General features: G+C 41.1%; 5 protein-coding genes and 3 long non-coding RNA genes across 25 annotated transcripts; 3 read left to right on the forward strand and 5 right to left on the reverse strand.

Annotated features, from left to right (window-relative positions):
• Positions 1 to 9,406: 9,406 nt before the first annotated feature.
• On the forward strand, positions 9,407 to 67,228 carry MIA3 (MIA SH3 domain ER export factor 3). Of its 9 annotated transcripts, none has more exons than XM_038586197.1 (29): positions 9,407 to 9,565; positions 12,275 to 12,408; positions 16,908 to 16,994; positions 19,878 to 22,683; positions 25,107 to 25,376; positions 28,387 to 28,532; positions 47,979 to 48,110; positions 50,570 to 50,591; positions 51,333 to 51,421; positions 51,706 to 51,783; positions 51,866 to 51,976; positions 53,377 to 53,448; positions 53,622 to 53,726; positions 54,394 to 54,516; positions 54,603 to 54,714; positions 55,769 to 55,824; positions 55,915 to 56,005; positions 56,089 to 56,227; positions 61,096 to 61,197; positions 61,870 to 61,930; positions 62,054 to 62,089; positions 62,168 to 62,235; positions 62,360 to 62,460; positions 62,606 to 62,743; positions 63,453 to 63,521; positions 63,644 to 63,723; positions 63,864 to 63,935; positions 65,366 to 65,516; positions 66,394 to 66,704. In XM_038586197.1, exons 1-29 carry the CDS (start codon positions 9,433 to 9,435, stop codon positions 66,702 to 66,704), a joined length of 5,895 nt encoding a protein of 1,964 aa, XP_038442125.1. In that variant the 5' UTR covers positions 9,407 to 9,432. The 9 variants fall into 9 exon arrangements, with proteins under 9 accessions (XP_038442125.1, XP_038442132.1, XP_038442128.1 ...); XM_038586200.1 differs by having other exon boundaries at positions 9,425 to 9,542; XM_038586196.1 differs by lacking the exon at positions 9,407 to 9,565 and adding an exon at positions 10,314 to 10,554 and having other exon boundaries at positions 66,394 to 67,228.
• LOC119868052 lies at positions 44,685 to 45,891 on the reverse strand. The gene is made up of 3 exons (XR_005385740.1): positions 45,786 to 45,891; positions 45,400 to 45,512; positions 44,685 to 44,921 (listed from the first exon to the last, which is right to left on the reverse strand). It is a non-coding gene; the product is annotated as an uncharacterized LOC119868052 (long non-coding RNA).
• LOC119868053 lies at positions 47,657 to 64,853 on the reverse strand. Its single transcript, XR_005385741.1, has 3 exons — positions 64,051 to 64,853; positions 50,110 to 50,211; positions 47,657 to 49,343 (listed from the first exon to the last, which is right to left on the reverse strand). It is a non-coding gene; the product is annotated as an uncharacterized LOC119868053 (long non-coding RNA).
• A 1,672-nt stretch (positions 67,229 to 68,900) lies between the features above and the next one.
• Positions 68,901 to 101,951, reverse strand: AIDA (axin interactor, dorsalization associated). Its single transcript, XM_038586208.1, has 10 exons — positions 101,694 to 101,951; positions 93,643 to 93,712; positions 87,421 to 87,474; positions 86,968 to 87,022; positions 81,679 to 81,742; positions 81,363 to 81,469; positions 74,546 to 74,668; positions 72,574 to 72,696; positions 70,815 to 70,932; positions 68,901 to 70,695 (listed from the first exon to the last, which is right to left on the reverse strand). Exons 1-10 carry the CDS (start codon positions 101,801 to 101,803, stop codon positions 70,599 to 70,601), a joined length of 921 nt encoding a protein of 306 aa, XP_038442136.1. The 5' UTR covers positions 101,804 to 101,951; the 3' UTR covers positions 68,901 to 70,598.
• Positions 101,952 to 102,202: 251 nt separating this feature from the next.
• BROX (BRO1 domain and CAAX motif containing) lies at positions 102,203 to 123,288 on the forward strand. Of its 3 annotated transcripts, none has more exons than XM_038586206.1 (13): positions 102,203 to 102,357; positions 104,761 to 104,877; positions 107,541 to 107,647; positions 107,987 to 108,083; positions 110,536 to 110,631; positions 112,227 to 112,299; positions 113,689 to 113,794; positions 114,508 to 114,597; positions 116,781 to 116,866; positions 117,870 to 117,951; positions 118,263 to 118,413; positions 119,467 to 119,626; positions 120,614 to 123,288. In XM_038586206.1, exons 2-13 carry the CDS (start codon positions 104,777 to 104,779, stop codon positions 120,698 to 120,700), a joined length of 1,236 nt encoding a protein of 411 aa, XP_038442134.1. In that variant the 5' UTR covers positions 102,203 to 102,357; positions 104,761 to 104,776; the 3' UTR covers positions 120,701 to 123,288. The 3 variants fall into 3 exon arrangements, with proteins under 3 accessions (XP_038442134.1, XP_038442133.1, XP_038442135.1); XM_038586205.1 differs by lacking the exon at positions 102,203 to 102,357 and adding an exon at positions 102,684 to 102,824; XM_038586207.1 differs by lacking the exon at positions 102,203 to 102,357 and adding an exon at positions 103,612 to 103,756.
• Positions 123,289 to 127,210: 3,922 nt separating this feature from the next.
• On the forward strand, positions 127,211 to 197,406 carry FAM177B (family with sequence similarity 177 member B). 8 transcript variants are annotated; one of them, XR_005385747.1, is made up of 14 exons: positions 127,216 to 127,486; positions 132,619 to 132,953; positions 133,269 to 133,335; positions 135,568 to 135,665; positions 135,962 to 136,216; positions 136,386 to 136,535; positions 137,447 to 138,222; positions 157,876 to 158,130; positions 161,809 to 161,906; positions 182,099 to 182,172; positions 185,725 to 185,875; positions 186,272 to 186,477; positions 189,644 to 189,750; positions 196,066 to 197,406. XR_005385747.1 is itself a non-coding variant. In XM_038586210.1 (5 exons), exons 2-5 carry the CDS (start codon positions 132,783 to 132,785, stop codon positions 138,279 to 138,281), a joined length of 513 nt encoding a protein of 170 aa, XP_038442138.1. In that variant the 5' UTR covers positions 127,211 to 127,486; positions 132,619 to 132,782; the 3' UTR covers positions 138,282 to 138,462. The 8 variants fall into 8 exon arrangements, 2 of the variants coding, with proteins under 2 accessions (XP_038442138.1, XP_038442137.1); XR_005385742.1 differs by having other exon boundaries at positions 127,217 to 127,486; positions 135,962 to 136,535; XR_005385744.1 differs by having other exon boundaries at positions 127,217 to 127,486; positions 135,962 to 136,535; positions 138,105 to 138,222.
• On the reverse strand, positions 175,616 to 190,165 carry LOC478994 (flavin-containing monooxygenase 5-like). The gene is made up of 8 exons (XM_038586442.1): positions 190,031 to 190,165; positions 186,427 to 186,615; positions 185,632 to 185,794; positions 182,267 to 182,409; positions 181,156 to 181,355; positions 179,198 to 179,550; positions 177,328 to 177,400; positions 175,616 to 175,981 (listed from the first exon to the last, which is right to left on the reverse strand). The coding sequence occupies exons 1-8, from the start codon at positions 190,163 to 190,165 to the stop codon at positions 175,630 to 175,632; spliced, it is 1,608 nt and encodes a 535-aa protein (XP_038442370.1). The 3' UTR covers positions 175,616 to 175,629.
• A 19,082-nt stretch (positions 197,407 to 216,488) lies between the features above and the next one.
• LOC111094551 lies at positions 216,489 to 219,493 on the reverse strand. The gene is made up of 4 exons (XR_005385540.1): positions 219,441 to 219,493; positions 218,823 to 218,921; positions 218,556 to 218,685; positions 216,489 to 216,683 (listed from the first exon to the last, which is right to left on the reverse strand). It is a non-coding gene; the product is annotated as an uncharacterized LOC111094551 (long non-coding RNA).
• Between the last annotated feature and the right edge of the window lie 68,865 nt (positions 219,494 to 288,358).

Consider the following 288,358-nt stretch of genomic DNA (forward strand, 5'->3'; position numbering starts at 1 on the left):
TGGGGACTAAGAAATGCGCTTGTGATGAGCACCAGGTGATGTATGAAATTGTTGAATCACTATACTGTACACCTGAAATTAGTATAACAATGTATGTTAACCAACTGGAATTATAATAAAAACTTAAAAAAAGAAATCTATCTTGTCTGATTTTTTAAAAAAGATTTTATTTATTTATTCATGAGACACAGAGACAGAGAAAGAGAAGCAGAGACATAGACAGAAGAAGAAGCAGGTTTCCAATTTGGGACTCAATCCCTGGGCCTGGGATCACACCCTGGGCCAACCATTGAGCTACCCAGGCATCCCTACCTTGTCTGATATTAATATGGCTATTCTAGCTTTCTTTTGATTAGTATTAGGTTGGCTTATCTTTTTTATTTGTGTTTTCTCATTGGAAGCATATAGTTGAACTTTGCTTTTTTATTTTTTAAAAAAGATTTATTTTTGAGAGGGAGAGACAGTAGGGGAGGGGCAGAAGGAGAGGGAGGGAGAGAATCTCAGACTCCCTGCTGAGCATGGAGCCAAGTGGGAGGCTTAATCTCATGATCCTGAGATCATGACCCAGACCAAACTCAAGAGTCAGATGCTTAACCAGCTGAGCCACCCAGGCACCCCGAGTTTTGCCTTTTCAAAATTGAATATGAAAATCTATGCCTTTTAAAGGAATTTTTAGACCATTTACATTTCATGTGATTAGTGATATGATTAGGTTTAAATCTGTGGTCTTCCATTTTTCTTCCTGTTTGTATCTTCTGTTTTATGTTCCCCCTTTACTCTTTTTCTGTCTCCCTTTTGATTAATTATGTGTTATCGCCTCTGTTGACTTACTAGCTCTCTCTCTGGGATTTTGTTATTGTTTGTATCGCTATAGCACCTTTAGCTTATACACACCTTTAGCTTATTACTGTATACCTTCGTGTGATATTTTATCACTTCCCTTGTAGCCTTAGGTCTTTACAACAGTATACTTCCATTTCTCCTCTTCTACTTTCATGCAATTGTAGTCAATTGTATGACTACAATTCCATGAAAGATTATGTGTCTTTTTATTATTGAATTTTAAGAGTTCTTTATTCTAGGTACAAATCCCCTATGAGACATGAATAGCAGATATTTTTTTCTCCCTTCTGTGTGATTATCTTTTCACTCGTTTGACAATATACTTTGAAGCACAGAAGTTTTGAGTTTGATAAAGTCTAATTTATCTATTTTTTCTTTGGTTGCTGTGCTTTTGATGTCATATCTGAGAAGTCATTTTAATTGCACATATGTTATGAACCTCACAATATGTATTTAATTTTGCTTTGATTATTTTTAAAGAGATTTTTTAAATAAGAAAAAACTATTTTACATTATTTGCTTTTATGTACTTTAAATAGATATATATTCCATATTTTCCCACATATATACATTTCTTATATTTTTCTTTTGATAGATTCAGTTTCCATCCAGTAGTTTCTCTCTGCCTAAAGAGCTTCACTATTTCTTGCAGTATAAATACAGTGAAAATGAACTTTTAGATTTTGTGTGTCTGAAAATATATTCAATCATCTTTTTGCTTTGGTTTCCATATTTAGAAGTTTGCTTTTTGTGATTGGAATCTTTTTTTGTAATAGTGTTACTGACATATAATTAACATAACTAAACAGTTCATCCATTTAAAGTGTATGATTCAATGGTTTTTCATATGTTCTCAGATTTCTGCATTACCGCAATCAATTTTGGAACATTTTTATCACCCCCAGAGAGAAATCCTGTACTCTTTATCTGTTTCCTCCCAATACTCCTATCTCTTCAAGCCCTAGCCAACCAATAATCTAGTTTCTGTCTCTAGATTTAAATATTTTAGGCATCTCATATAAATGGAGCTATATAATATATGGTCTTTTGTAGCTAGCTTTTTCATTTAGCACAATGTTTTTTTTTTTTTTTTGCACAATGTTTTTAAGGGACATTTCTGTTTTACCATGTATCAATATTTCATTCCTTTTTTATTGCTGTTGTATTGATGTATCACATTTTATTCATTTATTAACTTGATGGACATTTGGGTTGTTTACCATTTTTGCTATTATCAGTAATGATACTATGAATATTTGTTATTCATATTTGTTTGGATATGTGTTTTTATTTCTATTGTTTGTTTACCTAGGAGTGGAATTAATTGGTTATATGTTAGCTCTATGTTTGACCTCTTGAGAAATTGCCAGGTTGTTTTCCAAGGTGGCTGCATCTTTTACACACCTGGCCATTGCATATTTTCTCTGAAGTAATGTCTATTCAAATTCTTTGCCTTGGTTTTTTATTTTTTAAATTATATTATGTGTCTTTTTATTATTGAATTTTAAGAGTTCTTTATATATTCTAGGTGCATATCCCCTATCAGACATATGAATAGCAGATATTTTTCTCCCATCTGTGTGGTTCTTTTCACTAGTTTGACAATATCCTTCAACGCACAGAAGTCTTGAGTTTGATAAAGTCTAATTTATCTATTTTTTCTTTGATTGCTGCACTTTTCATGTCATATCTGAGAAATCATTGCCTACTCCAAGATTTCTCCCTATGTTTTCTTCTAAGACTTAGTTTTAGCTCTTACATTCAGGTCTGCGATCCATTTTGAATTTCTGTTTGTGGTGTAAGGTAGGGTTCAATTTCATTCTTTAGCATGTGGATATCCAGATATCCCAGCATCATCATTGAAAAATATTTTCAGGAGCACCTGGGTGGCTCAGTGGTTGAGCATCTGCCTTTGGCTCGGGTTCTGATCCTGGAGTCCTGCTATTGAGTTCCGCATCAGGCTCCCCATGAGGAGCCTGCTTCTCCCGCTGTTTATGTCTCTGTCCATATCTCTGTATCTCTCATGAGTAAATAAATAATAAAAAAAGAAAGAAAAATATATTTTCACTTGATAATACAACTCGAGTGTCATTTTTCCACTAACACTTTAAATATGTCAAATGACTGACTTTTTGCCTCCATTTTTCCAACGAGACACCTCCTGTCACTATCTTTGCTTCTTTGTACACAGTGTGCCTGCTTTCTCTAAATGATTTTAAGCAATTTAATATGACTTGGTGTTGTTTTCTTCATGTTTCTTGTGCTTGAGGTTTTTAGAACTCCTTGATCTGTGAGTTTTCAGCACATTTGGAACACTTTTATTACTTCTTCAAACATATTTTCTGTCTCCCACCTCCTTCAGGGCCCCTATTTACACATGTCTGAACTAATGCATGCACACTGATGCCCTAGTCATTTCTTTCTGTCTCTTTTCTCTCCATTTCTTATTGGAGAGTTTATACTGCCATGTCTTCAAGTTCAGTAATGTTTTCTTCTGCAGTGTCTAATCTGTTCTTAATCCCAACCATTGTATTTTTCATCTCAACCATTTTTTTGTTCACCTAAGTTTAATTTCTTTTTTTTAATATATTTTATTTATTTATTTAGGATAGTCACAGAGAGAGAGAGAGGCAGAGACACAGGCAGAGGGAGAAGCAGGCTCGATGCACCGGGAGCCCGACGTGGGATTCGATCTGGGGTCTCCAGGATCGCGCCCTGGGCCAAAGACAGGCGCCAAACCGCTGCGCCACCCAGGGATCCCCTAAGTTTAATTTCGATCACTTTTATATCCTCTATATTTCTACTTTGCATGCTTATGCTTTTCTATAGCATCTCTAATATAAGGAATAGAATTGTGTTAATGTCCTTGTATAATAATTCTCACATCTGTGTCATTTGTGAAAGTTTCTGTTCATTGATTTTTCTTTTCAACATGGATATTATCCTGCTTCTTTGCATGCCTTATAATTTTTTCTTGGATCCCAGACATTGTTACTTTACCTTGTTGGGTGTTGGATGTTTTGTATTCTTTTAAATATTCTTCAGCTTTATTCTTGAATTTACTTGGAAACATTTTCTTTTTTTTTTTTTCTTTTTAAAGCTTTATTTATTTGAGAAAGAGAGTGTGTGCACTCATGAGCAGGGGTAGTAGGAGAGGGAAAGGGATAGGGAAAGAAGCAGACTCCCTGCTGAACACAGAGCCTGATGCAAGGCTTGATCTCACCACCCACAGATTACAGCCCTATCTGAAACCAAGAGTCAGATGCTTAACCAACTAAGCCACCCAGGCCCCCACATTTTTTATATTTTCAAGGCTTTTTAAAAGCTTTCTTAGAGTAGCTTTCAATCTTTGTATGACATTCTCCCCTTTACTAAGCAATCTACCTGATGCTCTGTTTATTCAGATTTTCCATTCCAGCTGATGGCAGCATAATCTATCCTTTACTCCAACGATTGTTCTTCCTGCCCTCTCTGGTGGTTCTTTACCTGGCCTCAGGTAGTTCTTTACACACGTAAAGATGTTTATCATTGTTCAGTTGGAGACTTGACGGAACCCTCTACAGATCTTTGGCGCTCTGTCTGTGTAGTTGTCTTTTCTTTCTTTTTTTAAAAAATATTTTATTTATTCATGATAGACACAGAGAAAGAGAGAGAGCAGAGACACAGGCAGAGGGAGAAGCAGGCTCCATGCAGGGAGCCTAATAAGGGACTCAATCCTGGGACTCCAGGATCACACCCTGGGCCAAAGGCAGGCACTAAACCACTGAGCCACCCAGGCATTTTCCTGCAGTTGTCTTTTCCATATAGCTCTCTTCTCTCCTGTACTCTTCCCTGCAAATTCCAGCTTCTATGACCTCCCCAAACTTTAAAATCTGTCTCCTCCACTCAAGGAGATCACCTGTTTGAGCATCCCTTCTCTGACTGTGGCCTGGAAACTTCATCCAGAGAGTAAGGTGAGGGAATCGTAGCACTCCCATTTGTTACACTTTTCTTAGGGATTATTGCCCTGTACGGCTTGTTGTCCAATCTCTAAAAGTTATTCATATATTTTGCCCAATTTTTTCAGATGTTTAACATGGAAGGGTAAATCTGGCCCCTATTCTCCATCTCACCTGGAAGCCATAGTCCTCAATAATTATTTTACACCATTCTCTGAGCTCTGAATTGGTTTCATTATTGGCAATAGACTGTATTATTTCTGATAACTTCAGTATTAGGCCTTCTAGAAGTTCCTGGGCAGGCACAATGGGAAGCTTATAATAATATATGTTATTATTCTGTCTCCTATTTGTTTCAAACGTATTTGTCTTGTCTTCTTGGCAGACTGCAAATTCCTTAAGGTCAGGAACCCTCCAAGTCTTTTTTTTTTAAAGACTCTATCTATTTATTCATTCGAGACAGAGAGAGAGAGAGGCAGAGACACAGGCAGAGGGAGAAGCAGGCTCCATGCTGGGAGCCTGACGTCGGACTGGATCCCGGGTCTCCAGGATCACACCCATGCCTGAAGGTGGCGCTAAACTGCTAAGCCACCGGGGCTGCCCCCCAAGTCTAATTTTTTATGCGCCCCCCCAACTAGACACATTATAATTTTTTAAAGATTTTATTTATTTATTTATGAGACATACACAGAGAGGCAGAGACATAGGCAGAAGGAAAAACAGGCTCCTCCCAGGGAGCCTGATGTGGAACTTGATCCTTGAACTGGGATCATGCCCTGCGCCGAAGGCAGATGCTCAACCACTGAGCCACCCAGGCGTCCCTAGACACGTTAATTTTTAAAATTCTCACTAACCTTTACCTAGTGAAAATTCCATGTGAGGTGTTAAGAAATAACACACGGGATTAGAATTTATGTTAAACATCAGGGCCATATCCTTAAATGCTATTAAAAATGAATGCTGATTCATCCACTATAATTATATGTATATATAAACACCATCTTTATTGTGGTCAGCTGAGATTTTTCTGTTTATTGAATTTGTTAATATCTTTTTAAGGCAATAGTAATAATAATAATTAATAGATGCAGATGAATGAAAACCCTGGAAAATCAACAAAATAAGCAGCCAGTTCTTCAGAAACTGAGAGCTTTCTTCCTTCATATAAAAGCATATCTGAATATTAGTCAAAGTCAAGCAATATTGAATTAGATCATTTTGGAATCTTGTCTTTTCCACCAATGAATTGTCATTAATTCTACTCTAAATAGAAATAAGAAAAATTAGAATTTCCTTTATCTGCTTTATCTATTCTGGTAATACATAGGGAAAATATACACTGCAATTTTTTCATTCACTCCCTCCATAACAAATATGCCCTCAATCAACAATCAATGTATTTCAGGTTCTGTTCCAGGTGTTGAGGATGCTGCTGAGGGAAAGAAACAAAATGCTTTTTTACGGCATACTTCCTCTTGGTACTATTTACATATGGAGGCTCTGTGTAGGTTAATGATGTAATATAATATGTGAATTATCATGGGTTCATCTCACAAATCATTTGTTGAGTATCTCATATATTCCAGACATTTTTCTAGGCATATATATTATAGTGGTGAACAAAACAAATTCCTTGCTCCCCTGGAACTTATATTTGGTCAAATAGATAAACAAATGTAAGGCTGGTGGAAGTACTCTAAAGAAAAACAAAGCTGGATGATGAACAGATATTCATGGAAGGAGCTCTATTTTATGTAGAGTGGTAAAGAAAGCCTTCTCTAACAAGAAATGCTGTCTACAGACACTTGATGAATTGAGGGAACTAGTTAGTAGTCAGGTGGACTGTTTGGGGGAACTGTTCCAGGTTGATGAAGAATTGCAACTGCAAATGTTCTACTGTAAGAATGGAGCTTGGTGAGTTTGAGGAGAACTAGTAGGGCAAGATGAAAATGTTGAGAAGTGGGGGTAAAAGGGATGATCAAGGTCCAATCAAATAAGACAGTGTATTCCATCATAAATCATTGCATTTTACTTGGAAGTGGAAAGTCGTAGGAAGGTTTTGAGCAGAGGATTGACATGACCAAATTTATATCATGAAATGATCTATCTGGCCGCTGTTGACGCAGTCGACCTTAGGGAGGCAAAGGCGCAACAGTAAGGCTATCGTGACCTTTTAGGTGAGAGATGATGGTGGCTTGGTCATCCAGTGTTAACAACGGAGACGGTGAGAGCAGTCAGATTCTGGATGTATTTCCAGTGTTTTCGCGGAGTGAAAAAAGTCAGACAAAAAAAGAAGACATACTGTATGATTCCACTAACATCAAATTCCAGAAATTACAAATCAATCTATAGCAACAGAAGGTTGTTTGGAGACAGGCAGGGAAGGGAAGGGAAGGATTACAAAGGAGAATGAGAGGACTCCTTTTTTTTTTTTTTTATCAGTGATGGATATAGTTAATTATCTTGATTATAGTGATGGTCTCGTGGCAATATACGTATGTCAAACCTTATCAAGGTGTACACTTTAAGTGTGTGCAGTTTATTATATGCCAATTACATGCCAATAAAGCTTTTAAAGAAAGCCCAGGACTGTCTGATGGACTGGATTTGGTGTGAGAGAAAGAGTTGGGAGGAATTAAGGTTTTGACTTGAGCGTTTGGAAGACAGGAATTGAAATGGCATTTGTTGAGATAAGGAAGACTGAAAGGAACGGGGTTTGATGGAGAAAATATAAAGACTTTGGGTTTTAACACGTAACGTTGAAGATGCCTGTAGACACACTCATGATTCTAAAGCAAACAAACTCGGAGTAGAAAGGAAATGAACCTCAATGGGCACTATATTTAGATGGCCAGTGGCCCTATCCATTGTACATTCTCTCCAGAGAGCATGGGGACTCCACTAGACCAACAGGAAGTCTCATGGCCCCTACAAACAACTGTTAACATCTACATGAACATCTTATCTTTTTCTTTATTCAACATTGGATTGCATGGATGGGCCACATTCTTTCCTCTTATTTTTAAAAACTCCGACTAGTTTGGAAAACCAACCGATGGGGTTAGTGTTGAGGTTGATGAGTAACCTCAGCAGACAGGACTGCAGTGAGAAGCCCCTGGTCTCAGATGCAAAGTGCTCCAGCCAGGGCTAGAACATTGTAGCCACTCTACTCTGGGCTGACCTGTGGGCTTGTGGCTTCTTTCTATCTTCCCTGGTTTCTTTCTTTCTTTGCACATATAGATAATTCAGTTATAACGTAATTTACACAAGATTTTGCTTCGCCTAGTCGGAAAGAAAGTACAAAAATTACATGTTGCTCGATGGAGGCTTTACAGAGTTGTGATTAAAAGGGAGGATTTCCCTGGGTTTGAAGCTGAGCTTCATCTCTCACCGGAAATGCGAATGCCCCCATTTACTCAAAGCAAGAACTCAGAAAGAGTTAGCTGCAATTAGTTAGCTTTTCCCAACCTGATACTTATTCTTGAGCCGGTTTTATGTTAGCTTCTACTAAATTGTGGATTTTAGACAAAGGCCTGATACCTTGTCTTTTGACCTACATCCTTCACCACACTACCCTAGGATCTGGCATGCATAAATGCAAGCTCAACACATTTTTGTTGAATTAAACCGCTCCTTCCCTTAGGGATAAAGAATCAAGGATCTGAAGATCTCAACACTGGTAGACACTGCCAACCCCTACCCCTTCTAAGGCTCAAAAAAAGACCAAGCCGGTCACCGGCTCTAACTTCCATCACCAACCCATCATTCCACTCATGCGCTTTCCTAATGAGGGGGGGGATCATGGATGGGGTCCCCGAAGGAACCCCTGGGAGCCTGAAGGAGGGGGAGCCGCAAACCAGAGACCAACAGTGGCCACTCGTGGGTGGGATTTGGTAGTTTGGAAAAGGACGCACCAAACCAAACATGGGGATGAGGGCGGGAAGGGGGCTAGGCTGGTTCGGGCTGGAGCAGAAATGAGAGCTGCGAGAAGGTGCCAGAAACGCACCTGGTGTTGGGCCGACGGAGTGGGGGCTCCAAGGTCGCAGGGAGGGGTGAGGGACGAGTGCTGCGGTGCGGAGGGCCGATGACTAGGGGACGGGGCGAGGGGGAGGAGACCCGAGCGCGCGGGGGGACCGCGGGTCGCAGCCCGGGGGCGAGGGCGCGCGGGTCGGAGCAGGGGGGCTTGGGTCCGAGGGCGCGCGGGGGTGCGGGTCGGAGGGCGGGGGCAGGGCACGTAGGGCTCGCGGGGGCGCGGGTCGAGGGCGCGCGGGGACGCTGGTGGAGCAGGGGGGCGCGGGTACCGAGGGCGCGCGGGGCCGCGGGTCGGGGGAGGCGCGGGTCGGGGCGCGGGTGGGAGCGCGCCCCCCTTCCCTCCCCTGTCCCCTTCCCTCCCCTCTCCCCTCCCCTCTCTCCTCCCCTCTCCCCTCCCCTCTCCCCTCCCCTCTCCCCTCCCCTCTCCCCTCCCCGGAGCCCCCGGGCCGCCGCCGAGGCGGTGCTGACGTGTCTGCGGGGCCCGCCGCGCCCTCCCGCGCCCCGCCCCGCCGCGCCCCGCCCCCGGCCCCGCCCGCCGCGCCCGCCCGGCCTCGCCTCCGCCTCCGCCTCCGCCTCCGCCTCGGCCTCGGCGCCGCCGGCTCCCCGCGGTGACCACAACATGGCTGCGGCGCCGGGGCTGCTCCTCTGGCTGCTGCTGCTCGGGCCGCCGTGGCGGGTGCGGGGCCAGGCGCGGGCGGACGCGAGCCGGCGCTTCGCGGAGCACAAAGTGTGCGCGGACGAGGAGTGCAGCAGTGAGCGGCGGGCGGGGGGGGGGGCGCGGGCGCGGGGGGCGCAGGCCGGCCGGGCCGGGATGGGCGCCGCGGGCCCTGCCGGGGGCTGCGCCTCCACTTGTTGCGGGGGCTTCCCTCCCTCCGCTGGCCCGGCGGGGCGGGGGCGGGGGCGGCGGCCCGGCCCCGAGGGGAGACCGGGCGGTTGGGGTGCGCGCCGCGCGCTGGGCTCCGCGGGGCGGTGGGTCGGGCGCAGCCTGCGGGCCGCGGGGCGCTCGGGGAGGGCGCGGGCGCGGGCGCTGCCCCCTCTGCCCTCCCGCTGCCCTCGGTTGGGGGCTCGCAGCGCCTTTGGACGGGGTCGGAGCTTGGGTCTGGGACGAGCCGGGAGCCCGAGGTCCCCGCCTCGCTCCTGTCGGTCTGTGCCGGGAGGGCTCCTGGCGGCCGCCGGGCGGGGAGGGCCCCTCAGGAGGCCCAAAGCTGAGGCTCTCGGAAGAGGCCGAGAACCCGCAGAGGCCACCTGGGCCCGGCAGCCTCCTCCGCTTGGCGCAGGAAGCGGAATCGCGCCCCGGCCCTAGACCGCGGGTGGGGGATGGACCGAGGGCGGTGAGCGGGACAGACGGCTCCGGAGCCCCACGGACCGGATTCGGGGAGCGACCGCGAGGGGCACTCGGGGGGCCCCTGAGCCCCGCCGGCCTTGGCCTTGGTGCCTCGCGGTGCTGGGACCCCTGCCTCTGTGTCTGCGGGACCGGGATCGGTCTTAGGGCCCCGCGGAGGGTCTTGAGTGACCTTGTACCTTGACGGTGAGCGCGCGGGAGCGTTCCTAAGTGGCCGCCGGTGCACCTCGCAGACTGCTCCTGCGGGAGAGGCCCTACAGCCTATGGAGTTTGGCTTATTCATATTCAAATTGGTGCTATTCGAGAACAGATTTCATAGTTGGAAGAGTTTGTATCCCGGCAACACGCCGTGCACGGGAAGCGAGGAGGCATCTGATCCGTGTGAAGCCATTCCTAGAGGTAACCTAGGGCAAAGACGCACGACCAAAGTGGAGCGTCTTCCACGCCTTTTCCCCCTCGGGCTTCTCTGAGCAAATCCCGATTTTTAGCAGGCAGGGTTGAGACATGTTTGCTCTTCTTTGCCTTCAAGCGCTCCCCTCCTTGGGTTCCTCAAAGGAGGAACCAGTTACCTGGAGGATCCCATCCTTGATGCTTCCCCAGTACCGGTACCGAGACATGGTCCTGAGAAGGCCCTTGCTTGTCACAGGAGTTGGGGAAGGAGAAGTGTCCAAACAGATAAAACCCAAACCCGACAGGCGGCAGCCCAGCAGGGCCCGGGACTGTGCTTTTGCATAAAGTATCCAGTGAGGGGTATGTGTGTGGGTGTGAGCTGTCCTTGTGTGCTTTTCAGAGAGTTGTTCCAACAGCGGGCAGTGTTGTCATCTAATTTATTGTTACAGTTTTTCAGTGATCTCTTCTAAGGGGGAAACAAAAGCAGCATTGCCATTTCCAGTTCTGATAGCATCCCGGGTCTTAAATTGTCCATCATCTTCAACCTGGCCTTTTCCCCAATTACATCTGAATTAGGATGCTGACATGTATTAAAGTCATCTGATTTTAGCTTGAAAAATCCAAAAAACTGTCCGCCAGTCTGTCTGTTCATCCCTCAAATATGTACCTGAAATACATTTTAATGTACTTATGGCTGACTGGCTTTAAGAAGAAATGTACTTTCAATGTCACCCTTATTTTCTCTCTTATTTAATTGTATCTATTGTCCGTTTCATGTTATATCAGAAACTGTGTGTTTGGCCAACAGAGAAATGCTGCTTCCCCTAGTTTCTAGATCAAGTGTGATATAAGTCCTGCATTTTAAGACTGAAGGTAACTACTGAACAATTCTCCTAGTTTTGCTTGTCCCTGCAACACGTGATGCCCACATGTGATTTTGTGTATAAACATAAAAAAAGGGGATCTTTCCTTCGTTTTGAAACCTTCATAGTGTTGGGGACAGTGAACATTATCTGCTTTCATAATAATTTCACATTACCCTGTCGTATGATTGGATAATCATATGTGATTATCACTATTCATCACTAATAGGATGTGATGTCCTTTCCCGTTAATTTATCCAGATAACTATACAGGGAAGAAGGCCACAGCGTGGCCTCAAATGAAGTTGACAGTGTTTACTGCTGCATGGTAGCAGTTATAGCCACTTAAAGATAGTGCCTTTTAGTGTTAGTTGAAGTTAATTGACCCCTTGGGGGTTCCTGGGTGCTCTCCCCAGTTCCCTGTTGCCTCTTCATGCGGCCATGCTTAAGCCAGCCAGCATCTGCTCTTGAATTTATCCAATTGCACCGTGAACCTTTTTATGATTATGGAACAGCAGAGATTGTGGACAAGAAGGTTAGAGAGAGAACCAAGAGTTTCTCCTGAGACCAGCTCCAGCTACGTGTAGTGGTGGACTCATTGCTTTTGGTTTATCCATAGAGAAATACAGGCAAAGTGGCCATCTCCCCTGTCTACTTGTAGGGGACAATATATAATGATAAAGCTCTAAAGATTTTAGATACTTGGAGCATATGAATCGAAAGCGATTGATTCCAGAGAGTACTGGAGAAACTTGGTTGTTGTTTATAGAGTAGAGGAAACCCTCCTCTTTCCTGAAAAATCAATATGGACTGTGAAAGTAGAATCCTGATACCTGTTTTTCTCCCCCCTCCTTCTTTACCTGCAGTGTTAATGTACCGAGGTGAGGCTCTAGAAGATTTTATAGGCCCAGATTGTCGTTTCGTGAGTTTTAAAAAAGGTGATGCTGTGTATGTCTACTATAAACTGGCAGGGAGACCGCCTGAAGTTTGGGCCGGAAGTGTAAGTACAAATTTGACACACTTTATCTTCTTATTTGTATTGGCTTGTTTAGTGCTGTAGGTGGAACTGTTTTCCTGGGTTCTTTGATGGCGACATCTTCCTGTGTCCCCAGCAGGCATCAGGCCTGGAACCAGGTAGAGGCTCTGCTCGGTTCCTTAAACAAAACAGAATGGCTCGGGGTTGATTCTTCTCAGTATTAAGTTCAGGCCTTACCAGCCGTGTATGCTCCATACATAGGAAAGGTGGTAGTGGCAAAACCTGAAAATCCTGGACTTTGTTGCTTCACAACAGAAGGGCTCGTGAGCATTCGAGGTCCTCCTCTCAACTTTGTGCAGGACAACGTTTCAAGTGTTCACGTGTAAAGTTCATTGTATATGTATTTTTTTCTAAACTATTAATATTTGTGAAAGGTTGGCAGCTCTGCAAACAGTTACCTAATCATAGGTACTGTTATTAGTCTGTTAAAAAAGCAAAATGTCCTTTTCACTGTGTGTTTTTTTGTTTCCTTGTTTGGGTTGTAACTTCTGGGTCATCCTTTTCCTGCTCTCAGGCCCTTGCTCCTGGAGACTCCCTGAGCTGCTCTCTTTCAGTTTTATGGGTGGCCTGATGGTGGACATGGAAACTGATGATCCTCAGGCTCTGATTTTTTATTTTTTAAAGATTTTATTTATTTGACAGAGAGAGAAAGAGAGAGCATAAGCAGAGGCAGCTGCAGACAGAGGGAGATGGAGAAGCAGACTCCCGGCTGAGCAAGGAGCCTGATGCGGGGCTTGATTCCAGGACCCTAGGATCATGACCTGAGCCAAAGGCAGACAGATGCTCATCCCAGCTGAGCCACCCAGCCCTCCCCCCATGCTCTGATTTTTAAGATTTTTTTTGTATAATTATGTGACTATAATTAACTTACAGTGTTGTTAGTTTCAGGTGTACAGTGTAGTAACTCCACAATCTATATGTTACTTTGTGCTTATCACCATAAGAGTACTCTTAATTCCCTTCACCTGTTTCACCCATTCTTCCACACACCTCTCCTGTGGCACCCACTAGTTTGCTCCCTGTATTTAAATGTCTAGTTTTTTTGTCTTTCTTTTTGTTTTGTTTCTTAAATTTCTCATTTCTTAAGTGAGTGAAATCATATGGCATTTATCTTTCTCTGAGTGACTTATTTTTCTTAGCATAATGCTCTCTAGGTCCATCCATGTTACAAATGGCAAGATTTCATTCATTTTTTATGACCAAGTAATATCCAGTGTGTGTGTGTGTGTCTGTCAGTCAGTCTGTGTATGTGTACCATATCTTTATCCAGTCACCTATTGGTGGACACTTGGGTTGCTTCCACGTCTTGGGTATTGTAAGGTTTTACTTTTTTTTTTTAACAAATATTGTTTATTTTTTTTAAGATTTTATTTATTTATTCATGAGAAACAGAGAGATAGAGGGGTAGACACACAGGCAGAGGGAGAAGCAGGCTCCATGCAGGGAGCCCGACGTGGGACTCGATCCCCGGTGTCCAGGATCACGGTTGGGCTGAAGGAGGTGCTAAACTGCTGAGCCACCCAGGCTGCCCCAGGTTTTACTTCTTCATTCAGACCGATATTGAGAGAGAAAGAGAGTGAGCAAGCGAGAGCATGTGCACTTGCAGGCGGAGGGATAAGCAGACTACGGTGAGCGTGGAGCCCTGTCCGGGGCTGGATCCCACTATCCTGAAATCATGACCTGAGCCAAAATCAAGAGTTGGTTGCTCAACCATCTGAGCCAACCAACTGAGCTCCATTGGCTATTGTAAATAATGCTCATGCTTTTGATTTTAAATGAGGAGATTCCCTAGGAGTGACCTGATGGAGAGGCTTATGAGTTCTTGTCCTTTATTTGCTAAAAAGTGTGATGTGCATACTGTTTATGTACTGAAAGTTGGAAGAGTTCTTGATGTCCTTAGGATTGTTCAGACTTTGAGAAATACCCAGTCTCCACTGTGAAAACTTTTACTTTCAATAGAATACCAAACAACAGAAAATAAGGCTCGAGAAACCTACTCAGGGAAAGATAAATCCATTTTGTTGGCGTTCCAGATTCTTAGGGAGGAAGCTTGAAAGACCAACTACCTAGTCAGGTTCACCCCTTGTAATTTGGGCAGAATCCTGATTGAATCACTATATAAAAAGAAGGATCTGTTCCGTTTCCTTCAAATCGACCACATGAGGTTTCTTGATAATCTTTACTCTTGGGAAGTTTTTTCCACGTTCCTAGGCTGCATGGTTTATATACAGTGAGGTGGTTAAGTTGGAGCATTGGGGCAAGTGAGCTCAACTTGCATTTTCCTGTGGCCATAGTCACCTCTCATGCTCCCTTCTGAGGGAAGCACTCTTCTCAGCAACCCAGCAGAGGGATCTTGGCTGTTTGATAATTGTTCAGGTGGCACTTTGTTTGCACTGCTCACGTGGCATCCCCTTGACTGCTTTGTATTGCAGTTGGTTTGTGTACCGACTTTGCTCCTATGAAGTCATGAGCCCTGTAACAGAAGAGCCCATGTCTTACCTATCTTCCTTTTGAATATTTCCTTTCAGGGCTGTGGCGCTTATTTACATTTGTCCCGATAGTAGCTTATACAGAAATCATTCTCTTGAACAGATATTCCCCCCCCTCCCCCAGCCCAATACAATCAGCAGTTCCTTGGCAGGGATGATATATGGAAGCAAAATTAGATAAAAAACTTACTTCCGGTCCTGAGGGTCCATGATTCTGCAACCCCTTTTTGTCAGATCCAAAGACACAGAATATCCCCCAGTGTAAAAATATGGAGGGTATTTTTTTTTATTTATTATTTTTATTTATTTATTTATTTATTTTTATTTATGATAGTCACAGAGAGAGAGAGAGAGAGAGAGAGAGGCAGAGACACAGGCAGAGGGAGAAGCAGGCTCCATGCACCGGGAGCCTGACGTGCGATTCGATCCCGGGTCTCCAGGATCGCCTGCCAAAGGCAGGCGCCAAACCGCTGCGCCACCCAGGGATCCCCGGAGGGTATTTGTTTTTAAAAAGATTTTATTATTTTTAATAATCTCTACACCCAACATGGGGCTCAAACCCACAACCCTCAGATCAAGAGTCACACAGTCTACTGACTGAGCTAGCCAGGTGCCCCCCAAATAATGGAATTTGTATGACCTATAGTCTCAGTGGATAGAGATTGCACAAAGATAAATGTATTTCCTTTTACCGTGTATTTCTGATTTCTCTCCCTTTTCCAGATTTTCTCTTAATAAAATTTTCCTCAAAAGGAAAAAAAAGTATATTTTTCCCTCATTTTCTCTTCTTATTTCATGAAACTTATACTTTAGGAAATTAAAAACTCTCTTCCCTTAGCCTTCAAAATGATACTTGTTTCTGGTTTTTAGTTTTTGTTCTGCAATCCTTTTTGGTTTCTTAGAGTTGTAGATTTTAACTTCTGGCATAGCAGTTTTTAATTGCTCTGTCTTCTCTAATCTTCAGGACTGTATTCTAGCTCTAAGACAGGCTTTCACATATTTGCCAGATATAACAACAGTGCTCCTAATGAGGATATTTTAGTAGTTGATGATAAGATAGCCTTTTTCTCTTTCGGTACATTGGATCTGCCTAGAGAGATCTGCTTTCCGTTTCAGGCGTAGCCAAGAGAAGACAGTGTATGTGTCTCAAGAGGACACACTTTACGTATTTTAGCTGTTAGTGCTGTTGGTAAATGGGGTTATTTTCTCTAGAGGTTTACTTTGTAGCAAACTAAAGCTTGATATATACATTAATATGAATTTTATTTTCTCCCTGAAATACTGGAAAATCTAGTTTTTGAAAAAGCTGCTACAGCCTATTCTGTCAATAAATATTTGCTTTTTGTCATAGTGATAAAATATTTTAGGAATTTTGTATTCTTTTTCCTTAATTTTCATGGCTGTTTATTGGTTTAAGAAAGACTTCTAAGTTCCAGTTGATGAGCAAAGCTATGAAATGTGCAGGTAAAGTCTTGATGGAGGTTATTTGCAATTGTGTTTCTAATCAGCTTTGATTTGCATAGTTTTTTTTTCAAAAATTTTTATTTTTAAGTAATCTTTATACCCAGTGTGGGGCTTGAAATTACGACCCTGGGATCAAGAGTCACATGTTCTTCTGACTGAGCCAGCTGAGTACACCTGGTTTTCATAGTTTTAACCACATAATATATAATAACTCTCTCTTATGTAGGTCTTTTATCTACTTTAGAAATCTAATTTTATGTGCTCTGTGTTTAGAAATAAGTTGCATGTTGAAAGGAAACCTCAGTGGTTTTAGAAAAGTTGGCCTTAAAATATTCTGTATTTAATTTTTGTTGGAATAATTATCTGTGTAATCATAATAGCAACTCTGTATCTCTCGTGTTTATAGCTACCTACCTATTTGTGTATTTTCTCTCATTGCTAAGATGTCTGTTTGTATTTCTTATACAGAATTTTGATTGTTTGCTTATTTTTGCATATTCTTTCATATAGGTTGGGCGTATTTTTGGATATTTTCCAAAGGATTTAATACAAGTAGTCCATGAATATACTAAAGAGGAGCTACAGGTTCCAACAGATGTAAGTTATGGAAATTTTTTTTGTTGTTGTTGTTCTCAATTTTAAATTCTCTTTCAAATTCATCAGGTATAGTCAGTTAATGATTTTTGAAAGTGTTTGTGTTTTGGCCAGAAAAAAAACAAGTTCACATTTGTGTATCAAGTTTTAATTTAGAATCACGTTACCTTTAAAAATAGAAACAAAAAGAAAGAAAGTTTGAAAAGAATTTATAGGAGACTAAATCATTATTTGGTAGTTGTCTAATATATATACTCTTATATAGGGTTTTTCTTTGGTGCTTTATATGAGAAAAAATTAAAGAATTCAATGTCTTATTCAGTTATTAAGTTTCAGAGGTAGATATTTCTTTTTTTTAAGATTTTAAAAAATTCTTACTTATTTTAGAGAGAGAGAGAGCACAAAAGAGAGAGAACGCACAAGTGCAAGCAGGGGGAGGGACAGAGGGAGAAGGAGAGAAACTCAAGCAGACTTCGCACTGAGTGCGGAGCCCAAGACAGGGCTCTGTTTCATGACCCTGAGATCATGACCGAAGCCAAAATCAGGAACAGGAGGCTTAAGCGACTGAGCCACCCAGGCTCCCCAAGATGTAAATCTTTTTAGAAGCAAAGGGAGAAGATGGTATCTCAATCAGAAAGCCACTCATTGAATAGCTCTTAGACATTTTAAGTGTAGAGAAATCAGGTGAAATTAAACACTAAATTATGTATTAGGCCACAAATGCCAATTTATAGTGGTTTTCTTACTACTGACTCTTTTGGTGATTTCAGGGATTGTGGTTAAGTTCTAGGTTTGGAATAGGAAATCTTAGAGGTTTGGAGGAGGTCTGGTTTCAGATCTGCACATCCTGTAACATATTCATCTGAGTACACTGACAGCTCTGTGATGACAAGGGTTTTGTGTTCTGGGACCCTTGGTCTTTTATTTTCTGGAGTTGATCTGACCCTTGATTATTTTCTGGAGTTTTGAAATGTATAGTAATTGATGCACATCTTTGAGCAGTTCTTTGCGGTGCTGGAGAACATATGAACTGCTGGCCTAGAGCCATTCTTAGATGAGACTCACTGGACATATGGAGTCTTAGAGGCAGAACTGCTCTTTAACATATCTTGATAATCTCAAAGGTCATAAAATCAGCCCCATCACTTGTCTGGCCTCATTCCTAATGAAGAGACTCCCCAGGATAGAGGTGTGAGATGGCAGTTCATTGGTCACAGTGACCTCAGTAGTTTGGGAGTCGCCTTCCCACTGCACCTCCCATTGCAGGCTTCCCCTCAGTAATAAGAAACTGGCTTGGAAACACATGTGATGCAAAGAAGAAATCATCCATCCCTACTGCACTTGTCAGGGCTCCTCGGACTTTTTGTGAAAGTTGAGTTAGGAGAAGAGAATAATCTTTGTTGGCTTTCTAACTTCCTTTGTTTATGACCCCTTTTATGTCAATTTGCTTTTTATTGGAGGAAAGGAAAAATACAGGCTTATGGATAGTCCTGAAAGCAGATCTTAATGACACCTAGAACCCTGATTTAGAGTAGAGCATATTCCTTACTGAATCTTGTTTTCTTTTTTTTTTTAATAATGATTTTTATTTATTTATTCATAAGAGACACAGAGAGAATGAGAGGCAGAGACACAGGCAGAGAGAGAAGCAGGCTCCATGCAGGGAGCCCAATGTGGGACTCGATCCCAGGTCTCCAGCATCACGCCCTGGGCTGAAGGCAGGCGCTAAACCGCTGAGCCACCTGGGCTACCCCCTGAATCTTGTTTTCAAGTTGTACTTGAAATAATTAAGTGGGGTGGGGGTGTGGTTTCAAACTCTTCCTTGTGCCATTAATTTTTATTTCCCATGTACCTGTGTTTTATTTTTTTATTATTATTTTTAAAGATGCATTTATTTATTTATAAGAGACACAGAGATAGGCAGAGGAAGAAGCAGGCTCCTCAAAGGGAGCCCAATGTGGGACTCGATCCCGGATCCTGGGACACACCCTGAGCTGAAGGCAGATGCTCAACTGCTGAGCCACCCAGGCATCCCTGTACCTGTGTTTTAATAGGATACTTCCTAAGCTGATGTATCTTTCCCAATCTAAAGGAAATATAAGCCAAAAGAAATCTGTATAGACTTAGATCTTCACAGCAAAGTGATTCTGCATGTCTCCAGCTGGGTAAACAGAAGTGTAGCCTGGAGGTCACAGCAATAGGGAAGCTGGGTGGTCTTCCAGCTTCTCCTGCACATATTATTATGAGATGAATTCCCAGAACATCAGATATGGATATTGGGGAGTTGGGGTACCCAATAAATGATATCCTGTTTTTTTCCACTTGTGCTCAGAACAAATTTGAGAGATCTAGGAGTCAGGCACATGGAGACCAAATTGTCACTATTATTTATTGATAAAGCTTTTCAGTGAAAGTGGCTCAAGTTGTAGAAATAATAGGCTTTCTAACTTTGTAGTCTAGAATAAGATAGACTTGCCCAGCCATAGACAGAGCTAGCTAACGGGGCCACCCCAAGGGGATTGTCCCTATAAAACTAGCAGTGCCGAGGGGAGTGGATATGTGTGCCCTCTGGCAGGTCCCAAACAGAAAACAGGGATGGTACAGAGCAAATTCACCAGCTGTGTGAATCATGTTTCCCATGGGAAAGAGACAGCGAAGGGAAACTGGGAATAGTACTCAGGTAGGAGCCCTTATCCATGGACGCAGGCAACCAGGGAAAGTGGATTCTAGGTACTATATCCCTTCACCACCCAAGAAGAGTTGTCACTCAAGGGAGGCACAGAAGTCGCTCCAGAGCCAATTTGAGATTGTCTCTGTCACTAGCATGGGTAAGAGTTTGCTCTTTTGATACTTAGTGACATGCTAACATTTTTCTTTCTCTTATAGGAGACAGATTTTGTTTGTTTTGATGGGGGAAGAGATGATTTTGATAATTATAATGTAGAAGAACTTTTAGGATTTTTGGAATTACACAATTCTGCAACTGAAGAGTCTGAGAAAGCCATAGAAGAAACTCAGTATGAGGAGGACACCCCTCCTGAAGTATTGGAGGAAAGCGACCTCGAACTAGAACCAGTAGAAGTTAACTCAGAGGAGAGTGAAAGTGTAGCCTCAGAAAACACTAAGGAACTCAAGGAAAGATCTGGGGCTCAGAAGAACCACCCGCATGTAAACAGTCCAGCAGATCATGCTCAGGGAGATCCATCTTCATTTGAACCTTTTGAGGAAATGCTACAAGATAAACTAAAAGTGCCAGAGAGTGAAAACAACAAAACCAGCAATGGTTCTCAGGTCTCGAATGAACAGCAGACAATTGATGCTTATAAACTTTTGAAAAAAGAAATGACCCTGGACTTAAAAACCAAATTTGGCTCCACTGCTGATGCACTTGTATCTGATGATGAGACAACCAGACTTGTTACTTCATTAGAAGATGATTTTGATGAGGAATTGGATGCTGAGTATCACATAGTTGGCAAGGACGAAGAAGAGAATGAAGACAACTTTGACGAGCTGCCGTTACTGACCTTCGCACATGGTGGAGAAGATGTGAAAACTCCAGTGAAGTCCGGAGTTGAGAAATACTCAGCAGAGAGCGAGCAGAGTTCAAATGAAGAGGATAAGGTTGAGGCACCTCAGCCCCCTGGCATCAAAAACTATGATAAAGATATATTAACAACCTGGGAGGATACTGTCTTCTTCACAGAAGATGACAGCGTAACAAGTATGGATTTGGGGAGTTCTGAATCACAGGAAGGCAAGGAAGGTGATGATGCGTTCATCCCAGAGAGCAAATGGAGGAAACCACGGTCAGCAGCGGATTACATTGACCCTAAGAAGGCAGAAGATGGTCTTTTGCCTACAGCTAACGATGTAGGTACTAAAACAGATAACGACGAAGACCTGGAAATTCACATTGCAGGAAAAGGGAGGGGAGCCAAGGAACCCAAGCCGGGCCTGGCACAGGCCGAGATGGGGCCGGAGGAGGAGAAGCAGGAAGGCATGACCACACACGGTTCTACTCATAGTGGTGACCTCGGCTCTTTGCCATCTACTGGAAAGGGTAAAGAAATGTTGGAATCAGCATTTGATAACAAAGAAGATGACCTAAAAGGAGCGGCTATTCATATTTCAAAAGGAATGCTCCATGAAGAAAAGCCCGGAGAGCAGATTTCAGAAGGGGGCTCGGAGCGTGAACCCCTCCCTCAAGCCACAGGGGGTCAAGTGAACGAAGAAAAGCCTGACCAGGAGTCTGTGGGTATCGCAGCACCCTCTGGGGGTGGTCAGCATAATGCCTCCAGGGACCGTGTGGAAGACGTCCACGCTTTAGCAGGATTGAAACCACATACACCGTCAGTGGAGCATCCAAAGGAGGAATTTAGAGAGGAACGGCTTCTTAAAACTCAGAATCAACCTAGGCCCTCCCCTCTGGATGGAGTTGGTTTGCCAGGAGAACTGAAAGAAGAGGGTCCCATTTGGGGAAGAAATCTTTCCTGGCCGCAAGGAGGAGAAGTGGCTGCTGCACATAGTAAGCAGATGGATGAGAAGGGGAGGCTTGCCGAGGAGGAGGTCAGAGAGGACTCCTCAGCTGAAGAGTTAGCTCCTCAACAGCCCAAGGCGGGCTCCCAGGAAGTGGAGCCCACAGGCCGGCCAGGTAGCCCGGAAGTGCCAGGTGTCCATACTGAGAAACCAGAGGCAGAAGACGATCACAGCCCTGAAGAACTCCTGGAGGATGAAAATGCTCTCAGCGCAAAACAGGCTAAAGAAAAAAGCCCCGGGATTCAGGGCAGGTGGTTAGACGTTAACCTGCAGTCCCCCTCAAGAGCTCCTTTAGGTGTGGTTAATACCGATGCAGAAATGGAAGGAAACAAAGAAGAAGCTAGTACTATTTTGGAAATAGAAAGAAAAGGTGAAACTTTTGGCAAAGAGGTAGAGCCAGGGGGCAGGGGCAGGGAAGCAGGTAGTGGGGTGGTGGAAACAGAAAGCCCTCTTGCAGGTGCAAAAGCACAGATGGCATCTGGAGGAAGTGACTCTCCTGACAAGAAAAATCGGACTCCGGGGTTAGGTGAAATGTTTCAGAATCAAGACTCTGATTATTTTAAAGAAGACAGCGCTGAGAAATCTGCACAGAAGCCTGGGGTAGAAGAACTCTCTGAAGAGGACCAGGACTTTGAGAGACCCGCGGACACACAGAGCCAGGGGCCTGCCCCCGAGGAGCAGGAAGGTGGCCCGCTGCACGGGACGCCACCCACGGTGGTGAGGCCAATGCGTAGCGACTACGTGAAGGACTTGCCCATAATTGGCAGCTTCTTTAAAGAACAACAGTCTCTGCAGAGGTTCCAGAAGTACTTCGATGTCCACGAGCTGGAAGCCATGTTCCACGAAATGTCATTAAAGCTGAAGTTGGCGCAGCAGGAGAGCCTGCCTTATAACGTGGAGAAAGTCCTAGATAAGGTCTTCCGTGCATCTGAGTCACAGATTCTGAGCACAGCAGAGAAAATGCTTGATACCCGTGTGGCTGAAAACAGAGATCTGGGAATGATGGAAAGTAACATATTTGAGGAGGCAGCCGTACTAGACGATATTCAAGACCTGATCTATTTTGTCAGGTACAGACACTCCACCATGGAGGAGACTGCCCCGCTGGCCACGGGACAGCCCCCCCAGGAAGGCTGGGGTGGCACGTTGGAAGGTAAGGTGCCTGCCTGTGGCCTTGTGGGGGTGCGCTTGAGAAGCAGGTGGGGCGGTGGCTGCTGAGGTGCCTCCTGCCTTATTTGTGAAGCTCTGTCCACAGTGGATGGGGTGCCCAAAGGTAAGGGACAACAGCACTGTGACATGCATGTGTCCCTTCCTGCCTTCTCTCAGGCTGGAATGTGGGTGAGAATTTCTTACCTCGTTTACCCCTTAGGACAGTTGAGGCTGGTAGTGTTTTCAAAAGGAAACTTGACAAGTGTATAAAGAGAAGGCTGTAGACAAGAAAATCATGCTCCAAGTAAACATGTCCTTGGGTTTTTGTTTTGTTTTTTAACACTTAAAATTTTTTTTTCGTGGCAGCCCCGGTGGCACAGCGGTTTAGCGCCACCTGAAGCCCGGGGTGTGATCCTGGAGTCCCGGGATCGAGTCCCACGTCAGGCTTCCTGCATGGAGCCTGCTTCTCCCTCTGCCTGTGTCTCTGCCTCTCTCTCGCTCTCTCTGAATAAATAAATAAATCTTTAAAAAAATTTTTTTCCCCCAAATGTAACAAAGTACAAGCTTCATGTAAAATTATGAAAGGGATTCTTTTTTTAATCTTAGTAGGTTTCCTTCTTTCCTTTTTTCCTTCCTTCCTTTCCTTTCCTCCTTCCAAGTAAGCTTTTTGCCCAGCTTGAGGCTTGAACTCATGACACTAAGGTCAGGAGCTGCATGTTCTACTATCTGAGCCAGGCAGGTACCTGGAGTAAATTTTTTTAATTGAAGTGTAGTTGAAACACAATGTTACATTAATTTCAGGTATGCAACATAGTGATCGGGCAAGTCTGTACTGCCTGCTATGCTCTGGGCAAGTGTAGCTCCCACCTGTCACCATACAAGACTGTGACAACACCACTGACTATATTCCCTGTGCTGTAGCATTCAGCCCTGTAACCTACTCCTTCCATAACCAGGAGCCTCTGAATGGGCTCTTTTGAACATAGTTTCTTAAGCACAATGTCACTGCTCTTTGTATTAGTTGGTATAACGTTAATTTTTTTATTCATTCATTTTTTTTTTTAAGGATTTTATTTATTCATGAGAGACACACACACAGAGAGGCAGAGACACAGGCAGAGGGAGAAGCAAGCTCCATTCAGGGAGCCTGATGTGGGACTCGATCCCGGGATTCCAGGATCATGCCCTGGGCTGAAGGCGGCGCTAAACCACTGAGCCACCCAGGGATCCCCTATTTATTTATTTTCAAAAAAGACTATTTTAGAGAAAGAGCCAGGGGTGGGGCAGAGGGAGAGACTGTCAAGGAGACTCTTTGCTGAGCATGGAGCCTGACTTTGGGCTTGATTCACGATCCTGAGAGAATGACATGAGCTGAAACCAAGAGTCAGACGCTTAATCCACTGAGCCACCCAGGCGTGCCTGTCATAACACCTTAGTCTGTGTCCCCATGCTTTTCAGACTGAGGTATTTGAATCGAGGCATATAGTAGAGTACCAGGGGGACATAAAGTCACAGAATAAATGCATCTTCACAGAGGGCTAATTTTTCCTGAGAATTTGGGGAGGGAAGCATTTTTGCATGTAATCAGAGCAGATCTATTTTGCATTAGAATGCCAAACTCTAAAGAATTTTCAGGGTAAAGTATGAAGCTTTAAAGAAATTTGTCTTTGGGCAGCCTGGTGGCTCAGCGGTTTAGTGCCGCCTTCAGCCCAGGGCGTGATCCTGGAGATCCAGGATCGAGTCCCATGTCAGGTTCTCTGCATGGAGCCTGCTTCTCCCTTTGCCTATGTTTCTGCGCCTGCCTCTCTCTCTCTCTCTGTTTCTGTCTCTAATGAATAAATAAAGTCTTAAAAAAAAAAATTCGTCCTTGCTGCGGGTTGCATGGGGCTCCGCTCTGAGCCTGTTGGGGAGGGAAATGGGTTCGCTCTTTTTGATGATTAGACACACTCTGAAAATATTTGAAAGGTACTTCAGCAAACTGCTTTTGTACGTAATGTCCTCTGTGCCAGCTCTGTGAAATAACTCATGCTTGCATAGGAAAGAGTTTGTGTTCTTTCTGTGTAGAGTAGGTGGTTCATGTTTCTGCGCTTGATGGAGATTCTCTTCTGTACATTTATGTTTGTGAGCATATATTGGTTGGTCAAGGAAAGTTGGATTATTGAAGGCCCTACCATAAATGTGTTTATAGAATACTTGGAATAAGGGTTTCTTTATAAATTTTGGCCATCTGTGGAGTGAGACAAAAGCAGCTGGAACCCGCATTTTCCTGCTCATTTGTGCTCCCTGGGAGACCAGCGTGTGGGAGGGGAGTAGTGAAGTGCCTGGTGGGGGCGGGTGATGGATGGTGAGGGATAGCTGCCCAGTGGGAAGGGCGGAGCGGGCAGTGTCCTCAGGCTTTGCCATCCAGTGCATTCTTCTTCCTTCTAGGGATGCAGCCACACCTTGAAGATAATTTCCCACAAGGTCACACCAAAGATAATTTCCCACAAGACCACATAGAAGACAGTTTCCCACAAGATCACACAGAAGACAGTTTCCCACAAGATCACACAGAAGACAATTTCCCACAAGATCACACAGAAGACCTTCAAATACAGATTCTCAAAGAGCCCAGCCAGTTGGATCAACCTGTGGTTGGTGACATGGGTGCCTCAGAAGTGTCACAGCAGCCAAATACTGAGAAAGATGGAGACCCAGGTAAAGCTTGCAGATTTTTCTCTACAGGGTAGAAATATGTCATAAAGAGGAGCTTCTAGGACTTTTTTTTTTTTTTTTTTAGTTTATTTAAGTAGTCTTGGTACCCAGAGTGGGGCTCAAACTCATGACCCCAAGATCAAGAGTCATATTTTCTATGGACTGAGCTAGCCAGGTACCCCTGGACACTTGTTTTTAAAGGCAGGAAATCAGAAAGGAGAATAATATAGGCATGAGTGAGTTTAAAAAACAAGAAAGCCCAGAATGGAAAGAAAAGCAGGCATTGAGACAGATAGAGGTCAGCAGTGGGAAAAAGGCCAGAGACTAACCACAAACCAATGTCTGGCCATCAGTACTTATGTGAATAATTTTAATCTAAAATATTATTCTTAAAAAGCCTTATGTTCTGAAACAGTTTTCAACGAAACCAGAGGCATCAGAAACTCGGGGGTGGCGGGGGGGGGGGGGGAGGGAGACCAGCAGGCTGTATTTAACAAGCCCTCCAGGAAATTCTGATCCATTGAAAGTTTAAGAACCACTGTGTGAACACAAATTCTGGGTTTTCTCCCCACTCCTTAGTCCTCTCCACCCCAGCCTGCCCCCAGAATAGAGGGTGGCTTAGCTCTTTTGTTAATTTGCTACCTAGGCTGGCAAAACCCTTTTTAAAAACAGTGAAGGGGATATTTATGCCTCAGTGTCTTCATACCATTGGGAACAGTACAGAACTTTGCAGTGTGTGCTGGTCCTGTGTGGCCTGACATGGGTGAACAGAACTTTATCACAGAGCTCAGCAAACAGTCTGTGGAGAGCAACTCCTTGCACTTGAATTGAGGAAAACGTTTAAAACAAAAATACAACCCCAATAATGGTAGCAACAGGTTTCTAAATTTATTTTCATTTATTTATTCACGAGAGACACAGAGAGACAAAGGCAGAGGGAGAAGCAGGCTTTCTGCAGGAAGCCCAATGTGGGACTCGATCCTGGGACCCCGGGTTCACGCCCTGAGCCACCCAGGTGCCCCTCAACAGGTTTCTAATGAAGAAGAACTAATTGTGTTATTTCGCGTACCCATCGTGGTGGCATGATTTCATACCGTGCTAGGTTGTGGTCCTTAACCATGGGTATAGCGTTACCCTGTGGTACTCTAAGACCTGGTAGCATGGGTGGACCCTCTGTCTCTCTTCAGAGTGGGGGAGAAGCCACAGCATGGGGAGGAATACTGCAAATTTGAGAAGAAATGACATCAGAGGTCTCCCATAGTCCAGAGAATATTGCATTCATGTATAATTCTCTCTAGTTCTAAACTCCTTTAAGTCAAAAGGTTCTACTTATTGAAAATGAGTCCTATACCATGAAGTCTTGTTATTCTCTTGCTCAGAAACTTTCAGGGCTGGGAAAAGTTCAGCTTGCAGAATTAAGGACAGATTTTTTTTTTTTTTTTTGCTCTGTCCTTTATGGTCTGTCACAAAATGACATCAACTACCTTTACAGGCTCATCTTCCCAAATATCTCAGATACAGAGATGCTGACCTGACTGGGAATACTTCCCCAGAGGTCAGATTCATAGATCAATAGTGAATGGAATTTCCTGGTTGGAAGACACAAGAGGCCCCTACTCAACCCATCACTAATCATTTGTTGAACTCCTAGTGGTTTATCAGACATGCCCCAGACTCAGGTAATTCAAACTGAAATCCCTTCCTCATCACTTCCCCAGGTGAAACCCTTTCAGGCAGGATTCCAAGTTGGAATCCTCCCTTTTTTGCAGAGCTCCAGGCCAGGCACCCCCGCCCCCCAAGCCATTCCTGTCAGTGTGTTCGGGCATTTACTGTATTCTCTTTGGTGTAGCTGTTTTCCCGTCGGTAAGCAATCTCTGAATGCCTGATATATGCCAGACACTATGCTAAACATTGGTGCATCCCACCTGCAGGTCTGCAAACTGACACTTTTCTGCTCGTTTGCCTGAAGATTCAAACATGATGTTTCACCAGCACTAAATGAACGTTTGTTAAGCGCAACTGTGTTTATGTGGAAAAAACATAAAATTCTGCTTTTCTCAATTCCCATGACTAAATGTTGTTTAGATAGTAGCTGCTGGGATGCCCGGGTGGCTCAGTGGTTGAGCGTTTGCCTTCGGCTCAGGGTGTGGTCCCAGAGTCCCAGAATCTCAGGATGGAGTCCTGCATTGGGCTCCCAGTGGGGAACCTGCTTCTCCCTCTGCCTGTGTCTCTGCCTCTCTCTCATGAATAAAATAAATGAAAGAAAGAAGGAAGGAGAGAAAGAAAAAGAAAGGAAAGAAAAGAAAGAAAGGAAAGAAAGAAAGAAAAGTAAGCTTTCAGTTGCATTGCCAGGGATATGATAGAGGAGTTTAGTGAGGGGTAGATTGTGTTGGAGATATGTTCAATTCATAATGGAAGGCTATGATGGCTTTAATTGGCATTCTGAATTTTGTTCTATTTATAATTCTTTCTTTTTTTTTTTTTTAATTTTAAGATTTTATTTATTTGAGAGAGTAGAGCCGGGGTCAGGGAAGGAGCAGAGGGAGAGGGAGAAGCAAACTCCTCCCCGCTGAGCAGGGAGCCAGATGCAGGGACCAGTATCAGGACCCAAGCCGAAGGCAGATTTTTTTTTTTTTTAAAGGCAGATTCTTAACTAAATGAGCTACCCAGGTGCCCCTTCTCTTTATAATTTTTTAAGAGAGTAACTATATAAGTTATATAACTCTTTATATAAGACTTCTAGAAACTATATGTCTTCTTAAACATTTCTAGTAAATATTTTTTAAGTAATCTCTACCCCCAGTGTGGGGCTTGAACTTATGGCCCCGAGATCAAGAGTTGCATGCTCTACCGACTGAGCCAGCGAGGTACCCCTGAACCATTTATAAGTCTTTAAGAGAAACCACTGACTAATACTCAGTGGGCACTCAAATATTTTAAGTGAAGAGAAACAAGTTTCTCTCGTGAGAAAATTTCATTACATAAAATAAAGTATTTTCACCCTCAATTTTAGGGATAATTACAACAGAAAGCAGTCCTGTTGATGCTGATGATGCAAAAAAGCAACTACAAACCAATGCTGAAGAGCCCGCAAGCGTCACACCTTTGGAAAATGCAATTCTTTTAATATATTCATTCATATTTTATTTAACTAAGACGGTAAGTTCAACATAGTTTTTTTAGATAGAATGCTGATTATGGTTTTTGAGTTGATCTTGAGCATGAGGTAAAGAACTTAGAATGTCTTTATAAAAATTTCTGCTGATCCTTTGATGTTAGCATCTGAAACAAACCACAAGGGTATAATTTGATGGGTTCTTAGCACAGTGCAGCCCTTGGAGAGGATCTCCGGTGTGTCAGTGCTGGGTATATACACACGTGGCTCTTCCCGTTAGGGACCTTTCAGTCTAGCAGGTATATAAAGACTTTGACTGGAGTTGTGATATCGGCAGAAGTATGGTAGAATGATGTTTTGGATAAATTGATTCATCATGGTGGGAGAATGGGTAAAGAAGGTCAGAAGTTAGCTGAGACGTTTCGGCAGGAATTAAAGGACAAATGGGAGTTTGATGTGTAGGGTGTTGCTGAATAGAAGGGCTGGGGAGAGGGAGACAGAGGTGGCATGCAGTTAGACCAAAGAAATAACATGGTTAGAGAGTTGGAAGCTATTACGAAAAAAAAAAAAGGCCTTTTGGGGAAGCTGAGGAAGCCTTGGTGTTGAGCAGTCAGAGGAGGTGGCCTTTGGAGGAAGACAGGCCAACCATAAAGGAAGTTGTGTTCATGACAGATAGTGTGGCACTGTTTTGGGTGGGGATCCTTGGAAGGTTTTAAGCAGGAAAAGGATGTAGTTAGATTTGTTTCTTAGAAAGAATCACTTATGACAGAGTATCTATTCAGATTTATCTTTCTTAAGGGAGTTAGGATCCAAATGAGACATTAATCTGGAAGCTTTTTAGGACTTAGCTCCCCCTTGTGGTATTTGTTGAAATTGGACATTTTTCTTGGTAAATTGTGGGAATGAGCAGGCTTTCACAAGTTGGAGGCCAGGTTGTCTTTGGACCTGTAGAGGAAGAATCCTCCCCCGCAAAAATATTTTTCCACTAGGTTCTGTGACTTCAAGACTTGTGTGGGAAAGAGGGTTGGGTTTTTTTTTTTTTTGTTTTTCTGTTCTGTAAAACTGCATGAATTTTGAGCCAGGATGATCTGGTTTCAAATCTTGGATTCATCATTTAGAAGCTTGGGCAAATTACTTAACTTTGTGTAGCTGTCATACATCTTCCAAATGCAGATAATACCTATCCAGTTGTTGCAAAAATTAAATGAGTTGGTAATAAAGTGTCTAGTATAGGGCCTGGCATTTTGTAGGATCCAGCCTGTGAGTACTTCTCACTTGGATGGTCAGAGAGCAGTATAAAGACACTGAATACCTGAGTAATTCAGGAGAAAGGCCGCCAGGATGGAAAAGATTTTTCAGTTTTCCCCATGGTTGTGGTTTACAGCCACACAGGTAAAGGTATATATGACCTGTGCAATTAGAATAATGATATCTTCAGTGATTAAGGTAGTCTCAGAATTCAGATTTGATCATCAGAATGAGTCCTTGCCACTTCAGAAATTTAACAGGCTCCAGATGTGGGAGGAATTCTTTATTCATCTTTTTTTTTTTTTTGCGGATTTGCACAGAGCTCTGTTCTAGGCCTGGGTTGTGGGACACAGGTGTGGTAGAGGACAGGGTCTCTGCATGGGAGATGGTGGGAGAAGACACAGATGGGATGGGGAGGGAAAAGTGTTATAAAGCAACACTGACTTGAAAGGTGATGTTAAGAAAGCATTTTGATGGCCCAGTATGTACAGCGTATTGTGTTAGCAATAAAAGATTCTAAGAGGTACAAAGCATGATTCTGATTTTGGAAAGGTTTAAGAAAAGGGCATATCAGATATATATGAAAATTAGGGAAAATGGGAAATATCTGAAATATTTTTTGTGAAGTATTAAATAGTATAGATAATTATTTGGTAGGGCTGGGTAGGAATGGGGTGCTGACTTGTTCAGGAAAACTGAACCAGACATCAGTTTCATGAATCCACAGCTAATGGAATCTTAGAGCAAGAGGGGACCTTTGAGGGCAGCTTGTCCAGCTTCACAAATTGCAGTAATTTCCTCTCCTGCAACCTAGCAGGTAGTTATAGGATCTGGGTAGCAGCAGGTCCTAGCGTGAGCATCCTAACTTTACAAAGCCACACGATGCTTTCTTGGTGAGTTCATTCTCTTAATTGACTCCAGATTTTCCTCCACATGACTCCTTCTCCTAGAATTGAATTGTTTTTCTACATAGCAACCTTTTAAATATTTGAAGTTATACTTTAATTTTTTAAGTGTTTTATCATGGAAAATTTCAAACATCCAAAAAGCAGAGATAATTGTAAAATGAACCCATGGGTCTATTACTGGGTTTAACAGTGATTCTTTAATATCACCCGATATTGGGCACATTCGAAATCCCCTCCCCTGCTTTTTAAAAATTGTTCTTGTTCAAATCAGGATCTTGTTGAGGTTCAGACGTTGTAGTAGGTTGCTATGTCTTAAATCAACTTAAATCAACTTTATTTTTTAATTTAAAAAAAATATTTTATTTATTCATGAGAGAGACAGAGAGAGAGGCAGAGACACAGGCAGAGGGAGAAGCAGGCTCCCTGCGGGAAGCCGGATCTGGGACTCGATCCCGACCCTGGGATCAGGCCCTGAGCTGAAGGCAGACGCTCAACCACTGAGCCACCCAGGTGACCCTCTTAAATTAACTTTAATCAGATATAAATTATGTACAACAAAGGGTACCCATTTTAAGAGTACAGCTCAATGAGTTTTAACAAATGTATTCACTCATGTAAAAACAATCATAACCAAGACATGGCACATTTCCTTCATTCAAACAAGTTCCTCATGTACCTCTCCAGTGTATCTCCCTCACCACCTCCTCCTGGCAACACTTCTTTTCACTGTAGATTAGGTTTTCCTGTTGTAGAATTATAATTATAAAATGGACTCATACCTAGGAGTGAAACTGCCCAGCTGTGTATGGTCAGTTTATCTTAAAAGAAGCTACCAAACAGTTCTCAAAAGTGTCCCAGTTTATACTTCACTAGCAATGAGACTTACAGTTGGTCGCATACTTGCTAACAGTTGGTATTATCAGTCATTAATTGAGGCCATTCTAGTAAGCACGTCTTTGTGGTTTTAATTGTATTTCTTATTGATTTATGATGAGCAGTTTTTCATGTGGCCATATGTTTTGTGCTTTATTTGTAAAATAGCTTTTGAAATCTTTTGCCCTTGTAAAATTTATGTATTTATTTTCTTTTGTTCTTTTTAAAAAAGTTTATTTAAGTAATCTTTACACCCAACGTGGGGCTTGAACTCACAACCCCAAAATCAAGAGTTGTGTACTCTTCTGACTGAGCCAGCTGGGCACCCCTCCTTTGCTTCCCCCTTTTCAAGTTTTATTTATTTACTTGAGAGAGGGAGCAAGCACAAGGTGGGGAGGGGCAGAGGGAGAAGGAAAAGCAGACTCAAGCCTGACGGAGGGCTCAGTCCCAGGACCCTGAGATCACAACCTGAGTGAAAGGCAGATGCTTAACTGACTGAGCCACCCAGGTGCCCCTTGCCCTTTCTTCAGTTGGATTCTTTTCCTTCTAAATATTAAGGTCTAAGAGTTCCTCATATATTTTGGAGATGACTCCTTTGTCAGATATATATTATGCATAGCTTTTTCCAGTCTTGGGCTGGCCTTTCAATTTCTTAACATTGCTTTTGAAGAGCAAATTTTTAGTATATGTGCTGCCGAAGCGAGCACAGAAGAGCAAATTTTTAATTTTGACGAACATCATCTTATTTTTACTTTTATGGTTAGGGCTTTTTTTTTTATAAAATATTTTATTTATTTATTCAGAGACAGAGAGAGAGAGAGAGTCAGAGACACAGGCAGAGGGAGAAGCAGGCACCATACAGAGAGCCTGACGTGGGACTCGATCCAGGGTCTCCAGAATCACGCCCTGGGCTGCAGGCGGCGCTAAACCGCTGCGCCACCGGGGCTGCCCTGGTTAGGGCATTTTGTTTCCTGCTTAAGGAATCAGGCTATTCCAACGATGCAAATATTTTCTTATGTTTTCTTCTAGAAGTTTTATATTTTGCTTAGGTCTCTGTTCCATGCTAAGTTAATTTTTGTGAATGGCATCATGTTTCATTTTTTTTCTTCTGGGATATCTAGTTGCTCCTGTAGCATTTCTTTTCCCTTGAGATTACCGTAACACCTTGAGTTGAAATCAGCTGACCATATCGTGGGTCTCTCTGGACTCTCTTCTGTTCCCCTGACTTATATTTCTATTCTATGATAATAACACACTTTTCTGGTTAGTATAGCTTTATAGTAGGCATTGGAGTCAGGTAGTTCTTTGGTAAAATTGTTTTGGCTATTTCAGTTTCTTTGCATTTCCATATAAATTTTAGAACCAATAGCAACTTCTATTAAAAACTCGCTGATATTTTGTTACTATGTTGAATCTATAGATGAGTTTAGGAAGAATTGATATCAAAAATATTAAGGCTTCTAATCCAAGAACTAAGTTCATCTCCACATTTAGATCTAAAAAAGATCTGTAAGTGACCTACAATATACACTGCTGAGAAACTTGCTTAGTTTCATGCATATTGTTTATATATGCCTGTGTATTTCATGCTTTTTGATGTTGTAAATGGTGTCTTACATCTCATTTACAGTTGTTTTGTGTTGATATCTAGAAATACAGTTGGTTTTTGTATATTGACCTTGTATCTTAATACCTTTTTAAATTTATTCTAGGATTTTTTTTTTTTGTAGATTTCATAGGAGTCTCTGTAGATAGATGATCATGTCATCTGTGAATTAATACACCTTTTTAAAAAGTCAGGTTAATTAAAACATTACTTTTGTAAAATTCACTGTATAATTTGATGAGTTTTCACATCGTTTCTTTAGATTTTTTTGTATCCCTCTTCTCTTGCCTTTCCTTCTGGGACTCTACGCATATGTTGAGACCCCTTTTTATAGCTCCACAGGTCACTGAGGCCCTGTTCTTTTAGTTGTTTTTTGGTCTCTCATGTCTTTGCTTCCATTTAGATATTCCCATTACGGTCTTCAGTGTCCTTTGGTCTTTAGTAGTATCTAATATGTGGTTAAGCCCATCAAGTGAATTTTTCATTTCTGGTATTTTATTTTTCAGCTTTGAAAGTTGTATTTGATTCTATTTTATATCTTCCACCTTCTGTCAGTATGGTCATAATTTTGTTTTGTCTTAATTTTTAATATACTTGAAAATAATTCTTTAAAGTTCTTTTAAGCAAATTAATTCTGTCCTCTCTGTTGGAACTTCTTGGTCTATTTTTATAGATTGATGATTGCTCTCTTCCTCCTGAGACCTCTTTTCCTGCTTTTTTTTTTTTACATATCTGGTGATTTGTTGTTGTTTTGGATCCTAGGCACTGTGAATGTTACGTTGTTAAGTGCCTAATTTTTAGTGGCTTCCTTTAAAAAGGGAGTTTGCTTGATACTTTCTAATCTTCTTTTTAAGATTTGTTAAGGATGTGTATTTAGTAGTCTTTATTCTAGAGCTAGTATAGCTCTGCTCCTAAGGTGTGATTCTTCTGTACTCTACTGAATGCCTTGTGCCTTCAACAAGGTCAGTTCACTCTAACTGGCTGGAACACTATTTGCCTCCCAGGCCCATGTTAACTCTGAGAATCATTCAGCTTCCAACGTCCAGGGACTTGTTCTTTTCATCTATACTTTTTGCCATTCTCAAATCTTACCTAATTAATCTTACCCTATACAGATACTGCTTCAGATTCATTAAAGATTGAAGGAAACCCCCTTGGAGATTGCTGAAACTCACTTTCTTTGTAGCTCCCATCTTTTAGATGTTTTTCCCTGTCTGTCTCAGGTACCTCTGCCTCCTCAGTGAGGTTAGTGGACTCCACATGGTTTCTCCCTCCTTGTACTGAGGCCTAGAAAGTGCCTCCAAGTAGAAAGCTGGTTGACCTCCAGGCCTACCTTGTTTGTTTCCCTTTTCTCAGAGGTCACAGTTGTGTGCTGCCTGTTGTTCTCTACCTGATTTTCTAGTTTTTTCAGTGAGAGGGCAAGTACATAATTTACTCTATAGGTTTATCCTTTTGTTTATTGTTGTTGGAATGTATTCATTGAAGAAACAGGTTTGTTTGGCTTCTAGGGATTATCATGGTCTGCATGTTGCTAACCACGTCCCCCACTATAACTGATCATGTTTCTCTGGCTCTTTATATTTACTGGGAATTAGTAGTCAGATTCAGGTTCAATATTGATTGGCAAGGATACCTAACAGGAGATGTGCACTTTCAGCAGGAGGCATCTAACATCAAGATGTCTCTCTATTTTTTTAATTAATTAATTTATTTATTGAAAGGGAGAGAGTCCATGCAAGCAGGAGGGGCAGTGAGAGGAGAGAATCTCAGGCAGACTCCACCACCCTGAGTTGCAGAAAACAGCAAAGGGCTCAATCTCACAACCCTGAGCTGAAATCAAGAGTCAGATGCTTAACTGACTGAGTCACCCAGATGCCCTGTCCCTCTGTTTTTGATGTTACTAGTCATTGGTGACATTGACTAAATTTGTTAATGTACTTATAAGCTGCAAAATGCTGATATGCTGACTATATTGTTCCTGCTTCATTTAAAGGCTGGGTTATCTACAAAAAGAAGCTTATAATCAAGAATTCTTTACACTGAGTTTTGGTGTGCATAGTTCAGGCAATATAAATATTTGATTCTTTAAGTAGTTTCCAAAATAATGAGTTGTCTTCCCAGCTTTATCAAAAGATGCCAAAGGGATTTTTTTAATGTGTTTCTTCTCTTTCTAACCATTATGACATCATTAATTTAAAAATATTTGGTGTGTTTTAATCAGCTATGTTTCTTATTTATATCAGTGCTCAATTTCTCCCATTTTTGGCCAGGGAGCCACTTCAGCTTGGCTTCTGGGCCTTTGTGACACCACCCAGTGGTCATTGATACCTTCTTTGCTTTCTACTGTGGCAAACTGTTCTAAGCTCATCTTCTACATTTTTTGCCCAGATCATGAAAGAGTTATTTCCCTAGGGAGGCCCTAATTCCTTTTAATGGGAAATGGTATTTAGAGACTATAATCTGGGTACTAAGATTGCTTATTGCTTTTGAGTTGGCCATCATTTCTAGGCCTTTTCAGAGGAAAAAGCTAGGAAAATATTCAAACAATTTAAAAAACATCAATATCAAACTGCTCTCCACAGTTCTTATTGGAATGTTTCCAGGATGCTTTGTAGTTATTTTTGTTTTTAAGCTATATCCCACTAGTACATGCTTAAAAGAGTTCCTTTCTGTTGTCCTGCCATCAATTTGATACACAGGTTAACGGTTTCATTTTTGCTTTCACTTTTTAGGGATTACTTTTAAATATTTTGTTTTGTTGTTTTATAAGTAGCTAACATATTTACAAGTTACAATGCCAATTTATAAAACAAGATCTTTTCAGAGATCTTGGTCTAGGTTTTTCCCAGTTCCATCAAGCCTGTTACCCTCTTCTATGGGTAATTTAAAAAATTCATTTCATTATCTAATTAAAAATAAGCAAATGATTTCTGCATTCTGCCAAGATTCTGGCTTTATTTACCTTACTTACTGAAACAACTGAAAAGAAAAAAAAAAAAGCAAATCCAGACAAAAGAAACAGTTTTCAAGACACTAGACATTAGGTAACAAAGGACAGTAATTCCTGAAAGATAGGGAACAAGTGCTATGAGCCCTGCAGTTATTCCTGCTTATTGCACTGAAAGACTTCCTTGGTTGTAGCATAGAAGTGAGGAACCGTGAATTGAGGAGATGGAGCTGAGAGTCCAGGGAAAGCAAGGCAGCTAGAGTTCCTGGACTAAGTACCAAGAGGAGAGCTCTACACAGAGAGTGAGCTTTGGAATCTGTGAATGGTCCCCTTTGATAATTCATCAGCATATGTATTTGACAAAATTACTGAAAGTCGGAGAAACCATCCAACTGATTAGAGGGAGCAGATCCTGACACAAGGTCAGGAACAGTACCTTATAATTCTAGGAGAATTGGATAAAGTACTCAGAAAGGTCTTGCCTAACAAGCCTTAAAAGCAAGATGCAAAAAGAATAAAAATATTTCCTAGTAATTTACCTGAGCAAACAGAACAATGCCAAGGCATATATTAGTCAAGGTTCTCTAGAGAAACAAAACAAATACAGGACCCCCCCCCCCCCCCCACACACACAGATAGATAGCTAGAAGAAGTTTATTATAAGGAATTGACATATGCACAATTGGAGGCTGAGAAATTCCATAGTCTGCTGTCTGCAACATGGAGACCCAGGAAAACCATTGGTGTAATTCAGGCTGAGACCAGAGGGGAGCTGATGGTCTGAAGGCCTGAGAACCAGAAATACCAAGTGTGGAAGAAGAATGAAGTTCCAGCTCAAGGAATCAGGCAGGAAGGGGTGAATTCCTTTTGCAGTTTGCTCTGTTCAGGCCCTCAATGGATTGGATGTTGCCTTCTCATATCCAGAAGGGCAATCTACTTTATAGAGGCTATTGTTTGAAATGCTAATCTCACCTGGAAACACCCTCACAGACATACCCAAAGATAAGGTTTAATTTGGGTACTCCATTAACTAGTCAAGTTGACACATAAAATTAACCATATTTGTTCATAATGTATGACATGCAGTCAAAGGTTATCAGGCATGCAAAGAGGCACAAAAATATAAACATGATGAGAAAAATCAACCTTTCAAAACCAGTCAAGAACTACCAGAGATGTTAGAATTAGGCAAAGGTATTAACATAGTTATATTACTATATTTTGGATATTAAAAAGTTAAGTGGAGACGTGAAAGATATTTCCAAAAAAAGACCCAAATCAAACTTTTAGATATGAAAACTATAGGGCCAGAAATAAATATACTGAGTGGGAATAATGCTGGACTAGACATTGTAGATGAAAAGATTAGTGAACTTGAAGACATGGCAATAGAAGCTATCCAAAATAAAATACATAGGGAAAAAAAGACTCAAGAAAAATGATCACATCACCTGTGAGCTGTGGGATACTTTCAAGCAGTCTAATAAATATAACTGGAATCACTGGAAGACAGGACAGAAGAGGTGTTCAGACAAATATTTAAAGACATTATGGTTGAAAATTTCTAAAATTTATGAAAACTGTAGATCACATATTCAAGGTCAATGAAACCCAAACATATGAAGCATGAAGAAAACTATACCAAGGTATATCATAATCAAATTGCTCAAAATACATGTTAAAGAGCAATCTTGAAAGCAGAGAAAAAAGACATTTTACTTAGGGGTTAAGATAAGGTTGATGTCAAGATTTCTTGTCAGAAGGCATGGGAAAATACAGTAGAATAATTTTTTTTTTAAAGATTTTATTTATTTATTCATGAGAGACACAGAAAGAGAGAGAGGCAGGGACACAGGCAGAGGGAGAAGCAGCTCCATGCAGGGAGCCTGATGTGAGACTTGATCCCGGGTCTCCAGGATCACACCCTGGGCTAAAGGCAGGTGCTAACCTGCTGAGCCACCCGGGCTGCCCAGAATAGTATCTTTAAATGTACTTGAAGAACAATATTGTTGACCCACAATATCATGCCCAGCAAAATAATTTAATAAACGAAAGATTAAATGAAGATTTTTTTTCCCCATTGTATAAGAGCTGGAATGAATTCATCAGCATACCTGTGCCATAAGAAATGTTAAAAGAAGCCTTTTAGGCATAAGAAAAGTGACAGATGGGAATAGTTGAGCTACAGAAAGTAGTGAAGGATGCCAGAAGTGATAACCATATAAGTAAATATATAAAACCATTATCTTATTTAAATATCTTTAAAATTTAACTTTCTGTAGCATAGGGTTTCAAAAATAGATAAAAGTAAAATATATGACAACAAAAATATGAAGATCAGGAGATGGAGAAATGGTAATAACTCTTTTTTTTTAAAGATTTTATTTATTTATTCCTGAGAGAGAGAGAGAGAGAGAGAGAGGGAGAGAGAGGAGCAGAGACACAGGCAGAGGGAGAAGCAGATCCCATGTAGGGAGCCTGACGTGAGACTTGATCCCGGGACCCCAGGATCACACCCAGGCCAAAGGCAGGCACGAAACCACTGAGCCACCCAGGCATCCCGGTAATAACTCTTATAAACTTCTTCTTATACACATGGACTACTTAAGGTAGACTGTGATAAGTTAAAAGATGAATGCTATAAACCCTAAACCAACCACTAAAACAACAAAATAAAGAGCTAATAAGCCAACAGAGGAGATAAATCAGAATCATTAAGACTTGGTTGATCAAAACAAAGGTGGAATAAAAGTAAAAAGGGAACAGAGAACAGATGGGATAAATAGAAAAAAAGATTGCCCACGCTTAAACTTAACCGTATTAGTAATCACATTAAATAGAACTTGTCTAAATACCCAACAAAAAAACAGATTGTTGGATTGGGTAAAGAAGAAGCAAGACCCAAATAGATGCCTTCAAGAACCACACTTTAAGTAAAAAGACATAAAAAGTTTAAACTAAAAAGATTGAAAAAGTATATTACCAGGGATACAGAAAGTTATTTTCTAGGATAAAGTAGTCAAGCAAACTTAACAATCCTAAATATTGGTGCTTCTAATAATAGGCTTTGGAAATACATGAAACAAAAACTGATACAACTAAATGGAAAAAACAGATATAAGTATATAATTATAATTGGAGATTTCAATATTCTTCACTCAATAATTGATAGAAGAGATGGAATGTGAATAAGGTTCTAAAAGATATGAGCAACATTGTCAACCATCTTGACCTGATTGACATTTATAGAATACCCTAGAAGAGCAGAATATATGCATTTGAGTGCACTTGGAGCTTCTACCAAGATAAGTCACATACTGGGCCATAGGCAAATGTTAAAAAAAAAAAAAAAAAATCAAATCAAATCATAGAAAGTATGTTCTCTGGCTGGTAAAATTAAATTAGCAATAAGTAACAGAAAGATCTCCTGAATATCCCCATGTATTTGGAAACCAGCTGACATACTTCTGAATAACTTATAGGTCAAAGACATAAAAAGGGGATCGATCCCTGGGTAGCTCAGCAATTTAGCGCCTGTCTTTGGCCCAGGGCGTGATCCTGGAGATCCGGGATCGAGCCCCACATTGGGCTCCCTGCATGGAGCCTGATTCTCCCTCTGCCTGTGTCTCTGCCTCTCTCTCTCTCTCTGATGAATAAATAAAATCTTAAAAAAAAAGACATAAAAAGGAAAATTGGTATTTTGAACTGAATGAAAATGAAAATAGCATGTCAAGTTTGTACAGTAGCAGTAAAGCACTACTTGGAAGTTTATAGCACTATCTATATTAGAAAAGAAGAAATGTCTCCGGTTAGTGACCTCAGTTTCTACAATGGGACACTAGAAAAAAGAGCAGATTAATCCCCAAGAAGCAGAAGAAAAATAGAGCATGACTTACTGAAACAAAACAAAAGGAAATTCAATGAAAACGAAAGCTGGTTCTGTGAGATTAATAAAATTGACTAACCTCTAGCCAGAGTGATCAGGGAAATAAAAGAGAAGATACAAATGACCAATGTCTGATCAGACAGGGGCATCACTACAGATTCTACAGAAATGAAAGCAATAAACAGGATATTATGAATAATTGATGTCAATTTTTTTAAAAGATTTTATTATTCATGAGGGACAGAGAGAGAGAGAGGCAGAGACACAGAGGGAGAAGCAGGCCCCATGCAGGGAGCCCGACGCGGGACTTGATCCCAGGTCTCCAGGATCACGTCCTGGGCTGAAGGCAGTGCCAAACCACTGAGCCACCCGGGCTGCCCGATGTCACGTAATTTGACAGTCTGGATGGGATGAATAAATTCCATCTGAGACACAAATTGCAAAAGCCTACTCAAGAGACAGATAACAGTCTTGTGATTATTAAAGAAATTGAATTTATTTATTTTATTTTAGTTATTTTAAAGATTTATTTATTTATGATAGACACAGAAAGAGAGAGAGAGAGAGAGAGAGAGAGAGAGAGAGAGAGAGGCAGAGACACAGGCAGAGGGAGAAGCAGGCCCCATGCCGGGAGCCCGACATGGGACTTGATCCCGGGAATCCAGGACCGCGCCCTGGGCCAAAGGCAGGCGCCAAACTGCTGAGCCACCCAGGGATCCCCAAGAAATTGAATTTATTGTTAAAAACCATTCTACAAAGAAAACTCCAGGCCCAGATGATTTCATTGGTGAATTCAATTAAACTTGTTAGGAAGAATTAATAATTCTATACAAACTCTTCTAGAGAATTGAAGATAAGAAAATACTTCCCAATTCAAAGATATAACAAGAAAAGAAAACCACGGACATTTTAGCAAATCAAGCCTAACAATATATAAAACGGGTAATAAATACATAATGACCAAGTATGGTTTATCCCAAGAATACAAGGTTCATTTAACATTAGAAAGTCAGTCAATGTAAGTCCCATATTAACAAGTTTAAAAAATAAAATCCACATCTTCTGCTCAATAGAAGGAAAAATCATTTGGAAAAAATGCATTGTCGATTACTGATATTAAAAGAAGTGATAGCAAACTAGGAATAGAAGGGGCTTAAAGTAGCCTCTATGACAAACTTACTAACATTGTACTTAGTGTGAATAATTGAATGTTTACCTCTTAATACCAGAAACAAAAACAGGGGTGTCCTCTCTCATCCCATCTATAAACATTATAGTGGGGCACTATAAAGTAAGTATAAGTAAGTATAAGTAAGAAATGGCCAGTGCACTGAGTCAAGAGAAAGAAAAAGCATACAGATTGGGAAGGAAGGAGTAAAACTGTCTTTATCTGCAGACACTCAATATCTCTGAATAAAATCAGGTGGAATCTACAATAAAGCTACAGTTTAGTATGGTTTCCAGATAAAGATTAACATCTAAAAGCAACTGTAGGGATGCCTGGGTGGCTTAGCGGTTGGGCATCGACCTTCTGCCCAGGGCGTGATCCCGTGGTCCCTGAATTGAGTCCCACATTGGGCTCCCTGCATGGAGCCTGCTTCTCCCTCTGCCTGTGTCTCTGCCTCTCTCTCTCTGTGTCTCTCATGAATAAATAAATCTTAAAAAAAAATAAAGGCAACTGTATATATACTAGCAATGAACAATTGGAAATTAAAATTAAAATCTGGGGGGATCCCTGGGTGGCTCAGCAGTTTGGCGCCTGCCTTTGGCCCAGGGCTCGATCCTGGAGTCCCGGGATCGAGTCCCACGTCGGGCTCCTGGCGTGGAGCCTGCTTCTCCCTCTGCCTGTGTCCCTGCCTCTCTCTCTCTCTCTCTATCATGAATAAATAAAACCTTTAAAAAAATAAAATTAAATTAAAATCTGTGTGCGATAGCATCAAAAAATAAGAACTACTTAAGGATAAATCTGGCAAAACTGTGAGACTTATAATTGAAAACTATAAAATACTGCTGAAAGAAATCGAAGACCTAAATACATGGAGAGATGCCTTGTTCAAGAGCCAGAAGACTAGGGACGCCTGGGTGGCTCAGGGATTGAGCCTCTGCCCTTGGCTCAGGGCATGATCCTGGGGTCTTAGGATCGAGTCCCGCATCAGGCTCTTTGTGTGGAGCCTGCTTCTCCCTCTGCCTATGTTTCTGTCTCATGTTCTCTCTGTGTCTCTCATGAATAAATAAAATATTAAAAAAAAACAAACTTGTCACTATGACAAACAGTATGTAAAGTATTAAGCTCCCATTTTGCTCCCCAGAGTCAACATAATCCCAATCAAAATCTCAGCAGGATTTTTTGGTAGAAAATGAGAAGCTGATTGTACAATTCATATAGAAAATTCCAGGGACCTTGAACACACAAACGTAACCTGATTTCAAGACTTAGGATAAAGCTATGGTAATTAGGAGGGCATGGTGTCAGTGTAGGCAGTGGACAAAAAGATCACTGGAACAGAACAGATAATCCAGAAATAGATCCATCCGTACCTGGAAGTGGACTTCTGACAAAGGTAGAAACACAAAGTGGAGAAAGAGAAGTGTGTTAAACCAACAGGACTGGAACTATTGGAAATATCCCTGTGCAAGAAATTGATCCATACCTTAATCGTACACATAAATTAACTCAAAATGCTTCATTGAACTGAATGTAAAGCCTAAAACTATAAGACTTACAGGAAAAAAAAGTTAAGCAAATATTTCTTAGATTTCACACCAAAAGCAGGATTCACTCAGGAAAATTGGATAATTTGGATTCCATCAAATAAAAACTTCAGCTTTTCAAAATACACTGTTAAAGTGAATGAAAAGACAAGACACAGATTAGAGAATCACTGGAAAGCATATATGTGAACAAAGACTTATATCCAGAATATATAAAGAACTCTCCAAGGTCACTAATAAGAAGTAACCCAGTAAGTAACACTTCACCAAATAAGATGTGTGCATAGGAAATAAGCACATGAAAAAATGTTCAACATCATTACTTTTCTGGGAAAAGCATATTTAAACCATCACGAGTTATCATACATACTTCTTAGAATGACTAAAGCTAAAAGGAATGATTTAAATTAAAATACCAAATGTTAGAGATGTGGAGAAGCTGGAAATATATACTGTTGATGGGGCTGTAAAATGGTACACCATCTTGGAAAACCACTTGTCAGTTTCTTAAAAAGGTAATTGTCAAATGATCCAACCATCCCTCTGCTAAGCATGTACTCTTGAGAAAATAAATCCTGCATCTACATCCATCTACTTACATATCAATATTCATAGCCTCTCTGTTTATAAAAGCTAAAAACTGGAAAAAAAAAAACCCAAAACACCTCAAATGCCCAACAGCTGAATAAATAAGCAAATTGTGCTAGATCCAAATACTGACCGGCTACTCAGCAACAAGAAGGAATAACCTATTGATGTATGTAGCAACATGGGTAAATCTCAAGTTATGCTGAGTGAGATGAGCCAGAGAAGTAGAATATGTGGTGTATCACGTATTCCACATATAAAACTAGGAAATGCAAACTATTAGGATAGCAGTTCTCCTTGGGGTGGGGACAGGCCTGGTCAGCAAGTGGTGGGAGGTGGGATTCCCAAGGGGATGAGGAGACTTGTGGAGGTGAAGGATACGTTGTTTGAATGTGATGACATTCTCACAGGTGTATTCGTAGGTCAAAACTTAAACCAGATTGTGCACTTTGAATATGTGGTTTATTGCATGTGAATTTTATCCTGGAGCCGTATAAAATATATTTGTCTCTCGCTACTTTCTTTTGTAGAAGTAGTAGTCTACACTTTTCTCTCCCCTTCTTTAAAAAAAAAAAAAAAAAAAATTCTGGAAGCCATACCCTAGCAGTATATATATATATAATTTTTTTTTTTTTCTGTTTTCACAATATACCTTAGTGTATGCAGCAGCTCTTCTTTTGATGGACGTTTGGGTGGTTTGCCATCTTTTGTAATTATAAATAATACTGGAATAACAGTTTCGTTCATATATCTTTTCTTTTTTTTTATAGTTTTTTTTAATTTTTATTTATTCATGATAGTCACACACACAGAGAGAGAGAGAATGGCAGAGACACAGGCAGAGGGAGAAGCAGGCTCCATGCACCGGAAGCCCAATGTGGGATTCGATCCCAGGTCCCCATCACGCCCTGGGCCAAAGGCAGGCGCCAAACCACTGCGCCACCCAGGGATCCCTCATATATCTTTTCAACATTTGTTGTGTCCACAGTATCTTTGAGATCTTTAGAAGTGGGATTGTTGCCTCAGAAGGTAAATACAGGAGTAATTTGGGGAGATGTTGTGAAGTTACCATTCATAGAGGTTTGTCATTTTGTATGAGATACATAATGATGAACAGAGTATGAGAATACTTGTTTCCCCTACATCCTCTCACCAACAGAGTATGGTGTCAGACGTTTAGATCTTGCCAGTGTAAGTGAGAAATGGTATCTCAGCTTAGGTTTAGTTTGTATTTCTTTTATTATGAGTGAGGCAGAGCATGTTTCCATATGTTTGTGAGCTATTCCTATATCTTTTCATGAGAGCTGTTGATTCTTTATTTTGTTCAGCCCATTTTTTCTATCGGTTTGCTGGCTGTTTTCTTCCGTTTACTTGCACAGTTCTTTAGATTTTAGGGATATTATCCCTTTGTCTCTAATGTTACACATGTTTTTTTCTCCAGTTGTCACTGTCAAACTTTTTGACATTTTGCTTTTTCTTTTTTTTTTCTGTGTGCAGGGGCTAGACATTTTTTAAGCAGTTGTTTGCAAATCTCTTCTCTTGGATTTTGAGACCTAGGAAGGTTTTGCTCACTCGTAATACATCGAGAAATTCACCCATGTCTCTCCTAGTACTTGTGTTCATTTTTTTTTTACGTTCAGGTTTCTGATTCATTTGCAATTTATCCTTATGAAAAAAAATGTTAACTAAAATGTTAGTAATAACTAACATTTAGTCAGTTGTGACTACTAACATGTAGTAACTAAATGTTTTTTTTTGTAACTCAATGTTATAACTAACATTTAGTTACTAACATTTAGTTACTTATAACTACTAACATATGTAAGTTATAACTAACAGTAAATGTTAACTAACTAAAACGTTAATTATTACTAACATCACTTAATGGAAAAGTGTCTTTTTCCCCAGCTGACTTGTATTGTATCCCAAGTTCTCAATGCAGTTGGGTCTGTTTCTTGGATTTTCAGTTCTGTTCCGTAATCTATATTCTTGGGCCAGCACACCATGCGGTTTTCATTGCAGAGCCTCCTTGCCACACCTCCCCTCCCACCCCCTCCCCTTGCTCTTTTTTTTTTTTTTTTTTTGAGGATTTTCCAGATCTTGTGTGTTCTTCTGAACTGACTTTAAATACCGGAACACATACCTTTTAAAGATTTGCAAACATCAAGTTTTCCTCCACGTTAAACGTCCCCCGTTTCTTCCACTTTTAGAACGTGTCTATGCACAGGTCTGGTCCTGGCTCCACGTGTCACGTGACTGTAAAATACGGGGCCCTGCGGTTTGGTGTGGTGGGGACAAGGCTCCTTCCAAGTAGCCTTAATTTCTGGGGCGCCGGCCGGTGAGACAGCGTGAGCCAGTGGAGTGGACAGGGAAAAAGATGGGGTGGGGGTGGGGGTGTGGTGGGGATGGTGGGGTGGGGGTGGGGGGATAGTGGGGTGCGGATGGTGGGGGTGGGGGGGCAGAGGTCCCGGGGAAGGCCGGCCTCGCCCTGGGCACCGCGGCCAGCCCGGGGGACGGGGTGGGGTGGACCTTGTTAGGGTGGGCGAGGCTGCCGTCCGCGTGGGCTGCAGGACCGGCGGCTGGGGTCCCCGCTCGCAGTGACCCCGGGCCGGCGCGGGGGGCGGGGCGGGGGGCGGGGCGGGGAGTTCGCCCCAGCCCGTCTTCCCCTTCCTCGTCGCACCCCGGGGCCCTTTCCGTGGCGCGGCGTCCCCCAGCTCCCGCGGCAGGTAAGCCTCGGTCCGCGCGCCTCCCGGGGTTTCTCCCGCGCAGGTCTCCTCGCTCTTCCCCGCCTGGCTCGCCCGCCGCCGCCCGCCGCCGTCCGCCGCCCTGGCCCCGCCCCCGCACGCGCGCGTACGTCCTCCGACGGGCGGCGTCTGATGACGTCTTTTGCTGGAGGCGTAGGGCGGAAAGGGCCGGCGGCGGGGGAAGGCGAAGTTCACTCCCAGCGTCCGCCTCCTCGGCCGGCTCCTTCCCGGAGGAGGAAACGGTGGAAAGGAGGGGGGGGGCGGAGGGCTCCGGTGCTGTTCCGCGGGGGAGCGTCGGCTCCGCGCAGCGGCCCCCACCACAATGGACTCCGTTCCCGCCACTGTGCCTTCTGTCACCGCCTCCCCGGGGGACTCGGAGCTCCTGGGACCCCTGTCGGTGCTCTACGCGGCCCTCATAGCCAAGCTGCTGGAGGTGACGGCCCCCATTCCCGGGGAGGGGCCCCAGCCCCGGCGGGCGAGGGTGGGCGCGGTGGGCGCCTGGCGGGGCGCGGGAGCCCGGGAGTCGGGCCGGCCCGGGGCGGCAGGACGTTGCGGTGCTGTCGAGGGAGGCGGGAGGGGGGAGGGGATTGTAGGAAGGCTTCGGCGCTGGTTCGTTCGCCATTGGTTTCTCAGAGTGTACCAGGCACTGTGTTATCTCTGGTGCGCAGTCAGGATCTCTTCGGGTCCCTTTCCACGGAGCCTCGGCGCTGGTGTGAGTGTCTGTGTGTGTGTGTGTGTGTGTGTGTGTGTCGGGGGGGGCGGTATGATGGTCACTTGTGTGGTCGGGGAGGGCGGCGAAACTGTACAATCAGGCAGGTGTTCAGGGCGACCCCAGTCGAGGAAGCATTTAAAATAAAAGCCCTGTGTTAGGTGGGAGGCGGTCACATTCAGAGCAGTCTGGCCCAGTTCTCGGGAGCTGTGTCTGAGCTTATTACTCAGCATTTGTTTTCATGTGACAGTCGAATAGGAAGGACTAAGGAAAAGCACATTATTTGGGTTCGTTATCATCATTTTGTTGTTTTTTTAAAGATTTTTATTTATTCATGAGGGGGGGGGCAGAGACAGAGACACAGGCAGAGGGAGAAGCAGGCTCCCTCCAAGGAGCCTAATGTGGGACTCGATCCCGGGTCTCCAGGATCGCGCCCTGGGCTGAAGGCGGCGCTAAACCACTGAGCCACCTGGGCTGCCCATCATTTTGGTTTTATGTACGGCCACGAAAGTCGATTCCTCTATAGGGTGTTCAGTTTTGTGTTTTATTGGCTTTTTTTTTTTTTTTAAGTCTTTATTCATGAGAAACCCACACAGAGAAGCAGAGACACAGGCAGAGGGAAAAGCAGGCTCCATGCAGGGAGCCGGATGTGGGACTCGATCCTGGGACTCCAGCATCACTCCCTGAGCCAGAGACAGACGCTCAACCACTGAGCCACCCAGGGTCCCTTTATGTGGCTTTTAAGTCATAAACATCAACTAAGAGGAAAGAAAGTATGATCCAAAGAGATCTAGGCATGTTCTAGAGAGCGTGATGTGATAGGACCTGTTGGAAACTGGAAACATATGTTCAACTTTTAAAGACCTTTTTTTTCTTTTTTTTAAGATTTTATTTGTTTATTCATGAGAGACACAGAGGGAGAGAGGCAGAGACACAGGCAGAGGGAGAAGCAGGCTCCCTGCACAGAGCCTGATGTGGGACTCAATCCTGGATCTCCAGGATCACGCCCTGAGCCGAAGGCAGGCGCCAAACCGCTGAGCCACCCCAGGGAACCCGAACTTAGACCCATAATATTTATAACGCACTTCAAGCCAAACAAGAAATATGAGGTTGCCAGTATCCCATCTTTATTGAAGCAGTGGAAGCTCCTGAAGATTTTTGAGGGGGTAGTTACCTGGTGAAGCTTGATTTAGAATTTCTGTGGATGATTCTTTGTTCTCTTGTTAATTCCTTCATGGCTTCTTGTTATTTCTCCTATTTCTCTTTCAGTTAGTTGCTACATTGCCTGATGACGTTCAGCCTGGGCCTGATTTTTATGGCTTGCCATGGAAGCCTGTACTTCTCACTGCCTTCTTGGGAATTGGTTCATTTGCGGTCTTCTTCTGGAAAACTGTCCTTGTTGTGAGTAAATTAAACTTAAACCTTCACTCATCAAGACAACAGATCTATTATAATCACTTTTGTTTCTTTTTCAGTTACTAACATGAACACAAATGCTTATAATCTCTGCATTTCCCATAATCTTATGAAATAATTCAGTGTAATCTTTGTTGGTAAAAACTTATGCAAATAAGACAATGTGCATAATCTTAAGGGGAAAACTTCAACTTATAAATCTTAAATCAAAATTTTAAGATTAAGTTTATATATACCTTCTTGGGTACACATATATGTTCCTAGTAGAATTGGGAACTCCTACAGTCATCTTGAAAAGCAATTAAGTAATATGTATCAGAATCCTGAACATTATTATATCATTTTATTATAGTATAATACCATTAGTTAATTGGTCTTGAAGAGATAACCACTTGTGCACTAAAAATCTTATATAAAGGTGTTCAGTGGAACACTTTTAGAATGAAAACTTGGTACAAACTAAATGATCCATAGTAAGGGGATTGATAAGTTATTGTACATCCATATAATGGGATACTAGATAACTATTTATGTATTTCAAAGATATTGGGGCCCAGAAAATGCTCACAATTTAATGTCAAATGGAAAAAGGCATAAATGAAGACTGCTAAGTGTAGGTAAACTGTATATTCTGTACATAAATATATAAAAATGTACAAATAGAAAAAATGCCACAAGACCAAGAATAGTAAAAAATAGTGGTATCTAGGACACTAGGTAATTTTGCAGTATTTTTTTTATATGTATCTGTTGCACAGATTTTTAATTTGACCATGCGCTGTTTGGCACATAAAATATTTTTATTTGGAAATACAGATTACGTAGTTTGCAAAGACATACTATTAAAATTTTTATTCCTTGAGGGTCTGTGCAGAATTTGTCTTTTGTGCTTGTCTATATATGTACACCCATACATACTCATTCTTGTGAGTGTATTGTGTGTTGTATTGTAGATAGTTGTCTAACATAACTGGAGAAAAAAGGCATTTTGTGTAAATGAGCTTTGCAGATGAAAAGCTTTCAGTTTCAGTTGTGGCTTAGCTGGTAAAGTAGCGAGAACATTGGATGCATGTCTTTCTAAGATTGATTATTTCTTTTTTCTGATGTCTTACTTTCATAAGCTTTCTCTCCTTGCACGAGTGATGGTAAAATCACTTAAAAAGGAGCATCATTTGCATGGATTCCTGGGAAGAGTCCTCTAACCTCATCGGACTTTTCCTGTGGTAAAAGGAGAAAGGGAGCATAGAAAGGATGAATGAAAGGGGAAAAGATGAAAACGTTTTTATTTCCCACTCTTGTTTCTCCCATCTTAAAAATCCTAAAACCTGCTTACATTTTCACAGAATGATGAGGGCTTTATGTCCTAAGTGTTGCTACTCATCCTCAGAATTTGGCTCTGGAACCTTGGTTCCTGCTATCCCTGCTCTCATTTGCCTGCTCTTTGCTTCTTCCTACCTCCTCCTGCCTATTGATTTGGGTGAAAGGAGGGCCAAAGAAGCTTACTGTCTCATTAGCAAGGCTGTGACATTAGAGAAACAGTCATTTCTTTTTGTATTGGAACTCTGAGTGCATTTTCCTATAACATTATAAGTGGTGTTAGATGCTGTAATAATGAGATACGTGGATGATTTATGGACTGATTTGAGTATCTCATTACCACTTACAACTTTTGAAAGTGGAAATAAATTCTGGGTTACAGAGACATTTAAATAACAATTTTAAAAAAATCGAGTACCACTTAGATTTTGTGACCCTATAATTGAGTGCTATCTTTAGAGATGATTTGGTGGTTAGTTGGTGTTTCTCTTGTTGCTTGTGCATTTCTCTCTAGCAGTCTTCTTTCCCTTTCAGGTTTGTGATCACTGTGTTTAGGGGCTTGGGATAATCAGATGATCCAGCATAATTATTAGATCTCTAAGTTTAGCCAATTGGCAACTTTTAATAGGATTTCAAAGAAGTTTTCTGGTGAGAGAAAGAGACATACCTTGGGACAAAGATTATGCCTTTAATTTTGTTTCCTGAAATTATCTTTGAATAGCCATGGTTTCCTGACCTCATTCTGGCTATTTGGGGGTTGTCCAGTGATCTAGTAAAAGAAACATTAGTATATTTAATATGAAAATAAGCAATTCCATTATTAAAGTTAAATGCTTTAATAAAATTGGTACTCATTTAATGGATAAACATACCTTTAGTTAGAAAATGAGTTACTTTAGAGCTTTTATCTATCAGAAACTGTAAGGTAATCCCTACCAGTTACATTTGAAATGCTTTTTAACCTTTTCTTTTTTTTTAATCCTGTGGATTGTTATGATGAACCAAACTTACTAAATTTTCATTTACTTACTTACGATTTAACTGTCATATATAATATTTCTATAGTATAATGTAATATTTCTGTTAACAAAACGTTTTGACATCAAATTTAATTTATTTTTTTCTAGGTAAAGAGTAGAGTCTATCAAGGTAAATATTTAGGCTTATTTTGTTGTTTGTACTTTTCCCTCAGTTTTGGTGCTTGATACGAGTTTCATATAAGCTAGAAATAGATACAGTGATTTCTGATGTCTGATTGAGTTACTGACTCCCGAGTGGTTTTATTAACCTTCGGTTGCTAGCTTAGATGACAGAGTAGATGGTGATGCTACCAGTGAGCTAGGAGAGGAGACCGAACAAATTGTGGGAGTAGGAAGAAGATGACCAGTTTGATTTGGGGCAGATTAGCTTTGTTGATTTAGTGGACATTTATTACATGTGAACAGAGTTCCTGTGCTAGTGGTTTAATCAATATGGTATCTGTTTATTTAAGTAGATAATTTGAGGAATAGAGATGTAAACCAATGTGCTTGTCTTTTTGTCTTTTTCTTTTTGCAATTGACATATTTTTGAAATGGTCACATTTTCTAAGAAGAAAGGTACTCCATGAAGGGAAGGATATCAAGCTAAAATATTTTATACCCTGTAGCCTATCTTTGAGATAAGTGTAAATTGGAATCTCATTGAAAGAAGGGTCTTTATATATTTTTCTTGAATTTCAGTAGTATTTTTACACCATTATTGGTATTAACTACAGGTTGCTTTTTTAAAGGCGTAATCGTTACGATAAGTTCTTTTTTCCTCATAGTGCTAGATAACGTACTGCTAATACGTTGGGTAATTTAGTTTTATTTAGTCCTCATAATCTTATGGATTTCCCCTCCCTTTTAGTCACTGAACAACAAATTTCTGAGAAGTTGAAGAACATCATGAAAGAAAATGCAGAACTTGTACAAAAATTGTCAAATTATGAACAGAAGGTATGTTATGTTCTTAATATATTATAGTTAACTCTAAATAACTATTCTTATATTCTTTCAGTATTTCCCCCTCATGATTCTAGCTTGAATTATTTCCTCCTGTTCTATGGGTCTGTTGTTACGGTATTTTAAAATTTCATTATTTCCTACAAAGCATCCAAATCTGAAATAATCATCATATGCGTAAAGTACGGGTTTCTTCTCTAATGGATTACCACTCAGAGATAAGTTCTGATAGCCCTGTGGTTTATATTTCTGAATTCTGTGTGTCTTATTTTATATAGATTAAGGAATCAAAAAAACATGTTCAAGAAACCAAGAAACAAAATATAATTCTGTCTGATGAAGCAATTAAATTTAAGGTAAAAATCCTCTCTTTTTAAAATTACTTTCTAAAAACAAAAATATGAGTAATTATTATTGATCTTAATTTTTTTTTAAAAGGATAAAATCAAGAAACTTGAAGAAACAAATGAAATTCTGGACGATACAGCTAAAAATCTGCGTGTTATGTTAGAATCTGAGAGAGAACAGAATGCCAAGAATCAGGACTTGGTAAGAGTTTTGCTGCAAAGCATTAACTGTAACTTGGCTTTCAAACTGTTCTGTAGATGGGGTGGATTGAACTCTGCATTTTCCCGTGCCATAACCAACAGAAGATTGGGAGTCAGGGAAAATGAATCTACATCCATCCTTCTTTATGGAATCTTAAATGCTAGTACCACAAGCTGTTACTTTCATGATCCTAGGAAGTATTTTTGTCCTCAGGCTTGGATAATTTCCATACTGCTTGGCTCTAACCCCTGAAACATGGAGAGCAACTAAGAAACTGTACTTTGTTTGGTTTTGCATGATTCCTTTTATTTAAAAAAAATTTTTTTTAAGGTTTTATTTATTTATTCATGATAGACAGAGAGAGAGAGAGAGAGAGAGAGAGAGAGTGTCAGAGACACAGGCAGGGGGAGAAGCAGGCTCCATGCTGGGAGCCCGGGGCGGGACTCGATCCAGGGACTCCAGGATCACGCCCTGGGTCAAAGGCAGGCGCTGAATCGCTGAGCCACCCAGGAATTCCCCTCCTTGGATTTTTTAAAAAGATTTTATTTACTTACATGAGAGAGAACACAGAGGGAGAGGGAGAAGCAGACTGTCCCCTGAGCAGGAAGCCTGACTTTGGGCTCGATCCCAGGACTCTGAGATCACGACCCGAGCCGAAGGCGGATGCTTAACTGACTGAGCCACCCAGGCATCCCCTACATGATTCCTTTTAAAAATAGTTTTAGAACTGTAGGAAAGTGGCAGTGATATTAATGTTGGGTTTCCATATATCACACACGCAGTTAAGCTTGTGCACTCGGCTGACCATGTACTTGCCAGGTTTCTCCACTCTGAATTTACCTGTTCCCACTCTTGGGTGTACTCTTTGGAAGGAAGTAACTATGCCCAGCCCTCTCTTCTAAGAGTGAAGAGTATGCTCCACCTCCTTGAGGAGGCAGTACCTTCACAGATTATTTGGAATTCTTCTGTAAGACAGATTTTTCTATTCTGCCTCAAGTCCCACCATTCTTAGTTTCAGGCAAGAGAATTTTTAAAGTCACTTTGGGGATTTTTTTTTCTATACCAATAGGAGAAACCATGATTTGAACTAGATTACTTGATTTTTTTTTTCTTCTTTCTTTTTTTTCTTTTTTTCTTTCACCTTTTTGTCTGGTCACCTACCACATTATCTCATAGCCGGAAAGGCTGTGGATAGCATGTAACAGAGCTCCAATTATTTTCTTCTTTCCTTATCTCTTTATTATATTCTTGACTTTTCTCCTTGGCTAAAACTGAATCATCTGCTTTTACCTGATATGTAGAGGATGGCTCTGGGATAATGTTTCATCTTTTTAGCACAACATATCCCACTGTTTCTACTAAAATCCTCATACATTTTTTTGTGTTCTTCCAAATGGCAGATACTGGAAAACAAGAAATCTATAGAGAAGCTGAAAGATGTTATTTCAGTGAATGCCTCAGAATTTTCAGAGGTAAAGCTGCCTATAATTTCTGCAAGATGTTCATAGGTTTAATAGTTTTGTTGAAGAGCAAACATTTGATCTGTGCTAGAATATGCAATAAATGAAAACTGTATGTTTCTAGTTGGGAAGGTGTAATACCCTTCCTTTAGAATTTATTCACTAATAGGAGTGTTTTGCATTAGGTTCAAATTGCCCTTAATGAAGCTAAACTTAGTGAAGAGAAGGTGAAGTCTGAATGCCATCGAGTTCAAGAAGAAAATGCTAGGCTTAAGAAGAAGAAGGAACAGGTAAAGAAAAGTTAACGTCCTAGATTGTGTGAATTAGGGGACCTGAGTATCATTACTTCTTGAGTATCTTTTCTCAGATCTGTTTTTAAGGAAATGAAATATGTATGCAGAATTCTATTCTTAGATGTGCAAAGTTTTAAACTCCCAAAATTGAGTGCATGTATATATTCTCCATCTGTTCTGAATTAAGATCTTTTCTATAATTTCTTATAGCTATCAGAATGTAATGTAGTCTTTGTCTTATCAAATACCAACCAGTTATTCATTTGAATAGTGTCAGTAAGATGATTTGCTTTTGACCAAAGAATTTGGTATTTATAACCCTCCTTTGAGTAATTACTGTTCACCAACCAAAGTAAGGTTACATGACCTGCAGTGTGGACATGGGAGATAGTGAGATGTGCTCCTTTGTCCCTATTGAAGTGAATTATTTGAATTGGCTGCAATTTTCTGAAGGATACAGTAAACTGGATGGACTTCCTTGAGAGTTGTTGTATTCTTACTGCAGTTCTTAGGATCGGGGCCACTCTCCCCTGTCCCTTCACCAAGGCTTCAGTCCATAATGACAGGTCAAAGTGTAGCATGACTCCCTGTTTCCCGGTCTTATTCACTTGGCCCTGAAATGTTCAGTGCAAAAGCCCTATTGGAAATTCATGTGTTTTTTTAGTTGCAGCAAGAAATCAAAGATTGGAGCAAATCACACGCTGAGCTCAGTGAGCAAATCAAATCATTTGAGACATCTCAGAAAAATTTGGAAGTAGCTCTTACTCACAAAGATGATAATATTAATGTAAGTTCATTCGCTTGAATACATACTTAATTCTCCTGAAATCTGCTTGAGAAGCTCTTTCTAATACCCTTTTGCATCTTTTCTAGGCTTTGACTAATTGCATTACCCAGTTGAATCGGTTAGATTGTGAATCTGAATCTGAGGATCAGAGTAAAGGAGGAAGTGAGTTAGATGAGTTAGCAAATGGAGAAGTAGGAGGTAAGTTCAGTTTCAGGGAGGTTGGACCTCTTTTTGTGTTCCTGTCTTTAAGTACACTGATGCTCCTCTTTGGACTAACTTCCTCTTTAAAAAAATCTATTTATTTTAGAGAGAGAGAGAGAGAGAACGAGCAGGGGGAGGGGCAGACTCCCCATTGAGCAAGGAGCCCGAGGCAGGGCTTGATCTCAAGGCCCCGAGATTATGACCTGAACTGAAGTCACGAGCTGGGCACTTAAAATGACTGAGCCACCCAGGTGCCCCTGACTAACTTCCTTTTAAGTGTTAGAGCTGTAGGTGTTTATCTGTATGCACTGGACAGAGGTGGGTTGCAGGGCTGTGACATAGCAGTGGGTGTGCAATGAATGTGGACTCTGCTTTTCCATCCCACCGAGGACTGCTTGTGTGTGTATGTACTGGAGCTGGGACCGGCATAGTTGTGACTTATACCTCTAAGTGTAAACACGGTTCAGTAGAAGAAATTTATTTCTCCCTCAGTGCTGTGGGGATGACAGTTGAATTTGGTTGTCATCATCTCTGTAGCTCTGCAGTTATAGAGCCTACAACCAATTTCAAGAGGACTGAAGTGCTGGGGGCCATACACTAGGGCCGTGAGAGTGGAGCTAAAGGGTAGCAGTGTTTACTGATAAGGGACCTGTTTCTGGACACTGTTCCAAATTGGACATTCCTTGCACAATGGGCATTTTCAGCCACACCTGGTAGCAGATTTAAGGGATGAGCAGAAGATTAAGTCTTTCTATATGAGATACCTGACCAGGGGTATGTAGATCTGAGGGAGAAGAAAGAGCCTTAGTTCACACATCCTTTCTTGTTTGAGAATGGCACAGATGGCATTTTTCTTATATAAACTGGGAATTCACTTTTTGAATCTAAGTTTGCAATTCTCTGAAAAGTCACGGAGCTTAATTACTTTTCCTGGTTGATTTGTTTTTCCTTTGAATGTTTGAACATGGCAGTTGTTTAGTTTGGAGGAAATCAAGAAAATAGAGTTAAAAAGCAAAAGAGGAAAATGCAATTAAAGTCTTTTGTATTTTAGGTGACCGGAGTGAGAAAATGAAAAATCAGATTAAGCAGATGATGGACATTTCTCGGGTATGATCTTTTTTGTGGAGTACCCTAAGTGCCTGTGAATGCTCATCGTGCCTCCTTTGTAAGGATAGTTCTCTCTTTCGGAATTTTTAGACACAAACTGCAATATCGGTAGTTGAAGAGGATCTAAAACTTCTGCAGATTAAGCTTAGAGCCTCAATGTCTACTAAATGCAACCTGGAAGGTAGGCTGCTTCCTGAAAAGAAAGTGCTGATTCTTACCCTTTGCAGACTAGCACACACTGCTCAACTGTTTTATCCTTTACAGACCAAATAAAGAAATTAGAAGATGACCGTGATTCACTGCAGTCTGCCAAAGCCGGCCTGGAGGACGAATGCAAAACCCTGAGGCAAAAAGTGGAGATTCTGAACGAACTCTATCAACAGAAGGAAATGGCTCTGCAAAAGTAAGATGTTCATGTTTCGTCATTAGCAGTCTTGCCGTGTAAGTGAATGTGTGAACTGTTGGACAGAATTTTGTCTTTTTAAAAGATTATTTGTAGGGTTTTTTCTGTCTGCAATTTGTAGAAGTTTGTCTTTCTTCCTTTCTTGTTTCCCATAATTTGCATTTTTCTTTCCATTGGAATCAGTTGTCAGAAATTGTTGCCTGTACTTTGTTTGGCAAGTAGTGGTTTACTGGTGTGAATGATTACCACCGAGACGTGCTCCTTGAGGATCCACTTCATTTCGTGGCTCCATGGCATACTTCACTTTCCTTCTTGATCATCCTATGTGTTCTAATACTCCTTGATCCAGCTTTTCAGAATCGGAGTGGTTTGTAAGACATGATGTTTAATAGAATAAATACTCCAAATGGAATATTCAGTAATTTGGAGATATCCTAAATTTTGGACCTTTAGTTAGATTCTCAGATTAAATGTTACATACTGTAATCATGGTGAGGATATTTGGAGTTTTAAATATAGACATGCCTGTTTAGTATGTATATTTAGGTATTAATTTTCTGAAATCTACATCTCAAATTTGAAGTTAGGTGTATGTTTTTAAAGATGCACTTTTATAGTTCTAAGTTTTTTTTCTCCACCAAAATATCTGAATTCTCTACAAATAGGTTGGCAGTGGCAGTGGCTGTTCATGATTGGTCTTGTTCTTTACTCTGGCATATATCTACCTCAGCCTTTGAGAAGGCTTATCCTGCTGAGCAAAGTTAATCTTTTTTAAGTGCTCAGGCTATTACTTGATGCCACGAAACATCGAAAGCATACCACTAATGTTTTCTCTGATCCTTTGCTCACCATGCAGTCAGTTTAGATTTTCCAGATTTCGTTCAGGCCAGTTATAAATACTTGGCCTATTTCAGAGAAATATTTCTAATTTCATAACTTTATTAAAATTTTTTGAATTTTTTTATTCTTTAAAGATTTTATTTATTTGAGAGAGAGAAAGCACAAAGGGAGAGTGAGAGGGAGAAACAGACTCCTTTCTGAGCAGAGAGCCTCATATAGGGCTCAATCCCAGGACCCTGAGATCATGACCTGAGCCAAAGGCAAATACTTAACCAACTGAGCCACCCAGGCTCCCCGACCCCATTACTTTTTTTTTTTTTTTTAAAGAGCATTTCTTTGCCACCAATAGTAATCTTCATTTCCTAAATGGTAATTCTTATGATAGTCATCATGGCACTGTTTCATTCAGTTCATCCAGCATGCGCTGAGTCACCTTGTCTGGTTTGTACCCTGCTCTCCATCCCCAAAGCCTGTGTTAGTTTGGACCCATATCCTCTTTCCTGCTAGTCCGTGACTGGTCACCTCTCTCCACTTTCCCTTTCTCATACCCCCTCTTCCAGGCTGTCATCAGTTCCCTCTCAGCCTAGAGTGAACTTATTTAAAATGCAAGTCTCTGCAATGGCCTCCTGGGCTTAAAATCTATCAAGAGTGCTCCGTTCTCTTCTGGATCAATTCCAGACTCTTGCACAGGCAGGTAGGACACTTCCCCTTAGTTGTTTGGAGATGCCTCTTCAGATGCATTTCCGCAGGCAGCTTCCGATACCAGCTTTCTGACCTGCAGCCACACCAAACACAGTTCTTCATGCCACTCTGAGCCTTGTGTGCTGCTTTCTCTGCAGTAAAATGTCTTTTTACAGTTTTTCCACCTGGCAGTTTCTGCCTACTGAAAGGTTTATGTTCCTTAAAATCTTTTCTGGAATGCCTTGTACCATAAATAGGTAGGTAGCTATAGAGACTGGGTGAGTGCATTTTGCCTGTAGAGACTGAGTGAGTGTGCCTTTTCTTCTATAATATGGCTTCTAAATCTACTTGTTACTGGGGTACCTGGCTGCCTCACTTGGTAAAGCATGTGATTCCTGATCTCAGGGCTGTGAGTTTGGGCCCCACGTTGGATGTACAGATTATTTAAAAATAAAAAAAAAATTGTAAAAAGTAAAATAAATCTACCTGTTACTATTTGCTTTCTGATTGATGGCTTGTTCTGTGTTCCTTCCTTCCCTGTGTCTTTGGATTGTTTATTTTTAATAATTCTGCTTTTCCTCTTTTTAAGCTTGATAGTTAAAGCTTGCTCTCTCTTCGTGTAGTTACCCTAAAGACCACAACATGTGTCCTGAACTTGTTGAAGTATGACATACATGAACAGATTTGCCTCTTTCAGGGCTTGAGCTCCTGAGTGGGGTGTAGATGCTGTCTGAGTAACATAACTTAGTTCTCTGTACACCTCCAGCACTTTCTGGCCAGTTCTGCTGACACACACGTGCATAGTTCCTGTGTAGCCCTTCATTCTCTCCCCCATCTGTAGTCTTTCCTTGGGGGTCCCTTTTATTCTCCAGAAGGACATCCTTTAGTTACAGATTTGATCAGTTTATCTTTGTATGAAGACATCTTTTTAAGGATTGTTACAGGATGGCTGTAAGATGGTTGCAGTTACTTAATATCATTACTTTGAAAATAACCAGTTACTTTCTGGTTTGATAGTTCCTTTGAGGAGTCCAGTGTCTGTCATCTCATCCCTACTCAGTTTCTCATCACTGCCCTTGCAGCTTGCAGCCTTCCGTCATGCTTTCTGCTGCTGCAGCAGTGTTATGGGGAGGTGTGCAGGTGTGGAGTGGGAAGTTGGGGTTGCATTTTTTGCTTCTCTGCCCTCCCCTATCTTATTTGCATTTATGCTGCTTGAGGTCATTGACACTTCTTAATTTGGGGGACCTTTGTGTATTGATTGTGTTTCATTCTATCTTGTAAGATTCTATTTAAACTTTTTTTTTTTTCATCTATGTTTCTTACATTTTTACTTGATTTGCTACATTCTGGATGGTGTTTTTTCTGACCTGTCTACCTTGTGTGCTAAACTCTCTTCACTTCATTTTGTCAAATTGGCTGCTAAAACCATTCATTGGGTTTTTGTTTTTTTTTTTTGAAGATTTATTTGAGAGAGAGTGCACACTTGTGTACATGAACAGGGGCGAGGGATGCATGGGGGGGGGGTAGGGGGCTAGCAGGGAGGAGAAAATCCCCAGCAGACCCTCTGCTGAGCCAGGAGCCTGATGCAGGGCTCGATCCCGATCCCAGAACCCTGAGATCAGGACCTGAGCTGAAATCATAAGTCAGATGCTTAACTGACTGAGCCACCTAGGTGCCTCTATTCACTGAGTTCTTAATTTCAATTACTATGTTTCAGTTTTATAGTTCTGCCAAAATTTATAATTTTGACTTTCACTTCTTTGAATATAAAACCATAATTATTTTAAAGTCTGTGTAATGCAGTTATGGGTCAGTCCCTCTTGTTTTTTAGCTTTTGATCACAAGTGTGTCTGGTTAGTTCTCACTGAGTGGCCAAATTGTCTATAATAATTATAGAGGAAACTAAAGGTCCTGGATGCTGTTACTTGCCTACGGAAAAGATTTCAGTTTATTTGTAGCATGAGTTCCTTACTTTAATCCAGTCAGCAATTCAGGTCATTTAAAAAATGGCCTCGTCCCTTCAAAAGACACCGTGTTGCCTCTTTGCACAACTCTTTTTAGTCCAAATCCACAGCCTCAGACTTTTAGTTGGGGGGGGGGGTCCCCCTCATTGGCAACCTTGAACTCCACTTCATTTTTCTTTAAACCCAGATCTGTTGAAAGCTCTGCTCAGTCTCCTTATATCTTCATTGTCTTCTGTGCATGGAATGAACCTGGGGAAAAGGTGGCTTCCGATGCCAGGCTTTCTCGTAATTCTGAGATTGCTTTTTTTTCTGGATCTTGGCCTCATATATTAAACTTGTTAGCTAGTATCTTAGCTTTCTGATGCCTTCAAGCACATTCTTTATATAGTTTTGTCCAGTGTACCAATATATTATAGCCATTCATAAAATACTTTGCTGAGTATTGAATGGGCCATTATAAAAGAATACATAAACCTTTTTCTCTTTCCTGTTATTAAACCTTTTTTAACTATATAGCTCTTCTTATTTTGCTTCTCAGAAATTTAAATTTCAAATGTCTTCTGAATTCGATTTCTAGCAAAGATGTACAAGGGTAATAAGAAAATAACGTTTTTAAACTCTTAAATGCTGCCGTCATTGCAATCTATTTTATAGTACATGGACATCTTGAGCTTGAAGGTTAATTGGATTAAAACCAGTTTTCAGTAGGCAAGATTGATTATGGAACAGCTGGGATTCTTTTTCTGTTGCATTCACTAGATGTTGCTTTTTCTGATTTTCTCTTTCTCAAATCACAATTCCATTGAAATGGGTAGTAGTAGGCGTTCCATATCTGAAGTGCAGGAATGTTCTGTGATTAATTGCACAGGTTAGAAGCTAGAAGGCACATTTTAAAAGGCGCCGCCTTTGTTTGGCTCACTGTCTTATCTCGGTACCCATCTTGGGTTAAGAAGCTGTCCTTTCTTGGTAGAAATAATGGAAGTCATTATAGGTTTTTCTGTGGTGAGAAATAAGAGAAGTAATTATCCCTTGCTTTGAGAAGCTTAATTGTGTGAGGTTGATCGGCCATGGCCTTCCACAGTCAAGTTAAATGACCTTTCAGCGTATAAAGCACTAGGAGCTTTCCCATACGTATAGAGTGTGTTTGACATTTGTTAAACTATTTACTAGCGAGTAAACAATCATGAGAAGTTATAAAGTGCGGGTGATTCGCTGACAGCCCAGAGGTTGATTTTTATCCCAGAATGTCAAGTTTGGACTCTTTTCTGACATTGTATGTCTGTGCGTTTTAGCGGGGAGGGGAGGCAATGTGTGACCAGAGGCATTCAGACAGACTGCTGGGAAGGCAGAAACACGTCTGACTGACACCTGATTTTGTCTTAGGAAACTGAGTCAGGAAGAGTATGAGCGGCAGGAGAGAGAGCAGCGGCTGTCAGCTGCAGACGAGAAGGCGCTTCTGGCTGCGGAGGAAGTAAAAACGTACAAGTGAGTTCAGCTTCGAGGGTGGTGTCTGGGACAGGGAACCTCTGTTGGTGTCTTTCAAAAGCAGGTTATGTTGTGTAGAACAGAACAACAGAACATAAGTAAATGGTCACAGGATGTGAATACAGTTTAATTCCTATGAGAAAAAATGAATTTTAAGTTAACAAAGGAAAAAACTTTAACAACCATTGCCTTCTCCCCAGTACTGGCAAGACTGTCAGGGAACTTGGTTTGTGCCAGCAGTTCCACGTGATTCTGCGTGTTGGAGGAATTCTTTCAGGAAGCCGCCTTGCTATAGTGATGTTTCTGAAATCATTACAGTGGTTGTGCCACTTGGTAGACACAGTAGTCACAACTCTGGGAACTTTTCTGTGGCTGTAATTATAGGAAGAAAAACCTTTGTGGAGGAAGATAGTCATAGCAGGATTGCTGGAGGACACTGAAGAGCAGTCAAGAAAATTACAGTGTGTCAGCTCAGACTCCAGGCATTAGATAATCAGGAAATTAGGCAGTCTTAGTTTTGATCATGTTATACTGACTGTAACCTTGTAAGTATGTTTCTACGTGTGAATGGAGTCTGCAGGAATGCAGGTGTTACAGGGAGGGGGATATGGTGAGACGTTCAGATTTTTCTTTAGTTGCACTTTAATTGATAAAAGCACATGTGATTTTTAGGCGTAGAATCGAAGAGATGGAGGATGAGTTGCAGAAGACAGAGCGCTCGTTTAAAAACCAGGTAATTGCCTTGCCTCACCCTGCCCTGCCCTACAGCAGCAGGATTCTTCTTGTCTGATAGAGATGATTGTAGCGGCTGCTGTGAGGAGTCCCCACATGGTTTTCCATGTATTGTCTTTTTCAGATTGCGACTCATGAGAAGAAAGCTCATGATAACTGGGTAAGATTTTTTTTTTCCTTTCTTTCCTTGTGTGTGTAGCCTGCCACAACTGATTCAGATCTGATTTTTCCCCAATAGCTCAAAGCTCGTGCTGCAGAAAGAGCTATAGCCGAGGAGAAGAGGGAAGCTGCCAACTTGAGACACAAGTATGAGATCTGGAATTCCACTTTCTCAGCGCCTTCTCAGGATTCCAAAGGCAGTGCTGCTGGGTATCTAATAAGGAACTGATGCTGTATTTCACATTTAAGTCCATTCTTTTTCTGTATTCAGGTTACTGGAATTAACCCAGAAGATGGCAATGCTGCAAGAGGAGCCTGTGATTGTGAAGCCGAGGCCGGGCCGACCCAGCGCCCAGAACCCTCCGTGGAGAGGTGGGCCGCGCTCTCAGGGAACAGCATCCGGGGCTGTGGTGCAAGTATATATGCACTACATTCTCGTCCTGATGCCCTAGAAGTCATCCCAGAATTTCCTAATGAAAAGTTGCCTCTAAGCGGTAACGTTTGCTGTCATCTTCAGGTCCTTTGAGCCAGAACGGCTCTTTTGGTCCATCCCCTGTGAGTGGGGGGGAGTGCTCCCCACCTCCCACGGCTGACCTGCCTGCGAGACCGCTCTCTGCTACGCTGAATCGAAGAGAGATGCCTAGAGGTGAATTTGGTGAGCATCCACATTTTACTTGGCAGCAAGTTGTTTCTAGAGGTTCCTCCACTTCTATTTGAGAATTCTAATGAAGATAGCGTTTTAGAATTTGGGTCTGTCCCTTATAGAGAAAAAAGTGTTTTAATTTGTTGTGATGTATAGTCTGCTGTAAGATCTGCTTTAGAATAGAACGTGTTTATTGTTATTAACATTAATATAAGTATTTTAGATACATAAAAATATTTTTATAAGAATATATAATTACTGTTTCTTTATTACTGTAAAGTAGAAGTCTTTATCTTTGCATTTCTATAGAGTAACTCCCTTGGATGTTGTAAAAGTAGCTTCAAGCCTATATACTTAATACAGCATACACCCATTTCTCGTTAATACACGGTGATGTCTGTTTCTAATCGTAAACACACATGCAATACTTGGTAAGATACGGAAGTCCGATCACAGACTGAACACATCAGCCTGTACGACTGTACCAAGCCTGTAACTTGAAGCTCCAGCTGCTGCTGTTAACGTGCAGGTTTTATTGCTGTTCTTTTAATCCAACAGCTTTCAATTCTTTAAGTCTGTGCCTACGTCGGGATTTCCCATCATGTATGAGGAGACCCATTTTTAATGTCGCTTTCTAGGTAGAGCTGAACCCTGACCTGTCCACAGTTGGTTGGTTTCTTCTGATAAATCCATACAAGGGCTCTGTTCTTTCTTTCTCAAGGGTCAGTGGACGGGCCTCTACCTCGTCCTCGTTGGTCATCTGAGGCATCTGGGAAACCCTCTGCCTCTGGTAAGGGATCCGAGTGTGTTAGAGTGTAAAGTCATGGAGGAAGTGGGCAGAAGAGCCCTTATTCTTCCTCAAAGGGAATATACATCAGGATAAGTCTAAATCCGTTCTCTGGCCTTCCTCAGATCTGGGATCTGGTGCAGCTCCCACGATGAACAGCAGCTCGAGAAGCTCTTCCCCTACCAAGGTGACGGATGAAGGCAAGGTAAATCCTGCAGTCACTTTGAATTGGAATTAAGTATTTCAGGGAACCTTGAACTTTTGCTATAACCCTCTCTCTGCGTCATCCTTTTGCTGTTTGTGTGTCTGTTATAGCTATACTATCTCATTTATTTTTTTAAAAAGCAAACTGTTCCCCAAGACCCCGAAGGCCCTTCAGTTCCCAGCAGTTCACCTGTGGCTGAGCAGTCGGTAGTAGTAAGTACTTCGAGGTTGAGGACTGAGCTGAGCTGTTACTTGGGTGTATTTCTGGAAAGGATCTGAAGAGCATGACACTAACCCGCTTTGCTTTAAATTGCATGTTAATGCTGACCTTACTGTTGTCTTGGACTTGGAAGTGTTGCTGGGTTGCTGAAATCTGACTGGTTGGTTGGGTTTTTTTCCTCCTCCTTCCTGACTTGGTTAGGCTGTTAACCCGTTTGGAACATGTTTGTTACTAAAGGACGTGGAAAGTCATCACCCTGACTACATAGTGTGTGTCCTTCGGTGTTCCGAGTTCTGAGGCAACGTAAAACAGTCCTGAACAACTTAATTCACCACTAGGTGTTTGCAAGTGCGCCAGTTAAGAGTATCTCCAGTTGTATAGCAAGCAGCCTGTTTTGAATAACCTGAGAGTACAGATGCGTAATGGAGGAAGGCAGGCTGGAAGTGAAGTGCTGAGCGCTGAACATCTCTCCTTACCCGTGGCCTCCTTTCCCAGCAGTGGCCTTCGGTGATCTCCACATAAATGTGTTCTCTACTAGAGCTGCGCCAGTCCTCATGGCTCCCTGGGCTTCTCTGGGCTGAAATCGCAGTGTGTGTTCTGATTATTTAGAATTTCTAACCCCGTTTCCCATGTGAAAGTCTCTTACTGTAAAAGCACGGCATTAACTGGTGCAGAAGGTAAATATTGGGGGTGTGCCTGCCTCTGCACATGTAACCTTGCTTCTTTTGGAAAATGCTTCCAAGTTTCACCACAGGACTCTAGGAACATGCATTTCTTGAGTTTTTATCCAAAGGCAGCATGGATCCGGGACCCCTTTGGAGTGGACGTTAGGGAGGAAGAGGCAGGCGGGCAGGCTTAGAGGCAGACCTGATACAGAATTGCAGTGTGGCTTCTTACATGCTGTGTGACCTTCAGCAGATTATCTGATACTCTGTCTCTGTGCCCTCATTGAAAACAGGATGCTCCTGCTTAGAGATTGAGAGATCGGAGGATTAAAATTCATGAAAGGAAATTGAGTAGTGGGTACCATTACATGTGTAGAGAGTGGATTTTTCATTGTTGTGTCCTGTCCGTGCTCAGTGTGGCAGTAATGCACCGTGTGGCAGTGGGAAGGACTTGAGGGTCTGTGGTAGGGTTTATTAGTCAGGAGTCATTTCTGTTAATGTCCTTCAACTATCCTCTTGCTTTCTCTTCCCCCTGCATATTCCAGCAGTAAGGGGATTCCGGTGAACCATTCGCTTCCCTGCCATTCCTTTAAGCTGCCAGTGGGAACAGACGGGAGGGCTCAAGTTTTTTTGCGCCGGTTCTGTTCTTTGGACAGGTGCCTGACATCTGCTTCGTTGTGTTTCAGCTTTTACTGGTGTTGGTGCTTTTGTGCGTCATACCAGAGTCTCTCAGAACTGTAACTACTTCTGTTCTGCAGGTTCCTATGGCTGCAAAAGGGCCGCCTCCTTTCCCAGGGGTGCCCCTCATGGGCTCCCCCGTGGGCGGCCCTCTACCACCACCCATTCGCTACGGACCACCCCCTCAACTTTGCGGGCCTTTCGGGCCTCGGCCGCTTCCTCCACCATTTGGTATGATGATTGAATAGTAGTAATTGACTTGGAGAGTGCAATTCATCCACTGCAGTTCTCTGTTCCTTTTTGAAACTTTATAATAATGGCTTTTACAGGCCTAGGTAATGAAAGTGCAAAGCAAGCGGAGTACATTTTTAACTTGATTCCTCAAGTTTTTAGGACACACGGGGTGCTGCCTAATTCCCCCGTACTGAGATGGGCAGATCTCTCTTGTAGACAAGAGGTAGTAATAGAAATATTCTGCAGATGGGTAGAACTAATTCTCCCAACTTGAGAGCTTACAGAGTCCTCTAGAACAGATGCACGTATTAGGAAACATGAAGTGTGTAATCACCGTGACGGAAGTATAAGCAGTGGGTCAGAGAGAGGAGGGAACTGATTAAAGTTACACTCCTTGCTTTGGGAACAAATAAGGAAGTGTTAGCTCTAGGGAAGGTCGAGTTTAATGCCAGATAAATGTCGCTGAGCTTGATTAGGGGGGAGGGAGCTAGACGGTCTTTCCCTAATAGGGCAGGCACCTGGATTTGGATGGCATGTTAGGTCCGTGGGGAGTTACTGCATGGATTGTTCAGAAGTGGACACTGGAAGTTTCATTTGTTGCAGTAAAGCCCTTATTTTGTAATCCATCATCTTGCTGTGACCAGGGGTACTTTCAAGTACTAAACCAATCCCTTGTGAGAGAAAGATGGCAGACCTGTGTAACAGGAAACACAAGCTCACTAGAGCCGTGTTTAAGTCCTGCCTGTGTGGCTTCCTGGCCGGCTGGTCATCAGCACAAAATTTACCTCTTCTCTGACATCAGGAGAAATTTAAGACTAACCTACCTAGAGTCCTCTACATTTGCCTGTGTTCATATGTATTTTTATTTTTCCAGGTCCTGCTTTACGTCCACCACTAGGCTTAAGAGAATACGCACCAGGCATTCCACCTGGAAAACGGGACCTGTCTCTTGATCCTCGAGAATTTTTACCGGGACATGCACCTTTTAGACCTTTAGGCTCTTTTGGCCCAAGAGAGTACTTTATTCCCGGTACCCGACTACCACCCCCTGCCCATGGTCCCCAGGATTATCCACCTCCACCTGCTGCAAGAGACTTACTGCCTTCTGGCTCCAGAGACGAGCCTCCACCTGCCTCCCAGGGCAGTAGCCAGGACTGTTCACAGGCTTTAAAACAGAGCCCGTGACTCTGACCTCTAACGTGTAGTCTGAGAAAGTGGACTGTGCACTATTCGTTACAGTAAAGGATTTCATTGGCTTCAAAATCAAAAGTTTATTTTAAAAGGTTTGTTTTTAGAACTAAGCTGCCCTGGCAGTGTGCATTTTTGAGCCAAACAATTGAAAAATATCATTTCCCCCCTGAATAAAAACCACCTCATAAGCTAGAGCCTCCTTACAACTTTGAAATGTGCAATAAAGAATACCTGTGTTTTAGTTAATGTAGCGTATGTAATTGCTAAATGATTTAGAATGTCATGAAAAATATGAACATTTCCTGTGGAAATGCTAGAACATGTATTTCCATTTACTATCCTATTTTTAGTGTACACCAGTTGAACACAGAGCAATGGTGTTTATTAGCTTGGTTTTTTAAAATACTGGTCGCAAAGACTGTTATGCTAAAAATGTTTACTAAAAGATCACTAAATTTTCTCTCCCTTCTTGCTGAAGTTCTTTGTAGTAATAGTTCATAAAAATTTGGTTATTAGTATCTCCCGAGTGTCTGTTGCTTCATTGGACTGTTTTCTCATGAGACTGGTGCCCCTCCGAAACCACGTCAAGTCAGGCTCCCTGCTGCTCAACGCTTAGGAGGGTCAGCCTAAAGTCACCTGGGAACACCACAGCCGTGTTCTTGTCCAGCCCAGGTGCGTTCCGGTGACTTCAGCTGCTCACTAAGAATGGTTTCCTGGCTATGAGCTTCTATTAGTAGCAGGAGCTGTTTGGGTTTTCTGTTGCTCTTACCGCTTTTACCATTCTTGAAGGAAAGGTGCATAACAGAAAACTGAGAATGTTATGTTGTGACCATAAGCAGGAATTCCTTTTTCCAAAAGTAGTCTATTATTTCTCCCATACCTTGCCTCTGTTTTTTAAGGTAAAACCAGGCAAAAAAGATCAGAAGAGTGTAATACTGTAAGAAAGAACAATTTAGGATTCTCTAAGGCTCGTCTGTGCTACTCCAAAATTAGTATCTGAATGCTGGCATTTCTATTTAAAAATCAGTAAATCTGAGCCTGATATTACATCATATTTAAAGTATCCCTTATGCCCATTATGACCTGTCTTTTAAAACAACGTTTAAGATTTAATCAGATTTCTGAAAGGCTGGTAGTATTCACCACTTAGAGCATACTGTCCCCTTCTCCAAAGTTCTGTGTCATGATACTGCTGAAACCTAGACCATGACTTGTCACCATTACAACATCTAATGTTCTAATACCCTATAAAATAAAAAGCAGCAAAAGCTTCACTGAAACAAAGGTCTTTTTTTACACTAAACTACTAAAAGATACCACTTTGGAAAGATAAGGAGCATTGAAAGAAGACAACTCTTCAAAACTCATAAGAAAAACATAAATAGTTCTCTGGAAGAGAATTCATAGGTCTTACCATTTAATATCAAGAACAGAGGAAACTGAAGGGAACACTGCATAGTTAATAGAGGTTATTTTCAACCATGTAAAATAAGGTTAAAAATACAAATATAATTTTTCAGTAGGTGAGTCTCAGGACAAAATAATGAAGTTAGTATAATCGCTAATTTTATATAGTAATGAATAGATAGACCTGATAACAAAAATAACCAAGTAGGAAAGTTAAATTAGCTCTATTTTAAAACCAAAGCTAATCTTCTGTGCCTCTGAATTGTGTGTGTGTGTGTGTGTGTGTGTCCTGTTTCTCCTTGTTCCTGAAAGTCCATAAGCTGTAGAACAATTCCAGTGTTGCTCACCTGAGCTGGGGCGGCCGCCTCTCCGTGCCTCCTTCGGCCCCGGGGCGCCCTCCCGTCACAGCTCTTTCACAGGGCCTCCAGCTAACCGGGGGTCTGGGCTTGGTTGCTAAAACCATCTTTTATGAAGCAGCAGTGTTTCAGCATGAGAGCATTTCTACTACAGTTCTTGTCCAATAGCTGCTTTTTTCCGTTGGAAAACAAAAAAATAATTTGTGGGAAGCACAGTATCCAGTATTGTGTCTACTGCTTCAAGATAACCACTTGTCACATCCCATTCAGGGCTGAATTAAAGCTACGCTAATCCCATTCGAGCTTCACTACTGCTGAAAGGCACTGTAGTCCATACATGTCGACGACAGCAGATGCGGCTTCGTACAAATTATCACTGACATACATGTCTTACGGTCTATGAGAAAAGAGAAAGACCAACAACAGATCAGTTTTGCTACATTTTAATAGTAGGTACTTTAAGGGATTATTTTTTTAGGTCTCGTCAGCAACATCCGACAGAAGGTACTGAGTACTCCACAGGGTACAGAGCGCTGCCAAGCACCTTAGAACATGTACAGGACTTGAAGAAAATGTGGTTCTTGCCCCTTGAGAAGCTGACAGTCGGGGGCTGACAACTCAGTCTAAGGGTTGAGTGAACAAACAAGGTAATTTATTAAGGCAAATTCTTCATCCCCTTGAGCTATTGTGGACTGAATCATTTTTGGAATTAATCTAATTAAGACAGACAAGACTCAATTTTGGTTGTGAATTCTTTCAGGCTCCAAGTTTTTAACATCCATCTCTAACAGAACAGACAGACAACCGGAAGTAAAGACCAGCTTTCTTGAAGTATAAGGACCAGAACACTTCACTGTGGCTACTTTAAAAAGCACACATCCAGCAGTAGGACTCGGGTTAATACACTAGTTTAGGAACAGGCCCAGTACTGGCGCTGCATTGCCCTCCTACCAGCAGTGGTCGTTAACACGGGGAATGTTGAACGTGTGGGTCTGCATCCAACCCCCCCATCCTAATGTTCTGCGGATCACATATCCATCCACCTCATGTGTCCTCTGAAAGTTTTATTTATGCCCCATTAAGTCAAAAGTAATGTAAATAGTCAAATTATAATAAGCTAATGACCTGCATATTCCCATATGGATGAAAGTCAATATATCTACAGAGGAAATAAATGGCAATCCTATCTACCTATATAGAAACAACTAGAGGAGCTCCAGCTTTTGCATACTCACCACCTAAGAGGTATGCAGGCTTTAAGGTTTCACAATCAGTTGTCAGGAAAACAGCAGTTACCCCTGCACTATCTCGTTAGCATCTGACTCAGCTTAGATGACGTGACTTAGAGGGCGTTACAAAGCCATCTAGAAATCTGTAATTACTCTGACATGTTCCATCGTTACCCCTAGAATCACTACCAGAACAAATAACGTGATGGGAAGAACAGCTAATCAACAGGACTACAAATGTGCTCTTTCAGAAAAACAATCTGGTCATCTGGAAAAATCACAGCTACGACCTGGGAACACTCCCATCTGGGATACTGATCTGGCCAAGGCACACGATTTCTAAACAGGAAAACCATGAGAGCAGGGTGAATTTAGGCCACCTCTGAGGAACTGCGTACGTCTCCAGGCTGACCTGCCCTGGGAGCCTACGCGATCCAATTCCTTCTCTCAACGCAGTCTCATACGATCCTCCCCCCATCAGCTCAAAGTTTGGCATTCACTCAAAAAACCAAAAAAGCATACTGGAGCAGAAGTGAACGGACGTGTAAACTCTAGCACATTCTTATTGCTGTATTAATTTTGAAGACGAGCACGTCCTACCCACAGCAGTGTTGTTCCAGGAAGCAGGGCAGGAACAGTGGTAAGTTAGGAAAAGAGACTATGAATTGCACAAACACTATAAAAGTTAAAACACGTTTCAAAACTACAAGCCCGCATCCAAAGGAGTCGTCTGTGTCAGTGGCGTGCCGGGCTGTGAGCGGGGCGGGCTCGCTCCGGCCTGCCGGCGCCCGTGCGGCCTGCCCCCCGCCTGCTGGAGGCGAGTGCGCTCCGCGGAGCTGGGATGGTCGCTACTGAGTGGGAGGATTCACAGACGTTCCAGGTGACTCATGTCGGGGTCATTCCTTGTGCAAAGTCTGATGTAGATGAAGATAAAGTGGTTTCTTGGTCAATAACTGCAATTTCTTTCTTTTAAAGTCAGTGGGTTTCTTGTATCTGTAACCACAGCAGAAAAGTCATGGTTTACCAGAGCGGACAAAGGACCTATTCTACAGTCACACGCTAAGAACGAGTCACCACTCAACTGGCACGAAGCCCGCGTGCGCGTCACTTACAGTTCTATTACAATCGGCCCGGCTTTAATTTCATCCATCTCCATGAAAGCAAAGCACTTGGTGCTGGTGAACCTTTTTTTAGGCTTGTAGTGTTTGAATTCAAAGAAGATAGCTGCACCTACGGAATTAAAACAAACCACATCAGCCACAGACGGTGTATTTTCAGCGTGCCCATCATTTTCTGCCATCACCAGAAGCATCCGAGCGAGTAGCATAATTTTACCAAGTAACCTCTGTCAGACAGTCTCTCTGACCACACGACTGTGGTTTCACCTAAAACTCCTCTTCAACTGAACGCAGTGACATTTCTCCACAGCCTCCAATCCTACAAAGCACAGCAACGCGTCCTGAAGCTGGGCGGGCTCAAGAACGCATATAAGTTCACGCACACGTGGGATCCCTTCAACACCACACGAGGAACACAGAGGGTGCTTGTGAAGCACGAACGCTGCCCGCAGACGCTCAGTAAGTAGCAGAGGTATAAGAATTCGTCAAAATATCCAAGCTTAAAGCACTCTTCTCCCTCTGAAACAAAAGCTCCAAAGTTCAATGTTTGTGGGTGTTTTGGAGTTCAAAGAACATACATCATGTGCTGGTTCGGTTTTTTTTAAACTGTTACCTGTTTCCTAAAGCCTTTTATAGTGATCAGAGCACTGTTTTGGTTTTCTTGGAATTACGCGTTTGTGCGCAGACAGCATTCTGGAAGACAAAGGCCTAAAGAGCAAGCCTACTCCTATCCCACTCCTCCCTCAATGAGCAAGCTGCAATGAAAAATTCAGATGTTTTTATCTCCCCAAAGCCCAACAGATAAGCTCTCCCAACAGAAAGAAGCTTAAAACAGAGTAAGTTGCCTCATCAATGTAGCCAAGAACAATTAATTTCTTTTTTAAAAGATTTTATTTGGGACGCCTCGGTGGCTCAGCGGTTGAGCGTCTGACTTCCCGGGATCGAGTCCCGCATCGGGCTGCCTGCAGGGAGCCTGCTTCTCTTTCTGCCTATGTTGCCTGCTGCTGCGCACACTTGCAGCCACTGCGCCAAGAGAAGCCCCGAGAGACAAGTCTTTCAGTGGCAGGGCCCCGGCGCCAGATCTGAGAAGTAAAATGTCGAATATTTTAGAGAATGTGGCAACTGTTCAAAAAGCACTTCTGTGTCCCGTGAAGGCTTCTTGCAAAAGCATGACAAGTCAACAACTGCACCTGAATCCCAGGTGATGGAGGGATTCTGCGGTCCTGTCCTAGAACGCCGGCACCGCGCCGGGCACACGGCAGGGAGAAGCGTTAGTCCCAGGAACCGGCTAACCTGGAAACATAACTTCACCTTTTCATAAATGTGCTTTTGTCCTTTCCCATCCTTCTGCCAACCAAGTACAAATTATGGTATCTTCCTGCCCAATAAAATCAGCTGGGAAAACCGGTTCTTTCAATTCTTGGAGATTTAACCACCAGAGCACCTTAGGGAGCCTCTGCCTCCCTTCACTCTTCAGTAAGAGGCGAGCTTCGTTCTGTTTTGTTCAAGATGATGAAATGTTATAATCAAAGAACATTTATTACATAACTATTATTTATTACACAACCAGGTCATACAGTTCCTAATTCCCACATTTAAAAAAATTGGTATTTCATTCAAGTCAATAAACACTACGTGACAGTTGCTTCTGCCCACCATACGAGGTTACTGGGCGCGCACACACATGTGCACACACACACACACGAGGAGAACCCAGGCCACAAGAAGCCAATGTTTACCATCACAAACCAACCTTTGGTTAATTTTTCAACATGCTTCTGGAGCTCAATGTCCACATTAAAATGAACGTACGTATCTTCTTTTCTTGAAGCCACAGGAGTATCTTGCACAGGAGTTAAATCTATGCCATTCAGATCTACAGAGGAAAGGAAGAGTTTCAAATATATAAACTCCGACACTGCAAACGAACCACAGAGGAGAGTCTCAGCAGACACTCCTTTTGCTGTGAGCACCTACCCAGGGAGCTTCTGGTTTCCAGAGGTTTGTGGCACAGAAATAGTGGGTGGGGCGTAGGGGAGAGGCCTCAGGGCCAGGGAAGGCAGCACGGCCATGTATGGGGGCAAAAGAAAGCTTGAAGGACAACAAAAAGCGTGATCCTTATAGTTAAGAGGGGAAAAGAACTGTTGTCTTCCTTATGCCACTATACTGTTGTCTGCAATAAAAATTTGGAACATGAATACTATTCCACAGCGGGGCTCCTACCCATTTCCAACCTTGATCAAGTGCATGGCATGGAAAGGCCTTTCATTGATCATTATCAGAATCGTCCTGCTGTACTTCAGTCAGAACTAAAGCAAAGGACATGAAAGCTGCCAATGAAACCTTTCTCTTTCATTGTAATTTTTTAGACAGAATACCTACATTCTATCTGCTAGAAAATAACCGGATTTATAATCGCCAGATGGTACACTATGTAGGGTGTATGGTTTTACTTTCCTGGAGCCAGGAATCTTCCAGTTTAATCAAATTCAACATGGACTTATTTAGTGATCGAGTGTTTATATGTTACTCAACAGACTTCTATCTTAGAGAACTTAAAACAATTTGGTACATTCCATTATTTCAGTCCCTAAAAATACTTACGCAAAAACAGATTTCAGTTCAGTGTGGGTGCAAAGGTAACATAATATCTATCACATCCATCGTTTGTTACATTCTGTTTTACTGTGTCCCGTCCCAGGTGAGTCCCAAGTGAGGCCTTTACAGACTGCCTATCCGATAACTGCTGTGGGCCGTGGGGTCTCTATGTTAGAATTCTCTGCATCTGGATTCATTTCTCTTTTATTCGGTACTACTGAACCCCGGGGCCTGAATTTGTTTCTATGATTGATAAAAGTTCCATTTCAGTCCTTATCTGTTTCTTTGGTTTGTCTCAAAGTGCAGATAAACTGTAGATGAAGACTGATGGTGCAGTAATTTCTGAGTAATAGTGTGACAACCTCACTGTCAATCACTTAATAAGTATTTTTAAAAGACCGCCGGGCGCTTTGCTAGTAAGGTGCCGTATAAATGCCTGACACCAACCAAAGAATCCTATCAGTGCAGATTCTGTTTTAAACCAAAGACTCAAAAAGTTGTTTTCAAGGAATAAATGGCATGCCACACTGGACAGTAGAAAACAAATCCTGAGGACAACGTTGCTTACTTCATAGGGAATACATTGCTTCTGTAATCTCCCCAGCATTAGGCTCAGGGTATGAGGTTTATGGACGTGGCTGTCCTCCTCCCCCATCTCCACCGGAGGCCCGGCTCTCATGCACCCCTGCAGGGGCCCCGTGTCCAGGGCGCCGCAGCGGGAATCAGAGGGCCCCGAAGGGGACGTCTGCGGGAAGAGGAGAGCGTGGGGCTTTGCAGAGAAAAGCACACACCCTGAGAAGGTGGCAGGAAGGAAGTATCTGGCGTTAAAGACAGTGTGTATGTATAGTCAGCACCCTGGATGGGATTTTAAGAATATTGAAACGTACCAAAAAATCCTCAAAAGCAAATGTGCATGTATGTTATAAATAATGAAGTATTTTTAGAAAATCATTCAGAAATATTCAGTGAAGGAACGGTGACGGCCGCCCAGTGATTTTACCTCACTGTAGGATGAATGCAAATCAACTGTCACAGAGGCAAGGACCCACCCCATACCCGCCAACGTCCCAGGTGAGAAACAACGTCACACAATTTGCCAGAAGGGAAAACGCAGACGAGTTATTTACCCTTTACACTAACTGTAATATAGGGATCGATGCACTGCCCCGCATCCTTCAGACCGATTTTCTCAATTCTGATAGTGAGCGACGTCATCCCTGGTTCTGCCGGCAGCCTGGGTAGTAAAGTGCCTGGCGAGAGAAGAGCGAGAACGGTGAGCTCCGCCCGCGCCCGCACAGCAAGTACTGGGACAACGCAGAGAAGATACGGCCTTGCTCGTAACGGACTCAGCAACGAGCCAGGCCTGGTTCTAGTTCCCCGAACTCCCAAACCTTCAATGTGATTCTTTTGGACAAATACTTCCAAATCTGTTATAGATTCGACTGACTCCGGGCAGCCCCAATTCCTGCATACTTTACGTACTCCTGTACCTATACTTCACGCTTACTCCTATGGCAGAAGGTGTATTTCGTATCTCTATAGAAAGTGGAAGAATAAAGGCAAGGAGCTTTTTATTTTTATTTTTTGGAACATTTTATTTTACTTTAAAGATTTTATTTATTCATGAGAGACACAGAGAGAGAGAGAGAGAGAGAGGCAGAGACACAGGCAGAGGGAGGAGCAGGCTCCATGCAGGGAGCCCGACGTGGGACTCGATCCCAGGTCTCCAGGATCACGCCCTGGACTGAAAGCGGACACTCAGCTCCTGGGTCACCCACGTGCCCTGACAAAGAGCTTTTTTAGACTTTTGTTCTATTATCCTGAAGTTTGAGAAACTTAATACCAGATTCAGTCAACAAATCTTTTAGTTGTTAATGGAATAACTTAATTTGATGTTTACATATTTAATTAAATAATTGTAACTTCCCACCCTTTCTGCATCCTATTGTCTGATCTTTCTCTGGAAAATTAATCCTGCTGAGAATGGCATACACAACAACAGCAACTGTGTATCTGAAACCTCTCGTACATATCTATTAAATTTTTTAAGACGGAAAAATCACCCAGAACCACACGAGAGCATTCCCTACCATTGTGAGCTGCTCCAAGTTTTTAGAATTGTCTGAACAACGCTGCTGTAAATATTCCTGTATACATATTCTAGTGCGTTCTGGACGTCTAACACCAAAGTTTAGTTTTACATGTTAAGCTCCTCTCTATTAGTGGCATCTTCTGATTATGATGAAGTCTCAATGTTAGTAAGTTCAATATTTCTTAATCCCTGAATTCCATACAGTCACCGCTTTCTGTGTCCTATTCCAAGACCATGAGGTGTTTTCTTATCTTGTAAGAACCATTTTTCCATTTGCATTTAATTCCACAATCCACTTTGAATTCACTTATCCTTGGTGTATAGTAGGAGCCAATTTCATTCTATCCAACATGGGATACACAATTGTCCCAGCACTACTTACTTATTTCTTTAAAAAGATTTATCATTTTAGAGAAAGAGTTCGCACACAAGTGGGAGGGGTAGAGGGGAAGGAGAGAGAATCCCAAGCCAAAGCGCCATTGGGTGGGAAGTTTGCTTCTCCCTCTGCCCTTCCCCCTGGCTCCTGATCACCCTCTTTTCCTCCCTCTCGCTCTCAAATAAATAAAATCTTTAAAAAAAAAAAAAAAACAAACCATCACTTCTCCTATTGATCTGCAGTGCACTCTGATCATAAATCAAGTGTGGGCTATTCTGGGCTTTCCGTTCTGTCTCACGGGACTGTTTCCTATCCTTGTATCAGTACCATGGTGTCCTAATCACTGTAATTTTGTCAAATCTTGACATTTGGTAAAACAAATTCTCTCCTCTTGAGATTACTTTCTGAAAGTGAACTACTTTTGGCCCATTGCATTTCCATGTAAAGTATAAAAACAGCTGTCAAGTTCTTCTAAAAAAGTCTACTGGAATAGCAGTGAAGTTCAGATCAACTTTAGAAACAGTCACATCTTTTACAAATTGCTTCTTCCAATCCAGTAACTGAAATACACCTTTTCATGTATTAAAGACTTCTTAATTTCTTGATAGTTTTATTATTTTCTTCACAAAGGTCTTAAACTTCTTTTGTTATTATTACTAGGTATTTGATATTCTATGATACTATAATAAATGTTATAATATTTATTTTCTAAGCAATTACTGCTTGTTTATAGATTAAAAAAATCTATACTTAAGAATTGGTTCGTTCAAAGAGACATGCATGCTCATGCTAAACTCTCTTATTAATCCTAATTACTACTCCTCTGTTTCTTTTACAGGTACTATATACTCATTACATCTACAGATAAAAGAATTTTCTTCTGATTTTTATCTTTTATTTTTCTTGTCCTAGTGTACTTGCTAGGACTTCCAGACAACGTTAATAAAGACAGGTAACAGTACGCACTCTTACTTTTGCCTTGTTCTTGATCTGAAAAGAAAAGCTCCAATTTTCACAAGTATGATTTTGGCTCAGGTCATGATCTCAGGGTTGTGGGATCAAGCCTCGCCTTGGGCTCCTCACTCAGCAGGGAGTCTGCTTGAGATTCTCTCTCTCCCTCCCCACTGCCCCATCCCCACCATGCAAGCACTTGCTCTCCCCAACCCCCAAAAGGGACTGTTTATCTAACTGTCAAAGTCAATGGTAGATTCTCCTTTTATGAAAGATTGTTTTTCCCGAGTAAATATTAAAACTGTTTCCACATTAAAGAGATAAATTTCATTATTTTTAGTTTCAAAAATAAAGATATATACACATATTTAAGCCTATATAGAGATAAATCATCACACTTGTATAATAATTTTGAAACAGCTGAGCCTATATTTGAGCTTGAACATGTCACTCAATTAGAAAATGTTTTTTAGGGATCCCTGGGTGGCGCAGCGGTTTAGTGCCTGCCTTTGGCCCAGGGCGCGATCCTGGAGACCCGGGATCGAATCCCACGTCAGGCTCCTGGTGCATGGGGCCTGCTTCTCCCTCTGCATATGTCTCTGCCTCTCTCTCTCTCTCTCTCTCTCTCTCCCACGTCAGGCTCCTGGTGCATGGGGCCTGCTTCTCCCTCTGCATATGTCTCTGCCTCTCTCTCTCTCTCTCTCTCTCTCTCTGTGTGACTATCATAAATAAATAAATTAAATAAATCTTTAAAAAAAAAAAAAGAAAATGTTTTTTAAAATCTTTTTTTTTTTTCTTTTAATATTTTATTTATTCATGAGAGCCATTCAGAGAGGCAGAGATATAGGCAGAGGGAGAAGCAGGCTCTCCCTGGGAGAGCTCGATTCAGGACTCGATCCCAGGACCCCAGGGATGATGCCCTGAGCCAAAGGCAGATGCTCAACCACTGAGCCACCCAGGTGCCCCTGTTTTTTAAAATCTTAAAAAATTGTGTCTTGGGCTATTTTAAAATTCATATTGTTTTGGCTTATGATTTTAGTAGCTGTACTATTCAACACTGTCAGTAAATTTTCTGGACGTAAATAACAAGTTGTAAAATTTATATCCTTTATTTAAAATGAAATCTACCAGGCCTATCTTTATTTTTTATTTTTAAAATTCTAATTTTTTGAAAGAGACAGAGAGAGAGAGAGAGAAAAGAATGAGAGGGAGAGGGGAAGCAGACTCCCTGCTGAGCAGGGCTCGATCCCAGGACCCCAAGATCATGATCTGAGCCCAAGTCAGACACTTAACTGACTGAGCCACTGATGTATACCTCAAGCCTACCATTAGACAAATTAAATCTCATTTTGGCTAAAGACAGTTATTTAACAGAAATTTATTATGTTTGCCTTAGGAGTTTTTTTAAATTTTTAAAAAGAGAAAGTAGCATCAAGAAAGCTAAGATTTTTTTTTTAATCTTTCTTTTTCTCAAGAAAGGTTGGCTAAAAGTCATTTTTAATTTTGAATGGGAAAAAACTACTGAGTCATATCCTATCACATACAACACAGTCTTCATCAGCCTTACAGTGGTAGTGTTTACATAACTATGTATTTGTCAAAACTTACACAACCACATATTAAAAAGTGTTAATTTTATACATGTAAATGATACTTCAGTAAATCTGCCTTTAAATTTAAAAAGTCACAATAAACTTACAACTCAATAAATTATAGAAGAACAAAGGTGGTGACAAATAAAAAGTCACAATTCTCAGAAACTTTTGCCACCAAAATGCAGACACTGCCTAGGCATCATGGAAATCCTGTTGAATTCCCTCAGGGTAATAAGGAAAAGCTTTTTTTTTTCCTGCTTTACAATTAACTGTTAAATGTCATCTTCCTATTTCAATAATGATTTCATTAGGTATAACTTTACAAACTACTTTTTAAAAAAGATGTTATTTATTTATTTGAGGGAGAGTGAGGGAGAGCATGAATGAGGGAGCAGAGGGAGAGGGAGCAGCAGACTCCCTGCTGAGCAGGTAACCCGATGTGGGGCTCGATCCCAGGACCTGAGATCATGACCTGAGCTGAAGGCAGATACTTAACCGACTGAGCCACCCAGGCACCCCTACAAATTACTTTTTAATAACATTCATGTAACTATTAAATACAGTTAAACTACATGTGTTCTTTCTTACTTTTAGGAAAAAGAAATTCAGTGAAGAGAAGGGTTCAGTAATCTTTCTGGATCTCTGAAACAAAATATCACACTGCTTTATAGAATACAAAAATCTATGTAATTCGGACTTAATCCTATGTGGCAAATGGATTTAATTTATGGTACAAGTTTCTTTTCAACTCAGCAACCTGAAACCCACAAAGAGCTTAATCTGTGTCATGGTTTTACATCATCTACTTTAAGGATCTTATTTGCTCTAGAAATATAGCAAGTGAGCAAACCACCAAATCAGACTGAAATTTATAGCACTGGAAGCTACATCAATTACAATATGTGTTTTGAAAAGGGAATTATTCAGTCAATAAAACAGCTAAGTAATTTCTCTCGGCAGCTCAGCAAACTTGAAATTTCCCATGTATAAGACAAAAATAAGAAAAATACACCACTCTTCATAGTGAAGCAGATTGGAAATAATGCCCTTGTACCAAGGAAACATTCACACTAGCTATTCCCTCCCTCTAGTGCCTATAACTTGCCCAGGAACCACCGCCCCCCGCGCCAGCACAGGTCCTGCTACCTTCCGCTGAAGAGGGGGAACAGTCAGAACAACAGGTGTCATGCCACATTCATCATGGGATGCAGCTTTAGCCACAGTGCCACGTTTCGTCTTCACAGTAACCTTACGAGTTAGGCACTGTTATTCTCCCATTTTATAAAGAAAGAAATTGAGCTTCAGACTGGCTTAGGAAACAAGAGCAAAGTCCTTCAACTAGTAACTGTCAGAGCCGAGACTCCAGCCCAAGTATCTATGCTGTTTCTGCTCCATGATGCCTCCTCCCCAAGAAGTATTAAGAACCCTGGAATATTATTCTATTTTTATTAGCAAGTTACCTGAATGACACACAGATTATATTTAGTGCTACTGTAACGCTTCCAGGGTCTATTTCAAAATGCATGATAATCTTATAGAATATTGCTATCATTCCTAAGTGAATTAGTTTGCCAGACATGCAAACTATGCATGTATAAGAATAGGACAGAGGGAGCCAGTGATTTGGAGAGGCAAGAAACTCATCCAGGGTGCCTGCCCAGGTCATATACAGAAATGGAAGATCCTCATCGAGACCTTCTGCTAATAAAAAAGGCTTGCCAAACATTATTTCCTTTCCTAAAACAAGATGGGGAAAAAAAACCATTTGCTTCGTACCCACTCCCCTTGGATCTAGTTTTAATGACTACATTTGATTAACCAAAGAAGTGCTTACAATAATGTACAGAAAAGAGCTGTTGTGGCAGGCCTGAGACTGTTACTCTCAGAAGGCCTGCTGGCAAGGCCACCCCTGGGCTGGAGTTTGGGAACTTGGATTTCAGGCACATTCCCACCATCCCCCACCCCAATAAGAATGGTCTCTATCTGTAAACTGTGCAAACAATATGGTTTACACTGAATATCTGCTTTCCTTCTGGAAGTCTGGAATTCCGGCCAGTGCTAATAAGCACAGGGTGCCTATGTGATCAGCCCCTACAAACAACTCTGGGCACTAAGTCTCTTAAGAGCTTCCCTCAGATACAGCACTTTACATGTAGTACAACCTACGTGATTCTACTAGGAGAGGACGCTCAGAAGCTTGCACCTCATGGGGTTACTGGGTGGTGGCCATTAAGGAGGGCATCTAATGTTATGAGCACTGGGTGTCACATGCAACTGATGAATCACTCAATTCTACATCTGAAACTAATAATTCATTCTATGTTAACTACCATGGATTTAAATAAAATCTTAAAAAAAAAAAAAAAAGCTTGTGTCTTGTTTCTTCCAGACTTCATTCACTTGCACACCTTTTCCCTTTGCTGACTTTGTTCTTTGTCTTTACTCACGGCAAGAAATCACAGCTGTGAATACAACTATATGCTGAATCCATGAGTCCTCCTAGCAAATCACTGAACTTCAGGGTGGCCCTGTGCATCCCAAAACAGTAAGATACTTTCAGACTCTTCTTATAAAATAGCTCCAGCCAATAACATGGCTATGAAAATTTGCTTAAGATTAGCAGGAGCTTTAGGGAGGTTTTACTTCCCAGTAGAAGTACCAAAATAAATTCTAAACACCCTAAACTTAGATTAAGTTTTGCCTATTTTTATTTTATTAAAATATTTCATTTATTTATTTGACAGAGAGAGAGAGTGAGAGCGCGTACAAGCAGAGGGAGTGGCAGGCAAAGGGAGTGGGAGAAGCAGATTCCCAATGTGGGACTCTATCCCAGAACCCTGAGATCATGACCTCAGCCAAAAGCAGATGCTTAACCAATTGAGCCATCGAGGCACACCAAGTTATACCTATTTTTAATAAGTGATACTCACCAGGAACTCTAGCAGGAAAGGAATCAGGAGACCCTGCTCCAGCACCACCCTCTTCTTCATCTTCTTCAAATTCCAAATGCTCTTCTTCACCGGGTGCTAAAATTCTTCTACATGCAAAATGGCAGAAAAAAACAGTGAGCTACAAAACTACCCTATGAGAGGCATCAGAGTCAAAAGACATGAATACAAAAAATGTAGACATAAAAATGTTGATATATTAAAAATACTAATACTGATATAAAAAATGCAGAAATATCTGAAAACCAGGTACAAAATAATAAATAGGAAGACAAATATTGGTGCATATTTATTTTACCTTAAAGGGACAGGTTGAACATCAAATGGGAACTCTTTATTATATGTAAGAATATTCTTTAGGACTAGAATAAAAATGGAGAGAAAGATACATAAATTCTTCCATGAATCAAAATTAAAAATTTTATTAGAAATACTGATTTTTCATCAATTTTACTATGCATATTAATACTTTAAAAAAATTCCCAATCTTATCATCAGTCAGAGCCACAATACATTGGTCCATTGAAGGTCTTAGCAAAAGAAAATACCCGTAAGTATACTCTAGGTACCATGACTTCGTCAGATCTCCAAGGAGATTAAGTTCCAGAGTCTCAGAGCCCTTATGGAAAATAAACTCCAAAACAGATGTACAAGTCCTAGGTGAGACACAGGGCAGCAAAGAAAGAAAAGATCTCCTCCCTGGAGTACTTCAATTAAAAGACTGGTATCAAAGATAACCAATTAGAGGTACATGAACTTATTTTGGACTATGTCCTGATTAGATTTCCCTCCAACTCCATAAAACTGACAAAATTGGTTAAAATTGGTTATAATTTCTATATGCCATTTATGATAGTTTATTATATACATACATAGACAAATTCACAAAGAGGGATTTACCCTTGAGAAGTCTTCAGATAACATGGCACCCACCACCGTCTGTATCACGGTATGGTCCATGATTACATTTTGGCATATAAACTTAGAGAGATGTCCTGTAACTGTGCCTACATTTAGAGAGCTACTATAAATATGGATACTTCACAGGGTTACTAAACATATATAATTCAGTGCCTCTTATCTGGCATTATGGGTTTTCAGTAACTACCTGCAGTTACATGAAGGTAAAGTAATGGCATTAACTGAGCAATCCAAAAAGTTCCTATGATTTTGTACTCAACTTCCTCAGCCTAATTTTGGAGTGCTGTCATTTACAGAGAAAATAGGTGTATATGTTGTCATCCCCAAGTAGGAAATCCCAGAGCACAGGTTGAAATTTTATGACTTATTCCTACAGGAGTCAGGTGTGTTTTTCAGACTTCTCATACATGCACTCTTACTGAGTCCTTCAGGGAGTAAGGTCTGAGACTTGCGTCTCGCTTCTTATTCATTCTTAGTCTCTCTCTCCCTCCAGCTCTTACCCTCATCTTTCCTTTCTCTTTCTCTCAACAAATGTGCACTGAGTGCTCACAATGTTCCAGTCATCAAGACAGAGGGTTCTTGCTCTCATGTATGGATCTTAGATTCGAGTCAGGAAAAGTGGACAGTAAATAAACCCAAGAGATTAACCAGGAAGCGTTAGACTGTGGTTAGTGTGACAAAGGACAGGATCAGGATGAGTGGGTTTAAGTGGAGTAGAGGGACAACTTCAGCTAAGGTGGACAGGGTAGGCCTTTCAAAACTAACTTGGTAGAAGACAAGTGAGCCATAACCTGGAATGAGAGGAATCATCCATAAGTAGCACTGGAACAATGGCTTTCCAAGTATTAAAAAACAGGGTAGAGGGGTGCCTGGCTGGCTCAGTCAGTGGAGCACGGGACTCTTGATCTTTGGGTTATGAGCTTGAGGCACACTGAGTGGACAGATTACTTGAAAATAAAATCTTTATAGCAATAAGAAAGGCTCTGAGAAAAAAAAAAAAAAGAAGAAGAAAGGCTCTGAGGCAAGTACTAGTTTGGCTTGTTCAAGGAATAAAACAGACTATATAACTGAAGTTTGATAAGCAAAGGGGGAGTGGCACAAGATATGAAATCAGATCTTAGCCTTATAATTACGTCTATTGTCACGTCATTCATCACCTACTCTGAATCTCAGTTTCCCCAATTCTAAAATGCGAATACCACTTCCTTCCTGTGGAAAGAATTAAATTTATATGAAATTGCATGGGAAATTTAAAGTTCCATAGAAGTATAAGCTCATATTAATATATGGTAATTTATTCTCTTGAGAGTTTTCCCTATTTGACTAACTAGAACCCTAGTATTTCAAGTCTAAGAAGGAAATCTTAGAAAAAAAAAAGAAATTATAAAAAATAGGGATCCCTGGGTGGGCTCAGCAGTTTGGCGCCTGCAAGGCCCAGGGCGTGATCCTGGAGTCCCAGGATCGAATCCCGCGTCAGGCTCCGGGCATGGAGCCTGCTTCTCCCTTTGCCTGTGTCTCTGCCTCTCTCTCTCTCTCTCTCTCTCTCTCTCTCTATCATGAATAAATATCTTAAAAAAAAAAAAAAAGAAGAAATTATCAAGCCTAGAAGGATTATTCTTAAAATCATAAAAACATCTTTTTTAAACTTGTGAATAAACTATTAATTCAACTCAAATACCAATTAATCATTTATACAGTATTGTGCTAGATCCTAAGAACAGGGGAGTGGGAGACAAGAAGCAGCCCACGTAGCATTCATATCAGAAACGAAAGCACTGAAATGATATTTTGATAGTAAAAGGGGGAAAAATCTTTACAAGTATGAAAAATCAATTAAAAAAGTCAAATACTCTATCAGTTATTAAGAATACCATATGTTTTTACTGTAATGTGAGAATGAAACAGTATTTATTTTCTCAGGTACCAATGCTTTCAAAGGAAAGGTGTGTTTTGGCATAGCAGCCTGTCATTAGTTTCTATTTACAAGAATTGAACATATCAGATATTTAATTTGTATCCTTTTGGAAGAAAATAACAGGTGCTTTCTTATTTTCTGTAACTGCAGGATAGGTTTCTATTCTCACCAACTATGGAGTAACAGAGATTCTAATGTCCTTTGACAATAGGGTTCTACTTAAATTTTACATAGGATTTTTCTTCCACTGATAGTAGTGCTAATTATTTTAGGAAGATTTGAAAAGGAGGGGCAGTTTATAATTTCTGGCAAGGTATTGTCATGAGCACAGAGTCCATCATGGTTTGGGGACCACTAAGCTCAATCAGTACAATGTACACACACAGGCCCACCCTGTGGCTGACATCTGATGGTACATCTTTGCAGGAAAAATTCAGCACTCCCAGCCCACTCTCACAGAGCACGGCCTGCCACCCTCCTGAACGTCACTCTAAAAATGACAGACACAAAGTCAACAAAGTATGTTCTGCTTTTGTGGCTGATTTGTTTCATTTTTCTGGTGGACAAAATGAACAAGTTTCTTCCCATCTGAAAGGTTATTTTTTAAATTATAGGAGATGATTCTCTGAAGACATTCAACCCTTTTCAACTTAAAAATTTGCCAAGTTCATACGATATGCAGAGCAATGAATTAGCCTCTGTGGAGAAAATGCAAAGATTATTGACAATCTCCTTTAGGAGCAAGATGACTTTAAGTGAGCATCATACAGGGCAGACTACAATCATGGATATAAATAGGACAGGAGGTAGAGTTTAATTAGGGATGGGGGAGCAGAAAAAGCTTTCAGAGAAAAGGTGGGATTTCATTGGGGCCTTGAAGGATTGATCAATCGAAGGAATTTTACAGAGTGGTGCAGGGCGGGGGGAGGGGAAAGATAAGTTTCAGTAAGAAGTGTATCTTGATAATATACTATCAAGGATTAGCATAAGAAAATGAAATAAATAATACTTTCAAAATCTTAGTTGTAGGACCAATCTGACAGGATTAAGACATTTTTTTTAAACCTTGAAGGAAAAATACATTAACACAATAAACCAAGTCCCACATATTAATTTTCCTTTCCTTATAGTCTTAGCAGAGGCAGAAACTAACTTGATTTAATTTGAAATATACTCAAATACCAATTTGTAGAAAATGTTTAATGCTGAGAAAATAACTCCTCACAAGTGCCTAGCTTTGATAAATGCAAAATTACAGAGCATATCCTGAGATAATAATATACACATTCACATTCTTTTAAGAGGTAATAGCAAATTAAAATCACCTAAAAATATAATTAAGTACCAAGAAGGCAAAAGTCCAAATGAAAAGCACTATATAAATTCAAAACATAACAAAATAAATCCCAATACTATCTTTCCTTTCCACTCTCACCCCAATCTTAAGAAAACAAACAAACAAAAAAGAAATAGAAGACTAATGCATATTTTAACCCAATCTGCCACTAATAAAGGGGTTAATAATCTCTCAGGAGCTTGAACTGGAAACCCATATTTAGGGTTGATGTCAATATTGCACCATTATAAATATCAGAACAGAATATGGTGGAAAGAACATGGCTTTGGGGTCACTCAGAACCCTGGTCAAAACCCAGTTCTGCCATTTCCAAGCTATAAGGTCACAGGCAAGTGTCAGCAAACTGTAGCTGGCTGGAGTTATTGGAGTGTTTTGTCCATTGCTGCTACTCTAAAAAATGGTAACCATTAATGCCAATGGAAGATCCTATAAGGCAATAGGAGAAATCTGTAAAATTTTAAAATTATATTTGGAAACAAACTGAGAAACAAAAACTAACAAAAAACTGACTAAATAGAAAGCCAAAATCCTAATTATTCTTATTGTTAAAAAAAAAAAAAATTCTTTAAAACCATTACACAATACAGACATCCTCACTGTGGTGTAATCGTTTTTAAAAGACATCAATGTGCTTTTCTTAAAATAATCTTATACGTAATCAGTCACAAAAGACCGTATATGGTATGATTCCATTTATACAAATGCCCAGAACAGGCAAATTCACAAGACAGAAAGTAGATTAATGGTTGCCTACGGCCAGGAATTGAGGAGTTGGGGAAGCAGGTATGTGCTAAACCAGGACAGGGTTTCCTTCTGTTCTAAAGTGGACTGTGGTGATACTCCATACTTTTGCCTTTGCCTGCACTGCAAACACTTCTAAGAGAACATTCATGTGAACCAATAAGAAAAATTTATCTGGCACATTCTAACTACCAACACATTTGAAGCAATTGTTTACTTCAAAAAAGCTTTCAAGAAGGGACAGGAAAATAGGGACAAGGAAATCTTTTGTAGAGTATTGCAAACAGCTAGACTGTAGTTTTAAAGGACGTGTAGTATAATAGAGCCTTAATGACCGTAAACTTTATACTCTCCAGTGAACTCTACTGTAAATCCTTACCAAAGTAATTATAGTCTTATTAAAGTTATTAAAACAAAACAAAGGCTAAAACACATGAATGAGGCACAACCTGGAATCAAATAATTTTTCATATTCTATAATGGTAAACAATAATTACTAGAAATATCACAGGAATTATAAAAGCACAAAGAAATCACATAGGACTAGAGAGTAACAGAAATGAATAAATATCTATGCTAGAAAATCTTAATATGTACAATAGATTAATTATTTTTCTAAAGGAGTGCCACTAAAAATATAAAATAAAACTTACTTGGTTCTAGCTTCTTCAGGTCCTCCAGTTTAAATTCTTCTTGAGACTGTGTGGACTGAATTTAAAATATGCATATTATATCTTTTTATTACAAGGATTTCACTACACCCTGTGCCTTTTGTGGCAAAAACTAAATATTCAAAAAGTAGCCAAAATAAATAAATCCACTTCTTGCTTTCAAAGTAGAAAATGAAAAGTCCTAAACTGGCTTTTGTTTTTATATTTTAGAACATCCAATCTAACAATAACAAAAAACTGAAGTTATATCTTTTCTCTCTACAGTTTATTAAATATGAACTAAATCTTTTAATAGGAGTTTAACCCAGGAATTCTTATTGCTAGAAATATCTTCTGAAACAATACTGCTTTCAGCATTACCCAAGGTTTATTAGAATAGTTCATAATAATTTTTTCTTATACTAGAAAGCAGGAAGAAAACCAAGCTTTGTTTACCTGCAAAGCTGCACTTCGTAATTCCAAGCATGTTGCAATTTTGCCTATGGTTTTCTGTAGGAAAAAGAAAAAGCTTTAAGTACCGAATATATTCAAAACCATGGAGTTCATTTATTAATAAAGGATCTGTAATTTTTTAAAAATTTGTATTTTACTTCTTTGTAGCATCTTGCAAATTTTAGAGAAGAGAAACAGGTGGCAAAGGGCTGGGATAAGGGAGAGAAGGTGAGTCTATATTCTCTCCCGACCTAACTGTACCATGACCATTTTTTATAATCAAGTTTGCTTCGGTGACAGCTTTAGATTTATTTCCTAAGCTTTGCCTTCTCTTCTTCTCCATTAATTCTGAAATTCGCTAAAAGATTTAAAATAAAAATATCTGAAAGTTAGCATAATGGTATCATTTAATTTTGATGGAAGTCCAATCTTGACCTGTCTAATCAAAGACAGAGGTAATACTCAGCAAAATCAATAGCTGTGATGAATTGTGGCCAATCTTAGAGTCAGATCTGTTTTAGAGGAGTTATGATGGATATAAATGATGGTGTAGTCCTTGCTTTCAACAAGCTCAAGTTCTATTATGTGAGAGGAGACACTACAAAATCACTATAATATAAAGAAGAGACACTTGATTCTTAGGAGACACTTGATTCTTAGAAGTTTCAGCAAAGTGAGCCATTATGTAAGTTGTGAAGAAACAGTACAAGAATGTTAGAAATCAAGCCCCAGTGACTGGGAGGATTTGTAAAACTGAAGAGTTTAGGAAACTGTCAAGGTTCATTGTCTAAAGTCTCAAACTGAAAGCAGAGGGAACATAGGTTTGAAAAGTGGGGAGAGAGAGAGTGTGTGTGTGTGTGTGTGTGTGTGTGTGTGCGCGCGTGCGTGCACACGCTGGGGGCAACAGTGGTCTTTCTAAATGGGATCTTCTATGACTGGCTGAACAATCTGTTATTACTTTGGCAACAAATTACACAGAGGCTTTTTTTTTTCTTTTTAAAGCTGTTTATTTGACAGAAAGAGAGAGAACACAAGTGGGGGGAGGCTGCCGAAGGAGAAGTAGACTTCCCGCTGAGTGGGGAGCCAAGGCAGGGCTCAATCCCAGACCCTGAGATCATGACCTGAGGCCAAGGCAGACGCTTAGACAGACCTTTATCCACCTGAGCCATGCAGGCGCCCCTCCACAGAGGTTTTTGAACAGAAGAATGACAATCAGATCTGCCCTTTAAGAAAACTTAGGACAACAGTCTCCATAAGCGGGGGCAGAAAGGGGAAAAGACTAAAGGCAAAAGCGGCCAGGTTACTCTAGCTGTCCAGGTAAACGTGAAGCAGAAAAAAAAGAAATGAACAACTAGGGTGGAAATGAAGAGGAGACCCACAGAAGAAATATCTGTAAGAGCAGGCAGCTGAATTATGCCCATCAACATTTTTAAGTTCTTCCCAAAAAGGCATTTCTTATGTTTTTATATATTTTTTGCAATGCCTTCACCACAAAATATTCTTAGGGGAAAAAATGACATGTACTGATCATTCGCAAAAGTTTAGTAAATTGGATTTTCTCTTCGGTCACTTTCTTTATAAGATAAATGAGGAACAAAGAGGTGTAGCAAGTACTGTCCCAGCCCTTGGAACTCAGGCTGGCAGGAACTAGGCAATTATCTGATCAACAATCAACAGCTGGTAAAGCCACTCCTGAGCAAGACGGGACCCTTCACCGAGGAACAAGTAATACTCTTTAATTACCTTCACAATCTTTAAAAATTCCTTTTAATCTCAACATCACAGTATAGAAAATACCCAATTTTACTCTGAAATTTTATATTTAAAGATTACATTTAAGTATATTAACTGTAAAAGGACTCAAGATAACTCATATATTTACTCTCTCAAATAGCTATTGCATAGAAACCAGCAATAGTTTTTTCTACATAAAATGTTTGTTGTTCAAACATACCACTCAACTCTGGCAAAACTAAGTGATTTAAATATATACAAGTAAAATTTATATTATATATTTATATTTTGTACATATATTTATTTATACATATTAGTCATACATATTATTTATACATATAAATAAACATATATAAAAAACATAGTAATGGCTAAACAGTTTTTGAGAACTTAGGCTCTCCTAAGAACAAGCATTAATTCATGTAAATCTCACTGTAACCCTGAATTACAATCACTTTATCAATGTGAAAACTGAAAAGAGGTTAAACAACTTGCCCTAGGTATCAATGTCTTCTATACATAAAATAGTAATACGTACAATAAAGCAATATAATTATTTTAATACCATTTGGTTACACTTTTACATTCTTTTAAAAATGCTTTTTAAAAAAGATTTCATATTACATGAGATGTATCAATGAGTAAGTCTTTAGAAATATTAGTTAACTCCTTTTCTTTCATTTACTATAAAAGCCATTTGATTTGGAGCTGTTAACATTCAAGGTAAAAGTTTAACAAGTACAATTCCACTAATAACTTATTTTAAATTTAAGCATTTCTGCAAGTTAAGTAGAAGCAACAGCTTTTTATACAGAATCTACTGCACTATGGCAAAATACCAATAGGCATTATTCATAACTACTTTAAGGAACCACACCCAACATCAGTATTAAAAAGGGAGCGAAATATTATCATTTTCAGCTGCAGCAATGACTTTTAAAACATGTAGCATTTATTGCTGTCAAAATCAAGTGCTTACTACTGAAATTATGTCACCTTTCTCAGAAAAAAATGGTTAGGAAAAATTATGAAGCAGCAGAAGGTCACTTGTGTCTGAGTATAAGTACTATTAACTAATGTAAATTAAGATTAAGTACTGCAGGTGAAGAAGTTTAATTTTAAAAGATTTAAATTATTTGCGCCTCATTCAAATTAACTGCTCATGCCTCATATGGTATAGAAATGGAAAATGTCATTTTCAGAATATTGGCTATTTTGTCATTGGAAGAGAAATTAATAAAAAGAGCAGCGAAAGATGGAATAAAAATAGAGCCAAGTTAATTTTCCTAAAACATATGCAATTTACATGAGGAAAAAGAAGTTTAAAAAGTACACATAAAGTAGTACAGTCTCAACCCAGACTTAATTTTTTTATTTAAACAGCCAGTCATATACTCTCTGGCTGGGGGGAGGCCAGGGTGGGAGAAAATGGGGAAGAGGGAGGCAGAGAAAAGGAAAAATCTATAAAATATAAAACAAGCACATAGTGCTGGAACTCTCATTACTACCAAATTTGATTCAAAACAGGGAAAAACTTTCTAAGCATCATGAGACAGGATGTTCTAGTCTGTCCAGAAACTTACATGAGAAAATCTACGACACCAAAGTAGGGAATGTAATGGAATGAAAGCTTTTGGCAGCTATTCTTTGGCTACTAAACTCAGTTGTTATAATGACAAAACTATTGAGGACTGAAATGAAAGCTAAGTCAACTAATCATGAGGGAGGATCAAATAAGAATCATAAACTTTCTCATTTTCCACCAGAAATCTTTGAGAATATTGTAAATAGCAAATCCATATGAAGAATTTTAAAAATCACCAATTAATAAAGTTTAGAGAAATCGGTAGTTCTGCTCTTTAGATTTAAAATACTATGAAGATGCATAATATATTATTTACCCAAAGCTTAGGATTTCTTTGATCTTAAAATAATTATATATGGATAAATATCAGTAACCTGAGATCCAACAAAGCATTTATTCATCATCTATTTTTCAAAGCTTATTGTGAGATAATAAAAAGCTCCACAAAGAAATAATGGTTTTTAAAAAATTTTTCAAAGTCCCGTAAACTATGGTTAGCATAATTCTAAGATTTATCACTGCTACAAAACCAGAGACTAGTAAAAGCATAAAAAATAGAATTCAAAATAGAAAATATAAAGAACTTTGCTTAGAATAATATAAGGTATATTCTACATTTTCCTCTTTTGAGGAAAACACAATTGAGTTTCTTCTCCTTTGGCTTATATACCAGGGCTGGCATTCAATTAATTTTGCAGATCTAACAGTTGATTTCAAAATCCTCCATAACATGTTCTTGGGAACACTAGACCCAATGAAGTGTTCTATAAAGGAAAGAGGTGAGGCTTCCAAAAGCAAACAAATTCAAGAAACACTCCATTACCCAAAGTCTTTAAAAAATTCAACTTACACATTAGTATATTAAAAGCCCTGACAAGTCCACATACTCTCTCTGTTCAAAGAACGTCTCTTAATTTTTCAGAGCCAGTGTTCCCCGAGATCACAGCTGGGAAATCTGTTTCCTAATCGTTTACTTGGAGCCTCTAACTTTTTCCTTATGTGACATTAAAAAATAAGGTGTATATGTCAGTATGAGTTTTTTGGCACACTGTAAATGTTTCATGTGTATTTTTAATGAAAATTAAATTTGTAAATGCATGCAACTTGCCTTATGTTCCCAGTGTAGTACAGAATGATTTGGGGGTCCTTCTTCAAGACCAAGGACTAGGCAGCCACAAACTCTCTGTAGTCACAAGGGGCAGCCATAAGTGCCCCCTAGGCAGTTAAATTATAAATAACAAATCCTCAGAAATCAGGTCTCCAGGAAAGGAAAAGGTTCTTGCAAAGGCAGATGTCATTAGAAGATGTAGGGGTATCTTTTAAGATCATTTAGGGTTATCTAATCCCTCATTTCATGCATAAGGAAATTAGGGCTGGGGACAGAGCCCAGATTCAAGATCAAGTCTTCTGACTCCAGATTTTAGGCTTTTCCTGTAGGTCATGCTGTCTCCCAGCCCTTATGGAGTATAAGACCTGTGGGTCTATGTAAACTGAAAAGAAGGCAGTGTCGATGGCTACTATGGAACAGCTATAAAAATTAAGGAATAAAGAGCATTATCGAACACTAGCTTCAGCCTTAGAAAGTTAAAGAAAATTAAGAAAAAGTTTATTTTTTCTCGTTAGTCTAATCATTGAATAGATGCTGGTGACAAAGCATGTGAGTAAAGCGAGTCAAACAGGTGATTAAAGTATGGGAGGGGGCATTAAACTTTTTAAAAATTCCCTAAGCTTTCATCTGTTTCCATATTCAAAAGATACTTTGTCAGCTATTAATTTACATACTCAGATATTTGAGATTCTGTTTCAAAATTAAGGTGTTTTACCCCTCAATTTTGTGATGCCAGTTGATCACTTCCTAATCAATTCCTAGAGTTCACAAATATTATAAGAGGTGATAAAGCATATAGTCTCTGTTTCTTTCCTCAAGCAAACCAATCATTTCCTCTGTGGTAATTATTTTCCTGGACTAGGATCCTAAATTTCTTTAATCTACTTCACAAGGAAGGAAAAAAATACAAAAAAAAAAATTACAAAAAAAAGTATATTAGATGATGTAGATACTAAATATAAGTATATAAGAGTCAAATGAATACACACAAAAGGACTAAAATAAATTTGTTCAGGCTTACTTAAAACACGTGTATAAAACCACTCCCACCCCTTGTACAGAAAAAGGATTAATAAAGTCACTTTTTCACTATGTCTTAAGAGGTGAGGGAAAAACTGACACAGTAATATTTTTTTCATTATCTACAAAATTAAAATTTGATTTAACACTAGATACTGAGCCAGGGAAAAATGGGACTTCTTTCTTCTCACTATTTGAAAGCAAAGCTTCTTAAAGTATTCCACTTTTTATAATCTCTAAAGGTTCAGACTGACTTGACACATTAAAATTTTAATTCAAGGAGAAAGAGTCCCATTGAGACATTTTGCAACCATACGCATTTATTTTGCTGATGGATTCTGATGCCAAATTCTTCACTTGAACTATTTTTTTTAATCATTATTTTACTATTAATTTTTTTCAGTGATGGCTTTTGGGTTTTGTTTTGTTTTTTGTTTTTTACTTTGAGAGGAGGAAGGAGTTAAGAAAATTCAGAGTTAAATAAGTATTGAAGTTGGACATAATTACTCACAAACTTCAGTCTGGAATCTACTCCTCTTCCAAATGTGTAGACCGTCTCCACTAAAGTTAAGGTCTAAATGGCTGAGTTGAGAAATTCATCAAGTGAGAAAGTCACTAAGTGGTAAATCATGTTATCTCTCAGTGATCACTTTATGTTCCCCAAAGTATAATCAGTGTCATTCTTTGTACTTAAGTATAACAGTTTCTGTTGTTTTTGGTTAATGGATTTGAAAGAATCTTTTTCATTTGAAATCTGATATATGTAGAGATTTTATACCTTTTGTTCTTCTGTGAATTCAGAATTATTGTGTTGAGCTTGGGCCTCTTTTTGTAGATGTCTTGCTAATCTGCAAGAAGAAAAAAATATATCCTTTAGAATTGAAGGAAGGCAAACTATCTCAAGTGCAACAAGGTGAAATAATTTAAATCTTTTAAAAAATAGATAATGATGGGTGCCTGGGTGGCTCAGTTGGTTAAGCATCTGCCTTCGTGCGGCTCAGGTAATGATCCCAGAGACCTGGGATCCAGTCTGTGTTGGGCTCTCTACTCCAAGCAGAGTCAGCTTCTCCCTCTGCCCCTCCTCCCACTCGCCCACTCATTCTTGCTCTCTCTCTCAAATAAATAAAATCTTAAAAAAAAAAAAAAAAAGAAGTACAATACTTTGCTGTATTTTTAAAGTATAAATCTACATTATCTTTAGAATCAAACTCTTTAAACAACAACAATGAAAATGAGATATATTACTTTTTATACCATTTCACTGGGACAAATTTCAGCTCTAGGCAGTAAAAACAGAATCTCAGAGCTGGAAAGAATCTCAAATGGCAACTAATCCAACTTTCTTTAGTATGCATGAATTTCTTCTTTTAACAAGCCAATAAGCAGTTGTCCAGACTTTGCTTAAACACTTCTAATAAGCACCAGTAATAATAGTATCAGCCAATCATAATTTGCTGATAAGATTAGTCCAAAATAACAGCCATTATAAAATGGTAAGTCTATTAAATTATGCTTTTCAAAATATTTTTCATGAAAAATAAAGAAAATTCTCCACCAACCAGACATGAATATCATTGTTTGCCCAATTATCATTCTTAAAAATAGCAGCTGGGCCTTGGGTGAGTTTTCAAGGATGGATCTGTGTTACTAGCCCAAACTCAACAGTAAGGATCAAGTTCCTTCTGAGACAACAAACACTAAAAAATTGACTCTTACAACTAAACAATAAAAGGACAAATAACTCAATTTAAAAATGGGGAAAAAATTGAACTTTTTTTAAAAGATTTGTTTTAGAAAAAGCAGGTGAGAGTGAGCAAGCACGAATGGGGGGGGGGGGGGAGAGACAAGAGGGAGGGGAGCAGACTCCCTATTGAGCACGGTGCCTGACTCAAGGCTCCACCTCACAACCTTGGGATCATGACCTGAGCTAAAACCATGAGTCCGTCACTTGGAGTCACACAGGTGCCCCTTGAATATTTTTCCAAAGCAGTTATAAAAATGGTCAATAAACACATGAATATCAGTGTTAGTCATTAGGGAAATATAAATCAAAACCAAAATGAGATATGACTTCACACCCACTAGGATGGATATAATTTCTAAAAAGAGAAAGAGAAAAAATAATGGTCTTGGCAAGGATATGGAAAATTTGGAACCTTCATACAGTGTGGTAGGAATGTAAAATGATGCAGTCGCTGTGGAAAAAAGTTTGGCAGTTCCTCAAAAGTTAAACATAGAGTTACCATACATATAACCCAGCAATTTCAAAATTCTAGGTATAGTCCAAGAACTGAAAACATGCTCACACAAAAACCTGTACACGAATGTTCACAGCTGCAGTCTCATGCATACTAGCCCCAAATGGAAACATCCATAATGTCCATCAACTGCAGAATGGATAAACAAAATGTGGTGCATCCCAATGAAATAGAATTTGGCCGTAAAGAGGAATAAAGATTGATACATGCTACAACACGGATGAACCTCAAAAACATTATGCTAAATGAAACAAGCCAGGTGCAAAAAAATAAAAAATAAGTAAATCACAGGATTCCATTTACACAAAATGTCCAAAATGGATAAATCAATAGAAACAGCAAATTTGTGGGTGGGGGACTGAGGTAAGGAAGGAATTGACAATGACTGATAATAATACTGTGAATATACTAGAACCACCAGATTGTACAGCTTTACAATGAGAAATTTATGTTACATGATTTTTATCTCAATTCTTTGGTGAAACATCTCATAACTGGCAAAAAAATTTAAAACTGTAATTCTCAAGCATACTATACTGTTCTGGGTGGAGAGTGGAAGCAAGAATGCAAAGGGTAGTAAGTGTCAGAATTCCTACCAAGCCCACTGCAAAAGACACTGAGTTTCAAAAAATAAAAAGTCTTAGATAAGAGTTCTATTCTATGCAATCACGTCTTTAAAGATCAGGTGTAAAGTTCATTATATTTGATGGCCTCTATCCGATCTATGAAAGGTTTGCATCCTCATCATAAAATAAGTAAACGCCTACATGAAATCATTGACATTTGCCAGGAATCACTCCACCATACTACTTAAATTGTTTCCATCCCTTTGTTTATTTTACCTCAAAGGTAGAAACCCCATATTTTCCTATGATGTAATTTAGAGACCCACTCTTTGTGGATTCGATACAGGAGAAAGTACAAATAGAAACAGGCATAACCATTATTCTTGTCCTTGCTCTGTACTTGGTTTCTAACTCTTGTTGGCCTACCACATATATGAAGTTCTCTTTCAGAAATTACAGTCTACGTTTAACGACGTCAACTACACATCCTCAAACTCAGGGAAGTTAGAATGTGGCACGTTATCTTTATTTGAATACTTCTACACATTATATGCTAATAGTGACTCTTAACCTAAGCAGGGTCACTGTCAGAAGAAAAGGGGGTAGTTCTAAACTCCTGCTCAACTGCTGAAAGTCAGCAGACAAGGATGTTAAATTCAAACAGAATCCTGCTTTTAAAAATTAGGCAACAGACTGGAAGGAAATGTTTGCAAATCATATTATCTGATAAAGGACCCGTATCCAGGGACACCTGGGTGGCTCAGCGGTTGAGCACCTGCCTTCGGCGCAGGGCGTGATCCTGGAGTCCCGGGATCAAGTCTCACATCAGGCTCCCTGCATGGAGCCTGCTTCTCTCTCTGTGTCTCTCATGAATAAATAAATAAAATATATATATATTTTTTAAAAAGGACCTGTATCCAGAATATATAAAGAACCTTTTTTTTTTTTAAAAAGGACCTGTATCCAGAATATTTAAAGAACCTTATAAACTCAATAGGTAAAAGACAAACAACTTGATAAAAAAAAAAAAATAGGCAAAAGACTTGAAGACATTTCCCAAACCAGATTTACAGAGGGAAAAATAAGCATCCTAAGAAAAGCTGCTCAGCATTAGTCATAAGAGAAAGGCAAATTAAAACCACAGTGACGTACACAATACACCTACTAGAATGGCTATAATAGAAAAGACAATGACAAATACATGAAGGTGGAGAATGTGTAACTCTGATACACTACTGAGACAGAAATGTAAACTTGAACAGCCAGTCTGGATAATACTGCAGTTTCCTTCAAAAAGTACACATTAGAAAAAAATACGCAGTTACCAATATTTAACTATAAATTTCACTCTTTGATATCCACTCAAAAAGAATGAAAATATATATGCACACAAAAACTTACATTGAATATTCACAACAGCATTTCTGATAATAGTAAAAAAAGTAGAAACTCAAACCGCTTAACTAGTGAATGGATACATAAATGTGGTATATTCATACAACATAATGCTGTTCAGCAGACAAAAGGAACAAAGTATTCATATAATGTTCAACATGGATGAACCTCAAACACATACATCCTAAATCAAAGAAGTCACATACAAAAGATCACATTTTATATGATTCAATTTACATGAAATATCCAGAAAAGACAACTTTAAAGACAGAATTTAGATTAGTGGCTGCCTGGGGCTGGAGCAGGAATATGGAGTGATTGTAAATGGGCACAAAGGATCTTTGCAGGGTAATGGAAATGTTATAAAATTTCATTGTAGTGATGGTTATACGACTTAGTAAATTTACTAAAAATTCATTGAATTGTATCTGTAAAATGGGTGAATTCTATGGTATGTAAGTTTTACTGTTTTAAAAAACTTTTTTAAAGACCTAGGTAAAAAAAAAATTCTAAATCCCTAAATGATTGCACCATTTTAAGACAAAGCAAGACATGATTTTGTCCACTGAGGGAAAATCCACACGCTTTGGATAGTAGATGAGTAGCTCAAAGAGATGACATTAGGAAAGGTGAGAAACCTCTCAAATATTCTTCTCTAGAGAATAATCTCCTCTTCCAAGGACGCCTATAGGTCAAACAGCACTATTCTCAAGAGGGAGTTTAAAATATACTTTAGAGACATAAACAAGTGATTGAAAGAAACCCCACAATAGGGGCACCTGGGTGGCTCAAGTGGTTGAGTGGCTGCCTTTGGCTCAGAGCGTGATGGGGCTCCCTGCGGGAAGCCTGGTTCTCAGTCTGCCTATGTCTCTCCCTCTATCTTTCATGAATAAATAAAATCTTAAAAACAAAAAGAAACCCCACACAATAGATAACAGAAATTAGTGCTCCTCAAACTATCCATAGTGAAAAAAAAAAAAAAAAAAAAAACTATCCATAGTGAAGAACTAACTAGTCCTTTCCCCAATCTGTTCCAAGTTAACACTTGTATAAATTCAATAAAAACTCTCATGGAGATGTCAAATTGCTATAAAGTTTCTAAATCTTAGATCTCAATTCCTTTATCTTATTGCAGACCAGCACCCATCTGTGGACCCACTCTGAGTAGCACTGATGAAGGCATAGGAAAGATGATTAAGGGCAAGTATTATTCAGTCTTCAAACCCACTCATTCATTTAACAAATATTTATTGAGCATCCATGTGCTAGATTAATACCTCACCACTGATCCTGTGAAATATCTGATTCTGAGCAAAAGAGTCCATACCATTCTACCATAAGTTAGGGGTCATGTATCCCCAGGTTGCTGAAAGAGCTGGCCTGCTTCACGGAATTTTTTTTTTTTTTTAAGATTTTATTTATTTATTCATGAGAGAGACAGAGAGAGAAAGGCAGACACAGGCAGAGGGAGAAGCAGGCTCCATGCAGGAAGCTGGAGGCGGGACTCGATCCCAGGTCTCCAGGATCACGCCCTGGGCTGAAGGCGGCGCTAAACCGCTGAGCCACTGGGGCTGCCCGAATTTTCTTTTTTTTTTTATTAAATTTTTCTTCATGGAATTGTTTTCAACTGACCACATATACTTTGGCTAGCAATTCTAGTTTCGACATATTCGTTTAAATCTTCCAACAGCACTTTAATTTCGACTCAATGCTCCCACAGCATACTTCTGAATCCATACTCATTCAAAAGAATATATAATATCTAAAGAAACAATTACATAACAACAGTCTAGCATCACTAGGACACTAAGTATACAGTAAAGAACAAGACAACACCTCCAACTCTGCCCTCTCAGAGTTTACATTCAAGTGGGGAGACACAATAAGCCAAATGAATATGTAACATATACTGTATTTTAAATGATAAATATTATGAAAGAAAATTAAGCAGGATTGGGGAGGGGTGACTAGAATGTGCAAGACTGAGGGAGTGGGAGTGGATAACAGGTTTCGCATTTTTAAGTAGGGTAGCCAGAGGACTGAGAAGATATTGTATGTACAAAGACTGAAGGAGGTGACCAAGTGAGCCAAGCAGATAGAGAAGAATCTTCCAGAAAAAGTACAAAAGCCCTAAGGGAGAAGCACGCTCCTGGAAACAGTATGTAGTGTGTGGTAGCACATACTCTCTTCATACTTCCATAACAGCAAAACCTTTAAAGCAAAACTTTAAAATCCTCCATTAGACTCTCAGGGCTTTGAGGGTGGGAATCAAATATTCATCATCTTTATATTCCCTGCTCTCACTTGTTGAATGGTGACATTGTTTAAGCTATAGTATTCTTACACTGTGATGGTATAAACATGCTTATTTCCTCCCCGACATCCCTTCTCCTATAAATTTGCTGTTGCAGGACTATAAAGTCCTGCGGCCTACCCCATTAGAAACGCCAATTATCTTAGACTTCTTCCTCCTTCACTCTCAACGTTCGGTCACTACTGTCCATTCTTTTCTACATGCCTTAGTTGCCCCCAAATGGCCTTCTTTTCTGCAGCCTTTCTTCCCAAACAGATAACTGAAATTAAAAAGACGATTTGCCTTCACTTTTGAATATGTTAATTTTAAATCCAACCTCGCTTTATATGTAGCCTACGTGTTTACAAAATTTAAAGCCAATTCTTACTCCTCAGATTTGACACTGGCGTTTTTTAAAATCTGAGAACCACTCTGAATGGTGAAGTTCAAAGGTCAGTACTGTGGTCCAACAATAGATTTGCATGTGACTATTACTCTCATTGAGATGTTTCTAGAAATTCCAGCTAAACATCTTGCACACTCAATTTTCCTTTGTAATTTCAATTGGACACGGTATTCTTCACTTTCCATTGTGAAGTCTGCTGCGGACTGCCAACAGCTGCTAGGTCCCACCGCATCGCAAGTGAAGGCAGCTTTACATTTCGGGGTATGCGATTCTAGTTCACATGCGGAATGAGCATACACAGGTGCTCACCAGCTGGCTAAGGGATGGTTAAGGCAGTTCCCTGGTAACGAAGGAAACCTCATTTGTCCAATTCACTTACCCAAGCACCTTAAATCAAGTGTCTTAAGGGCGGCCCCGGTGGCTCAGCGGTTTAGCCCCTTCAGCCCAGGGCATGATCCTGGAGACCCCGGATCGAGTCCCCTGTGGGGCTCCCTGCATGAAGCCTGCTTCTCCCTCTGCCTCTCTCTCTAATAAATAAATAAAATCTTAAAAAAATAAAAAGTGTCTTAAGCATTAAGGGAGCAGTCAGGATTTGGAGTAAAAAAAAAAAAAAAATCCCGATTTCAGGTCCTGTAGTTTTAGGACCCCCCCTCCTGCCCCCGTTAATCCGTTTAACCTGAGCTTCAGTTTCCTCATTTTGCAAAATGAGACTCATTTTCTAAGTAGTTGCAGAAGCGAGTGAGATCACATGAAGATGCAAGACCAACGCTAGTACTTGTTACTACACCTGGCAGCATGGGGCCCAGAGCTCGGCTTTTGGGGGGGGGGGGGGGGGCCCGGGATGACTTCAGAAAGTCATCTCTGAAACGACAAGTCAGTAGCACCGTGGAGTACAAAACTCCTGCACGCTTAAGTGATCTTAATGGTCAAATGGAAACAAGTAGCTACGGTAGAGAAAGGAAAACCAATTTAAAGGTTCCAGGTCTCCATCGCATATTATTTCCAGAAGACACTGGAGCAGGGGGAGGTGGGGGGGAGGTATCACTCAAGAGGATGCTGACCTCCGTCACACCTCAACCAAGAAGCAATTTAACGGCAGCAGCAGCAGCTTGCCCCCGATTGCATTTCAGCAGGCAGTTCTTATTTGCAGCAAAAGGTGCGAGAAAGTAAGCATGGAGATTTTTCTTCTTTTTTTTTTCGGGAGGGGCGGGGTGGCGGGGCGTAGCCAGCGAGGCTGCAAGCAATCGGACCTCGGGTCAAAGATCAAAGAAACTGGTACCCAGAGGGTCCCCCGCGGCCGGACATGCGACGCGGGAGCAGGGGCCCGCGCGCGGTCTGCGGATCCCGTCCGCTCTCCGCCGTTCACATCCTGCGCCGGCTCCACCCAAAGCAACCGAGCGAGAGCGAGAGCGAGAGCGAGAGCGAGGGGGTGGGTGGGAGCCACACACTCGGCCGAGCAAATAACAGTCCCAGAAACCGAAAGGGAGTCGAGGTGGGCTGCGACGACGCGGCTCGGCCGGACGAGGGGGGCGGGGAAGGGGCGCCGGGGCGGGGGGGGGGGGGGGGGGGAGGCGGGAACCCCAGCGCCGGCCGGCGGGGCGCCCCCCCACACCCCCCGCGCCCGGGAGCAGCGAGCACCGGCCCGCGCGGGGGCCACGCATCCGCGGAGCGTGGGCGGGGAGCGCGCCAGCATCCCTCCGGGCGGACCCGGGGCACAGGCCCCCGAGGGGCGGCCTGCGAGGGCGGGAGGGAGGGGCCACCTGTTGAATGGACCCGGCCCGCGGCGGGGGAGGCGGCGGGGGAGGGCGAAGCCCGGGCAGCGCCCGCCGTCCGCAGGGCAGCTCGGCCGCGCCCGCGGGGGCCCCGCCCCGGGCAGCGACCCCGCCGGCCCGCTCCCGCCCGCTCACTCACATCTGATACTCGTCTATCGCCTCCACCAGCTGGCCCCAGGAGTCGAAGTCGGCGCCCCTCCTGAAGCTGGCGCCCCAGCGCTGCAGCAGACTGCGGGTCACCTCCGACATGGCCGGCGCCCGCCCGTCCCCGCGAGCCCGGGCTCTAGGGCGCCATCCTCCCCGGGCCCGGCCCCGACATCAGCAGGGCCAGGACGCACCGCTCCGGCCACCGCCGCCACCCGCCGAGGAGCCGCCCAAGCCCATTCGCAGCCGCAGCCAAACTTTGCGGCTCCGAAGCGCCCGCCCCGCCGCGGCCCCGCCCCCGACGCCCCGCCCCGCCCCGCTCCCGCGAGGGCCGCCATCGCTACCGAGGCGTCCCTCTCCGGCTCGCGGGGCCGCGCCGCGTGCCGCTCCTCCTCCCCGGAGGAGACGCTGCAGCAGCTCGCAGAGAAGAGTGCGGAAGAGGAGCCGGGCCGGGGCGCAGGGACGGCGCGACCCCGGGGCGCCCCCGCCCCTCCGCGGCGCGCACTGCCGCCTCGGTAGCTGTCATGGCGGCCCGGGCCACGTGACCGCGGCTCGGCGCAGGCCGCTCGGGCTCGGCCTCCCTCCCCTTCTCGTCCGCCGACTCGGATCCTGCCTTTCTTCCCTCCGGAAGACGGCCGCACCGACTCCCGAGAAACCCGGTAAGTCTGTCATGAGAATGGGCGTTTCCCAGGAACACCCCCGCCCCCCGGCGTTATCCCCGGAGCCCCGAGCGGCAGGGCCCGCCCCCCCTGTGCAGTCTCCATAGACTCCCGGAGAGTGGTCCAAAAAAAAAAGTCTGCTTTTAATGCCTTGAAAGAAAATGCATGTCGGCGCCGCGAATCGACCGTATGAACAGTGAGGTTCGCCGAATCCCCGTGCCCGCGTCTCCGCTGGCAGCGGGGATACTAAAGCTAAGTGGGGGGGGGGGCTGGGTCCGCCGTCGGCTGCCCGCCTCTCCCGGGCGGAACCTATCGGCTTTCCACGAAAATGCCTGGTGGGAGCAGAGGCGCCGAGGCTTGGCGCCTGCGCAGTATCGCCGCGCGCCGCCCCCGGGGGTCGGGGCTCGGCCGGAAGAGGCGGGGGATAAACCGGAAGTGGGCGCTCGGAGCTCGGGGGTGGCGCTCAGGTAGGTTCCTGGGGGGCCAGGGCCTCGCCAGCGGGGGTCCCGTTCAGCCCGTCGGTCATCGGAGGCCGGGGAGGTGGCCCCGCGGGCACCCTTGCCCCTGCGGGAGGCTGTGTCGCTGTCGTCCCCACCCTGCGAAATTCCTGGAAACGGGAATGGCAGGTCTCGGAAGGGGCAAGGTGGGGTCCGGGCGGAGAGTACGGCTCTTAAGCCCTCTTGGTTCCTGGAGTAAACATCCCCACGGCCGCGTCCAGGAAGTGGAAATCCGCCTGGAAAGGGTGTTTGTAGGGAGTTTGCGGTCACGAAATCAAGTCTGGTGTGCCATTCTCCCCGGAAGGCTTGGTTGATGTGCACGTACAAAGAGCTGTATTGATTTAACTTCTAAAGCTGGTTTACACGGATGTTTAGAAGATTATAAATATTCCTTCTTTTTTTTTTTTTGAGATTTTATTTATTTATTCATGAGAGACACAGGCAGAGGGAGCAGCAGGCTCCACGCAGGGAGCCCGACGTGGGACTCGATCCCGGGTCTCCAGGGTCACGCCCTGGGCCGAAGGCGGCGCTGACCCGCGGAGCCGCCCGGGCTGCCCTGAAGATCGTAAATATTCTTAAAAGAACTTGTTAAATGTCTTGAGCCATAAGTGAACTCGCTCAGTTTTTCGTTGAGTATACAATGCATCGGCCCTCTGGTGCTCTCCCACATAAATATTCTCAGGGAGGTGCTCGAGGAGGTATTTCGTACACCGTGCAGCCTACGGTTGTGTGCCCCCCCCCCCCCCCCCCAAGAAAAGTGCATCAACAACATTGTATGATGCCTTTAAGTAAATTAAACCTTATCAGGATTTCTTGTCTCTGACTTCCCGGAATCTACTGGCCACATTTACATGTTCTGCTAGACCTTCCTGTGTTTGCATTATCTACCCAAGGACTTGGAGGCAAGTGACACGCTTTTTTTTTTTTTTTTCCTCCATAAAAGGAGTGGAACTTTTTTTTTTTTTAAAGATTTTATTTATTTATTCATGAGAGGCACACAGAGAGAGGCAGAGGCACAGGCAGAGGGAGAAGCAGGCTCCATGCTGGGAGCCTGACGTGGGACTGATCCCAGGTCTCCAGGACCACACCCAGGACCCAGGGCCCAAGGCAGGTGCTAAGCTGCTGAGCCCCCCCACCCCCGGCTGCCCAAAGGAGTGGAATTTATTTATTTATTTACTTGAGAGAGTGTTTACAGGGGGAGGGGCTCAGGGATGGAGAGAGAGAGTCCTGAGCAGGCTCAAGGCTCAGTGTGGAGCCCATCTGGTGCCCATCTCGTGACTGGATCTCACCACCCCGAGATGATGATCTGAGCTGAAACCAAAAGTCGGACACTTAACCACCAGGAGCCCTTAGGACTATTCTTTTTAAGTTGGCATTTCACTTAGGTAGTTTTTCGAGTATTTTGGGTTTTATAGAAGTTATTGATCAAGTATTGTGTTTTTTTATTCATGGAAGTTCCGATTTCTATTAGCTATTCTGCGGGAAGTATATTTATTGTGGAAACACGGGCTGTAACCAGTGAATTGGCATCGGCAATCCTGTGTTGGAAATAATAGTTAATTTAAAACCTATTTCAGGGATCCCTGGGTGGCACAGCGGTTTGGCGCCTGCCTTTGGCCCAGGGCGCGATCCTGGAGACCCAGGATTGAATCCCACGTCGGGCTCCCGGTGCATGGAGCCTGCTTCTCCCTGGGCCTGTGTCTCTGCCTCTTTCTCTCTCTGTGTGTGTGACTATCATAAATGAATTAAAAAAATAAATAAAACCTATTTCAGGTAACCTTAGCAGTCTATATAAGGATTATCTGTACCTGTGTATGTCATGTATGCATATATATGCTTTTATTGTATGTGTATATGTTTGGTAAACTTCTAATTTTTTTTTATGCATATCCTTTTACGTTTATAGGAGACAGCTGGAGAAAATGACACATTGGTTTCATAGGAACCCATTAAAAGCCACAGCTCCCGTTGCTTTTAACTACTATGGTGTAGCTGCTGGTCCTGCCGCTTCAAAAATTTGCAGGTTAGTTTTAGTCCATCTCAGATACTGATGGAGCCACTTTTGGATACAAGGTACTTTGTTAGGTGTCATGGGCAATATAGAAGTATATAATACATTACCCTACCCTTAGATTCCTTATAAACTTATAAATGACTTGTGAAGAGTGAAATCCTAGATTATTTAAACTTTGGCAGTCGTCTAGGCTGCAGTCCTCAATTTTAGATTGGTGAGTCCCAGAGAGGCTATAACAATCTTAATAAAAGAGTTAAGGTATATATTACAACTGTACAAGAGACTTCACACACAGCTGTATATGTATGGATAGTTGATTAGCCAGATAGTAACTTCATGGAGTTCTGAGCAGGGAGAGATCCCAATAACCTGAAATAGGCTTTACAGTGTTCATATAGGAGAAAGGACTTGAGGTGGAGTTTAAATAAATTGTGTGGCTCAGTTCATGAGTTGGCAAACTGTCATCAAGGTTTGGCCGACTGCCTATTTTTGTAAATAAAGTTTTATTGGAGCACAGCTACGTTACCTCACTACATTTATTTATATATTGTGTGTGGCTGCCTTTGGCTGCTTTCCTCTCCTATAGCAGAGTGGGGTAGTTTCAGGAGAGACTTTATGAACCACAAAACCTAAAATATTTACTTTCAGGCTCTTTACAGAAAAGGTTTGCTGATACTTGATTTAGGCTGTTAAGAATGGACAGGAGAAAATCATTTCTGTCAGGAAAAACTTTTATTCTAGGGGTAGTGAGTAGAGCAGCTTGAAACAGATTATGCAGGAGATATTTCACAGAGGAGTCAACTGGTCAGAGTGTCTAATTTGCTGTGGGAAGTGGAAAAGGATTCAGCCTATATGAAATACAGAACCATGATGGGACCAGTATGGTAAATTGAGAATGTTGCTGCTTTTTGTGGAAAGAAGTAATTAGAACAAATGATAGGAAAACTGGCTTATTTATTTTGATCAGAGGTTATCAGACTTTTTCTGTGAAGAGCTGAGTAGTAAACATTTTAGGCTTCGTGGGGCTAAATACAGTTGCTGTTGTATATTTTTCTTTGTTCATTTTTACAAAATAAGCTGTGGGCTGTACAAAAACAAGTTATGGGTTGTCATTTGCCAACCCCTGATCTGAGCTAGAGGTTGGTTCCCACTTAATTGTTTTATCTGTAGCACTGGGCAGGTCCCTTAACTTCTTTGGGCCTACTTATCTATAAAATGGACAGCCTGAAATGGGTATTTCTAAGGTACCATTTTTTTCTGATATTCTGTAATTTTAAGGTAGATATAACTTTACACAGTTGGGTTGCAGATGATTTGAGTGCCTACCCAGAAATAGCTAGTAAACTCTGAATCTAGAATAGGCCTTAAGAATTCAACTTTTTTTCCCCCCTAGTCCAGGAATTACTCTTGCCTAGCTTCTAGTTAAATAACAATGACAAATTCATGAGGTAGCCCTATTTCTGGTCATCTGTGTGCAATTGTTGGTATGTACTTCCTTGGAATAAGCCTTCATGGAACTTGTACCAGCGAGTAAACATTCCATCCAGACCACTTCAGTTTCTTTCTTCTAAACATACTGCTACATTATAGCCCGTGTAAATCTTAAAATATTTGAAATGTTACTATTTCATTCAAAAAAGAACTTTGAGTATGTGCTTTGTCCCAGGCACCTCCTAAGTTCTGGGTATACAGTCCCCAGTCTCTCCAACTAACAACTTAAGTGTAGTCTTTCCTTAGTCATTTACACGCAAGCGTCTTCTCTTCAGTCATTGTCCTTGCAGTATGATTTCTGAACCCTTGTTAAACAAGTTGCCTTCTGAAATTGTATGTGGAACTGGAAGCCAACCAAGTTAGTGCTGATGATGGTGATCTCAGATTGGATGTAAAATTGAGACCTCAAAAGAGAAGAGGGGAAAGCCAAAGACTAAACATTTTTGAAGGTAGGAATAGAAAGGGGACACAGAAAACATGTGAAAGGAACTTTTAGAGGTAAGAAGAGAGCCTGGAAAATTTAGTGTTAGTGGAATAAAGAGAGAAGAGACTAATTTTAAGAAGGAATTGGTGGATCTGCAACATTTATTGTTTACTTTCGTAAAGGGAAAATGGGGATAAGAGAGCACCTTTAAAATGACTAGTGGCCGTGTGTTCTCACACACTCTTGATGTGTATGTTGGATTATAGAATGCAATTCAAGAATAGAGTTTTCTACTTAATAAAGTATATTGATATGTCAAGTTTTGAGATTTTTAAGGAGATGCTAAAACTGCATAAACATGTTAAATTTCCATTTTTCAAGAAACTTTCATTCTGAACTGGTCTGTTTAATTTACTTGTTCTTGATTCTCTTCTCCCATCTTAAATGTTTGTGTTTGGTTTTTTAAAAATTATAACTTGCTGTGTATTTTTATTACATAATTATATACATGATTTGCCCCTTATATTAGACTTAGTTTATTTTAGTACAGTTTTTAAAACAATGTTATTAGAAATTTCACTTACCTTCAGTTGTCTATCCTATTTAAATTCACTCCCATGTACTCTCAGTAATAATACCTTAGAGGAAGTGTGTGCATGTGTATTATTTTAAAGCTTTTACAATAGAAACTTCTAAGCCACTTTTACATCATAATGCAGTTTACTTAACTTTACTACCTCTTTCTGTCTAATATAAGTGACTTGAGATCATCCAGAGCACGACTGCTCGAACTCTTCACTGATTTGAGCTGTAATCCAGAAATGATGAAGAATGCAGCAGATTCCTATTTTTCACTTTTACAAGGTTAGTTATTTATGGGAACTTCAGAGTTTTAAAAAAAAACAACTCTGTAGAAATTCACATTTAATTCTTAGATTTTACAAATTTGAATAGTTTAGTCTTCTAGGCTGTATTCTTTGGTATACTTGAGTTTCAGAGACATGAGAATGTCAGGGTGGTATTGGTCCTTCTAACTTTTTGAAAATTAAATGTGTACATATTTCACATTACGTTACCTTAGAAAGGGAGGGAGGGTCTAGGTAGTTTTCTTTATGTGTCTGGAAAAGTCATTATCTGAAAAAATTTCTAAACAGAATACTTGGTATATTTCTTCTAAAACTGAAATGCCGTACCTTTTTATAGGTTTCATAAATTCATTGGATGAATCTACCCAAGAGAGCAAGTTACGATATATTCAAAATTTCAAGTGGACTGATACATTACAAGGACAGGTTCCAAGGTAGGCAAGCTAACAGTAGTAGACGAAAGCCGTTTGTAACTGTTTAGCCAGTGGTTAACCCGTAGCCTCTGTATTTGAAGAAATAGAACATATATCTGATTAGCATTTTACCTTATCAGGAAATTGGTTAAAAATATTTGACCTAAACTACTAATACATTCTATTAAGTAAAAATACAATTTATTTCTTCTGGGCCAAATCTGTTTTTGGGATAATCAATATAAATGTCAACCAGACTTGATCAGTCTTGGCTTTATTAATAACACACAAAGAAAGGTTTGAGAATTTGGAACCCAAATCTATCTTTTAGTCCTTGCCTGCCTTCCAGGAGAACAGAATTTTGCTTTTCATCTAGTTTTCTTTTCTGATGGATAGTTCAGATGTCTTTGGTCAGTCTCTTTTGTCCCTGGTTCTACCCCAGCTCCATACTCTTTGGAGTCATAGTTCTGTTTTCTCCTGAATTTCTCTTCACTGTTTTGCTGTTTTCAAAAAATTTCCTCTCAAAACTTTCTCATCACTCACTTGAAACTAATCATAAGAGGTTTAGTTATAACAGAAAACATTGTAGTCATGCTAAATTTATATTGAGCTTTTTTTTTTTTTTTTTAAACACCATTGTGTTATTTAAATGACCATGTATCTTGATCTCAATTTGCTGTAGAAAATTGTATAAAGTCAGAAGGGAAGGAAGTGAAGATTGCCAAGAGACCCAGGGCAGGCATTGCAGTGGAAGGAGTCCAGTGGACTTTGAATCCCTACGTATTCAGGTGCAATCTCAGGTCTCCTACTATGTGAACACCTGCTTCTTCAACTCAGTTGGGGTTACAGATACAGGACTTTTGTGAGGAGCAAAACAGGCAAATTTATGTTAAGTGACTCAAATAATGCCAGGTATATAATAGGTTTTAGTAAATTGTTAGTTTCCTTCCTTGTTGGGGACTGTGGATTCTTTCCAGATTTTATTCTGGGATGCTAAGGTTTTTTGAGTCCTCACTTAGGTTTTTCTTTTTGTGACCCCTTTGTACTTTATCTAAAATTGAGGAACGTTTTTCTTAAGAATGTTTTTTAGAGTCAAACCTCTGTCATTATTACATCACAAAATTTTGGCAGATTCTAAAGTGTTTGCATTACATGCATTCCATCCTTTTGCACACCATCCCAAATTTTGATTACTTGTGACACAGCATTTTGCAACACAGTTTTATGAGACAGTGAAGAATTAGGTGATGAAGGCCTTCAGGAGTCATATCCAATATTCTCTATATCTGAGATTTTTAAGCTACTTTATCTTTGATTGCTACTTACTCAGTAGAAAATGTGTTGTGAATATATCTATTCTGAAAAATGTTTTTTCAACTGTATTCTGATTACTAAGATGTGTACAATAGAAATGGAGTGTTTGGGAGCAAGGCAAACTGAAATAAATGAAACCTAAAGAGAGAGAGTTATTCTTAAGACTTAACATGATAGTTTTGGTAATTTATATGATTTAAAGGCAAATTTAGGGATGCCTGGGTGGCTCAGTGGTTGAGCATCTGCTTTTGGCTCAGGGCATGATCCCAGAGTCCTGGGTTCAAGTCCCACATCAGGATCCTGCTTCTCCCTCTGCCTATGTCTCTACCTCTTTCTGTGTATCTTATCTGAATAAATAAATAAATAAATAAATAAATAAATAAATAAATAAATAAATAAATCTTTAAAGTAAAAGTAAACAGTAGTTTAAAAGAAGAAAGTAGGGATCCCTGAGTGGCGCAGCGGTTTGGCGCCTGCCTTTGGCCCGGGGCGCGATTCTGGAGACCCAGGATCGAATCCCACATCGGGCTCCCGGTGCATGGAGCCTGCTTCTCCCTCTGCCTATGTCTCTGCCTCTCTCTCTCTCTCTCTCTCTCTCTCTCTCTCTGTGACTATCGTAAATAAAAAAATAAATAAATAAATAAAAATAAAAAAATAAAAGAAGAAAGTAGTTAAAGTAAGCTTATAAATTATGATGTGCCTGACATCACCAGATGTAATTCATTTGAAAGTTCTGAATGCTAAAAAGGAGCTTTTAAACTATGCATAAAATTTTTTTCAGTGGGGTAGAACTGCTTTGAGGAGTTTGTTCAGGGGGACACCTGGGTGGCTCAGTGGTTGAGCGTCTGCCTTCGGCTCAGGGTGTGATCCCAGGGTCCTGGGATTGAGTCCCACATCAGGCTCTCCATAGGGAGCCTGCTTCTCCCTCTGTCTGTGTGTCTGCCTCTCTCTCTCTCTCTCTCTCTCTCTCTTTCTCTGTGTCCGTCATGAATAAATAAATAAAATCTAAAAAAAAAAAAACATGATTATTTTCTTCATTTTTAGAATTAGCATATAGCTCTTTTATAATTCTGAGTGGATATACAGTGGTCTTCATATAGCAATGTCATAGTAATTGACATAACTGACAAGTTAATGACACCTGTGTTTATAATTCTAGTGCCCAGCAGGATGCTGTTTTTGAATTAATTTCCATGGGATTTAATGTAGCTTTATGGTATACCAAATATGCTTCAAGACTGGCTGGAAAAGAAAAGTAAGTCTAAAGGGGAGGGCTATATACATATGTGTTATTTTTCAAATGCATAGAGATTCATTATTAAAAAGTCTAGACTTGATAAAAAAGTATGTCATAATGTTGGTGTTTTAAGTATCAATTATGGAGCCCAGTGTTAAAAGGGAAAAAATACTAATATTGTCATGAGGAAGGTCTATCCAAATAAAACCCCAAACCAAGAAATGGAAAAAATAAAATATTTGACTGCATAAAAGTACCATAAGCAAAATTAAGAAACAAATGACAGATGGTCAAAAAAATTGCATGTATGTGACAAATTGTTTTTATAATGGAAAAGGAAAGAAAAAGACCAAATCAGTTGAAAATAAACGAAGGACATAGACAACTCAAAAAGAAATACAAAGATGTGAATAATGTTTTGAAGGATTAAAGAACTGTGAAATAAAATAAGATGCAATTTTTATAATAGTAAAAGTTGATGTTAACAATATAAACATGGAGACTACCAACTACGGTGCATCTGAACGTGCATATAATACAGCCATTTAAACATAAAGTTGAAAAAAAAAAAAAACATAAAGTTGAGGGGGGCTGGCTTAGTCTGTGGAGCATGCAACTCTTGATCTTGGGGTTTTGAGTTCGAGCACCACTGGGGTAGAGATTGGGGGTAGAGATTACTCAAAAATAAAATCTTTAAAAATAAATAAGGGACACCTGGGTGGCTCAGTGGTTGAGCATCCGCCTTTAGCTCAGGGCGTGATCCTGGGGTCCGGGATCGAGTACTGCACTGGGCTCCTTGCAGGGAACCCGCTTCTCCTGCTACCTGTGTCTCTGCCTCTCTGTTTGTGCCTCTCATGAATAAATAAGAAAATCTGGGATCCCTGGGTGGCGCAGCGGTTTGGCGCCTGCCTTTGGCCCAGGGCGCGATCCTGGAGACCCGGGATCGAATCCCATGTCGGGCTCCCGGTGCATGGAGCCTGCTTCTCCCTCTGCCTATGTCTCTGCCTCTCTCTCTCTCTCTCTCTCTCTCTGTGACTATCATAAATTAAAAAAAAAAAAAAAATCTTTTAAAAATAAAGTTAAAAAAATTGAATTGTCAGGGCACCTAGTGGGCTCAGTCAATAGAGCATACAACTCTTGATCACAGGGTTGTAAGTTTGAACCCCACAGTGGGTTAGAGATTACTTAAAAATAAAATCTTACAAGTAAAATAAAGTTGAATTATATGTACAAATGTAAAGTTATTTTTAAAGTAATTAGGTGACTAAAACAAGAGTAGAATAATGAATATTGTGTATGTATCTTTTTTAAGCATATACATGCATTAAGTGTGGAATATTTTGTGCTTGTTTAATGCACAGAAGATTATCTGGAAAGAACAACAAGAAGCCTTTGTCCAAAACCTATAGACAGGATCTCTCTTTTTTTCATTTGTAGTATCTTCTGTGGATATTTTTCATGTGTGTTTGTTACTTTTTTAAGTGTCAAATTAGATTTTTTTAAAAGGGAGAAAAACCAAATGACTAATTTGGTTTTGTGAAAATATAGTAGTAGTTGGTTTTAGTACAAGAAACAGGATTCATCATCTAACTAATGTAACCACTATCTTTAAGCATAACAGAAGATGAAGCAAAAGAAGTCCATCGAAGCCTAAAAATTGCAGCGGGGATTTTTAAACATTTAAAGGTAAAATAACAATAAAATATATCTGTATTGCTTTAGTTCTTGAATAATTTTTCTTTCTTTGGGGGATGGAGGAAGAAATTAACTTCACTACGTAAAAAGAACCTATTATGTGTTTTGTTAAATACCTTGTTGATGATGGCAGCCAATTAGAATATTAAGTATCTTCATTTTAGGAAATCATCAGTGAATTTTATGATTAGAAAATTCAAGTCATAATTCACTGGTTATTTTTGTGTCTCTTCAGTAAAGATAGAAGAAAACAAAGAGCAAAAATTTACTCTCCTTACCATTTCTCATTGTGGTCTTGTAGCAGTTGCCAGGATCAATCATGATTCTGCAAAACTGAACTTCTGAGTGTATTCTCTGTATCTCAGTAAAAACACTAGAGGGGCAGTAGGTACCCACTGGTTATATTAAATCTGAAGATGTGATAGAGATTAGGAGAAAGACTGATATGTTTAGTGATCAAGACGACCCCCACCTCATCCTAATTAAACCACTATTTACGAAACACCTTCTAGAGGCCAATGGTGGGTTGTCTCATGATAAAATAAGATGCTTTTACAGTGATTAAAAACCTATGATCCTGAGTTACCTGTAGCATTGTAGACCTCTTTCTACTCTACGGTTATTAATATGAGTGAATAATTCTGGTGTCATGCAAAAGAGAACTTTGGTTACTTTTTCAGTTAAACATTTTCTGAGATGAAAATAGAACTTGTGTATCTAAGCTATCTATTTTGACTTGAGTTCTGCAGATGCATATGAGAGGCTTTAAAAATTTTAGTATGTGAGAGCTTTTAATCTATAAGCTTAATAATTGCTCCTTTTTCACAATTTTGGTGTCCTGAGTTTTTCTTCTTTTAGGATTTTTTTTTCTTAAAGACTTTTTAAGATTTCATTATTTTTTATTTTTCTTTTATCCTTTTTTTTTTTTTTTTTAAGATGTATTTATTCTAGAGAGAGAGAAAATGGGAAGGGAGGGGAGAGGAGAGGGAGAGGGAAAGGGAAAGAGAAACCCAAGCGGACTCCATGCTGAGCACAGAGCCCCATGTGGGGGGCTTGGTCTCAGGATCCTGAAATCACAGCCAGCACTAAAACCAAGAATTGTATACTTAACCAACTGGGTTAACCATACTTAACCAACTGGGGTGCTAGCCAGGCACCCCAAGATTTTATTTTTAAGTCCTCTCTGCACCCAACATGGGGCTTGAACTCACAACCCTGAGATCAAGAGTCACATGCTCTACCAACTGACCCAGCCAGGCACCCCCTGAATTTCTGTTAAATCCCCAAATTGTATGTCTCATAACTTCCATTTTGTTCATTTTTAACTACTGGGTTAAAATAAAATGTGGTTTCTTTGTTGTTGTTTTTTTTTTCTCTCAGGAAAGTCAGATCCCAAAGCTTATTACACCTGCAGAAAAGGGGAGGGACTTAGAGGCACGACTTCTAGAAGCTTATGTTGTCCAGTGTCAGGCTGAAGCTCAAGAAGGTATCCTACATATTGTAAGATTTTTTTTTTTTTTTTTTTTTTTTTGGAGGAATCTGTTGGCATCTATTTTTTTTTTTTTTTTTAATCAGAATTAGCTGTATTTGAGTCTCACATTTGAGAAATTTGTAGTGAGGAACAAGTCACACCTTCAGCATTCAACTTCATGGATACTTAGCAGGAAAAGAAAAGGCCTTGCAATTTAATGGCTCTTTTAAAAAGGATTTTGAGGTCATGCCATTTCTGACAACATCAGATTAATTCTGTAACTCCTCTTTTCCTCTCTGCCTTACTCGTTGGTTTTCCTCTTGCACTGTTTGGCCTGCTTTTCAATCTTCACCTTTCCATGACCTGGAAATAAATGAAGACTCAAGTAAAACCAGTAAAGAAAGTTTGTAGGCTTTTGGCTTTTCTTTATTTCAGGTCCCAGTGCCCTGGGAGTGTTTGTTTTCCTCTGACATGCTATCTTGTAGTAGTAAGTTTTTGTGATTAACTAGTAATTGGCTAGCGATTTAAAGAAATGGTATCAGAACCAGCAAGCTCAGTGTGTTCTGTTTATGTTTGCATTTTCTGTAACTTACTCTTCATGTTAAAATTCTTAACAAACTATTAAAATTCCAAATAGATTGTTGGGCTGTCTTTTGCTACAATAACTAATTTAGTGTGAATGCAAGTGGACTTAAGTATACATTCAGTTTGTTGTGCTTTGATTATAGTAACAATTGCTCGAGCCATTGAACTGAAACATGCTCCTGGGCTTATTGCTGCCCTGGCATATGAAACTGCCAACTTCTATCAAAAAGCTGGTGAGTTTATAAGTTTGTCGTTATATTTATCATCTTTTTTTTTTTTTTTAAGATTTATTTATTTATTTGAGAAAGATTGAGAGAGGAGAGACCAAGCACAGAGGGAGGGTAAGTGGGAGAAGCAGACTCCCTGCGGAGCAGGGAGCCTAATGCAGGTCTTGATCCCAAGACTCTGGGATCATGACCTGAGCCGAAGGCAGATTTTTAACCAATGAGCTACCCAGGTGGCCCATATTTATAGTCTTTAGATTTGCAGTTTAAACTCCTCGCCTAATAGGGAACAAGCAAAACAAAAAGGTTCTCAGATTGTTTCGTCATTTGCAAAACTGGAATAATATCTGCATTATTTTATTATTTTATTTGAAGGAATGAGAGCTGTTCACAGTTAATATGCTGCATAATTTTTAATGGAAAGGACAGTGCAGTCTTAAGTTGTATGTAATAACTATACAGGTGTTTTAGCTTTGAATTTTTGTTTTGTTTTAATAATAATCTTATAGATGCTGTCATTAAAGAAACTGAACTCCAGAAAATTAACCTGTAATTTAACTGTTAGAGGCGTGAAGTTGGGACTAGAACTTAGGTCTTCTCATTAGCCTATTATTCTTTTCATTCACTCTTTTGCTTTTTAAGATATTATTTATTCATTCATGAGAGACACACACAGAGAGAGAGGCAGAGACACAGGGAGAGAGAGAAGCAGGCTCCATGCAGGGAGCCTGATATGGGATTCGATCCTGGGACTCCAGGATCACATCCTCAGCTGAAGGCACGTGTTCAACTGCTGAGCCACCTGTAGGGTCCCTCTTTTCATCACTTATTTAGGAAATGTGAATTTGTTTCTACTTATAGGGTGGTTACTGTTTTAGTTTCTAGCTATACAAAGATCAGTAGAACAGATTCACAGTCTGGGAACACATAGCTACATTATTATAGCATAAAATAAGATGTTATTAACAGCTGTGAAATAAAAACCTAAAGGATCTAGGCATTCTAGAGGAGGCTTTCTAGGGGAAAGTAGCGTTTGAGCCTTACTCAAACACAAATAGAAGTTCTAAGTTTGCTAGGAAGCTTTACCATATGGGAAGCGTAGAACATTCTGTAGTATGTACAGAGAAAGGAAAGAATTTAGCACATTCTGGGACCTGTAACAGACGCCTCAGCTGAAACACAGGGCGAGTGATAGAAAATGTTAGGAAAGTATGCATGTATGAGATCCTGAATTGGTTTGTAAGCCTATTTAAGAAGTTTGGCTTTTGTTTGGTAGATAATTGAACCCATTAAAATATATGAAGCAAATCTGACTTGACTGGATTTGAATTTAAGGAAAGTCCCTCTTGGGACACCTGGGTGGCTCAGCGGTTGAGCGCCTGCCTTCAGCTCAGGGCGTGATCCTGGAGACCTGGGATCGAGTCCCACACCAGGCTCCCTGCATGGAGCCTGCTTCTCCCTCTGCCTGTGTCTCTGCCTCTCTCTCTTTCTGTGTCTCTCATGAATAAATAAATAAAATCTTAAAAAAAAAAAAAAAAGAGAAAGAAAGAAAGAAAGAAAGAAAGAAAGAAAGAAAGAAAGAAAGAAAGAAAGAAAGAAAGAAAGAAAAGTCCCTCTAATTGCAGAATGAGAAGTGGGTTCCTAGTGAAGGACTAGTAGACTGACTCCACTTAGCATTTAGGAAGAAGTGATTATAGTCTATGGAGGAAGTGGTGGAAGTATTGACAAAGACTGTGAAGTGAGAAGCGGGAGAAAAACAGATGAGAGAGAAGTTGGCAGGATGTGAACGTATGTCTTAGGCAAGGTTCAGTGTTGCCATGATGGGGCCGGTAAGGAGAGTGTCTGTGTTTCTGACTTGAGTGACTACGCTGTGCATTGCTATATTATATAATGTTAAAAAACAGATAGTAAAATGTATGTATTTTATGTTTATCTTGAAGTTCTATTTTTATCATTATTTTAAACATGTTACATTAACCGTCAAAAGACGGGCCGTGGTGTTTAGGCAGTCTTATTATGTAGTTAAATATAGTTAAGGGAAAATCACTTAAATCAGAGCTTTTAGAAATTGTGTAAATGCTTGAGTTTTAGACTTGAGTGGCATTCTGCTTTTAGCATCTGAACACATGATCTAAAAGTCTTCTAGTGAATCAGGGTGAAATTATATTTTGCTTTTTAAAATGTAACTTTAGATCATACTTTATCCAGTTTGGAGCCTGCTTATTCTGCTAAATGGAGAAAATATCTTCACTTGAAAATGTGTTTCTACACAGCTTATGTAAGTATTTATAATCTGAAAAACCATGTAAATTACTATCTTTCCAGGCCCTCGAGTGCTAGGTCTGTCATCTTGTCAGGCTCTTAATTGGCATTTTACAAATAACGGACAGTAATGTCTCAGTAAATGTTCAGGGACAGTGCAGCCATTGTGAGCCCAAGTGGGTGGAAAGAGATGATGTGAACTGTAGAAGGGCGAATAGCAGTGGAATTACTATTTGAGTGAAACCCACTTTTAGGCTGGAACCTTCCACGTACTTAATGAGAAGTCTCTCCTTTCATCTTACACGTTGAAGAAGGTATTTACTGATTCTCATCTTTAGACGTTCCACCCAATATGTCCCCTGGATCTGTGCAGAACCATTACTAAGCACTCTTTGAGAAGTTACCAGTCTCTTACACCCGCCAAACAAACTTACTTGTTTGTTGCTTAGAATATCACGTGAGACATAATCAAACACCTTTTTTGGATCCAGGTAGATATTTTTATTTCTTATACCTTAAAATCTGTTTTCAAGCATACAGTGTTGGACCATGTGCAATCCCTGCATTTGAGACAGATGTTTAAAGAGTGAGCATGTGTCCTACTACAGGCTGATAAGATTTCTTTTGAAAATTGTTTAGTCATTAACCTTAGAATCCTCCCTCCCCGTCCTTCTGCATTAGCACCATGATTTCCTTCCTTTATCTGCTGTGCCCAAATTGTAGAAAGATTTCATTATTCAGAATGCTTTTTGCTCTCAGCCTGTAGTTAGAAAGTTAGTTTGGCTCACAGTTTAACATAATCCCACCTTTTATAGTTCCAGAAATTGGGGGAAGCTTACAGGTCATGACAAAATAAGAGCAGACATACAGTATGTGCCTCTAGTAAAGAAGTGTAAGGGCTAGCATTGATAACCTACAACAGTGGACAAAGGCGGTAATTCATCTGATGCGTATATAAAACAATGATAGCAGAAAGCATAATTGTGGAGAGAATGAATAAAAATTTGTTTCTTTATCAGGCTTACTGTTATCATGGTCAAACTTTGTTGGCTAGTGATAAATGTGGTGAAGCAATCAGGTCTCTCCAAGAAGCAGAAAAATGTAAGTATTCCTGCCAGAATATTAACTCCCTTTTTAAAAACAAATGTTTTATCATAAAAGGAAATAAGCAGTTAAAAGAGATTCTGGCTGAGTTCATGAAAGAGAATGGGTCCGTGTAAGGGAACTGGAGAGAAACAAAGTTTAAAAACCAAAAAACCTGTAGAAAATACCCCCTTCCCCTTAACTCTATTACTGATACTGTCATACTAAGTAAGGAGCAGAAAAGTTCTTATGATCTCTGATTTAAAGCCTTTTTAGTATAGTCAGTAGTTAATTATAATCCAATGATTCTATATTCCTTTCACATGCAGTTTATGCAAAGGCAGAAGCATTGTGCAAAGAATATGGAGAAACCAAAGGACCTGGGCCAACAGTCAAACCTTCAGGACACTTATTCTTTAGGAAACTTGGAAATCTTGTGAAGAATACCCTCGAGAAATGTCAGAGAGAAAATGGATTTATGTGTGTACAGCTCGGTATTATTTTAGTAATGTTAATACAGTATATATACTTATAATGTTTAAATATTTATTATGTCAGTGATGTCACATTTTCTGTTAGTCTCTACCCCCAAAGACTTTATGTCAGATTGCATTTAACTCTAATTTTATCTTTCAATTGTGATAAAATTCCCTTGTGTTGGACCTGACTTTATTCTACTTCTGATGATATATAAAAGCAGATTTTAAAATTTGAACTTTAGTTACTAACATACAGCTCACTTATAGTGTCTTAATTTTCTCTTTGCTTCACCTCCCTGCTGTTTCTCCACCGTATGTTATGTATGGCTTTGCTCCCTTTGCATATTCATCTCCCTCTGGTTGCAGCTGCCTGTAAATCGGGGAGATGGTTTTCTGTCAGTCTTGCGCAGTCCTATGAAGCAGCTTTCCATTGTTAAGTCAGCATTGTTCAAACTGTAGATCACCACCTGTGTAGGTTGGTAGAATCAATTTTGTCGTCCCCCCCTTTTTAAGATTTTATTTATTCATGAGAGACACAGAGCGAGAGAGAGAGAGAGAGAGAGAGGCAGAGACACAGGCAGAGGGAGAAGCAGACTTCATGCAGGGATCCCAACATGGGACTCGATCCCGGGTCCCCAGGATCACAACCTGGGCCAAAGGCGGGGCTAAACCGCTGGGCCACCCGGGCTACCCAATTTTGTCCCCCTTTTATCTTTACATTGTTGCCCATACATTCTGCACTGTCACTTAAACATACCTAGTATAACTTCTATCACTTCTCTCGGAAAGCATTCCTGAACCAACCCTGCCCCCCAGCTTTGGGGTTAATTGCATCACTTTTGTGTTCTTACAGCACGTGACATGTCATAGCTTTGGTTAGGTTGCGTTGTTGTCAACAACTTTTCGTCCACTCACGCAAACTACGTGAGGCAGGAAAATCTTGTCTGTCTTACTCATCATTAAGTTGTCTTTTCTCTTGTACAGGGCCTTGAACATAGTAGATGCTCAAGTAATTGATGAATGAATGAATTGCTGTTTAAATTGCTTTTTGCAGTTACTTTCAAAAAATTCCAACAGAAGCCCCACAGCTGGAACTCAAAGCAAATTATGGTCTCGTAGAGCCAGTACCTTTTGAATTTCCTCCTACAAGTGCACACTGGACACCAGACACACTGGCTGCATTTGATCTCACCAAAAGACCCAAGGATGACAGTGTATGAGATTGGCTTTCTTCCATTTGTTCACTAAAGTTCAAAAAGAATTTAGAATTAACAATTTGATATTTTTCTCTACTTACATAGAAATATATGTTTGTCTAAACAGTGGTGTAATGTGTGTTGTTGAACTCTCAGAGAGAAGATCTCTAGGCCTTAATTATCTTCTGATTTTCTACATAATTGAGGTTGTTTTCAAACACATTATCTTGCCTTTCTGTAGTTTATCAGAGCTTCCTTTCAGAAGAGTGTGGGAGAAGAGGTCTAAAACAGATGGCTTATCCATGTTTATATTGCTATAGCAATACTTTGTTTTTGAGTTAGCATACCGCAGGGTATTTGAAGATTTGACCTAATTTCAACATTCCATGAAATCATTCAGGAGTAAAAGAAGACTGGTTTATTCACTTTATATCTAAGTATATCTAGGTATATGAAATCAAATAGTAGGTTAAGTGGAAAATGTGAGGCTTGACTGCCAAAAGAGGTGGGGTCTGTGAAAAAAAGGGAATGGAAATTAATAAGCAGCCATAGCTCCTTACTTGGAATTTTTAAATACAATTTCATAATATAATTTTTTAAATATAATTTCTTCCCCCATTCTAAAACCATTATTACTTAAAATGACTTTTTTTATACCCCAAATTAATGCTGTAAGAGGTAGCCTGTTAACTATCATGAGGTATTTTCCGCATGCATAGATTGATCACTCAGTTTCTCCCTCCTCAGAGTAAGAGCACCATTAGCTTGATGTTTGCCTACCCATCAAGTGTCTCCTCTTCACTGAAATGTTGCTTTCTGATTATGTCTTGAATTGATAACATAGTTTCTGGAACAACTTTGTTAATCTCAGTGTTGTGTAATTTAATACAGTATCTCTTAAAAGTCTAAGGTGGAAAAGATAGAGTATTTTGTTTTCCAAATTTCTGGGTATGTTTTCCAAATCTTAGTTTATGCCCTTAACACTGTATTTCTCTTTCTCCCTAGACCAAATCCAAACCAGAAGAAACGGTGAAACCTGTGAAAGAGCCAGATATCAAACCTCAGAAGGACACAGGGTGCTCCATCTCCTAAAGTACATTGATAAAATGTGCACTTTGAATTTCTCTACTAGTGGATGAGATAAACCGTGGAAGTTCAGTTCCTATTTCTTGAAGTGTTTTGTCTGAAGCCTGTAGAATGATTTAGTACATTCAGAGGGAATCTGCCTTCAGTTTATTTGTTCTTGATTTTTAATATAGTAGAGATGTCTCATGCTTTGTTTCCAGACTCCTTTTCAATCAGGACAACATGTAAGGATTTTATTGTGCATATTAGGTTGAAGGGCATATTAGGTTGTTGGTTTTTGTCTCCGAACTCTGGGTAGAAATAAGTTTTGGTTAATGTATTACAGGCCAGAATCATGTGGTTTCAGGTATCTTTTTCTGTCTTCACACACAAAAGTTTATCATCTTTTGACACCAGAAGAATGACAGGAGTTGGTTTTTCAGAGTTTTTCCCCCCTCACCATTATGTTGTCTCACAGACTTGTTATGTTCTGAGTCCATTATCTTTTCTGGTGGGAAAATCATTTACAGTTAAGGATCAGAAAATCTTCATACCAAATTCCTTACATATGTAAGAAGCTATAATTTGTTCCAGTATCACTGTTCATAGGTATTTTGAGGCCATTTAGGAACTTACTCCAGGGGTGCCTGGCTGGTTCAGTGGGAGGGAGCATGTGACTCTTGATCGTGGGGTTCTGAGTTCAAGCGCCATGTTGGACATAGAGGTAACGTAGATAAATAAATGAATCTTAAAAAAAAAAAAAAATACTCCTCTTCTGGTAGCCCTGCACTTTATTTCAGTCTCAATAAACATATAGTGATTTTTACAGCTACCTTTCCTAATGGGTTTTTTTCATTTAGAGGACAGAACTTTGTGATAGCTCTTAACACAGGATGAAAATGTTTTTGCAGAAGTGAGATACTGCATGATGTGAAGAAGAAACTTTAAACCTAAATGAGATAGGTTGTCCTGAGTTACACTGGTAACTGCATTTTGATAACAGAAGTTATGGTAAAATGCCTTCGTTACCTGACTTCAGTGTGCATTGTTTATATATGGCTTTCTAATAGATATGTATACATGTCCTATCCTAATCGTATTGCTTTAGGCCAAAGGTCATGACAAAATAAGAGCAGACATACAGTATGATCTAAAAACTGTACAATCTGAAATGATTAGTTTAGCATATACATGCATTTGGGAAATAGTGGATGCATAATACTATAACAAAAGTCACACACTTGTAGGTTTATCTTTTGATGATTCTTCTGAGTGTTATCTAATTTTTCTATCATTTCCAATCCTAACAGATTGGTTCACTTAATAGAGATAATAGTAGTATATATTGGGAGCTTACTATGTGCCAGGCCCTCTGCTAAACACATAAGTAGATAAACCAGGGATCCCTGGGTGGCGCAGCGGTTTGGCGCCTGCCTTTGGCCCAGGGCGCGATCCTGGGGACCCGGGATCGAGTCCCACATCAGGCTCCCAGTGCATGGAGCCTGCTTCTCCCTCTGCCTGTGTCTCTGTCTCTGTCTGTCTCTCTCTCTCTCTCTCTGTGACTATCATAAATTAAAAAAAAAAAAAAAAAAAAAAAAACCTGTTTAAGTAGATAAACCATTGAATCTACACAGCAGCCCTGTGACAAATAAGTAAAATCTGCATAAAGTGCTGAAATAAACATTTCATGATGAATAAATAGGGGCGCCTGGCTGGCTGAGTTTGGTGAAGCATATGACTCTTGATCTTGGGGTCATGAGTTCAAGTGCCACGTTGTCTATAGAGATTACAAAAAAAAAATACACTTAAAAAATAGATTATGCCTAACTGAATCAATATTGTGTTCAAATAAATGATCACTTAAATCCTAGTTTTCACTCTTGAAAATACATAGAATCAGTGAGGGTTTTTTTAAAATGTATGGAAATGCTAGTTACCCCTTACTGTATAACGTATAATATTTGAAGCTGCGGATTATAAGTGAAATAATAACTGGACAGACAATTAATTTGTTTTGCTGTGTATAGAAAAATTTTAATTAAATTTCACCATATTTTGTGTGCTACTACAAAATCATTGGTTTGCTGTATGCCATTTACTGACAAAACTTTAAACGATACTTGATGCCAGCTTGTTGCTCTTGGCCTATAGGACCTATTTATCTTGGATACTAGTGTTTATTAACCTAGTTCACTAAAGTTTCACATTGACATTTTTGTGACTTATACTACCATATATGGAATGAAACCTTGTCATATGGTCAGTGCTTCTGTAAAATGCAGGAAATACTGGTATTACTTTAAATCAGTAATTGGCAACTTGCCCCTGAGCAAGTAATAGTATGTTGACTCAGCATAAGTGACGCTTTGTGACTAGAATCCCCCAGTATTTGTCATATTCTTTAAAATGGTGTTGGAAATTTTGGGAAGTTAACAAATGTAAAGCAGTTGCATGAAGGCTGTAGAGGAATGTAACTTTGTGTTAACTATGCATACATTTCATACTTCGTTTGAACTGGATAATGACAGCTAACATAACTCTGCTAAAAGTGGTGTTTGTATAATGAATTATCTTTTTATTTATGAAAATAAATCTTAATTTTACTTACAGTTTCATCAGGATTTTGTTTTTTGACAAATATTTTTCTATTTATTAAACCAATAACCGTTAATACGACACAAAAGCCCCAATTCTTCACAGTAATGTTTTAAATGACAGACACGTGTATCAGTTGTTTCACACCACATAAGTTCATTAAATGTTCAGCACTCCTCAACCTACTTGGTTTCTATTTATATTTATTGGTACTTATCACTTTTGAATCTTGAAGTGTAGGATTCATTTGGCCTGTATCTACCGTACTTGTAGCATTCTCCAGTGTGACGCAGTGGTATGTCCTGTGGGAAACGGCCAGAGAGCCCGTCCTCGTGGCTGTGCAGTGCTCTGTACACAACTTTGGACACCTGCGGTGGCATTTTCAGTATTATATAAATGTACTGAGACATAAAACCCCATTCAGCAATCTTACTTTCCAGAGTGAGCTTTAGAAAATACCATAGTCCGCCATTGTCCCAAGTTGTGATTCCAGGGTCCTGGGATTGAGCCCTGGGTCATGGTCCTTTGCACCCTGCTCGCAGAGTCTGCTTCTCCCTCCCTCTCTGCCACTCCCCTTGCTGTGCTCTCTCTCAAAATCTTTAAAAAAGAAACTTACAATGTCATTTGGGTTACCATAATTTTGTGTCTAAAGACTTGATATTTGAGTAATTTGCTTAGAATCTACATTTAAATGTATTTTTTTTTTTTTTATTATTATTAGAGCACAAGAAGGGGGGATTGACTTGAGGCTCCATTCAAGGACTGGGATCATGACCTGATCCAAAGGCAGACACTTAACCAACGGAGCCACCCAGGTGCCCTTACATTTTTGTTTTTAGAAACGTTTTAGTAGTAAACTAAAGTGACTAAATTAAGGGGAGTCTCCTCTGAATTATAGAACAAAAGCTCACTTATCCAAAAGGCCAGAGCTATCACTTAAATGCAATTCACTACATCTAAAGCCTTTGATGTGCTTGAGGTAGGTGTGAGTTCATTTGGCATTCCGAGTGGGCTCCCCGGAGAAAATGTTCACCGGTAGTTTGAGTTTTATTCTCTAAAAAAGTTTTTTTGTTAAGTTTTATTTAAGTGATCTCTTCTTGCAACATGGGGCTGGAACTGCCCCTGGCCCCAGCCAGGTGCCCCTTGGGCTTTATTCTCTAGAGCTTCCCAAGTAGTTTGCTTCAAGCTACTGCTCCCAGCCAACTCAGCTTCTCAGCAGGGCAGAGCCTAAGGTGGCTGGAGCTCCCGCTGGTCCCTTCCAGATTGTCGGGGCATTCCCTATATCATCTACCACTAAGTAGAAAAAGTTGAGAAATGCCCTGGTAGTGCAGGCCTGTCAGTAATGTCGCTCTGTCCACAGTGATTGGGTGCGAGGAAAGGGCTCAACACTGAAAATAAAGATACAAAGATCCTGCCGGGTGACATTCTGTCCGTAGTTCTCACGGGGAGCAGTGGTTTCCTGATACATATATTCAGGATACATATGTTCCTCAGGGGTAATGGGCTGCAGGCACCCGGAGCTCATGGTTCTCTGCCAGGTGGGGCTTTGGTGTCTCATCGCTGCCTTCCCAGAGGCTCGGCCTTTAGACCCCCCTCCGGAAGCTGGGCCCGACCTACCCAGCGCTGCTGCTTCACTTCATTCTAACCTGGTTCATTTGAAGCCATGTTTTGATTAGTGAAAACCGAAAGAACTCCAGGAAGTTTTAGGTATGATGTCTTCCTGAAGTCAAATGCCGGGATGTAGAGCTAGTGCCTTAATTTGTCGGTATGGATGACAGTGCTGTGTTTGAGCGAAGGAGTTAAGGAAATAATGTGTAAACAGAAGGAGAAAAATATCAAAAGGCAGCCATTTCAGCATCAGATATAAAGCCAGTTACAAGTCTGTTCTCTATTTTTCCAATCGTTGACATAATGCCTGCCCCCACCTCTTCCAATGATCTAAACATATGGCTCATTTATTAAACAAATACTGAGTTCCAGCCACGTCTCAGGTACACAGGAGCAGGAGATACAGCAGGAAGCACACAGGGAAAGCCCCTCCCACTCTGGCCCAGAGGACAGGCTGGGGGGAGGGAGAGAGGGACACAAGCAAAATACAGAGTATGTTCAATGATGAGGGCGAAGGGGAAAACACAGGTAGATTGTTGAGTGGTGGTGGCGGTGGTGAAGGGAAGGGGAAGGGGCTTCCAGAGACAAGAGCTCAGAGCAGACCATCTGCACGGAAGCTCCGAAGGAAGTGAGGGGACAAAGTCCAGGGGAGGAAAGGCTAGTCCTGGGACCTGCGGGCACAAGGTCCCAGCAGGGAGAGTGTGTGCTCAGGGAACAACAGTGTGTGGAAGTGATAGGCACAACATGAGATCAGAAAGTATTGGGGGCCAGAGCTACAGCCTCAAAGGCTATTGTAAGGATGCGGGCTTCTCCCTTGGGTGCCATGTGAGCGGCCCCCCACCCCCACCCCCGGAGGGTTTTCAGCAGAGGAGTGACAGGATCTGATTTAGGATTCAACAACCCTGGCTGCCTTTTGAATATAGACCATGGAAGGCTAGTTAGGATCCAGGGCAACTATCCAGGTGAGAGATGATGGCTCAGGCCAATGTGGAGGGGTGGTAGGAGGAGTCCAGAAATATCCAGGAGCATTTCCTGACGATGTAATGAGAGGTGTAATTAGAAGAAAAGAATCAGGAATGCCTCCAAGGTTTCTGGTCTGAACAACTGGAAGAATAGAATTGCCATTTATTGAAATGGAAAGACTGCCAGCGGAAGAGATTCGAGTGTGTGTCTAGGTAGGGTGTGCAGGAAGGAGAGTGCGCTGGAAGCGTGAGCGAAGATTTAGGCATGTCAGGACTGAGCTGTCTGTTAGACAACCAAGAGGTGACATTGAGTAGACAGGAGGAGCTATGAATCTGAGGTCCATGGGAAAGTCTGACCTGGAGATAACACTGTTGGTTATATGTCTGTGTGTAGATAGTACTTGAAGCCATTAGGGTCCAAAAAAGGCCGTCAATGAATAGATAAAAACAGAAGAGATCGGATCACTGAGCCTTGGGGTACTCCAATACTGAAAGGTTAGGGAGATTATATAGTCTGTTAATTATATAGTTAGGCACAGCCCTTGATAAACTGGATTTGGGGGTTTTAAGAAAAAGTAGAGGGGCTCATAAGAATTAAATGTAGGTAAAAAGCATGTTGTGGGACTACTTGGCCTTCTGAAAGGTCCCTGGCAAAACATCCATGTCTACCTACAGAGTGTGAAGTTGGTGATGCTCCCAAGAGTTTTGTAAATTAAGTAGATTCCACACTCTGGTACTTTTGCACAGCACATCCTAAAAAATCCATTAGGTGGCAGAAACACATTCACCAAATCGACTATAAGCTAGGTCTCTCACTTCCTCTTTGTTTTCTCTCTCTCCTTCTCTCTCCTCCCTCCCTCCCCTTGAGCCCCCTGAATTAAAAGATACAAAGGCCTCTTTAACTCCCAACACTGTTGTCACAAAGAACCAGTATTTTCTTCAGAGAGCCAACAGATACCGTTAATCTGCAATACAGGCAACAGGTGAGCCAGGTAGATGGGGGTTGGGGACATCACTTGGTTTGGAAATGTATGAATTGGGAGATGGTCTTCAGAGGAGTAAAGAGCAATAAACGACAGTGGGACTGTTAGGCTTTATTCTTAAACTTTTGATATTTAAGCTTTTTAAGCTCGGAGCAAGTTTGGGGGGGAAGGCTCAGAAAGTAAAAAGCAAAAAACCGGTTTGAAAAAACATGCACAAGATGTCTTGGCACTAGCTTCATGTACACCAAATTACTAAGTCTCTTCCCACTCCCTTGGGGCGCTGGTCCCCAAACCTGCCGGCCCCATGGGATCACCTGGGCAGCTTCAAACATAACTGATGCTCACATTCCACCCATAGAGATTGTGATGTAAGTGGTCTGCCCTTAGAATTTCCTAAAAGACCCTTAGACGATTCTAATCTGGACAACTTTAACCGCCACCGGGTTTGTGGAATGCACAGTATAACTGACCTTCCCACAACTCAAACATGTCCCACCCCGTAAGACACACACACTAGAACACTTCCACGTCAGCTTATTTGAGGGCTCGGTGTGGCCTCAGCCAAGTTTCATGTATTTATCATCTACTGAAAAACTTCCAGTACTTTCAGAACCAAACAACGAATAAAAGCAACAACAACAACAACAAAAAGCAGAAGGATGAAGGTAGGTGAGTTGCTTTTTTTTTTTTTTTTTTTTTTTGGTAAGTTGCTTTTAAACATGTTTTTATTTCCTTTTGATTATTGTTGTAGGTTATGCTTTATCTCTCACAGTGCTGACAATTTGGTCTTAAACACCAAATTACAATGGTTGCTTTTTGCTGCTCTTTGGCATCAGACACTAAATGGTAACAACTTTTCTATTACTTGCTGAGGCTTTTTTGTGATACAGTCACTAAGTCAGGCAGGGAAGACCCTGTGTGTTGCTCAAGTCTCCTTAGAAGACCCTGTGCTGCCCTCCCCCATCCCGTCACCTCGCTGCAGATGACAAATTTAACCCTTGACGGGCCTTGTGCAACTCTCAGCACCTTTGACAAGGACATAAGCTCCGCATTGTACCAGTAAGATCTGGCAATGTATTCACATAGACTGAAGGGAACAGAGAATTCTTTTCTATGTCCAAGGTCCTCCGATTGGACTAAGAATTAAATTTACATGAGACAGATTAACAGGAGGTGAAAAAAAAAAACCCAAAGGTTTATTACATGCACACAGAGACCCAATAATGCAATTGAGACCCAAGGAAATGACCGAGGTAGGCAGTTTTTATACTTTGTAGACAGAGAGACAATAAATCTGTGAAGAGTTGAACGGACGAACAAAACTTGCGGAGCTTCAGTTAGTAAGGAACGGAATTCTAAACAGAATTTGGGCTGGGATAGTATAAATCAGTAAAAGGGAACAAACGTTGTTTGTACAGACTTCTTGGCTCTGCATTTTCCACCTCTGGTGATGGGGAGGTCTCTCTGCCTCCTGGTCCAGGGAGGGGAACTTTCACATAGATTTCCTGCTTGCTGGGGGACAGAGGAGGCTCTGGGCGTCCTTCTTGCACAGGCTGGCTCTTCGGTAACTTTTAATCAAAATAATCAATATGCCATGGTGGCCCATCTTGGGGCAGCCTGCCCTTGGTCCTTACAACACATACGTGTATGAACATTCACATATACATAAAACGTGTATTTCTGGTCTCAATTGTTGCTGATGGGAGGTTGGCCACTGTCTAGTTGCCATTCCTTTGTGAGCAATCTGCCTTCTCTATTGTAAACTTGAAGCTTTCCTGTAATTCCCATGATCTAGGTTTGATTTCATTATTATTTACCCCTAGTAGTTTTCTTCATGTTTTCTATATTTGAGGATTTATGTCTTTCTTCAAATATTGAAAATTCATAGCCATTATCTCCTCAAACATTATGTCCCCTATTCTATCCACTTCTGAACTCCCCAATCAAGTCGTATTGAACTTTCTCACCCAGTCTTCATCTCCAAACTTTTCTTTCCTGTAAATGGAATATATATACCTCTTTATGCTGGGTTATGAGAGATTTTGTCACTGTTCAGTCTACATCCCAGGTTGACTATATATTCCGTTCCTAGAATTTCTGATCAGTTCTTTTCCAAATCAACCTTTTTCTCTTGGGTATTATGTTTTGCTTCCTTTATCTCTTTGAATATATGAGCCATATTCATTGTCAAGCTTTGTGTCATTCTATTATTCCTAACTCTTGGGTGAGGACTCTCCCAATTTTTTCGTCCGCTTACCCTTCCTCTAGATGGTTGGTTTCTTCCTGTGATTTGTAAGTTTTTCATAATGCGTCCTCAGCAAGTGTTTTTAGTGGTGATCCAGTGTACCCTGTCTGGCTGATGTTGCCCTCCAGGGTGACTTTGTGCTTGTTTCCAACAAGTTCTGTGGGTTATGCTGCCTTTAGGTCCTGCAGCCTCACTTCGGGTCCTCATAGCACAGGTGGACTATGAATTTGGCTACAGCCAGCATTTGGTATTGGCCTGGTCTTCCAATATTTTTCACAGGACTCATTCTACCCATGTTGCCAGAAGATGACAAATTACTTTGCCACTTTTGTAAAGCAATAGGCAGTTTTTCTAGTCCATATTTTATTTTATTTTTAAAAGATTTTATTTATTTATGAAAGAGAGAGAGAAAGGCAGAGATACAGGCAGAAGGAGAAGTAGGCTCCATGCAGGGAGCCCGATGTGGGACTCATCCCGGGACCCCAGGATCATGCCCTGAGCCGAAGGCAGGCGCCAAACCACTGAGCCACCTAGGTGCCCCTAGCCCATATTTTATAGATCAAATTGTACTTTATTATCTTAGCTTTATGCAGGTGTTTCACGTTGGCTCCTCACATTCACAGGATCTGTGATTTGGGCTCTCCTAACTCTCTGCACACATATGAAAGCTCCAGCCCCCCCCCCCCCACCACCACCACCCCGCTCCCTTGGGATGCCTGGGTGGCTCAGCAGTTAAGCATCTGCCTTTGGCTCAGGTTGTGATACCGAGTCAGGAATCAAGTCCTGCATCAGGCTCCCTGTGGGGAGCCTACTTCTCCCTCTGCCTGTGTTTCTGCCTCTCTCTGTGTGTCTCTCATGAATAAACAAATAAAATCTTTAAAAAGGGGATCCCTGGGTGGCGCAGCGGTTTGGCGCCTGCCTTTGGCCCAGGGCGCGATCCTGGAGACTCGGGATCGAATCCCACGTCGGGCTCCCGGTGCATGGAGCCTGCTTCTCCCTCTGCCTATGTCTCTTCCTCTCTCTCTCTCTCTATGTGACTATCATAAAAAAAAAAAAAATCTTTAAAAAATATATAAAACTTTAGCCCCCATGACTATACATAGCTCAGAAACCCTCAGGAATCACGTTGGCTTTAGCTCACCCTTAGGATTTTGAGTTTCCCTTCTTTTGCTGACACCTAGGCTTCTTTCTTTCCAGTCTCTCTTATTGCCTTAGCACTGCTTGATTTTATATTTTTGTTTGCGTAATTTTGTGTATTTGGAACAAGATGAAGTCTTTCACATTGGCTCAGTCTACCATATTTGCTGATATCATCTTAAAATATATTAAGTACTAATTAAGACAATAGTGTGCTTACCACATTAAAATAGTGCCTAACATATACACTATTATGTGATAGGTACTTAAAAATAGCTAGCTTTACTAGACACTTGCTATTTGCTAAGAATTCTTCTAATTCCATGGTGTGTCTTTATTCATCGAATTCTCATTTTATAAGGTTGGTACTATATTCAAACACACACTCAATCTGTATTATCCTTATTTTATAGATAAGGAAACCAAAGCACAGAGATAATAAGTAATAGGATATTAAGTGTAGGCAGTCCAGCTCCAAAACTTGTCAGCTTTATTGAGATATGAACCACTATTGAGTGTGGAATTTGATTTGACAAATGTAGATAGTTGAATAACCACTGCTACAATCATAACATCTGTTAACACATTTCTATCACCCCAAAATTTCCCTTTTGTCCCTTTGTAATGGTCTCTTCCCTCATCTTCTCTTCCCTACCAAACCACTCATCTCTTTTCTACAACCATAATTTTGCCTTTTCTAAAATGCTATTTAAATGTAATCATTTAATACACAGCACGTCTAGCTTCTTTCCCTTAGCATAATGCTTTTGGGATTCATTCACAGTGTTGCAAAATTAGTATCCAATACTTTTAATCACGGAGTAGTATTCCATTGAACAGATGGATCACGTTTTGTTTATTCATTGATGGACATTTGGATTGTTTTCAGTTTTTACAAATAAGGCTGCTGTCAATATTCACATACAAATCTTCAGGGGGATATACGTTTTCATTTCTTTTAGGTAAATATCAAGTTATGTGTGATATTGTGATTTATAATAAATATGTATTGTGGTCTTCCCACTTCTAACACAAGGCTTCTAAAACCCTTGAAATTTCCTAAGTGTGGAGAGAGACAAAATGTCTCTTGATACTTTAATGAGGACTTTTTGACCAGGGCTGGTTGCCAGGGGGGAACCAACACGTGATTAGAAGGTTGGGACTTTCAGTTGGCTGAGGCTGAATTTATTGTCAGTGCTCAGTGGCCAATGATTTAGTCAATCATACCTAAGTAATGAAGCCTCCATAAAAACCTAAATAAATAAATAAATAAATAAATAAATAAATAAATAAAACCAAAACAAATAAACAAAAAACCCCAATAAGTAACAGGGTGGGAGAGCTTCCAGGTTGGTGAACATGTGGAGCTTCGTTGAGAGTGTTGTGCTCAAGAAAGGCAGGAAGCTCTGTACCCTTTCCCCATACCTTGCCCTGTGTACTTCTTCTATCTGGCTCCTCCTAAATTATATCCTTTATAATAAACTGGTAATCTAGAGCAAATGGGTTTCCTGAGTTCTGTGAACTGCTCTAGCAAGTTAATCTAACTCAAGGAGGAGAATGTGGGAACCTCTGATTTATAGACAGTAGGTCAGAAATACAAATAACAACCTGGGCTTGTGATTGGCCTCTGAGTTAGGGGAAGAGGGACAGTCCTGTGGGATATGATGCAACCTGTGGGTGGGTAGTGCCAGAATTGAGCTGATTTTTAAGACATCCAGTTGGTGTCCTGACACTTTAAGAATTGCTTGTTGATAGGGGAAATCCCCCCACAGCTTGGAGTTGGGTCCCAGAACCAGAAGAGCACGGAATCACAAAATTATATGGTAGGAATATGTTTAACTTTTAAGAAACTGCCACACTGTTTTCCAAAGTGGCTGTGTACCATTTTGCATCCCCACTACCAACTTATGAGAGTTCTAATTGATCCACTTATTCCTCAACACTTGGTATTATTAGTACTTTTAATTTTAGCCTCCTAGGGAGTATGTTATATCTCATTATTATTTCAATTTGCATGATTAATGATATTAAGCATCTTTTCCTAAGTTTAGTTGGCACCTGTAAATTTTTGATAAAGTGTCTACTCAAATTCTTTGCTCACATTTCAATTGAGTTGTCTTTTACTTATTGAATTGTAATAGTTCTTTACATATTCTGAAAATAAGTCCTTTACTAGGTATATTGACAATTTTTTTCTTCTCTGTGTAAAGCCTGCACTCTTAGTCACTGCATATATTGCCCCTCACTGTTTATTGAAATAATTGGGAAATTTCCACAGGTTAATGGCCTCTTCCTAATAGAGTTTGTTGGTTTTATCATTAATAAGGGGTAAGGGAACCGTGTTGAAATTTTTGTTTGGAGATTCGAGGTTCACATTTTCACTACTAATTGATTTTTTTTTTCATTTTGGTGCAGAAATGAACAGTCCTTGTTGGATTTGAAGAACTGATGAGGTCATGCTATGATTACATCTGAATTGTCTAGCTTTACCATCCATTGAAAATAACTAGATACCTCTCAGCTTTATAAACTTCTCCTAAGGTACCCTGTTTCCAATTCACTACGTGTCTTATTTCCTTATGGAAAAAGACAATTTCCAGAAGTCAGAATTAGAGAAGAGTGGATCTTCCAAAAGAACTACTCCCAAAAGAATTATCCATTTCGTTGATGGAGATGTCATGGAAGAATATAGCACAGAGGAGGAAGATGAAGAGAAAGAGGAACAGGAAACAAAGTCAACACTTGATCCTGTAAGCATAGGGTATTGATACTAGTGAACATGGGGGCTGAATGAATGAGTGGTTAAGACAGGCAAGGTTTGTAGAAAATAAAATTTTAAGCCAATTCTTTGATCCCATTGGGTTGTTTTCTAGATCCATTTATAGTAAACTGATAATTTTTATAACCTTACATTTCTCCTCTTTGAGAAAGAAAATGGAATATAAATATAAATATATAAATATAAAGCATTTTAAGACCTCTACATGAAACACTCTGTATCACCACTCTTGTTATCAACTAGTCTAACTTGATTTCTCTCTCTTTTTCTCTTTTTTTTTTTCCAGTCTACACTTTCATGGGGGCCCTACCTATGGTTTTGGGCAGAGCAAATAGCAAGCACCTCATTTTCTAGTAAGTACTGCCAAGGTTATTTACTTATTTATTTTGTCCAAAATACTCAAAGATAGACTTACAGACCCTCAGAGTTAGTTGGGGCTTCCAATAGTTTAATCTACTCCACAGCATCTTGGAGAAAGGGGATGACCTGGTCCCTTCTTAATCTATGCTTGAAGATTCCCAAAGGCATAGAACCTCATACCTTCAGGCAGACCTTTCCAGCTCTTTCTGACTCTTTTTAGTAAACACTACCTTACATTTTGTCTTCTTTTAAAGTTGTTCCTATTGATCTTAGTTGTCTTTCTTAAGACCATATAAAACAAGTCTAGATTTCCCCTTTCATAGGACAGAGTTTCAAATATTTGAAGATAATAGCCTCTCACCATCCCCCCTTGACTCTTCACCTGAATAAACTTCCAAGTTTTTTCTTTAACTGTTGTTGTGTGACACAGTTCCAAGTCCCTTCATCATAATCACTCTATTATGAACAACAACTTTATTGATGCTTCCCAGGGACATAGCGAATGGCCTAAGTGGCTGGCTATTTATAACACATGAAATACTAAATTTTATTTTGCTCGATGTACACCAATTTTCTTTAAAACATGATTGGCGGCATCTAATTACTGATTCTCTTCTAACTTGCATGATTATATGTACAACAGGGAGGAAATGACTTTAAAAATTTAAGAAATTATGAAGTATAGCTCTAGCTCTGAGGAATTGATCTTCATTCATTCATTAAGTAAACATTTATTGAGTGTCAATGTGTGTTTGGCACCATGTTGGTCCCTGGGACACAAAGACAAATGACAGTCTTTGCTTTCAAGGGACTCAATATTCAATGGATATTATAGGCTAGGAAGCATGCCTATAATTACAATTTGTTGCCACAACTGCCAGGGTAGAAGGAGCATAGGGACTACTGATGGGGTGACTCAATAATGCTGACATATGGAGGCAATACCTTCAGAGTGCTATGAAAGTATGGCTAAGGTCAGCTTGGGGACTGATTGTAAAAGTCACTGGGGGTGGAGGAGAGGAGGAAGGCCTTTAAATTACAGTAAAAAAGTGATGATGGGGTGATTTAGTCAGATGGTAGGAGCCTTAAAAGAGCAAGTGCTTTCACTTTAGGAAAGAGGGTTAGGAATTTGGAAGTTACTTTGGGAATCCAGTGAGATACCAATCTTACCTCAACCATAACACACTGACAGAAAAAATACATCTGCCAGAGAGCTCTGTGCTTTATTTTGGTCAAGACTAATTAAAGAGGTGAAATGTTTTGGAGGTAGAAAGCCTTAGGAGATTAGGTCAGGTGAAAGTAGCAAAACCCAATGCAGTTAATATGAGAATGAGAAGAACAGGTACTGCAGTGATTTCCATGTTGGGCTTTGACTTAAAATGGCAAAGTCAGGATGCAAGGGGAATCAAGCTGCCTTCCAGGTTCCAAGCAGAACTGTAGCATTCAAGTGCATCTGCGTGGGGGCTTCCAGCTATTAGTGGAAGCATAAATATGCCAGCACTCAGCACCCTGGTCTCCACACAGAAACTTTGGAGAGAGCTAACCCCCAGATGAAGCTGTAATTAATGTTTCCAATTTAAAATTCTAGTCGGTCATGAACAAGAAAACTTCCTAAGATTTATTCTAATATTTTAGAAACTTCTCTTATATCCATTTACCAGGCATGGTGGCAAATGAGCAGATTAAAGAGCTAGATATTTTTGAAAAGATAAACCCATTAAAAATGGGGAGCACCATTCTGATGTGCTATATGAGTAATACACCAAGAGGAACAAGCGGTCATGGGGATCAGAAAATCGTGTTATGGGATGGGGGTGGAGTGTCAGATATCCTATAGTTTTAAAGGATAACATTTCTAGGAGATACTTCAGGAAACCACTATTAATGCTAAACCTTTATCCCTAACTTTTACAACCAAAGCATCTATTCTGATTGCCCAGGACCAATGCTGTACCTGGTAGTAAGTATTTTGAAAATCTCTCCTGACATAACCAATATGGAAGGGACAGTTTAGAAGTAATCCCATGTGAAGATAGAAGATTTAACAATTCCTTTTGAGTCCTAGAACTTTTTGAGAGTTTGGAGCAATTGCAATATTTTGTCAGCCTTGAAGGTAAGTGTAGTAATGGGTCACCTGCAGGCATGTTTAAACTCTTGTCCCCTCAACTGACACTAAGGTTTACTTTTTACTTCAGCTTACCAAAAGTGCTTGTTCTTTCCTTTAGCATGTGAATTCCTCGGTGGAAGATTTGCTACCTTCTTTGGCCTTAATCAACCCAAATATCAGTATGTGTTAAACGAATACTATAGGACACAAAGTAAGGTATGTGACATCCTGATGGAGGATACCAAGACCCCTGATGTGGGAAGATTGGTTGCTTCCACTTCAATAGAAGTTATTTTCCCACCGGGTAATCATGTACAATTTCACCCCAGGACACTTCTGATTTGCCTTTTCTGTGTAAAGTCAGAATGTCATCAGATGGGGTATAGAAGTTGGTTGAACATGAAGCCTGAGATTGCCTAGATAAAGAAGCTTCTCACAGGGGTGACTCTGCAAGAGGAGTTCAGAGGTATTTAGTTTACAATTAAACTTTGCTATATTTCTCTCCATACCAGGAAAGTGACAAGGAAAGTGAAGGGGATGGATCAAAGGCCCAGCCAGCCAAGATTCCTAATGAAAGGTGTCATCTGGAAGCTAGGGGCCAAGAGTATGGAACTAGACAACAGGACATCATAGAGGGTGTTCCTCAGTGGAGCGCCTCCTCCAGGGAGGGCCTGGCAGCAGATTTCAGCTCATAATGGCCAGCAGGACTATAGTTCCTGTGGATGTCTGTTCCACTGCTATTGGTGACCATGACCAAAGCACCACAGGTAGTGCTCCTGAGCTGATCTGTGATTTATTCAGCAAGCAATAATGAGAATTATGGATGCGTTCTCAATTTTATAAGCCCCCCAAGTCAACTCCCGCCCCCCCTTCCGCCCAGCAGTGATGCAAGTCTTGCTAGTCAGTTATGAACTCTTATTATTGATGTTTGCACAGAAATGCAAATGCCCTACGGAATTTGGATCTGGCAGTTTTGGACTGAAACTCTTCATCATGGGGCTAGGGTACAGAAAAGAAGCTCTCTTCCCGAAGATACTTCGGGCATTGTGAAGACTAAATAAGTCTCCTTTCAGCGTTTGATGTAAGGTGTGTGCTTCCCCAAAGCCACCCTGGCTTAGTTGGGGCTTGCTTTACAATAAGCAAACATTGCTAGTAACTTTGTACATCAAAGTCTTTGAGGATTGGGTGCATTTTCCCCACACACAATTAAAAAAAAAATCTAGGCTCTAGAAAAAGTATTTGAAAAAACAGATGATTTTATTTATTTGTCAGCAAAATTTTAAAACCTGGGAAGATCACACATGGAAATCATAGCTAGATATCACAAATTGTGCTGGCCAGAGGTCGCTGGGATATAATAGAAAAACACAGGATTTGCAGTAATAAGACCTGAGGTCAAGTCTCAATTTTATCTTATACTAGTTGTGTGATTTTATCTCACTAGTTGTGTGAGCCTTAGTCCCCTTCTTTGTAAAATAGGGGTGGCATATATTTATTCCTCAAGGGTTATTGTTTTTTTTTTTTTTTTTTTTTTTTTTTTTTTTTTTTTTCAAGGGTTATTGTTAAACAAAATGATATAAATGTGAAAACACTTTTAAAACTGTAAATATTCAATGTTAACGCTTCCTTAATGGCTGTTATAGACTGTTACCTTGAAAGTCTCCAAAAAACTATGCCTTCTGGAATTCATGCCATGGTACGGCCCCATTTACATTGACCCTGGGCTTGGCCCCATGACTTGTTTCAGCCAATGAGACAGTAGCAAAGGTGATGCAAGTGGAGGCTTGATGAGCACCTGCAGATGGAAACCTGTCATCTTAGAAACTTCACCTTGTGGGCACCTGGGTGGCTCAGTCAGTTAGGCATCTGCCTTCTGCTCAGGTTATGATCCTAATGTCCTGGGATGGAGTCTCACATTGGGCTCCCTGCTCAGCGGGGAGTCTGCTTCCCCCTCTGCCCTCGTCCCTGCTTGTGCTCTGTCTCTCTTTCTCTCTCAGATAAATAAATAAAATATTAAAAAGAAAAAGAACTCCACCTTGTAATGGGCTTGACTTCTCAATAATGAAAGGCCACATGGAAAGAAATTCCCAAGGATGAAAGACTCTCGTGCATTCCAGTCCCAGCCAAGCTCCTCACCAAATGCAGCCACATAAAGGACCTCTTTATCCTACGTGGAGCAGATGAACCCTGCAGCTGAGTCCAGTCAACCCACAGAATCACGAGAAATAATAAATCATTATTGTTTTGGAGTGGTTTGCTATGTAGGAATATGCAGCTGAAATAATAGCTCTAAGAGAAGGGGAACTTGGAATTGATCTGATATAAAATCTAGAAGAAGGCCTGGAGAATAAGGCATTGTTGGTTGAATATATGAGAATAAGACAGGTTTTGTGGCATAATAGGACAACTCTAAGACCTCAGTGGTTTGAAACAACAACACTTTGTTTCCTTCTCGTGAGAAGTCCACTGTCAGTTCAGGTGGCTTCCCAGAGTGTTGGCGCAGTGGTACCTGCATCTCTGATCCTACGATTCCTCCAGACTGTGATGCATTCAGGGCTGCTGAAGCAGAAGTGGAGTGGGCAGTTAAGCACTCGCAATCAGTGTCTCCACTAAGAATAAAACATGTCACTTTTGATTATGTTTCTTCCACCACAGCAAATCACATGGACACAATTAACTTCAAGGGGTGTGAGCCTCCTAAGACAGCTGAGAAGGGGAAACACTTTCTTCCAGCAGCAGTACGGGATAAATGACAGACTCAAGCATCGATATGGTATTGATTTCATCTCAGCTCTGTCGCCCCTTTGTAACCCGATGGCCCTGTGCAAGTGACTCAACTTCACAATGTTCTGATGTATAAAGCAGATTTGATACAGGCAGCAAATTCAATTTGGACTAGCTTATGCAACAAAAAAAGAATTTTTTGGAGGGGTATTGAGGTATCTTATGCACCCCAAGGGCGCATAAATTTCAGTACATCTAGAACAAATCTAATAAACACATACATGAGCAACACTCTCTCCATTTCTCATCTTTCTTTCCTGTGAGGAAGAAAGATCACTCCATAGCTCTTTTATTTTTTTATTTATTTATCTTTTACAGTTAATCTTTAATTTTTTTATTTATGATAGTCACACAGAGAGAGAGAGAGAGAGAAGCAGGCTCCATGCACCGGGAGCCCGACATGGGATTCGATCCCGGGTCTCCAGGATCGCGCCCTGGGCCAAAGGCAGGAGCCAAACCGCTGTGCCACCCAGGGATCCCGTCTTTTATTTTTTTTTAATTTTTTAAATTTTATTTTGTTTAAAAGATTTTATTTATTTATTCATGAGAATACACAGAGAGGAGAGAGAGAGAGAGGCAGAGACACAGGCAGAGGGAGAAGCAGGCTCCATGCAGGGAGCCCGACGTGGGACTCGATCCCGGGTCCCCAGGATCACGCCCTGAGCTGCAGGCGGCGCTAAACCGCTGAGCCACCGGGGCTGCCCTATTTTTTATTTTTTTTAAAGATTTTATTTATTTATTGCAGAGAGAGAGAGAGAAAGAGAGAGAGAGAACATGAAAGCAGTGGGAGGAGCAGAGGGAGAGGGAGATAATCTCCAGCAGACTGTGCTTAGCACAGAGCCCAACGAGGGGCCTAATCCCATGACTCTGAGATCACCACCTGAGCTGAAACCAAGAGTTGGACACCCAATAGAATAAGCTCCTGAGGTGCCCTAGCTCTTTTATTTTGTAATCTTTATTGAGATATAACTTATCTATAATATTGTATTAGTCTTAGGTGTACAACCTAATGATTAATATTTGCTTGTATTATAAAATGATCACTACAATTAGTCTAGTTAACTAACATCCACCACACAGAAAAATTTTTTCTTGGGATGAGAACTTTTAAGATCTACTCTTTTAGCAACTTTCAAATATACAACGTTATTAACCATAGTTATCATGCTGCATCATTACATCATCATGATTTATTTATTTTATAACTGGAAGTCGGTACCTTTTGACCACCTTCACTCATTTCACCCCCTCATCATCCTCCACCTCTGGCAAACACCAATCTGTTCACTCTACCTACGAGTTTGGATTTTTGTTGTTGCTGTGTGTTTTTATTGGTCAGTTTTTAGATTTCACATGTAAGTGGGATCATGTGGTACTTGTCTTTCTTCATCTGACATATTTCGCTTAGCATAAAAATGCCCTCAAGGTCCATCCATATTGTTACAAATAACAAAATTTCCTTTTTTTCATGGCTACAAAATATTTCACTGTGCAAATATATATGTGTATGTGTGTGTCTCTGTGTGTACCCTGTTTCCTTTATCCATTCATGCATCGAGGGTACTTCCATGTTTTGGCTATTGTAAATAGTGCTGCAATAAACATGGTGCGTATATGTTTTTGATTAGTGTCTTCATCTTCTTTGGATAAATGCCCAGAAATGGAATTGCTGAATCATGTAGTGGTTCTACTTTTCAATTTTTGAGGAACCTCCATACTGTTTTCCATAGTAGCTGCACCAACGTACATTGCCACCAAGAATGCACAAATGTTTCTTTTTCTCCACATCCCCTCCAACTCTTGCTCTTTCTTGTCTGATACTAGACACTCTAACAGGAGTGAGGTAATACCCCATTGTGGTTTCAATTTTCATTTCCCTGATGATTAGCGATATTATGCGGTTTTTCATATATCTGTCGGCCATCTGTTTGTCTTCTTTGGAAAAATATCTATTCAGATGCTCTTTCCACTTTTTAAAATTTGATTTTTTGGGAGGGCTATTGAGTTGTAGGAATTCTTTATATATCTTGGACATTAACTCCTTATAAGATACACTATTTGCAAATATTTTCTCCCATTCACGGGGTTGTCTTTTCATTTTGTTGATAGTTTCCTTTGTTGGGTAGAAGCTTTTCAGGTTTAAGTAGTCCCACTTGTTTGCATTTGCTTTTGTTGTTTTTGCTTTTGGTGTCAAATCCATAACATTTTATAACTCACCTGTTTAAGTCACTGCCCCTCTGTTCCAATTCCAAGCATACAGGACATAGAATCTGATCAGGCCTTTTGGCTCAGGTGACCATCCCTCATCTGATCAGTTGTGACCAGGGAAGTGGAGTCATGTAGCAACAACATGAATATAGGATCTACTTCTGAGTGAGCAAGATTCTCAAGAGAGGAAGATTAAGGTGAAGTAGGCAGACACACCCCACGACCATTCTAAGGATAAAATGTGAAAACTGAGGAAAGGCATATGGTTCTAATTAGGTACTTGAACCTTAATATCAGTTGTAATTATTAATACTGATGACAATTGTGGGTTGAAGGAATCTGAGTGGTTTATCCCCATTAAGGAGTCAATCTTAGTTCTTTATCTGACAGGCCCTGTTAGTCTGATTTCAAGATAAAGTAAATCTGAGGTTTTGATGTAGCAGGAAAAAGTGGCTAAGCCTACCAGTTAAGCATTGGTTATTTGTGCCTCAGGTGTCAGATCACACTAAAACTCTGTCCCTGCTTTATTTGCTAAGTTGCTTCAAAACAGACCGTATGATGGATGCTTTTTTATTTTTCTACTTTTCTTAAAAATTAACTGTACCCTGGAATATATCTACTCAGTGTTGATTCTAGAGAACAAGGCAAACCAAAGTGTGATGATATTAGCAGGAGTGAATTTTACCTAGCAAATACTATACTCTCAATCTGTTTTTCTTCTCCCCTGAAAGAATGGAGGTGGCCTACCCTTAAGGTCAGTGACCATATGCAAATCAATCAAATCTTGAGCTAAATATCCTAAAGAAAACAAATGGAAACCAATACCCAGATCTTATCAGGCTATGGCTGCGAGAGAAGTACACATTTTCTTTAATGTTAATTCCTTCTTTTAATATTAATTGTGCATTTTCCACATACCAGTTACTGTTTCAGGTGCTATCAACCAAAGAGACAAAAATCTTGACGTTCCTCTTGGCCTTAAGCTCCAGATAGCTAAATTATCAGGACACCCAGGCTTTGTGGGCCAGACTCGCAAATGGTCCCAATAACCTTCATCTTCTGGCCCTCACATCCTATGTAGCCTTTCCCACATTGAACAAGGGACATCTATGTGACCAATAGAATATGTCAGAAGCCATGGTGTGATACTTCTGAGATAAGAGAGACAATGGCTACTGTTTTGGTCTCCTTAAATCACTTACTCTGGGGAGAACCAGCTGCTACATTGTGAGTACATTCGTGTAGCCTATGGACAGGTCCATTTGGTAAACCCTGAAGTCTCCAACAAACAGCTGGTGAGGAACAGCGGAAATCTAATAGGCCTCAATTTTCCTGAGAGCCAACCACAGTGTCTCTACTCCTCTGAACTAGGTCCTGGTAGCTACCGGGTCACAGACTGGCTGGCCTACCCCCTTGCTCAGACAACTGCCAAGACCTACATGCACAGCTCCCCATCCTGAACCAGGACGCCAGGAGTACAGGCCTTTTGGGCAGTCAGGGCTCCCAGGTGTCTCTCTAATGGAAGGTAACCCCAAACTCAGCCCTGGCAAGACTTTCAACCTCAGAACCTGGCAAGTTCCCCTCAGATATGCCTTCAAGGGAAATAGGCACCATTAGTTAGGTTAAGGCTTGGAATTATTTAGATGTTTTGGGTCTCCCAAGAGCCTGAGCCATTGATCCTGCTGCTTAGGACAAATGCTGAACCATTCCAAATCTCTGGTAACCACTGCCTAGCATCTAGCTTGCACATACACAGCACACACCCCTTCAGCAGACCCTGGGCAGCCAGGCCCTCCAAGCCTCTGATGCCATGGCTGGGCTAACCACCTGGATCTTCTCCTGGGATGCCTCTACAAAATAATATAGTACTGAGGCTACAAAGGTGTGAAAGTCAATGCCCTTTTAAAAGTGCTGCTAAGGGATGCTTGGGTGGCTCAGCTGTTAAGCACCTGCCCCTGGCCAGGGCATAATCTGCAGTCTCAGGATCGAGTCCCTGCCTCCCTGCCTGAAGCCTGCTTCTCCCTCTGCCTACGTCTCTGCCTTTCTCTCTCTGTGTCTTTCATGAATAAATAAATAAAATCTTAAAAAAAAATAAAAGTGCTGCTAATAGGGACCAAGGTTAGCACTAAACAAAAAGAGCTCCCAGGTGTCTCATTCAAGGACAACTCAGGCCCTCCAAAAAAGGCTTCAGAATTCTCTCCATATCTGGCTTTAGAGAGAACAGGAGCCTTTGTGTAGTGTGAGCTTGGATATTGGCAGATGTGTGCTTATTCCCAAGAGCTCACAACTGTGACTCTGCTCTTAAAATGGGTCCTAGCCCAGAAGCAGGGCACTGAATGGCTCTTCTTACCCCTTGCTCCAGAGCTGTGCTGGGACACCAAACACAAATTTCTCTCTCCCACCAGGCCCCCTGGAGCAGGGGCCTCTCCAGCAACCAGTGCTCCTTGCTATCTCTTATCAGAGGATACCCCAACCAGTCAGCTTGGCCCCACCCTGGCAAGGCAGTCCAGTGTCCTCCAGCTCTGCTGTCAGTGGAAATGGGCATATTTGTGTAAGATAAGGCTTGGAATTAAGTAGATGCTAGGTACTCCAAATAGCCTGTTCCTTGGCCTGGCCTCTCCCTACATCTGCTCTGTTCTCTGTCCCTGGCTATCCTGATGCACGCATGAGCAATCTGCACTTTATCTGCTGACTTTGGGCTGAACTGGGCTCTGCAAGCCCAAGGAGCTCTGAGAGGACCCTCAACCATCTGTATGGCTTCAGGGCAGAGGGAGCCCAAGATGGGAAAATCTTTTCTTTTCTTTTCTTTTCTTTTTTCTTTTCTTTTCTTTTCTTTCTTTTCGTTCTTTTTTAGTGTCCGGGCGGTGCTTTGGTTTCGTTGAGGTGCGGTGCTTGCTTGGTAGGGTTCTTAGTGGAGATGATTTATTCGTTCTTTACTGTTCTTCTTTCTTTCCTTCTTTTTCACTTTCCTTTCCTGTCCTTTCCTTTCTTTTCTTTTCATTTCTATGTGCCGGGACTTCCTTCCGTCATTCGTCCTTCTTTCCTTCTTTTTCCTCTTTTTTTTCTTTGACGATTTTTAATTTACTTTGAGAGAGGACGAGAGAGCTAGCGAGCAAGTGAGTGTGTGCGTGGTGGTGGGGAGGGCAGAGGGAGAGGGAGAGAGAGAATCTCAAGCAGACTCCAAGCTATGTGCAGAGCTCAAGGCAGGGCTTGATCCCAGGACACTGAGATCACTACCTAAGGCAAATCAAGAGTCCCACACTCAACCAACTGGGACACCCAGGTGCCCTGATGGGAAAATATTTCTGAAGTGGCAGATTAATATGGCAACAGTCAGCCTCCATTTGGACGGGCTGCCCAATGGGTTTCCAGGGTTCTCCAGCAATCAAGGCTCCCAGGTGTCTCTAATTGGAGGATGTCCCAACCATCCTTGTGACTCACCTGGCAGGGCCGCCGTGTTTTCCCCAGCTCTTCCCTCCAGGGGGAATATACACACTTGTGTAGGTGACAGCTTAGAATTAGGCAGATGCCTCCTATCCGTGACAGCTGGCTCCAGCGACTGGCCTCTCCAGGAACCTGCCACCTTCCAGGTGTCTGGCTTCCCAGAGGTGAGCATTTGGCACATGTGCAGTACCTGCCCTGCCACTCTGCAGAGGGCAGCTGGCCTGGACCACCTGCACAGCCCCCTGGGCAGAGAGATCCCACCCCTGAAAGCACCTTAATACTGGCAACTGTCAGTCTGCCTTTGGACTGGCTGCCTGATGGGGTCCAGGGCTTGTCCAGCAATCACAGCTCCCCGATGTCTCTTACTGGAGAGTATCCTTGTGTAGTCCAGGCCCTACCACTGTTTGGTGACTTGGATCTCAGAGAAAGAACTCCTGCAAAGATCCCGACCCTTGTTGAGGAGAACAGAAGTGGCGAAACAGGAAAAGATGAAAAACGAACCCTGTAGGGGAGCCTGGATAGCTCAGTAGATTAACAAGAGTCTTGATTTCTAGTCGGGTCATGATCTGGGAGGAGGGGGAGTTGTTGGATCAAGCCAGCCTATGGCTCCATGGCAGGGGGAGTCTGCTTGAGATTCTTTCTCTCCCTCTGCCCCTCCCCACTGTGCTCTCTCTCTCTAAAATAATAAATTTTTATTTAAAAAAACAACAGGCTTGTAAACATGCTAATTTTATCATTTTGGAATGGCTACATATCCTAGGGCATCTTTTAGTCAACAGATATATATTTACCTATATTTAAATTTTTATTTAAATACACTTTAGTTTTTTGGAGGACTTTTAGGTTCATAGAAAAATTGATCAGAAGGTACAAAGATTTCCCACATACTTCCTGCCCCTACACATGCACAGCCTCCTCCATTACCACCCCCTCAACCAGAGTGGTACTTTTTTACAATTGATGCACCTACATCAGCACATCATTATTCAAAGGCCACAGTTGGTGTTAAGATTCACTTTTGTTTTACATTCTATGGGTTTGGATAAACTTATAAGGATCCCCACCATTACAGTATCACACAGAATAGTTTTATCGCCCTAAAAATCCTCTGTGCTCCTCCTATTCACCCCTTTTGCTTCACTAACCTCTGACAACCACTGATGTTTTTACTGTCTCCATAGTTGTATCTTTTCTGAAAGTCATGTAGTTGGAATCACATAATAAGAAGGCTTTCAGATGAACTCCTTTCACTTACTAATAAGAACTTAGGTTTCCTCTATGCATTTTCATGGCTTGATAGATCATTTCTTTTTAGTGCCGAATAATATTACATTGTCTAGATTATTTATTTATTTATTTATTTATTTATTTATTTATTTATTTATCCTTCCTAAGGATGTTTTGATTGTTTTCAAGTTTTAGACTCTCTATTCGGCACTCTAAAGGCCATGAGTCTTGAAAATGATCATCTTTATATAATGACACCATTATTCCATGAGCAAATTGAGACCATAATAAATGCTCATTTAATTAAAACATAATAACTACAGGTTTTGCTTATGAGCAAGTCTTTCTGCTCATTCAATATCTGAATTCCTTGAGCTAAACCTCAGGATAGATTCTCTTACACCAAATTCTTCTTTATCATGGGGCGCCTGGGTGGTTTAGTGGTTGAGCATCTGCCTTTAGCTCGGGTTGTGATCCTGGAGTCTGGGATTGAGTCCCACATCAGGCTCCCTGCAGGTAGCCTGCTTCTCCCTCTGCCTATGTCTCTGCCTCTCTCTCTCTCTCTCTGTGTGTCCCTCATGAATAAATCAAAATCTAAAATTAAAAAAACACAACTCCCCCAAATTCTTCTTTAATAGAAGGTGCTCACAGTTACAGATATCCATATTTCATATAGTTTCTCCTAAATAAGTGTCTTTTATATTTGGACTAAAATTTTTTTTAGTATGTTTTTATCTATCCCATTAGATCAGAAGACTGCAAGGGCTATGGTTTTAGGTGTTCTCTATTTTTAAACATCTTGAAAGAGCCTTAGAGCAGTAAACTTACCTGTATGCATACCATTTATTTAATGAATATATCATTATTGGTTGATTCTGAAACTAGTGTTTGCCAGTGTCCTTGAATCTCAGAAGAAAAGCTACTGTGGACTTAAGAAAACTTCCTTTATCTGTGTCGTAGAAATAGTTAGAAGCCTGTTGAGTCTGGACAAACTACATCTTCGCTTGCAGTAGATTTGTGAAGTAGGAGTGACTTCAGAAGAATTTATCTGAGGCAACCAGGCTTAAATCCTCTGACTATACACAATGCATACCACAGTTAAAAATGTTTTTTATTCTGCAATCATACAAAATTTTGTCTTATTATTTGTTTCCTTAAGCACAGCCCTGCTTATCCTTGCTTTAGACGGGATGATACAATATGGGATTTCATAGGCATTTCAATTGCAGCTATGCTTAGACTTCTAATTCTAATGTCTGGATCCTGACGATTATGCTTTTATTGTGATTTCCTCATGGCTGGGACCTTTTCACCAGTATAGACTGTGTTTGGTGAACCATTAGAGGTTGTGGTCCTACTGAGCAGCTGAGAAACAGAGGAAAACATTCTAAGTGGTTGATTAACTTGTATTCCAGAAACAGAAATGTCTGATTTTAAAAGTGTTTGAGAACACTATGAATCATCTTCAGTAAAAGTGGCATGACACAATGATTTGTTAATCAGATTAAGTGGAGCTGTACGTTGTATGCATAATAACAGGCTACATATTTAGTTGTAGCTGGCTTTGTTTTTATACTACGTATTTTGTCAATCCAAATGCACCCTGTAGAGCAGAAAACTGACCCTAAACAGCTTCCCTTAACTTCAAAATGTGCTTATTTACATACTTTATAACCAGAAATATCTTTTATATCGATAAACCATGAGCTCATTGAAAAATTAAAACAATACAGAAATACATAGAGTGGAGAATAAAATCAAATTCTTGCTTAAAATCCACATGTAAGTGGTTTATAAAAATAGGATTGTAATGTTATGTCATTTCTGCTCAACAATATAGTATGAATCTCTTTCTTTATCCAATTTGTTTTTTGACTAGGCAATGGACATACATGGTAGACAGTTTAGAAGGTATAGAAAGGTATAAGACACCTGGTTCTCCTCTCTGGAGACAACTACTATTACCAATATTTTGGGTAATGATAATTCATACATAACTTTATGTTTTCCCTTTGTTCTTTCACAAATGTTAACATACTCTACACACTGCACATTTGCTCTGTCACTTGCTTTCACTTCTTTCACAGGTGAGGGGGTTGTATTACCCTAGGACTAATGAGGCCAACTTCCAAGAGAAGCTCAACTTGGGACTTAAAACTGGATGATTCATTAAAGCTTTGATATTCAGTTGGTCTGGAAATGTTATGAGTGAATCTGATGAGCGAATCTATTTGTTAAAGGCTGAGAGTGACCAGAAAAACTTTGAGATTTGTCTGAGATTTCATTCAAGTTCTAGTTGACGGGATAGATTTAAAGGGACAGCGGTGCAGAGCAACAGCTGCTTCCAAGCTTTTACTCTCACAAACAATGCCCAGATGACTATCCTTTTAGGCAACAATTTCACACACGTGTCTCTGTAGGTAATGCCCTAGGAATAGATTACTGGATTGATGGACATTTTTGGAACAGATTTGCCCCAATTCTTTATTTAAAGTCATACTATGTTATCTTAGTACCAAAAAGACTCAGGATGTCCATGTTCTATGTCCTTGCTAGCAAGGGCATTACTGAAATTTTTGTCTTGAAAAAAGTACACATATATCAGCTCAATACATTTTCATAATTAAACACACCCATTAAAACAAAACCCAGATCAAGAAACAATATTGCCCTTACCGCATGTCCTTCTTTAACACCTACCTAAATCAATTATTACTTTGGTGGTTGGCAACTGATGACTCTGACTTATTTCACTTAGCATAATACACTCTAGCTCCATCCATTGCATTGCAAATGGCAAGATTTTATTCTTTTTGATGGCTGACTAATATTCCATTATATATAGAGAGAGACCACATCTTCTTTATCCATTCATCAGTGGATGGACATTCAGGCTCTTTTCATAGTTTCGCTACTGTTGATAATGCTGCTATAAATATTGGGGTGCATGTACCCCCTCAAATCTGTATTTTTGTATCCTTTGGGTAAATAGTAGTGCAATTGCTGGATTGTAAGATAGTTCAATTTTTAACTTTTTGAGGAACCTTCATACTGTTTTCCAGAGTGGCTGCATCAGCTTGCATTCCCACCTTTCTCTGCATCCTCGCCAACATCGGTTGTTTACTTTGATGTTAATTTTAGCCATTCTGACAGGTGTGAAGTGGTATCTCATTGTGGTTTTGATTGTATTTCCCTGATGATGGGTGATGTTGAACATTTTTTTTTATATGTCTGTTAGTGATCTGGATGTCTTCTTTGGGAACATGTCTATTCATGTCTTCTGCCCATTCCTTAACTGGATTATTTGGGGATTTTTGGGTGTTGAGTTTGATATGTTCTATTTAGATTTCAGATACTAACTCTGTTGGGTACATCATTTGCAAATATCGCCTCCCATTCTGTAGGTTGCCTTTCAGTTTTGTTGATTGTTTCCTTATCTGAGTAGAAGCTTTTTAAATTTTTTAAATTTTTTTCAAATATTTTATTTATTTATTCATGAGAGACACAGAGAGAGGCAGAGAGAGAAGGCTCCCTGCAGGGATCCTGATGCAGGGCTTGATCCCAGGACCCTGGGATTATGACCTGAGCCAAAGGCAGATTCTCAACCACTAAGCCACCAAGTGTCTCTCTCTCTCTTTTAAGATTTATTTATTTATTTATTTATTTATTTATTTATTTATTTATTTATATTTATTTGATAGAGAGCACAAGCAGGGGGAGCAGCAGAGGGAGAGGGAGAAGCACGCTCCTCGCTGAGCAGGAGCCCAATGTGGGGCTCGACTCCGGGACACGGGGATCATGACCTGACCCGAAGGACACTTAACCTACTGAGCCACTCAGGGTCCCATGAGTGGAAGCTTTTTATCTTGATGAAGTCCCAATAGTTCATTTTTGCTTTTGTTTCCCTTGCTTCTGGTGATGTGTCTAGTAAGAAGTTGCTATATGGGCCACTTCGTCTTAAATATGACTCCTTTAAACAACTGGAGTTTGATTTCACATTTTAACCCAACATAAGGGAGGGTTTTTGTTTTGTTTTGTTTTGTTTTACTGTAATGTTTTAATTCATTTACCTTAATTTATATAAATCTGTTTCTTCTGTCATCTTGTTGTGTTTTCTTTTTCCTGTGTTATAAAATTTTAAAAAAGTATTTCCTTCCTTTTACTTTATATGCTTTTTGTTTTTGCTTTTTTTGCAGGGGTGGGGGGGTGTCCAAGAAGTTGTCAATCTTCATTAGCGGCCACCTTGATGTGTTTCTGAAATATTTTCAACCTGCATTTTTCTAGAGTCAAGAGTGAAATTGGACTTTGAAATCCTTCCTTTTTTTTGTAACCTTTATACTGTCAATTACCTCACTGTTAGTTACCTCCCATAGGGAGAGCCAGGACTTGGCAAGAGAGGAAAGGCCAGAAGCAAGAGTGGAAACTGCTTGGACAGTATGCACCATTTTGAGCCATTTGGGCCATTTTGAGCCATTTTGCTTTGCCTGTAGTTGTCACAGCAGCAGATCTGCTGGCTTCCTGCTGTATTGAGATGAATGCTTGGAATAGGTTGCCTTTTACTTCACTGAAGTCCTAATACCAGCATGATCGTATGTCTGTACTATTATCACAGACTCTATGTCCATGATCTTTTGTGGGGGTATTTTTGCTTTGAGAGGAAAGGAAAAAGCAGCAATGGCCTAAAAATCAAGTCTAATCCACTAACATGACCTGGAGACTTGCATTAGGCAGGGGGGACCTTACAGTTAGTAAAGAAACTATAAATGAGGCATTTTTATGTTGCTGTGGACACCTAAATGGCTACAGATATAAGAGTCCTGCTAAGAAAAATGAATCTTTTCTCTCAAATCATCCTCCCATAATGGAATGTGGCTAGACTTCAAAGATCCCACAGATTTTGTGAGCTCTCCCAGAAAATTTTAAGGGGATTTTGTAGTTTGGCTCCTAATACATCAACTTTTAATCATTTGATATGGGACTAATGAATGCTTTGATCGTGTTTACACTGGCCATCTATTAGATGTTGATTTTCTTTTTGATGGTTTTTATTAATTATTAAAGGTACATATTATTAATAGTGTTCCAGTAGACATTTAGTTTATCACAGCTCTCGCCAAGAGTAATGAGCATAGACATCTGGAATGGTTTAATGAGACCTGCTAGGTGCTACGGAATAAACTTCCAGAGATCTGTGCTCATACAGAGTTCCTCAATTTTGAATCGTTATTATAAAAATAGAATCACAAGCTCATTTGCCCTAGATTGTAAATGTCTTGAGAGCAGTGGCCATTATCTATCTCATTCATCTTCGTGCCCCAGGGCCGAGGATGGTGTCTGGAATATTGTAAACCAGTAATCACAAATATTGAAAAAATTCCATGCTCTAAACTTGAACATACTCTAGCATTTTCTGATTGTCTTTTAATGCCAGCTTTTCTAAAATGACAAAAAGCTAGAAGGAAGGCCACTGAGATTTAACTGACGTTAATTACATTCAGCAGGTTTTAAGCTCAAATTTATTTTTAGCTTATTTTTGCAAGGGCCCAGGAACTAATTATCTCGGATATTTATCTCTAGATTTAAGTCCTACCTTTGTAGTTAGCAAACTGTGCTACAGAAAGACGTCCTATCTGCTTGTGAAATCTGTTTCTCTTAATTACTTCTTTGTCAGCTACCCCTTGAGCTATTAAATATTATGTTACTCCGTCAAAACTGTTGAGCTGTCTTTGTGAAGCTCATGGGATTATGATTGTATACATTTATAGACAGAGGATTACCTCTGCAGGAGAAAGAAAATGACAAGGTACGAGATTAGGTTAACTTCACAAGGGAAAAATGCAAACAGTTGTCAGCAGTGAAAAGAAATATTCTTAAAAAAAAAAAAGAAATATTCTTGTCACTTTATAAAAATACCTAGATCATGGCCTTATTTTGGAGCAACTGTGTAGCCTTCCTACCTGTCAAAGGGGTATTCAGTATTCACTAATTATACATGGCAGAGAGAGCATTTTAAAGGATGTGTCCCAAATTTAACTTTACTCAGTGGGGTTCACCCTGTTTCATCTGCTTAGTGATCATAATCCTGCTTCTTCTAAAACCCTTATGGTTGGAATTTTTTTTTTCACTCACCAAGTAAATGTTCATAGCACATGCTATGTGCTACTTACTTTTCTGGATGGTAGGGCTAAAAAAGAGGAAAAAAAGACATGGTCTCTGTCCTTTACTAACAGCAGCAACCACCTGGGGGGATGCTCCTGACCCTCTGGCTTTGCAGATCTGGTGCACAGGGCTCTGAAGTCCTCCCACACAATTACCTCCCTGTCCAGAAGGGGAAGGCCCATATGGGATCCAGCACTGCCCTTCTGGGCTGGTGGCACCTGGAATTACCAGGTGCTGAGTCAGCCAGGCCCTGGGTGGGGAGACCGGGCTCCAGTCCTGGTTCATCTGTCTCTAGCTCCTGACTTCAGTTTGTTCTCTCTCTGTCTCTCTCTTTCTCATGCACACACAACAATGGAACTAAGAATAGCTGATAAAAAATTAATTGGCTTTCCTTGGAAATTACGTGACTTATTTGCTTATATAAAGTCCACATAATCACGGTGTCTCTAGCAAGCATTTTGCTGGAAGTGTCCACATGGATGTTTGCTTTGCCTCAGCTCACCCCTTCGGTCCTGCCATCAGTCTGGGTATTCATTCGGGCTTCTTGAGAGATCTGCCTGACACTGAACCTAACACGATGGAAGAAGCAGAAGTTCCTGATCCAGGGAATGAGTTTATAACATTCCGTTGTCTCAGAAAATTCTGGGTCGGCCCTGTCTTGTCCCCGTTTTTGTCCATAGGCGTTGCTGCTACTCATCTGCTCTATAGGTTTGTCTTGGAGAGCACTGGGTATTATGCTATATGTTGGCAAATTGAACTCCAATAAAAAATAAATAAAAAAATAAAAAAAAGAAAGATCACACGAGACGGCATAATAGGGCGAGTTTCATAATCTTAATTTTGCAAATACAGCTGCAAAAGGGACTTGGTTACCTTGGAAAACTGCCCCTGTGACTCACAATTATGCCACCAGGTGGAAGCGGTGTGCCTGTTTTAGCAATAAAAACAAGTTTCCAGGGCAGCCCGGGTGGCCTGATCCTGGGGACTTGGGGTCGAGTCCCACGTCGGGCTCCCTGCGTGGAGCCTGCTTCTCCCTCTGCCTGTGTCTCTGCCTCTCTCTCTCTCTCTCTGTGTCTCATGAATAAATAAATAAAATCTTTAAAAACAAAAACAAGTTTCCAGAAAGATTCCAACGATGCCTTTTCTACCCACCTGCTGCTCCCTGTTTTTCTCTCTCCAGCTCTCTTTCCGATTTGGAACAAATTCTTCAGTTTCACATTTCACAGACGTCCCCATTCTGGGAAAAGAAGGGAGAAAGCTTTTATACAAATTACCTGACGATGACCATGCATATTCGGCACACCTACGGAAATATTTATTACTCTGGTTTATATTATTTATACATTTGTTTTCAACTTTGCAAAGGTTTGTATGTTTAGTTGAACTGAGGCTGTCCTCACCTGAAAAGATATCAGATGGGTGTGTTTAATAAAGTTTTGCACTTTTTTTTTTTTTTTTTTTTTGGTGGTGGAGGGGTTGGGGAGAGTGAACAGAATAAAACTTTACTACAAAGCTAACATCTAAAATAACTGGAAGGGAATTTTGAAGGTCACCCAAGCAAGTGGGCACATGAGGCAACCATGGAGATGGGCCAGGGGCTATACGTAAGGGCCAAGGGATAAGTATAGGTGGGAACCGACACGGCGAGTGGAGAGGTTGGGGTGACAGCCCAGTGAGTTGGCCCACTTAAAGAGATGAGCAGAAAGTATCTGTCTTATTTTAGGCTTTCCAACCCTGGTACAGCAGAGCCCTGGCTTCCCTGAAAAGCCATGATTCATTAAGGAAGGATGCTGTGGCCAGGCTCCCACGACTCTTCTTTCAGCTCATACCCTGCCCCTTGTACTAGGTCGTAGTGTGGATTAGTTTCCCGTGGGAATTCAGTACTTCTTGTGCCATGTGTCTAGTTCACCTTCTCAAGTTTTTGAGACTGGGATTTGATGAGTAGTAAAGGGTGTGTCAGGGAGTGGATGGAACACTGGACCACCTGAGGACAGAGGGTAGAAGTAGAACGTCCTGGGGTTAGGAAGGCTCCAGCTGTGTGTTATCTTCAGTGAGGGATGTGTCTGTTTAAGGAGGGGAGCCAGGGCAGCCCGGGTGGCTCAGCGGTTGAGCACCTGCCTTCGGCCCAGGGCGTGATCCTGGAGTCCCAGGATCGAGTCCCACGTCGGGCTCCCTGCATGGAGCCTGCTTCTCCCTCTGCTTGTGTCTCTCCCTCCCTCTCTCTCTCTCTCTCTCTGTCTCTCAAGAATAAATGGATAAAATCTTAAAAAAGGGGGGGGGCAGATGATGTGTCTTACTCAGATGCTTTTTCTAGTGCTAAGAAGAATAGACCTGGAATCACTTCGTGTGTATTGAACTGGCTCATAGAGTAATACTGTCTCTAGGCGATAATCGATCACGGAGGTGATGGTGGTGCTTATGGGTGTGAAGCAACAGCAGAGGAACCCACAGGTGCTATAAAGGAGTCTTCTGGATGACGTGCAGTAACTGGCTAGGAGCAAACCGGTCCACATGATAGCGATGTTTGGATGTACCATCAACATCTTTCCCAGCCTTTAGACTTTTTAGTTATCTAAAGTTTTCCTTATCTACCATCTCATAGATAATTAATTTCTGATCAGGATTTTTTTTTATAAATTCCAATATGTTGAAACAAACCAAAGTCCCCCAACTGTTAGGTTCCTGGAATAAATTATAGAAGTTTACAAGAAAGCAGGTATGGTATGTTTCAATTTTTGCTGCAAAATTGTTTGGGTGTTTACACGTATCCAGAAGACACCCAAGTTGCTCACCATAGTTGGCTCCTTGCCCTCATTCAAGTCTCTGTTGAAAGGTTCTCCCTCGAGGGTCCTTCCTTGATCATTCTATTTGAAAAGCAGCACCTCACCACCCCCCACCCCTGGTCACTTTGCATTCCTTTCCCTCACTTTATTTTTCTTTCTGGTCTTTTCCCTCCTTGGCATTATATTTTTCTATCTGTTTAGTATCTGTGACCCCCTAGGCTATATAGCTCCATGAGGGCAGGAACTTTGGCTTTCTTGTCCCTTGTTGGATCCCTAATGCTTAGGACAGTGCCTGGAGCTCAATAAATGTTTGTTGTGCTGATGAATGAATAGACGGGGAATGAAATTGCATAAGTGGAGAACACTGCTAGCACAGTGCTTCTTGGGGGTGCAGAGTAGGTGCAGGCTTCAACTGGTTTTGTCTGCTAATTAAACAGAATGCCTTAACCAAATAAGGGAAGGATTTTCTGAGAATATAAGGACCTAGTCACGCTTTGAATTAGATCCAGCTGGGGTATTAAGCTATGACCCACCCACTTAAATTCCAATCAGCTGGGGAAACGGGGGGCCGGTGATGCCCTGGTGTCATTGCTTGACTGTGAAGCTGCCTTGTGGCAGATGGTGCAAGGCAGCTGGTATCCCCGCCTCCTGCATCCCTAGAGTCACCAATTTTCTAAGGATTTCCTTTAAGTCCTTGGAAACAGAGAGTGCAGCTGTGATTCAAATCACAAGATCTACTTGGGGTGTTCCTGGTTCTTAATCCCTCCTAACTGTGGTGCCTTAGGCCAGGCAACTGCATGTACCTGTTTCATTATCTCAAACATGAAGGGATGTTCAGGTTTCTGGGAACCTAAAGGACATGATATAGACTGTAATTAGTTCATGTTTCAAATTGTTTCATATTTATACATATCATTATTTTGAAACAAACTCCTTCGAAGATTTTGGGAAAACCACATGTCAAAAGTACTAAGCTTATAATCTGACTTCTTACTCACTTCTTCTCCTTGGGCATGGCCTACCAACGGGAGATACTTGGGCAGAAGTGTGTGTTGAGCTTCCACTGGGTACAGTTCCCTGTTGGAGGGTGTCGGAGAAGGAGAGGGTATTTCAGAGGTTATTTCATGTCCTATGAAAGAATCCACTAATTATGAGGGGGTCTTCCTGGAGTGGACTGAGCCATTCTCAGCAATGCATACTTCTGACTGTATATTTGGTTAGGGCTTCCTAGTGGAGTCTGATAGGTTATTCATCCTGAAAAGACAGATCCCAGAGTCCATATGGAGGATGGAGTGCCTGGGGTCTTCAAATGCCTGGGGTAGCCTCTTCACCCTACAGTGCCTAAAATGTCTAGAGGAACCACGGGTAGCAGAATATCCCGTAGCCTGTCCCAGGACTCACATGCTGCTGCTGCCAGGCCCAGAGGCCTTTGGAATGGAAAAGGCATGTATGGACCTTGATCCATGTCTTCATGCATAATAAAAATTCTATTTTTGGTCAGTTTACAAAATTTTGGTTTTTTTACTTTCATACAACATCAGGGAGGCAGCATCTGGGTGGCTTCAGTCAGCTGAGCATCTGTCTTTGGCTCAGGTCATGGTCCCAGGGTCCTGGGATCAAGTCCTATATTGGGCTCCCTGCTTAGTGGGAAGCCTGCTTCTCCCTCTCCCTCTGGCTGCTGTTCCCCCTGCTTGTGCTCGTTCTCTCTCTCTCTCTCTGTCAAATGAATAAATAAAATCTTTAAAAAATTTTTTTAAAAATAGTTAGAACAACATCAAGGAAACAAACTTTTTTTTTTTTTTTTTAAAGATTTTACTTATTTATTCATGACACAGAGAGAGGCAGAGACACAGGCAGAGGGAGAAGCAGGCTCCATGCAGGGAGCCCAATGTGGGACTCGATCCTGGGACTCTGGGATCACACCCTGAGCCAAAGGCAGACTGTCAACCACTAAGCCACCTAGGCATCCCAACAAAATTAACATTTTTAACAGGCATATTCAGGGTGCTGAAGCACTATCGCTATTCAGGAGGCACTTGGTTTCAGAAAACTATGTGGTCACTCCTCTGAGTGCAGGTTTGGAGAGTTTAAGGAAGTTTAAAAGTATTTTCTTTGAGGATTTGTCACGTTGGCTTGGATAAGCTTTCAGGCATATTACATGAGGCTGAGGGGCTTCTGTTGCCCTGCTGTCTCTGCTTCGTGCACAGTATTTCTCAAAATCAAGATCTAACTTCCATTTCTGACCTCCTTGGTAGAATAGGAATGAATCAGAAAGAGCATAGTAATCTTAACAGCACCTAATGCAAGGTGTTGTGCTAAGATGTGTCATACATGCTTTACTCATTTCATCCTCCTGACTCCCCTGTGGGGTGGGGACTGGCATCCATGTGTCACAGAGGAGGACATGGAAACTCGGTGGGTTGAAGCAACTTGCCGGATCTCACATGTAATAAGGGGAAATACTGGGATTTGAACCCCTCAGTTTGGCTTTGGAGTGTGAGGCTTTCAGCCACTATGTAGGTGGAGACGCCTCCCACTGCTTCTGTTTTTGGGGAATTGAGACAGGGCAGCTGAAAGCTACTTAGGATATATCAACTACTGTACAGACTTTTGCTATAACTTATTTAAACATAAAAACATTCCTTTTTTAGATGAATAAAATTATCAAAAAAGTGCACAAAAGAAAGAAATTATGAAAACACGAGGGATCTTGATGACGAACCACATGGCACAATGGAATTTATCTTGTCAAAGTTACATTCAAATACTTCTTATTTATGAGTGAGAAGCATTATCTTTTATTGAAAATGTCTTTAAAAAAAAAAAAAAGAAAAGAAAAGCAAATGTCTTTAAACCAGGGGAAGGGGATCCCTGGGTGGCGCAGCGGTTTGGTGCCTGCCTTTGGCCCAGGGCGCGATTCTGGAGACCCGGCATCGAATCCCACATCGGGCTTCCGGTGCATGGAGCCTGCTTCTCCCTCTGCCTATGTCTCTGCCTCTCTCTCTCTCTCTCTGTGATTATCATAAATAAATAAAAATTAAAAAAAAAAAAAAGGGGAAGTTGTGTGTACAAACCAGGGGTGCTGAGGCCTCTGCCTTTTTTTTTTTTTTCCTTTTTTTAACTGAAGTATGATGGACATATAACATTATGGTATTTTCAGGTGTGCATTTTGACGATTTGATTTTTGCATATGTTGCGAGATGATCCCAATAAGCCTTGTTAACATCCATCACCACACATTGTTACAGTCTTTTTGTGGTGAGAATTTTAAAGGTTTACCCTCTTAGCAAATTTCAAATATACAACAGTAGTAACAGTAGTCACCATGTCATTACATCCCCAGGACTTATTTGTCTTGTGACTAAAAGTTTGTACCTTTGACCCGCTTCACCCATGGCATTTTTTTTTCTTTAAGATTTTATTTATTTATTCCATGAGAGACACACAGAGAGAGGCAGAGATACAGGCAGAGGGAGAAGCAAGATTCCTGTGGGGAGCCCAATGCAGAACGCGATCGCAGCCCTTACTCCCCACTGGCCATTCAGACTCAGATGCCTGGAAGCTGTCTATCCAGCCACAACTTTGTGGTGCTTTTTCGAAGCAGCTAAAGTAGTATATCCTAGCCTTCTTTTTCGAATGAATTCATAAACAGCAATTCTCAGAAAATAGTGGACTTGAACTAGAGGTGGTGGGGTGGAGAGGAATTGTGAAGTGTCTGGAATGAGGAGGTATCCTGAGAAGTGTTGTGCCCATAAATAAACCTCTGCCAGTAGGACAAAAATAGGAAGTATTGGACTTATAGTTTTCCATGTACTTTACAGATTCAGCCAATCAAAGAATCAGGTGTTGGAAGTAGGACAAAGGGTAACAAAGTGGAACTGAAATCAATGAACGGTGACCCCAAACTGGGTAATGAACTGGAAGCTGAACAAATCAACCAGCCCTAAACTTCTGCTCAGAAAAGACCTCACACCACCCAAAAAGAAAGAGTTGAACCTAGGTCAGAACAATAATGGGGGATTAATCTGGAACAGCACAAGTGTCAAGTATGGGTGACTCGCTGAAATAATGAATAGGTATGTCACAAAAGAATATGTATGGTACAACTCCATTTTTGCAAAAGAAATAATGTAGAGATTCTCAATGAACTCTGACGTGATATCAATTGGAAACACAAATGAGCTTGCCAACTTTGAAGATCACCATGGTGTTGGAGAGGTCATTGAGGGGTTGTGATCGCCAGCTGACCTGTGAGCTGGTTCTGGGCAATCAGAGGCTCCTCACCCTCTCCCCTGTCCTTGGGTCACGACTGCCCTTTGCCTTGCCCACTCCCAGAGGCTGCTCCAAGGACACAGCCTTGAGTTAGCAATGTGGTGTTGAGAGTATCTGGCCAGTATACCCGACTAACCCCAGTTAAGGCCTCTCTATAAACGTTTAAGATTTGGTGGGTGGGTGTGGGGAGGTCATCCAAGATTAGCCTCATATGTAAATTCCCTTGCTTATTAAAACTGCCACCTACCATCCTGGAGGGGCTGCATGTTTCTTGGGTCTCTCCCTGCCCTCCGAACATAGGGGCCAGTTTCAGATTACACCTGGAATGCTCCCAAGGAGCTTGAGAACCAACACTTGGTTTCATATGAAACTTTTTTTTTTAAAAAAAACACTAAACAATACTGAATCAGGATCACAAATGGATTGGGTATACAGAAGTGTGGCTGAAATAATAGTGAACACTTAGTAACACAGGTACCCTTCTGATTACTCATGGCAGGTACCATTTTGAACATCTTCAGTGTATTAGCTTATTTAGACCGAGATATTATCACCTTCAATGTACAGATGAGAAAACCAAACATGGTGAGGGCAGATAACATGGCTAAGGTCACAGAGCCAGGAAATGGCCAAGCTGGGATTTGAACTTCGGCTCTCTGGCACCAGAACATGACTTCTTAGAAACTAAACTATACTGCTTCTTGCAGAAATAAACAATTTGAAAATTCCAGAGAATTAGATGACAAATATACAGAAATGTGAAATAAGGGGAATGCCCCAATCTCCAGAAGTCTCCAAGAGAGCCTCTTAAATAGATCAAACATTTTAAATATACTTAGATTCTGCTACTGCTTGAGTAGGTGTAGTCACAGATTTACCAGAGAATCTGCCAACTGAATGGGAGAATGTTGAGACAATTAACTAATTCAGGAAAAAATTGCCTCAGACTTACAGCGTTATACCGTAACCTCTTTCTCTTTATTTTTTAACAAAGTTATAAGGTTGCTATAAACTCAAATCATCTCAAAATTTGCTATGAACTCAAATCATTCAAAATTTCTGTTCAGAAGTTAAATGAAAATCATTAATATTTATTAGAGAAAGAAGCTAATCTTGGGCAGCTGTTATAATTTTGAGTTTTTAGAATATTTTCTAAAACTATTTAGAAGTTTTTATTTTCTTTTCCATAGAGAAGTTCAGAAAAGGTGTTTAGGGTGATGTGAACTTCCAATTGCAGATATGTGGAAGTGTGACTTCTGAAAAATACTCATTAATAAATGAATATATATCTAATAAGCTTATATAAATGCAATATATACTAATTATATGGAAATGACTAGGACTTAGGCTGCTAAGTCCCTGTTGAATTTTCTCGTATGAGGTTAACCATACTAAAGTCACACACACACACAAACCCCCAAACAGCTCTACTATTCTTTTTTTTTTCCAGCTCTACTACTCTGAAGTAATTTCTGCCCTATTTCCTTAAGTCATGACTTAGCAAGTTTTGTGTATGTGCTGGTTGGTTGGATAAGGAATCAAACTAACTCTTTGGAATTTTTGCCTAGGCTAAAATGAACGGAAGTGAAAAGGAAAAGCAGAGGAGCTTTTACTAGAAAGGTTAAAGAAAAAGCAAAAAGGGGGGCTCCGTAGAAATGGTAGTGTGACAATAAATGTACTAAGGATGGAGGTAGGAGACAAGCCCCAGACCTAGTCACAGCTATTCTTAGGATACTAGGATACAGGTGACAATCTTGCCCCTAAATGGGCTAACAAGTTAGGGTCTTGACTAGTGAGGTATTTGTACTATGGTCCAGCCTAGTGCAAATAGCCTTCTCATGCTTCATAAGGAATTGATCATGGCATTCCATCTCATCTTCATATCTTGCCATTATTTTGAGGTAACATAATATCTTGGTTGCCACTGTCTCAGTGAGGTTGAGACTCAGTGATAGAAATCCTGTGGTCTTGTCCTGGACTCACAGATTTCCAATGGAAACGTTCCAGCCAAAAGGAAAAGCAAAGTTTCATGGAACCATGGACTTAATAAATTGAGTGTTTAGGAAGAATGAATAGAACGTTTTTTGTTTTTGTTTTTTTTCACCTAGGAATCCTTAAGGGCAATTGAGATATTATATGGAATTTAGTTGGTAAACTGTATCTCTCCTGTTACTAAGGATGGGATACTAGTAGATTTCCTAGATAAATCACCTTAGGATCTCATGTTTCTACATCAAGAATCTTGATGATGATTCCCATTTAATAGTGAAGAGTCTTCCATTTTTGTTCATTTCTCCTGAGAGACTATTAAGGTGCTGGAAGCCAGGGAGAGGTTGTAGGATCTCACTTAGTGTTCTTATACTTTTTCATTTGGGATTTTTTTTCTAACCAATAAATTATCATTTCTTCTACCTTCTTTGGTATTGTAACAGTTGTCCTGATTTCACACGTGATTATAGACTCTCATCATGGTAATAAACCTTGTTAGTGAAAGATGAGGAACCAGATCACAATGAATGGGCTCCTGAGAATAGAGATCCTATTGCAGTTAGCCTAAAGGTGCCATGAAGGATATTGTTTTTATAACACAGTATCCTCATTGAAAGGACTCCCCCATAAAAACTGCCTCATTGTAATACTGAGTATATTTTTTGTTCTTAACAATCTGTTTTATTTCATAAGCTCTATGATTTGCCTATCTACATTTTCCTTTTTGGTTTGATTAATAAAAGTTAAATTTGTGGCCCAACTGTGGCACATAGATAAATCGCTGGAGAGAATATGTTTTTCTGTAATTTTTTTTTGAATTCTCAAACTTAAAAAGAGCTGAAGGAATAGTATAATGAACACTTGTATACCTTTCACCTAGCTTCACTGGTTGTTAATATTTTGTCCCTTTCACTTTCTCTGTTATGCACATGTACACACACACAGGCATACTTTTGGCTGAATCTTTTGAAAATATTGTAGATATCATGATACATTACTCTTACTTCTGCATAAATCTACTAAAAATAAGAATATATATATATCTAAATTTGTATGTACTATTTATAGTATATAAACTTCATTTATTGGGACACCTGGGTGGCTCAGTGGTTGAGCGTGGCTCAGGGCATGATCCTGGAGTCCAGAGATTGAGTCCCGCATTGGGCTCCCCACAGGGAGACTGCTTCTCCCTCTGCCTGTGTCTCTGCCTCTCTCTGTCTTTTGTGAGTCAATAAATAAAATCTTTTTAAAAAATAAACTTCTTTATCACCTAACAATTTTCTGAATACATTTCCATGTACATAGAGGCTCTCAGAATATTTGTTAAATGAATTAATGGATTTTAATGGCTGCAGACATTTCCACTATATAATTTATTATTGTACATTTTAGATTTTTCTGGAATTTCCCTATTATAAATGAGGAAACAATTTCTTACTTTTTCAAAAGATTTTCCAACTATAAAAAGTTGTACTATTCCTTTCCCCTTTCAGGCAATCGGATCTTCATCAATCATTCCTATTACTGACGCTTATGAGTACACAAACCAACCATCTCTCTGGGGCAGTGCCTGGGACACAGAACCTTCTCAGTAGGTAGTAGCCTATGTTATAGTAACTAGTTGGAAAATTCCATGTCTGTATTAAATTTGAATTCAACAAATATCTTTTATTTTATTATTTTATTATTTTTATAAATTTATTTTTTATTGGTATTCAATTTGCCAACATATAGAATAACACCCAGTGCTCATCCCATCAAGTGCTCCCCTCAGGGTCTGTCACCCAGTCACCCCCACCCCCCGCCCTCCTCCCCTTCCACCACCCCTAGTTCGTTTCCCAGAGTTAGGAGTCTCTCATGTTCTGTCTCCCTTTCTGATATTTCCCACATATTTTTTCTCCTTTCCCCTTTATTCCCTTTCACTATTTTTTATATTCCCCAAATGAATGAGACCATATAATGTTTGTCTTTCTCTGATTGACTTATTTCACTCAGCATCATACCCTCCGGTTCCATCCACGTCGAAGCAAATGGTGGGTATTTGTCATTTTTAATGGCTGAGTAACATCCCATTGTATACATAAACCACAGCTTCTTCATCCATTCATCTTTCGATGGACACCAAGGCTCCTTCCACAGTTTGGCTATTGTGGACATTGCTACCATGAACATCGGGGTGCAGGTGTCCTGGCGTTTCACTGCATCTGTATCTTTGGGGTAAATCCCCAGCAGTGCAATTGCTGGGTCGTAGGGCAGGTCTATTTTTAACTCCTTGAGGAACCTCCACACAGTTTTCCAGAGTGGCTGCACCAGTTCACATTCCCACCAACAGTGCAGGAGGGTTCCCCTTTCTCCACATCCTCTCCAACATGTGTGGTTTCCTGCTTTCAACAAATATATTTTAAACAGTCATAAGGTGGAACAGTCTGCTAAGCACCAACAAGGGTACAATAACAAATGAACAAAATAAAAGTGCAAGAAAGAAAGAAAAAAATCCAGAAGCTATAATGTCAATGTTTGAATAATTGTATTGTGGGAGAAATAATCATAAAATCTGATGCTCCCAGTGCTTTTGGCCCAGGAATCTTTCAATTTTTAAAAAGATTTATTTATTTATTTATTTATTTATTTATTTGAGAGAGAGGGAGAGAGCATGAATTGGGGGAGGGACGGGGTGATGGGGAGAGAAAGAAGCAGACTCCTAGCTGAGCTGGGAGCTGATGCAGGATTCAATGCCAGGACCCTGAGATCATGACCTATGCTGAAGGCAGACACAACCTACTGAGCCACCCAGGCACCCAATCTTTCAATTTTTGTCTTCTTAATTTAGAAGTACAAATAAAAGCTATTTATCTTGCCAAGGAAAAAAATGTACTGGAACTATCCACCAAAGGGGTCTTTCACTAGAATCGTCCTTGGATAGAACTAGCGATTGTAACTTCAGTTACACTTTTAGATTTAACTTTTTTAAAAAATGAGGCATAATTGACATATAACATTATATTAGTTTCAGGAGTACAACATAATGATTTGATATTTGTATATATTGTGAAATGATCACTGTAGTAATAATCCATTACCTCACATAGTGCACAGAATTCTTTTTCTTTTTTTAAAAAAAAGATTTTATTTATTTATTCATGAGAGACAGAGACAGACAGACAGACATTATTCTGAGAAAGAGAGGGAGGGAGGGAGGGAGGGAGAAGCAGGCTCCATGCAGGGAGCCCGACACGAGACTCGATCTCAGGTCTCCAGGATCACACCCTGGACTGAAGGCGATGCTAAACCACTGAGCCACCTGGGCTGCCCCCAGAATTCTTTTTCTTATGATGAAAACTTTTAAGATCTCTTCTCCTAGCCATTTTCAAATATACAGTTCAGTATTGTTAACTACAGTCACCATGCTGTACATTACATCCCCAGGACTTATTTATTTGTACTTTTTGAACCCCTACACCCATTGTGCCCATCACCCCTCCCCAACTACCACCTATCCATTCTCTGTATCTGTGGCTCCTTTTTTGTTTTGTTTTTTCTTTTTTTTGTTTTTAGTTTCCACATATGAGTGAAATCATATGGTATTTGTCTTTCTCTGACTTATTTCACTTAATTAATTGTGATGCCCTCAAGATCTGTCGTATTTAACTCTTAATAACGTTTTGAAGCACCTGTGTATATTGAATTCTGCAGCTTAGGCTCTATACCATTGTCACCTGGAGTGTGATGTGAGTCTCTTCAGGGACTTCTAAACAATATTTCTCCCTGCTGACTTTCCCACTGACTGCTTTATTACCCGGATGATAATATACAATGTTTAAATTTACAAAGGTGCCAAGGCATCATATTAATTAAATATTTTTAAGATGATGGTAATATGAGGAGGAAAAAGTTTTTAGAATTAAAGATGTAAAATAATTTTGTGATTTAAAAAGAGTTTGCCTACAAACTTATTTTATGGAACAGAATCAATATTCTATTTAAAAATCAACATAAGGGCACCTGGGTGGCTCAGTTGGTTAAGCATCTGCCTTTGGCTCAGGTCATGATTCCAGGGTCCTGGGAATTGGGCTCCCTGCTCAGTGGGGAGTCTACTTGTCCCTCTGACTCTGCTTCTGCCCCTGCTTGTGCTCTCTCTCTCTAAGTAAATAAAATCTTTAAAAAATCTATATAAAATATATCTATTTCTTCCCCTTTTCTCCAAGGATCAGTGTTCTGTCCCTAAAAGATATTTATCAAGAGCAAGAGCTTGTGTTCTTTGCGTTGAATTATTGTGTGTAAGTGAGTCGTATATAGTCCCTGGTGAGCGAAAAGCTGAAACAGTTGTTAGGAAATCTGAAGAAAGTTACCACGGTGAGGGACTAGAGGAACAGTAGGTGAAGTCTTATGAAATAAATCTGAGAACTCAGCTTAACAGTTGGAGGAAAGAGAAAATACAGGATCACAGAGGGACAACATAAGACATAAAGGTTGGAGTGCCTGGGACTTAACATAGCTAAGCCCAGCCAGTGGAATCACCTCCTCTCAGCTCTGGGACTTGCAGGGTCTTGACATCATCAGATTACTCAGACAAACCCTTGTTCCTCTCAGAACTCTCTTGACTCTTGAGTAATTCTCTGTTGCTCAACAATTGTTTAACATAACACTTGTATTTCCTTCTGGATCATAAGTGGATTATGATATATCCAGGGAAGGTTTGTGGCGATTATGTAATTACAAAGATCACTTTCAAGTCATATGAGGCTAACATGCTCTGTAAAAGGGACTGACAGTCATGCAAAGTCACATATGTGATTCTAGTGAAGCAAAATGCACAGCATGCAATTCAGGGCAATGGTTGGAATTCACTGGGCCTGTCACCAGAAAAAAGCTGGCCAAGTGGCCAAGTCTTGGTAGTTAAGTTGAATGGCACTTCCACAAAGGTATGCATTTTGGTCTATTTTCTCAGTGAGTCTTACAAAAAGATGGAAATGGAAGAAGATGGAGATGTAGTCAGGAGAGGTGGCTACTCTTTGAGCATTTTCCGTGCATGTACTTTACCATATGTGTATGCACTGTGTGAAAGTCAACTTTTAATAACCCAAGTGAACAGCAACACACCCATCCCACATCAGTGACCTTGAGGCCAAGTTTTCCTTACTGCATCTCCTAAGTCCTGCTCTCTTCACATTCCATGTCTGTATATATGTTTGCTCTCTATCTTGTATTAATTCAACTTTGCTCTGTGAATCTGTATTCTTGTGCTACTGAAGGTCGTAGGTCTGTCAGCCTTGCCCACTTCTGTCTTCAGTGCCTGGCATGCAGTAAGCATGATGGTTAGTTTTATGCATCAGTTTGTCTAGGTGTGGTGCCCATGGTCAAACACCAGTCCAGATGTTTCTGTGAAGGTATTTTTTTAGATGTGATTAGAATTTAAGTCAGTAGACTTTGAGTAGGAGATTGCTCTTTATTTTATCTGTGGGCCTCATCTAACCAGTTGAAGACCTTAAGAGGACAGACTAAAGTCCCCCAGGAAGGAATGAATTTTGCCTTTAGACTGTCTTTAGACTCAAGACTATCACATTCTCTCTTTCTTGGGTCTCCATTCTGCCTGCAAATTTCAGACTTGCCAGCCTCCACAATCACATGAGCTATTCCTTTATAATTGATTTCTCTCTGCCTCTGTGTTTCTTTATATATAGATATCTATCTAGATCTGTTTATCTCTCTACTTATATTCTACTGGTTCTGTTTCTCTGAACAGAGAACCTTGGCTAATATATACAGTGGACATTCAATAAATATTTGTGAGAGGAATAAATAGGAGGGGGGTGGGGATGTGTCACAGTCTTGCTTTTTTCCAATAAACAAATTGTCCAAGAGTGTTGGGGAAGGATAGTCAACATTAAGACACCATTTCATGATACTAATTACCTGGGGGAACTCATGGATGTATACACCATCTTTCATAGATGTTCTAAAACTTAGCAGTGGATTGAAATATGTGTAATGGATACATGGGCTCTTTTTTTTGATGACCCAGATGTATTAGAGGAACTGATTTCTTCCAGAGCATGTAAGCTCACTTTAACTTTAGTGGAGAATTCCCTTCAAACTAGGATAGAGCCCTCCAACCCATTAAAAGAGAGGAGCATATATTGCAGATAGGTGAGCTATGATGTTTTCAGATTGTAGTTTAAAAAGTTTAATCCAATATAAGAATAGTGTAAAGATGGAGAAAAATTGCATTTACCTAATTTAAAGAAACACTTTATATAAAGTATTTTGGTTTAATGATGTTGTTAAGGTCTTATGTATGTTGTAAATGCATGCTATTCATAATTCCCTAAAATTTTTCATATGTTCAACCAAGAGATCCCTGGGTGGCGCAGCGGTTTAGCGCCTGCCTTTGGCCCAGGGCGCGATCCTGGAGACCCAGGATCGAATCCCACATCGGGCTCCCGGTGCATGGAGCCTGCTTCTCCCTCTGCCTATGTCTCTGCCTCTCTCTCTCTCTCTGTGTGACTATCATAAATAAATAAAAATTAAAAAAAAATTCATTCCAGCATTATCAAACACTGTGTCCACAGTATTGTGTTGTGGGGTTTACTCAAATACCAGTCTTTGAAAGGAGGCAAATTAGATATTGAATAATTGGTTTAGATAGGAAGAACAACTATTATCTAACCTTCATGATTATAAAGGAAGAATTATGATTTGGGAAATTAAATAAGCCTCTACCTTAAGCAGAGTATTATGTAGTTTAAAAAGAAATTGAAAAAAAAAAGTGAATTGTTCTACTCTGAGCTCATTTTCCTTTTCATTAACACACAGGAATTTTCTATATACTTAGTGAAGGCTGACATTTCATCCCACTTTATTAATATTATAATAATTGTTTATTTCTATTTGTATTCTATATCTTAGTCTATCCTTCATTGTCTAATGTAGAGGTCAGTCAACTTTTTATTTTGTAAAGAGGCAGGTAAATATTTTAGGCTTTGTGGGCCATACGGTTTCTGTTAATATTCCACAGAAAACCACCATGGACAGTACATAAACAGATGGGCATGGTTGAGTTCCAATAAAACTTTATTTATAAAAGTCAAAAGTGGACTGGGCTGGATTTGGCCTATGAGACATAGTTTGCTGTTCCTTGGTCTAACCTTTTGTGTCATTTGTTTTATCATCTGTAGTTAGACTTTGTCTTATTCAATCAGTTTGAGAGTTTATTTATTTATTTTTTTAAAAGATTTTATTTATTTATTCACGTGAGACACACACAGAGAGAGAGAGAGGCAGAGACACAGGCAGAGGGAGAAGCAGGCTCCATGCAGGAAGCCTGATGTGGGACTCGATCCTGGGTCTCCAGGACCATGCCCTGGGCTGAAAGCAGGTGCTTAACCACTGAGCCACCCGGGCATCCCAGTTTGAGAGTTTAACCCATTTACATTTATTTTCAAAAGTGATAAGTTGGACTTTATTTCCATCATTGTGGTTTTTGGCTTCCATTTTTTAAGGTATCCATGTTTATCCTTACTATATAGACAATGCTGTCTTTGCTTCTTTCTCCTCTGGTATTTAGAAAGTTGTATTTATTGTTTTTGGTTTTACTGGTGAAAGTTTTTGGAAGTATTCTGTAACCTATTCCTGTGTCCAGGTCATCAGGACTGTTCAAACATGTTCTAGTTCTCAGAGTTCCTGGGAAACTCTTCTACCTAATGGTGATAGGATTGTGCTTTTCTTCTTGAAAGTCAGGTGTGCCCAGTAATATGCCAGTGGTGGTGACACATGCCACTTTTAGGAAGTAATTGAATAATGAATGCCCAATTTACCATGTTCACTCTCATGTGTCAACAATTTTGGAAGCAGGGATGAGCAGAGATGGAGCTTCTTCTACCAGCCTGGGTCCCTGATTGACTATGATGTGTGGAACCCTCCTGCTGACCTTGCCACAATATACATTGAAATAAACATTTGTGATTCTGAGCTGATGAGACTTGGGGACTGTTTGAATGACAGCAAAATCTGTCATCCTGAGTGATAAACTGATACCTCGAAATATGATGCTGCCATGCCAAAACTCAAGGAAAACATTAATGATCCAAATTAGAGCCGAGACTTTCGGTTAAATGGTCACCCGTGATGACTTGGAATGCATGTCATGAAGCAACTTCGAATTCTAAAGAGGGGTCAGCAAACTGCGGCCCACAGGCTGAAATTTGGCCTGTTCTCTGTTTTCATACAACCCGCAAGCCAAGAATGGTTTTTACATTTTCATATGATTGAAAAAAAGTCAAAAGAAAAATACCATTTCACAATATGTGCAAATGATATGCAATTCAAATTTCAGTGCCCATAAATAAAGTTTTCCTGGAACACAGCCATACTCATCCATGTCATTACTGTCTGGCTGTCTTCGAGCTATAGCAGCCGAGCTTAGTACTTGCTGCAGGACTGTGGCCTGCAGAGGTACAATATTGCCTATCCCAACCTTTATGGAAAGTTTGCTGTCTCTTGCATTAGAACCTAGAGAAAAGGTTAGAAAACAATGTTAGGAATGGTGATATTGTGATTTATAAGAAATATATATTTGGTTTCCATCCCCTGCACAGAGTTCCTCAAATCCTTGGCATTTTCCAAGAGATGAGAGTGATAAAGTATCTTTTGTTATGTTAATGGAGTGACTTAGCCCGCTTTTAAGGATGGGGCTGGTTGCCAGGGCAACCAACCCCGCATAGAAGGTTGGGACTCTCCTTTCCACCCCCTAATTTCCAGAGAGGTTCTGGAGGTTGGATCAGCCACCAATGGCCAATGATTTAATCAATCATGCCTTTGTAACAAGGCCTCTGTAAAAATCCAAAGGATGGTGTTCCTAGAGCTTCCAGGTTGTAAACCGGAACCCCTCCACTTGCCAGCGCAACAGGCCCCAAACTCCACAAGGACAGATGCTCCGTTGTTCAGGAACTCTCCCTATGTATCTCTTCATCTGGCTGTTGGAACTGTTTTCCGAGTTCTGTGAGTCACTCTAGCAAATTAATCAAAGCCAGGGAGAAGGTCTTGGAATCTTTGATTTATAGAGTCAGAAGCACAGACAAACCGGACTTGTGATTGGCATCTGAAGTAGGGGCAAGGTTGTGTGACTGCGCCCATGAGGATCTCATGTCGTCTCTTAATAAGATAGGGTCAGAATTTCATTGAATTGTAGGACACCCCCCTGGTGTCAGAGAATTGCTTATTGTGTCAGAGAATTGTTGTGGGGAGAATCCCCACCTTGGAATTGGGGAGTGTAGAAACAGGAATGTGTGTTGATTGCTCTTAGTTGGTTCAGTACCGTAAGAAAGGAACAAGCACAGAAAAGAACTGGCCAGTTAGCAAGCAAGAATAAGAGGAATAAAAAAAATTTAAAAGTTGGGGATTGGAAAAGGCAACTGCTGCTTAATCCAATAAATAAATTATAAAACTGGGAAGACCTTTGAGTGACCAAGGCTGATTAAAACTCAGTCTTGGGAGGCATCAAATTAAGGGGAGAGCCAACCCACTCATTGTTAAAACCTCTGAGTGGATTAAAGTGTCAAGATCCAGCCTTGGCAGTGGTGCTCAGTAAATCCTTTCAATTGAGCAGACGAGCTTGCAATCCACTTAAGATGGGGTGGAGAAAGAGAAAAGAGAGACAGAGGACGCAGGGGTGTGTGTGGGTGTGGGGAGGCAAAGAAATACAGCAAGCTGGCTCTTGGTACTTGCAGCTGGCAAGAACTGAAGAGATAAGCAAAGGTTTGAGAGAGTTGTGCTGTCAAAAGAACCATCTGCCTAAATGAAAACAGACTGGGACAGTTTGAGATAAAATGACGGTTGGACTCCCAGCCATCTATGGGTGTAGACAATAGACAAGAAAAGCTGCTTAGTCAGGAAGGAAGACAGAGTCCCTAAAGCCCGTGTCAGGTATGGCCAAGGAGAAGACCCTAACAAGCAAACTGCCAGGGGGTACAGAGAACAGCAAACTACCAGAAGGTGCCATGAAAGCTAAAGAAGAAACATTCCCCACCCCCAGTGGTATCTCAGAGTCACCGCAGTGTGGTTACAAGGAAAGATTTTGAGCAGTCCTTAGTAAGACTGGTAAATTAGCACAAGCTTAGTCTCTCTCTCTTCATCTCCATCCCAACTTGTCTTAACAAAATGTGACATTTTAGATCAGGTTTCCATTCCTATTTTATATTATTTTTTAGTTTATTTATTTATTTACTTATTTACTTATTTATTTAGATTTTTATTATATATTTGAGGGAGAGGGAGAGTTCAAGTGTGTGTGCGAGATAGGGGGAGCAGAGGAGGAGGGAGAAGGACAAGCAGACCTCACACTGAGCACAGAGCCCAGCATGGGGGCTCAGGGCCCTTATCTCAGGACCATGAGACCAAGACCCTGAAACCAAGAGTCAGATGCTCGAGCCACTGAGCCACCCAGGTGCCCCTTAAGTTTATTTATTTACTTAAGAAATCTCAATACCTCAGGTGGGGCTCAGGTATTGAGGTATTCAGGACCCTGAGATAAAGAGTTGCGTGCTCTGGGGCACCTGATCTGAGTCAGCCAGGCACCCCAACAGTGTTATTTTTTAAAACCATGGTCATTATGTAACTTGTTTTTCCAGAAAACAGTGTTGACATTTGTGTTCAGTATTGTACTCTGAACCGAAGTCATTATGAAACATTTCTATGTTTAGATGGTTTCAGAGAATAATTTCAGTCTAATGTCGTGATTTCTTTATTTCTGAGCTCTTGATTCTCTTCAATTCTTTCAGTAATTTCTTCAGGAAAAGTGAGGGAACAGTGACTGGGCAACTGTATTGATTCAGGCACAATATGGAACTCTTAGAGTTCTAGGGTTTTTAATCTCTACACCTGGCAGTGACTCAGTGTACAGCCTCAGGCCAGACAGCTTAACATATCTGCTTCATTTCTTGGAAATGAAAGGATATTAAAAACTTTCTGACCTCTGAAGGATTTTGTACAAAGTATTATCTGATGTCAAAAATTATAGTATACATGCAATTACTGTTTCTTTGAAATTGACACCATCAAAGATCCAGGATAAGCATAGGGCAAGAAACACATTTCAAAAGTTATTTCCATTGGCACTGAACCCCTCCAGCGTATTTGGGTTTAGTGGAACTTGATCGTTCAGGTATAAGTATTTGCTGTGAGCCTTGATTGACTGAGCTCTGAGGTAGGTGTTACATATGTAGAGGCTGATAGAGTAGGGTGTTTTGTAGCCACTCATGGGCCCACTGGCACCAGGCCTCAGAAAGGATTGTCCGTGACCAAGAAGAATCTCTCCCTAGGTCTTTCTTTTTTTTTTTTTTTTTCCCTAGGTCTTTCAGATGAGGTTAAAACAGAGAACACCTCTGTGGGTCACTTAAAGAGGGTGCTGGGCTGGTTCTCCCAAGGGTCCCTGTGGGTCTGGTATCTGCCGTTCTATATCTGTCTATGCAACTGCTCCAGGATGAATGAGCAGAAGCTGCCATTTTTTCTAAAAACCATACTTTGACATTCTTGGCGGAATTCACTTCCCATGAACATATTAAATGGTTTCAGAGTTAATCACATGGTTATAGCTGTCACAGGACAATGGCTCTCAAATGGTGGCCCCCAGATAGCAGCAGCAACATTGTCTTGGGATTCGTTAGAGATGCCAGTTCTTGGCCTCACGCTAGAACTACCAAATTATAATCTCTGGGGACAGAATGCAGTAATCTGTATTCTCACAAGCTCTCTAGAAGAATCTGGTGCACGCTGAAATTTGAGAACTACTGTTGAAGGAGATCATTTGTCAGGAGGCCAGACCAGAACTACTAAAACAGCGTTTGTATCAGATGTTAATTTGGATCCCAGTATGGCATTTCTGGGTTAATAAAATGAAAAAAAACTTTAATAAAAATGGAATATTTGAGGAGGTTGAAAAGCAAACAAACAAAACACCACAAAATGGAAAATTTTAGGAGGTAGGAAAACAAAACAAACTAAACAAATAAAACACACAAAAAAATGGAAAATTTCACTTCACTTATAACCTTTTTATGTCAGCTAAAGAGTTGAGTTTGGTTCAAAGAACCAATAATGAATGACAATTAGTTTTAATAGGGAATGATGTCTAGACCTGCCTTTGAGAAGTTTAACTCCGCTGGCTCTTTAGGAGATAGCATGATGCGTGGTGGAAGCTGGATGCAGGGTAGGGACATGAGAAATTCTGGTTCCGGTCCAGATGAACCAAGGGAGTGGGGGTAGGTGTGGGGGGCAGAAGTTCCTCCATTTCTGTCTCCAAAACACCTCTTTGGGCTCATTTCTGTCATGCACTCTTGCATACCCTGTGCTAGCATTCTAGGCTGCTCACTCCTCCATTGCATAATTGATGTCCTTCTCTTTTCCCAGAAATAAACTCTTAGGCATCCTTCGAGATCCAAGTCTATTTTCCCTGTCTTTGTGGTTCCTTCCTCACTTCTTCCCCTTCTCTGAGTTCTTTGCTCTGTCTTCTGTATTCCCACAGCACTGGTTCATATATTTGCTATAGACAGATGCATCAATGTTCAAATGTTATTCGTCTGTTCAGGTGGTTACTTTTTCTATTAAATTTTGAGCTCTTTGAGAATAGGGACAATATCCATTTGTTTATTTATTAAACGAATCTTTTTTAAGCTCCTAGTTTGTGCCAGCAACTGTTTGACAGAATAGGGAAAGTCTGCTATGTGGAAGAGGGAGATAGAGAAATAGGTAACAGAGTCACAGTTAAAATGTATTATGATGGCGAGAAAACTAAAGCAAGATAAGGAAGATGGGAATTGCTATTTTATGTAGTCAGGTAAGATCTCACTTCAAAAAAAAAAAAGGAACCAGAGGCACGAGGCACATGGACGGCTCAGTGGTTAAGTGGCTGACTCTTGAGTTTGGCTTGGGTCATGATCTCAGGGTACTGGGATCAATTGCCTAGCTGCCTTTAATAGAGAGTCTGTTTGGGATTCTCTCTCACTCTCTTCCTATGCCCACCCTCCCCACCCCCCAAAATAAATAAATAAATCTTAAAAGAAAAGGAGATGTCTCGTGGCACTATTGGTCGGGCATCTGACTCTTGGTTTCAGCTCAGGTCATGATCTCAAGGTCATGAGATCAAGCCCCGCATCGGGCTCTATCAGCAGGGAGTCTGCTTGGGGTTCTCTCTCTCTGCCCCTCCCCCTGCTCTCCCTCTCTCTAAAAATAAATAAATAAATTTTTAAAAAATTAAAAAGAAAAAAGAACCAAACCTTGCAAACCTGCAAACAAAAAAGCTCACAGTTTTGCCTAATGGAATATGATATACACAACAAAAAGAGAAAGGTCTCACTTAAAAAGATGACATTTGAGCAAAGACCTGAAGGAGGTGAAGGAGTGAGCTTTTTGGATATGTAGGAGGAGAAGAGTTCCAGGAAAAGAAACAGCAAGTGCAATGACCGTGGAGGGAGAGTAGGATTGGTCTGTTTAAGGAATGAACATGGAAGAGAGCAGTGGTGGGGAGATCAGAGAAGCAGTGGGGAAGTACGTCATGAAAGGACTGGTAGGATTGTTAGGATTTAGCCATTACTCTGAGTGACAGGGAAGTCACTGGCAATTTTGGCTATGTCATAATCTGGTTTATGTTTTAAACATATCATTTGGCTGCTCTAATGAGAATAAACCACAAAGAGTAGGGGTGAAGCAAGGAGTATGATGAGGAGACTGTTATAATGATAAAAACAAAAGATGGTGGCAGTGGTGGAGGTGATGAGAAGTGGTGATTCTGGATTTACTTTGAAGGTATTAAGATTTGCTGTTCGACTAGATATGGGATATGAAAGAGAAGAATCGAGAGCCTTGAAAAAAGGAAGCCCATTTACACGCTTGGTAGGAGTATAAATCAGTATGGCCTTTGTAGGAAACAGGATGGAGGTTCCCCCCAAAATTAAAAATAGAGCTCCCATATAGAGGATCAGCAATCCCACTTGTGACTACATATCCAAAGGAAATGAAAACGGAATCTTAAAGAGGTATCTGCACTCCCAAGTTTATCACAGTGCCCATCACAAAGCCAGGATAGGGAAGCACCCTAAGTGTTCATGAAGGGATAAAGATGAAGGGATAAAGAAAATATGGTGCGTGTATATACATATAATTGAATATTATTCAGCCTTAGAAAAGGGGATCCTGCCATTTGTGACCTAATGGGTGAAACTGGAGGATATTGTGCTAAATGAGATAAACCAGACACAGAAAGACAAATACTGCATTATCTCACTTGTATGTGGAATTATGAAACATTGAGCTCTCAGAATCAGAACAGAATAGAAGAGTGGTCACCAGGGGCTGATGGTTGGGGGGAAATGGGGAGCTGTTGGTCAAAGGAACAAAGATTTAGTTATAAGATGAATAAGTTCTGGAGATCTAATATACAGTATGGTGACTCTAGTTAATAATACTGTATTACTGAATTATTAAATATTTTATTGAATTTCATACTATTGAAATTTGCTAAAAGGATAGATCTTTAGTGTTCTCAGTTCAAAAATAAATGTGTTGATGTGTGATGATGGATATGTTAATTACCATGGTTATGGTAATCATTTCACCATATATATATATATATACATATACATATACATATATATAACTTTTTCCTCTCACATTCCCCTACATGTTTTTATAGAATTTTGTATGTTTACTGTAGAATTCATGTTTCGATAGTTTTAAGAGAACACAAAATTATGTACATTTCCTGACTTATATTATTCTTTCTTTTTTCCTCCGTGGCAATCTCCATCTCCTAAAATACCCTCAAAAATCCCTGATAAACCCATGCACAAGTACTCTGTTACCTCCACATCCATGATTCTATAGAAGGTGACCCTAGAAGAGAAGGTTTCTGATGAAGACTTTGTCCCTTCTTAGCTATTCAAGATTGTTTGAAGAGATACTTTTTCCTAGGCTGTGCTTTCCATGCAAAATCAAGAATTTGCCAATTGCAAACAGCTGACAAACCATGTGTTTACTATAAAGGGAGGGCCTAGGAGAACTTGGCATAACGGAGAACATCTGTCACATTATGGAAATTAACTTTACACTTCCAAAGCAAAGTTTCATACAAGCCACTTCATTTGAAATCTCTGTTGAAGAAAAATCTCCAGTTTGGCCAAGATACTCACGCAAGAGAATTTTTGGAATTATCAGATAATTTATTGTACTGGTCTAGTCTGAACTGAGGGATAAACACTTGCACATGCCTGTCTCTTAATTAGTGTGTGTCACTCTTCGACTCTAATGGACTAACGATCATAGGATTATCCTTTAATAATGATTAAAGTGAGAACAAAGAGAAGAACAGCACAGATACTTTTAAGCCAAAATGGCACAGAGTATGGGGGCTGGTCATGGCTGAGGGTACGAGTCCTCAGTGGCTTGATGATCCGCTCTCTCTGGGTCAGGATGGCTCTCCGGGCCCCAGCCCACTTCCCTGGCCCCTGCAGGCGGTACTGGTAAGGCGTGCATGGTCCAAAGAAAATGTCCTTAGCCAGTTTAGGATCCCACAGGAAGAGCGAGAGCAGGTTGGGTTTCACTCCTATCTCAGAGGCAATTTCATCCATGTAATCCACGTACTGCACTCTGCATGTGTCACGAGGATTATTCAGGAATCTGAAATCAGAAGGGAAAAAAAAATTAAAAACCTCAAGTCCGATGACAACTCCCATGCCTCCAAGCACAATTTCCTCTAAACATCAGTGGATCTTGTATGAGGGATAATCTATGGGGAAAAGAATTAATGGCTATTGATAATTTCTTGGTGGTTTCTAACAAAATAGTCAGTCACACACTGTATGTTTCACTCTCAAATCCTTCCAAAGGTCTTGGATAGTGATAGGTGGGTTTCAGGAGATTTTTGTCATATTAATGATATTCTTTCCTGAAATCTTCTGTACTTTGGCCATGCATTTGATTATCATTCAGGATATAATCTCCTTTTGGTAAATTGGTGGGAAATATGAATTGTACAGGCCAGTTATTTAGGTATGTGTGACCTAATTAATTTGATTTTTGGTATTGCTGAAATGCAATCCCTGGCTGACCTTCTTAAACCAGCTACTGCATAAGTGAGTATTTTTAGGATGAACCCTTGATCAAAGAGAACAAGCTGTGACTCTCACACGATGGATTCTCAACAGGTATTTGTTTTTTAGAAATTTATTTCCAACCCCAAAGGTTGAGAATAATTTTCTATTAAGAAGATTTGGTACAACCTCCGAGCCTCTGACTTCATGTCAGAATTTTAATTGGATTCTGTAATGATTTGCCAACTCATTTCTCACATTGATTTATCTTTCCAACTCCTTAGAAGAGTGAACAACCCTTCATTTCATCTTACATTTTTATACACTTTGCACCTCTAAGGCTATGCTATGACATAAATTTATAATTGTATGCTTATCCAGCATTACATGAATTTTAAACACAATTCTAAAGTTTCTGTGTTGAATTATTCTGTATCCATTCTTCCCACAAATATTCCATACATTTATATTATGCTTAAGAAGAAATGAAGAAGTTGATAATTTGAGATCTCATCTAGGCAAAGAGACTCAGGTTCTATGATGAGAAAAATATAAAGAAAAAAAGATTAAAAAAAAGAAAAATATAAAGAATGCTTGATAGGCAAGCAATTCCACCTAACACTCATTCTTTCTTCCTTTCTTTCTTCCTTTCTTTCTTTCCGTCTTTCTTTCTTTCTTTCTTTCTTTCTTTCTTTCTTTCTTTCTTTCTTTCTTTCTCTTCTTTCAGATTTTATTTATTTATTCATGAGAGACACAGAAAGAGGCAGAGACACAGGCAGAGGGAGAAGCAGGCTCCCTGCAAGAGCCCGATGCGGGACTCTATCCAGGGACTCCAGGATCATGCCCTGAGCCTGAGGCAGAGGCTCAACTGCCCAGGCATCCCACCCACCTAAACACTTTCAATTGACTTTCACTAAGAAGCAAGTTTCTTACTCTTTTTCAATTTTTTCTCTCTTCTTTCTTATGTCATCCATCATGCCACTCACCGAAGGTAATTTGTTCAATCCTAGGAAAGAAAGATGATGAGGTTCCAAAAGAAATGAATACCCTGAGTAGAGTCAGTTTGGTAGAGAACACCATGAGTGAGGTAGCACAAGAGTGGGGGAGAGATCCAGGAGTTATTCTGGAATGCCCTCCACTCATTGTTTTATTGGGTGCACATGCCTTACGGATGCAAAAGCATGTCCTCTGATGAGTTTGCATCTTGACTAGCAGACCTCAAAGCCCACAAAAAAGGATGGACTGAAAGGAGTCATACTCTAACTGACAAGATACAAAATAGTGTGTGTGTAGTCCCATTACCCATTCATTCTGGCTGACCTTTAAAGATTTTATTTATTTATTCATGAGAGACACAGAGAGAGAGGCAGAGACATAGGCAGAGGGAGAAGCAGGCTCCCCGCAGGGAGCCTGATGAGGGACTTGATGTTCCAGGAACTTTTTAAAGGAGAAACAAATAAATGAGCAGAATCATTATAATGTGATTAACATAATTTCATAAAGGTAGGGCTTTTTTTTTTTAAGATTTTGTTTTTAAGCACACTCTACATCCAACCTCAAACTCACAACCCTGAGACCAAGAGCCAGGCCTCCCATAAAGGTAGGTTTTAAATCTGTTTTCATCAATTCATTCTCAACCTTAGAATTAATGATAGGAGACATCAGGCAGAGGGAGAAGCAGGTATAGGACTTGATCTCGGGACCCCAGGATCATGCCCTGAGCCAAAGGCAGATGCTCATCAACTGAGCCACCCAGGTGTCCCAAATATTCCCATTTTTATAAGTGAGAAAATTATGGAGGTCAGGGAATGTGACAAGATCATGCAGTCAGTACATGGAGGAGCTTGGTTTTAATCCCGGGTTTATCAAAGCTCCTGCTCTTTTAATTGTGCTGTCGTGTTCCTCTGGTTATTCTGTGATTCTGTCATAGTTCTCATAATTCACATAATTTACAATTCATAATTCTGTGACTCTGCCTGTCTTCTTTTTATTTTGAACATGAGAGACAGGCAAAATGCTCCCTTTAATTTGGGCTCATTAAAATAATTCTAGCAACATTGGGAAGTAGAATAGTTATTATTTCCCATCTATGCTTCAGGTTGAAACCTTTCTTCTTACTGCCCTCACTTCCTATACTATATCCTGCCCTGAAGTGCTCTAAAGAATTCTTTGCCAATAACTTGTCATTTGACGATAGCTCCCCCACCCCCACTTGTGCTCCCTCTCTAATATAAATAAATAAATCTTTAAAAAAAAATCCCTCTGTGACCTGGCCCCTGCCTACATCTCTGAACTTATTTCCTACCACTTGTCCTCTCCGAGTAGTCTAGCTACACTGGGTTCCTTGCTCTTCCTTGAATAAATCATGCTCATTCCAGCCTTTGAACTTGGTGTTTCTTCTGCAAGAATGTTATTATTTTTTTTTTAAGATTTCACTTATTTATTCATGAGAGACACAGACAGAGGGAGCAGCAGACTCTGTAGGGAGGCCGATGTGGGACTTGATCCCAGGACTCTAGGATCATGACCTGAGTCGAAGGCAGATGCCCAACCACTGAGCCACCCGGGTGCCCCTAGAATGTCATTCTCATCTTAGATATTTATATATTTAATCTTCATTTTCATATCAGAACCCTACAGGTTAAATAGCTATCAAACCCTAAAGTAACAAATACTCAAGTGGCACAATTTTGGATACTGTAAAGGTTAACTTCAGACATATTTTGCAGCAGAAGAGCTTCACAATGTCTGTGAAGTCACACTATCTCGATGGCCTTCTCTAACTACAGAGGTCAGCTCATACCCTTGAATACGCGGACAGCCCATCGACTCTGGAGCTCTGATGTGGGTATGGTGGCTCCCACTGGCTGGAGGATGCCGATGAAAGCTAGGGATGGTTTCTCTAGTTGAGGAGGAAAGACAAATTTAAACATGGAGCGTTGGCTGTCCAGAACTGTTGAATTATTTTCCAAAAAGGGGAAAGAGAAAGTAGTGTATCCTGTGGCAAAAATGATAACATCGAGGTCCTCTTCTGTGCCATCTTCAAAGATGGCAGATGTCTCCGTGAACTCTCTCACATTTGGTTTTATCAGAATTCTTCCAGATATTATGTGATTGGGTAGATCATCACTGAAAGTAGCCTGATGGCTCAGAAATCTGGAGAATAAAAATTGAAATCCAGGAAAATTAATGTGTCTTTTTAGAAATGAGCTCAGAAAATGCTTCAAATGTTTTTTAGTTGAGCTAAGGAAAAAAAGACTTACATTTTGGTTTTAGAAAAGATTTCTTTTACTCAATACTTTTTCTGAATTATTTACTGAATAAACATTCTGTATTTATTAGACTGCCAATAACATTTACTTAATGCTTATTACATGCAAAGGGAAGATTTCAAAACGTGGTAATAAAAGTTATACCAATGGTAATATTGATATCTAACTTCTTTAAAACAATTTTTTGGGGGAGAGATTGTTAAGAGCAGTTGGTGTAAGTGTTCATAATAGAACAGGAAAATCAGATCACGTTCTGATTTCCATCTATTTTAGAACCTAAATACCATCTTTATAAATTTTACTGACATTATTTAATACTGTTAGTAGGTCTCCGCTTCCACCTCTGACCTCCCACAATTTCTCTTCCACTTAGCAGCCTGAGTGATCCTTTTAAAATGTAGAGTTATATCCTGATGGGTTTCTGTTTCACTAAAAATGAAACCCAAAGCTATGACCATGCTGTAGCCCTAAAAATCCCTCTGAGGGTGCTTGGGTGGCTCAGTCAGTTGAGTGACTCTTGATTTTGGCTCAGGTTATGATCTCAGGGTTGTGAGATCAAGCCCTGAGTCTGGCTCTGTGCTCAGTGGGGAGTCTGCTTGAAATTCTTTCTCTCACTCTGCTCCTTCCCCCACCTCCACATGTGCTCTCTCTCTAATATAAATAAATAAATCTTTAAAAAAAATCCCTCTGTGACCTGGCCTCTGCCTACATCCCTGAACTTATTTCCTACCACTTGCCCTCTCCTAGTAGTCAAGCTACACTGGGTTCCTTGCTCTTCCTTGAATAAATTATGCTCATTCCAGCCTTTGAACTTGGTGTTTCTTCTGCAAGAATGTTATTTTTTTTTTAATTTCATTTATTTATTTATGAGAGACACAGACAGAGGGAGAAGCAGACTCTATAGGGAAGCCGATGTGGAACTCGATCCCAGGACCCTGGGTCATGACCGGAGTCAAAGGCAGATGCCCAACCACTGAGCCACCTGGGCGCCCCTAGAATGTCATTCTCATCTTAGATATTCTCTCAGGACTCACCTCCTCACTTCTTTCAGGTCTGCATTCATATGCTTTCTCATCATGTGAGTATTCCAGAACTATCTCATCTAAAAAAGATTCCTCTCCCCAACTCTGTTTACTATTTCTTCATAGCACATATTGCTCCATGTCATTACATTATGTATTGACTAGTTGGTTTCTCTCCTAATAGAAAGGAGGCCCAGCAAGAGCTAGCACTTTACCTGGCCTTGTCCTTCCACTCCCAGTACCCAGAAACCTACTTGATCATAGTAGGGACCCAGAAATATTCATTAAATTTATGTAGGCTGTACACAGTCAATTTTATGTGCTTCCACATTTATATTTCACAGTGGATAGGTGGATAGGGATTACATTATACCAACATAAAAAGAAAGAAAGAAAGAAAAAATACTTAACTATACCAGGGTTTAAAGGCAGAGACAAAATTACTCTGTAAAAATCCTAGAACATACCTGTGTTGAGGTAGCAAACCATAAACATCATGGTTAAATCGAGCATTTAATTTATTCTCTGCCCATCTGTTGATTAAGAATGTGGGGTAAAATCTGGTGAGGACAGCATTAAAACGAGTGAAGAGAACAGTGTCCACGGGCATTCCGTTATCCCAGACCCGGTTCCAAATCCACGCACCCCGCCTTGTGCTGAGAAACACCTAGGAGAGAATGCAAATAAATGAAAAATAGATGCCTTGAAATCTAAGAGTTTCCTGTCCCAGTTTTTCAAATGTCTGAATGTAAACATGGAACATACAATCTAAAACAAAACTGTGTGAGGATTTATTCTAATGATGGGCAGACACGGTCCACAGCCCCACATTTGTAGAACAACAAATGAGACGTTTAAATAGGATGGTCTTTGAATCACAGATATCTCTCATTTGGCTCATGAGAAATGGATAAGGACTCTCTTGCTTGTTTTCAAAGACAGATTGATAATTAGAGTCACACAAAATTACACATCTGACTTGTTTGCTATAGTCCCAGAGAACTCCCCAGGCCTACCTCTGGATCTCACTCACTATCCTTCCTCTCCTTTCTCCAAAGCAGTGTTTGATGCCTGCCATCTCTTAAATTGCAAATCCTGGACAAACATGTTGCAGGAAGACTAGAGATCAACAAATTCACACACACCATTCATCTGCCAATTATGATATTACGGAATTTAGAATACTTAGTTAATCTGTATTCCTTGAAATGTAAGTACAGAAGGAATCAGTTGGGGGAGGTATCAAGTGTCAAGTCGGTGAAAAGGAAAGGGATTTAAAGTGGTTTTCTGATATAGTTCATATTTGTAACTGGAGGCTGAGCTGATGAAGCCTACACTCTCTGGTAAAAATAAGCAATATGGCAGTCATTAAAATTTGAAATATTTATTTTTATTCCATTCTCTTTTCAGAAAATGTATTGCCAAGATGTCTACCAAGAAAACAAGTGTGAAGAGGTCATTAACGATCAGGATTGAAGCAGTGTGTGGGTACACCTGACACATATTTCACACAATGCTGACATCTCAGAGGGCAGTGGACAGGGTAACATCGGGGAAAGAGAATTTTAGGAACCAAACCTGTGAAGCTACGTGACTGAGCTCAATTGCCAAATCAGTTCCAGAATTTCCAATGCCGACCACAACGATTTTCTTCCCCCGAAATTTCTCTGGATTCTTGTATTCCAAGCTGTGAATATATTGACCTTTGAACCTCTTGATTCCTGTGGGCAAGAAAGTATTGCTCCAGACTTGGTCATTATTTCACATTATTTTTTGCAGTTTATTGTTGAATTCAAAGACCATCCTATTTAAACGTCTCATTTGTTGTTCTACAAATGTGGGGCTGTGGATAATGTCTGCCCATCATTAGAATAAATCCTCACACAGTTTTGTTTTAGACTGTAAGTTCCATGTTTACATTCAGACATCTAATTTCTGCCTCCTTTTTACTTCCCTAAACCCTGCCAAATCTTCAAAGAATTTGGCTCTAATTTAAGTACTACATCTTCCTTATCCTTCATTCTTGTTATTTGCAACAACTGCCTTAGACCCATTTTCCTGTCTTACTTTCTCCACCCAAGCTTCATCCTTGTCTAGATGTTTCCATCTCTTCCTAGGTCCAGTACACCCTTCCCACCAGCACTATTCACTCTGTTCTTCTACTGGGGAAAAATGCACCAACATCACCCATCAGGATCTGAAGCTAATGTATGAACTTAGAATGTAGGAACTTCATTTTTTGCCTAAAAATCTGCTCTGACTTAAACAAAAACCTCATATGGCAAACCAATGAAGGCTGGTTGATTTTACAAAATTTCATCTTTTAAACAACACTGGGGTCTGCACATATGGGCTTCATTTGCTCCTCTTGTGATGCTGGAGCAAATGACTGACACTCTAGTCAGCCCTGACTGAGGGTCAGTCCTTGCCATGTTCCTTTCTCCCTACAGAATCTGATCCCAAACTCCAGCTTTCCTTTGGAATCAGTCCTTGTGAGCTCCTGGCATGGATCTAATTTTTCCCAAACTCCATCTTTGCAAGTTGGACAGTCCATCAGATTTCTCACTGTGGCTCTTTCAGTATTTCCTCCTCCTCTTGGTCCCACTGTAATCCCTCTCATTTCCTGAAGACAACCTTTCCTCTCATTTTTATGAAACAACAAAGATCTTAAGTGAGTTTCTCAACACCTAAAAGTTACTGTGTGTTCATCCATCCTTCCTCTGTCTCCTTTCCCCAGGAGAAAATATTTCTCTTCTCTTTCAGAATGAACCCTTTGCCCTGTGGGTCAAAAATGAAAGGGGGGTTTTGAGGTCAAACAAGCATAGGCACAAATCTCAGCTTTTTCACTACCAGTGACATTTGCAATGTGTAAAATGGAAATGGTTTCACTTAGCTCATGGTATGAGCTAATGGAATGGTATAAAGATCCCTTAAAATGTTCCTTTATAGGACTTGAGAAATAGGTTTGATGCTCTTCTTTAGATATCTTTAATCTTTCAAAAAATCTTTAATTTCAGCTCACCTTCTCCTATTTTTATTTTATTTATTTATAAAGATTTTATTTATTTATTCATGAGAGAGACAGAGAGGGAAACGCAGAGACATGGGTGGAGGGAGAAGCAGGCTCCATGCAGGAAGTCCTACGTGGGACTCGATCCCAGGATTCCAGGATCACGCCCTGAGCTGAAGGCAGGCACTTAACTGCTGAGCCACCCAAGCATCCCTCCTTCTCCCATTTTTAATGAACATCTCTTCAACCTTATTATCTTGCGGCCTCCTCAATGTTTCTCCCTCATACAACCAAAATCAGCTCTTCCTGCAGTCTGCCTATCTCAGAAAATGGCAACTCAGTTGCTTAGACCAACATCATGAGAGCTATCCTCGACACCTCTCTATTACATCTCGCATCCTGTCCATCAGCAAATTCTATCATCTCTATGTTCACACTATACTCAGGATCCAAGCACTTCATTATTTCTCCACTGTCACCCCTCTGGTCCAAACTACCATCATTTCTCACCTGCATTAGTGCAAGAGCCTCTTCCCTGGTCTCTCCATTTCCTCCTTACCACCTCCTTCCCCAACTATTATGAACACAGCAGCTGAAGAGATTAGAGCATGCCTCTCCTCTGCTCAAAGCCTCCTAACAGCTCTTACCTCACTCAAAGTCAAAGCCAGAGTGCAAACAATGGCTCATTGTCTGTCTACTCTCTGGCATCTCTCCTTCCTACCTCTTTCACTCCCACCACACTGGACCTGTGAGCTACACTCCCACCTCCAGGCTTTTGCATCTGCTCTTCCTTTTGCACAGTGAGCTTTCTCTGGATATCTGTATCACTTCTTCAACTCCTTTGGGCATTTGCTCAAATGTCCCTTTCTCCTGGAACCCTTACCTGGCCGCTCCGTCTGATTTTGCACCACAACCCCCATCCCTAATATCCTTTCCCTTTTCCATAGTCATCACCTCTCACATATTTATCCCATTTTTGTCTGTGTCCATCTACTGCACACACATTCCTCAGGGACAGGGGTTTTGCCTGTTTTGCTCTCTGCTGAGCCTCTGGACACCTGGTGCTGGATAGGTGTTCCTTGAATGAATGTTGAATGAATGAATACAGGAATATTTAAATTTCTAACTAACTAACCAGCTAATAGATTTCTCTTGACCAATTTAAATTTCTCTATCTTCTCATACACTGGGACACGGACACTCGTTGCAATGGAAGTGAGAGGAGTCTAGACTCTCCTGAGAAATCCAAAGGAGTCACAGGTTCAGCCCTTTTTGAGAAGACTGAGTGTATATCTCGTTCCTAGAGATAAACAGGGAGATGCTGTGCAGGTAGACCATTCCCACACTATTCCCCATATGCAAGGTGCTTAAGCTCCCAGATAGTAAACAATAGCGTTGCAGTAGCGTGTAAGACGTGTACATGGCTATTTATATTCATCATGTTATGCACATACATACACTTTCAGGAATAAAGCTAAATCTTAATTTATTTTCTGTCCCATTGATTCTACTATTTACTCGAAACTATTTTGAAAGTTTTCATTTACTTATTTAAGTAATGTCTACACTCAACGTGGGGCTCAAACCCGTGTCCCATGTTCTTCCAAATGAACCCACCAGGTACCCCGTATTCACTCCAACTATTACCAACACAAAACAATTCCTGCATTTTATTTTCCAGTTGGAAAAATGTAACACTTTTCTCAAAATAGCCCAGAACTTGTGGCAATAGAGTATTAGTAATTTTTAATTTTCAATGTTATAACATTGTTTTATTTCCATAGACCCTGAAAGAGCATGCATTGCTTTATAATCAGAAAAAAATATTTATTTTGAAAATAAGGTGGCTTTCAGAGTTACAAATTGTCTTCAAAAATAACGATAAGCAACAACGATAAAACCCCACATCACCTTAGCATTCAGTGCGACATACCTGGAAAGTTCTGGAGTGGCAAGAAGGGGTCGCTGTAAAGGCCACTGCACACCATAATCCCATCAAAGACATAGGATTTCTGCTTTCCTGCAGTCTCAACTATGACATCCCACTGTCCTGTGCAAGAGAAGTCGGAGCGCTTCCTCACGCTGCACACCTTTGACTGGGAATAAGACAAACTTGGACTTGCAGCCTCTATTCCCCATTACCTCCTGTCCCCGAAATTTGGGCCTCAGTGAGTAAGGTTGGTTATAACTACTCTCCTTTGGGGTTTCTTGAAAGAGTTTCTTTAAAGCTTGTTTCCTACCGAGGCTTGTTTTTGTTTTTAAAGATTTTATTCATTTATTTGAGAGACAGAGCATGAATGGGGGGCAAGGAGGGGCAGAGAGAGAAGGAGAAGCAGGCTTCACATCGAGCAGGGAGCCCAATGCAGGGCTCAGTCTCAGGACCCTGGGATTGACCTGAGTTGAAGTCAGATGCTTAACTGACTGAGCCATCCAAGAGCCTTTACCAAGGCTTTTAAAAAGTAGATATGTAGGCCAGTGTGTGCCCAGCTGTGTTTCTAAATGTAGTTGGTGGTGAGCCAACATCAGGTGCACAGTCTGGCATTTCACCCAATCTATCCTACTTTTTCCTGAAGGAAATGAGGAGGGAGATCCTGCTCACTTCACTGGAGATGCCTGTAGAATAACCTCCCAGACTGAACAGGTGTGCATTACTGCCCTTCACTCTGGCCTGGCTCTTGACCCGACCAAGAAGGTTCTGCACAAGCTGAGTGCTCCCTGCCCCACTCACCAGAAACTGGATGTGCTTCAGTAGGTGAAAGTGTTGTACATACATCCTGAGGTACTCCATGATTCTAGAATTGTGCAAGTAGTTGGGGAAGTGATCGGGAAACGGGTAATCACTGTAGGCTGTCATCTCCTTTGAAGTGTTGCTAGTGGCAGATTCATAGACACTCGGCCTGCTACTCTTAGCCTTCTCCTACCAAGAAAAAAAGGACATTCCCTGTTTTTTAGAATATAAGAGTAACAGTTAAAAAAAAGTTGACTCCTTTCATTGTCAAGTGATGAAGTTACTGGGATGAATTCCTCCAAAGAAAGGAAAGTTGCTTTTCCAGTACTTTCCCAAGAGGTAAGATACCTTGTCATAAATAGTTTAAAAGAGCAAATAGTTTTGTTGGGCAACAAAAAGAAAAAATATGAAAAGGTGAAGAAAGAACATGAAAAGGACATGAGAAGAAAAATGTATGTAGAATACCAGAGAATGAAAATAAACAGAGGAAGATAGGGCTGCCTCTCTGCCGACAGAGCTTGATGGGGTCAGAGTCCCAGCCAGAGGGTATACAAGATGTCCACGCTGTTTGTAGTGATGAATAGAAAATAATAGAGTGTCAGTTCATTAGGCTTTCTTTTTATTCTTCCTTTTAAAATTTTTTTCTAATTACAACAGCACGTTAGTTAGAATTTTATAGAAAAATCACAGAGACGAATATCATTCTTGGTGATTGCTTTAAATGTTTTGATATATATATATACCCTTCTGGTTTCAGTCTCTCAATCCTTCAGAATCGTTCTATATATTATCTACTTATCTATATGCATACAGACAGGAAATAGTATTTTAGTGCTTTTCAATGTGTTATGGTTTATAATTATATCATATATGGAATATATAATTATATATAATTATAAAATATACATCATATACAAAATTCTATACTGGAAATATGCATATAATTTTTATGATTATATATAATTTTATAATTATGTATAATTATATTTATATAATTTATAATTATATATTATATTTTCTAATTTTCTTTTTTAAATTTATTTATTTATTTTTTTATTTATTTATGATAGTCACAGAGAGAGAGAGAGAGAGAGAGAGAGGCAGAGACACAGGCAGAGGGAGAAGCAGGCTCCATGCACCGGGAGCCCGACGTGGGATTCGATCCCGGGTGTCCAATATCGTGCCCTGGGCCAAAGGCAGGCGCCAAACCGCTGCGCCACCCAGAGATCCCCTATTTTCTAATTTTCTATGCAAAATATAATTATTTAGCTATATATTAAATATATATAATTATAATTATATCTAATATATTATTTTTATAACTATATTTATAATTATACATAATAGTATATATGGTATAATATATAATATGTAATATACCATATTTTTATAATTATATACTAGTATATTATGGCATTATATATACTAATGTATATTATTATATGTAATATGATATACATATATATATTACCTAATTCAATCCTGTGAAGCACATTATCATCTTCATTTTTCAGGTTATAACAGCAGTGCATACAACACACAATATCTGTTATATGCTTTAGCAACCATTCCTGATTTTTTTTTAAATGAAGAATAGAGGGACACCTGGGTGGCTCAGTGGTTGAGTGTCTGCCTTTCGCTTAAGGCGTGATCTGGGGGTCCTGGGATCAAGTCTCACATGGGGTGCCTTGTGAGGAGCCTGCTTCTCCCTCTTCTTATGTTTCTGCCTCTCTCTCTGTCTCTCATGAATGAATAAAAAAATCTTAAAAAAAGAATGAAAGCTAGATATCTAATTTAAGGCTAAGAAAAAAAAATACCCTATCACTTACAATATGCTGTTTTCTCCTAGAAGAATTTACTATAGTCCTAAAATGTAATCATTTTAATATATGTACACAGAAAACACAATTGGGAGATCAATTTTTTCCTGTATCTTTTGTATATTATTGGTGACATAAGGAATCAGTAATGCATGCACTATGAATATTCTAAACTTGAAGCCAGGATATATGGAATCTAATTCCTGTTAAGGTATATTAACTTTAAGAACAGATCAAAGTATGTGTTTTCTTCTTCCAAACGAAGAGCATTGTTTAATAAAGGCCACTGTATCGAAGTGCACATATCTTAAAAACACCCCTTCTGATAGGAATAGTTTCTGCAAATATGAGCAGCATTTTTTCCTAAGTGAAACCTTAAAAAATATGGGCGTGACTAGTGAAATTAGATGGCTTGCTGTGGTATTTTGTGGCATTTTGACGTGGTCCTTGAGATATATCGTTGTCTTGCTTGGATAAGGGAAACTGACATCAAATCTTTTCTCTTAATCTATTTCTTTAGCTGGCAAATAAGGGCTTGCCTACCTCACAGAGTTGTTATGAAGACCAAATAATGCACATAAAATGCTTTAAAAACCTTACACAGGAAATAAACAAGTGCATACAGTGTGATACAACTAATAGTGCCCGTGTGCACAGGGTGCTTGGACATCAGGCTTGGAAGTTGGAGAAGATTTCCTGTAGATGTGTCTGTATTGCTCAAGGTCCAACCAGAAACATGGAAACTACTTTCAATACTTGAAACCAGGAATGTAATGCAGGGAACTGTTCACACACAAAAATGAAAGACCTGAAAAACCAACCAGGTGTTGGCAAGACATCCCAGATGTTAGCAAAAGCAGGCAGCCACCACCACCGAGGTTAGATCTAGGCAGTTAAGAGCTGGTGTACTGCTACCTTTCTTCCCCACTTCCCATGGTAAAGTTGGGGGCCACAGAGCCACGTGGTCTAGGGATATAACTAAGTTGGAGAAGGACCACTTAATCACATCTGACCTTGATGAAGGACAAAAACTGTTATTGTGCTAAGCTCTTGAGATGTCAGAGTTTGTCTGTGGGACAGTGAGTGTTAGTTGCCCTTACTAGTATATATATATTATTAGGCCAAAGATAAAAGTCTACAGATCAAGTGTTAGCATATATGAGGTAGCTGAAGCCAAAGATGCTAAGGAAGAATCCTAAGGGACTTGCAAAAAGTAAAAGGCCAGAGGATTGAGAATAGAACAATCAGCTACACTTTGAGGCCAGGTGGGAAAATATAGGTAGGAAAAGCAGAGAAGAAAAGAGAGAGAAATAACAGAAGCCAGGGATAAGTATTTTATTTTTTTGGGGGGGGGGGAATAAGTGTTTTAAAAAGACATTGATTTTTGACATTTTTAGAGTCCCTCAAGAAAGCAAGAAAATTCAGCCCAGGAAGTCCATCTGCTTTGACCACTTTGGTGTCAGCAGCAAGAGCAGCTTTCTGGACAGGTTGGAAAGCCCATCAGGTAAGGATGGTGTAGACGGCCCCAGGGGGAAGACAATGCAGAGAGTGAGCACAGGCTTCTCCTTCAGGGAGCTAGACTCTGGAAGGAGGAAGGACAGCTGGAGCATCGTCCTTGGGGGAGGCAAAGATTGGGATTCAATGCACAGGTGCAAGCACCAATAAAAAATAATACTTATTATACTAATAGTTGATACGTTACTGCTGAAATCTGTGCATTCCTATTTCGTTGATATGGAAAAGATGTCATCACACATGTGGAAGTGTAGTCTATTCAAACGTACCTCGTAGCGCCACAGTCCTCCAATGTCGTGGCTTCCTTCAAAACAGGTGGGCTCCAGTCCTTCCTCCAGACAGATCTTAATGGCACCCAATCCGCTGACCCCAGCACCAATCACTGCAATTCTTTTTGGTGGCATTGTGTCTTGTATCAGGGAATTTATTAGTAGAAAAGCAGATTTTTATTGTCATGGAATTTTTTTTCTATAATGCAAGATCATCAGAGCTCTTTTTTCCCTGAAAATTGCTAACTAATGCATTTGAGAAATGTTCTACTCAAAGCTATTCTCCAATTCGAAGGCTCTCTGAGCAGCAGAAAACCCTACCTCACACAAGACTTTATTATTTTCAAGTACAAAGTAGAGTGCTTCTAAGACAAAAATGTGGTGGGGGGACGCTTGCCTTAGGCTCAGGTCATGATCCCAGGGTCCTGGGATCCAGCACTCCAGGGATCAGTCCCCCATCTGGCTTCCTGGTTAGCTAGGATCCCATTTCTTCCTCTCCCTCTGCCCCTCCCTCTGCTTGTGTGCTCTTTCTCTGTCAAATTAATAATTTTTTTTTAAAAAAGGTTTGACTGCTAAAGTCACACATACCACTCCATACACAGATTTTGCCCAAACCGACTTTTAATTCCTTCTGCTACTACTATCTGCTTGCTGAAACACTCACATTGGGTACTTCTGCATGGTTTACTTTTGTTTTGTTTTTTTTTTTTATTTTTTTTATTTTTATTTTTTTAAATTATTTATTTATTTATGATAGTCACACAGAGAGAAAGAGAGAGAGGCAGAGACACAGGCAGAGGGAGAAGCAGGCTCCATGCACCAGGAGCCCGATGTGGGATTCGATCCCGGGTCTCCAGGATCGCGCCCTGGGCCAAAGGCAGGCGCCAAACCGCTGCGCCGCCCAGGGATCCCTACTTTTGTTTTGTTTTGCATGGTTTACTTTTGATTTAGGCCAGAGAATCCCTACTTTGGCCCTGTGATAGGGTCTGAAGTGGCAAGAGCAGGAAAACTGCCACAGAGCTTTCCTTCAAGTAAATATCACTCATCACACTCTTCTTAGGGCGAAGCGCAAGCTACCCATGTAGATAGTCTTTAGAAAAGTAGTCCAACTGTCTTCATATCAAAGATTAATGTTCTGCTATTCATTCATTCATTCATTCATTCATTCATTCAATAAGCATTTACTGGTATCTACTATGTGCCAGACACTAGTTGGGCAGATACTGCAGTGAATAGATCTGACATAGTGCCTTGAAAACAGGTGGAGAATAAACAAAGGAGTAAGTAGGTAGTAAGCCGGCCGATGATGCCAACTATGGAGGAAAATGAAGCAGGGTAGGGGCTATGGGGGAATGTAGACGCAGGGTATTGTTTTCTGTAACATGGTCAAGGAAGGGCTCCCTCATGATGTTTAAGCAGCCGGTGGGGGACCCGAAAGAGAATTCCAAGCAGACAGTCTGAGGCAGAAACATGCTGGACATTTTTGAAGAAAAGCAAGGGACATGTTTTAGTAGGTGCCAAAAGGGTAGAGGGGATGATGAGGTTGGAGAGGAAGTATTAGGCATCAGTGTCAGAGTCAGGATCAGTACTAGAGGTCAGACCAGGCAGTGCACTTTTTCAAAGGATGGAGCAAAGGAAATATATGGACAGTATCAATAGGTGCTCAGAGATGCCACTTACCTGTAAGTGCCTCCGAAGACACTATCTGCTCTACAGGGTTGTTCCACCCTCTGCTGTTCAGCTGAACCTGAAGGAATAGTTTTCTTTTTCCTTCCTTCCTTCCTTCCTTCCTTCCTTCCTCTCTTTTTCTTTCTTTTCTTTGTTTCTTTCCTTCTCTCGGAAATAGAGTTTTCTTAAGAGAGGCCCCCTTAACTATCATCTGGTGACTTTCTCCCTGTATCTCCCCCCCCACTTTTTTTTTATCTCCCCCCTTTAATATGAATTTCTCTTTGAAGGAGGAACAGAATCGAATTCTGTACGGCAATGTTAACAGTTTTTTTTTTTTTATCATAGTGGATTAGAGCAGCTATTAAAATACGAGACTATTTTTTAATCTGGAGTTCCTTCTTAAATTCTTTTAGATTAAGGCTTATTAACCTAACCCTGTACCATTGATGTGTTGCTACGGCTTGAAAATGTATCCAGAGGCAATAACCAATGAATTTACCCAATGACAGCAGCAAGTACCTAAATAATCCTCCTGAGTACAGCAGTTAATGCAGAGGTTTTTCAAGTGCTTAGCAGGATTGTAGTATCAGCCAGAACCCTGGATCACGAAGTAGCAAAATGAGTGCATACTAACAAAGAAATCACTATCAACAGAAATACATGGATAATGAATGTTGCATTTGTTGTTTATTCGAAAAGTAAATCCGAATACTCAGTGCTCATTTTTAAATGCCAAAGCTATTATGTTTCACTGCGATATGTACATTTGTTTGAAAAATCACCTTTCAAATGTCAGAAATATCAAGTCAAATACTCTTCTCCTGGGTATTCAAATTCCCTGACTATTGCAATAAAAGCCTATTAGTCCATACAACCTGTGCTTAGTGAGGCGTATTGTCTCCTTGATCGTTTATATCCTCTTGCTCCTCCAGTAGCTCCCCTTAAACTCCAGTGCCCTGTCACCTCTGTCTCTTTAGCCCTTCACCTGAAACAAACCCAAATGACACCCAGTGGGCCAAATCTCCCTCCATAGGTATAGACGACGCTGGCCCCAGCCTGTTTTCTGCCCCACTAGAAATGGTAATGAGTTGCTCTTTGGATGAAGTCTTGTGAATATTCTCTACTCCTTAGTTACCCTTTTGCTTTTGATCGCTTATAGAGAACACAGGAAATTTTTCTAATCATGCAGTTACATGTCATAAAACAAAAACGTAAAAATTCCATTAAGCCTCCATGTCTTGTACGAAGTAAATGTCATAAGACTAACCTGTAGCAAGAAGAAAAAGAAAAGCAGATTTGTTCTTGAGGTCTCCCGGCACTGGGGTAAAGAGATGGGCTCCAGAATCCTTGCCTCTTCGGAGAGGACTGACAGCTCCTGTGCTCTTCCCAACACTGAGGGAGCCCACCAGGGTGAGTTTTATGCAATGACTAATTTGCAAAAACTCCTCCCCGTGTGTCTCTCCTCTTTGCCTGATGGGGTGGAGGTAAGAAAGTTGGGGTTCAGGTAAGAAGCTGGCAGGTCATCAAATTTTTCTAAACATAGTAATTGTGTTGGTCTCACAAAGTCTAATTAAATTGAAGGTACTGAGAAGCCCGGAAGGAACTTCATTAAGACAGTATTCAGCTTGGAAATTGATCTATAGTGAAGCCTGGAAAACATGGGAAAACATTTCATTGCCTGGGATGATAGATAATGAGCGTTAACGCGTTCCAATTGATGGAGCATTCTCACCAAAGCTAGGATAGGGAGGGGGAGCGATAGACCAGTAACATACTCATACATAATTTTTTGTCTATTTATGACTATTTCTTTAGGGTAAATGTCTACATCGGCAATGGCTGAGTCCAAAGGCATTTGAGGAACAGTTTTTAAGATCTCTGATAAATAGTTTCTAATAAAGATTAAAGTAGTTTCATGATGATTAAAAATGTGGGGACCCTGATATGGGACTTGATCCCAGGACCCCAGGATCACGACCTGAACCAAAGGAAGACACTCAACCAGTGAGCCACTCAGACTCCCAAATATTCCATTTTCTTAATGGTATCTGCCATTCTTTGAATATCAATGACTCTGAACTCCACTAATATATTTTTGATCCATTTGTGTTTCTTCTTTAGTGAATTTGATAATATAATTTCTACATTTTTCTACCCTTTTTGTTTAAAGAAATCTTTTTACATTATAAATAGGAACCATTTTTCCTCTTGTATGTGTTCCAAATATTTTTCTTGTTTTGTTATTAGCTTTTAAAAATTACATAGATTTTTTTCCTCCATTTTTACCAAGTAAAATATGTTTTTTCCTTTACAGTTATTGGCTATCATGTCATACTCCTAAATTTTCCCTATCTCAAGTTTCTAAAATTATTCATCCATATTAATTATGTTTTTACATTTTTATTTAACATTTTGATAGTTCCAAAGTTAGATTTTTTTTTTTTTTTTTGAGAGAGAGTATGTTCGTAGGCGAGTGGTGCAGGGTGAGGGGCAGAGAGAGAGGGAGAATCTTAAGTAGGCTCCCCACCAACCATGGATCCCAATGTGGGGCTTGAGCTCATTACCTGAGCCAAAATCAAGAGTCGAATTCCTCACCAACTCAGCCACCGAGGGGCCCTCAGAGTTCAATTTTGATAGGGTGTGAAGCAATACTTCATTGTGATCCTTTTTCCCATTAATCACCAGGTGCTTCTGCCCATTTTATCAAACAAGACATTCTTCCCCTATCACAATGGAAATGTCATATTTATAACATCCTCAATATTTATATGTTTTGTTTTATTGCAGATATTCATATTCTGCTCCACTAATGATTCTTTATATTCAAATATCAAAACCTCACTATTTAAATATTGTTGCTTTAAAAGATTTTTGATATTTCCCTGTGCAGCCTCCAATTATTACTCTTCTTTTTTCAATATTTTCTTGACTTTTTTTTTTTAAATCAAATTCACTTTTCTGGATGAAACTTGGATTAATTTTTCACCATTCCTAGAAATAAAATTTTATTTAAATGTAGCAGTTAATTATGGAATAACTGACATCTTTATAACATGGAACTTCTCTCTTTATTCATATCCTTTGTGTATCCTATAGGGAAGTGTTATTTACATGGGTTCACTAATTTCATTGTGATACGTTTTATTGATTTCTAGTTACATATCTGATTATTATTGGTATTATTGATTTTTCCATTATATTTTCAAACTTATTTATTGCTGGCACATCAGCTAATAGTTGTGTGTGTGTGTATGTATATATATATATATATATGTACATATATATATATAATTTATTGACATATTATGTAGGAAAGTATATAAATGTTTTTTAATAGTTCATACACACACATATAATTTCAATCATTTCCCAAACTCTCATTTATTCTAAATATCTCATAGATTCTTATGTCAGTCCAAATAAATAATCAAAGAATCAAAATGATAATATGATTTAGTTTTTCCCTTTCTAATGAATATTAGAAAAGGAATATTCCTCTCTTTGTTTTTCCTCTCTTTTACTGAATTGTCTAAAATTTTCAGAACAATTTCCAACAGAAGTGGTTACTGAACATGTTCCTTGTGTGTTTCACTCTTGAATATGATACTGGCTTCCGATCTGAGAATTTTCCTTCTTTCAGATTTTATTTATTTATTCAAGAGAGATACAGAAATCATATTAAGGAAATATTCTTCTTTTTCTTGATAGCTCTGTCTCTGTGTGTGTATGTTTAACCAGGACACAGTATTCATTTAGTTAAATGCATTCTTAAAGCAATTAAGGTAATCATATAGTTATCTAATTTCATCTATTGCTGTAATGGATTATATTAATAGATTTCCCATTGAACCATATTTGCATTTCTACATTAAATCTTACTTGGTCACGATATACTAGTATTTAAAAATGTTGGATTTTATTTCTTAAACTTTGTTAATGATTTAAAATCACAACTAATATTGGTGTATTGCTTACCTTTTTTGTTCTTTTTCAAGATTATGTTATCTTTGTTATAAGGGTTATGAGGAAACTTTCTTATTTACCTTATACTTTGGATACATAGTATGGTATTATTTGTATATTGAAAACTAATACCAATTTTCCTGGGCAATCATCAGAGCCCAGTTATTCTTTGGAAATAATTTTTATTTTTAAACTTTTCATTTTATAGGTTTTATACTTTTTCATATACAACTATTATTTTCTTTGAAGATTATTCATTTACATATTTCAAAATTTTAAGCTAGTGTTATATGTAATCTCATTTTATAACTTTTGATCTCTGTTGATTTGTAGCTTTTTGTTCTTTTTCACGTTGTAGGGTACATTAGTTTTAAAAATTAAATAGAATTTTGGACTAATTGCAGAGCTAGGCCAACCAGTTCCCAGTGGGATAAGGAGCTGGCTTCAGGATGTAAATCAATGTACTGCTTCAAGACAAGCTTGCACAACAGCTGAAAGTGAACAACAACCAGAAGCTCAAGTAAAATTCTGTTCATCATCTTATTTTTGTAATCCTTCCTTGCCTGCCCCTTGCTCTATCTCCTTTGGCTCAAAACTCCTCTTTGAGATTCAGAAAATAATATGCAGAAATGTCTATGTCTATAGTTCTAAACCTTAAACCCACGCTATTCAAGGTGTTTTAGATAGGATACATGAGTCCTTGAACCTCCCAAGGATGTATGCAAAAGTTGTGCATGGGTGAATTTGCATTTTTCTGGGGGAAAATATCCAAGTATTCATCTTCCTTAAAGGGATATGAGATGCAAAAACATCAAAAGATCCTTGTTGATGGTAAACTTACAAAAGTCTTAGGAAACCCTAAACAACACCAATTTAAATGATCAAAAAAGGAGCCAAAAGATCAAGGCATTTAAGAACTTTTTCCTTTTTTGGGATGCCTGGGATAATGCTATCACATAAGAGATGGCAGTAAATATTTATTGGCTATTTATTTAGTCAATATTGATAATTGAAGGATGATGTAAAATTGATAGAAAATGAAATGTTCTCAGGGAAGGGCAGTGTACCTGATGAGCTCCAATATTCTTGAAGGTGAAAAAGTCTAGTAGCATCCCCAATCAACTTAGGAGCTGGATCTGGGATCTTGGCCATGAGATCTCTGCACCTGTGTTATTATTGCTACTCCCTGACCATTTCACAGAATGAAAAATCTCAAAACAAAAGGAAAGGACCTAATTTACTTTTTTGAGGGATCCATATCACACTCTACAGTTAAGGAAACCCTAGAAATAAAATGAATATTAATAGATCTAAAATAGAAAGCAAGGGAAACAAATCCTTGGGTGGGAAGAAAGAAGCATGTAAAATGCTGACCTAGGATTGTTCTCAAACATCGACCAAGTGGAGACCCACTTAGTATCACACATATGGTGAAATTCTATCAAAAGGGTTTAGAAACCAAAAGTTTGAGGACACTCAATGAATGAAATGCTGAAGTCCATGGAAAAACTCTCCAGCTGTCTTGTTCCAAGAATTTTGTCTTGGCTCATGCCCTTAGTCAGAAACACAACTCCTGAATTGCCTTATGGTACATCTAATTATGGGAGAGGGTCTAAGAACTAAATCCACCCCCCAGGTTCCTGTAGTCATGTTCTCAGGTGCTAACTCAAGTTTTGCCTTGTAACTGATGGAAAATAGATTGGAAGGTTATATAATAAAGTTATCTAATAAAGTTTTACCTTATATTTCATGGTAATGAATCATGACATTATAACACATCTTAATAACTTTGTATTAAATCTTACTGGCTCTTTAAAATCATTGCCAATATTTCTTCAGTTAATTAAAACCAGTGAGTCTATTTAATGGGCAATGAGATTGTTATAATTAATTAAGAACAGACAAGGTAAAATGTCTCTAAACTAAGGGTTTCACAATTTTGTGGGATACAGAGGAGGTAAAGTCCCTAAAATCAACATCTTCAATTCCTTTATGACCTCTTGAAGTGAAAGTAGAAAGGTAAAAAGCGGCAGCTTATTTTCTTGTTACATCTTAAGTAATTAATTTGTATACATACATATATAGACCCATTTTGACTGTAAAGTTATAGGTTATATATAATTGATAGTCATATCACGCATTTAACTGTAAAGACAGCTAAATCCATCAAGTGTTCCAACAGAAACTAAATACCCAAAATGAAGCAGTTGGAAACATTGCATACAGGAAAAGCATTGAACTACAGGTCAGGAGAATTGCTCATCTCCCTTCTTGCTATTACTTGTGTGAATCTGAGCAATGCTTCTTTTTAAAAATGTGTAAAGTAGGAATGATAATATATGAATATGAACCTCACAAAATTATGATATGGTTTAGACAAACAGCTATACTTAAAGATATTTTCAAAAATGGAACATAACTTACAAATTTAGTTTTTATTACTTAGAAGATTACCTATTTTGGTGGTTTTCAAACCTAGTTGAGCATTAAAATCACTAAGGAGCTTAAAATAAATAAATGCTGAACATCCCTCTGGGCTTCACTCTGTGTTTATCAGAGCTGAATTCCCTAAAGTTGAATGCAAGGCTGCATATTCTCAAAAACTGTAAAGGAAAACATAGCATGAGGAAAAGAAATGGAAGGCCTAAAAAAAAAAAAGCCCAAATGGTATTCTTAGAAATGAAAAATACAGTGGCCGAAATGAAAGAATGCATGTTTGAGATTAAAACAGAATAGAGTTGCTTGGGTGGGTCAGTAGGTTAGGTGTTTGGCTCTTGGTTTCAGCTCAGGTCGTGATCTAATGGGTTGTAAGATTGAGCCCACATTGGGATCCATGCTCAGCAGGGAGTCTGCTTGAGATTCTCTCCCTCTGCCCCTCCTCACTTCTCTCTCTGTCTCTCTCTCCTGCTCTCTCTCTCTTTCTCTCACACACAAATAAATAAGTAAATCTTTTTTAAAAAGAACAGAATAGATACTGTGGGAAAAAAGATGAGTGAATTTGAAGACCTCATGATAGATCCTACCTGAAATGGGGCAATGGGAGAAAAAAAAAAAAACAGGAAAAAATGAGCAGAGCATCAGTGACTTATAGGAAAACACTGAGAAACTAATATAGCATAGCTGGAGTCTCAGAAGGAGAGAAGAGAGAGGAAATACTTAAAGAAATGATGGCCGGTTACTATCCAAATTTGAAGACCACTATAAGCTTATAGATCCAAGTAGCTCATTAAACTCCAAGCAAAAGAAACAAAGAAAACCACACCTAGGGACATCCTGATCAAATTGCTGAAAACCAGTGCTAAATAAAATATCTTAAAAGCAGCCAGAGAAAAGTGGCATATTGCATTCAAGGAACAAAGATAAGGTTGACAGCAGGCTTCTTATCGGAAATTACGTGAGCCAGAGGACAATGGGACACATCACCAAAATACTTAGAAAAAGGTCACCCTAGAATTTTCCAACCCGTGGAAATAACTTTCAAACATAAAGGTCAAGATTTTATCAAACCAAAAACTGAAGTCAATCCTTACCAGCAGATCTTCACTATAAAAAAATTTTTTTAAGAAGTTTTCTGGAAAGAAGTAAAATTATGCCAGATGAAAAATTAGATGTATAAAAGGAATGAAAAGCACTAAAAATGATAAATATAGAGATAAATATAAAAAAGTATTGTTGTAATGAAACTATAGCTTTAAAAGATAATAGATGGTTGAAGGCACAGCTAATAGCAATGTAGTGTGAGGATTAAATATATGTAGAAGTAAGATGCATGACAAGAATGGAACAAAAGACCAAGTGGGACATTACAGTATACTGGGTTATATTTGTACAACAAACATTACTTGAGAGTGCACTAGGTTAATAATATATTTTGTAACCTCAAGGACAGCCCCTAAAACAAAACAAAACAAAATAGATTGAACAAAATACTCATAAATATTTTTACTTCTTGCAAGCAATAATTCTATATTTGCAAAAAAAGGCTGGATTAAATGTAACAGTAGTGATGACTTTTAAAAAGCTCCAGAGAAGGGAAAAGGTCATATTCAAGAAGCAAGTTTCCACTTTCAGCTTTGGCTTCTAGTTACGAAGTAAACTCAGTGACAGTCAGAGGCAAAAGATTTTGGAGACGCCGCCCTTTTCTCAATCCCTCTTCTCACACTGGTCTTCCCTAGCAAGTCTGTCATTTGTATAAATGATTGTGTGTGTGTGTGTGTGTGTGTGTACTCTTCTCCTGAGAGCAGGGTCTCTCTTTGTTCATTGCTGTGTTACCGGTGGCTGCAAGGTGCCTGGCATAGTTGGGTGTATGGTAGTATTTGATGATTCATGGACTGAAAGCATCAGAACCCTCTGGAGAGGCAGGCAAGTGGAGCACCAAAGTCAATCTCTGCATCTGGGTGAATACAAATAAAAGATGCTATCACTCGTGGCCTGGTATTTAAAACCTCAAGCCCCTCTCTGATAAAGATCCCACTTTTTTGGTGATCCTAAACTAGAATGCTTGTCCAACAGCTCTCAACTCTGACTTTGTGTCCCTGATCTTGGCTTAGCAAAACTAACCCTGACCTTCTATGCCCTTGCCATCTTTCCTTGGATACCAGAAGACCTCAGCTTGACGACTAAATTCCATTTCCTTATAACTTCCTTTAAGATTGGAAGTGGAAGTATAGGAAAAGATATACCGGGCAAATACAAGCTGAAGTTTTGAGCATTCTAGGTTGCCATGCAAAGAATATACCAAAAAAGGAGGTAGTCTCCTGGTCCCTCATTGCTTAGAGTGGCGTGAAGACCAGCAGCATCTATATCAACTTGGTGCTTCTTTAGAAATTCGGATTCTCAGGCCCTTCCAGACCTACTGCCCAAGAACCTACATTTAACAGGGTCCACTTATTAAAACATGAGAAGCACTACCTCTATTTGGGAGCCATGTGAGTCCAGAATGGCGAACTCATAAGTCACTTGTTTCAAAGCTTTTCAATGGCTTCTTATCTCACCAAGAATAACTGAGCCTCCCTACTACAGGCTTTAGCTACCTCATTAACAAGCTGAACTAAATAATTTCCACAAAATTCTTATTTTAGCATTCTTTAATTCCCTGAACTATCTCCAGGTTTTACTCTCTACCTCTCTCCTCTTAAACTTTTCTTCATTATTCACCTGTTCTACATGCAATGATTATTATATTCTAGGGGCCAAAGCCTGGGCTGACCCCTGGGAATATATGGTTAAATAGGACAAATTCCCTGCCCTTGGAACATGCATGAGGGTAATGAATGTAAGTAAGGGCAGCTCATACATTTCAATGTGGTGTTCACTGGTGTCCCACGAATCCAAACAGAGGCCAGAGCCTTGGGTGTGTGTTGATGCAGGTAGGAGGTGGTGGGGAGGATCTACAGAATCGAGCTGGGGTTTCACTCATCAGCTGAGTAGCTGCACAACTCCCAGGAAATCCAGAAGCTAATCTTCTGAGGAGAAAGCTACTGTGTTTACTCTTCTATAATATCTGAGCTTTGGTTTAGCGGCTATACTCCTGGTATCATGGCCAAAGGCTCACCCTATTTCTGCCACAAAATTACTGAGAAGATGGGGTTATGTTTTCGAAAAGGCTTAGCTAGCTACAGGTGGAGTCAGCCTGTCTTTCCAGCTTGACACCTACGTGAGTGGATGAATAGAAAAGATTGCTAGCTAAAGCACTCTTACCCTGTTCACCTAAGGGCCACCTTCAGATTGCCCAGAGCATACATGTGATTTGGGGAAGATCCCAGGAAGTCCCCATGAACCTGCGTGCCCTCTTGGGCTGAGGCAAGGGAGGACATAAGAATGGCAGGACAATGAATTAAGACTTTGCCTATCCCTTCTGACACATAAAGCCTTTGCCCCACCTTCAATCCTCAGAGAGATTATTCCTCTAATTATATACTTAAGGGCCTGAGTCAGTTAGCCTTTTGCCTCCATAGAGTTTTCTTGCTGCATAGACTGAATTCCATTTCCCTAACTGGGGAAAGGTGGTACATGTTGCTCTGCACCTGTGTCTAAAGAGTCCAATGTGATTAAATCATCCCCTGTCTGGGAGATGAGCTTGAGAAGTGAAGCACAGAAGAGCCCCACACATGTGAGCGAGGACTGTTGGCTCTCACACTCATCCCTGAGCTGCCCTCTGCTGTCCTTTCTTCCCAGGCTAGTGGTGTAGACGAAACTTACTGTATTGTTGTGATGTTAGGTTTTGGACTCTTGTTGGCACATTCAAACATAATCCAGTCCATACAGCTTTTCCTAGTAGTGCCCCTCGGTCATCCAGTCAGCAAACCTTCACTGTGGGCCGATTATGCACTGCTATCCAGGCATCCCTGGTGCACAGGGATAACCCAGCACAGTCCACACTCTGGATAGCCCTCTGCTCTAGTTGGGTCGGACAGCAAGTGATAATTATAATGGTGTGTGTTATGGGCAGTAATAAATACACTTCAGGAATGGAAGTGGCACAAGAAAAGGGAATTTATGACTCCAAGAGAGGCAGGGGCAGAGAAGTTTTCTCAGAAGGGTGCTAGCTGAGCTGAGTTTCTAAGACTCAATAAAGATTTATCACTGAGGTAAAAGGCAGACCAACAGGAATCTGCATATACACAGTCACAGGTGTGAGCGGTGGTCCAGGTGTGCAGGGAACTGCAAGACCCCCAGGGAGCCCTCCTGGAATGCAGAGCAAAGGGGTTGGGGTGGCTCCAGGGCCTGAGGAGGAGGGCACCTGCCATGAGAGAGTCTTCCCACAAATAGATACCACCAGAGGCTTTAATACAAGATGGTGCCACAGTCAGATTTTGGGTTTTGCAAAGATTATGCTGTAGATAGTGGGGAAACTACAAAGGCAGGGACACTGGTCAGCCAGCACTGAACAAATTGAGTCATCATGAAGGCGCAGACAGAGTTTGCAGAGAAGATAGCTGTTTAGGAGGTAAAGATATGGAGCCCAGTGGCTGGTGGAGTGTTTGGTGAGGGAGACGCAGGCATTGCTGACAGGCAGGTCTTGGATTTGGCAGCTGGTTCCATGGTGACATGCCCACCTACTGGCCTGTTTGGGCACGTGGGTCTCCTGTCCATGTTCGAGGGCAGGGATCTTTTCTTCCTAACCGGTGTTTGCCCCGGGTCTGGGTCACAGAATATGCTCAATGATTGCTTATAGCATTGAATGAATTAAGGAAAATTTAAAACAGACAGATGTTTGGAGAATCAGAGAATGTTAAAGTAAGGATGTTTGTGGAGATTATTTAGTTCGACCCATTAATTATACAGATGGGGAAATAGACCCAAAGAAGCAAAGAGACATGAAGAGTGGGTGCTGGGAAGTTTGGGGTGGAGAGACAATGAATTCAGTTGGGGTTGTATTATGTTTGTGTGGCCCATGGTAAATCCAGATTCCCTCCTCCTGAGTGGTTGGAATGTGAAGCTGAGGAGTGGGGTTGAGTCTAGATGTACAGATTTGGGATACAGATCTTACAAAGCCCAGGGCAGGGAAAGCTCTTACTACCCCATGAGAACTTACCCCATGAAATGAAGTCAGAAGTCAGGAGGCCCATGGAGGAGTATAAGCAGAGTGAGCATAACACAGTTGGAAGTGCCAAAGCAAGTTACATATCCTTCCCGTGCCTCACATTCCCCGGCTGGATCTGTACCTCCTCTACAGAGTGGTCATGAGTGTAAATGACTGAATATTGATTAAGTCTTTAGAGCAGGGCCTGAAATGTCATAAACTCTATATAAGTGTGAAAAAGGCTGCACTGCATCCACACTAACATTTGATGTTGGACAGAGGAGTAAGAACTCAGAAAAATAAGCAAACTAGATATGAAAAGAAAAGGAGGAAGATGTCAGGCAAATGTGGTAACACCAAAATCTGAGAGGAGTTCAAAGGAGGAGGGAGCAATTATGCAGCAAATGGTTTTAAAAAAAAAAAAAAAGACTAAAGCCAGGAAAGATTTAAGAGTGCCTATGGCCTTTGGTAGTTGGAAGTTGCCTGGAGATTTTAGAGCTGCTCTGGTGAGGGGTCATGGAGAAGAAGGGTAGCTCCATCCCAGAGTCCTCGTCTGTGAAGTGAAGAAGCTACGCTCCTACCGGCTATGGTGGCCTAATCTTGTTCTCCTCTTATTACTAACATTCGATGGTGATCAAGTTCTTCTTGACTTAGAAATGGTACCTTAATTGGCTAACGATGTCCTTTGTAATTTATTTTTTTAAAGATTGATTTATTCATTTGAGGTTGTGGAGAGAAAGAGAGAGAGACTCTTAAGCAGACTCACTGCTGAGTGGGGAGCTTGATGCCGGGCTTGATCCCAGGACTCCGAGATCATGACCTGAGCGGAAATCAAGAGTTGGCTGCTTGACTGACTGAGCCACCCAGGTGCCCCATGATATCCTTTTTAAAACTTGTTTTGAGTTTGTGGAGATGGATGCTGTAAGAGGGTCATTTGCTTTTTAATTTACAAAATGTTCTCAATGTACAATTTCCCATTTGATCCTTGGGAGTATATACTACAGGTATTCTCACTTATTATCAGCGAAGCAGACATGGAAGGATGGGGTGATTTTCTCGATGTCACTAAAGGAGTAACCCCAGATTTTAATTCAGGCCTTCTGGCAACAAATCCAGTGCCTCACAGTTTATAGGAATCACTGGGATGGGTGGCAGGAAGCTAGTTTAGAATGAGGCATCTAAAGAACATAGTTTCTATTTATGAAAAATACCTGTCAGCATAAAATGTTTTCTATCTATTTCTCTAAACAATGTTTTTTTTTCCCATGTTATTTTCTCCTGCAGTAGGACATAACCTAACCTAAGATTTTTTGTTTGGAGGAATAAGTTTTTTTTTTTTTTAAATCTTTTGGTTTCTTCTGTGGTAGAGCATGTACTAATACCATCAGATTTCTTTTATTAGACTGATATGGTCATATATGCACATAGATGATTTCGGACCTCCAATGGATTTTTTGGGTATTCAGAATGATTTGATAACTATCTAGTTGTATTCAAGGGATGAGACAAACTGAGGGGCCCTCTACTCCTCTACCATCTTAACTCCTCTCTGTACCTAGATGATTTCAAAGCACTTTTGCTTGCATTATTTATCTGATTCTCTCAGCCACTCTCTGAGAAGGGTGAAACAGAAGCTCATTCCATTTTACAGGGAAGAGTCTGATGTTAAAAAGATCCTGTGGCTGACCTAAGGTCACCATTTGGTCATTCAGCAATTTGTCTCCAAGCTGGAGGTAATGCCCACCATGGGAAGTCATGGTGTGAGTGCCTATCTGATGATGTCAGAGGCTGTCTGGCCTGTAATCAAGACTCTTAAGTCAGTGAACATCAAGAAAAGAAGGTCCCCCACTCTTTGGGCAGCCCTTATGTCTACTGTCTGGGTGTTGGGTGTGATGTTTTTATCTCTTAGGCACTGAAATGTAAGGGAAAACTAAAAATAAGTATGATGTGGGAGGAAGAGGAAAAGCAAAGTAGGGGCAGAAGCCTGGCAGGGTTAAATATTTCACAAATGGTGGCTCCGAATGTTTCAAATACTTGTGTAAAGTGCTGACTTCATCATTTCTACAGAGCATTTATGAGATAATATCTAAGAAGCACTTTGAGTGCCTTGGAAAATAGTGTCAGATAAATATAAAATACTGAGAATATGAAAGTGGCAGACAATCTCAGATATATAGTCTATGCGTTAAAAGAAATAAAACTGCTTTATTCATCAAAGTGATCAATGTAAAGTGAGGAAAGCAGAGTTTTTTTTGTTTCTTGGCCAGGCAACCAGTCTGGTTTTCCCAAGGATTAATGTAGTATGAACACATTTACCAACAATAAAAGATTCTATAGAAATATTGCTTCCCTTGTTGAACAACATGTGGATGAAACATTGCTAATTAGGTCTCAGCAGAAACAATTCAGCTGCATTTAGTGCAGAAACCCGTATAATTTTTAGTCATTTATAGTAAGTAAAAAATTCTATGATCAAGTAGTTCATCAGGAAGTGAGGTTTAGAGTGTGACTCGATTTTATCTTTGAAGGACATCTTTGTGAACATGGCTTCAGAATATTCTGGACATTATCTTTTGAACCAATTAGCATGGCGATTTCAAAGAATGACAACAGAAAAGGCAATGTTTTCTCAATTTCATTAGTACTAAAATTCTTATACCAATTTAAAGAAAAGTGTACTTGAACTTGGCCACAGTAACTTCTTGCAAGATACATCCACGAAGGCAAAAGAAACAAAAGCAAAAATGAACTATGGGACTTCATCAAGATAAGAAGCTTCTGCACAGCAAAGGATACAGTCAACAAAACTAAAAGACAACCTACAGAATTGGAGAAGATATTTGCGAATGACGTATCAGATAAAGGGCTAGATTCCAAGATCTATAAAGAACTTATTAAACTCAACACCCAAGAAACAAACAATCCAATCATGAAATCGGCAAAAGACATGAACAGAAATCTCACAGAGGAAGACATAGACATGGCCAACAAGCACATGAGAAAATGCTCCGCATCACTTGCCATCAGGGAAATACAAATCAAAACCGCAAGGAGATCCCACCTCACACCAGTGAGAATGGGGAAAATTAACAAGGCAGGAAACCACAAATGTTGGAGAGGATGTGGAGAAAAGGGATCCTTCTTATACTGTTGGTGGGAATGTGAACTGGTACAGCCACTCTGGAAAACTACGTGGAGGTTCCCCAAAGAGTTAAAAATAGACCTGCCCTATGACCCAGCAATTGCACTACTGTTGGGGATTTACCCCAAAGATTCAGATGCAATGAAACGCCGGGACACCTGCACCCCGATGTTTCTAGCAGCAATGTCCATAATAGCCAAACTGTGGAAAGAGCCTTGGTGTCCATCGAAAGATGAATGGATAAAGAAGCTGTGGTTTATGTATACAATGGAATATTCCTCAGCCATTAGAAACGACAAATACCCACCATTTGCTTCGACGTGGATGGAACTGGAGGGTATTATGCTGAGTGAAATAAGTCAATAGGAGAAGGACAAACATTATATGGTCTCATTCATTTGGGGAATATAAAAAATAGTGAAAGAGAATAAAGGGGAAAGGAGAAAAAATATGTGGGAAATATCAGAAAGGGAGACAGAACATGAAAGACTCCTAACTCTGGGAAATGAACTAGGGGAGGTGGAAGGGGAGGTGGGCGAGGGGGTGGGGGTGACTGGGTGGTGGGCACTGAGGTGGGCACTTGACAGGATGAGCACTGGGTGTTATTCTGTATGTTGACAAATTGAACACCAATAAAAAATAAATTTATTAAAAATAAAAAAATATAAAAATAAAAATAAAAAAATAAAGAGAAAAATGTACTATAAGTTTGACTATAAAAGACCTTGCTATAAAACTGGAAGGCAAACAAAAATTTCTTTCCTTTATCCTGAGAAAATAATTTTGATTAAAAAAGCTACATGTGGGATCCCTGGGTGGCGCAGCGGTTAAGCGCCTGCCTTTGGCCCAGGGCGCGATCCTGGAGACCCGGGATCGAATCCCACGTCGGGCTCCCAGTGCATGGAGCCTGCTTCTCCCTCTGCCTGTATCTCTGCCTCTCTCTCTCTCTCTCTGTGTGACTATCATAAGTAAAAAAAAAAAAAAAAAAAAAAAAAAAGCTACATGTGCAAAATTACTTTTAGCTGCATTTTTTTGTAATAGAAAAAAACCCCAGAAACAATGTAAATAATGGAAAAAAGCAGTTAATAATTGCATATTGATATAATAGGCTACTATAAAACCATTAAAATGACAAACATGGTGTTGAGAAAAAGCTGAGAAAATGTTTACAATATGTTTTGAAAAGTGTCAAAGATAAGTTATGTGTATTATGATTTTGTCCATGTAAAGAAAGCTGTATGTTTAGGTGCATAAAGTGTGAGGGGAACATGAAAAAATGGAAACCCTTGCTGGCATCGGTCACCATAAGCAAGGTTGTGCTACACAAACAATTCCCATCTATCTGTGATTCACAACAAATGCTCATCCTATGTGACCAGCCTGTGCTCGCTGTAACCACTCTGGGACCCAGTCTGAGAAAGTTTCCATCCTCACACCTGCTGCCTCAGTTTTTAAAACTTTGCCAGAGGAAAGATGTGATTGGCACGATATCCTAAAGCTTCTAAGTGGCAATGAAATATGTGACTCCTTGCATTTATTTGGCTGAAGCAAGTCACACTGTCAGGTCCAACTTCAAAGGGGGCAAAGAAGCTAACTCCCTACTATGTGGTCAGAGAGGAAACCAGGAATATTCGATGAACAACCTTAATGAATCTTACAATGAGATTGATAGACTTATAGATGCTTTTCCAAATATTTTACAATATGAAAATACAGTTTACACTTTCATGACCTCAGATTCTACTGGATGCCAGAATTTGGAAGTTGATTCTCTCTCTCTCTCTCTCTCTCTCTCTCTCTCTCTCTCTCTATATATATATATATATATATATACTCATCATATATATATATATATCTCATACTCATCATTAAAGAAGGCTTTTAACCAAAAAGTCTTTAAAATGTACAATTTTTTTATTCAAACGTTCTAAACAGACTGAGATGATAAACATTTGCACCTTATGAAATAGAATTTTATTTCACAATGTTTCTGGCTTCATATCATTGTAATATGCAATTTGTAAATTATATGGAAAAGGAAGTTTCAAGAAGGCATTCTATTATAAATATTTATGTGTTGCTGGAAAAATGCATCTTTTGCCTAGGTACCCTGTAACAATTTGCTTGCTTCAGCAAGTAATCAGCAATAAAGAAAATACATGTCATGCTAGTAGGGCTTTAAATATTCCAGTATATAAACTCCTGAAAAATATCCATTGAAAATAATGAAGGATAGTGTGAAAAAAAAAAAGATGGTGTGGTGTACAGCAAAAAACACTGGCTTTGGTATCAGGTTCAAATGCTGAACCACCATTTATTAGTCTTATAACCCTGGGCAATCGGGGCTAATGTCTTCCATAAAAAAGAAATGAAGAATTCTTCCCCTGTGTATATTGTTGTAATGTTTATGACATAACACGTGTAAAGCACTTAGAAAAGTGGCTAGCACATGGTCGATAAATAAATGTTCATTTATTTATGTGTTGGCTGAATAATGGGCAATTACAATTATGGAATAATCCTGCCAGACACTATGGGGAGTGGATATCTTTCAAATTCCTCTCTATTAGGAATAGATATGTAGAGGTACTTGGTCGAAGCAACCATGATCTGATTGCTCTTATTGAATGGGGATGCTAATCAAATAGAATTCCATGAGGTACATATCTTTTGACTGATGCTCAAGCAGTGTGACATGATTACCATTGTTGGGGACATGTGTGTAGTGAGCCTTGAATACATAATGACAGAGGACGGTGATAACACCCAGTCAAACCTCCTCTCTTAGTGATCTGTGATGGGTAAATTTCTCTCTGGGAGCAAGCCAGGTGAGGGGAATGAAGCCACTGAAAGGCAGTGGGGTTGGCCTTTGGAAGTAGAGGGACACGGGGGTCCCCTGTAGCCTTGGCTCCAATCTGTCATGTTAATAGCTGGTATTCATAAACACTGAGATGGCCAGGCTGGCTCAGACAAAATGGAACCGGGTTGGCCTAAGAGATTGGCAGGTGTACTCATGGGCCTCCTGAGGTGTCGTGGGTTTGAGAATCCATTCTCTCTGGGTCAGGATGGCTCTGTGGGCTCTGTGCCCCATTTCTCCAGTCTCTGCTGGTGGTACTGGTGTGAGGTACATGACGCAAAGAAAACGTCCAATGCTAGATTGGGATGGGTGATGAATAGAGACAGCAAACTGGGTTGCACTCCTACCAGAGAGGTAAGGGTGTCCATGTGGTTTATGTAATCCTTCTGGAAGCCTGTGCAGAGGGTTCTGAGATATCTAAGAGTGGACCACACGGGCGAAGAGACTGCGCGGAGAGACTAGAAACTGTTCATGACTTTGGAGCGTCTGGGGCCACGCTTGATCCTGGGATGCTTGGCCCGTCTTTCCATTGGCACAGACAAGTGTTACTTCAGGATGAGGCTTGAATCCCTCCCTCTCGTGACCACTCAAGTTCTCCCCATCTCTCCCCACTGGGGCTCCTGCCCTCACCAATTTCTTACCATGGCCTTCTGTGCTGCACATGTTGTCTGGGGGTATCTCTCATGCACATGGAGTCTCGTGTTCTTGACGATGCCTAACCTGCGTGTTAGCAGGGACCAGGGCTTGTGGACCTTTTTATAGCCTCCGTAGGTTTCAGTACATCTCTAGGTGTGAAGTGGACATTTGTTTAACTATTTCCCACAATTATCTAAGAGTTCATTTGGAGCATCTGGCCACAGAAGGTTGAATTTGGTTTTCTATTGTTTTAAGGGTTGAGGTTATTTTCCCTCCTTTTTTTTTTTTTTAAAGAATGCATTTATTTATCTGAAAGAAAGAAAGCAAGAGAGCATAAGCAAGGAGAGAGACAGAGGGAGAGGGAGAAGCAGACTCTGCTGAGTGGGAAGCCCGAGGCAGGGCTTGATCCCAGGATCCTGGGATCATGACCTGAGCTGAAGGCAGACATTTAATCAACTGAGCCACCCAGGTGCCTCACTATTTTCCCCCTATTTTATTTTATTTTATTTTATTTTATTTTATTTTATTTTATTTTAAATGTTTTATTTTTAAGTAATCTCTACACCCAGTATGGGGCTTGAACTCATGAACCTGGGATCAAGAGTCACCTGCTCTTCTGACTATGCCAGCCAGGCACCCCTGTTTTTCCTTCTTTTTTTTTTTTTTGGAGTTTGATTTGCCAACATATAGTGTAACACCCAGTGCTCATCCCGTCAAGTGTCCCCCTCAGTGCCTGTCACCCAGTCACCCATCCCCCTGCCTAAATACAGACTTGCACAGAAGTCTCCCAAAGGAGAGAGTAGGAACCTAGGAAATATCTGGTAGTCTTAGGTCTTTTCCTGATTAGAGCATTCAACTGATTCCTGCCACTTTTGAAATTTCTCCTGGGACACATTTGTGGTCTTAGCTTGTGTGAAGAAATCTTCGGTCGGCAAACATTTAATTATTGTCAGTTGGCAGTTCCTTGTGGGTGGGAATTCTATTATTGCCACCTTTCTCCCATTTGGCGAGCATAGTTCCCAATGCACAGTAAGCTCTCAGATATTTGTTTCGTAAGTGAATTTCTGCTTTGTTTTTCTTATTTCCACATTATGAAGTATTTTCTCTTGGCTTAAAGGGTAACCAAATTATATGTGAATATTAAAACCAAGACAGAGTAAGTGTAAGAGTAAGCAATAATGAGTTATCAATCTTAGCTTTGGACGGGCTTGGGACTGCCTCCCTGATGTTAGAAGTTTCGTTTAAAATCTGACTCAGAGATTTTGCTTTCCTTTGACCCCACCTCCCTAAGCCCATAAATGCTGTTTGCAGTAATTGTCTGCTGGGAAAGGGCCCTACCTTCTCCCCAAAGCCTCTCTTCTCTAAACGATGTCAGCCATCACATCCTTGAAGGAAGGTAACATGTTTAGGCCTATGAAAGAATAAATGGTACAAGGAGGGGTCTAGGGAAAGATAGCATATGCTTGGGAAAGTAAAGAAAAAAAAAAGGGAAACTCAGGTGCTGAGCTTGTCCATAGCTGATTGAAAGGACCTGAAAGAGGAACTCTAGAAAGAAAACACACACCTGACTTTTCTGTTAGCAACAGAGATGGGAGTTAACCAGAACTGGTGGAAAAAAACAAACATATTTTCCCTTCTCTGGTTCCTTAATTACTATTGGTTCCATAGGATAGATAGAAAAAGAATCAAGGAGAACTTGTGATCCAGAAAAAATTTGTATGAAAATTCTAAGTGGAACTCACAGCACTGGTGTGAGGCTGGTGCTGGCTCCTGATTCCGGCTACTTTCGTGCTGTGTGTAGAGCTCAGCATGGACAAGGATGGGGAAGTCCTTCATGTTTGTAACATCGCTATGAATGGATTTCTTCCACTTTTCTTTTTTAGGCCTTTTGAATTCCCCAAAAAGAAAGAAAGACAGATAGAGTGGGAGAAATAGAGAGGGAGATGGAGGGAGGGAGGGAGGGAGAGAGAGAGGAAGAGAGGAAAGAAGGAAGGGAAGAAAGAGGGGCACCTGGGTAGCTCAGTTGGTGAAATGTCTGACTCTTGATTTCAGCTCGGGTCTTGATCTCAGGGTTGTGAGTTCAAGCCCTGTGTTGGGCTCCATGCTGGGTGGGCATAGAGTCTATTTAAAAAAAAAAAACGAACTATGGGTGGTGGAAGGGGAGGTGGGAGGGGGGTGGGGGTGACTGGGTGGCAGGCACTGATGTGGGCACTTGACGGGATGAGCACTGGGTGTTATTCTGTATGTTGACAAATTGAACACCAATAAAAAATAAATTTATTTAAAAAAGTGTGAGAGAGAAAATATGTCCTTGTTATTAATTTAAGCTAAATAAAATTTGGCTGGAAGATGGAATTATTTTAAAAGAAAAAAATAGTTCATAGTAATAGTGATTGTAATTTTCCAGTCCTTTAATTTAAACTGGATTGATTTTCATACTCCTTTGGTTCGGGGTGTCTATCAGCAGCAAAGAAACCACAGATTCATTCTACTACTGTCCTCTCACTTTTGTTTTTAAAGATATTTTTATTATTATTATTTTAAAAATATTTTTATTGAAGTTCAATTTGCCAACATATAGTATAATACCCAGTGCTCATCCTGGCAAGTGCCCCCCTCAGTGCCTGTCACCCAGTCACCCCATCCCCCCGCCCACCTCCCCTTCCACTACCCCTTGTTCATTTCCCAGAGTTAGGAGTCTCTCATGTTTTGTCACCCTCTCTAATTTTTCTCACTCATTTTCTCTCCTTTCCCCTACAATCCCTTTCACTATTTCTTATATTTCCCATATGAGTGAGACCATATAATGATTGTCCTTCTCTGATTGACTTACTTCACTCAGTGTAATACCCTCCAGTTCCATCCATGTTGAAGCAAATGGTGGGTATTTGTCATTTCTAATGGCTGAGGAATATTTCAGTGTATACATATACCACAGCTTCTTTATCCATTCATTTTTTGATGGACACTGAGGCTCCCTCCACAGTTTGGCTATTGTGCATATTGCTGCTATAAACATTGGGGTTCAGGTGTCCCAGGTTTTCATTGCATCTGTATCTTTGGGGTAAATCCCCAGCAGTACAATTGCTGGGTTGTAGGGTAGCTCTATTTTTAACTCTTTGAGGAAACTCCACACAGTTTTCCAGAGTGGTTGCGCCAGTTCACATTCCCACCAACAGTGCAAGAGGGTTCCCCTTTCTCCACATCCTCTCCAACATTTGTGGTTTCCTGTCTTGTTAATTTTAGCCTTTCTCACTGGTATGAGGTGGGATCTCATTGTGGTTTTGATTTGTATTTCCCTGATGGCAAGTGATGCGGAGCATTTTCTCATGTGCTTGTTGGCCATGTGTATGTCTTCTTTGGTGAAATTTCTGTTCATGTCTTTTGCCCATTTCATGATTGGATTTTTTGTTTCTTGGGTGTTGAGTTTAATAAGTTCTTTATAAATCTTGGATACTAGCCCTTTATCTGATATGTCATTTGCAAATATCTTCTCCCATTCTGGAGGTTGAGGAAGACACAAAGAGATGGAAAAATATACCATGCTCCTGGATCGGAAGAATTAATATTGTGAAAATGTCTCTGCTCCCCAGGGCAATTTACACATTCAATACAATCCCTATCAAAATACCATGGACTTTCTTCACAGAGTTGGAACAAATAATCTTAAGATTTATGTGGAATCAGAAAAGATCTTGAATATTGATTTTGAAAAGATCTTGAATAGCCAGGGGAGTATTGAAAAAGAAAACCAAAGCTGGGGACATCACAATGCCGGATTTCAAATTGTACTACAAAGCTGTGGTCATCAAGACAGTGTGGTACTGGCACAAAAACAGACACACAGGTCAATGGAACAGAATAGAGAAGCTAGAAATGGGCTCTCAACTCTATGGTCACCTAATATTTGACAAAGCAGGAAAGACTGTCCACTGGAAAAAGGACAGTCTCCTCAATAAATGGTGCTGGGAACATTAGACAGCCACGTGCCGAAGAATGAAACTAGACCATTCTCTTACAACATACACAAAGATAAACTCAAAATAGATGAAAGATCTAAATGTGAGACAAGAATCAACCAAAATCCTAGAGAAGAACACAGGCAACACCCTTTTTGAACTTGGCCATAGCAACTTCTTGCAAGATACATCTATGAAGGCAAGGGAAACAAAAGCAAAAATGAACTATTGGGACCTAATCAAGATAAAAAGCTTCTGCACAGCAAAAGAAACAGTCAACAAGACTAAAAGAGATTTTATTTATTTATTTTAGAGAAAGAGAGTACATGATCCGGGGAAGAAGCAGAGGGAGAGGGAGAGAGAATCTGGAGCAGACTCTGACCTGAGCACAGAACCCCCCACCTCCCCCACCCAGAGTTTGATCCTACAAGCCTGAGATCATGACCTGAGATGAAATCAAGAGTCAGATGCTTAACTGACTGAACCACCCAGGTGCCCCTGTCTTCTCACCTTTAAATAGCACTTTTGGAGTTCTGTTGTTAGTATGACCATTCCCACTGGCTGGTCTAAGCCAATGAAAGCCGGAGTTGGGAATGAAGTGGGAATATGCCATGCTACAGGGATATTTGGTAATCAGTGCTATTCTCAGAATCGCCAAAGAAAGGAAAAGAGAAGGTATATCCTGTAGTGATGACCACGTCAGTATTCTCTGCAGTGCTATTCTTCAAAAATGATGGCTATTTCTATGAATTATTTCATTTTGGATTTGACCATTGTTCCACCATAAATGATGTGGTTGGGAAGGCTGGCAATGATGTCTGAGAGTTTGGGAATCTGCAAAACCAGGGAAGATGACTCGTATTAGCCTTTTTTTCCTTCCATGCATACATTCACTTATCCATTTACTCATTCCAGGAACTTCATTGGGTATGCTTTTTTCTGAATTCTGTTCCCGCATATGAGATGAAAATGTTCTTTAGGAAAGGTCAAGACCCCAAAGTTATGCTTTTCCTCTTCTCTTTCTCTCTCTCTTTCTCTACAGGGCCATTATCATACAAAGAAGCTAGTAAAAAGCCAGGAGAACACAGTCTGGTCATCGAGTGCAAAAGGCTTCATCTTAAAAGTAGCTAGCAATTGCACTGTTGGGGATTTACCCCAAAGATACAAATGCAATGAAACGCCGGGACACCTGCACCCCGATGTTTATAGCAGCAATGGCCACGATAGCCAAACTGTGGAAGGAGCCTCGGTGTCCAATGAAAGATGAATGGATAAAGAAGATGTGGTTTATGTATACAATGGAATATTACTCAGCTATTAGAAATGACAAATACCCACCATTTGCTTCAACGTGGATGGAACTGGAGGGTATTATGCTGAGTGAAGTAAGTCAGTCGGAGAAGGACAAACATTATATGTTCTCATTCATTTGGGGAATATAAAAAATAGTGAAAGGGAATATAAGGGAAGGGAGAAGAAATGTGTGGGAAATATCAGAAAGGGAGACAGAACGTAAAGACTGCTAACTCTGGGAAACGAACTAGGGGTGGTAGAAGGGGAGGAGGGCGGGGGGTGGGAGTGAAGGGGTGACGGGCACTGGGGGTTATTCTGTATGTTAGTAAATTGAACACCAATAAAAATATATATATATAAAAAAAAAGTAGCTATCTCCACTAGTGCAAGACAGAGGTATAGGCCACTGCTAGAATGTGATGGTCCCATTCTCAACTTTGATCCTGGTTCTCCACTTTGATCAAGTATTCATCACAACAACCCAGCTCTCCTTCTCTCTCTGCTGTGATACCTCGGCTCTAGCACATAGCTCTTGCCAAGTGCTGAGATCTTCAGCCAACTTTCACCTGGTAGTAGTGATTGTATACATAGAGGGAAGCTTCATTTATCAGGTGCAGTCATGCAAACAGAATTCTGGGGCACTGAAATTTACACAGGTAAGGAAATCCTTGTTTGCTTTTAATCCCATTACTTTTAACTTTGTGTTTTGACAAAAATATTTCTAAAATTTATCACACTTTTGTTTTTTTGAACCGTGTGTAACGAACATAACTTAAACTGCTTTTATTGCTCATTCTCATCATTAAGCACCTTAATTACTGCCCAAGTACTATGATGAGGTTTTAATGTCTCCTCCCTATTCTGGTCATTATTACAGTTCTTGTCATTGAGTCTGAAGTCAACAGTAATTCCCTTCTCATTTATTGCTCTGGCCTGACAAACCAGACAACCCATGGTGAGAATTATCTGTAAAATTAAGCGTCAATAAATTCTGAGGGATTAGTTCCAATCCTGTCTCATTAGTTACTGGTATGGGTTGCAGAGTATATAAGCCTGTTTTGGTCCTTTCCATTTCCTATAATCATGTCAGCTGAGAAAGATGCACCCTACAGGGTCATATCAATACCTTTTCTGAGGCTTCGGACCATAGTCTACATGATTGCAACCTTGAATTTAATTTATTCTCTGCCCAGTTATCATCACAGATGCCGTCATGGTCTTTTTGATGCATCATTAAAGCAAACCAAAAGGAGCGTGTCCTACACACGGTTCAATATCCAAGCCTCTCATCTGGTGCTTAGAAACACCTGGAATAAAGCAGGAGCATGTTCAAAGTGGGGTAGTCAGGGCAGCTGTTGGATAGGACAAAGAACATAGAAGTTACATGGTCTCTTTGATAAAGACAGAACCACAGGTCAACTCCACAGGGTAAAGATTGTATTGGGCTGGAAAGGAGGCAAGAGCCAGAATCCATCCCCACCCTTCAGCACCTCCTTCTGCTGGATCTTTGGAGCATGACTGCGCCACCTCGTTGTTCAGGGACCTGGCTGAAGACTTGGCCTGTGCTCACAAAGGCCTCGACTCTTCTTGCCCAGACTCTAGTGTGTGTTCTTTAAAAAAAAAAAAAAAAAAAAAGAAGAAGAAGAAAAGAAAAAGACTTGGTAAATTAAGACTTCACAACCTTTGCATAGTGTAACTGTGTGTCCTGCTCATCAATAGGCTTCTCAAGATCAAGTGCTTTTGCCTTGTGCATATCGAGTGCCCCAGCAGCTCATGGGCTCTCTCACCCTCTCAGTCTCCTGAGCTCTGCCAGACTCCAGGCCTGGATTGGTGCAGGCATTTTCTCTTGGCCCTGACCTCCCAAATCACACACCTTGCAAAGGACTGGGGATCAGTTTTCCTTGTTTTTACTTCTTGGCTCAGCTCTGGTGTTCTTGTCTATTCTCTGATGTCAGCTATTTACTTCCCTGTGCATGAGTCCTAAATATATATCTCTACATATAGTGTTAGTTTTTATGTGTTCCCTTTTTCAAACCAGTGGTCATGGCATAAACATAAAAATACAGTGACAACAAAAAAAACAAACATTACAACTTGATCCTTTTTCTTTTTGATTAGTTCTTTCATTCTCAGGTTGAAAATGTGGCAAATCAATGAACAAGGTGATATAAATTTTAGTGCTGGCCATTTTTTTTCTACTTTCCTGTCTGCCTTTCTACCAGCTGGTATTGTCTCTGAACCTTGGTTTTCTTGGCTCTCAAATAAAGGAGGGTTGAACTACATAATTTCTTAAGCTATCCCTAGTTCTAAAATGCTATGGCATCTATTACATGCCTTTACCTAGTTTAATTGGTCCAAAAAACTACTATCAGAACTCCTTTAAGATACTGTTTTGTGCCAGTGTCAACCTATCATTGAAGGAAATGCTATTGGCTGGAAATGCCTGAGGGCCCTCCCTGGGGCCTCAGTGAGTTTTCCACAGACACGTCCCCTTTCCAAACCAATGTTCCAACTGGACCAATCCTCATGGTTCTTATGACTGCAAGATGCCCTTGAGTAACAACCATCTGGAAACTTTGAAAAAAATAAAGTTTTATTACTTAGAAGACCTGGAAGTTATGCAACACACCTACTATCACACAGCAAGATCACAGGTAGAGAGACAGTGAAAGAAAGAGAGGAAAGGACACCTAGGTGGCTCCGTGGTTGAGCATCTGCCTTTGGCTCAGGGCATGGTCCTGCATAGCACTCCCAATGGGGAGCCTGCTTCTCCCTCTTCCTGTGTTTCTGCCTCTCTCTGTGTCTCTCATGAATAAATAAATGAAAATCTTAAAAAGAGAGAGAGAGAGAAAGAGAGACAGTGCTCACTGGCCAGAGGTTCTGCTTTTATTGGGGTTGAGAATGGGGACCTAAGTTTTTGAGGGCTTACTCATTATCCATAACCTTAAAGCATGGAGATTTAAAGCATGAGGAAGAGAAAAGACAAGTGGCCCAAATGGTAAGTTAGCAAAATCAGCCAAGATCTCTGAAACAAAGGAACTTCAGTGCAGAGAGGCAGCCTGGCTCTTTATGGAGCCATGTGGCTGACAATGTGCTTATTCCAGCTCATTAAGTGGATGCCTCCTTGAAATGGCTGGCTTATCACTTGCATTACAAAAAAAGAAAAAGAAAACCTATCAGGGCTTACACTACAAATGTAAAATTTTGTTTACCAATCATTTTTTTGACTTTCCCCCCTCTCTACAATGGATAGTTTTAATAAGAAAATAATCACACAAGAAAGTAAATAGACTTATTCAATAGATATAAAAGTATCACATATGATGACATACACATGCCCCTGGCACATAGTAGGTGACCAATTAATACTGTTGGAGTGAAGGAATTATCTGAACCCTAGTCAGAGAGGACATTGTTTTAAAGCATCGTGATTTCCCCACAAGAGGCAGCAGAGGGCAAGCTTAGACATTGACAAAACTCACCATTGGTGTAGATGGGTTACCTTGGTGGGTGGGCTCCCCTCAGTGTATGACTGGATCACTGTGCAATTGCTCAGCATGTTTCCGACAGCTGCTCTGTTTGCACTCTGTTCACCATACTAAATAAGCACAACTACACACATGCACAAATTATTCACAGACCTCAAAGTGGGAGGTATGTTAAGTAATTATTTGGAAAATTTGCAATATGGAAGTCAACTATCTAGATCATTCTGAACCCTCTAAATTTTCTTTGCAGACTATAGATACCTTTCTAAACCATGCCTCTCAGGACAGGAGAGTGATGATTTGAATTAGTTGTCCAAGTCGCTGCCATTTTATTTCACCAGTATTTTATACTCAGTCTCTCTGTTAAAAAAAAATCCATGGAACATGAAAGACTACCCCCTATATACACACATACCCAATCCTTATTCCCAGAGGAAGCCACTGTTAAGTGTTTTGTATCTTCCTAAAACAGCATATACGTGTACAATCAGAGGTATATGGGGGATCACAAATGCCCATGGTCCCACAATTAGATTTTTTTCAATGAATATCTTTTAACATCTGCACATATAATTGTGCTTCAATCTTTGTAAACCATGTAGTCTTTTACGACATGGGTGTATTAATTGCTAGAGATCATGACAAAGATCTTGATAAAGAGCAACAGGCTAATTTCTGGTCATGACTATAGAGTATCCACTTGGCTCCACTAACATGCTCAAAACTTCTGTAGCCTTTTATCCATAGATATGCATTCCCAGTGGAAAGCCATACAAATAAGCCTTGAATCTCGGTAATCCTCAGTTTGTGCACCAGCACAGGCAAGGGGAGAAATGCCAGGTCAACAAGACACAACTCTAAGAAACCAGACGTGCTTACAATGTGGCTGAGCTTCACAACTGGGCCAGCACCAGGATTCCATTGGCCATCACGGGAATTCTCACTCCCATCAATTCCTCTGGACTCTTAGAGTCTTCGCTATGGAAACACTGCGGAAGCAGAGTAATTGAAAATAGTTTAGATTCAGGAAACACCAAGCTTACATCAATTCTTCCATTGCATTTACACAGTTGTATAGTAAGCTTTATAGTTTCATAGCAGGCCTACTTTATTATTTATTTATTTATTTATTTATTTATTTATTTATTTATTTATTTATTTATTTATTTTAGGTGTTAAAATTTTACTTATTCATGAGAGACACACAAAGAGAGGCAGAGACACAGGCAGAAGGAGAAGCAGGCTCCCTGCAGGGAGACTGATGTGGGACTTGATCCCAGGACCCCGGGATCATGCCCTGAGCTGAAGGCAGATGCTCAACCACTGAACGACCCAGGCATCCCAGTGAGCCTACTTTAAAACTAAAATTTATATAGTTCCATGGTCACCTTCTCCATTGGTCCTTCTATGATAGACAACATCAATTGATGTTAGCAGAAATTTGATTTGCCAGAGCATACACATCAAGTTATTTTATATATATTTTTACAGAGCAAGTTTGTTTTGGTGATATCTAAATTCATCCAGTGAACTACACTTTTTCTATCATTATCACAATGGACTATCAAAATTGGAAAATTAGATGGTCTGGTCCTATCTTACGTTATATATTAATATAACCTTTGCTACATAAAATGTGATCTGGAGACTGGAAGCAGCATAGCCTGGGAACTCTGTCAAATGCGGATCGATGGCTCCCACTTCAGACACACTGAATCAGAATCTCAGGGAGCTGGAACCAGCAATCTGATTTTTAAAAGTTTCACAGTGATTCTTACCACACTGGAGGTTGAGAACCACTGATCTGAAAAGCCCTGGTTAATGGTCACAAGTTTCTCCTTACATACCTCCTGACTTGGGAAACTCACTACTTCACCAAGCAGACCATTTCATTTTGAGATATGACTCCTTATTGGAAAATCCCTTCTTATTTCGAGTCAAGCCCACCTCCCTGGGACTTCTCCCTACTGGCTCTTGTCCTGCTGGACAAGAACACACATGGTGTTGATTCCATCTTTCAATGAAGTTCATATTGCGGTCAAGATACTGATCGGGCTCCTGTCCTGCCCCTAACACATATTTTCCAGCCTAAATAGCTTCAGCGGTTTTTAAACACCCACCATCCTGCATTTGCCTGACTCTTTACTGTTCTGATTATTCTTCTCTTATTATGTTCCTCTTGGAGTGAGCACTGGAGCAGAGCATAGCAGTCCAGGCAAAACAGATGGCTCTCTTCTGTTGAAACCTAAGTGACGTTGCCTTGGGCTCAGTCATTTTAACTGTCCAGCTCTTGATTTCAGTTCAGGTCATGATCTCAGGGTTGTGAGATCAAGCACCACATTGGGCTTTGTGATCAGTGGGGAGTCTGCTTGAGATTCTCTCTCTCTTTCTCTCTGCCTCTGTCCTCCCCACCTACCCCACTCTCTCTCTCTCTCTAAAAATATGTACATAATTTTTCTTGAAAAGAGAGAATATTGCTTGTGAGACTCATGCTGCATAAGTGACCTCAGGAGCCTGGTTAGTTGACATTAGCTGGTCTCCACGTCAGGACTGGCCCTTCTGATCTGGACGCCAAGAGCTATAAACGTTGTCTTGCATCCCGTCCAACTCCAGGCTAGGCTGACCCCCTGGAATGGAATCTGGGAGGGGAAGCAAACACACCTAGCCCAGGCGCCTTGAAGATGTAAAGACATAATAACAGAGGAATCGTGTCTCCAGAGGAAGCTTGCTCCAAACCGCAAATGCAAACAAATGTTTAACTTCGGACTCCATCATTTGCCTGATAAATATGGCCCTGATGGGGGTGGTCAGTCGGAAGCCTCACCCAAGGGGAGGATGCTCCGCCCGGGGCCTCTCCATCTGGACTCCAGCCTGGATGCCTCCGCTATGAGGTACCTGATTTGATGTGACTCTGTCTTACTCTCCTTTCTGCTTACTATTGCCCTCGTTTATGCATCGATTTCCCTTTTTCTCTTCTTTCTGTTTCTATTAGATTTTTGTAACATTGATAAAGTACTTTTTCTCTTTGAAACTGAGAGGGCGGCTGCCGTGAATCTTTTCTTTTAGAGCAGAGATTAAAGGGAGAAACAGCAGTTGAATAAGCCGGAGGCAGATAGGGGCCTCCCCTGGAATGCACAGTCTCCACCTGCCTCTAGAAGCAGGCCAGTGTCTCCAGGCCCCACTCTGCCCAGTCTTGCCCTCTCCCCTCCCACCTACCACGTTTTCATGGAAGTGCCTGTGTGCTTTGCCTCTGAGCTTGCCCACACTGTGGCTGTTTCTAAAAAACATCCATAGATAAATTCTCGCAGCCAACTGACATTGGTTGATGCTTAGTTATCTTTCCAGTACTTTGGTGACACTTTATTTTCGACATGACCCTTAGAAGAAGTAGGTAGGCCAAGTGCTCATACAATCTCATTTCCCTCATGAGGGAAGCCATGGCTAGTTGAAGAGTAAGCATTTTTCAAGGTCTGCAAGTGGCAAACAGAGAAACAAGGCTACATACATGGGCTGGCTGACCTCCCGTCCGGTGCTCTTCCCCAGCATTCCCTTCCTACTCACCCACACTTCCTTCTGGGAGATTCCTGGCTGGGCCCTCTATGGTCTGAAGCAGTCATGCTCTGGACAGTGTGTGTCTTTTGCCAGCCCTGGTCTCAGCTGCCTGTACCGAGTAAGCTCCTAATCCTTCCAAAGCTAGCACTGAGAGGGAGAGTTCAGAGGGATGGAGCATATGGAGAGATTCAGTGTTACTGAGGAGGTTAAGGGAGTTTTTATGGGCCATGGATGAGGTAAAACAAGGATATTGCTCAGCAGAGAGAGAGAGGGGGTGAGAGAGAGAGAAAAGAGATGAGAGAGAAGCAGAAGGTAGTGGCCCAGCCCCTGAAAAGGAAATAGAGCATCTATGGCTTTCCAAAATGGCTGCACTATGGCTGTCTGTGTCCCGGAAAAAAACCATTTTCTTTGGCTCGCTATGCTGTGTGCTATGATTTAAGGCTAACCTGAATCCCATGAGGTCAGAGCACTGAGCACTGAGCCCTTCCTACCAAGTGTTGGCTGAACAACTCAGAGGCCACTACCAGTGGGGTGTCACCAAAACAGAAGCAGGGAATCCATGTAGGAAATAGCCTGAAATGTGGGTCCTTCTTCATCATGCACCTCTTGGAGATGTTTCTTTAAACTATTATTTAATCCCTCAATTCTTTTAGGGAAAAGTTTGTTAACAGTTCTAACCAGTTGTTCATACACTTTGCTTGTTTCTATACTAAGAAATTAATATGTTAGGGATGCCCAGGTGGCTCAGTTGGTTTAGCATCTGCCTTTGGCTTGGGTCATGATCCTAGGGTCTTGGAATGGAGCCCTGCATTGGGCTCCCTGCTCAATGGAGAGCCTGCTTCTCCCTCTCCCTCTGCTACTCCCCTGCTAGTGCTCTTTCTCTCTCTGTCAAATAAACAAAATCTTAAAAAAAGAAATTAATATGTTAAATTGTGATTTATATATGTATTTGTCTCTCCACTAGACTGTGACATCCAGAACAGAAGGGACTAGTTTACTTTGAATATCCTTTGTCTAATACCACATCTTGCATGCCATAGGGATCCAATAAATATGCAAAGAATGAACGCATGAATAAATTACCAAAGACAGACTTACCTCAGTAAATGGTGTGAAAATGTACCCTGAAAGAAAGAATAAATAATGTGGAAAACTCTTATTACTGATCTAAAGTCAAATTCCCTCCCCCCATCCCATTAAAAGAACAGCACAAGCAAACAGGATATAGCACAATAAATACATTTCATGTCTTCTTTCGGTTGGACCTCAAGGCAGAATTATTGTACAATTTCCCTGTCCTGTCATAGTGAAACGCCACTGCTGGCTGGCTGGGTTATGGCCATGCTTCTGGAGCCTTCCCAAGCACTTGGCCAGGTGATGTGCCCTTTGAATAGTAAGCACAGCCTGCTCCCACAACTGACTTCGTTTTATGGAGTGCTTTCTGCAAAAGCAGTCAGCTTTCCAGATTGTGGCTGCAGGCATTTCTCCCCTAAGGGCCAGAGGCATTGTAGAGGTGATCATTTACCTAGGAAAAGGTGCTTTTTTGATCAGAAAAGTAGGAGCACCAGCCCCTCGGAATCAGCTTGGTGTTAAGTTTCTAGGAATTTTGCAAGCCGATTATTAAGCCTACTAATGACCAATTAGTAAAATTTATGTAAACTTACAACTGAGTGCGTTTCGTTAAAACTGAAGCCAACGAAAATGCAAAACCCATCACTCCCCAATTATTTCACTGCATTTTACTGTTATCTACACATTCGTGTGGTTATCTGTATGTACTATACTTGGGTGGTGGAACTAGCATGTCATGATGTGCTAGTGGGCACCTCTTCCCAAGTCCTCGTTTGGGGATATCATTTGGTAGTTTAAGAGTGGCCTTGGTGGGAGTATTTCCACCTTAGAAATTAGCCAGTGCTGCAAATCAGGGGTATCCTCTTCCCCCCTGAGCCTGTGGTTAACCATTTCAGCACAACCCTGAGGTGCATTGGAATAAACCTTTCTGATTTGGGCCTCTCCTCCCAATGAGAACTAAACATTCAAACAAAGACAGTGCTTTAGAATGCACATGAAAGTTGCCGCAAACATCTGCTCGGCAATCTCTGATCCCTCAGAAAGAAAGAGTCCCATAAAATTGCTGGAACTGAGGTTCCATTGCTTTGTGTCATGAAAGCCACCATGTGTAGACTCTCACCCTCCCTGGGAAGCACTCTTCCTGGGAACCCAATGCTAGAAAGAGATTACGTCTCCCCTGCATTTTAATACTCTGACTGCAAACCTTTAATGAAAAAGGCAGCAAAAGTACATTAAAAGCCTCATATTGATCCATCAGGCTTTTTATGATCACAGACACAGAAGTGGAGTGGTAAAGCAGAGACCATTATCTTACTGCGATAACAGCAGGACAAATAAACAGGAAAACATTAAAAAAAAAAAAAGAAAGTGTAAGTTTGAGCTTAAGTAAGCAGATTGCAAAGAAGTCGCCACCCTTGGGACTTAATCATTCATCAAGTCAATAAAAGAGTCACGGTGATTTCAAGCAGTGGTAGATGGAGGGACAGCCCACAGATCAGATACCTTCACATCCCAATATAACTGCTTCCATGCAATTCTCTTGGAAGAGTTTGCATGTTTTGAATTCAAATTAAACCAAGAAATCACTGGAAGAAATTTACGAGGTAATAAGATTTGTTTTTTTACCCTAAGTTAGGTCACAGTCCAACGTATCAAGCCACAGATTTTTTTTCCCTGTCTAGAAGACTGTGTTATGAGGATGTATATTAAAAGAAGACAGTAAATGCTTGCTTACAAAAACAGGACAATAATTATAATAATGAAAAGCAACCTTGCAAAAAAAGAAAAAAAAAAGCAACATTTACGCAGGTGCTGTATTAGATTGGCTCATAGGCACTATGTCACTTCCTCTTTTCGTAACTTTACTTGGGGTTCTGGACACTCACTTCTGCTTCTATGAAGCTCAAAGAAAAGCGGTTGTGTGCATTTCTTTGCAGGTAGCAAGTGTTGTTTTTGTGAGTCAGGTTGCTTGATTTTTGTTGGAACAATTTTCCTGTGAGTTATTGTTGAAGTCGCTCACAAAACATTTATGAACAAATAATCTCACTAATTCAGGTTAAAAAAATCAATATGGTAAAAGGGCAGCTGTGACGAAAAAGACACAAATCCTCTTAAAACACAAAAGGAAGCACACCGATCACTTCGTGTTCCTAGATTTTTTACCTTCCTTTGGGGTAAAGCCAGGAGAAAGATTTTATAGGAGCTGTGGGGTCGCTTCTGGGTTAATCTACATATTCAATGAAGCCCTGAAAACTTATTTTTTATTTGCCCCTCTAGATACTGTATCTGTCCTCATTCCAGGGAAGAAGAATGACTCTTTTCCTCATCTCAACTTTGGCATAATATTTGCACAGAAGTACGTCTTGTCTGGTGAACCCCAGTCTTAGCTAGTGTGACATTTTACACTAGGCAAATTTCTGCCGTGAAAGCATTTCCAGAAAAATTGAGATATTCAGTCAGTAAATAAAGCCATATCAGAGCCCCTTCCCAACATGTTAAATCAGCCTCCAGTTCAGTGGGATGTGTAGTTATAACATTTGTAAATGAATGAAGATACAAGGCAAAACACACATTCACAGGATCCCAGGAAATTTCCGGGCACCTTAGTGAGAAAATTTGATGGCTTCTATCTGGTCACCTGCTTTCTATTTCTCTATGTGTAGAGGCCAGAATTACCTCTGGAAGACGCCTCATGTCATTCCCCTGCTCAGAAACCCTTTGATGGATCCCCGCAGCCTAGAGAATAAAGTTGTAAAGCTACAACTTGGCATTCAAGGCCATCCAAGATTTGATTCCAGCTATCTGGCTTTCTATCCCTTGGCACTTCCTGTGAGCTGGGAACTGTGTTAAGCACTTTAAATTCATCAAATCATTTCTATCTCATGAGAACCCTGTGAAGTAAATGTTGTTATTATCACTCTTTTACAGAAAAGGAAACTGAGTCTCAAAAAGGTTAAATGCCTTGCCTGAGGTCACTCAGAGGTCAGAGACAGAGCCTGGCTGAGGTGGTTCTCCGGGTAGTGTTCATGCTCAGAACGCAGTCATTTATCCCCTTGTGTTCTAGAGACCCCCTGACCTCTCTCTGCTCTGACTCAAGCTATGGCTTCGGTGTGAACGGGCCATTTCTCCCACAACGTCCACCCCATCCTTCAGGGTCCCTGTCAAATGTTCCTGCGTTGCAGAAGCAGTCCCTAATCCCTGCTTGCCCTACTTCCCTTGGGGGTTCCCCTCCCTCGTTTCCACTTCATGCTCCTTAAAGCATTTCACTCCTCTGCTCCAAAAAAGTCTGTTATTTCCACAGTCCTTGAGGGCAGAGCCTGTCTCCTCTTCATATAAATCCTCTACAAACTCTTTCTATAGAGTCTTGTTATGAGTCTGTGTTCAATGGATTTTGTTGAGTTTAACTGAACATGGCGGCTTCCTAACCACAGTGGTTACATTGAAGGAACAGCAGGGGACAGCAACTTTAGTACAAATCTGAGACACAGGATGGAGACCAAGAGGATAAACTGCCTGGGGCTGGGAGGCAGTGTGGTTTTAATAGGACCATCTGGGTTCCAATCCTGACTCCTTCTCTTAGCTGAGTGGTCTTCAGCACCTTCTTTAGTCTCTCTTAAAGTCAGTAGGGTCATCAATAAAATGTGGATGCGAATGCCCAGCAGGGACATCTTACGAGCTGGGGACGAGCGCGCGTGGGATCCCATTTTAGATAAAAAACAGCCATTATTATTAAGTACTTGTTTAGTGTCCGGTAATGTGTTTTGTGCTTCTATATGTCTCTTATTTTCCCTCCAACTTGCTCCCCAGCCACACCACCTTCTCTACCTCACTGAAGTAGCATCACTATCCCCCCAGATGCTTTGCCCCAAACTGGAAGTTCCGTGATTCTTTTCACTCTTTCATCCCCCATAACCAACACAATGGCAGGCTGTATGGACTCTGCCATAGATGATAGAAGTATCTAACATCTGTTTATTTCTCCTTATCACTGTTGCCACCCTAGAGCACCACTTAATTTTGCCTGGTTTTCTGCAATGGCCTCTAACCAGGTTTCAATGTTTCCACTTTGGCCCTTCAATCCATTCTCCACACAGTATATAGTCACCTTTACAAAATGTAAATTGGATCTCATAACTCCCTGCTTGAAACCACCCAATGGGGTCACCTGGGTAGCTCAGTGGTTGAATGTCTGCCTTCAGCTCAGGGCATGATCCTGGGATCCTGGGATCGAGTCCCACATCGGGCTCCAAATGGGGAGCCTGCTTCTCCCTCTGCCTATGTCTCTGCCTCTCTCTCTGTGAGGCTCTCATGAATAAATATATAAAATCTTAAAAATAAAAGAAACCATCCAATGGCTTCCTACTGCCCTTAGACTAAAATCCAGCCCCTGCATGACCTGCCCCTGCTACTCCTCTGACCCCTCATGGTGTTCTCCTCCCCTTCTTTGCAGCCTACTTGCTTTCTTGCTGTTCCTCCATCATGCTGGGCTCATTCCGAATTCCAAGAGCCTCCTGGCTTTCCTAAATTCCCTAAACACACTTTTAAACAAGCTGTTTTCTGTGCCTGGCATGCTTTTCCTTCTAGAATTTACATAGCCATTTCCCAATCATTCAGCTTTATTATTTTTTTTAAAGAGAGACAGACAGTGCATGTGTGCCTGAGTGGGAGGTGGGGAAGGGCAGAGAGTAGGGGAAAGGGAGAGGGAGAGAATCTTAAGCAGGCTCCATACCCGGTGCAGAGCCCAATGGAGGCTCAATCTCGCAACCTTGAGATCATGACCTGAGCTGAAATCAAAGGTCGGATGCTTAACCAACTGAGCCACCCAGGCGGCCCTAGTCATTCAACTCTTAACCTAAATGTCACTCCCTAACATATCATATATATATAATTTGTGTATAGGATACACACACTTTTGTTTGCTTGCCTACTCAAATTTAAGTCTCATGAGAGCAGGAACTTTATTTTTCTTGCTGAAAAGCATATCCTTAGTTACAGGGTAAGCTGTCACTTGAGACGTGGCAAAGGCTAAAAAAAATCTATTCAATAACTGAATATTAATACACATAAATAATAAATATCAAATATGAATAAGAGCCCACATTAGCACGTAGAAATGGTAAAATAGTCATATTCATACATCGAATAAACATTTAGTAAGTATCTGCTGTGTACCAGAAGCTATTTAAAAAAATACTTTAGCCCTAAGAGATGCCTTCTCCAGGGTCCAGAAGTTGAGATAAGAGAAATGAGAAGAGGAGAGGGAGGTAGGCGTTAGCTTTCCATAGACCATCACAACTAAGACGATTTAGTCTAATGTCCTTACTTAACAGATGACAGCAGGTGGCTAAGAAATATGAAGTGACTTGCCCCAGATCATGCAGTTGGCAGAAGCACCAGGATATTTTCATTCCCAATACACCAAACACCTGGAAAAGTAACAAAAAAAAAAAAGGGTAACTGAGAGAAGAAAAGGTGGTGAAAAGAGAAAGTGAGAAGTAGAGAAAGTCATAGAGAGGAAATAGGTTTTTTTTTTTTTAAAAAAAGCAAATAGAGAGTTGCCAACAGTATTCTCTGTTTCAGAACATGCTCTTCTTTGGATGCATGCCACACTGGATTTTACACTATGAGCTTCTGGGAAACCCTAAGCCCTGGAATGATGTTGGCAAAACCCCTTGGGTCTCTGGGATGGCTTTTGTTTCTTCTTAACCCTGAGAATGGAGTCCAGGCTGGGGAGGTAAGCAGAGAATGGAAAGGTACTTTGGTTACTACTGCAGGTGTCGCTTCATGCTGTTGCTTCCTTTTATCCTGCTTTCCTGGTTGTCTGGAACAGACTTCCATGTCTCATCATCAAACTCTTTAAATGTAGCCCCTACCCCACCTTCCAAGTGGGTTCCTCCCCATGCCCCTACTGTTGCCTTGGCCACGTAGTGTGTGTCTGATTTGGGGTTCTGTTCAGTCTGGTGTTTCATCTCAGATGCGGTCTCTAAGTCCTTGGGGGACAGAGTCCATTTTGAGGTCTGTGGTTTGCAGAGCCCCCATATGTGGTGGAAGCAACATCCATGGGAATCCCAGGCTGGTCCATCACTGACTAGCTCCCCTCACTTCAGTGGATCTGTCCCACAGTAGAGAAGAACATTGCTCTAAAAGCAACCCAGAGAAGTTCACCTTCCTTTTAAATTCACTTCAGTATGAAAGCATCAACCTTCCTACTGGTGAAGCTCCCCTTACAGCCAGCTCAAATGTCCAGTTATCAATTAGTAAGGGGCATCCTATTTCTCCTGTTTGACTCAGTAGTTTCAGAGACCAACAGCTGTAAGAACTAAAGTAATACAGTCTTATAACTAATAGAGTGGGAGGTCCCTCTTCTCCAAAATAATTGTCCAAAATTTCTTATTTTATTAGTTTGTCAAGCATTTACCAAGCACTTCTTTCTTTTTCTTTTTTTAAAAAATATTTTATTTATTCATTCATGAGAGATATACAGAGAGAGGCAGAGACACAGACAGAGGGAGAAGCAGGCTGCCTGTGGGGTGTCTGATGCAGGACTTGATCCCAGGACCCCAGGATCATGACCTGAGCCAAAGGCAGATGCTCAACCACTGAGCCACCCAGGTGCCCCTACCAAGCATTTGCTAGGTTCACTGGTAACGCAAATATGAATAAAGTGCAATCTCTGCCCTCATAGAGTTTATAATCTAGTGAATGGTTTGTGAGCTTAGAATCCATTGACTGTGAAGCCTCAAGATTCCATGCAAAGCTTTGGGGGTGTATGTACATTTTTCTGAGTGGAGGATACATCGCTTTTTACCAGATTCTAATCAGGGAACATGACACAGAAGATGAAGGACCCCTGAGATATAGACAGAGTCACAAGCAAGTGTCACACTCATGACCACAGACAAAAGGAGGGGTAGAGTTACCATGTGTAGTTACTACGTGTAGTCATTATGTATAGTCACTATACGTAGTTACAGTGCATAGTTACTCTGGATAGTCTCAACAGAGAAGAAGTCAGTACCCAGTCCAGGTGGAACTATACAGGAGGGTTGCCTGTTGTAGAAAAGACCTCTCTGACCACTGGGTCGGGGAAGGAGGCTGGTTGCAGATGGAGATGTTGCTTTGAAAACCCTGCCTCTAAAGGGGTCCTCTCACTGGTATTTAATCCATGTTGGTGACCTCTTCTTCATATTTTCCACTACTTTACCATTTTTGTTATTATTGTCAGGACATATTTCAACTTCCTCATGTGCCTCCTTATCTATAAGCCCAGACCAAACAGGGCTCTCTGGTGAGATACATAACAGAAGTATGTGATGTGCTCCTGAAGGACACTTTTCTTGGGCTCGATCTGGCACAATTTGGCCCAAAAGATCATATGTTAATTTCACAAATGATTTGCATAGAACCTGCACATTCATTCTAAGATCACCCTATATTAAAAATGTATCACTATCTTGCAAAGCTTGCCATTCTTTGGCCATTCTTTCAATGCTGATACATATAAAATCACATATAACTAATGTGTGTATATGATATATATCATGTGTTATATGATGTGATATAATGTATATACACATGTATATTATTACTCAAACAAGTCATTTTTTATCAGAAGTGGAAAATAGGTAAAAGAGTATTTGGAGGAAAGCAAAGCGTGAGCATTGAGGGCCTCCAGTAATCAATTTCATAACATGAATTATATTTTATTGACAGTTTAGAGAGTCCAATTACCAAGAAAGAACAACTCATAGTTTTTCCAAGCCAAGCAGATCATAACAAAGCATGGTAATGGATTTTCCTCAGATTAGGTCAAATGATTTTGCTTTTATCCAATAGCTACTGAAATACTCATCAAGTAGACAGGAGCAATGTGACATCCAGAATAAGGTGCAGATGACAGTGAGTTCCCTTGCATGGAGATATTTGGTATTTTGGAAGGAGTTCTACTAAAGAAGGCACCTGGTCAAACATAACATTCTGTCAGTAGGGCAGCAGAGTATAAAAATAATTTTAGTTCTTTTTTTTTTTTTCTTGAGAGAGAGAGAGCAAGTTCACGCATGTGCACGAATGGAGGAAGGGCAGAAGGAGAGGGAGAGAGAGAATCTTAAGCAGGGGTCTGTTTTATTTTGGCATTGATCTCATGACCCTGATCTCATGACCTTGAGATTATGACCTGTTAGCTCTTACTTCTTAAACATCCAGTTTTAGGGCAGCCCAGGTTGCTCAGCGGTTTAGCGCTGCCTTCAGCCCAGGGTATAGTCCTGGAGTTCCGGGATCAAGTCCCACATCAGGCTCCCTGTGTGGAGCCTGCTTCTCCCTCTGCCTGTGTCTCTGCCTCTCTCTCTCTCTCTCTTTCTGTGTCTCTCATGAATAAATAAATAAAATCTTAAAAAAATTAAACATCCAGTTTTAATGATTCCATAGCCTTTGTCACATATTCAGAAATTATTAGAATATATTTAAGTCATCAAGCACTTACTGAATACCTGTGATTAGCAAGGTGCTGTGCTTAGCTTTGCAGAATATACAATTCTGAATGAGAAATGGTCCCTCCCTTACAGAAATTACAGAATAATGAGACAGACTCCTACTTATAAGCAACTAAAATTCAAGGCTGAGACTATTAAATACTGTAATAGTAAAAGAACAATTTAAAATACAAGAGAAGCCGAGATGAAGGAGAGAATGTGTGGGCTTGGAAAGGTCTCAAGAAGGGGGCAGAACCTGAGTTGGGCTAGGAAGGGGAAGGAGTCACCAAGCAAAGACAGGAACAAGGTCACTTCAGGCCCAGCATGTGGCAAGAAGCAGAGTAGGAAGTGATAAAATATATCCTGGGAACAGCAAGGGGCCAGTTTGATTAGAACAAGTATCTTGAGGGGGAGTAAAAAGAAATACATCTAAAAAATTATGGTAAAACAGGCATTTCAAGGATTTTAAATACATATTAAGAACTTGCACTTTTCCATAGGTATGGTCTATGGTTTTAGGTGGGGGAAAGAATGCTTTGGAACAAAACTAATTGCATGAAAATTCAGAAATTGGAGCCAGACCACTTTGGAGATGATTACAAGTCCAGGCAAGTGGGAATCAAGCACTGGCTAAAGATAAACACATGAGACTGAGTCAGGAAAGACATCTATGAAGACAATGGGCATTGGCAAGGTAACGGTCTTCAAATAAAACTAGTTAGAATTACCCTCAAAGACCTTCTGGCATGAATCTCGATACACGGAGTAGGAAAACCCCATAATATAGCTGGTCCTCCAGATCAGGTGCTCAGCAAACGTAGACTCTGTCCACAGCAGCCCAGCGGCATTGCATTTAATCATGGAAGCCAGTCTGGTGGGCGAGGACAGCTCCACCAAAGCTTATCTGAAATTGGGAAGGAGAAGGTTAATCAAGTAGATTATACTCATGATTATATTTGATGAATCTACTCTTCATGGAAAATAATTGTATCTGAAAATGTCATCTGATTGTAGAGAATGTTAAGTAAACCCTGCTGCAAAAGTTTGGTGCTTGCTTGAACAATTACTTGTGAATTCAAGAGATTGCTATAATGAAGGTCACAAACCCAGGTTCAAATCTCACCTGGCATCAACTAAACATGTAACCCGGAACAGCTATTTACATCTGATCACCATTACTTCCCTCATCTGTAATGTGTTGTCTGTAATACCCACCATCTTTGATTATAACAAAGATTGGAGGAGACCATGGATTTTGAAATGCCTGGACCAAAAATTTGTGGCAATGTTGGTTTTCTGGCTTTTTGTTTGCTTGCCTTTTTTGTTTGTTTGTTTGTTTGTTTGTTTTGTTTGCTTGCCTTTTAATGACCCTGCATTAAAGTGGCATATGTCAACGCATTCAATTCTATGCTTGGGCATGGTGTGCTGTTGTCGGATCCTGAGAGAGTGGCCACATGATCATGCTTTCCAAGTGAGGGATTTTCATGACTGCTTCCTTCAAAGTTGATAAGTAGAGGGCAGAAATCAGAATATTATTTAGAATTTATTTGGTCCACCATTGTATCCACCTCTCACTTGTCCATTCTTTTTTTTTTTTAAGATTTTATTTATTTATTCATGAGAGTCACAGAAAGAGAGAGGCAGAAACATAGGCAGAGGGAGAAGCAGGCTCCATGCAGGAAGCCCGATGAGGGACCCAATGCCGGGACTCTGGGATCACGAACAGAGCCCAAGGCAGACGCTCAATTGCTGAGCCACCCAGGTGTCCCATCACTTGTCCATTCTTAATGCCAGGACTCTTTTGCCCCAAAGTGCCCAGCTATGCATTCTGAGATCTTGAGGTTGGAGGATGCCAGAGCCCCCTGGTAGGCGAGATCCTCTGAGCAGGTGAGAGCATGGCAAGGGGGCCATGGTAAGGATCCAGCAGTGGTGAAGCAGTAGAGGAAAGTATTCTGAGCAAATGAGAACCACCCACAAGGGGCAGAAAACTTACTTCTCACTCTAGAAGGCTGACCTGCTTCCTTTTTTTTTTTTAAGATTATTTATTTATTTATTCATGAGAGAGGCAGAGACACAGGCAGAAGGATAAGCAGGCTCCCTGTGGGGACCCTGATTCGGGACTTGATCCCAGGACCCTGAGATTGTGACCCGAGCCAAGGGCAGATGCTCAACCACAGAGCCACCCAGGTGCCCCAGGCTAACCGGCTTCTAACAAAGGGAGGGCCAGATTGGATGAGAAAGAGTGGACTGGCCAGTCTTCCACAGAAAGGAAAAATAGGCAGGGGAGTTGAATAAATTTAGGTGTATCTTTTTTTCCTTCTGGAAAATAAATCCAGAACTAGAGAATGAGGATGTCTGGTCATGTGCTTCCCTGTCTGTAACTGCCTGGTCAGGCTGCTGTTGGACTTATGCTAAGTATAATCAATCTACCACTCTGCCAACTGAGCTAAGCAAGAGAAGGGTTTCACACCTGATAGTGGGTTTACTTGGATAGGCCTCTCAACTGCTGTAATAAAATTCGGGCAGCTTGCATAAATCAGAGGAGCAGTATGAGGACCATTATAAAGAGAACAAGGAATTTCACAAACTGGTCTGATTTTTAGGGACAGGTAAAAGTGTGAGATGTAACCAAACTCCCTGTCACCTCTGAAAAGAGTCAGCACAGCTGGGAGGTTAATACTACAAGTAGCCTACCTGGGTTCCCATTCCCTGCTCTATCACTGAATAGCTTTGTGGCCTTGGACAAGTTGTTTGATCTTTCTATGCCTTGGTTTTCCCCACCTATAAAACAGAGGTGATAATATTACATAGATGTGATAGGATTTGTTGTGGCAAAGAAAAGAGTTAGCATGCATAAAATACTCAGTGTCGGGATCTGCCAAGGAAGCAGGTTAAAGAAACATGTGTAATAATGATCCATAAGCCTTATTTTACTACGATCCCTTGACATTACACAAAATTTTAACTGCACTTCAAGAAAGGTAATTGACTCTTGAAGCACCTGGGTGGCTCAGTCAGTTAAGTGTCCAGCTCTTGATTTCTGCTCAGGTCAAGATCTCAGGGTCATGAGATTGAGTCCCAAGTTGGGCTCCACACTGGGCATGCAGCTTGCTTAAGAATCTCTCTCTCCTTCTCCCTCTGCCCCCTACCTTTGCTCTATCTCTCTCTGTCTCTCAAAAAAGAAAGTAGTTGACTCCCCTGTCTCTGGAAACAGCTGTTGAACAAAAAGAGGGACAAAGCAATAAGACATGGCAAGCAAGGAAAGATATGAGGGCTGAAGTAGTTGCCCTCTAGAGAATCCCAGATGGCCTTTTCACCTCCCTGGAGTTCTGTGGATGACACCTAATGTCTTTGTGTTGAAAGCCAAGAGCATGATTAAGGAAGAGATCCCAGGCTCCTCACTTCCCCATGCGTATCGGTTCACAAGTAACAGGAGCAGGCTTGAGGAGTGAGGGCCAATCCCCACTCATCCACAGTCTATCAGCACTAATTTCCAAAGCAAAATGATGTCTTCCTAGACTGGGTACCTTTGCATAGACTTTGTTTTAACCAAACGAGCCACCTGTAAACGTGATTAATTATAAAAGGCACCTGGGATAGGAGAAGCATATTAGCACCATGAGACACAGCATCCTTATCCACTGAGCTGCCAGTAACCTGGCCATGCCCGTGTGAAGGAGCATATAAAAGTTTTTATATTCATGCATCATTCATTCATTTCCTCAACCCACCCACCCACCCACCCCTTTTCTAAGCAGCTACTATGCTCTGCATACATTAGGTGTTTAGACTCTGTACATTGGCAATACTTTTCCAGCCACATCTAAGATCATCTCTTTCTCCACCGAAGTCATGCTGTCGAGGCCTTTCTGTCTGGTTCTGAAGCCGTGTATACATGTGCTATTTAATTGAAATGGAGCTCTTCTCTACAAGAGAGTCCTTTGTGCTTCGGAGGCAGTGCACCATTGGGGATCTCTGTCAGTGATGCTGTGGGGTGTGATTCTGGGCCAAGCGGCCAGAGCGCATTTCAGTCAAAGGCACGTTCTGTGTCTCCTACAGGAAGGCCCCCGGATTTCTTCCAGAGCACCCCACTCCATTCTAGAAACCAAAAGCTTGAACACAATTCTATTTAAGATTTGTAATACACTGAATCCTGTAAGGAATATGAAAGATTAATCTATTCTCGCAGGGATGGTCCAAGTCTACTTCCCCCTCTGGACATTTTGGTCTCAATGGATCCACATATTGTCCACAGCATGCATTTTGTGTGGGTAGTTAACTCTCTTCACCATCCTTTATCTTCTGTGGCTTTATTCTTCTGACCACAGAAGCCGTGGAGAGACAGCATGTAAGGACAGTTGTCTTGTGTGCTTTGGAGCCAGTCTCATTTAAAATTCTCTCACTTCCTACCTGTGCACAGTGTCAAGTCACCTGTTAGCTGGCGATTAGAGCACTGATGTGAGAATTAAGTGAGATAATGCATTTAGGCGCTTGGCACTGGGGTTGATGATCATCATACAAACCGGAGAATACAGAGAAGAGAAGAGAAAGGAAACTTGCCCATAATCCAACCACCGGGGTTGAAAATCACTGTCAGGATTTTGGCGTGTGCCCTTCCTTTATCAAGCTCTTCCGGGGGTCCAGATATCTTAGAAATTTTGCCAACGCTATCGTTACGTCATTTGGGGTTTTTTTTGGATGTATAATATAATAAGACTTTCCCCACAGTACTTATTTACTTCAAATTCATGATTTTTAATAGCTGCAAACTGTCAGATGAGTTTATGTAACTTGGTTTGAGTCCTCCAAGATTATCCGATGTTTTATTTCCATTCTTCATTGTTATAAGCAATGTGGCAATGAATGTCTTTACATGTAAAAAACTTTGTGTGCCAGTGGCTGTGTGTGTGTGTGTGTGTGCGTGCACGCATGTGCTCATTGTTTTTTTGTGGCATGGTGGCTTTGAGGACAGAACTGGGTTCAAGGCCTGGCTCTATGACCCACTAGCTATGTGGCCTTGAGCAAGTACCTAACTTTTCTGAGCCTCAGTCCAGTTATCTGTAAAACAGTGATAATTAGAGTAGCTACTCATAGGCATGTTGAAAGGCTCGAATTGCTAATCCATGTAATGTGCTTAGCCAGATGCCTGACATGTACACAACATGAGCTACTGTGATCATTTTTTTGAAATAGAAGAATCAAAGTTTGGAAGGGATTTGAGTTAGCAAACATGGGATATCTTCATGGGAAATTTGGGAGTTTCTGTATAGAAAGGTTAAATCGAGCCCACAGCATCCAGAGCTCTAATAGGATTAGTGTAAACAGTACCCTGAGTAATTGTGGGTACCTGTCACCTTATCTGTGTTGTCTCATGGTGTCACTGAATGGAAATACGTCCTGGGAGGGTGAGGCAGAAATGTTTGAAAAGGAATTCCTTGGTGTTGTAGTTAGCTCTTGGTGTGCTTGCCTGGAAGAGCAAGTGTGAGGGTGCCCACGGGCTCCCCAGAAACCATGCTCGCCCTGTGTTGCAGGAGGGTGCCCCTGTTCAGCACAAAGCCTGATTCGGAGGCTCTGGAAAGAAACAGCCAGGACAGCACCTTAGTTCCTTAGGGTGAGGCTCAGTAAAGGAAAGGCTGAGAAGAGGTGCTTTTGTGGGTTGGGGCAGGTGGGAGCAGGGGTTTCCCCCTGGAGAAGTAGAGGCTGGGAGGCTGAAGGCGAGGAGGTCATTACGGTTAGGGTAGTGGGGCATCTACAGGTGTGCTGAAGCCGACCTGCCCTGCTCTCCACTTTGCCATCCCACTAAATACCATCTTCTATCCAGCTGCTCAGGCACTGATTCTCCACAGTCTGAGTGTCAGAAAGTCCTGCTGCCTCTCTCTCCAAAATGTATCTGGAGCCCTCTTCATCTGTCTCCATTTTCACTGTTGTAATCCTGGTTCCAGCCCCCAGCCTGTCACCTGAGGACTTTGACAGCTCCGGACAGGCCTCTCCACTTCCATTCTTGCCCCATCCCTCTTCCAGCTGTGTGCTCCACTGGGCTGCCAAAATAAAACAGACCCCGTCACTCTCCTGCGTATCCTCCAGTGACTGTCACTGCGATGACAGTGGTGTTGAACCCCGAACCCAGTCTTGCATTCACATCATCGGTCCCCCGCCTCTCTGGCCTCGCCTTCCCCTCGATGCTGGAGTCCAGCTGCCTTGCTTCCCTTTCTCCTTCCCATGGTGGGACTTTTGCATTAAGGGCTCTCTCTGATCGGAAGACTCCTCCCCCTGCTTTCCAGAGTATGCATTCTTTTTGGACATAAGTTTTCAGCATTATGTCCCCTTGGAGAGGCCTTGCCTGGTCATCCAAACTAAAGTATCCACCAAGCCATCCCCTTTTATATCCCTTTATTTTGATTTGCTGATACCACTTGTTATAATCTGGTATTTTTGCTCATTTTGCTTTCTGTCTCCCTCCACTGGAGTGGTGGCCTTGAAGGCAAGGACTCTTCCACTACTCGGTCACTGCTGAATCCTCAGGCCCTAGAAATAGTTCCCGGCACATAGTAGGTACCCAATAAACATTTGCTAGATACAGGCACCACAGCTGGTGAAATCTTGGTCAGATTTTGCCAAAGGGCTTGTTTCCATGTTGGTCTGGCCTGGAAATTCTCTTCTCTGTATCCTATTGTTATCCTCCTGCATCCCTCATTTCTATGCCAGTCTGTGTCTGTCTTGTATCAGGTTTGATAGACCAGGGGCAGAAAGTTCTCTTTCTGTTCATAATTACTCAGAGTTAGGCTTTATGTCTCATTATGCCAATAATCCATGGTTCTTTGATTCTAGAAGTTTCTTTTTATTTTTTTAAGATCTTATTTATTCATGAGAGACACACAGAGAGAGGCAGAGACACAGGCAGAGGGAGAAGCAGGCTCCCTCTAGGGAGCCTGATGCAGGACTCAATCCCAGAACCCCAGGATCATGCCCTGAGCCAAAGGCAGATGCTCAACCACGGAGCCACCCAGGTGTCCTGACTCTAGAAGTTTCTATTTCTATTATTATACATACATCTGTGTGTAAGGAGACATGGCTCTTCTTTGATGCCTACCTGAAAGAGATGCTGAATGTTATGTCCTGTGCTCATGCAGGAGGGCAAACCTTGTAAGGGTGCCTCGTTGTTCATGGGAAAGGAATTTCTAAGCTGAAGTTTTTGTAAACTGTTTCCACTAATTATTTGGAAATTCCCCATGTGTGGTTATGTTCAATGTTATCTTGTTAATTGCTGATGGGACCGAAATGGTCTACGTGCTTACATTTTCTGTGTATCATACCCACTCCTCAAGAAAGATTCTTTGATCAGCCACATGCATCCAAAGATGGAAAGGAGGACTTCCTTTCACTAGAGAGTTCCCACTAGAAAGAGAATCAAGGAGTATGATTTATACCCTGAATTGAGAGACTAAATTAGGCCCCCTGATGTTTCCTCCCCACTCTGGAATCCTGCATTTTCCCCTCATGAATAGAGCTACTTTCATAATCAAATTCATGAAATCTTTGTGGTTGCTTGTCTGTTTTTCAAGGAAAATTCTAGAGTCAGTATGGAGAATGGTTTGGAGAATGGTGTCAGCATTTTCATAGGGACAAGTGGGAGGCTCTTTTGATAGCACACATGTAGGTATGAGCACTGAGCTTCCAGAGTACTAGCAGGGATTTAGCCACTCTGAGGCTAGTCAGTAGGTCATGGAATGGATTTTCAGCCAATGCTCCTCTTGTGAATTCAGCACATTTAGTGGGAAGAAGATTGCTTCTTTTACAGAAGTAATGCTGTGGACATATCATCTGTGGTTCATCCACTGAGAGTTGCCACTTTCTTGTCTGAACCCTTGTAACTGGATCTTGCCTTTATATGATAGGTGGGTATGGTGCGTGATCCAGTCTCTGGCTGTGGGATAGAGCCAGGCCAGGTGTTCATACAGAACCAATCTTGTAACTCTGTCCATATTGCATTATTCTCTATTCCACTAAGTTAAATGAATGTTTGCTAAACTAAAGAACGCTGAGTGAGGAGGAAGCGTGGATCCAGAATTAAATGACATACAAGAAGTGTAGCTTCCAATTGCCACTGTGGGACTCCAGGCAAATTTCTTCTTCCCCTATAGACCTCATTATCCATTTATCAACACAATATTGTTTGAGCCTTTTCTGTGCTAGAACTATGCTAGACATCCTCAGATGTCAGGTTGGCAAACAGATCAAAGATGATGTTGATAGACACACAAAAAATCATGTAGAAACAGTATGGGGTTCTATAGTTTCTATTTTTAAGAAATTAGAGAGAAAATGACAGTGAGAATTCATTTTAATTCAACAGATGTTTACCCAACACTGACTAGTCAATGAGCTAGGCACCATTGAGGATAGTAAGGACAGGGAGGGATAAACAAAGCTTAATAATGCAGGAGGTCTACCCTCCACAACTAGCTGAGGAAATAGTCATAGAAACAAGTTAAGGTAGAATGAGATGAGTGTTATCACACCAGTTGTTATGTATTTTTTGTTCTAGCTAAAGGGGTGACGGGGGGAATAGTATTTGAACCAAGCCTTGGCCAAAGGTCTGAAGGATGTGTTAGATCAATAGAAGGCAGCTGGAGGTCTCGGGCACCTGCCCAGTGTGGACCCATTTCCATTCTTAAGGAAAAGCTCTCCTTTTTCTGTGTGAGGGTATGAACTAGTCTAGGGATACAATGTGAGGAAAACGGACCCAATCCCTCCTCTGACGTACCTCATCACTTAATAGTGAAGATCACATTCATGAAATAAGCCGGTACAAGCATACAATGGAAACATGGATATCACATTTCTATTTGCTCTTATCAATAAGAAGGTTTCTCTCCCTGCACCTACCCTGTGGCCCAAGGGAAGAGAGCAAAGTCTTGGAAGTGAGAAGTATGTGATTTAGGGAAATCTTGCTAGATCGGAGGAGACAGCGGAAAGCCTATTTTACTCATCTTAGTTGATTATAGAGAGAAGAGGGAGACAAGGAGAATGTAAACTGGTTGGACATGCAAATGCTGGCTTTCCTCCACTCAGACTAGAACCTAGTTAGTCTTTCTCCTCTTAGGAGAAAATGTGGTAGAAATATTCAGAGAGGGGGGAGGGCAATCATGATGCCTTCGAGGGTCCATGGGCTGGCAGCTCAGCCCATGAGTCCGTAGAGTCCAGGTGTTGCAGAATTGCAACAGACCGTAGAGTCCAGGTGCTTGTGGGACCCGGGTTGTGTTTAAGTATTTATTTAAAAAAAAAGAATCATGTCTCTATTTGTACTTAAGCACTGTTCTCTTTTGCACAACCGAATATTTGCAATTATGTTTCATGTCAGGCATTCTGCTGCAAAACCATAAAAACTGGAACACAGAAAAAAAAAAGAAATATTCAGAGAGTGGGACATTAGGAGCCTTAGAAACCTTAGCAGATAGTTAATGATATGCTTCATTGAGTATAATGCCAGAGGTTCCACTGAGGTCATTTCCATCACAGCAAAGGAAGACAGAGTAGCATGTGCAGAGGTAAAACTGCTGTTGAAATTTTCATATACCCTAATAAGAGGGTATGAAGATGCTAAGAAAACCCCAAATCCTTATGGAATCAAGCAGGATAAGTGAGATTATTGTTTTGGACTGAATTGTGATTCCCCTAGAGTCATGTGTTGATGCTCATACGGTATTTGAAGAAGGGGCCCTTGGGAGGTGACTGAGCTTCAAGGAATTCATGAGGATGGGTTCCTTATGACGGGATTAGCGCCCTTATAAGAAGAGGCACCAGAGAGCTGGCTCTGTCTCTCTCTCTCATGTGAGGACACAGAGAGAAGGTGGCCACCTGCCAGGAAATGAATCAGCCAGCACTTTGATCTTGGACTTCCCAGACTCTGGAACTGTGAGCAAATAAATTTCTCTTGCTTATTATGCTACTCAGTCTATATTTTGTTATGGCAGTCGAGCAGACTAATCCAGTTATGCTGCTATAATAAATGACTCCCCCAGTCTCCAAGGCTTAGTGCCACAAAGATATATTTCCTGCTTGTGCAAAGGTAGCTGCAGTATTAAGCAATTCTACGGGCCAACTGCCCTCCATGTGAAGAAAGTAATCGGGTGCTTTTATCTGGCTGCCCCACCAGGTCGGCATGGGCAGCCACTGAAAGTAAAACCATTTCTGAAGATAGCTCCCCATCACAGGCTGTTCTGGGGTAGACTTCAGTTAATATAAGGTTTCAGAAGGCCAAGTACAGTCTGCAATGGGTAAAATGTTTATACATCCCAATGACCGAAGTGAGCCTCTGTCTCTATGGTGAACTTTTTTTCCCTGACAGGAGTAAATAATAGAGTATCTCTCCTCTTTCTCATTCACTGTCATGAATTTTTCTGCTGCTTATCCCTGATAACCTAGAGAGGATCACATCAGGGACAGTCAGATAAATATTCCTCCTTCTTTCTTCTTCCATTGCCCAAGTAAGTATGTGGGTCTTCTAAAAGGAACCAAAATCTCTTATTAAGATTTATATGTTATCTACATACCCAATAATTGTTGCAATTCTGCAAATTGGATTACAAAATAATTATAAACACCAAATGTGGTTCAAATTGCCTTTTACAGTCTCAGGCAAGCCAGAAGATGGTGTTAATTTGCTGCACTATTGCTCAGTGCATCTCCGGGGCCATTAAAATAAATGTTACATCACAACAGCACACAGCATCCTGAAATAGAGGGAATTCATAGCCATGAAAGTTTCAAAGAATATCACTTAGCGATTACATCACATAAGCCTCGCTTCGAGTCTCTGCAGTCATTGAGACCAGGAGGCCTGTGTTAATGGATGTTTGGGTTGTCAAGGGAAAAACATGACTCCAAGAATATAGATTCCTGAATTCCCATTACTAGTGGGTGGCCCAGTGTCTGCTCTCAAATAAGCAGAATTAAAGACAAAAGAGACCTTTCCTTTTCCCTGGAACTATGGTGTTTAAAATTAAAATTCAAACTTTAATATTGATGAATGACCCTTAGTGGAAATTGAGCAGAAGGATTAAGATGAGAATTTCCTGGTGCTGGCCTTTTCTCTAAGCTATAATCAGTTTTACTCCCCGGGAAGTGATGGAGACAGAAGTGATAGTGGAGGAATTAGAGCCTGGTAAGAAAAGCATGAAAATTTTAATGGTCCTTCTTTATTTGGCTAGCATTTTACAGTTTATAAATTATTTTTTTAAATATTTTATTTATTTATTTATTTGAGAGTGAGAGCAAGAGCATGAGCAGGTGGGAGGGGTAAGGAGGGATGGAGAAGAAGACTCCCCACCAAGCAGGGAGCCCAACACAGGGCTCAATCCCAGGATCCTGAGACCATGACCTGACCCAACTGACTGAGCCATCCACGCACCCCTATAAATCACTTTCGTATACCTTATGAGGGTCTCAAAAATGTGAAGGTAGAAGAATTTTCCCTGTTTTTCAAAGGGGGAGACTAGAGTCCAGGGGAGTGAAGTAACCAACCCAATATCACATGGCTTATGAGAGGAGAACGAGGATGAGGCCTCCAGATACCTCAGCCATGCTCTTGCCATATTACCTCTCTTGCATCTCATTCACCAAATATATGAGTAAGAGGCCACTCACTCATGGGGCTAAATTCAAAAGACTGAGTATGTTTCCTTAAAATCCTCTGCTTTTCTGGCCATGCATGGAAAAGAAAAACAAAAGTTCTGATGAATATCATAAAAAGCCAGTGGTGAGTTTGGGGGGATAAGCTTATGGGTAAGAACACTTTTGAAGGAAAGTTGCCGGAGTGATGGCATCTGTGATGTTTTCCCAAGTCAGATACATTTGAGACCATGACTTCATATAGAAAAAGAACTTTCTAATAAATTTCTCCTTCTTATAAATAAAGAATTATCATGAGCTCTTCATTAGGAATATCCTTTAGTGAATTAATCATTTTCAAAGTGACCTTTGAAGCACTCTGGTGGCTGCTTTTGGGAAATCCAATAGGGTCATGAGGCTACCAATGGCACACTTTGTTCTGATTTTCACACAAAAGTAGCTGCCTTCAGGACCTGGGCTCAAAATAGAAGGAATGACCTGTGTTTTTCTGGCCTAACCCTTGGATCCTAAAAAAAAAAATGTGTTGAAAGAATCTTTCTTTTAGCAATACACTTTTTAGAAATAAATTTTTGAGACAGTCCACGTCCTTGATCATAGCCAGGAAGATAACATAAGTAAAAGTGTGGTGATGCCCAGGTAGCTGTGGACGCCATGTGTATGTTGCAGAATCTGTGGGTTGATGCAAGGCCCCTGCATCTTGTTTCCAAGGGCTGCTGCTTTAGCTTTTGGCCACTGACAATCGCCATTAGAGACAAGTCATTTTTTGGATGTAGATTAGGAGTTGCAGGAAGCAGAAATCTTGGAGACAGGGAAGACGAGCAGTAGCTGGTCCTTGGTAGGCAGTGGCTAAGGGATATTGATGCAGGATGAAGACAGCAAAATGGGGAAGGGAGGGACTCTACTACAGCAGGAGTCATCGTCGGCCAGCCCCGTTCTCCAGGTGCCTCTTCCTTTCCAACTCACACCCAGGCCTAGTCTCTAATTTGGCTCATCAATATGCTGTCATCATTAACATCATCTGCACTATCAAGCTTCAAATGTTGATAAAAATAAATTGCTGCTTATAAGTCAGCTTTGTTAACACATTAGGAAGCCAGGGGAAAGCTTTTAGCCTGTTTGCATATGTCAGTGACAGCCGCCAAAATAAGCCCTTGGCTCAGTGCTCTGAGGCCTAGAGAAATCCTGGTGGGCCTAAGAAATTAGAACAAAGCCCTAAGTTCAAGGACAAATCCCAAATCTTTCCTCTAAACTTTCTATTTCCTTTTTGTATGATATTCCTGTCCACGCACACCAAACTCTCAGATCGCTTTCTCTGGTGATGATGATGAGGAGGAGGAGGATGGTGGCATTTAAATATAACTTGGTGTCCACCTTGTCTCTGCCAATGCATGAGCATCCTGGAAGAAGTTAGATATGTATACGTGATGCTTATTGAGGTCCAAATAGATACATAAAAGTGCATGTAGATATAAAACTCAATGAATTTTCACAAATGCAACATATCTATGTAACTAACACCAGATTCAAACAACAACTACATTACTGGCACCCAGAAGCCAATACCTTGCTCCTTGTAGGTCATGAGAACCTCCAAGGTGGCCACCATTTCACTCTGTATAATATGTACTTCATAAAAATTGCATTCTATAGCATGTATGTTTTGTGTCTGACTTTTTCCCCTCAACATGAGGTTTATGAGATTTGTTGTTCTATGTGCTTTTTGGTTATTCATTCTCATTGCGGTGTAGAGTTTTATTGTGTGAATATACCATAAGGTGCTTACCCTATCGAATGTTGATGAGTATTTGGCCAATTTCCATTTTTTCCCTTTTGAGGGGACTATTATGCAAAGTACTGCTATGAGGATTCTTAAAAAATTTTGGGTGAAAATAAGCACCCATCACTTTTGGTTTATGCTTATGGATGGAACTGCTGGGTCACTGGGGGTATATGTGCTCAGCTTGAGTAGATGCTTACAGCTTTCCAGAATGAAAACACTGTTTGACATTAACTTCAGCACTAAACAGAGCTCCATTTGCTTCACATCTTCCCAACACTTAGGGTCTTCTATGTTAGCTATTTCAGGGGGTGTGTTCTGTTTAGATCTTTTGCCCATTTTTCTATTGAATTTTTTTTTAATTTTTATTTATTTATGATGGTCACAGAGAGAGAGAGAGAGAGAGAGGCAGAGACACAGGCAGAGGGAGAAGCAGGCTCCATGCACCGGGAGCCTGACGTGGGATTCGATCCCGGGTCTCCAGGATCGCGCCCTGGGCCAAAGGCAGGCGCTAAACCACTGCGCCACCCAGGGATCCCCCATTTTTCTATTGAAATGACTTTTTTTCTTTACTAATTTGTAGGTGTTCTTTATCCGATCTGAGTCATTTGTCAGATGTAAGTATTGTAAATATTTTCTTCCATCCCATGGGCTGACTTTTAACTATCTTAATGGAGTCCTTTGACAAAATAAGAATTTTTAAAATACTTTACAGAGAACTTACTACTGAGAGGCTTAAGACACTTCACTTGGCTCTCCAGAGAAAGATACAGACTCTGTGTAGCCCAGCCTGGAGAAGTAGAAGACAGAGCTTAATAATTTAGATAAGATAGCTAATAATGATGATGATGATGATATCAATCCTAGACTGATTGCTTATTGCATGTCTAGAGATTATGATTCATACATGGTCAAAGTTGAAACTTCTAACATCCCCATGAGATAAAAGCATTATTATCAGCCTCATTTTCAGACAGGAGATTGTGGCACAGAAAAGTAAAGTGACTTCAAACCCAGTGCAGCCTGTTCTAAACTTCTGCTCTTTTTTATTTTTAAAGATTTATTTATTTATCCATGAGAGACACAGACTGAGAGACAGAGACAGAGACACAGGCAGAGGGAGAAGCAGGCTCCTCGCAAAGAGCCTGATGCGGGACTTGATCCCAGATCCCGGGATCATGACCTGAGCTGAAGGCAGGCACCCAACCACTGAGCCACCCAGGTGTCCCTAAACTTCTGCTCTTGACCATGATGATACACTATTTTTGTCAAGCCCACTTTAAAGCCTAAAATTAATAACATTTTCTGTTTAATAAGGACCTAGTCTAGCTAAATCTGGCCCCACAAGGTTTCTGGGTCAGAAGGAGGAGAGGCATTTGGGAAACAGTGAACAATCGTGGAAGGCGGTCTGATCTCGTGGTTAACCCTGGGCAAGACCCATTCAGTTGGGGACAAGGATTCCAGAGGGATTCATTGAGAGCTGTTGGCTACCAGCATCCCCAGAAGCTGGGAAAACAAGTGCTTTGGTCCTGGGTGGGGGTACTGAGGGCTGCTGCATGGTACACAGTCCATTTCTTCTGCTGTCTGTACTCCCTTGCTTCATATATTACGTTCTGAGAAAAGCTCCACCAGGATTTTGTCAGGTCTCTTCTGATAGAAACTTTTTAGAGGAAGGTTAGTGCCATAAACCACAGGCCCTGCCACCGCAATTTGTCTTGAAGCTACAGTCTCCATTCATCATCTTCCTCTTCCATGCATCCCCTCAGCCCCTTCTAGAGATCCTTCACCCTTGATTTGTGCCTCTGTTAGTGAGTAGGGCTTACCTGTTATAATAACCCAGACCCTTATCCCGTTTCCATCCATGAGCAGGTGATCCAGTTCTGAAATCCCATAGTAGAGTTTCTCAGGATACTCCTGGTACCAACTGTTTGCAGGTTAGTTTCCCTGAGAAGTAGAGGTCTGGGATGAAACTGAGCATGCAGGAAAATGCTCTTGCCGTGATCACACGTGAGGGAGTAAAGGAAGCATCATGGTCAAAGGGAGAAGTTGAACTGCAGAGCAGTTGTAATAAAGCCCCTAGCCAATCCTACAGGAAGTTCTGGAGTTGGATGGTCCTTTAAAGTTATCCCCACATCAACCAGTCACTAGATATGGCTTGGCCCCAGTGGGGACACTGCTCTGTTCATCTGAGAGCTGCCGACCAACATTTGCAAGTGCTTCAGTGCTGGGGGAAGCCATCTGGGCAGACCACCCTGACATCCACTACAAAGATTAATGCCTTAGAGCTGAGTTACAGTCGTCCAGAAGAATAACATTTGCACTGGAAATTGTCGGGGGGTGGGGGTGACTAGGTGACGGGCACCGAGGTGGGCACTTGATGGGATGAGCACTGGGTGTTATTCTATATGTTGGCAAATTGAACACCAATAAAAAATAAATTTATAAGTAAAACAAATAAAAATAAAATAAAATAAAATAAAATAAATAAAATAAAATAAAATAAAATAAAATAAAGAAATTGTTGGGTGGCATTGGGAAGAGCAGCTTCCGGAAGGGATTTGGGGCTTATGTAGGTGGAGAGATACTTCCTTATTACGAGATTTCATCAGTTATAATCATCAAGATGTCAGTAATTATAAGATGGATTTCAATTTTATTATAAATTTATATATTACTGAAGCAATAAAAAATAACATCAATTAAATGATGAAATACAATGTCACATGTAAGAAGCATCTCAAGTTCAGAGTTGGGATGTGAATACACATGAATAAAAAAACCTCCTGCATCTTAGAATTAATGATATATGGTAAGTGTTAACGTGCATCCTCCCCTCAAACATACACACACAAGCACGCACAAGATAATTCAGTGCTTCCCATGGCGTTGGTGGACATTGCCAAGATGGCAGTGAAGAAGGAAAGGTAGGCTTGTTGGCGTCACCATTCTTAGTCGAGGGGCCCAGATAAAGCTTCAGTTGTGTGCTGCTTTTGCTGCCTTACACTGCACCTTGTATCTAGGTATATGGGGGGCAAGCAGCAGGCACATCCCTTTGGGTGACCAGTGGTTGTTGTTCACAAGAAGGAGAAACATTCAGGGAAAATACTCAGGCTGGAAGAGACCACACTCGCCCACTCAAGAACCTTACTCTGATCAAAGTTGGTTGTGTCTGCCTCTCCCATACTTCCACCCTAGGAGAGTAACAAGGATAAAGGGAGCTTTCATTCTCTCCCCTAACCCACCCCGTTTTCCCTGTCATCTCTAATGCCATGAGGACCAGCAGAGGGAAGAAATAAAGAGAGTATTGAGGAAGCATGATGTTCACCACTTCAAAGAAGGTTCCATTCATTCTCTCTCAGCCTACCTACACCTCAGGCTCTACCTTCCCACCCTCTCCCACTCACCCTACATCAAACAGTTCTTTCTCCAACCATCCAAACATTCTTGCAATGCCGCCTCCTTCATGTAACCTTATACAATGACTTGAAAGAGGAGTGACCTCCCAGATCTCTTCCTTTCTAAACTGCCACAGGGTGCTCTTCACTCGCATTTCCCACTTAAATACACTGGCGTCTTCACCTGAGCAATTATGGACTTTGTTTTATTGCAGCATTTGCCTTGGGCATATCCCTTACTGGCTGGCACATGACCACCGTGCCCCTCTCCCACCCTGCCAACCATGCAGAGAAAGAACTTGGTGGTGGAAAGCGGGTCGCAGACAGGGAGCCTCTAACCAGCCACTGCAGCTGCTGGTGGTGAAGAGTCGCAGATGGAAGATGTACAGTGAGGTCTCTAAGTGATTCCAAGGGGTGGATCTTAGATAAGGCAGCAGGGTTTTCCCAGCAGCCCTGGAGGGTGGGGCGATGCTCTGCTCAGGGCTGCTCAGATGGTTCAGAGGCGCTGGGGAGAACATGAGAGCATCAGCCTTCATCAGGCACTAGAGGGCGCCATAGTCTTGAGTGACTGAAGCATTTGTCTCTAAGCCGCACCTTGAAGCCCCAAGAAAGAGAAGCCCCAAAAGTCTCAAGTCCCAGAGCTGCACTGGACCTTAGGCCATCAACCAGCCTTAGCGCATGCCTGCACTTTTGGATGGACCATTCCAAAATGTGCAATGGACCAGAATGTATGTCACTGCTGGAGATTTTCAAAGGCAATACCACCCTGATTAAAAAAATATATCTTTGGGGCGCCTGGTGGCTCAGTGGGTTAAGTGTCTGCCTTTGGCTCAGGTCCTGATCCCCGGGTCCTGGGATGGAGCCCACACCAGGCTCCCTACTCAGTGGGAAGCCTGTTTCTTCCCCTCCTTCTGCTGCTTGCCCTGGTTAAGCTCTCTTGCTCTGTCAAATCAATCAATCAATCTTTTAAAAAATCTATCTTTAACAATAATAAAAGTTACCTATTTACATACTGTTTACTCTATGCCAAGCACTGTTGTAAGCACTTTATATGCATTAGCCTATTTAATTTCCCCAATAACCCTAAAAGGTTATATATAATGTACAATTAGAAAATGTAGGCAGAAATGTCCAAAGATTTGCCCAAGATCACGCAGCTAATAAGTGGAGGGGCCAGGATTCAAATCCAGGAATCCATCCTGGAGAACTACTCATAGAGATTATAGTCAACAATACTGACTGTAACAGTAATGCAATTGGAGTTGGCTCTTGAACAACACCTGTTTGAATTGCCCAGGTCCACCTCTAGGCAGGTTTTTCTTTTCAATAAATACAGTACACCACTATAAATATACTTTTCCCATAGTTTGGCTATTGTGGATATTGCTGCTATAAACATTGGGGTGCAAGTGCCCCTTCAGATCACTACATTTATATATTTGGGGTAAATACCCAGTAATAGTGTAATTGCTGTGTCGTAGGGTTGCTCTATTTTCAACTTTCCGAAGAACCTCCATACTGTTTTCCAGAGTGGCTGCACCAGCTTGCATCCCCACCAACAGTGTAAGGGGGTTCCCCTTTCTCTGCATCCTCGCCAACATCTTTCATTTCCTGACTTGTTCGTTTTAGCCATTCTGACCGGTGTGAGGTGGTATCTCATTGTGGTTTAGATTTGCATTTCCCTGATGCTGAGTGATGTTGAGCATTTTCATGTGTCATTTGTATGTCTTCTTTGGAGAAATGTCTGTTCATGTCTTCTGCCCATTTCTTGATTATGTATTTGTTCTTTGGGTGTTAAGTTTGGTAAGTTAGTTATAGATTTGGATACTAGCCCCTTATTTGGTAAGACATTTGCAAATATCTTCTCCCATTCTGTCAGTTGTCTTTTGGTTTTGTCAACTGCTTCCTTTGCTGTGCAGAAACTTTTCATCTAAATGAAGTCCCAATAGATCATTCTTGCCTTTGTTTCCCTTGCCTTTGGATATGTGTCTAGCAAGAAGTTGCTGCAGCTGAAGTCACAGAGGTTGCTGCCTGTATTCCCCTAGGTGTTCCCCTCTAGGATTTTGACAGATTCCTGTCTCATATTTAGGTCTTTCATCCATTTTGAGTCTATTTTTTGTGGATGGTGTAAGAAAATAATCCAGTTTCATTCTTCTGCACGTGGCTGTCCACTTTTCCCAACATCATTTGTTAAAAAGAGCCCAGATGTCCATTGACAGATGAATGAAAAAGAAGATGTGATATATATACACAATGGACTACCTCTCAGCCATCAAAAAAAAAAAAAAAAGAAAGAAAGAAATCTTGCCATTTGCAACGACATGGTTGGAACTAGAGGGTATTATGCTAGATGAAATAAGTCAGTCAGAGAAAGACAATTACTTTATGATCTCACTCATATGTGAAATTTAAGAAACAGAACGGAGGATCATAGGGGAAGAGAGGGAAAAATAAACAAGATGAAAATAGGGAGACAAATCATAAGAGACCGAATCATAGGAAACAAACTGAGGGTTATTGGAGGGGAGGAGATGGGGAGGGGGGTCACTGGGTGACGGGTATTAAGGAAGGTATGTGATGGAAAGAGCACTGGGTGTTATATGCAACTGATGAATCACTGACCTCTACTTCTGAAACTAACAATACACTATATGTTAATTAATTGAACTTAAATTAAAAAAATAAAATTTCCAAATATAAAAAATATTAAAATACTTCTGTACTGATAAGTAAATAGCTATTGTCCTGAGCCAGTATTCTTTACTACTTCCAATAAATTTTGACAATCCATAAAGATGAAAAAAATGTATTTTTTTCTTCCTTATGATTTTCATAATACCATTTCTTTTCTCTAGCCCTACTTTATTGTAAGAATACAGCATATAATACATATGACATCTAAAATATATATTTACCGACTATGTTATTGGTAAGGCTTCCAGTGAAAAGATAGGCTACTAGTAGTTCAGTTTGGGGGGAATCAAGGTTATATGTGGATTTTTGTGTGGGGGTTGGCACCCCAACCTCTGCGTTGTTCAAGGATCAAATGTATTATCATTAATACATATCTTACATAATATAAATATTAGGTTAATATGCAATATATAGTGATTATATAATTATAAACCTCAAAGTTGCTAAGACACTAGATTTTGTTTTTAGGTTTTTTATTTATTCATGAGAGACACAGAGAGAGATAGAGAGAATGAGAGGGGCAGAGACAAGGCAGTGAGAGAAGCAGATTCCATGCAGGGAGCCCGACGCGGGACTCGATCCTGGGTCTCCAGGATCACACCCTGGGCCGAAGGCAGGAGCTAAACCACTGAGCCACCCAGGGATCCCCTAAGACACTAGATCTTAATTGTTCTCTTCACAAAAAGGATATAATAATTGTGTGACGTGATAGAGGTGTTAGCTATGCCATGGTGGTAATTATATTGCGGTACACAAATGTATCAAATCAACATGTTGTACACCTTAAGCTTCATAATGTATTGTGTCAATTATATCTCAGTTAAAAAAAACCCCAAATCTAAAAAACCAGCTTCAGAGTCTGTGCTAACCTACTCTATTCACATTTCAACACAGGCACTATGCACTCAATCGTCACATTTTTTGTCAGAAGTAAAAATAAATTTCCTCCAATCCCCCTCATTCAACAACCACCACCTTCTAACCAAAACTGCTTTCTTAGCACTCCCTGGATCCAGCCCTTCTCCTTCCTTTCTCCAACACCCTAGACTTCCTGACCATGCTGTGGAATTTTTACTGTGCCAGAGACAGTTTCCCCCCTCTTTTTTTTTTTTTTTTTGAGGTGGAGGAAGGGCAAAGGGAGAGAATCTCAAGCAGACTCCACCATCAGCACAGAGCCCGACGTGGCAACGTGGGGCTCTATCCCAGGACCCTGAAATCATTAGCTGAGCAAAAATGAAGTCAGATGCTTAACCGACTGAGCCACCCAGGTGCCCCTGACAGCTTCTGACTGCCATGCTTTTAAATACAATTGGTAACATCTCTTGGGTTTTGACAAACTATTGGTTCATGTTTCTTTAACTTCTGCTCTAAAGCAGTGGGAAAGGACTAACGCAGTGAAAGTGAAAATTCTACTCTATGACTTGGCATTGCACTTGAACTAATTAACTTCACAAAATTCTTGCCTTGCCTACATGGAATATTAGAGAAAGAATTAGATTTTAAATGAACCAGACATCATAATGTCCTGGGATCGTTTGTTTGTTTGTTTACCAAAAGATAGCATATTTAAATGTCTTCCCTCCTGTCTTTGTGGTTGGTGAGGATTTATTAAATGCATCCACAAGTCAATGAACTTGGGTTGAATCTAAACTTGATTCCCTTTTTGACTCTACCAATAGCACCTCACTGTGGGACCTCACCCTAGAGTTTCCTCTCTGCAAAGCAAGAGAGTTTCTTCTACTAGGAGACCTTTTCTGGAAAATCTGTTGGAAAATTAGACTTGGCAAATTAAATGCCATATTCAGTGCACTCGGAGGGAATCTTTTTATTGTGGGGAGCATTATGGTTGTAAAATGAAGAAAATTTGCTTTATTCTTATTGGTTGATTCCAGTGAATATGGAATTCTCTGATGATGTTTGAGCCAAGCTGATTCTCTGCAGGCACCTTAGTTCTAAGAAAGCCTAGTTATTTCTGAGACCAGGGGTGTATGACAAAGTATGACAACTGCGAGATCTAGGGAACTTGGCAGAGTCAGATCCTGACTCCAGTCCTGGCCAAGCTGTGAGACCTTGGGCCAGTTACTTACTCCTCTGTGCCTCAGTTTCCTCCTCTACAAAATGGGGGGGTAATCACAGTACCTACTTCATAGAAGTGCAGTGGTTATAAGAACCGAATGAGTTAACACATGCAAAGCATTTTTAACACTGGTATTGAATACACGCTCAATAAATATATGTGTCATTAGCTACGTTGCTTTTATACTGACCACCACGGCTGTTGCAATAGAGCCTGGTCGTCTTGGGGGAAGTGGGCGTAGGGGAACTCAAGTTTATGCTCTTAGAAGGTACAAGCAGAATCTGGAATAAAAGGAAAGCAGCTTTCTCAGAGTCCTTGTGCATAGCATCCTCACAGCCAGGTACCCAGCTGTGGCTCGGAACTCAAGTGAGAGCTGGTAAGGCAAAGCGAGAGAGAATGTTCCGTGACAGCAACAGGTTCCAAATGTTGCTTCTGAGTAGTAGTAAGGCCATTCCAGAGATGCTTGAAAAAGAAGTCCTACTGTTTGCATCTAAACATTTTTTGGCAGCCTGGTCTCATTTTAGGGTCCAGACACCAGATGTGCTTGTACAGGAGCCACCACCAACCTGTGTGCTCTAAACAAGTGGTTTGTGGCGTCCAGTTCTGCCTAATGGAAACCATTGAGTACCCACGCATTCCTGTTAGTCTACTGAAAAGCCTGGGGGATGGTAGAAAGGAATTGAGACAATCACCGAAGTCATGAGTCACAAGCTTGTGGGTTATTTTCTCTACATCAAACTCAGTGAGAGCACCCCAAGAAGATAATTTGTTGAAATAGTGGGTACCTGGGAGAGGGGGGAAGAAGAGAGAGAAGGATGAATATCAAGGTAGGTCAAGTTGGTAGAGCAGCCTGTGTTTCCACCATAGGTCGCATGTAGATGCTGGAGAAGGAGGAAGGTTTGAAGAGGAAACTTGCTGTTACCCCAACTAAGAGGGCAGAGCTGCAGCTCAGACGGCCCTAGGAGCCGGAACTGCAGGACGTTCTTGGAAGATGCTGGATCAGAGTATGGAGAGCTAAGGGGTGGGCAGGCCCCTCACCCACCCCACTCCCAAGGGACTGCATTCAGGCCTGCTGCACACAGACAGGGCTTTTGGGGACAGTCAGTGTAAGCCCGAGGAGAAGCCACAGCCAGCCGAGGACTCTGACAGACGGCTGTCAAGGGCAGATTGGGTGCACAGGAAAGATTATTCAGAGGTTACTTTGACTTCGAAATTAATATTCCATTTATTAAAAAAATCCAGCTCTTTGTGCAACATTTAAATTCAGCTTACAGATCTTATTATTCTATTTATAGTTCTAGCAATCATTAACAATAGCTTTTTAAAAGGCCTTTGATTAACATTAGGTCTCATTTACAAACTTAGTCTAACTTCTTCTAATATTTTAAGTTGCATTTATATGTTAAATTATTAAATACACTTAATTTTCCCAGATGTTTGACTTAACAAAAATGCTTCTTCCCTATGTACTTGAGTAACACTGACAGATCTAATAAATTAAGCTTATAATAAAGGTAAAAATTAAGACTTCTTAAATACTCTAATACAAATATGATACCTAATAAGATTCCTAAAGTTTCAAGCTCAAATTAATTACTCAATTAACTGCTTTGAATTAGAATCACAAGATTGACCTACTATTTTTTCTAAGATTTTATTTTTAAGTAATCTCTTTACCCAACATGGGGCTTGAACTCACAACCCCAAGATCAAGAGTCACAAGCTCCACCAACTGAGCCAGCCAAGCACCCCTGACCATGTAGTCTTCTGGGCCAGATTCTTTTAAACAATGAAAATACCTGGAATACAAATATGTATAGATTCCTTATTAAAAATATTGTACTATGGGTTTAATTTTCATGAACATTGGTATACTTGTGAATGTGCTCAAGGCTAAAAATGTGCTTCCTCACTAGATAATAATTGAATCATCCAACAACTTTGGAGGATGCCTTCTCAATTGTTAAGGGGGAAGGTGATCAGGCTTCAGGAAGAACATAACCATCTGAGCCCCTACCATCCAGGTCCCAGGCCACTGAGGGATGTCTGAATCCCCCCACCTCCCACCTCAGCTGCTTCTTTACTTGACTATACTTGTATTTACTTAGCCCTTGAGATACTTATATGCACTCCTGCCTAGCTCTTCCTCTTAGGCCACAAAATTCTTACATCTGTAAGAGCTAATCAAATGGGTTAATTAATTGGCATCCAATTGAATTCTGGATATCTCTTATGGTTTGGTCTGTCTCCAAACTCACCACCTCCAAGGTTTTTCTATGGGCAATGGCCAGCAACCTAGGAGGACCCTTGTCCTCTCTCTTATTCCTGCCTCTCAATCCCAATCCTCATTAAGCTGCAACTAGGAGAGGGAGGAGAGGGAGAGAGACGAAGGTTCTTCTCCCTCCTGGTTGTTGGGACTGTAGGTCGGGGCCAAGCTGGAGCAAAGGATGGGCCTCTTACATTGGACTTTGTTATAACTGAAAATAACTGGAAAACTATGGGGTTTGCCTGAGGCATTGGTAAAGGGAGGGAAAGGAGGACTGAGCAGAGGAGAGTTGAAGACAGTTGTTAGAAATAATCTTGTAAAAAAAAAAAAAAAGAAATAATCTTGTTTGATGTTCCTGTGTCTTTCAGGTCAAATTGTTCAATGAACATGTAACAGTTGAGCAAAGACAGCTTACCTCTTATGAAGCCTTCAAAGCTGTCTGGCTCTAATTATTTCTGACTCTTGTTAGAATGTGTACCTCCTTGGGGTGCCTGGGTGTCAGTTAGGTGTCTGCCTTCGGCTCAGGTTATGGTTCCAGGGTCCTGGAATCGAGCCCCACATCCATCGGGCTCCCTGCTTCTCCTTCTCCCTCTGCTCTTCCCTCTTGCTTGTTTTCTCTGTCTCTCTTTCTCTCTCAAAATAAGTAAATAAAATCTTGAAATAACCATGTGTGGACCCTTGATCTTCCATGTCTTCTTCGAGTCCCAGCTGCTAATTCTGGAATGAAAAGAAAAATCCCATTATGCTTATCTTCTGAGTCATATTTTCCCCCCTTGAGAAACCCAAACAAATGTCCCTGTCCAGAATTTGCTGCTTCTCATGTCCTCTTCAGGTCATACTTGTGTCTTCATGCAGCTTCACCCTCATGGCCCTGTGTTCATGTCAGAATGAGTCCACCATATTTCTCAACTGCTAAACAAATATTTGGAAAGTATCTTGGATGTAGATCTCTTGCCAGGGCTTTTAAGAATATTGAAGCTACCATCATGCCTTCCTGTCTCTGAGAGCTTACTTTAACATTTTCTACTTCATTGTGGAGAGAGCACATACCACGATGAGAAAACAAGCTGGCCAGAATCCGGACAAACCACTGAGGCTCAGGGCTGAAGGCTGCTTTTATGATCTGTGCCCCAGGCTCTGGGACGGGAGTAGGCCCTCTACAGGCTCTAGACCCAAGTGAAGCCCCACTGTCCCACCAGAGCTGTGCATCCAAAATGAGGGACAAACTCAGGCAGGAAACCAAAATGGGGAGCCCAGGGGAGGAAATTAAAATCCTTTGGTTGTAGTGGATTAAGTCATTGCAGCACTCAGAGGCAGCCATTCATAGCATCCAGGAAGCCCTGAATAAATGTTTCAGTAATGAGGCATGCAGAAAGGAACTTGTCACCCTGTGATAGTCTTTCTGCAAAGAGTTTGATTTAAGGTTGGTATCAGAGCATGAACCATGTTAAAATACAATTACAAAAGAAACTGGAATTTCATTAGTGAATTTGCAAGGAACAGCTTGGAATTGAGGAGGCTGGTGAGAGCTGATAGGTGTTGTCAGAAAGGCAGAGGGGAGAGGAAGAGGCGGTGAGTGATGGGAGAAGCCACTTGTCCCTCTGGTGCCACACTGGGAAGGAAGGTAGAGACGGGGACTTCAGGGAAAGGGAGGGAGAACGTAATTTCCTCCTTTGATCTGAGATTCCTGACCCTCCAGGGGATCTGGAGCTTCTACCTTCTATGAGGGAGACCCCTGGAATACCCGCAACTGTAGGTCCCCTGTCTTGCCACCACCTCCTATTTCTTTCTTAAGAGGATCCTGATTAGCTGAAGAAAATCCCATTTCTGGGGAATTGGGGTAAAAGAGAACTGGATGGCTGGAGGATGAAGCCCCAGAGGTACCATTTATTATCAGTGTGACCACAAAGGTACCAGTAATTTATTAGCATGTCATGAAATTTCTTTCTGAATCTTAGTTTCCTTGTACGTGAAACAAAGGTATCTGGAACATAGCAGGTACCTGGGGAACAATACAAAGGCTGATCATTGCTTGGCTCTAAGTGGGTAGATTAAATAGTGGTCACAAATGTGGGGCGTGCATATAACCTCAAGGTGTGCAAGATGCCCCACAGGGGTATGAGAAGAAAATATTAGAATTTCTATAAATATGTACTTTTCATCTAAGACAATTAAAGCAAAAGTTAATTTTATTCATTTTTGTTTGATATATTAACAGCGATCTATCTACTAACCTAGGCTTAGGGAAGTGCCTAACATATAGCAAGCATTGTAGATGGTTTTGTTATAATTAGATAATTTGTGTATGTGTTGGGGAATGAGTGCTCAAAATTACTTTTTTCTTTCTAAATATCTTTTAAAGATTTTATTTATTTATTTGAGAGACAGAGAACAGAGCAGGGGGAGGGGCAGAGGGAGAGGGAGAAGCAGGCTTCCTGCTGCACACAGAGCCCCACAAAGGGCTCCATCCCAGGGCCCTGGGATCATGACCTGATCCAAACACAGACGCTGCTTAACTGACCAAGCCTCCCAGGCACCCTTAAAAATTGCTTTTAATTATAGAGATATATAATTAAAATTTTGAGACCACTGTCTAAGCATGGGCAGAGTAATAAAGAGAAGGAAATAGAGGGGAAGGATAGCAAAAGAATGAAAGAAGGAGAGATATCATTTGGATTGGAGTATCCACAAAGGACACTTAGTGTTTATTCAGAGAGACTTCTCTGCCTACTTCTCTCTTCGCTTGCTGACCAGAGCTTCTCAGCTGTGATATTTGTGGGGCAGATGCCACCTTTGCATCATTCTTCTAGTCTGAAAGCAGCCTGAGGATTTCTATTCCTTTAGAAAGCATGAGAGGCAGTTTCTTTCCTTTGGGAACAGAAGACATCTTCCACATGCCACTCCCTGCCCCTTCCCTCAGGTGGTAATTGTGGTGGTGGTAGGGCAGTTAGTGCATAGGTTTAGTTCCATATGGATGAGTATCTTTCAACCTGTAGCTTTGTACTAGGTATCTGACGGAAGCTCAGAATCAGACAGGATGCTGGCCAAAGTGAAGATGAAGTTAGCCTTCCACAGCCCATATCCCACTGATTATAGTGAAAAACTCTAAACGCAGTGAAAAAACCCAACTGCTTGAGGACTTTGAGAATTCACATTAGCATGGAGAAATAACATGAAGACTCCTAACTCTGGGAAATGAACTAGGGGTGGTAGAAGGGGAGGAGGGCAGGGGGTGGGGGTGAACGGGTGACGGGCACTGAGGGGGGCACTTGACAGGATGAAGACTGGGTGTTATTCTGTATGTTGGCAAATTGAACACCAATAAAAAATAAATTTATTATTAAAACAAAGCAAAACAAAACAGAAAACAAAAAAACAAAAACCCAACTGCTTGAGGACTTTGAGAGTTCACATTAGCATGCAAATTGAGTTGGGATGTCAAAGGGTGAAGAATAACTGGCAAGGGGAGATTTTGGGGATATCTGTCCTCTTTCGCTCACCTTTGAGCCAAGTGTAGCCTCCATTGTGGAACTGGGCAACAAGGATAAACAGCAAGAGCTGTAAGAGAAAACAACCCATCAAAATGTGTGGGATGGGGCAGCCTGGGTGGCTCAGTGGTTTAGCGCTGCCTTCAGCCCAGGGCATGATCCTTGAGTCCCAGGATCGAGTCCCATATCAGGCTCCCTGCATGGAGCCTGCTTCTCCCTCTGCCTGTGTCTCTGCCTCTCTTGCTCTGTCTCTCTGTGTCTCTCATGAATAAATAAATAAAATATTTTAAAAAATAGTTATATAGAAAAGAAGAAAAGTTTCAAATTATATAAGCTTATATTTTAAAAAAGCAGGGAAAAAAAGGATCAAATCGAACCCAAAGCAAAAAAGAGGGAAACAATAGAGACAAAAGCAGAAGTCAATGAAACTGAAATGAGAAAACCAACAGAAAGTATCAATGAAACTAAACACTAGTTCTTAAAAAGATGAACAAAATTGACAAACTTGTAGCCAGGCTGCACGAGATAAAAAGACAACACAAATTGCAAATATCAGGAGTGAAAGGGATGACGTCACTACAGATACCATGTACACTAAAAGAATAATAAGGGAAGATTGTGATAACTTCATATCCATAATTTTGAATCCTTAGCAGAAATGAAGCAATTATTTGAAAAATGCAAAACTCATTCAAAATAAATAACCTGAACAATTCTTACTCTATTAAAGAAATAGAATGTATAGTTAGACCTTTATAACAAAAAAACCTCCAGGCCTAGGTGGTTTACTCAATGAATCCTACCAAACATTTAGGGAAGATATTATACTAATTCCATATAATCCTTTCCAGAAATTTGAAGAGGTGAGAAATATTCCATCTCATATTATGAGGCCAGCATTATACTGATATCAAAACCAGACAAAAATATTTTAAGAAAACAGATTAATATATCTCGTGATCTGGCACACACACACACACACATACACACAAAAACCCTCAACAAAATAGTATCAAATCAATTCCAGTGATAAATGAAGGACGATATATCATGACCAGTGGAATTTACCCCAGGAATGCAAAACTGGCGCATCATTCAAAAAATCAAGCAATATGGTCCACCATATTAATAGACTAAGGAAGAAAAATCATGTGGTTATCTCAGTAGATGCAGAAAAACATTTGACAAAATTTATTACTTGTTTATAATAAAAATTCCCTGTGAACTATGAGTGGAAGGAAGCTTACTGAACTTGATAAATGAAATCTATAAAACACACCTACAATTAAGATAGTATATAACGATGAAAGGCTGAGTGCTTTCTCCCTAAGATCAGGAATAAGGAAAACATATCTGACTCTTATGACTCCTAGAGAGGCCTACAGATTGGAAAGGAAGAATTAAAACTCTATTTATAGATCACAGGATTAGATATACAGAAAGTCCCAAGTGATACACCAAAACACTCCTAGAGCTAATAGAGGAGTTCAGCAAGATCACAGAATACAAGATCAACATAAGAGAAGTCAATAGTGTTTCTATGTACCAACAACAAACATATGAAACTGAAATAAAAACACAATGCCAATTATAATCACTACAAAAACAGTGAAATTCTTAGGTATAAGTTGAACAAAACATGTACGGAGTCTGTGTGCTAAAAATTACAAAATACTGATGAAAAAAATCATGAAGGCTTAAGTAAATAGAGAAATACACTTCCTGCCTTTTATCAGAGTCTTTTTCCATGTTTGTCTCCCTCCCTCCACTTGGGGTCCATTGAAAGTGAAGAGGGTAGAAAGGGGAGACATGAGGGACCTCTAGCAATGCCATGTGTCTGTTTGCATCAGTGACAATTTACCTTAGATTCCACTAATCTTGTTCTTCCCACCCTAAACCATTTGTGAACTCATACATGGTACCGATAGCCTTTTCTAGTTAATGGTTCTGGAATTCATTAATTTAGTAAATACTTACTGGGAGTCGATCAGGAATGGTACACAATGCTATGGATACAGAAAAACAGACACGATGCCTCTCTCAAAAGATCCAATAATTTCTTTTTTAGATGATCCAGTGCCTATTACAAAAGATCTAATCTCATGACCTCAATAGAGATTAATAGAAGGAACCCCAGTTTAGGAAGATACAAGTGAAAAAGAATGTTTTCTAGAAAAATTAGCCAAAATCTCTGCTTTCTTCAGAGATCAATACATTTTGCAATGATAATCACACAAAAATGTGGCTGTTTCACAACCCTTTCCTTCTACATTGACTCTGAGACTTGCGGATTTGCTGTTCCTTCCTCAAGTAGCTTCCCATGGGTATTCCATGGTCTGTCTCAGGAGTCCCCTGAGAACCTACACACAGACTGGGGCAGGCCAGCTCAATAATATGCTGGCTCATTATCATTCTTTTCTGACCAATCAAATGATATGCCAAGGATATCATGGGAACACGGCCACCTTAGAGCAAATGCTGAGCCAAAATGTTACCCAGACCTGGCTCAGAATCTGTAGGATATGGGGCAAGGAGGATCAATTAGGTATTGACTCAAAAACCTCCTCTTACCTCCTCTGTGATTTGGTCCAGTTCTGTATGCCCCCTGGAACCTCCAATTCCTTTTCAAGGTGAGATTTAAAAGAAAAAAACAAAACAAAACAAAACATCTACTTTCATGGGGTTATGGGAACATTAAATAAGCTAAACACCAATCAGAGTTGTAGAGCATATCATATGGACTCAAGAAAGGTTAGATTCCTCCCTCCAACACTCAGCTTTTCAGAGATGGACAGGCTACTCAGGGACTCTTTGCCAAGATCAGACAGGTCCAAGCTTTCCCTGAAAGGCCCAGGGAGACCTTGCACCTCCAAAATTTCTCCTCAATCAGACTAGTTTAATAGAAAACAACCAATCTCATCTTAATCATTTCAACCCACTTCTCTCTTGAGCCCAATTAGTCCTCTGTGTCCTGCTCTCCCTGGACTCCTAACTTCTCCCAACTTCTCTAGTTCAGTACATGACATCCCAGTCAGCACCAGCATGGATGCCATATGCATGCCAAGGCTTTCCACTACTTCAGGGATGGTTCTAGGCCTGGGGGTGGGGACCATCTTCTAAGTTGCATCAAGTTACATGGTCTCTAGCAAAATATGGTGCCCATAAGTTCATTTAGTCTCCAGGTGAAAGGAAAGACCAGGCCATCAAGCTCTTAGACATAACTTCCCATGCGAGTTGTAGTAACTGTTCTTTGAAATAAATAAAAAAGCTACAGGACCCAAAGAGTTGTTCTCACCCTGTATCCAGCCCTAATTGGGCTAATTATTCCTTCTTTGTGTCCCATAGGCTCGTTCTGGGAAACTCTCTATCATTGCTAACTCCCTAGATCCTGGGTCTGTTTACCAACAGCCTATGCTACCCAGAGGAATGTGAGCCCCTCATGGCTGGGACAACAGCTTATGTGTTCAGTAGCCAGCATGTGCATGTCATGGATACCCCACTGATGTTTGTTAAATGAATGCAAAAGTCTCCCTAACTGAGTGAAAATCTCCTCCTGTAAGTGTGCTATCTAAACATTGTACCTCTGAGCTCACGGGCCCAGCATTTCCCCATGGTGCCATACATGGATGAGGCTGCCTGAATAATTCTACAGGATCAACTAGCTACCTTCTGGGCTTTTCTCTTAAATGCAGACTGCTATCAAGGCTGTTAATATTGTTTCCCTGGGTGTACCACAGAGGATGCCAAGTTTTATTAGTCTAAGGTGTTTGCTGCGTGTAACAACTTGCTTTTTAATGAGCTTGTTTATCTCACCATCTTGGATGCTAATATTGTTGGGAGTGAAGCCTGCTGATTGACTGCAAAGATGAGAATCTCCAAGGAGAGCATCAAATGCATGCTCCATGCTGACAATTAGTCAACAACCAGGCTCTCTTTCAAAAAAAAAGAAAAAAAAAAAAAAGGAAAAGAGAGGAGGAAAGAAAGGGAAAGATATGGCTTTAAGATGAGCAATAGAAAAATAAGAAGTTGAGAGTTGTTTGGATATCCTTCCCTGAACCCACATCATAGTCTGTGAACTAAATCAATAATCTCAAAGTTGTCCTGGCAGTTTGGGCTCAGGGGCCTGCAGGCTGTGGGCTCACCTCTGAGCCACCCACTCTCTGCCCCCCAGAGGCTGACTCTGCACCACCTTGCCCAGGCTCCCTTCCCTCTGGCTTCTGCTGGATTGGCCAACAGTCAGCCTCAGGGGACCGGAGGGGTGCAAGGACAGAGCTTAGCTCCCCCTGCTTAGCTTCCCACTTCCAGGGCTGCAGCTCCCCTGCACTGCCCTGCCTCCTGGCTGCCTCTCCAGCTCCAGGGACACCAGCTCTTCGAGTCCTTGGGGACATAGCTGCCTCCCACTGTGGCTAATCTCTGGATGCCTCACCAGAGATGCCTCACCTCGTCTGTCGCTTGAACTCTGCCCACACCTCTTTAAATAGTCCTTTCATCCAAAGTTCTTATTTTGAGTCATTGGAGATGAATACCTGTACAGCGTACTGTCATAAATCAGAAGATGTGGCCCGCTGTATGGACAAGCAAGCTGAGACTCAGAGGCTCAGTCACTTATTTAAAGTCATAGAGCCTTCTTCCAAGGGGCGGGAGTGGGGGACCATATTGGAAAAATATCACATTGATCTGCTCTGAAACTAGAAAACTTAAATAATTCTCTGTCCTCTTTTCTCTCAAACCTCTTGAGAAGATAAGAAGCATTGGGAACAAAGCATAGAAGGAGAGATAGAGCAGCTGTGTGTCCTCCATTGTGACAGGGCAGGGAGGCAGCATCCATGGCCACAGACACAGTAGTCTGGAAGAATCATCTGTTTGAGAATGACCTCGTTTTTTTTCTACCAAAGATATCTTTGAAGCAAGATCGTCAGCTGGGGGATGGTGGCAGAAATTGGAGGGAAAAAAGGAAGGCATAAAATAGTAATCTCAGAAAGTAGGAAGGTGAATTTCTACATTTAGAAAAATGTAGCTGGATTGTCTGGCCAATGTAGGGTATTCTTTTGAGATTTATGGTCATAAATTGGAAGAAGTTGAGCAAACAGAGTTGTATGTGTATTTTTCTTCTCTTTCTCCTTCCTTCCTTCCTTCCTTCCTTCCTTCCTTCCTTCCTTCCTTCCTTCCTTCCTTCCTTCCTTCCTTCCTTCTTCCTTCCTCCCTCCTTTCCTTCCTTTTAATGATGCTCAGCTTCTCCACTAAGGGTGTAGAGTAGATGAACAGTTGGTTTTAACCAAGGTGGCACTTTGCCAGCTGATTAGCATAGAGGATGGGGAGTAAGTTAAGGGTTTTTTTAAAAAAAGATTTTATTTATTTATTTATTTATTCATGAGAGACACAGAGGGAGAAGGGAGCCTGATGTGGGACTCAATCCCAGGACCCTGGGATCAGGACCTGAACTGAAGGCAGATGCTCAAAGGCTGAGCCACCCAGGTGTCCCAGAAGTTAAGTTTTTATAAAGGAGTGGCAGCAACACCAGAATATGGAATTCAGGTGAAGAGGAAATGAACAGCTGAAGGTCAGTCAGATCAGTGGAAACCCTGGTATGGCCAATGGACTGGTGATCTTAATGGGGTCAAAGGTTAATACTTGAGTAAATTAGCTGAAAGGAGAGAACTTCATGCTTGAAGTCAAGATTTTGAGTGTCCTTGTTATCACCAGTGTCTTATTCTTGTTTTTTAATCCTTAGCATTCAGCACAGTGCTTGGCCTATAGCCAGCAGCACTAGAATGAAGTGTGCAAAAGTAGATAAATCATCAGTCTCAGGAAAAGCCAAGATGTGAAAGGGGAAAGACATTTTGTCTCTGCTATCCATTTATTTAATAAGGATATTGTCAATCAGCCTTTTCTCCTTCCCATGTTCAATCTCTCTCTCTCTCTCTCTCTCTCTCTCTGTCTCCCTCCCCAGCCACCCTCCCATGGGCACACACACACACACACACACAAAATTTCAGCGATACTGCTCTGCTTTCCATTTCCCTGAACCTCTGACCTCCGCTGTCTTGTTTCAACCTACCCTCCTGGGCTGAAAATGCTGTCCCTCTACCCCTTGATCTGCCTGCTGTCAGGTCCCATTTCATCTTCTTAGTGAAAGTTTTCTGAAGTCCTTTAGCCAAAATAGCACTGTTTCCCCACCCCCGTCCCCATGCCCTATCATTGGTGCCCTTGTTACAGTGCCCTTGATAGGCCTGTATCATTGTTGCCATAATGACCTACATTAGCTATCTTTGCCACATGACCATTAGATCCTTGAGGGGAGTGTCCAAGTGTGATTAGGTTTTGTGTGCCCCACACTGTGTAGCACAGAGCAGAAACTCCACAAACCTTTATTGAATAAATAAATGAATAAATGGAGCTTTCTGAAGAAAGGCACCATCTAAGCAAATGATAAGTCAACCAGGTTCAGACTTGGGGTAAAGGAGATAATATAACTCAGAGAATCAAAGGAAATCCCTGTATTTATCAGCAGTGATGGAAATTGAAATTACTGACTTGAAGAATCCTTCTATTAGGTTAGCATCTCTGTGATAACAGAAGAGAAAAAGTCCTGGAACTCTGCTCCTCTCCATTTCTCCAGCTGCTTCTAGACCTCTGGTCATGACTAATCTACTCATGTTTGCTCAATATATTAAATCTGATAACAACAACAATAATGACAGCTGACACTTGTATAATGTTTAATCATTAGGTGCCTTTCACACTGGTCCCATTTGTTCCCATAATGCCGTGAAGTTTTATTTGTAATACCCATTTTTATAGGCAAACAGACTGAGGTAGGAAGGGATTGTGTTATCCGTCTAAGGATACACAGCTAGTAAATAGGTAAACAAAAATCTCAGTTGCAAATCATTCGAATCCAAACCTCATACACTTTTGATTTTTCATTATTTCCTAAAGAATCCCTAGTAGACTCCACAGCAAGATGGATCTTGGCCTGAACTCCAAACCAGAGTATTGGGAAATGGATGCCTTCAGGAACGTGGTTGACACAAATCCCAAGATCCCAGGCCTTTTTGTCTCTCAACCCACAGCATCCTCCATGAAGACACAGCACTCCCCTGGGCAGTAAGATGGAGAACCCAACCATCTTTTCATCCTGAATCTTCTGTTCTTCATTAGCAAGAGGACCCATATCCAGAGTTATAGGCTAATCCACTGAAAATGGGCTCAGTTTGGAGAGCTATCAGTTCCACAGAGAAAGTGGCTCCTACTCAAAAATTGGTCACATAATAGAAATTCTTAGAAGAGAATCTTTTTGAGGTGAGAGGGGTAGGAGATATCCCAGCTTCTTGAGTCTGGAGGGTCCTGGGGATGAGAACTTTTAGTTTAGAAGTCTTACATGGGGTAGGAACAAAGAAATTTAAAAAGGATGGGGGCAGAAGTAGAGTCTTGAAATCTTGAACATTTTTCTTTTAAAGGAAGTATGTAAAAGGCCAGTGTGAAGAAGAAAAAACAGACAGATGTAAAAACTGATTTTCAAGAGGCAGATACCTGCACTTAAAGAAGTAAGACCAGGAGGTTCACTCAATGTTTCAGTTCTGACATCTATAAAATGGGATGTGACTGTCTTTCTTTGCCTAAATGAGGGATTATTTTCAGGACCCAAGAAAATCACATGGTAATCTTAATATACTAAGGCAAACAGTAGTTGCCTGGGGACCAGTAGTAGCCATCTGTGCCATGGGTACCTGCTCCTGATTAATGTGACAGTCTCTCAAACCAGGGATCCAGGAATATTCTTGAGAATGTAAGTGATTTTAAAAATTTTCCCTTTATATTTTGATGATAATCTAAAACATATTAATTTAAGCATTCAAAACATTTTTTTTTTCTGAAGAAAACCTCATGACCCAATCCTGCCCCTTGAACTCTGTGTTCACATACGTAGGTTTTGCTGGTTCCTCCTCTTCTCATTGACCTCTCAAAGTGGGAGTGTCCCTGTCCTTACGTTGTCAATGCCTCTGACTCTGCTCCTTGGTCTTCTTCTCTTCTTCGTTTATACTCACTCCCCTAGTGATCTCACCCAATCACAGAACTTTAACTATCATATTTAAGTTGACAACCCCTAAATGTATAACTCTGGCCCAGACCTCTCTCCCGAACATCAGCCCACTGCCTACTCAACATTTCTACTTGGATGTTGGGTAGGATGGCTACATATCTTGGTCGGACTGGCTCAGTCCAGATGATTCCTGTTGTTCCACCATGATTGTTCATATTGTCTCCTTTCTCTTCCATACTCAAAAGTATCCTAGTTTGGACAATAAATTGTATGATCACCCTGCCAATGGGCCACCCACACTGAGCTGAACTCCTAATCTCCAAAAAACCTCCCTGCCCGCTTGTCCCTCTATTTCAGTTGGGGGAAACCAGCTAGATCCATTCAATTGCTCAAACCAGAGCCTCTGAGCTCTTCTCTTTCTCTCACACTCCACATTTAAACCAAGGGGAAATCCTTTGGCTCTTCAACACGTTTGTGGAGACTGAGTACTCTCTTTACCTCTGCTGCTGCCATGCTGGTCTGAACCACCATCATCCTTTTTGCACATCGTTGCAAAAGTCTTCTGCTCCAGCCTCCGACCCCATAGCCCAACCTCAACTCTGGGAAACAGACTGAGGGTCGCTGAAGAAGGGAGGCGGGTGGGGGGATGGGGTAACTGGGTGACAGGCATTAAGGAGGACACACGATGTGATGAGCACTGGGCGTTACATGCAACTGATGAGTTATTGAACAATACATCTGAAAGTAGTGATGTACTGTATGTTGGCAGATTAAATTTAAATAAATAACCACATGCAAAATCATAATTTAAGTTGGTCCTATGGATCCACAGAAAGTTTTCTTCCTCTAAAAGACACCTGTATCGGATGCCTGAGTAACTCAGCGGTTGAGCCTCTGCCTTCGGCTCAGGGCGTGATCCTGGAGTCCCCCATCGGGCTTCTGCATGGAGCTTGCTTCTCCCTCTGCCTGTGTCTCTGCCTCTTTCTCTGTGTCTCTCGTGAATAAATAAATAAAATCTTTAAAAATAAATAAATAAAAGAGACCTATATAGCATTGAATTTTAGAAAAATATGGATCTAGAGCATACTTGAACGTTTTCGGGCTTCATGTATCATCTGCCTGGATGTGGGGCAGGCTCGACTCGCTCTCGGTCATTCGTTCTTCCAGGGCAGCCGAACCCTGTCACCGCTCTGGTCCCCTGCAGCTCAGTGATTTCCATCATTCACCCCTCAAAAGTAATCACACATCCACACTGTGCCGGTAGGGACCCAGGTGCAGAGATGCTGGGGGCCTGCTTCTTTTGGCCACTTCACCACTGTTGGCAGCACAGCCTCATTCCTGATGTGTCAACAGCGGTCTGCACTTGGCAAAGTGCTCCAGGACACGGGCACCCTCCGAGGCCAGAACGCTGGACCTGGACACCGGCCTCCCAGAGAGGAGCTGACCTGTGCCAGGTCACATGGCTAATGATGTCAGCAGCCAGAACTCCAGCTCCAGGCTTTCCCTCTTGAGATGATAGCCTTCTCCAGACATAGCATCTTGGTTCCCAGGCCATGCTCTCTTACCCACCCCTCCCTCCACACTGTTTTCCTAGCATTTCTGATGCTTCCTGCTTCCCAGCAGGAGCACCCCAAAGCCAGAACAGTGCTCCTTATAAGTCGTGGGCCCCTTCCTCCCTCACTGAGGTGTGAGGCTGCAAGAGAAAACCTCAGGTCTGTAGTCTGGCATGCAGCCAGGGCCCTTGTAATAATGGGGTTTCAAGTCTCGAGAGCTCTTGGTGCTCCGGGTCATGTAAATACAGCCATGCTTGTGTGTTCGAGAAAAGGCATATTATGGATCAGGGGGATGAATGCTGGGCTCCTCTCCTTCTAACAGCATCGCCTGGCGGGGTGAGGCCAAGACTGTGTTCTGGCTGCAGGATCCAGTCTGCGTCCCCTGCTCTGCTCTACACGCCCATCTGCTATCTGGACAGAGTGTCGCTCAGCATCCTCAGGGCATCCCAGCAGACTCGCTTCTTCCTGGCTTTAGCTGGTGCCAACCCTTGCCCCAGGAAAGCCCTGGGGGACCACTTCCCTTGGATGTAATGGTTTCAGGGCCTACAACGGTAGCAAGCACCCTTCCCCACAGTCAGGTGAGGCCTGGTCTCCTCTCTGCATCTCAAGTGGTTCTAATGTCTGTGTGGGGCAGCCTGGGTGGCTCAGCGGTTTAGCACTGCCTTCAGCCCAGGGCCTGATCCTGGAGACCCGGGATGGAGTCCCACTGCATGGAGCCTGCTTCTCCCTCTGCCTCTCTCTCTCTTTGTATCTCTCATTAATAAATACATTTTTAATTGAACACCAATAAAAAAAAAAAGAGGGAAAAAAATAAAAGAGATGAGGAGCCACTAAAGGTTACAAAAAAAAAAAGAAATTTAGTATAAGCTAAAACGGTATCTCTTATCGGTGGAGAGAGATGCCCATTCAATAAATGGTGTTCAAGCAATTGAGAAGCTCTGGGGAGAAAATATTACAGTTGGATTCAAACCTTTCACCTTCTGTCATGATAAATTCCAGATGGATAACATTTTTAGAAATAAGAAAGGGAAAGAAAATTCTGAGCATGGAAGAATAAATTGTTAGGTAATTTTTAAATATAATTTCAGAATAGGGTAGGCTCTGAAATATAAAATAAAAGCCAGAATCCATAAAAAAAAGATTGGTATATACATAAAATCCAGTACTTCCGTATGGCCAAACAACAACAAAACACTGGCAAAGTTGAAAGACAAAAAACAAACTTTAGGAAAAAATTGCAATTCAGATAACACGTAAAGGGTTCCTACAGATTAATATGAAAAATATCAACAGGAAAAAAGAGAGAGTTTTCAGAAAAAGAAATAAAATGAAGGAAGTTCTAGTTCACTCATATAAAGATAACATTTTCACCTGTCCGATTGGGCAAAATCAAGTTAAATTCGCTGTTGAAACAAGCATGGTTTACGTCACTCCAATTTTACTAATGAGAGGTTAAATTGTTCAACACCATCATGGGCAATCTGGCAATATACATCAAAATCATACATGGGCCTGTATTTTAATGCAACAATTTCAAGTCATCCTATATGTGTGCTCAAGCATGTGTGAAATAATGTGTGTACTAAGTTATTTAATACATAATTTTCTGTAATAGCAAAAGATTGGAAATAATCTAAATGCTTACCAATACGAAATTTGTTAAATTGGGCTACATCCCCATAGCAGAGCATTATGTAGCTGTTAAAAAAAGACAAGGAAGCCCTTTATATACTGATGTGAAGGGGTTTCCATGACCTATTGTAAAGTAAACAATAAACCAAAAACTGCAGTCATTAGTTGTCTCCAGAAACGAAACAACTGGGAAAGAGATTTTCTCTTCACACCCCTTTATCTTTGGAAATGTGAATGCTGTTAGTGTATTACTTAGTCCACAAACAAATAACATTTAAAAATGAATAAAAGCCCTTGCCACTTCGAAAAAAAAAATATACATTTTTTTTAAAAATCTTTAAAAAAATGTCTGTGTGGATTGCTTTTCCTTGGGTGTTGCTCACCCACCAGCGCACTTGTTAAGAGCTGCTAAAAATCAACACTCCACTCACATCCATATCGGATTTTTTTTTTCCTGAATAATGCTTGGGGTCCAGATAGGACTTTTGTCCTGGAGCTTTCCCAGACAAGTTATCTTTGCCTTCATTTGCTAGATGGGAAAATGAGAAAGTGCTTTGTCTGATAATAATACGGTGAGTCAGGGTGGAACTTCCCAGGAACTATGGTATAAGATAAACCCTTCCATCCCAAGTGCAGGTTCAGAAGAGAGGGCACAGGGCATGGGGTTATCCACCATGAGGTTTATAGGAATTAAAAGAAGCAACCTCCAGTGACTGATTGCCATTGGCTGCCATGTGTTAGTTGCCCAATAAGCATTTGTGCTGTGACTGGTTGGCAAAATGCTGTCACGTACACTATCTGGTAACTATTCTCTCTGCGTAAAGTGGATCAGGTCTTTCCAATTCATAGACAAAACACTGAGGGGCCAGAGCAAAGGTTTCCAGCTACAAGACCATGGCTCTTAGCATTTATTCCATTGTTTATCAGCTGTATTGTTGAAATAACAGTTTTCTCTGCAGTAAATGGTAATATTAATAATCCTGTTTTTTGGAGTTTCAGTGAAAATTAGAGATAATCTCTGTAAAGATCCAGTATAATGGCTCAGAATAGAAAACTTTTAAATTTAGGAACCCTCTATCTTCAGCAGGGGAATTGGGGTGTGCAGAGTGATGTAAGTGAAGCCCATCACACAGAACTCATAAATGGCTTTGGTGCCCATAGCAGAGGAAGCTGGGCCAATGGGAAGGCCGGGAGGGGAATGCCATTCCAGCCAGTCCTGGGCCAAATGGGGCATCCTTCAGTGTCCTGCCCTTTGGTGCTCCCTCTGACCGACATCCACCCACTTTGCAATTCCTTCTGTGGTATATGGGCCCTTCAGGGGCCCATGCTTTATCTGAGAATTATGTTAGCTTCCCATATCTCTTCCTCACACCTCACTCAACTGTCAGCAAGTGACCCTGGTCCTTGGTCTGGTCACCTACTAGGCTGACATCACACTGGGTTGATGAAGCTGGTGACCCTGAAGATCCATTACACGGAGAAGGAACCCAGAGTCATTTCACATCCATCAGGAAGTGTTGGTGTTGGGACTATAAAGATAGTGGAGATAGTACACCGACCTTGAGGAGAAAGATGAGTAAATCAACATTCAAGCATAACTTCTTGCTGTAGATAATTGAGATTAACAAAGCTTTGTGAAAAAGATTATTTGGAGCCACACCCACTGGCTGGTATTAATAAATTCAGATTTTGTTCTATTTTACAAGGGATATCTAGCTTGATCCTGACAACAATCTTGGAATCCTTTCCCATTTTAGAATTGAGGACACTAAGGTTTGGTGAGGCTGGCGAGCTTATCCAAGGTTGGACAGCTGGCTAGCAGCAAAGCAGAGAGCTAGACCTGCATCTCTTCCCTCTTTCTATTACGCTATTCCTGGAAGGATGATAAATGGCAGAGGGGGGAAGCGAGGTAGTTTCAGGCCCAAGAGCATAATTTGAGGGGACGGACTCTTAATCATCCTTTTTTTAAAAAAATATTTGTTTATTTATCTCAGCAGAGGGTGGGGGGAGAAGGAGAGAGAGAGAATCTCAAGCAGACTCCCCACTGGGCATGGAGCCTGACATAGGGCTCGATCTCATGACTTTCAAATGGAAAACACTTTTTTTTTTATTTTTTTTATTGGTGTTCAATTTACTAACATACAGAATAACACCCAGTGCCCGTCACCCATTCACTCCCACCCCCCGCCCTCCTCCCCTTCTACCACCCCTAGTTCGTTTCCCAGAGTTAGCAGTCTTTACGTTCTGTCTCCCTTTCTGATATTTCCCACCCATTTCTTCTCCCTTCCCTTATATTCCCTTTCACTATTATTTATATTCCCCAAATGAATGAGAACATATAATGTTTGTCCTTCTCCGACTGACTTACTTCACTCAGCATAATACCCTCCAGTTCCATCCACGTTGAAGCAAATGGTGGGTATTTGTCATTTCTAATAGCTGAGTAATATTCCATTGTATACATAAACCACATCTTCTTTATCCATTCATCTTTCGATGGACACCGAGGCTCCTTCCACAGTTTGGCTATCGTGGCCATTGCTGCTAGAAACATCGGGGTGCAGGTGTCCCGGCGTTTCATTGCATTTGTATCTTTGGGGTAAATCCCCAACAGTGCAATTGCTGGGTCGTAGGGCAGGTATATTTTTAACTGTTTGAGGAACCTCCACACAGTTTTCCAGAGTGGCTGCACCAGTTCACATTCCCACCAACAGTGTAAGAGGGTTCCCTTTTCTCCGCATCCTCTCCAACATTTGTTGTTTCCTGCCTTGTTAATTTTCCCCATTCTCACTGGTGTGAGGTAGTATCTCATTGTAGTTTTGATTTGTATTTCCCTGATGGCAAGTGATGCAGAGCATTTTCTCATATGCATGTTGGCCATGTCTATGTCTTCCTCTGTGAGATTTCTGTTCATGTCTTTTGCCCATTTCATGATTGGATTGTTTGTTTCTTTGGTGTTGAGTTTAATAAGTTCTTTATAGATCTTGGAAACTAGCCCTTTATCTGATATGTCATTTGCAAATATCTTCTCCCATTCTGTAGGTTGTCTTTTAGTTTTGTTGACTGTATCCTTTGCTGTGCAAAAGCTTCTTATCTTGATGAAGTCCCAATAGTTCATTTTTGCTTTTGTTTCTTTTGCCTTCATGGATGTATCTTGCAAGAAGTTACTATGGCCGAGTTCAAAAAGGGTGTTGCCTGTGTTCTTCTCTAGGATTTTGATGGAATCTTGTCTCACATTTAAATCTTTCATCCATTTTGAGTTTATCTTTGTGTATGGTGAAAGAGAGTGGTCTAGTTTCATTCTTCTGCATGTGGATGTCCAATTTTCCCAGCACCTCAAATGGAAAACACTTAACACAAGGCCAGACCAGTGGTAAATGCTCAACAAACACTTGGCATCTTATTGCAATAATTATTCTTACTATCTGCAGGGCCCCTTCTCTCAGGCATACTCATCATCTCCCTATTCCCCGAGCACGCCTGCGCTTACCCTCCCCAGGCCTTCAGCTCAGAGCTCCCTGCAACCAAACTGCACTTCGTTCTATCTCATCGAGTTTGGTTTTCTCCATCTAGACTACTCTTTATTGTTATGACATGTCATGGTACCCGGCACACGGGAAGTCCTCAATAACTGCCGTTTAGTTAAATATATGTTAATAACACTACTAAATACACGGTGAACGAGAGTTTATCCAAAACTCAATTAGCCATGCAAAAATCAAGATTTCTTATAGTGTTAGCAGATTGACTGCAAAATGCTGAAATGTTTTCTGAATCAAAGAAAATTTAAATTACGCTTCATCGAGTGAGAACGTGGCATGTTATCTTATAGTCTAGCCCTTTGAACATCAGTAATCAATTTACAAAATGTATGGCTTTCATCCTCCATCTTTTCTGCAAAAGAGGAAGCTAACTGGAATTAGTAGTGATACTATCACTTTGAGTTTGAACTTATAATTAACAATGATAACACATTTGAATTTTAGCTTTTCAAAACAGTCCCCCAGACATCAACTTTTATCTTTTCAAGTTTCTCAGCAGCACAGGCTCAGATGACTTCAGGACAGAGCCCAGTTGAGGAGGCGGGCAGCAGCTTGGAGTCCCGTTCAACAGCAAAAACAAAAACATCAGAAGAATAAAACCAAATGTTCAGAGCCCACCCACCCCTCCCAGAAACCGGGAAGGACCCTGCCTGGGTCTCCTCCCACCCAAGAAGACAGCACCCTCCAGTGGAAAGGATAAATGTTCTTCTTGACATTGACCTCTGTCCCTGTGAAGTTTCTGGGATGAGATCTAAGGTTTCACTAGACAACGTTCCCCCCTTTCAGGGTAGCCCTGGAAATGCTGTTTAAGTACCGTTCTTCACCATCTGTTTCTGAGACAGCTTTGAGAAAGCGCTGGTGAGCCCAGTGTGGGGGCCAGCACACCGCCTCCATCCCACCTCTGGAACTTGACTGAGGAGGACACTGCCACATTGGGGAAGAAGCCTGAGCCTTGGTCCTCACTTGGTTGGAAAGTCTCGGACAGCGCATCAGCAGCCAGATGTGATGCCCTTTCTCTTCAGCTTCTAACTTCAAGAAGCAAGAGTCAGCCCATGCTGCCTTCAAGTCACCTTCAGCAAAAAAACAATCTTAAATCTGTTGGAACTGCCACAACCCTGCAATCTTTGGCTCCGTATGTGTTTCTTTAAAATATGTGTATCCAGGGGCACATACCTGGGTGGCTCAGGTAGTTGGATTTCCAACTCTTGGTTTTGGCTCAGGTCGTGATGTCATGGGTCTTGAGATTGAGCTCTGGGCTCAGGAGAGAGTCTGCTTCTCTCCTTTTCCTTCTGTCTCTGTGCAGCACCTGCCCCCCCCCCGCCCCCACCACACATGTGTGCACACCCTCAAGAAAGCAAATCTTTAAAAAATAAAATAAAAATTTTATGTTACAGATCAAGCACTATGCTCACCTCTAGGATGGGGGGAGGGGAGAGAAGAGATGCTTATATCCTAACGGATGGATGGGGGAAGGCCCACACATCATATACTGGGAAATGCACAGAAAGAGATGGGAAATGTGGGGGATTTAAGTCACCAGTCAAATCCAAGTTTCCAAGTCGATGCCAATGCCAAGGGGTGAGGAGGACCTCTTAGAAGGAAATCCTACCCTCTCCTCTGTCCAGGCTGAGGGCAGATTCCGGGCAGGGAGAAGAAACTGGGAATTGACTGGGAACCATTCTATGCTGGCGGGAGCCCAGGAGGCAGCAAGGCCTGGCCCAGGACAAGCCCCATCCTTTCTAACCCATGAAGGGGAGCTCTATCCTGGCACTGGGACCCACTGAGGGACACATTTCATTTTTGTTTCAGGAGCAGTGTCCCTCTGATGGCTGGAAGCAAGAGGGGAAGCCAGTACAGTGTTCTCTTTGTCCTCACTCCTGCCTTAGGAGGACAGCATTGGGAAGGAAGCACATGGCTATAGTTGTTTCTCTTGGGAGATACCCTGTAGGGTAGACTTTGCCTTAGGGGAGAACATGGTTGCAGAAACCACTGGTCTGAGCTCTGTCCTGTAAGACCTTGCACTTCCTGAGATAATGGTTTTGCTCCTCCTATAAATGGTGTCCACTTCCTTCCGTCCTACATGAAGGTAAGTGCTTGCCTGCTTTTTCAGGTGCCCCTCTTGGAAGTCATGACAACCAGAAAGTGAGCTTCGAGGCACAGGGCAGGAGGGGGCAGCTTAGAAAGGAGTGTGTATAGCAGTGGATAGTCCCTGTGATTTTTGAGTTTGAAGAATCTTTGACAGCCTCTACTTGATCAAAAATCTCCCCAGGGATTCTAGCCACAGCTAGAACTCTCTGTGCTGAGAGGATTTTAGGATGTCTGTTGGAGTCACTGTGTTCCATGCACCGTGATTTCCTCTTGGCACAAGTCTATTACAAAAGTACCTAAGCATCTTGTGCTGCTAAACACCCGGTGTGATTGCAAGGGCCACTCAGCTGATACACTGACACACACCAGCTCCACAAACTATAAAATGTGCTGCACAGTTACTGCTCCAAGATCTGTGTGGTGGTAGGCAAGGGGAGTAATATTCCCACTAGCAATTCCAGGCAGCTTGCACATAGGGAAACTTTTAAGAGGCAAAAGAGGTTATGTGCAACTGTTACCAAGTGCTAGTGACAGTCTGCCCAGGTGATAACCTTCTCTTTCCAGCCCTTACAAACCTTTTACCCTGTTTGGGGAGGTTTGGTTGACCCACAGGGCTGCAGCCAGAAAAGAAGAACTAGGAGATGAATTCTTTTTCCTTTGCCCATGGATTTGTTTTTTCATTCAAGTAACAATTATGGAGTCTCTTATGCCCCCATTCTAGGGGCACCTGGGTGGCTCAGTGGTTGAGTCTTTGACTCAGGGTGTGATCCTGGGATCCTGGGATCGTGTCCCACATTGGGCTTCCCTCTGGGAGCCTGCTTCTCCCTCTGCCTCTTTCTATATCTCATGAAAAAAATAAATAAAATCTTTTAAAAAGAACCATTCTAGATACTGTGAACACATAGAAAATAAGACCTGGTCTCTTCTTTTAACTTGGGGCATTGCTGTCCGGGTGGGGTGGAGACGAAACAGTACATAAGTAATAACTCTAACACATTTAGAAGCTCACGAGTGTATGGAGCCCTCCGTGCTTTATTTCCACAGTCATAACAAGTCTGTGAGATAGGAACAAATAATTGTGTTGGAGTCCATCAGGCAAAGACCACTAGGAACACACTTGTAGTGAGTAAAGTGGATTACTATTTGCTACAGCAAGGGAAACTATACACCCCTGGGACCCCTGGGGTGTCTCCACAGAAAGGAGTCAGGAAAGAGGTCCTTTCAAAGGTCTTGGAAGCTCGTCACTCATAGGATGGGCATGGCAGGAATCAACGAGAAAGTTTCTGAAACAATCCGCAGCCTTGTCCTCGGAACACACACATCTGTTCAGGGTCACCATAAGATCAATGTGTCTGACGTTTGACGTTGGAACCCATGAGCCTGAATAGGTCAGTGTTAAAAGGGTTGAAGCTAGGGCTTGCGATGAACATCACAGGGTTCGATTTGGTACATGTGTCTGTTTTGCCAAATCAGAGTGTCAGTCCATTCTGACAAATCGTGGCTCCTTTTTCAACCCTTGGTACCCTCCCTCCACAGCCTAGCTGCCAGACGGGTCCTTTTTCTCTTTAGCAGCTGTTAATGATCGATTCTACAAGTGAAGATACTAAGAAGCAGGACTCACCAAGGCTACATCATCGGAAATCTCTGTGGGGGCCCAGCCAGACCCCGCTCTCCTGACTTTCACTGGGCACACAAACAGGTGCCTGTGACTCCAGCACTCTGTTCCAACCATAACTTTTCTCTTGCTTTCTATCTGTCTGGCTTTCCCTCTTGTCTGTCCTACAGTGTGAGTGGCGACCTGCCTCATATGTAGCACAGTAAATGAGAATGAATGGCTTAGCTTCGAAACCTGGGCCTATCTTCCTTGGCTGAGTGGCCCAAGGCAGGCTACCAAACTCTCTGTACCATGGTATTTCCTTGACTTTATAATAGAAATAATATTAGTATCTCCCTTGTAGGGTTATTGTGAGGACTTTTTTGAAAAGATGTTATGTATTTATTTGGGAGAGAGGGAGTGCGCACCAGCTGGGAGGAGGGGCAGAGGGAGAAGCAGACTCTCCCACGCAGGACTCAATCCCAGGATTTTGAGATCATGACCTGAGCTGAAGGCAGACATTTAACAGCCTGGGCAACCCCGGTGCCCCTATTGTGAGGCTTAAATGAGATAATATACCCAGGGCTTAGAGGACCGCTTGACATATAGAAAGTGTCTGGCCTGAAAATTGATTGTTTTCCCCTCTCCTCTCAACCCCTAGCCCAGCGCCATGCAAACTGACAGCTGGTGTGGAGAACAGCGCTCCTCAAATTTGTACCTGAGATCTGGAGATCTTGTCAAAATGCAGAGTCTCGGTCTACGGGTTAGAGATAGGACCCGAGATTCTGCATTCCTTGGGAGCTCATGGGCCATGCTTTGAACAGGAAGTAGTTCTCTGTCCAGCATCAGCATTTCCTGAGATATTATTGAAATGTAAATTTTTGGCCAACTTTCGCCTGAAGCCTATTTCAAACACTCTGGGATCGGGCCAGGAATCTAAGTTTGAATAAGATTCATTGGTGATTCTGATGCTCATCAATGTTTGAGAGCCACTAGTGTGGAGGGGGAATTAACTGGCCAAAGTCAAAAGTCTTGGGCTGCATTCTGGATTTGCCTTTGAACATTCATGTGGCCTTGGGCAGGTCACTTAATCTCTCTTCCCCTAGCACTGAAGCCTATCTTTCCCCTAAGCCCAGAATGTGACTGTGAATGACCCAAGGTTAAAACAGGGCTCCCAAGTGCACCCCTTCTCCTTTGCTTCTGTAAAATGGGACAAAGTATACTTACCTTGCTCAGCAGGCTGTTGTAAGGTCTTAATCAGAAAATGGGCACTTGACAGGATGAGCACTGGGTGTTATTCTATATGTTGGCAAATTGAACACCAATAAAAAATAAATTTATAAAAAAAAGAAAAGAAAATGTAAAAGTCTTTGAAAGCTATCAGATAATATGTAATTATGAAGGGCTCAAAACACATGATTATATCATGATTAAATGCAGAGGTGAGGTACTGTGTATATAACTAATATGCCTTTGGAAAGCCCAGAATGTTTCTCTACAAAAAAAGCCATTTGTAACTGGCACTGAATACAAATTTCCTGACTGGTTGTAGATTTTTTCCATCAGGAGCAGATGTCTGATCATGATTGCTTCATGAAGATGTAGGATATTTTATTTTAGCGCTATTAGTGGATCAAAGAGGAAAATGACTCTGCAGGTAAAATAGCCCATTCATTCCCGGGTGCAAGTAACTCAGATTATTAATATTTCTTCATCTTTTAAACCCTGTTACGTGGGGGGAATTTGCTGAGACACCCAAATTTGGCGGAGGCCGCCGTTTTAACCTTAACATCTGGCCCTTCCAACACACTGGGCATTTACGTGTGAGGCTTTTTATCTGGCTCTATCAATACACTCACCAGCTGGTACTGTATAATTAGGCAAACCAACTCATGAATATGACTCAGCCACTCCCACCCCAATCAGGAAATATTAATTGAGAAGGATAAGGGAAGTTTTATTTGTGTTTGTATGCTCAACAAATCCCCCCTCCACCACCACAATTTAACAACCATTACTGAATGACTCTTAAGTTCAAGCCACAATACTTTCTGTACACCTTCCTCTGGCCACAAATCTATCTGCGCAAACCCAAACCATGTGCCTCCCAGCCAAACTAGACTTCTCGCATTTGAGAATAATTTTCAAATATAGCCATCCTGTGCATGTAACCTTAACTAACCAACCCAAATCAAATAATCCCAGCAGAGGCAGCATATTATGGTGGAAATGACCTTGAATCAATCAACAGGAGACCTGCTACTAACCAGCTCCATGGATTTCCCCCCCCCGAGAGGGCCATTTGCCTCCAAAGTCTCATTTCTATTTTCCGCAAAGTGTGAATGTTGAGAGGATCTTATAACATCTCCTCCATGTTTGGTGCCCACATACACACTCTGGTAAATGTAGCACTGGCACTGCTCTTACGTCACTCTTCTGTGTGTTTACTTACCCCATCTCTTTTTCTCATCACTTACACCACATGCCAATGTCTTGAAGGTAGATGCTATATTGCCTTTGAAATATCTTCTGCAGGACACAGCCTCAGGGAGCTCTCACTTTCTATAGCTGGCACCTGGCAAACTCTCTTTCCATTTCTAACAAACCCAAGAAACCAACATTTGCTCCTGCTAAGCATCTGTGTTGCCTTATGGCTTGATCTCACTAGTCTAACAGGTCTGTGTTATAGACCCATCATGAGGCGAGGAAGACTCTGAGAAGAGTCCTGCCACTATTTTCAGGGAAAAGCCATCTTTTCCCATCTCACAGACAGATCTGTCCTCAGGTAAAGAAAACAGGAGAGGAAGTGGTGCTGAGCCCCATCTCACTCTTCAGCGACAGAGTTGGTTGTTGATGACATCACTCACATCAACGCTAGTGTCCACATGTACAATCACAGCGTGTCTGCCTATCACAGAAATTCCCACGTAGCCTCCTTCCCCCTTAGGAAGAAATCAAAGCCCTGATAGCGTAAGAGATATGTCCAAGGTCATCTATCTGGTTAGGGGCACGGCATCTAGTATCTACCCATCCCTCCTTCCCCTTCTCACCATTATGAGAGTTTGAATTCCAAGCACAGAGAGAAAATGTGGAAATACCAGACACTGGTGGCGAAGACAGCTGTTTGAAGAGCTTTACTCTAAGACATCTCTGTTAGGAAGCGGATGCATCATGTTACAAGGTTGACAGCATAGAAACATTATCAGACACAAAGAGCGAACTTGGATGAGGACTAGTGCCATGGAGAACACCCAGGGAAGGCTGCCCAAATATAATACGCTGCAGAAATATTATACACAATGGAATATTCTGACTTGTTATGTGCACACCCAGCAGAGAAATATTATAGTCTTAGAGGTTCAGAAACTGAACATGAGTCAGCAGTGCGGCGATATTGTTTAATAAAGCAAGAATGGAATTCGGAAGCAGACAGAGGCATAGAACATTATACTCAGCACATTTGAGTGTTCTCGCTCTTTTTTATTATTCTCTAATTGTATCTTGCATCTAAGTCCTGTCTCCCCAATGAGATTAAAGGCTCCCGAAGGACAGAGGCTAGGTTTGATTTTTCCCTTGTATCTTTTTACCACTAGCGAGAAAATATGAGGAAAGGGTGGTAGGGCAGGGAGGGAGAGAGTCTGAAATCTTAAGAGAGATCTGATGATGTTCTGGAACTCTCTAAATTCCAGATGGAATTTGCTTATAAGACAGAAACGTGGAAAAATGGGGATGTAAAACCAATATTAAAGGTTCGTTTAACATGAGCCTGCAAAGGAGATGAAAGAAAGGTGTAGACAAGTGGTGGCTGGCCTTCCTGGAGTTCTATCATCCTTACAATGACCCTGCAGACAGGTTTTGGTAGCCCCATCTCACGACTAGGAAAACTAAGACTCAGGGAACTTACCTCTGCTCCTGATCATAAAACCACTAAGACACTGAATTATAATTAGAACCCTAGACTGCCTGGCTCTGAATTCCATGGCCTTCCCACAGGCATGTACATCATCCAGAGAATGGAGAACATGTGTATCCTATCTCTCCTGGGACCAAGAAACAGCCCTCACATAGCAAGAGGACCTCCAGCCACGTGGAGGTGATACCTTTCCAGTGAGGCGAGTGTCCTAGATGGTGCAAGCTGCTTGGTCTCACAGCTGTGGAGGTTGTGGTGTGAGCACATGGGATTTAGTGCAGAAAGAGTCAGAGTGGCTGGGCCTCAGGCACCTTTGTCTGACATCCAAGAGTCAGAGGAAGGTGTCCCAGAGAGGTCCAACTGCATATCTGTTGGTGTGCCTTCTGTGTCATTTCACCAGCTCATCCTGCTGCTTTCCGTGATGGAGCTTAGTTGCTGTCCTTCCTGTGGTCATGAAATAAGAGATCTGAGGACAAGCTTCCCCTCTGTAAGTTGTTAAGAGAAACAAGCAAGGAAAATCCCTGTTATAGCAAAAAGAGTGGGAAAAGAACAAAATGCTAAGTATGGGACTTGTTTTCTTTCTCTTTTTTAAAAAAAAATGTTATTTATTTATTCATGAGAGACACACAGAGAGAGGCAGAGACACAGGCAGAGGGAGAAGCCGGCTACCTGCGAGGAGCCTGATGTGGGACTCGATCCCAGGACCCCAGGATCATGACCTGAGCCAAAGGCAGATGCTCAACTGCTGAGCCACCCAGGTGCCCCGGGACTTGTTTTTTTGTTACTTCCCCTACAATTCTCTGAATTTTCCAGATTTTTTAAAAATTTTTTAATTTATTTATGATAGTCACACACAGAGAGAGAGAGAGAGAGGCAGAGACACAGGCAGAGGGAGAAGCAGGCTCCATGCACCGGGAGCCCGACGTGGGATTCGATCCCGGGTCTCCAGGATCGAGCCCTGGGCCAAAGGCAGGCGCCAAACCACTGCGCCACCCAGGGATCCCAATTTTCCAGATTTTTAAAATAAAAAAGCTCTTCTTTCATAACTAGATGAAATATTGCACACATTTAAAATAAAGATGGAAAAATAACAGACAAATGTAGAAATAAAGAAAATACCCAGGAGAATTTTCTAGGAAAACACAGAAAATTGTTATTTCTGTCCAATTACCACCTTTTCAAGTGCTCCCCATGGGTGACTAATCCTCATAATTTGATTGGAAACATCGTTCTGTCACACCATATATTAAAACCAACAAGTGAACATAAAAACATTTTTAAAAAGATTTATTTTATTTATTTGAGAGAAAAAAAGAGAGTGCAAGGAGGGAGGGAAGAGGGAGAGAGAGAATCTCAAGCAGATTTCTCCCCTCCCCCCACTGAGTGTAGAGCCCAACATGGGACTCCACCTCACCACTCTGAGATTGTGACCTGAGCCAAAACCAAGAGCAAAGGCTTAACCTACTGCCTCACCCAGGTGCTCCCAGGGAAAAAATTTTTTTTAAAACGTCAACAAAGTGCACAAGAAGTAAAGTTGGCTAACATAGCAGTAGCCTTTGGAATACAAAACAGAAAGCATACAAAGTGATGATCACAGAGATAGTGTGTCAGGCAGTCAGCTCCTCCCCCTGGAATGTGAGCCAGATGGGCTAGGCCGCCGGCACACCCAGGAGAGCAGTCTTAAGATTCCATTTTGCTGGGGTACTGGGAACTCTGGGGCAGAAGTGTCGTACCTCTACACCATTAACACAAAGCACAGAGCAACCCTCCAGGCCACAAGAGATGCAGATGTAGCCAAATAAACTCCTCTCATTTCCCTCATTTCTCAGCTATGCGAATCTGGCTTTGGCAGGATCTTTTCCAGTGGAACCAATTTCTCATTCAACCCCAAATTCCTAGAAGATGTTTTTAGAGAAATTTCGTAGATGCCCTTCACAACCACCCATCTGAGGAAGGGGTGAAGAGGAAGCTCTGGTTGGTTCTCTGAGATGGAAGGGTCATGGGCCATGAAATCATGGAGAACTCTCACTGAAAGGAATCTTAGAGTAGAACTTCTCGAACTTCCATAGTCATAAGAATTACCCAAGCATGTAAAGGTGCAGATTCTGATGCTGTAGGTCTATGATGGGACAGAAATTCTACCTCCAGAAGAGATGGATGATGCTGGTCTGAGGGACTACGTTTTAAGCAGCGAGGTACTGGAGATCATCTAATTCTCCCATGGTAAGTACACTTCTTCTTGAGTGTCCCTCTTTGATTGAGACTGATGGATGGTGGAGGTAGAGACCGTTTTGAGACAGCGAAGAATATGAAGCAGCCTTCAGAACCCAGAGACAAGGTTCTATAATCAGTGATGCCTGGTACGAGTGACAAAGGGCCAGTTTCGTGACCCTGGAGCTATTTCTGTTCCTCGTTCCTAGAACAGTCGACACAGACATTTTCCTGCAATAAATATCACCCAGATATTTCCTGGAAGGTGAGCTAGAGGTAGCTGTGGTGTTATGAAAAAGAGAACTTATCTTGGAGCCTGAAGTCCTGGATATGGCCCCCGGTTGACCTTTCTGAGCCTCTCTGGGCCTCAATTTCTTCTTCTATGAAGTAAAGATACTAAATCCTCCTTGGCAGGCCGTTAGGCAGATTCAATTTAATTAGAGACCATGTAAACTCCATGAAACTACACAAGTAAAAGTTACTATTTTATATCCTGTGATTTACTGAGTAGAGGTTCAATGTGCCTCGCAGCACCAGAGGCCAGGAGGCAAATCTGGAAACTATGGTATATAATATGGCTTTGATAGTCTAGTCTGAGAGATGGAGCATAGATAGGTAGAAGGCCTTAGCCGTGTTGTTATGTTAAAAGAATATAGTGTGAACTAGGTATTTGATTGTTAAAGAGATTCCAAGAGCTAGTTGGAATTGGGTGGAAATAATCCATGCAAACTTGTCCGGGGTTAGCATGGAGCTAGGACGTGAAAGAAAGGAGGGACACAGACTGATAGGAAGGATGCACGAATTGCTCATGGGATCGAAGTCACTCTTTCTCGGCTATAAAATGGAGATTAAAATAAAACCTCACAGGGCTTTTGTGAGGATTAAATGATGATGTATTTACAAGTTTAGCTCACTGTCTTACACATAGTAAATACTCACTGCTTGATTTTTTTAACCCTTACTTTTTAAAAAAATTATTTAAATGGGTACTATAAACTCATGATTCAAAAAACCAAGCCAATGTAATATGTGTTGGCAAGTGTTCTCATCCCTCTTCCCTTCCCCATAGGAGGCTATACTTAGCAACTTACGTATCTTTTCAGTGTTTCCTTATGCAGATACAAGCCCATACAAATATCTATTTGGATTGCCCCCCCATTTTTTTTCCCAAAATGCAATGTAGGATATACACTATGCTACATTGGAGATGTTCATTTTCTTCTTTTCATAGAAATAATTAGAGAACTTTTTCTGTTTAAAAAAAAAAAACAGGGGGATCCCTGGGTGGCGCAGCGGTTTGGCGCCTGCCTTTGGCCCAGGGCGCGATCCTGGAGACCCGGGATCGAGTCCCACGTCGGGCTCCCGGTGCATGGAGCCTGCTTCTCCCTCTGCCTGTGTCTCTGCCTCTCTCTCTCTCTGTGTGACTATCATAAATAAATTTAAAAAAAAATTAAAAAAAAAACAGAGTTGAATAGTATTTTACTGTGTGGGCTTATCATAATTTATTTATCCAGTGTCCCAGTTATGGGAACTTGGATTTCTTCTCATAAACATGCTGCAACAAATCCCTTTTGAACACCCATCATTTTGTCTGTATGCACTTAAATGTATAGGTTAAATTCCCAGAAGTGGAGTAAATGCATTTATAATTTTGATAAATAGTAGCAAATTTCCATTCATGGGATGGGAGTTTGCACTATTCGGCATTCCCGTCTGTCTTGCCAACAGAGTGTGCAGTCAAAATCTGAATGTTGATATCACATTCACTACTTACTCCCCTAAATCCTTTTGTTAATCAGATCTATTTTCCAACTTTCTGGTTTGTGTTATGGCCTGTTGGTCTATTCAGGTGTCATGATCACTCTTTTTGATACAGAGATTGAATGACATACATTATATCGACAGGAGCCGATTCTTCATCACTCCTGGTTTTCAGATTTTTCTCTTCTTCTTTTTTTAAAAAGATTTTATTTATTTACTTGTGAGACACACAGAGACAGAGGCAGAGACATATGCAGAGGGAGAAGCAGGCTCCCTGCGGGGACCCCAATAGGGGTGTCGATTCTAGGACCCTGGGATCAAGATCTGAGCCAAAGACAGATAGATTTAACCTGCCCCACTTCAAGGAAGGAGAAGGGGAAGGTCTTGGTTATTTCTTTAGGATGCTCCATCTTCCCATGCAAGCGCATAGTGCACCTTTCCATTTGCTGAGTTTCACTTTTGTGTTGTGACACTATTGAGCATATTTTACACTGAGTAACTGAGTAGCTAAAAGACAAGAGGACAAAAGCTAACAAGTTCTGATGGCAAAAAGCAAACATATTAACCTGTCCAAAAGCAAAAGAGCCGTAATTCTGAATACTGGCAAAGTGGTAAGAGGCAGGATTAAGTCAGAGGGAAAAAGTGGGAGAAATCACTTTATTAATTATTAGTGCTTTCTATCAGTTGTCTCACTGAGTCCTCATTTCACAGATCATAACAATCATAATAATGAGACCTGTCCCCTAGGATTATTTTATCCAAGAGAGAACACATGCAAAGCACCTGGCGTAGTGTGAGCTACAGAGAAAGAACTCCACAAATGTCAGAGATTATAATGCTGCTGGGGATGAAGGAGGAGGAGGGCTAATTGAAGCTCTGACATAGGAAATAATTTGCCAGAATTCTTACAGATCCATAATTCAAACACAGGTCAGCCGGTTTCTAAAGTCTGTGTTCTTTTCACTGTACCATTCTGCCTCTAGGGGAGTTAATTTAATTCAGTTTAATAGGTATTTATTAAGTATCTGCTAAAGACAACTTGAATATTATGTTCCATTTCAGAGGTCACACTGGTGACAGCTCACTCATTTAAAAATAATAGAAGCAAGTTCAACCTCTCTTACATAGAAAATGTCTAAAGAAAGTATTCATCAGATAATGTAGCCAGTTATGGAAAGGGCTAGAATAAGATTGGCCTCAAGGAGAGGCAGATTCACAAGTTTGGATGCTCTGTGAGGTTGATCTCTTTCTTCTCTGTCTGTCTCTCTCTCTCTTCCCTCTTGTCCTGGTTTGGTCCCCTGGCCGGTCCCTTCTGTGTCTGCTTCCCCATGCTTTCTGCTTTCAGCCTGGCTGTCCCAGAAGTCTGGGCTCACATCACTGCTTTCCAGGCTTACATCATCACATCAAGCCCTCTGGTCCAGCCCCAGTCAGAGAACTTCCTGGGAACATCTGGTTGCCCAACTGCTCAGGGCTCTGGCCAGAGGGTGAGTGTGGGATTGGCCGCCCCCACCTGACTCACACGGCTGCCCAGCTGCCCGCGTGAGCATCTCTCAGGAGGCTCTTCCCAAGAATATGGGAGCTTAGGGCAGAGAGAACAGCAAATGACGATGACAAAAGTAAATTACAGTGCAGCCACCCGGTTGGGCTATCATGCAGCCCTTCCAGAGTCCGTTTAGTTTGAATGTGATGTAAGAACCTGGGATAATGTTTATGCCAAGAGAATAGATAGAGAACAGCACAGCTCTGCAAAAGCCCGAAACAAGAACCTGCTCGTGGAGACCAAATAAATAAATAATGGCACCGAACTAATGGCACTGAACATGTATCCGTGTGGTGTGACCACCAGTGATTTTTCTCCCACCTACTGTTTTTGTTTTGTCATGGTTCCTCGGTGGTAGCAGTTTATATTTGGCCCCCAAATGCTTCCTTCTTGCTAAGTTGTTTATTTCATGTTTACCAAACGAGTGTCCTGGACCCCCCTCCCGTACCTACCAACTACCCTGAGTGCCCCGGCCCCCGTCCAGACACGTCACTTGGAACTCTCCTGTTTCTTTATTTTTTTTTTTTTTGAATTTTATTTATTTATTCATGAGAGAAACAGAGAGGCAGAGACATAGACAGAGAAAGAAACAGGCTCCATGCAGGGAGCCTGATGTGGGACTCGATCCCAGGACTCCAGGATCATGCCCTGGGCTGAAGGCAGGCTCTTAACCACTAAGCCACCCAGGCATCCCTCCTGTTTCTTTTAAATAACATTTTTAGATAATATATTTCTATGTCCTGGTTTACACAGGTCAGACAACGTCCTTTCATTTCCTTCCCTAGTAGTTGAAGATTTAACTCTCTAAAGTCATCCAGACATACTTACGAGAACCTCCTTCCCGCCCTTGCCCTTACATAATGACATGGAAATGATTATCTAAGTAAGTGGAGGGAGATTATATTATTCTGATGTGAAGGCAGTTTACTGGGAGGTCAAGCAACATCTCTCTTTCTTGATTTACTCACTTCCTTTGCTGCAAAACATCTTCAAGCAGCTACTTGAAAGATGCGTGGGGATAAATACTTAGAGTCTTTATAGATCTAAAAATGTCTTCTACCCACATCCTTAATGAATACTTTGATTAGATATAGAATTCTAAATTGAAAGCCGTTGAAGAAATTCCCCCAGTGATGTCCAGGATCCACGATTACTATCGAGAAATCCAGTGTCATCCTTGACTTTGGGATCCGTAGCTTCCCTCTCTTTAGAAGCCTCTCTTTATCTCTGATGCTCTAAAATTCAAAATGATATGTCTTCCTCCCTCTTTTATTATGTTGGCACTTAATGAGCCCATTCAAACTGGAGACACTTGCCCTTCAATTCTGAGAAATTTCTGTATTTGTCGGATAATTTCTTTCCATTTTTCCTCTGCTCTGTCCTCTTGAAATCTTATGAAAATAAAAAACAGTTTGGGTCAATCCTGTAAGTTTATGTTTTATTCCTGTTATTGCCCATTTCTTTCACATTTTATAGTACGTGAAAATATAAAATATAGTACTC

This window comes from Canis lupus, chromosome 38 (assembly GCF_011100685.1).
Source record: "Canis lupus familiaris isolate Mischka breed German Shepherd chromosome 38, alternate assembly UU_Cfam_GSD_1.0, whole genome shotgun sequence".
Lineage (NCBI taxonomy): Eukaryota > Metazoa > Chordata > Mammalia > Carnivora > Canidae > Canis > Canis lupus.

Bases quoted from the DNA above. Each gene is read 5' to 3' on its own strand.
- MIA3 (XM_038586196.1), top strand. From the start codon at position 10,419: ATGGAGTTTGGCTTATTCATATTCAAATTGGTGCTATTCGAGAACAGA. The intron at 10,555-12,274 runs GTAACCTAGGGC...CTTTACCTGCAG, and splicing joins GTGTGAAGCCATTCCTAGAG to TGTTAATGTACCGAGGTGAG. The intron at 61,198-61,869 runs GTGAGTTCAGCT...TGTGATTTTTAG, and splicing joins GAGGAAGTAAAAACGTACAA to GCGTAGAATCGAAGAGATGG.
- FAM177B (XM_038586209.1), top strand. From the start codon at position 132,783: ATGGAAAAAGACAATTTCCAGAAGTCAGAATTAGAGAAGAGTGGATCT. The intron at 132,954-133,268 runs GTAAGCATAGGG...TTTTTTTTCCAG, and splicing joins CAAAGTCAACACTTGATCCT to TCTACACTTTCATGGGGGCC. The intron at 135,666-135,961 runs GTATGTGACATC...TCTCCATACCAG, and splicing joins ACTATAGGACACAAAGTAAG to GAAAGTGACAAGGAAAGTGA.
- AIDA (XM_038586208.1), bottom strand. From the start codon at position 101,803: ATGTCGGAGGTGACCCGCAGTCTGCTGCAGCGCTGGGGCGCCAGCTTC. The intron at 87,475-93,642 runs GTATAAAATCTC...TTTTTCCTACAG, and splicing joins AATTCACAGAAGAACAAAAG to AAAACCATAGGCAAAATTGC. The intron at 74,669-81,362 runs GTGAGTATCACT...TTCTCTCGCCAG, and splicing joins CTTTCCTGCTAGAGTTCCTG to GCACTTTACTACCCAGGCTG.
- BROX (XM_038586206.1), top strand. From the start codon at position 104,777: ATGACACATTGGTTTCATAGGAACCCATTAAAAGCCACAGCTCCCGTT. The intron at 110,632-112,226 runs GTAAGTCTAAAG...ACTATCTTTAAG, and splicing joins AGACTGGCTGGAAAAGAAAA to CATAACAGAAGATGAAGCAA. The intron at 117,952-118,262 runs GTAAGTATTCCT...TTTCACATGCAG, and splicing joins TCTCCAAGAAGCAGAAAAAT to TTTATGCAAAGGCAGAAGCA.
- LOC478994 (XM_038586442.1), bottom strand. From the start codon at position 190,165: ATGCCACCAAAAAGAATTGCAGTGATTGGTGCTGGGGTCAGCGGATTG. The intron at 179,551-181,155 runs GTATGTTCTAGG...TTTATTCTCCAG, and splicing joins GGTTTGCTACCTCAACACAG to ATTTCTGAGCCATCAGGCTA. The intron at 177,401-179,197 runs GTATGAGCTGAC...TTTCTTTCCTAG, and splicing joins GGCTGTCCGCGTATTCAAGG to GATTGAACAAATTACCTTCG.